Here is a 288,358-nt window from a genome sequence, read left to right on the forward strand (position 1 = left end):
TAACAAACCATACTATCCATTCCAAGAATTCTATCCGATGTTTCAGAAAATGATGGGCCACCAAGAAGCTTGTTAGCCAGTGAACTTGACCCCAATAGCCATCCCTCCCCTCTCTTCCTATCTAAACTCATAATGGCTTTATTACCCTGCCCTTCTTCCCTCTGCATTAAATATATTTGACCTAAGGACATCAAACTTCCTCAAACTGTAGAAAAAGGAATTAACTTCTTATTTTATATCAAAGAGTGTAAAGTGTGTATTTAAGGACCATTTTTTAAAAAAAATCTAATTATAGACTGTTATTGACCTACTGTCAGACCTCAGGTCTCAGAATCAGTATAAATTCTTCATTTTCCTCTATCATCTGGGAAGCTTTCATATTGAGACACCTTTTTTCTCATGTTCAATGGCTTATTCTTTCTGTAAGTAACCCCTTAAATATGATTAGAGTTTTACAGCTAACCAGGCATCTTCACTTGCACAATGTTTGGGCAGGATGCATACTCCCAGGGACATACATAGCAGGCACTAAATTAATATTTGAAGAATTAACGAATGCCATTCAGTAGCTACAGAAATGTAAGAAGATAAAAAGGGCATTTTAACATAACAATTCTCCTTTTACAGATGAAAACACAAGAGGTTCAAAGAAGCTGAGTGGCTTGTCCAAGATCACACAAACAGTACAGTGTGGGGCAAAAGTAGGTTTACAGTTGTTCGTATGGAAAATAATAGAAAAATTAATAAATAATAAGACAAGAATAAACTCTGTGTCTCATGAACTCACAACTGTAAACTACTTTTGCCGCACCCTGCATATGTCTGAACTGGAACATAAACCTGACATTATTCAGTCACTTATCAATGATGTTTTCTTGGCAACAGAGTAATAAAGTCAAATAATATTCAGTACATGCCCTCAATGAGCTTAATAGTCTAAAAGAGGAATCCAATAAAATAAAGTAATGATTATAACATGACAGTACTTAACACTACTACATGTTTCAGGTATAGAAATTATATATAGTCTCACTTAATCCCCCCTCCCATTGATGTTACGAGATAGGTTATTTTATAGCCACTTCACAATTGGAGAAACTGAAGCACAGAGGCAGAGGAGTGGTTAGAACCTGTGCACAAAGTCATACATAGAATGCTGGGGGATTTAATAGAATCAAATGAAATTGACACTATTTAACCACTTTTAACCTACAAAATAGCAATTTCATATGGTTCAACTGAACAGAAAATAGATAGAAATATAGTCGACACAGAGGATGGTAGAGTGAAGAGGGCATCCTTGGGAAGGCTTCACTGAGTTTGCAAAAATGAAGAGGAAAAGAAAGTTTGGGGCAGGGTGATCCGGGCAGAAGCCACAGCAGGAGCAAAGATACCGGGGCATGAAGGAGCATAACACAATCGTACTAACCAGGGCTTTGGGTGTTTGTGAAGAATGCTGGCACTTCGGGGTAGGAAGACATCTAGAGGCCAGAACCTGGGGGTCTTTGGGGTAAACTGAGTCTGAACCTCTCATCTGGGAACTACAGGACCTTCTGATCCCTTGCCCAACTTCCTCCTGGTGCAATGTATGTGTTGATCTACTCAACCCTGTGTCTTCTTTCCTTCTGTAGAGGACCAAGCGCAGCACTGGACACCTGGAAGGTGCTCAACAAATGCCTGTGGATCTGCCCATGGACTACCCAACACTGCATTGTGGTGATGATAACATCAGACTGTCAGAGAGGCTAGCACTGTGTGGTTACTTCAAACAGGCTGTCAGGTATTCTATGGCTTTCACTATCCAGGCGAGAGGAATGCTGTTTTTATTTTTTCTCTAATTATTAAGTCCCTTTCAAGTTTTATCAGTGAAAGACATCCCAAACCCAAAGGCTATGTGCTAAAATATCTCTATTCAAATTCAGGTTCCACTAATTTGTATTAAGCATTTATGTGCCAGATACTTTTACTTAAGTTCACTGAAACTTTAAAATAACCCTGAAAAAAAAAATAGATTTTTATTGCCTCCATTTTAAGATAAGGAAGCTAAGACAGGTACATGAATAGATGTGCTCATAAATCATGGAGCTGGGATTTGAACTTGGTTCTCTTTGTTCTTTGCCAAGGCTCTTTTCTCTACAAAGATGCTATTGGGAATCTATTGGTGCTAAAGGCAATGATGATGGTTTTGTAAAAGAAAAAAAAAAAAGGAATAACATCTAACATGGACTGCCTTGCTATGCCAGATACTGTCCTAAGCACTTAAAGAAATAACTTCATTTATTTTTTAGAGACCATCTAAAACAAAGCTTTTTATCACCCCCAATTTGAGGAACCTAAGGCTAACAAGGGTTAAGCAACCTGCTGGGATCAAACAGCTTATCTGTGGCAGGGTTGGGATTGTAAACCAGAGCAAGGGGCCACTGGAGCAGAGGTATCTGCCTGTTCTAGATTCCAGGCCTAATCATTGGCCCTGCCCATTTTGCTCCTCCTCCACCAGGAAGGGAAAACAAAGAAAACCTCCCCTCTCTCACTCAGAGCAAGGTTCTCAGCATCCTGTGTGCCCAAGACAACAAGCCCTAGCCAATTTCCCCATAAGGAAGGGAAAAGCAAAAGTCAAATGGAGCTTCCCGAGAACATTCTGTGGGCAAACACCAGGACCAGTGCTTGGGCCTCTGTCTTCACGCAAAGAGGGTGAATCACTCCTGGAATTGGAGCTGGGAGGCAGGCCAGTTTCCTAAATAGGTAAGGTTAATGGTGCCCTTGGAGAGCCATTGGGTCACTTTGGAAAATTAATCATCTTTTCTTCAGAATCTGAGCTCATAAATGAGCAGATTAGAAATCAAAGAAGAGAAATGAATGAGAGTTCCTGGCAAGGGATTTCAGAGCATCACAGCTTTCTCCTGAGGCTGACATCATCTTGCCTCACCACTGTCGCCCATCCTCTGCCAAGGTCTGATCTGTGTGAAGTCTATCAAATCCTAAAAGAATGGATCCTCCCAAAAGTTGGGGGCCATGTTAAGCTATTCATCAGGGAATACATAGTGCCTAACAGTGCCTGACACACGGTGGGCACTTACTAATTATTGATTGATTGAATGATTGAATGCAGATAACACAAGCAATGATTTGGTTGCGGCAGAATGCTTTTGTTTAGTATTAGCTAATTCAAAGCACGAGGCTTTGACCTCTCTAGGAGGTGACATTTCAGCTGAGGTTTGAATGACAAGAGGCATCAAGTTGTATCGCTATGAAGAAAGAGAATTTGGGGCAAAAGAAAGAACAGATTTTGGAGGTGGAAAGGAACATATATTTGAGAAACAGCCAGAGGCCTCTGTAGCTGGAGAAAAATGGAGAATGGATAGAGTGAGAGGAGATGAGGTTGGAGAGACAGAAAGAGCCAGCTCCTGTAGTGAGGGCATGGAATTGAAATTTTCTTCTAAGTGTTACGTGAAGCCATTGAAAGTTTTTTTTTAAGAAAAAAAAAGATGTGTTATTCACTTGGTGTCCTCGATGCTTGGCATATAACAGGTGTTCGGAACCTGGATGAAAGAGCTGAGATAATGCATATCAACTGCTCTTCAAACAAAGAAGTGTTTCGGAACTGACATTCATTCAGCATATGGAGGAGAATAAGACACTCCTCCTAATAGTATTCTCTTAGGTCACAAAGCTTTTACAGACTTCTGGGGAATGAGGGTGGACCTCAAGAGGCACTTGATTTTTCCAGCACCACTTTTCTGTTAAAATAATTTCAACCCACACTCTTGACCACCTGAGGCAGAATAGCAAAATCAGGAAGGGAAAAGGTAATAGATTTTCCCTGACCCCTGATATCTGAGACAGCCAGGGCTATGAGATGCAGGAGGTACATTCTGATGAGGTCATGACTCTTTCATTGACCCCCATGCCATCAATACCTTTCTATTACATTCAGTTGAAGGAGGTGATGGCCGGTCATCCTGACATGGTGGAGGGTGTAAAGAGAAAGAGTGAGCATGGTTGCTTATTGCCACCTGGGACACAAGATGTAAGAACTTAAGGGAGAGGAGTTGAGGAGAGAGAACCCGCAGTCGGAACAGTGTATCCTGAGTGGTGTTTAATATGCTGCTTCTGACAAGGGAAGGACCACGCACCATGTTAAATAATCCATAAATACATCCCACTGCAACATCAGTGGAACAGAGATCACTCTTCTGCCCACACTCAAAATCCAGCACCAAACTTGAGAAATAGGCCGGCAGTAGGCTAGGGTCAGCAGCTGTCCATCAAAAGGTCTGTGGGAGGGAGGTCTAACAAAACCCAGGTGGACAATTAAAGACACAGGAGAAAATCTACCCACCCTGTCTATCAGAAAATGCCAACCTGGTTAGAACCTCTTTTTATTTTTTTAGAAAATGTAAGAAAAATAAAAATCCAACAACCTGGGGTCTATACAACAACTTCCTGTTATAAAACACATGAAACATTGCACTCAAAACGCAGAGTTTACCGAGAAAAAAAAAGAATTTTAAAGCATCTGGTATACTCACAATAAAAGTCAAGGAAACATGAACTTAAAGTGAAATGGTTAAATCAATTAAGTTACATCCATATGGAAGAATATGATACGGCATTAAAAATGTTTTCAAAGGCTGAAGAATGGCATGGAGAAATGCTTACCACAGAATATATTTTAAAAGTGAAACTTAAGCCCTGGCTGAGTGGCTCAGTTGGTTGGAGCATCATCCCATACATCAAAAGGTTGCAGGTTTGATTCCAGTTCAGGGCATATTCCCATGTTCTCCCTGTGTGATCTATAATAATAATCTGATTTATGCTCATATTTACTGCTATGTTGCTGACGATTACCTGAAAGAGAAGTTGGGGTGCTTCACTGGGCTGTAAAAAGTTTAGCTAAATCAGAAAGCAAGTCTAATTAAGCAAGTTTATTCTATATATATAAAAGGCTAAGTTGACTCATGCATGCGCTATACATATAAAGCTCTCGCTGGCACCAATCGCATGTGTTTCCATCTGTGATTGTCAATTGTGAATTTGGTTGACATCTCTATTAAAGAAAAAGGGAGAATAGCAATATTAAAATGTTACTTCTAATTAATTTCCTTTCAATGTGCACGAATTCGGCCACTAGTCTATATACATATAAAAGGCTAAGCTACTGTCTGACCGTCTGACTGGCTGGTAGGTATGGTGTGCACTGACCACCAGGGGACAGACACTCAATGCAGGAGCTGCCAAGCTGTGGTGACTTGGCAGCAGCGGTTCTTAGTTCTCGAGCGACACACCCAGAACCAGAGAGGAGGGAGCCCGATTCCAGGGTGCGTCACCCGAGAACCACCCTCTTGCAATCCAGGGCCCCTCAGGGGATGTCGGAGAGCTGGTTTCAGCCTGATCCTCACAGGCCAGGCTGAGGGACCCCACCTGCCCGAGGGACCCTGCTCACCCTGCAGATGCCCTTCGAGCCATGGAGCCGCCCCAGGTGCGGCTGGCCAGGGAGGGACCAGGGGAGGTTGGCTCCAGGGTGTGCCTGGCCCATCTTGCCCAGTCCCACCCCACTGGCCACCTTCTAATTAATTTCCTTTCAATGTGCATAAATCTGTGCACCATTTATTTTTAAATAAATAAATTTAAAAATAAAATAAATAAAAATTCTACAAGTAGCTAGTCAGAAAACCAGGCAAACAGCTTTTAAAAATGGGTTCCCTAGACAGATTAAAACATCAAACTGATTTCAAACTTTTCTTCCATAACATCAAACTTTGAGGAGGAAAGATTATTATCCAATAATTTTCACCAAATATCCAAGTGTATGAGGCAATGGCAAATCATTCTAATAAGAAACAATAGGCATTTGATAAAGTCAACTTTTGTTACATTACTAACAAAAGCTTAGTGCAACTAGAATAAAATGAAAGTGCCTCAACACAAGGTTTTTATTAATTGTCTTAAGTCAACGGTCCACATCATATAGGAGCTATTACCATTGACAAGGAAGTACAGTATTATTTATTAATGTGCCAGATATTCAGGTCTATCCAGCAGTTCATGAGAAATAAAGGAGTAAGGAAATGTGCGCCATAAGATATGATTGCCTACTTAGAAAAAAATGAGCTGGAAAAATATAGAAATAGTAAGTATGTTCTGAAAGGAAGGAGTTGCAAAAATATAAAAAAAGAAAGAAAGAAAATACTCAGAAACAAATGGGCAACACACACACACACATACACACACACACACACACTTTTCTGAATAGGAAAATGTAATATTATTAAAATATCACTTATTCTAAAATCAATTAATGCATCTAATTAAATGAAAATCAGAATTCTAAAAGGCATTGTTTTAGAGCTTATGAAATTATTCTAAAATTCACTTGAAAATATAAATGGATGAGACTGACCAAGAGATTTAGGAGAAAATGGGGTAGGAGTAAAATGAGGGGCATCTTGTGCTGTAAATATTAAAACTCTAGTATGATACTGCATAAAATAACTGTAAAAGATAAATGGTTCTGGGACAGTTAATTATCTATTTGTTACAGAGTAAAAGAAACTTTGACCTGACAGTATGCTCCAAAATAAATCCTAACCATATTAAAATATTAAAATCATGAACATGTGTAGCTAAATATTTATTTTGCATCTGAAAATGAAGAAATTTGTAAGCAATGGGATAATGACAAAGTAAACACTCTAGAAATTCCACAATACATAACTTATTTAATCTACAAATAAAAGTGAAAACAAATTTTAAATATATCAGATAAATGTGGTATACTTTGCATATAAATCCATAAAATTATTAAAATTCAGTACAAAAATGGCCAAAGGACATGAACAAGCAATTCAGAGCAAAGGAAGCTCAAAAGAAAGACTAATGAAAAAGTGACCAGTTTTGTTATTACTCAGATAAACAAAAATGAAAAAATAAGCTGCCTCTTTTCCTAACAAATAAAGAGCAGAAAGTCTTAAAGTGACACTACTCCAATGCTAATGTAGATTCAATGTCATGGTCAACCGCATACACTGCTGATGGCAAATTGAAACAAAGGTAAATTGAAACAAACTTTGTGGTAAATGAGTTGGAAATACGGTAGTGTGTACTTAAAAGTTGCTAAGAGTAGATCCTGAAAATTCTCTCCTGCAAAAACAATTGTAACTGTGTAAATATGATGGATGTGTTAACTAAACCACTATGGTAACCATTTCACCATACGTACTTACACCAAACCACATTGCACACCTTAAACTTACACGATGTTACACGCCAATTATATCTCAGTAAGGCTGGGAAAGATATGAGGGTGTGGTGTCAGGGAGTTCTTTGTTGCCCCATGTCAGTGGTCAGCCAAAAGTTATCTAGGTATTCCTTCAGCACAAAGGATTTATTCAGGAAGAAGACTGCAATCCATCTGCACGGCCATGGCAACCACGTTCAAGTTCCCCAGCATAAGATAGAAGGGCAGTTATAATTTATATATGGACACTAACTTGTGAAATAAGTGTAAAGAAGTCCAATAAAGTTCTGACTTTTTTTAAAAAATAGAAAGAAATAGGAGCAGTTGTTTTTTTGGGGAAAGAGGCAGCTAAGGAGAGGGTCTGTTACAACCACAGAGCTCTGTTGTGACCACAGAGTTCTCCCTGTAGAGCTTTGGACACCGACATAGTGTGTGTGAGCTCCTCCCACAGGCCCTCCCAATTCCTGTCTTGGTTAAGGTCCCTGTTATAAATTTTGACACCCACTCAAGCCAAAACCTCTGAATTAGTAACCATTCAGGCTGACAGCTTGACCCCCACCTGTCCTAAGTCCCTGAGTGGCTAACTTTCAATTGGCTCTGAAGTCGGTGGGAACGAGAAGGATGCTACTTATTGCCCACCCACCCTACAGCCTCAGTTCAGTGTTATTTATAACTGTGCACCAGAAACAGGAAACGTAGTTAGGGCAAGCAAGGGAATTTATTTACTCAATGTTAGTTTCCCTATAGGATGGAATATCCTACAGACTCTAAAAGTGGTACATAAGAGGAAAATGGGCCGTACTTAAGATAAAATTGGACAAAGCACATCACAAAGATGGTGTATAAATAAATACATCGGCACATTGCAATACATGGAAGGGTAAGAGACCAGAAAAAAGTACTTCAAAATGACAGCATTTATCTCTGAGTGCTGGGGCCATGGGTGATTCTTATTTTATCCTTCCTGCCTTTTTGTATTATATAAAGTCTCTATAATATGTTTGTACTGCTTTGATAATCAGGGGGGGGAAAGCCCATGTTATTTTTGAAAAAGGTAGCATCTTGGAGGTCATCATGACTTTGCACTATTTGGCCTCTGCACATCAGGAAGAATAAACTCTGATTTTGGCCCAGGGCACTTTGAACATCTGAGTACCAACCCAGCAAAGGTTTATTCTGAGATAATTCAGGGCTCTCTGTCAGGGCATCTGATGACACTCAGACCTTTCGTCCCTGCACAAGGTCAGTGCTTCTGTCCACCTACTGACAGATATGAAGTACGATGACTGAGCAGGGACCCTGTGCCTGGCACTGTGCTCAGCATCACATGTGTAGCCTTAAGAGGTCTATCTCACCCAAAGGAATGATACATGGCAGGAAGGCAGACATGCAAACAAATATAGCAAGCACTGTGGGTAATAGATGCCCTACTCGAGGCAGACACACGGCGCTGTGGGGAAAACGGAGGAGCCAGCATCCAATCTGTACAATCTCCCTGGGATATTCAGGGAAGGAAAGAACATAAACAGTATGTGATGTGAGTCTTAAAGGATGAAGAGCAAGGTGATGGACGAGGTGTGCAGGATATTACAGGCACAGAAGGGAGGGAGAGAGGGCGGGAGGGCGGGAGGGAGGGCGGGAGGGAGGGAGGGAAAGAAGGAGAATGAGAGGAAATGTAGCTACTGGTATTCTGAAAATTGTAAAGTGCACAGAAGGATGGAAAACTGCACCAGTTAGGGTTTTTTGGTCATAGATCCCAGAAACGGACTCTAACTAACCAAGGGAAAAGGGGACCTTGCTAGAAGAATGTAAGGTGGCCCCAAGAATCACCAAGAAAGTATAAAAATGAAGCTCAGAAAGATCTAGAATGCTAGACTGGTCTCTTCTGGAAGCTGCCACAGGGTTAATCACGGTGAATCCATTGTTTCATTCAAGATTGAATTCCAGGGAAGGAGCATTTGAGGGTCTAGTATGAGTCAGGTGGCCCTCCCTTGATCCTGGAGTTTTTATGAAGAGTCAGATAATTCAAATAAAGCAACATACTGCCCAGGCATTCAATACATTTTCTTTTCTTTTCCTTCCTACAGTACCCACATTGTGGTAAGACCAACACCTAAGGTTTCCTTGAGATATACAAGAGGAAGCTGACCATCGGAAAACACACACCATTTATGTGCCATTTGGTGACCACATAAATGACCACAACCCACTGATCCCCTTCCCTGAGGTCTCCAAGACCCCGGGCAGTCCCTGCGCAGGAAGCGGCCGCGCATGGAATACTCAGACCAGCATCTCACTAGAAGCTGCCGGGAACACTACTCCAAGCCAAAGCTAAAAATATCCCATTAGTCACTTTGGAAGCACTAAGCAGAAACAAAAAAGAAATCAAAATTAATTTCTTTTTTTTTTTTTTTTTTTTTTTTTTTTTTTTTAATATATTTTATTGATTTTTTACAGAGAGGAAGAGAGAGGGATAGAGAGCCAGAAACATCGATGATAGAGGAACATCGATCAGCGGCCTCCTGCACAACCCCCACTGGGGATGTGCCCGCAACCAAGGTACATGCCCTTGACCGGAATCGAACCTGGGACCTTTCAGTCCGCAGGCCGACGCTCTATCCACTGAGCCAAACCGGTTTCGGCAAAATTAATTTCAATACTTACAGTGACAGCAGCAATTAAGGTGACAAGCTTATGGAAATCATTGCCATCACAGGAGATCTTTGCCTAAGGGGGAAAGATCTTTGCCTAAGGAAGGTCTGATGAAACCCACCGTTCACAGCATACGGGCTACCAGCACTCGGGGGATTCGAAATGGGCATTTCTGCACTTAATTATTGTAACGATTCTGTACCTACTATGTGCCAAGATCTTTGAGTAATCACCTCTAGATCTCACATCAACTCAACAAGAAGTATTATTGTTCTTATCTTACAGATGAAGAAACCAAGTCACAGAAAGTTTTGATAAATTACTCAAGTTCATGTTGATGGAAAGTAGCAGAACCAAGGTTAGAATCCAGGTCTTCCTCAGCTGAGACCCAAGGACCACCCACTGCCCTGTCATTTCAGATGATGTTTTATATCCTCAGTTAAATTCAGTCTGATTCCCCAGGCTTTCTGACCCGTGCCCTGTGTGCTAGGACTTAGAGGACGGCTGCTAGATGTCGTTTGAATGTTCCAGAAGTTGCCCACTTTTTCTCTCCCTGCTTTTTGGTTTGTGCCACTGCAAGGGACGGATAACGAGCTCCCATCTAGTTATCTGAAAAATATCCAAGCACAAGAGATGAGCATCCTGTTCTGATTCACAGAAAAAGATAGAAAACAATCATTAAAGTGCAGGCCTGGCATAAGGACATCCAAGCAGGACGGAGAGCTTTTTGTGATGCCGTCCCCCGGTCCCCTTTCCTAGAAGAGCTTTTTGTGATGCCATCCCCCGGTCCCCTTTCCTAGAACGGTGCCTTTTGGGTGTTTTGTACATCCTTACTGATCATCTCCATGGAAGCCTGGGGTAACAGAGAGAGCTAAGCCAGCCTGGAGAAAACTTGCTTTGATCAGGATAACAATGAGTGGCTGTCCTGGGCTAATTACATCACAGTCCAACTTGGGTCAAATTGGAAGGCTTTTAGGGCAAGGAAGCAGGAACACTTACCAAGAGTCTTCATGTGTATGGCTGAGGGCAAATAAATAATAAAAATGACAATAATGATAATAACACCACCCCCCCCCCCCTCCAGCTCACCCAGAAGACATGGTATTTTTTCCATCTATAGTATTTCTCCACTACACACATTGTGATTGCTGAACCAGGAGGCCTATTGCCGGAGCACCTTGAGAGAAACCTAGAGAAGGCAGAGTCAGAACTGGTTTTAGTAATTTGAGAACTGTTATTAGATTATCTGGTGAGATGATATGATAGCACGAGCTTGTCTAAGCAAAGCACACTACGGCCCAGATCTGCACCCACTGCATCCAGAAGATCTGAAAGACCCACAAATCTGTGTTTTTAACAAGAAGCCCAGGGCATTGCTCTATCAGGGGTCCCAGGGCCATGCTTTTGAGAAACACTATTATCAGTGCCTAATATCTGAGAGTGGGGAAGTTTACCAGATGTTTTATTCTGAGGCAGGGAATCACACATGATGACAGGGGAGCTGCAGGGAGCCTGCCAGCCCTGTACCAGGTCAGGCAGGCATATCCCTCGTGTCTAACACACCCCTAACCGGGCCGGAGCAGCTCAGCAAGTGTGCTTAGGGCCCTAGCTGGTTTGGCTCAATGGATAGAGCGTTGGCCTGTGGACTGAAGGGTCCCAGGTTCGATTCTAGCCAAGGGCACGTGCCTGGGTTGTGGGCTCGATCCCCAGTAGGGGGCATGCAAGAGGCAGCCGATCAATGGTTCTCTCTCATCATTGATGTTTCTATCTCTCTCTCCCCCTCCCTTCCTTTCTAAAATCAATAAAACATATATTAAAAAAAAAAAAAGAGTGTGCTTAGGTTTGGGTGTTGAAGGCTCAAACTGAAGTACGCTTTCTGACTCACATCACCTGGCTCAAGAAAAAGTTCTTTTCCAAAGCTGTTACATTTATTCTTTCCTGGCTGCAAATATAACACATACTTGTGGAAATTACCACCATGAAAAAAGAAACAACTGCTTTTAAGTCCCAGTCATCCAGGATAACCACCAATAAATTATGTGTCTTTCCATATCACATTTTTTAAAAATGTATTTTATTGATTTTTTACAGAGAGGAAGGGAGAGGGATAGAGAGCTAGAAACATCGATGAGAGAGAAACATCGACCAGCTGCCTCCTGCACACCCCCTACCGGGGATGTGCCCGCAACCAATGTACATGCCCTTGACCGGAATCGAATCTGGGACCTTTCAGTCTGCAGGCCGACGCTCTATCCACTGAGCTAAACCGGTTTCGGCTCCATATCACATTTTTTTAATTCTCTCTCAGAGTCTCTCTCTCTCTCTCTCTCTCTCTCTCTCTCTCTCTCTCTCTCTCTCTTTCTCTCTCTCTCTCTCTCCCCCATTGTTTCCTTTTCTTTAATATGAGGATAAAAATACCTTTCAGGTTTATATAATGGATGCTTAATAAATTACATTACACATATTATTCAACTTGATTATGTTTATTTTTTCCACTTGACATTCTATAATGAACATTTTCCATGTGCCATTAACTGCTCTTCAAAAACACGACTTTTAATGGCTGCATAATACACCATGATTTAATGAACTATAATTTATTTAACTATTCTCCTATTACTGAGCTTTGAAGTGTTTTCTACATTTTTCTAATTAAATCTTTCCCCATCTCTCTGGTATCCTTAGGATAGACTTCCAGAAGAGGAATGACAAGAACAAAGAGTATAAGCATTTTAAGGCTTTTTATGCATGTTGCCAAATTATTTTTCTGTTGGGGGGACGAGTGTATATTTCCAATACCATCACCAGCCTAAAAATTACCTAGAATTTAACACTTAGGCCAGTAATGAATGTGTGTCAGCATAATAAACAGTGGGAATAATGAGGAGGAAAGACAAAATCCATTATCGATTTTAAAAACCAGCAAGTCGTTTTGAGTGAATACGCTGCGTTAATTCTATATGGGAAGAGGCTCAGTTGCTGATCATTTTTAACCACTGCTTACTTTCTAAGAGACCTTCATCAGGGGAAAAACATAATTTTTCATTGGCAAGTTTCTAATATTAGTTCATATCTTGAAACCTCTTTCACTCTTCTGGTCCCCATTGCTCCATTCCAATCATCCTGAAGGGGATTGATAATTGTGGCAATTGCACAAAATGATTGCTACCTGCAGAGGCAATCACTTCCATCACCTGCAGAACTGATGAGCAATTCATTATCAAGAATTTAATCACCATCAACCTGGGAGGAAACAGGATTTCTCATATGATTTCCAGGATGTTGTATGTTCAACTCTCCTTGGCTCCAAATTGGCTTTCATGAATGGGCATTTGAACTCAGACTGTAGCAGGAGGGTAATTACACAACGGAAATGGTGATATAAATATTTGCATAACCTGTCTTGAATTTTTGATGTTGACTTTAAATGGGATGCTGCCTCCATGAGTGGGGTAGCATCTTCTTGGATGATTACAATAATCCTGGCAGCAAGCCCATAGTTGGTTTGTCAGAAAAGTAAAATGCTGGTCAAAACCAATGTGTAAGAACTATGATGAGGCAATATGGGTTTAGTAGTTAGGATTAGAACTTTGAACTTGGACTCCCTGGACTTAAAGACTGCCTCGTTCCTCAGCAATTACTGGGAGTACTACTTACTGAAAATCCACATATGTCGTGATACTTAATCCTTACCAATGACTTTTTAAGATATGTATCATTTTACCTATTTTATAAGATACTCTTGTGAGTTAAGGTTCAAGTCCTGGTTCTCCAATTATTATTTATATGATTAAGGGCAAGTGACCTCTCCAAGCTTTATTTTCCTCTCCTGTAAAATGGGGATAATAATAATAATAACATCTTTACTTTAATATGATGGCTGGCACATAGCAAGAGCTCAAATAATGAGGGAGGAGTGTGTACTTTCAATACACTTATTATTATTAACTTTTAAATCCTCACCTGAGAATCAAAAATGCTTATTGATTTTAGAGAGATAGAAAGAGGGAGAAGGAGAGGGAGAGGGGGAGAGAGAAGAGAGAGAGAGAGAGAGAGAGAGAGAGAGAGAGAGAGAGAGAGAGACATTGATCAATTGGCTTTCATATGCGCCCCTACCTGGGACTGAAACTGAAACCTAGGTATATGCCCTGATGGGGAATTGAACCTGCAACCTTTCAGTGTACTGAACAATGCTCCAACCAACTGAGCCACACCAGCCAGGACTATGCTGATCTTACTATTCTTTATTAATTAGTTATTTTACTAATAGTAAATAAGTTGAGACTCATTCAGATATGTTAATATTCCTAAGATAACAAAACTAGTGGCTGTGCTGAGATTTGAATCCATGTCTGTCTGATCCCAAAGACCATATCCATTTTATGACATCATTCTGGCAGACTACACTATTGTGGTAAAAATTCATTCATTCCCATAATCTTATCATTCAAACAAAATTGTAACTGCCAGACAGACTTACCAATCTGGTATGCAAACAAATATTACTAGGCATTCAAAGAAGCAGGAAAATATCAATCATAATGAGAAGAATAACAAATTAATCAAAACAGATGCAAAAATGACAAGGACATGGAATGTTATTACATACACACATATATCAAACACATACACACACACACACACACACACATATATACACATATGTTCAAGAATGTAGAATAAAGATTGAACATGTTAAGTAGAGACATAGGAGACATGTAAAATACCTAAACTGAACTCTCAGAGATGAAAAGTACACTAGAGGAGATCAACAGAAAATTATACATTGTAAAAGAAGATTTGTGAATTTGAAGACACAGCAATAGAAACTTTCCAAAGTGACATGCAAAAAAAATAAGAGAGAGACAATATAAATAAAATAAACAGAGCATCAGTGAGCTATGACTAACTTCCATTGGTCTAATATATGTGTAATTAGAGACCCCAAAGAGTGGGAAACAGAAAAAAAAACTTGATGAAATAATGACCAAAAAATTTACAAATGTCATAAAAATTATAAACTCCATGATGCAAAAAGCTCAACAACCCCAAGCACCAGAAACATGAATAAAACTGCACTAAATCACATTAAAATCAAATTGCTTAAAATTAGTAATGAAAAGAAAACCATAAAAGTAGCTAGAAAAAAATATACATTACATCAAAGGTACAAAGATAAAAATGACAGTAATCTTCCTGTAAGAAACAATGCAAACAAAAAGACAGTGGAGCAATATTTTTAAAATATTGGGGGGAAAACAACAACCAACCGTCAATCAGGAATTCTATACCCACTGATAATACCTTTCAGAATAAAAGTGAAATAAAGGACTTTTCAGACACAGAATCAAAACAATTCAGTAGAGGCAGATTAGCCACTGGAATTCATGTTAAAAGAATTTCTTCAAGCACAAGAATAATAATTTTAAATGGAAATCCAGGGCTACATGAAATAAAATGGTAACTATGTAGTATATAATGATTTTGTCTTATATTTTATATTTATTTAAGATATAATTGACTGCTTAAAGCAAAAATAATACTCATAAAGATGTGTTATGAGGAAATCATTATGCCCATTTTAGAGACAGAAAACTAAGATTATTACAAGTAAAGAACTTACCCAGGGTCACCAATAGGTCTGACACCAAAGGCCTGGCCCTCTCATAAAGTTCTATATGGTTCTAACTGTGAAATTGGTTAATATTTTTTCAATGATCCAACAATATATGCAGAAATGTAGAGCCCTAGGCTTAAAAAGGTATTCAGTCAACTAGAATTGATCTGAACTAACTAAGTACCTCCTTATAGGCAGAAATCTGAGGCCAATGGATAATTTCAAGTCTATCTTGGCACAATTTCCTCTCCCCCTTTATTTCTCTATGTAAAATACATTCCTGGTCATTCCTTTGATGTCTGACATTTTTCATCCCTTCCTTTCCTAGAGCAAAATTTCTCTAACTAATCTCTATGAGAAATTAATGCATCCATTAAATGTGTTCTGTGGTGAACAAAGTGGTATTTTATTAGTATGGTATTTCCCATACTAATTTTATGCTAGGGAACTTATTTGTGAAACTCTTAGTAATAGAGCATAAATACTCTGTTGGCAATCAAGACTTAGGTACTTTTAGTATTTTTGCTAAACTTTGGAAAATGCATGTTTGATTGAGGTCACTGGTGACAAGAATGCCTACATCTTCTGGTGACTTTTCCAGCGTTAGTAAGTAAATACTGTGTTAAAACATGAGGAGGGCCCAAAAGAAGAAATTGGTTTCATCACAAAAGACTTCTGTAAACAAAACATTTCTACATTGGGGGCAAAGGTTATAGTTGCCAACTTGCTCTTTTTGTCCTTTCTGCTAACATTTTTATTGCTTATTATGGGATACAAGTTGTTATGTTGATGAGAGAAGTGTTCAGTTAGATAGAGGTTGGGAAAGATGCTACAAAGAGAAGAGGCCAGGCCAATGTTTCCCAAATGCTAATGTGCATATCAATCATTGGGGATCTTGTAAAAATTCAGATTTATATCAAATAGATCTGAGGTCTAAGATTATGCATTTCTAACAAACCCCCAGGCAATGCCAATTCTGCTGCTCAATGAACCACATTTTGACCAGTGTGTATCGTACACAAATCTTTGTACTAGGCTTGAGGCTAATGGGTCTCATGGGATACTGCCAGCAGGACTTTGCTTTCTTTGTACAACTCAACTCAAAAGCAAGATCATAACAACTAACAACCTGTGCACCCAACTAGTAAAAGACATAAAAAGGTCCAAGTTCTTTATCTTGGATTTCCAGGCCATCCATAAATTACCTCTACCTTCCTTTATGTTTTTTAATACTATGTGGTTCCACCCAGAATGGGGTGAGGGTTAGAAGTGCCATTTACATTTCTTTTTATTTTTAATTTAAATAGTTTTTTTTTCAATTACAATTGACATACAATAAAGTTTATATTAGTTTTGAGTGCACAACAGAGTGCGGAATAAACTCTCCAGACATGAATTGCTTGTTTTTTTTGTCTTTATAAGAGTTGTTCTTTCTCCCTGCATGCTCTTTGTCTGCCACTGAGATGTTTGTCTCAGATTTCCTCATTCTACAAGGTCCAGTTAGGTTCAGGCTCTGTTTTCTCTAAGAAGTCTTCCAAGTACCCCAACCACAATTAACTGAGCTCTCCTCCATTGCATGCCATGGCTACTTATATTAACACTAGAGGCCCAGTGCACAAAATCCGTGCATGGGTAGGATCCCTAGAGGCCGGGTCCTCACTTCATTCTGTGCCGCCCTCTGGTGGTTAGCGCACGCACATCATAGAGAGCGATTGAACTCCCAGTTGGTCAAACTCCCGAGGGGACACTTTGCATATTAGGCTTTTATATAGAAAGATCATTATCGTACAGCATACTTTACATTGGAGCCATGGGTGTTACATTATCTTTGCCTATTATATGTTGAACTCTTGGAGATAATGACCCTTATCTACTCTGTTTTTAAACCCTTTTCCCTATAGTACTTAATACAGAGACATACCCTAGTGAATACTTGCTTAATTAGTTGATTATGGAGAAAATGTATTAGTATCTAAAGAAAAACTTACCATCTCCTTTTGAAAACAAAACTTAAGAAACAATTTGAGAAAAATATAAGACCAAAACTAATAAAAAATAACTGTCATATACTGAGAGATTATTAAATTCCAGGCACTGTGCTAAGCATGTTTCACACATTGTCATTTAATCCTCATAAAAACTCTGAGACTAGACGTTACTTCCATTTGTAGAAGAGCGAACTGAGACTTAGAATAGACAAATGACTTATCCAAGGTCACTGTTTCTGAAATGTAGATGTTCATTGTATTGCCTGGGGAGTTTTAATAAATATTGATTGATACCTAGGCCCCACCCACAAAGATTATTATTTCATTGTTCTGGGGTAGGGTTTGGATGTCAGGATTTTTAGGATCCCCTGATCATTTTAGCATTCAGCCAGGGCTGAGAAGACTAGTCCAGGACACACAACTAAGTGCACGGCTGCTGGATCTGTTCAACTTCACGGCCATGGCCTTGAGTCTCATTGTGTGTAAGCAAAGGTAAGAGAAGTGTTACCAAAAGAGATGGGTTAGAGTAGATTGGCAGAGTTGAAGATGGAGGAGGGGTCTGATTTTGACCACATTTAGATCTGGGTTTGGAATGCAGTTATTCCAGGGAAAATGCAAGTTCCCAGGGCTTTGAGAGCAGTTGTGGCACCTGGTCATAATAGTAAATTTAGTCTGCAGGTCCTAACTATTTGAACAAGGCTGCCTAGGTAACTCTTTTGTTGCAAGCATACAGCAAAATATAAGAAGTAACCATTGTTATGCCATAGATGAGGCACAATGCCACAAACCAACTGAATAACCTTCTCCCCCGCCCAACCCCCCCATCAGTTGCCTAGGTCCTATTTTATCTCCTAATTACATGGCAGGCTGATCAAAAGCCTTCCAAAATTCTGCATGGCCTCCTGACCCTTGAGAGTATAAACTCCTGTTATTTTAAGCCACCCAGTGTGTGGAGATTTGTTGAGGTGGTCTTGGAAAAGAACATAGTTGAGTCACAAATTTGCTCATCGTACTCAGATTTCAAAGAAAATGCACCATTTCTATTTCCTGAATTAACTTGATAATCCTCATAAACCCTCATCCCAAGGGATGGCAGGTAAAACCCAAATTTAGTTTAATCACATTAACTCCGGCAGAGGTAATATTTCAATGCCTTAAGGTCACTCAGCCTTTTTCTGCCCAGTGTTTCCAATGTCTTCCCTCTCTCCTCAGAGCCACTGTCCAGGTCCTTCCACTGAATCCTGGATTCTCTGGTATCCTTGCTGCCTGGTGTCTGGAACCTTGCTTGGCAAACAACCTGGAGGCCAGTGACTGGTGAACTTGACATCAGTGCTCTCTCACTCCAGACAGGGCCTGTGGTATGTCTCTCTCTGCTCCTCCACAAGCTGCACTTCCCTCTGAGGGTGATCACTCCCTTTCAGCTTCAGGCCAGGAGGCCCGCCCTGCAGCACCAGGCCATGGATCACTTTGCCTCAGGAAGAGCAGCCCCTAAGGCAAGCTCCCTGGGCATTATCAGTTCACATCCAGGTCCCTCAAGAATGTTTTTAAAATCTAGCTTTTTCCAGTCCCCACAAGAGCCAATTTACATTTCTTTTTATTTTTATTTACGATGTTATCTCAGACTAGCTCTTCCCCTAACCACAGCATGCCTCTGACTCGGCTCAGAAGTAGCCTCCCCTCTTACATCCTGAATAGGAAACAGGAAAAAAAAAACCCTCTTCTGTTTTCATCTTCCTCCTAAATCTACCTAGAAGCTTTCCTCTCCCTGCACGGGAGAGGCTGATAAAGATACATGTGTTTTGCCACCTTTGTCACTGAGCTGCTAACTTGTTCTTCCCACCCCGCCTGCGACAGCAGGACCGGCCCTCAGAGACCTCTTCCTCTCACAGTGACATTCCCTACTCTGCACCCTTCTCCTTCCCAAGGTGGCATCTTTCTTCCCTCATACTCCAGGACTTTATCAGAAGAACATGATTTTCCACAAGAAGGAGAAAAAACATCTCTAACATTCTCAAAATATTACCCTTATGCTACCAGAAACATAAGTGGAGGGGCCCCATTATTGCTGTGGTGCAAACATGCTATTAAGATGTTCTGAGGAAGAGGAAGCTCCTAAAACCACTTGTCATGAAGAGCCAATGAGAAGATTTAGAGCAGGTGGAGGAGCCTGGTGTCCTGATTTGAAGCTACATGGAGTTCATTAAATGCTAACAGGTGTTTTAAAAACCATGAATGGCATAACAGATTGGATATCATTCGATGTCCTCTCATCACCTCTTAATCTGGGAAGGGCATCTCTGCACTTGCACTGCCCTCTCGGCTGCAACTTAGCTCCACTGAAGAGTAAATCAAGATGTAAGTAAAACATTTGGTGAGTATTAAGAATAGAATAAATGGAACAGAAGTGGCAGAAAATAATAAAAAGGTTCTTAAAATAGTTAACACATTCAGGGCATAGTAAACTCTCAATTTTTTTTTAAAATATTGTGGTTGCAGCATTAATTGTGGCATTGCTGTGGGTAATTCCACTGTTGACTGTGGTAATCAACGAGATGTCAGAAGATGGATAAGCCTGTTCACAACTCAGCTGGCGACGGGGGTATGGCTTGACTGGTGTTGACCTCAAGCAGTATTTCCAAATATGAATGTCATTGCCAAAATTCACAGTACACCTTCCAAATCTGCACCAAGTACCAAGTGTTCACAAATTGTATGTCTGTGGCCACAGCCGTCTTTGTTTCTATTAGCTGTAGCACCCACTCATGGCAATGCTGCAACGTTAAAACCAGTAATATCGCATTTATATCAGTCACTTACATGCCATCAAGATGAGGGAGATCAGAAATGGCAGGGCCACATGAGCCTTGGAGATGGCCACATAAGCAAGCACCAGAGGCACCTGCAAACCAGGGTCATGCTAGTGGCAGGCATCACCACGGGATCAACTTAGATGCCACCCAGGTAACTTGGCAAGGTTAGTATGAGGCATTACCACTTCAAGGGGAATGAAAACTTCTGTCCACTTTCAACCTCAATAAACTATGGACCTTGTTCAGCGAGCAGATACAGGTCATGCTACCAGAAACATAAGTGGAGGGGCCCCATTATTGCTGTGGTGCAAACATGCTATTAAGATGTTCTGAGGAAGAGGAAGCTCCTAAAACCACTTGTCATGAAGAGCCAATGAGAAGATTTAGAGCAGGTGGAGGAGCCTGGTGTCCTGATTTGAAGCTACATGGAGTTCATTAAATGCTAACAGGTGTTTTAAAAAACATGAATGGCATAACAGATTGGATATCATTCGATGTCCTCTCATCACCTCTTAATCTGGGAAGGGCATCTCTGCACTTGCACTGCCCTCTCGGCTGCAACTTAGCTCCACTGAAGAGAAAAGGAGATTTTTTCTTTGCCACTGATTCCTCATCAGTCAAGAGCAGCCTCCAGGTTGGGTGTGACCACTCTGCACCAAGTGTTCCATATGGGATAGTTATGGGTCAGAAATCTCTGGCATCTTCTTGACTTTGCTCTACTTGCGTGCATAGCATGTGTGCTTCCTTCCTTCAACCTTCCTCCCCACTTGCCAAGTTGGCAAACTTCTCTATCTTTCTCAATATTTGCCTGATATCTTCTCTGCCATGACATATTCCCTGATTCTCCCAAGGAAAATTAGTCATTATTTCTCTCCAAAACCCCTAAACCTTGTACGCATTCCTATTAGCACATCTAATATCCTGTATCACATATACTTGTTTACATGATGGCGTCTGTCAACTTTCTAAAGGGAGCAAATTGCGTCCTCTTCAACTCCATCTATTTAGGTCAGTGGTTCTTCACACTGACTTCACATTGAAACCACCCGAGAAGCTTTAAAAACTATGGATAAGAGATTCCTAAGAGATTCCCCAGAAGTTCTGGTCTAATTAGCCTGTCTGACATTGAATTGCACATTTTTATTGGATTGCGTTTAAATGCCAAGGACAATTCTAATGCGCAGCCAAGATTGAGAACCACTGCCCTGGTGCTCGGCATAGGGATCAGTATATTCTACTGTCAGCCACTTAACCTTTTTGTGTTCCTTACTTTTAATGGTCTTAACCTTGGCAGATTCTCCCTACAACTGCTGTTAGTATGAGTCACCAAAATATTGCTTCTTCCTGAAAAACTGAACAAACCTTAGAAACAGAAGTCTTCATCTATCAGCGCTCTCCTCCTAGGGTGTCTCATACAAACACTCAAGAAATAACCCCTCTGAAGGAGGGAGGCTGGCTGCTGATTTTATTATTTTTGCATGAGGCCCACATATACCCTGGGAGATACTCTGTGACCCATAAACATAACTCTGAAACAGCAACAACAACAAATCTGACAGGAGCGCCCCTAATGTTTGACTCAACAGCCTCTCACCTCACCCAGCCTTGGTCTCTAAAGACTGTTCAAACTGCTCTCTAATAATTCCATTTAATATGAGGGCTCTGTTATCAGGAGAACTGCATAGGTATCTGTGTGAGATTGCCCCTTTCTTTTTCTCTGCTTTGACTTGGAGATTTTTCATTGTGATGCTCAGATGCAAAGCCAGAAGAGGCTTTTGCATCAGGTAGATGATGGTGTGAGCTGGGAGCCTCCTGAGAGACCTTTGGCCTGTTTCTGAGATTATGTAGAAGGAAAAGAACCTAGAACAGTTCTCACTCTAATGAGATGTTCAGAACTTCCCCCATCAGCTCCTCCCTCAGTGGTTTAATCATCTAAAGACAAATTAGGAATGCTCTCCTATTAATGATGTTCTTGACCCTGTTTGCTTCCTGGGCCACTAATGAGGAGCCCCGCCCCCTTCCTTGTTCCTAGCTTGACATGGAGGCCAGCCATCTGTCTACACTGTGCTGATTTAAACATATTCTAATATACAGGCAAGGATTGGACTTAATGAAAACAGACAGATTTTTATTCTTCCCCTTTATTATTTTGAAAACCGCATTAACCTGGGCTAGGCTGACCTTGTGAAAGCCTGCCTAGATGGGGTGAAGCCATCCTTTGCCTGAAATCATCTTCCCTGATGCTAATAACCCATCATTCAAAATGCATTCTTTGAGCCTTGACTGGGTAGCTAAGTTGATTAGAGCATCATCTCAATACTCCAAGGTTGTGGGTTTTATCTCCAGTCAGGGCACATACAAGAAGCAAGCAATGAATGCATAAATAAGTGGAACAACAAATCAATGTTTCTCTTTCCCTCTCTCTTTCCCTTCCCCTGTCTCTCTAAAATCAATAATTTAAAAAAAATGCATTCTTTGATATTTAGGGCAGCTAGTGTAGTGCCAGGCACTTTCCCTATCCCCATTGGTGATAACAACAACCTTCCAGGGCCAGGGGTAAAGTCCATGAATGGGGTGGGGGCGTGTATAATGCAATTCACCACCTGTCATATCAGAGGTGAGGAAAGAGAGGAGAGATAAGAAGGGAGAGAAAAGTAGTTCTGGTTGGGCAGCATCCAATGTCAGATCTGAGGTGGAGTGAGAAGACCAGATCCAGAACGAGCTCAAAGAGGTGGGCATCAAGCATTCTTATTGAGCACAAAAGGAATAGACTAGGCACTTTAAAGATGTAAGACTTAAAGAGACAGTACAGAGAATTGATAATTACTAGTATAGTTAGCATGTGGCAGGCGTTTTCTATGGATCTGGCACTGATCTGAGAGTTTTACATGCATTGTCCAATTTGAGGATAGTACTATTTATTTTCACCCTTATTTTACAGATGAAGCAACTGAGGCTTAAGAAAGTGAGAAATTTGCCTATGGTCACACAACCAAGAAATGGTGAAGTTTGGAATTGAAATCCAAATGGTACAGTTGACTAGTACTTTATTCTGCCTCATTAATAGGAATCTTAATATGCATTATTTTCCGGGGGGAGGGGGGTCTTAGAATCCAGGGGTCCGTTTGAAGAGTAGGTGCTGAGAGAGATGAGGTAGGTTGTACCAAACAAAGACCCCACACATTTGCCTCAGTCTAATCTGGTCTATTGAACTGGACTTTACCTCCATCTCTGACCATAATGCGATACCCATTTCAGGTATCATGATTTGGCCACACACAGTCTTGCCCACTGGCCATTAATTTCTGAGTACTGACAAGTGGAAGTCATACTACTCAGTCAACTGGAGGCCAACATAAGACACAATTTTAAGACCATGTTTGGTCTCTCAAATATAGCCTCATTGACCTAACTGCAATGCTACTCAAGCCAAGATCAATTAGTCTGGTGTTGAGTTTCTCAATGTTAGCATTATTGACATTTTGGGGTGGATAATTCTTCATTGTGGGGACTGTCTTATCATCATAGGGTGTTTAGTAACACCCCTGGCCTCTACCCATGAGATACCAGTAGCACTCATTGACCCAGTTGGAACCAAAGGAGTTCCTAGACATTGCTAAATGACTCCCAGCAGGCAGAATCAAACCATCAACCCCTGTTGAAAACGTAGTATAGTTCCCAAAGTTTAGTATGCATCAGGGGCTTGATAAAAGAGATTTCTGGGCCTCATCCCCCAAGTTTCTGACTTGGTAGTTCCAGAGTGGGTCTAAGAAATTGTATTTCTAATATGTTCTAGATGATGCTTAAACTATTGGCCCATGAACCACTTTTAGATCCACTGAATTAGTGTTTTCTGTTACATATCCAGAGCCACGTGCATCACTGGTACTGAAAAGGCACAGTAGAGGGGCCCTGGAAGCTCTTTTTCACCTGCTAGAAAAACAACACACTGACTTAGACACTGACTTTCAGTAGAAGAGGCAGGTAGTGAAAAGAAACTTAAAGTTAGATTCAGTAGACAGGAATTCAAGCCTGTAAAAAACCCAACACTGGATGAGTTATTTAAGTTCTCCAAGGCCCAATTTCCTAACCTATAAAATAAAGCTGAGAACAAATGATAACCTACTTACCCTGAATTGTTTGGTAACTCAGGGAAATAACACAGTGTTCCCCAAACTTTGATCATCCTCAAAACACATCATAATTTCTTACCACCACTTGAAATAAATACTTCTCTTTAAATCAACTGACTAAAAGGGTGGGGGGAGTTTTTAGGGCTTAATCATCTCCTTTATCATAATTATAACATCTGTGAAACCATGGTATTCGCTTGATAATTCTGTTTTCCCTAATATACATTAAGATAATGTATTACATATCTCTATGTACCATTTAAAATCCTCTCCTATGGTTCATGTTATCGTACTTTGGGGAGCACTGAGCTATTTGTAAGGGAACTTTATAGGTAGCAAAATGTTGTACAGATTCAAGGTGCTGCTATTAGCTTGTCTAGGTAGGGAAGGTGCTGTGACTGTCTAGGAAGTGAGAGAAATAATGAGACGAAGGTGGCCTTCCCGGGGAAGCTAATGCAGCAAGTGTTTCCATTCTGTCCTTGAAGTTTGGCTGTATGTCAGGAATGGCCACTTCACCTGTTATCCCATCACTTTAGGTCTCAAGTGCTCTTCCTAAAATGCTGTAATACCATTTCAAATGGGAGATGATGAATTAAAAGGGCAGAGAAAATTGGAGCCTGTAGGAGTGTACTTGACACTAACAAGATCCACCTGAGTTTCAGTTATTATTCTTATAATTGTCAAAAACAGGTCTTACCCCAGAAGGGACCAACTGATGGCTTCAACACAGCATCTCCTGGAGAGGCCAGCACTTCGGAGCCTTGCCACTATCCGCCTGTGGAAAATGATACCTTCCTTCCCTGCCTGTGATCATGTGACTTTTTGGTCTCAAGTGTCTTCTTGGAATAGGTTCAGGTACTCAGGCAACTGCTTTTCTTTTTTTCTTTTTTCTTTTAAATAAATCTTTATGGTTCAGATTATTATAGTTGTTCCTCTTTTTCCTTCCCATAGCTCCCCTCCACCCAGTTCCCACCCCACCCTCTGCCCATACCCTCCCCCACTGTCCTCATCCATAGGTGTACAATTTTTGTCCAGTCTCTTCCCACATCCCCACACCCTTTTCCCCCTGAGAATTGTCAGTCCACTCCCTTTCTATGCCCCTGATTCTATTATATTCACCAGTTTATTCTGTTCATCAGATTTTTTATTCACTTGATTTTTAGATTCACTTGTTAATAAATATGTATTTGTTGTTCATAATTTTTATCTTTACCTTTTTCTTCTTCTTCCTGTTCTTAAAGAATACCCTTCAGCATTTCATATAATACTGTTTTGTTGGTGATGAACTCCTTTAGCTTTTTCTTTTCTGTGAAGCTCTTTATCTGGCCTTCAATTCTGAATGATAGCTTTGCTGGGAAAAGTAATCTTGGTTGTAGGTTCTTGCTATTCATCACTTTGAATATTTCTTGCCACTCCCTTCTGGCCTGCATAGTTTCTGTTGAGAAATTAGCAGACAGTCGTGTGTGTACTCCCTTGTAGGTAACTAACTGTTTTTCTCTTGCTGCTTTTAATATTCTCTCTTTGTCTTTTGCTCTTGGCATTTTAATTATGATGTGTCTTGGTGTGGTCCTCTTTGGATTCCTTTTGTTTGGGGTTTGCTATGCTTCCTGGACTTGTAAGTCTATTTCTTTCACCAGGTAGGGGAAGTTTTCTGTCATTATTTCTTCAAATAGATTTTCAATATCTTGCTCTCTCTCTTCTTCTGGCACCCCAATAATTCGGATGTTGGTATGCTTGAAGTTGTCCCATAGGCTCCTTACACTATCTTCTTATTTTTGGATTCTTTTTTCTTTTGGCTTTTCCAGTTGGGTGTGTTTTTTTTTTTTTTTTTTTTTTGTGTTTTTTGCTTCTTTGTATTTCAAATCTTTGACTTGATTCTTGCGATCCTCTAGTATGCTGTTGGATCTCTGTATATTATCCTTTATTTCAGTCAGTGTATGCTTAATTTCTAGTTGGTTCTTTTTCATATCGAGGGTCTCACTAAATTTATTGGCAGTTTCTAGACAATTCTTGAAAAACCTTATAACCGTGGTTTTGAACTCTATATCCAGTAGTTTGCTTTCCTCCATTTCTTTCATTTGTGACATGTTTCTTTGTCTCCACACTTCGGCTGCTTCCCTGTGTTGATAGAGTGGCTTTCTGTGCTAGGTGTCCTATAGGGCCCAGTGGCTCAGCCTCCCCAGTTACCTGAGGTAGACACTCTTGGTGCACTCCTTTGTGGGCTGTGTGCACAGTCTTGTTGTAGTTAAGCCTTGATTGTTGTTGGTATCACTGGGAGGAATTGATCTCCAGGCCAATTGGTTGTGAGAATCAGCTGTGTCTACGATGGGAGAACTTCTGTGCTGGAGACACCCTTATGGGGCAAGACTTGCTTCAGTGGGGCTTTGGTGCTCACTGAGTCTGCCCCCTGAGTGTGTCCCTTATGGATCTGAGGAGTTGTAATCTGGATGGTTCCACTCTGACCACTGGGTACACTGACTCTTAGATCTCTAAGGAGGTGCTAATTTAGCTTCTGCCTTAGGCCACCCAGCAGTAGCTATGGAGAGATCTACAGATTCCTCTTCTTTGTTTGGGGTTTGGAGGTGCCCAGATGAGGCCCAGCTGTGAAGCAATGCAAGCTGCTGTGGGGCCTTGGTGCTTCTTTTGGATGTTCTGGGTCTCTCTGACCCAGCTGCAGTTTGTTAGGTAATTTTAGAGTGCAAAGGGCCAGGCCATTCATATGCAAAGGCCTCTATGCACAGCTTGGGTGGGATGGGGTCTTAGGGAATTAACAGGGCGGAGCAAACAACTATGGCTGATCCTCAGCCCTGCCTTAAGAGGCCCCTGGGTCTCAGTGTCCCTTGGTAATTGCTGCAAGCACCTCTGAGAGAAAGCCACCCTCAAGTTCCGCCTGATGCCAGACAGTCCAGTTTCTCCCTGTATGAGTCTGTGTCTCCAGAATCCTGCCCGGAACTGGAGTTCAGAGCAGTTGGGAGCTTGTGTCTCCCTCCCGATTGAAAAAGACAACAGCATCCTCAGTTGCCAGCCCTTTCTGTGAGCGCCTCCATACCTCTGCACTTTACTTCCATACCTCCTCTGAGTCTCAGTGTGCTTTTCTCTTTCCTTCTAGTTGTAGAATTTCCACTCAGCCAGCCTTTCTGTGGTTCTGGATGATGTCTGTTTTGTCTTTTAGTTGTAGTTTTGAAGTGGTTGTATAAGGCAGTAATTTCAGGTGTTTACCTATGCCGCCATCTTGGTTTCTCCCAGGCAACTGCTTTTCATGTTAAATCAGTGGCTGTCCCTTCCATGTGCATTAGACTCACCTTGGAAATTCTGTGGAAAAGCTTTGGTGCATGTTCCTACCCCAGACTATTTGGATCAAGAGTCCCTGGAGGTGGGGTCTAAGCAGAAATAGATGAGATAACTTCCACATTAAAAATCCATATGTGCACCCATAATTAAGAATATAGTTTTAAGTGAAGGAGAAACAACATGAGGAAATACCTTGAGCCTTCTTGTAACCAAAGGACCTCTAACCTTAGAGATAAGTACACACCAATTTCAATTCTAAGAAAAACTCCATGAACTTTAATCATGTCCCCTTGAGCTCATACACTGGCTTTTTCTCTTCTCCAAATGGCATCTCAACCTGTTTTCCACCTCAAGACTCAAAGAAGGGAATGAGTAAATACTGTTGAGTGGCCAATACTACAACCTGCTGCATTTATTTCCCTCCATCCACTAAGTTCCAAGGGGAGCCATCATTTTGGTCCAACATTATGCCCACCCAACACAAAGATTGGGCTAGGGTTGGACACAAAATCCAATTAGGCCAGAAAACACAACAATCCAAAATCTATGGGACACAGTGAAAGCAGTCTTGAGAGGGAAGTTCATAGCTCTACAGGCCTACCTCAAAAAACAAGAAACCATGGCAATGAATTATCTAACCCTACAACTCAAAGAGTTAGAAAGAGAGCAACAAGAAAAGCTCAGTGTAAGCAGAAGGAAGGCAATAATAAAGATCAGAGTGGAGATAAATAACATAGAGACCAAAAAAAAAAAAAAAAAACCACAAAAACAACAACACAAAAACAAACAAACAAAATACAAAAGATCAACAAAACCAAGAGCTGGTTCTTTGAAAGGATAAACAAGATTGATGGACCTCTAGCCAGGCTAACCAAGAAGCAAAGAGAGAGGACCCAAATAAACAAAGTCAGAAATGAAAGAGATTAAGTAACAACCGATCCCACAGAAATACAAACGATTAAGAAAAAATACTATGAACAACTCTATTCCAACAAAATGGACAACCTAGATGAAATGGACATATTCTTAGGAAAATACAAGCTCCCAAAACTCAATCAAGAAGAATCAAAAAACCTGAATAGGCCAATAACTACTGAAGAAATTGAAGCAGTGATCAAAAATCTTCCAGCAAACAAAAGCCTTGGTCCGGATGGCTTTACAGGGGAGTTCTACCAAGCACTCAAAGAAGAACTAAAACCTACCCTCCTCAGACTATTCCAAAAAATTCAAGTGGAAGGCACACTTCCAAGCTCTTTCTATGAAGCCAGCATTACTCTAACCCAAAACCAGATAAAGACACCACAAAAAACAAACAAACAAACAAAAAAACTATAGGCCAATATCCTTGATGAACATAGATGCTAAAATTCTCAACAAAATTCTAGCAAATCGGATTCAGCAATACATTAGAAAGATCATACACCATGACCAAGTGGCATTTATTCCAGGGATGCAAGGATGGTACAATATTCACAAATCAATAAATGTGATACATCACATAAACAAACTGAGAGACAAAAATCACATAGTCATATCAATCAATGCAGAAAAAGCATTTGACAAAATCCAATACCCTTTACGATAAAAACTCAGCAAAGTGGGAAAAGAGGGATCATACCTCAACATAATAAAAGCCTTATATGACAAACCTACAGCCAACATCATACTCAATGGCCAAAAACTAAACTCATTTCCCCTAAGAACAGAAACAAGACAAGGATGCCCACTTTCACCACTCCCGTTCCATATAGTACTGGAAGTGCTAGCCATAGTGATCAGACAAGAAGAAGATATAAAAGCATCCAAATTGGAAAAAAAGAAGTAAAACTGTCCTTAGTCACAGATGACATGATACCACACATAGAAAACCCCAAAGACTCCATCAAAAAACTACGAGACCTAATAAATGAATTTGGCAATGTAGCAGGATACAAAATTAATAACAAGAAATCTATGGCCTTTTTATACACCAATAATGAACCCACAGAAAGAGAAATGAAAAAAACAATCCCATTTACCATAGCACCAAAAAAATTAAGATACCTAGGAATAAACTTAACTAAGGATGTAAAAGACATGTACTCAGAAAACTTCAGGACATTAAAAAAAGAGATAGAGGAAGACATAAACAAATGAAAGACCATACCATGTTCATGGATTGGTAGAATCAACATCATCAAAATGTCCATACTACCCAAAGCAATCTACAGATTCAATGCAATCCCCATTAAAATACCAATGGCATATTTCAAAGATCTAGAACAAACTCTACAAAAATTTATCTGGAATAAAAAAAGACCCCGAATAGCCACAGCAATCCTGAGAAAGAAGAACAAAGTTGGAGGGATCACATTAGCAGATATCAAGCTATATTATCAAGCCACGTTTCTCAAAACTGCCTGGTACTGGCATAAGAACAGCCATATAGACCAATGGAACAGAACAGAGAACCCAGAAATTGACCAAAGCCATTATGCTCAATTAATATTTGACAAAGGAGGCAAGAGCATATAATGGAGTCAAAACAGCCTCTTTAATAAATGGTGCTGGGAAATTTGGACAGATACATGCAAAAAAAAAAAATGAAACTAGACCATCAACTTACACCATACACAAAAACAAACTCAAAATGGCTAAAGGACTTAAATGTAAGACGGGAAATCATAAAAATCCAACAAGACTCAATAGGCAGCAAAATAGCAGACATATATCATAGCAATATCTTTACAGACACAGTGCCTAGGGCAATGGAGACTAAGGAGAAAATAAACAAATAGAACTACATCAAAATAAAAAGCTTCTACACAACAAAAGAAAACATCAACAAAGCAACAAGAAAGCCCACTGCATGGGAGAACATATTTGCCAATGATATTTCCAATAAGGATTTAATCTCCAAATTTTACAGAGAACTCATACAACTTAACAAAAGGAAGATAAACGATCCAATCAAAAAATGGTCAAAGGATCTAAATAGACACTTATCAAAAGAGGACATACAGAAGGCCCAGAGACATATGAAAACATGCTCAAAGTCACTAATCATCTGAGAGATGCAAATCAAAACAACAATGAGCTACCATCTCACACCTGTCAGAATGGTTATCATTAACAAATCAACAAACTACAAGTGCAGGCAAGGATGTGGAGAAAAAGGAACCCTCGTGCACTGCTGGTGGGAATGCAGACTGGTGCAGCCACTGTGGAGAACAGTATGGAGTTTCCTGAAAAAGTTAAAAATGGAACTCCCATTTGACCCAGTAATCCCACTTCTAGGACTATATCCCAAGAAAACAGAAACACCAATCAGAAAGGATATATGCACCCGTATGTTCATAGCAACACAATTTACAATAGCTAAGATTTGGAAACAGCCTAAGTGCCCATCAGCAGATGAGTGGATTAAAAAACTGTGGTACATCTACACAATGGAATACTATGCCACTATTAAAAAGAAGGAACTTTTACCATTTACAACAGCATGGATGGAACTGGAGAGCATTATGCTAAGCGAAATAAGCCAGTTGGAGAAAAATAAATATCACATGATCTCACTCATATGTGGGATATAATGATCAACATAATTTGATGAACAAGAATAGCTCAATCTAGAGACAAATGGTAGGGGAGGGGGGCATTAGAGAGCAACCAAAGGACTTATATGCATGCATATTAGCATAACTAATGGACACAGACACTAGGGTGGTGGGGGGCTTGCCCAGGCTGGAAAAGGAGGGGGTCAATTGGGGAAAAAGGAGACATATGTAAAACTTGAGACAATAAAAAAAAAGAAAAATACAGTTAGGCCAACTAATCCCTTCCAGGAGAACATAGAACTTGAAGATGGTTGAGATGGAGGGAGAGAAAGGGAGAAAAAAAGAAAGATTCTGCATGAATAATCTAGTTACATGTAAACTAGAAGTACCAGCAATCATTCCTTTTTTTTTTTTCATTTTGTGGGAAGTAAACTAGGCTGTATGCAATAAACAAAAAGACTGTAGCAAACACACAGGGAAGCTCATATAATGGAGAGTTTACATGGCCATCAAGACCATGATAATTCCCATTTGCTCTTGAGACTCGGATCTGCTCTTGAGCTGTGTGAGACATCAGTATTATTAAAATTAATTCCTCATTTTGCTTAAGCTAGTCTGAGGGATTTCTGTTAGTTGTGATCAAAAGAAATCAACATGACTGTGCATAGGATATAGAGGAGGAGTACAAAGAAACATATGACTTGGGCAGATCCCCTGTGGTGATTTACAATCCAGAAAACAATAGAAAAATGAAAGCTTTGGAGTCAGGTACAAGTCAGCTCCAACCTTCACTTGCCAGCAGTGTTATTCAGGGTGGTTATTTAACCTCTGTGACCCACAGTTTCTTCATCTCTACCAAGGATACCAATATTTCACGTGCATGTTATGAATATTAAACTCTAGAATACTGCCTGGCACTTCGCTGGGGTCTCACTAACCAGAATTCCTTTCCACATCTTAGAACTAGAAGGGATCTTAGAGAACAAAGAGGAGAAACTGCTAAGGGCTTTCCATCCAAGATCTGAGTGTGACCTTGGTTCCATGTGATTATAATCTCCTCACCTCTCTCCTTGTTCATGGCTAAGGGGGAAGAGGAGGGGTGCCATCACACAACCCAAGGAAGCCATTCCCACACTCCTGACCCCATGCAGCCCACAGGGCATCAGAGTAGCCAATTAAGCTGTTTTCTCCTAGACATATTCAGGTGGAAAGAGGAGGTTGGAGTGGAAAAAAGAAAAAAATCACTGCAGTATGTGCTTTGAAATTCTTATTCTAAAATAAAAATTAGAAACAATTGGGTGATTGAATTAAAATCCATAAGGATTCTCATTAAAAGTTTGATTTTTTTCTCTCATATGAATCCCAAATAACAGAGGAATGTTTTGACTTTGGAGCCAGACAGAGCTGGGTTCAAATTTTGGCTTTGTCACTTATTAGATTAGTGGTTTGCAGCAAGCCACACCCTCTGTTTTAGCCTCAGTTTAGACAGTTAGGAACTAAAATGCCTAATTCATTGGGTTGATTAAAGGAATTAATAAGGTTCTTGTAAAGTGTCTTCAAAATGCCCAGTACATGGTATGTGCTCAATAAATATTGTCACCTCTCCTGTCCATACCCCATAAAGCTTTAGTGTGCACCTAAAATAATGTGTATTTTAGGGTCTGACACAATTGGGTTCAAGTTCCACTTTTGATCTGATGACTATGTGAAATTGCTTAACCTTTCAGACCCTCATGTTCTTTCTCTATTAAAAAGGTTCTTTTCACTATTAAAAGGACCCTAATTTTTCTCACACATATCTGTTTTCCTTTCTTTCTTCCTTACAGATCATGACTTTCTTCAGGTACCATGACTTTTCCATGCTTCCAGAGGACTGATATCACTCTCAGCTCCAAGGGTGACCTGATTGGTCTGGAAGAAATCCTAATCTCTGATTGGTTCAGAATGGGCATGTGACACAATTTTGGTTAATAAGACAAGAGCAGAAGATCAGCCTGCCTAGTGTGGCTCAATGGTTGAGTGTTGACCCATGAACCAGGAGGTCACAGTTGGATTCCTGGTCAGGGCACATGCCAAGGTTGCAGGCTCAATCCCCAGGAGGGGCCATGCAGGAGGCAGCCAGCCGACCAATGATTCTCTCTCATCATTGATGTTTCTATCTCTCTTTTCCTCTCCTTTCCTCTCTGAAATCAATTTTTAAATTTTAAGAAAAAAAGAGCAGAAGATTACTGGGGAATTCTGGGAAAAGTTCCCTTCTTTCAAGAACCTCTTTCATCCCTAGCTGTTGTCTGGTCTAGATGTGATGCCTATAACTACTTCAATCATCTTCTGACCAGCCTCTGGGTGAAGCCAACATGAGGAAAAACAGCAGAAAGATAAAAAGGGCCTGGATCCTTGGATCACTGTTGATCTTCTAAATCAACCTACACAGAGACCTGCTTTACCTCTGAGTTTCTAGTTACAAGCAATAACAAGTAATCTACCATTTAAGCCAGCAGGAAGTGCAATATCTTTTACCTACACTCAAAAGTATCCCAATTGATGAGAGTTAATTAAGATATCACATGTAAATCACTTGTCACAGTCAGAAATAGCACCCCAGTAAGGGCACAACTATATCCCAACAATTAGCTCTTATCATTGATGCCATCGGAATCATTATCATCATTACTAGTTAACAATAATAAAAGCAACAACAGCAAGTAGAAAAATAATAGCTAACACTTTCTATGTGCCAGACACAGTTTTAAGTGCTTAATACCTTTTAATTATTTCATCCTCATGACAACCCCATGGGTAGATGTCATAATTATCCCAGTTTTACAGATGGAGAAAATAAGGTTCAGGGAGACTAAATAATTTCCCTAAGGTCACACAGCTGGTGGGTGATGGTGGCAATATTTAACCCTAGACAGCCAAGCACCAGGTTCCATAATACAAAGGAAGACCACAAGGAAATCTGATTTGACCTCCTGATATGGCCTCTCTTCTTCTCTCTGGCTTCTAAGCAAAGTCAAGGATGATGAATAAGTTCCCTTGGGAGGGACCACCATGAGGTGGAGAGGGGGCTGATTTTGAAGTCAGAGATATATTTGTGACCTCAAGTAAGATGACAATATGACTCAATTGTCAACCTGTAGGGGTATGGGATATACTCACCTTGTAGGATTGCTGTGTGGACTAGGTAGAATACTTCATATTTTGTGCAGCTCAGAGCCTAAATGAGAGCTATTAAATATGAACTATCACAGTATTTGAGAATTTTCCTACCTTTTCCCCATTCACCTGCTTTGTCTCATTGAATGGTGACATGAAGAACACTTAAGGAGACTAGTTGAATGCCAAACAAGTCGTCAGTTACCACTGTCATTTAAATCCCTTTCTCTGCTCTGCCCACCAAGGAGTCTGATGATAATTCCTGTCCAGGGTTTCATTTCACAACCAAAGCCAATTTGACTCACCATCTCGCTGTCAGCACCAGGAGAATGAAAACCAGCTGTCACAACCAACTCTTCCCTGCTCTGTACAGGTCATTAACTCCAAGGACAACATCCAAGGATTCTCAGCCAATCCCCGCCCTGGACGAGGCTGCAGATGCCAAGAACCTTCTGAGTAACCTCAGGGGATGACCTTTGAAGGAAGAAGCTACATGGCCAGGGCAGAAGAGGTAACATATGGCAGAAATGAATAAAGAATGATGTTCAGATTCATGAATCATACCAACCAGAGCACAGGTTCTGGAATCAGGCAGATGTTGGCTCAAATTCAAGGTGCCCTGTGGCCCTAGGCAGGTTGCCTAATATTACTGAGCCTCAGTTTTCTTGCCAATATAATGGAGTAACACTATATATATAGGCTAACTGAAATATGCCTGTCCTCTGAAGAGTGATTTTTTTCCTCATATGCCAAAAGGTTGAAAGTGTTATTGCTTCACATGGCTGCTTCCCAGCATTTCTTTTCCTTCTTGCTTCCAAAAGTTCAGCTCCTTCAAAGTTCACCCCAAGCCATTATCCTCCACAACCCTTTCTTTTAGTAGTCTTCTGCTAACCTCAGTCACTCATTCATTGAAGAGTCACACACTTGGATCACCATCTTCCTCATCTTCCTGTCCACCATTATTCCTTCCATCCCCTCTTATCACATCAATATTAAGTAATCACCTATCCAATTATTCATCCATGGACTTCCAGGACCTTCACAAATCTGTTCTGCCTCAGCCACCCATTTACATGGTTACACCCTAGAACTTTGAGTGCATTGGATCTAAGATCTCAAAGTTAACCTTTTGCACTCGGATGTCGAGTGCAAATTACTCTTTGAATGTATCAATAATTTGAAATATAAAAAAATCCAAATAAATAAGTTTGTATGAAAAGAAACTCCAGTTTTTTATTCTACTGCCACGCTTTGTAAAATCTGGGGTATTTAAAAAATTAAACCCCGAGTAGAATAAAGGAATCGAGAAAAAAGCAAGTGAGTGCAAAGGGTTAAATTAAGAAACCCATTCTCTGAGTACACCTCCTTATCCTTCCAGCTCACCCCTTGTGGAACTCTTTAATCCAATATTTCTTCCTCACCATTTAGGTCTCTAATCTAAGGTCCCCATCACTATCTCATTATTGATCAACTCTTGTCCACTGTTACTTTTTTCACACAGTTTACATTTATGGTCAAACACTCAAGCATATCAGTTTGGGGAACCTTAACTCTTTACCTCCTATTTGCTCTACTTTTGTCTCCCTAGGCAATCTCAGGTTAAACCCAATACTTTGCCTCATCTGTGCCTGCAGCCCAGCAGCTCAACATGGTGGGAGAAACACACACCCAGCCGATGGAACTCACTTTATTTACCCTGATGGCCATAGTCCTACCAGAAAATCCTTACTGTGCTTCCCTGGAAAGTTTGCCATTTTATTTTTCCACGATGACTATTTAACATCTTCTCCAAAAACCCAATGCCTCTTCTCCCATCCGTGGAAAAGTGATAATCTTTCTCTTATTTCACTGACAATTTAGAAGCATATAAAGAACTTTTTCATCCCACCCTATCACCAAATTTACAAGCATCTGTAAGAATAATTCTGCCCCAACCAGTTTGACTCAGTGGATAGAGCGTTGGTCCAAGGGCTGAAGGGTCCTGGGTTCAATTATGGTCAAGGGCACATGCCTGGATTTCGGGCTCGATCTCCCCAGTAAGGGGTGTGCAGGAGGCAGCCGATCAATAGTTCTCTCTCATCATTGATGTTTCTATCTCTCTCCCCTTCTCCCTTCCTCTCTGAAATCAATAAAAATATATATTAAAAAAAAGACTAATTCTGACTTCCTTGTCATGCTGGGTGAACTATCTATGGGAAACCACCTCCTACACTATGACTCTTTCCTACTCAAAGACTTAACTGCTTCAACTTCCCTTTCTCCTGCACCAATTCTCCCCTCATTATGAACCCTTCCCATAAGCATGTAAAGAAGCTATGGTAACTCTCATTTTTAAGAACACTTCCCTTAGTAATATATATCCTTTCATCCATCACTCCATTTCTCTTTCCTTTTTACAGCCACTACCCCACATTCCAGACTTATTCTAACCATATCCGTATGACTCTTAATCTACGCCATTCCATTTAACAAGTTTGCCAATAACCTCCATGTTGTCAAAATTAACAGTCATTTCTCAGTCACCCCTTACAAGAATTTTCAGCTATTCCTGACACTTTGGGCTACTCTTCCTTCCTAAAATGTCGTCTTCACCTGATTTGGAGATGCCCTGCTCTTCTTCACTGGAAATTTCTCTTTATTCTCTTTTGCTGGATCTTCCTCGTATACCAACTTCTAACTGCTGAAATGCTCCAAGGCTCAGTCCTTAACCTCATCTTTCCTCTCCTCCTCTCTGTTCTTCTCTTCACCATCTAAAAACTCTTTTCCTAGATGGCCACATCCATTCTTACTATTTTAAATATCACATGTATGTTGATAAGTCCAGAATGAATATTGCTAGCCAATCTTTCCACAGTAGCCTATGTTTATTCAACTCTCCAGTTGTTGATTTAAAATCTTTATGTAAACATCAGTGGGCATCTTAAATTCCTTAGATCAAAAACAGAACCTTTAATTTCCCTGAGAAAACCTACTCAGTATCCAAAAAAAAAAAAAAGTAAGATTAGTTTAATCATTTACCACTACCTTCATCAGGAAAACAGGGAGCAACAAACTATGGCCCTTGGTAAAATCTGGCCCACCATCTGTTTTTGTAAATCAAGTTTTATTGGAAAATAGTCACCCTCATTTGTTTGCATATTGACTATGCCTGCTTTCATGCTACAATGGCAGAACTGAGTGGTTGTGACAGAAAACATTGCCCCACAAAATACAAAATTTTTACCATCTGGCTGATTACATAGAAAGGTTGCTGACCACTAACTTAAGCCACCATTGTTTCATGCCTATGTGACTACCATGGTTTCCCATTTTGTAGTCTTTCTTCAATTATGTTTCCTCTTCTTCACCCAGAAGTCAGAATGATGCTCTTAAAACATAAATCAGATCTTGTCTCTCTCCTAATTAAAAAGCTTTAATTTATCTATCATTTTTCTTTTTTATTGTTTAAAGTATTACAAATAGTAGTACATACGTCTCCTTCCCCCCCCTCCCAATTGACCTTCCCCCAGCCTCCCCTACCCCCCAGCACATGTCCTCATGCCCCTCCCAGTGTCTTGCGTCCATTGGTTATACTTATATGCATGCATACAAGTCCTTCGGTTGACCTCTTACCTCCCCCCCCCCACCCAGCAACCCTCCCCAGCCTTTCTGCTGTCATTTGACAGTCTGTTCGATGCTTCTCAGCCTCTGTATCTATTTTTGTTCATCAGTTTATAATGTTCTTTATTATCCATAAATGAGTGAGATCATGTGGCATTTTTCTTTCACTGACTGGCTTGTTTCACTTAGCATAATGCTCTCCAGTTCCATCCATGCTGTTGCAACTGGTAAGAAATCCTTCTTTTTTATAGCAGCATAGTATTCCATTGTGTAGATGTACCACAGTTTCTGCAAAAGCTTCTGCACAGCAAAAGAAACCATCAACAAAACAACAAGAAAGCCCACTGCATGGGAGAACATATTTGCCAATGTTATCTACGATAAGGGTTTAATCTCCAGCATTTACAGGGAACTCATACAACTTAACAAAAGGAAGATAAACAACCCAATCAAAAAATGGGTAAATGACCTAAATAGACACTTTTCGAAAGAGGACATTCAGAAAGCCAAGAGACAAATGAAAACATGCTCAGAGTCACTAATCATTTGAGAGATGCAAATCAAAACAACAATGAAATACCATCTCATACCTGTCAAAATGGCTATCATCAACAAATCAACAAACGACAAATGCTGGAGAGGATGCAGAGAAAAAGGAACCCTCTTTCACTGCTGGTGGGAATGCAGGCTGGTGCAGCCATTGTGGAAAACAGTATGGCATTTCCTCAAAAAATTAAAAATGGAACTGCCATTTGACCCAGTAATACCACTTCTAGGAATATATCCCAAGAAAACAGAAACACCAATCAGAAAGAATGTATGCACCCCTATGTTCATAGCAGCACAATTTACAATAGCTATGATTTGGAAACAGCCTAAGTGCCCATCAGCAGATGAGTGAATTTCTCTATCGTTTTTGCAATAAAAACTACACTGTGTCATAAGCCTATAAGGCCTTAAATGATATGGACATACTTTCCTCTCTAACTTTATTTCCTACAACTTTTCTTACTGTTCCTCAAATAGGACAAGCTCTTTCACCCTTCAGGGTCTTTGCACTTGTTTTGCCATCTGCCTAAAGCACCTTTTATCCACATAGTCCTGTGGCTGCTTCTTTTCATCACTAAGGTCTCTCTTCCAATATCATCTCCTCCCCTGTAAGATGCCACTTCCCATTTGACAGGGATTTTGTCTCTCTAATTCACTGTCATGTCCATAGCACCCAACACATTGTAGACTCTCAACATACAAGTGAGGAATAAATGAACAAATGAGTTCTAACATAGATAGAAGCAGATGGGATTGTGGTAGAACAAAGCACGGGCACTTAGCCCATTCTAGCATTGAGATGTGGTTAAAAAGCCAGAAAATAAGGCAACAGTGGTAGGGAAAGGAGGTTTTCCAGAAAGGGGGCAAACATGTGCAAAGATGGGAACCATGAGAGAAGGCAGCCCAATTAGGAGAGCACAAGTAATAGGCACATAGAGAATATATGATAGATATACCTACAGATCATGATTTGGGTATGGGAATAGGCATAGTAAAGATGATAAAAGACCTTGAATATCAAGCTAAGATATTTATATTTTTCTAAGGTCATTGCAAAGTTAGTGAAGGCTAACTAGGACAATGGCATGACCAGAAGTGCTGGTGTCCAGCACTCATGATGTCCTACTCCAAATTTCACATTCTGTCCCCTCTCTTAAGAATAGTTCAGCCCTGACCGGTTTGACTCAGTGGATAGAGCGTCGGCCTGCAGACTGAAGGGTCCCAGGTTCGATTCCGGTCAAGGACATGTTCCTTGGTTGCAGGCACATCCCCAGTAGGGGGGCAGTGTGCAGGAGGCAGCTGATGATGTTTCTCTCTCATCGATGTTTTTGACTCTCTATCCCTCTCCCTTCCTCTGTGTAAAAAATCAATAAAATATATTTAAAGAAAAATAATAGTTCATATAAGGTTTTTAGTATCAAGGGTATTAATTTGGTTTCTTTTTCTAAAGTCAAGCTTAAAATTTTCTATAACCTTTCATTAATAAGTCCCATTTCTGGAATTCCATAACAAGGTAATTATCTAAAAATGCTAGAAGAGCTATCTATGCACAAAAAATGTTTGTCACTGTATTATTTACAATAGGAAAATTAGAATAAACTAAATATTTTACAGAAACAAAAATTTTTAAAAATATATCTATTCATTGTAATGTTATAAAGTCATTAAAATAATGTATTTCTAGAAGGACAGAATAAACAATCAGTGTTTACCAGGAACTGGGAATGGAGAAGGGCTGATTTAAAAGGTTTATGAGGGAATTTTTAGTGGTATTGGGGCTGTTTTATATCTTGATTATAGTGGTTATATACATTTGCCAAAATTAAAAGAACTGTGCACTAAAATGGGTAAATTTTATTGTATGTAAAATATACCTCAAACATCCTGAGGGAAATTTTGAAATGATATTTTAATGATTTTGAATACCATTGAGAAATAATATATGTCATATGGAATAATATTAAGTAACATAGAAATTATGCAGAGAAAAAATACTAGAGGAAACTGTGTCAAAATACTAACAATATATTATCTTTTTGTGGTGGAAGAGCAAATGTTGTTTTCTACCTTTTATTCTTCTTTTCTGTGCTTCATTCTGATGATGAAACAAGTAAATTTTGTTTTAAAATGTGAGATTATGGAGATTTCTCACTTGGCATTTTGCTTGATATCTGTGATTTACTGGTGAGGAAATAGTGGGAAGTACCTAGGACAGCTCCTCAATATTTGCAAGGTGGCTTTACAGGGATTTGGAATGAGACTCAAACAGCTGCCTCTTCCCATCACCCAAATGCAATTCCTTGGATCAGGAGACATAGCTTTTCTCTCAAACAGCTCTGTGGTTGAATGTTCTAAGCTAGCTAACACACACCCCAGTCCCTGACTCCCTCCCCAAGATTTGTGAACGAATGTCAGACACTCGAAATACTTGGTGACCACAGGAGAAAAATGGTGTTATTATCTAGACACCTGAAGTAGACAATCTTTTCAAAACCATTTCATAAATCATATGTTAGAGCCTGTCAGAAAATATATATTGCAAACAACAATAACAATTGTGTACTTTTTTAAATGGATTTTAAACTTCCATCTAAGTCCATCAGAAACTTTCCCCCCAATGCAACATATGTTTTTGCTTCTTTGTCTAAATGGTTATGATAGAGTGAAATGGTAGTGAGGGGAAAACATCCTAATGAGGACAAATTGAATACTTTTCAATTGATTTTTAGAGAGAGAAACACATCAATTTGTTGCCTCTTGCACACGCCCCAACCAGGGTCTGGGCAACCAGGGTATGGGAGGAACCTGCAACTGAGGTACGTGCCCTTGACCAGAACCGAATCCCTGGACCCTTTGGTCCACAGGTTGACACTCTATCTACTGAGCCAAATTGGCTAGGGCTGAAGATGTAATTTATATACAGTAATAATCATCCATTTAAGTGAAGTTTGATAACTTTGGATACATGCACTGGGGTAACCATCATATTCAACTTATGGAATATGTCCATCATCCCAGAAAGTTCCTTCATTACTATTTCCAATCAATATATCTCCCACCTAATTCCCCTGGACCATGTCAGGCAGGTTCCACTCAGTGATGGCCACCACCAGCAGGGGGCTTTGCACCTGACAATTTAGCAATTCCAACAGCAATTTGAACCTAGGTCAGTCTAATTCCAATGCCTTTGCCATTTCACTGCATCATTCTGACTTCAACATTTTACCCAACTTTCTTTCTCTTTAAAGAAACCATATTGTTTCTTGGTTTCTTTAAAGAGAAACCAAGAAACAATATGGAAAAGCTATAATAAATTATAGATTTTGATAAATTACCCCACACTGTCGAGTTTTCAATTACTGAAACACACAGTTTACACACGTAATTACTGAAGAAATTACCAAAGAAGCACATCCATTCATTGAATTATAAGGCATCAATTCTCTCCCCCTGATTGCATCTTTAGTTCCAAGGATGTCAATCACAGCTTCACCTAAAACTTTAATAACACAATCTTTTTTTTATTATTATGGTATTATTAAAAAAACACCATTGGGTGTAAAATGTGTACAGGCATGATAAGAAAAGACATTGAGAATAAAAATGACTTCAATGAATTAATTGCAAAACCAAAACTTTGACAGTTGGAAGTTGGCTTTCTGAGGTCCTTTGACATCATCTTGGGGGTAAGGAAAGATGACCCATGGGAGGTAAGGTCAAGCAACCAATGTATCTTGTTGATGTTGGAGTATCATGTAACATTAGGGATGGATGGACCTTTAAGGGCCTTTAGTCTAATTTTCAACCCAATGCTTATCCTTTCCTCAACTTAATATCTAATTATACATACACAAACATACACATCTTCACACACATTAAACCCCCACTATTGGTGTCCTCTTATGTTCCTTCACTCTGTGTTGTTGTTGTTGTTTTAAAATAAACTGTATTGAAGATGTAATTATTTTTAATCCTCATCAAAGAATACTTTTCAATTGATTTTTAGAGAGAGAAACACATCAATTTGTTGCCTCTTGCACACGCCCCAACCAGGGTCTGGGCAACCAGGGTCTGGGAGGAACCTGCAACTGAGGTACGTGCCCTTGACCAGAACCGAATCCCTGGACCCTTTGGTCCACAGGTTGACGCTCTATCTACTGAGCCAAATTGGCTAGGGCTGAAGATGTAATTTATATACAGTAATAATCATCCATTTAAGTGAAGTTTGATAACTTTGGATACATGCACTGGGGTAACCATCATATTCAACTTATGGAATATGTCCATCATCCCAGAAAGTTCCTTCATTACTATTTTCAATCAATATATCTCCCACCTAATCCCCCAAACAATTACTTTCTGTCTTCTGTCACTAGAGTTTAGCTTTGCTTTTTCTAAATTTTCATATAAATGAAATTATACAGTATGTCCTCTTTTGTGTCTATTTTCTTTCTCTTAGCATAATGCTTTTGAGATTTATCCATGTTGTTGCATATAGCAATTATTTTATTTTTTTATTGCTGAGGAATATTTCATTATATGAATGTATTAGTTGATGGACATTTGGGTAGTTTTCAGAGATGTTGAGGGGCAGCATTTCTTTCATAAGATTAAGATCTAAATCATCCTCTGATTCAACCACCATCTAATTCAACTACCACTGATTGAAAGAAGAGACTGCTCAACAGAGGGGGGATGATTCTTGGGAATTCATATCCATGAGTGGATCAATCACTCAGAAAATACATGGTCAACTCATAGAATGAAGTACAAGAGGGCATCCAACACAACCAGAGAATTTTCAGGTTAGGGGATACAGTGGATTGAATGTTTCCCCCCAAATTCATGGCCACCCATAATCTCAGAATGTGGCCTTATTTGGAAATAGAGTCTCTGCAGATTAATTGAGGTAAGGATTGAGATGGGATCATACTGGATTAGGATGGACCCTTATAAGAGACTTAAAAAGGACTCAGACAGACACAGAGAAAAAGATCATATGAAGGCAGAGGCAGAGTTTGAAGTGATGTTGCCACAAGCCACGAAATGCCTAGGGACACCAGAACCTGGATAAGTCAAGAAAGAAATCTCTCCTAGAGACTTCAGAGGACCCTGGACCTGCCAACACCTTTATTTCAGACTTTTGGCCTCCAGGGCTATAAGATAATAGATATCTATTGTTTTAAGTCACCAAGATTGTGGTAATTTATTACAACAGCCCTAGTAAAGTATTATGGGATGATTGCCCAAGAATAGGAGATAAACTTCCACAATCATCCTGCCACTTAATAATCACAAGGTACCCACAAGATGGATAGCATTATCCCCATTGTGCAGGTGAGGAAACTAAGTCTCAGAGCTGGTAACTGACCACTCACAAAGTTCACAAAGTTCCTAGCTGGCAAAGCAGGATTTGGACTCAGGCAATCTTTCCCCTGCCTCTGAGGCCAAACTGAAATAAAGTATCATTGTGGAACTCACAAAAAACAAGTATGCCAGCACCTGCCTCACTCAGAATAATCTGTCCTTTCTGCTCTGCCCCCTTCCCCCTTCCAAGGACAGAAAATGCACAAGTGTATCAGCCTCTTCAGGCTGCAAGTAGTCTGAGTTAACTTAGTAAATCAAAATAAGCAACTGAGCTCAAAAGGGGGATTTGTTGGCTGACATAATAAAAATTCAAGGAGTAATCCAACTTCAGGCATGGTGAGTCTGGCCTCAGGTGACATCATCAGGACAGTCTCTGTCTCCTCATCCCATATGCTTCCCTGTGCTGGACCGTGTCAGGCAGGTTCCGCTCAGTGATGGCCACCACCAGCAGGGGGCTTTGTATCTGACAGTTTAGCAATTCCAACAGCAATTTGAACCTAGGTCAGTCTAATTCCAATGCCTTTGCCATTTCACTGCATCATTCTGACTTCAACATTTTAGCCATTCATTTATTTCACAAATATTCATTGAGCACCTATTCTGTACCAGGGGCTTTGCAGGGTGCTGGGGGCACAGCAGTGAACAAGATGGGTGAGATCTCTGCCCTCGGTGAGGGCATTATTCTTAGGGGTGGGTGGAGTGATGGATTTAGATAAAAGAAAATGATTATAAGTAATACATTATGGTGTACTGTTCAGTGGTGATAAGTGCTAGAAAAAAAATGAAACCATATTATGATCCTATATAATAAAAGGCTAATATGCAAATAGACCGACTGGCGGAACAACCGAACAACTGGTCGTTATGACGTGTGCTGACCACCAGGGGGCATGCGTGGAACATGGTGGGAGTGGGTAGCAGGCAGAGAGGATGGAACATGGCGGGCGTTGGCCACGGCGGGATGGTAGAGCAGGTGAGCAAGGATGCCAGACCAAGGCCGGGCACCGGTCGCTGTCATCAGGCAAACCTCTGGTGGTTACTGAAAATTCTTTGCTCCCATGCACCACAGTCCTGCCTGGCACTCGCACCTGCTGCTGGTGCCCGGTCCCGGTCCCGATTGCTTGGCACTGTCAGCAGGTGCAAGCGGTGGCTGCTGGCCCCGATTGCCCCTGAGGGCTTCTCCACCTTTCCCTGCTCTTTAGGGGCGATCAGGGCAGCAGCTGTCACTCGCACCCACTGCTGGTGCTGGCCCCAATTGGTCCGCGCCTTCAGAAGTGGTAGGACACAATCTCAAGAGTAGAAAATAATGGAACCAGAACCATGAGTCTAGGAAAGAGGAAGCTGTGAATGGGTGACAAGTTCTGGGTGAATCACTACACACCACGGTTACTGGTGATTTTCTTCATGAGACAGAGTGTGTGGGTATCAGACTGATCCTATGTACTTAATCAGTGACTAGCAATGAACATGGCTGATGGCTTTCGGAGGCCATTTCCAACCTCACAGTGCAACAGCATAATGATGGGCAGGAAGTTAGAGTAGCAATTTTGAGAAAAACAACATTGCCAGGAAATTTCAGAAAGTTAGTCTTGGGTTGGTTTCAGTAATAAAGGCTGTGATTCAAGGAAGGGTAATAATTGAGAAGAGGAGTGAGTGACAACACCCATAATACAGGAGCCAGCTGGGCACTGTGCCCTGTCCAGTACGGGTCAAGAAATAAAAGGAATTGACCCTTACTTTCAAGGCTATTACATGCCCAGAAGATAACGAATAAAGTCAGAATAACAGGGGTTGAGAATTGAAGCTTTCAGAGCAGGGTCAGATATGAGGTCTCACTTTCCTCCTTTAGGTAAAGGTTCTGCTGATACTAAATTATAGCATCTCCTAATATAAAATGGGCATTAAGAAAATCTAAAATTCATTGAGCACTTTCCTTTTTTTTTTTTTAAATATTCAGTCCTTTACTGGTGAAATGTTAAAGAGTCTGGCAAAACGCTCTGCCCTTTTGGGAAATATGATCATTTTATAAATTAATATGTATAGATTTACTATTCTAAAAATGTTTTCTTTTCTTTTCAAATTGCAGTTAACATACAATGTTATATTATTTTCAGGTATACACCCCAGTGATTACACATTATATAACTTGTGAACTGATTACCCCAATAAATCTAGTACCCATATGACATCTTCATTTTTACAATATTTTTCCTACCCTGTACTTTATATCCCATGACTACTCTGTAACTACCAACTTGTACTTCTTAATCCCTTCACCTTTTTCATACATCCCCCTCAACCCCTGTCCTATCTGGCAACTGTCAAAATGTTCTCTGTACCTATGAGTCTTTTTCTGGTCTGTTTATTTATTCCATTTTTTTTTAGATTCTCGATATACCTGAAACCATATAATATCTGTCTTCCTCTGTCTGACATATTTCACTCAGCACAATACCCTCCCGGTCCACCCATATTTTTACAGATAGCAAGATTTCATTTTTTTTAAATGGCTGAGTCATATTCCATTGTATGTATGCACCACTTCTTCTTTATCCACTCATCTATTGATGGACACTTAGGTTGCTTCCATATCTTGGTCACTGTAAATAATGCTGCAATAAACATATGGATGCATAGTTCTTTTAGATTTAGTGTTTTAGGTGTCTTCAGATAAATATTACTGGGTCCTTTTTTATACCCTTTGTTTTAAAGTCTGTTTGTCTGGTATAAATATCACTGCCCCAATTTTTTTTTTCCTTTTTTTCCCCCATGAAATATCTTTTCCTATTCCTTCACTTTCAGTTTGTGTCTTTTCATCTGAAGTGAGTCTCTTCTAGACAGCATAGACAGCACATCTAGAGGTCTTGTTTTGTTATCCATTCAGACACCGTATGCTTTTGATTGGAGCATTTAATCCATTTGCATTTAAAATAATTATTGATAGGTATGTATTTATTGCCACTTTATTAGTCATGTTTTTTACTTTTTTTCTTCTTCTTCTTAAAGAAGACCCCTTAACATTTCTTGTAATACTCGTTTGATGGACTTCAGCTTTTTGTGTCTGGAAAGCTCTTTACCTGTCATTTGATTCTAAGTTCTATTCTGGATACAAAAACCTTGGTCATAGGCCCTTGCTTTTCAGTCTTTGACTATTTCATGCCAATTCTTTCTAGCCTGCAAAGTTTCTGTTGAGAAATCAGCTGACAATCTTATGGGTACTCACTAGTAGGTAACTGACTGCTTTCCTCTTATTTTTAAGATTCTCTCTTTGTCTTTAACCTTTGGCATTTTAATTTTGATGTGTCTTGGTGTGGGCCTCTTTAGGTTCATCTTGTTTGGGACTCTCTGAACTTCCTAGACTTGTATGCCTGTTTCCTTCATCAGGTTATGGAAGTTTTTTGTCATTAATTTTAAAAATAAGTTTTCAATTCCTTTCTCTCTCTTTTCTCCTTCTGGCACCTCCATGAATGATATGAATGTTGGTACACTTGAGAGTCTCCTTACACTATCCTTTCTTTTTTTTTTAACTCATTCTATTTTTTGTTGTTCTAATTGGGTGTTTTCTGCTTCCTTACATTCCAAATTGCTGATTCGATCCTCTGTTTCATCTACTCTACTGTTGATTCCCTGTAATGCATTCCTCATTTCAGTTAATATATTCTTTATTTCTGAATAGTTCTCTTTTATGTTTTCTATCTCCATTTTGTTTCCTGTCTCTTTGTTGAGGTTCTCACTAAGGTTGTCTACTCTTTTTCTAAGTTCATTGAGCATCTCTATAACCAGTGTTTTAAACTCAGCATTTTGCAGATTTTCTCCATTAGGTTTAGTTCTTTTTCTGGAGTTTTGTTCTGTTATTTCATGTGGGACCTATTTCTTTGTCTCCTCATTTTGTCTGCATCCCTGTGTTTAATTCTATGTATTAGGTGGAGCTGCTATGTCTCTCAGTCTTGTTAGAGTGGCCTTATATTGTAGGTGTCCAATAGGGCCTAATGGCATTGCCTACTGCTGTAGGTTAGCATTGATTGTATAGGTTTATTATTGGCACATCAATGGTACATACTTACTCCATGGTTGATTGACCACCATACAGGATCTGCTGTGCTGTGGCCAATCCCATGGAGCAGGACTCCCTTCACTGGGGCTCTGGTGCCTACTGAGTCTGCCCTTTGAGTGTGTTGCTCATGAAGGTGGCTATAGCATGTTCTGAAGCTGTCCAACAGGTGCACTGGGTCTGGGGCCTTCTGGGAGATGCAGGACATGGTAAGTTGCCACCTGGGCCCTGCCTGGGGTCATTCTGCACAAGCTACAAAGAGATATGCAGATGGCTGCTATTTGTGCTGGGCTTAGAGGTACCTGAAAGAGGCCATGCTGGGACCAAGGCCAGCTGCCAGAGTGCCAGGCCTTGGGCCACTTAGCAAGAGGTATGGGGCTTGCCAATTCCAGATGCTGCCTGTTTGAGAGATTTTTAAAAAGTTCAAAGCATGAGCCAAAACAGGCCGTTTGTATGATAAAGCCACTGGAAATGGGTTGAATGGGCCTAAAAGCTGGGGTGCAGGAGACAGTGTCTCAGGGAATCAACAGGACAGGGTTAACAGTGTGAACCAGGTTGATGGGATCTCAGATATGGTGCCCACCTGCTGGCTCTGTGGAAGGCTCAGCAAAGGAACAATGGCCTCTGCCAGGACTTCTGTCTGAGATAGAGCTGCCTCTTCAGCCCTCTCCTGATGCCAGAAAATTCAGTTCCTCCAAGATTTTCCTGATGGGTCTTTCAAGATGCTGCCACAAGGTTGGAGCTCAGAGGGAGTGAGTCTGAGTATGTTGATACATGGGCCCTTTAAAAGGAATGCCTGGGACTCCCGGAGCCTTCATCTCACTCAGCCATAATCCTCACTGGTTTTTACAGCCAGAAGTTATTGGGACTTCTCTTCCCAGCACTGTAACCCTCAGCTAAGGAGCCTGGTGTGGGTGTTGGACCCCTCACTCCTCAGGGGGACCTCTACAGCCAAGATATCCTTCCCAATTTTTAACCATCACATATGGGTGTGGGACCAGACCATTTCAGGCTTCTGCCTTCCTACCAGTCTTGATCTGGCTTCTTATATGCTTAGTTATAGGACTTCTGTTCAATTAGATTCAGGCAATTCTCAATGATGGTTGTTCTTAGTTTAGATTCAATTTTGATGTTGTGGGAGGATGTGTGTAGTACATTTACTTATCTGCCATCTTGACTGAAAACTTCCATTTAGCACTTTCTTTATGCTATACCCAGCTAAACATTTCACAAAGAGTAATTCATTTAATCTTCCTGACTGCCTTGTATTAAGAACTAATATTGTGTTCAGCTTATAGACATGGAAGCTGAAGCTCAATAAGATTGGGTAGGTTGCTGAAGATGACACAACTAGCAAGTGGGGAAACTGGAATTGAATGTAAGCTTAGACCCCTAGTCCTTTACCACAGCACCTCCCAATGCAGCTATACTCTCAGAGTGACCCATGTTGATCCAGCCTACAAGCCATTTCCCACTGAACTCTGTAGAAAATGATCCCGGTGAACCACAGGCCACTCCCAGCTTCCTGGTCAAGTCCTCTAACCCTGGACATATTGTCTCATAGTTTATATTATATACAAGGCTAGTTTAGAAATTGTTCCCAAATAAATTTCTTTCTAAATCACTGATTTCATAGAACAATAAACCCTTCCAATAGGGTCTATTATGGTCTGTGAGGCACATGTATACATGTATACAGACACACACACACACACACACACACACACACACATACACCATGGGACTCCATACTAGTGTTTGTCAACATGATGAGACCAGAAGAAATATAATTAAAAGATCTTACTTGTACTTTCTTGTTTTAATAATAATTAATAAGAATATCTATCTCATAGGGTTGTTGTGATGGTTAAATTTGTTAATAATACAGTAAAACACATAATAAACATTTGATAATAATTGATTACTGAGTGCTTCCTATGCACCTGGCACTATTTTAAGCCCTCCACATATATTAAATAATTTAGTAATAATATTTATTATCATTATACTGTATCATCATAAATTAATAGGTAATGTGATTATCAGATATTAATAAAAACAGGATGTCAACTGTGATGGGAATGTAGGAATTGAAGCATAAGACACTCCCATCAAAGTTCTATGAATCTTTTGAAGAAGGAAAGACTGAGAGAAAGAGTTGCCTGTCCAAGTCTACATAGGATTTGAACATAGGTTTTTCTGAGTCTAAGCTCTGCGCCTGCTTGTATGCATGTGTGCATTGTGTTGTGTAACGTGCGGTAAATGCATGTGTATTTTTGTGGTGTGTGTGCATGGTGCGTGGTGTGTGTCTTCCATTTCCTCCTGAGCATATGAGCTCACACACTTACTCCTCGGCCTCTCAAGCTGGGAGGACAAAGTCCTGGGCTGTGGTTATCTGGGTGAGTGGGGCCTGCCTCTGCTGCCCCGACATAGTCCATTCAGCCCCCCTTTGGTCTTCCAAGCAGCCCGTTTTACAGATGGGACTGTTTTAAGTTGAGGGGACTGTGGAAGACAAATAGGACAGTCGAGTTCAGATACATCTGAACAGTTGTTAGAGCTGTCTCTGGCCTATAAGAGAGTGGAGTTAGGCATTTTCAGCTCTGTCTGGCTCTCCATTGACTTCCTCTGTGCTATGGCCTTAATCCTGGACAACAGCAACAAGATTCTTGTCCTTCCTGCCACCTCCATTCCATTCTCCTCCGCCTACAGTGTGATGGTTTTTAAAAACACAAATTGGATCATAAGATTTCCTGATGCCCCGAGAATGAAGACAAACCCTTTCCCACAGCTCAAGGTGCCCTACATCAGAGCTTCAAAATCTGTGGCCAGCCCAAAGTTTGTTTCTGCAAAAATTGTTTTATTAGAACATAGTCACACCCATTCATCTTATTATTATCTATGGCTTCTTTCTCTGCGGAGCTGAGCAGTTGCAACAGAGAGCGTATAGTCTACAAACCTTGAACTATTTATTACATGGCCTTTTCCTGGAAATGTTTGCCAACCCCTGCCCATCTGGCTCACCCTTGCTCACCACCATCCTGCTTTGCCATAGCCAAACTGGCTTCCATAGTTCTCTTCCTTGCCCAGGGCAAAAGTCCCTTCTGTCTTCACAGAGCTGACTCCTCCTCACAAAGTTCCTAACTCACATACCTCAGAAAGACCATTATACTGGTTACTTTTCCTCATAAATCTTATCACTTTGGGAAATTCTACACCTATTCCTCTACTTTAATCATTCATTCAACAAACACCTATTGAGTGCCTACTATTGGTATATGCCAGTGGACAAGACAGAAATGATTCTTGTCTTCCTATAGCTCACATTCTAGTTGGTGGGGGGGAAAAGAAACACCCTCACACAAAAATGGTGATCTGTCCGAAAATGATTACAGAGATGAGGAGTATTTCAGAGAGAGTACACTCTTAATATTGGAGCTGAGAGCTGCATGACAAGAAGGCGTGAACCACGTGAAGTCTAGAATATTCCAGGAAGAGGAAACAAGTGCAAAGCCCCTGGGGCAGGAGAGCTTGGAGAACCAGGAAGGAAGCAGTGTGTCTGGAGCAGAGTGAGCAGGGGTAAGGCACTCACCTCCCCCTTGTTCGGTTTCAAGCTCCATGGAGACCTTGACCGTCTTGCTCACTCACTGCTGTCTCTCCAGCCCCGAGAAACCCTCCCACCCTGGGCCTCAGTGTCCTCATCCATTTACCAAGAAAGTTAAACTAGACAATGTGTCAGCACCTCTCCAGCTCACACTTTCTATATATAATTTTAACTTTCTCAGATCATAAAGTTAAAATTCACTGGCTTCCCCTTTCAGCACCAGCAAAGTGTCCTCCTCATCATTTTTAAAACCATTGAAGTGGCAACTCTTAATCATGGATCATCAAACAAACAGCTAAGCTGGAGGTCCCTAGCACATTCTCTTGGATGTGCTGTTCATCGGAACGCAAACGAAGTGAGATTCATGGATGAGCCTGGCCCTTCCGACTCCAGGCCTTTCCGGGAATGTCAGATACACAATGAAACTTTTCAAAAATAGCTTCTTCCCTACATTTTTAATATACTCTCATTTTTAAAAATATCAGTCAGTAGTCACTGTGAAAGGGGAAAGAGGAACTAATTGACTAATGATATTTCCTCTGAGTTTACATGGTCTCTGTCTCTTTCCTGGGTTCACTAAATGGGGAGAACACAATTAGTTCAAGTAGAGATGGCAAATATGAAAATCAGCTGAAGATCTTTCCTTCTCTCTCTCTCTCTCTCTCTCTCTCTCTCTCTCTCTCCTTCTCTCTCTCTCTCATAAACACACAGAAACACACGTGCAGGTGTGTGTTCATACATACACCCCTACAAGCAACACAAATGCATCAGATGCACAGCCAATGATAATATTCCCTAAAACACACACAAGCACACTCACATTTATAGTCACAGCTTCAGAGGTTGCACAAATATTCAATGCGTGTGTGCCTACAGGTTTGTATATTCACACACGCTCCAATACACTTCTAATAAGTCATGTAAGCACATTCATCCACTTACTAGTATGTATGTACAAACACAAACAAAACTGATGCATGCTTGCACTAGTGAGCTCACACCTGCACACACATGTAGGTACACATATATAGACTTACCTATGAGTTCTGAGATATTCACAAATATATAAAAAGACATAGGCACATAGGGTCACACACACTGACATACATGCAACTGTGGGCACATGCATGGATGTGCACTCATGTACATAAATACTTAGAAACACTCAGATGACACACATGTGGTCATTCCCCCGACTCCTGGCAAGCAAACACACAATTGCTGTACAGAACACACACTCTCAGGGCTTTATAGTGTTTTCCTGAATGATCAGGTCAAAAGAAATGCAGCTAGTAAAGGACTGAGGATGCATTTTTGCTTCTGCTTTGTGTTGTTTTCTGCTATGAAATGGAAAATCAATTGTAGTGAAATGAGTGAAGCAGTCAGAAAATAAGATTCGGGCTCCCGGGGAACAAGGCGTCTGGTATTCATCTCTGCAAAGACGCGGAGGATGAGGCGGTTAGGCTCCGCGGGGAGCTGGGTCTGCACTGTTGAAATTCATAAAGTCCTCACCAGAGGGAGTCTCCCAGGATGTCTGTAAATTAATATTAACAGCAGTCTTACATTTCTGATTCCTTTTGACTTTGGGGGGAAATAAAAATGCTTTCATATCTGCGTTTTCCTTTTATTCTTAAGCCTCAACAGAAAGTGGGGAGGATATGTGTCATGATGCCACGTCAGAGTTAACAACCACCAGGACACAATTGCTTTGGTACGTATTCCATGGTGCCCGGCATTGTGGTAAGTGCCTTTGCTACCCTAATTCATGGAACACCTGCAACAAGTCTAGCGGTACTTTATTATCGTCATTTTGCAGTTGAGTAAAGTGAGGATAAGAGAGGTAATAACTTGCTCAAGGTCACAACTAATGAGGCTGGTAGTTGAACCCAGGTCACAGGTGGAAAACAGGCACAGGAGGTGGTAGAGCCTGGGGTGCTTTCGAATGATGAGATTTTTCAAAAAGCTTTATTTTTAACAGTCTTTTGTAATGAACATAACCAAATTTCGCTTCACAATGCCAATCTCACTCTCTTTTCTTAGTAGTTGGCCTCTGTCCTATGGGAAGAACTTTCCATGAGGAGCAGCAGTCACAAGAGCCACAGAAGGAGCAAAGAATGGACACATTTAGGCTTTTGACCATAGCAGAGTTTCTCAACCTTGGGCACTCTTGATATTTTGAGCCAAATATTCCTTTGGGATGGGGAGGGCTGTCCTGTGCATTGTGGAATGGTTAGCTACATCCCTGGCTCCACATACTAGATAAGAGTTGGTCCCCTCCATCTAGTTGTAATAACCGGAAATGTCTCCAGGCATTGTCAGATGGTCCCCGGGGGACACAATCATCGCTGGTTAGGAACCACTGGACCATTTCCCTCCTGAACACCTACTCCATGCTAGGCACTGAATGAGGCATTTTAATTCACTTGCTCTTCCCAACAACTCTATACGGTAGGTACTAACAATATTCCCATTCTACAGGTGGGAAAACTGAAGCACAAAGAGGGTAGATTGTAATTGACTAAGGTTACAGCTATTCCTTTATGGTCTTCTACTGCTACTTCCAATCAGCAACTCCCATTGCACATCACTCTGTGGCAGGGAGTGTGCTGTACATGATCTATTGCAAGTTCACCACAGCTCTTTGCAGTGAATACCACTAACATATCCATTTTACAGGTAAGAAAACAGAGGTCCACCTAGTAAAAGGTGTAGCTGGGATTCGAACTTGCTCTATGTGACTTGCAGTATCAACACTCACCAGGTCTAAGACGTGACTGCCATAGCAGAGAAAAAGATTACATTGAAACCTGGAGACCAGAACACAGGCTTTCCTTGTAATATTTCCTAACTTGTGAGCTGGTGTAGTGATTTTGAGTGTCTGAGCCACTGGTTTAAAAAAATTGTGGAACGAAATTCTAAAGCAAATTTATTGTGGCATCATGAAGCCTTTGCCACCATTTCCCTCTGAATCACCAAATTGTTGTACCATGTGTTAGTACCAATTAACTTCCTTACAATTGAGCATATTTCCCACTATTACAGAAGCTGTGTGGAATCTTCCAGCTGGGAGAACCCAGAGATCTAAGAGTCTGACCCAGATGATGATCCTCATCTCTTTGCGACACAAAATAAATGAGTCAGGGCTATGGAAGATTAAAGATAACATCCTACTAAAATGTTAAAATCTAACATCCTGTGAGATCTAAACCGGTGTAAGACCACACACAACTCAGAGTGTTCTGGAGAAATGCTCTTATTTTATCCAGAGGGAAAGTAAAAAGGTAACAAGCAACTGGCATCCATTCCCCTGTCCTGTTGGTAATGAAACTGGAGTTTGGGTCTGGGTGTCTATCATCCAGCTCCTACACACCAGTGCGCCCCCCAGCCCTCCCCCTTCCCCCACTTACCTCCATGATGGGCTCTGATTCGCTTAAAACAACCCATATTCTCTAGCAAGCCACTCTGGCTCAGTGTATCTGATGCATTTTGAACCAATGAAATACATGCTAGAGGAAAAATAATCTTCCCCACCTACCTGAGATAGCTATAGGGAAAGGCATTCTTGGGTCCTGTTGCCTCAGGACAAGGAAGCCCAGGCTCCTGCAAGCTCCTGGCAGCCACTTTGAATCATGAGGAAAGTCAGTCTTAGGATGAGGCAGACAAGAGGAATTCAGAGAGGAGAGATGGAAAATATTCACGTGAGCTACACCAAACACTGCTTGAAGCCAGATCTTCTTCTGGGATACTCATTTGCCCCAGTCAGTAAGTCCCTTTTACCGTTCAAGGCAACTTGAGTTGGATTTTCTATTAACTTCAAGAACAGGATTGAGCTAAGAATAGGATTTATCTTTCTGTATTGGAAGCATACAGGAGTGACTTGGGAAGAGAATGAGACCCGACCTTGAAAGTCATGACAATGCCAGAAACTTTACATGCATTACTGCATTTATCCTCCAACAATCCTGAATGACTAAATAGGCTCACTGCTGTTTTATAGATGAGGAAACTGAGGCTTGCCTGATGACTCATGGCTGGTAAGTTGTGAAATCAGGGTTTGAACCCCAGTTTGATCAATTCTATAAAAGCTCACTTTCATTATACCACCTTGTCTCACCCAGATTCCACACAGACTGACATTTTCACTGATAAGGAATTGAAACAACAATGAAATAGAGGAATTGGGATCCAAAGACTCCCTAACTTATAACATGGCTCCCTGCTGTGGAAACCGTGTTGTGGGAACTTCTTCAGGTCATAGTACAACTATTATAAACAAACTCTTTAAATGTGATTAGAGATTTGTGAATACAGCCATTTCAGGAGTTTTTGCACCTGAACTGATTGTGGTTCCAAATTCCAAGTGTATCTTCCCCCCACACCCCCGGACTTGCCACCTCTGAAGTACCAGCTTCTACACACACATTACATAGTCTGGAGCATGAAGTGGCATGTACTCTCCACTTACTTATAGCACAATTAATGTCACCCCCTTCACTGCAATCCATAGCTGGGCCAGTGCATAAATGAATGGCTACATGAGTATGCAAATGATCTATAGCTCATTGGTTCCATCAAGTACCCTATTTATAATCAATTCATGAAAAAATAAATAGCAATAGAGTATCTTTGACACTGGGGCTCTCAAATTGCTTTACTTAATGCTCAGGTTGAACCTAAGAAGAGACCTGGGAGTTTTCAAGGTTAAGCTGACATCAGCAGGGAAGGAGAGTCACTGTAGGTTCCTGGGTCCAAAAAATGCTCCCAAACCCAAGGTAACTGTTATCAGGATGCTTCCAATCCCAAGAAATTAGCCTTTTCATATTCAGTGTTAATTTTGATGTTCAGTGAAAGTTAATTGATTTTTAAAGCAAGTTTTAAAGGCCACTCAGGCCTGAGGTGGTGGGGGTCAATGGGAAAAAGGGGGGACATCTGTAATACTTTCAACAATAAAGATAAATTTTAAAAAATCTTACTTCAGCCCTGACTGGTTTGGCTCAGTGGATAGAGTGTTAGCCTGAGGACTGAAGGGTTCCCGGTTCGATTGCGGTCAAGGGTACATGCCCAGGTTGTGGGCTCGATCCCCAGTTGGGGGTGTGCAAGAGGCAGCCAAACAATGATTCTCTCTCATCATTGATGTTTCTATCTCTCTCTTCCTCTTCCTTCCTCTCTGAAATCAATAAAAATATTTTTAAAATCTTACTTCAATGTTAGTAAATAATTATTTTATCTCGGGACTTTGATGTTGCATGCACACTATGGATATGAAATTCTAACTTAATACACAATTGACAGGTTGCCCCTCTCCCCTACCCCAAAGAGTAGATTTTAATAAAAAAAAATTTATCTTGGGGAAAAAGAAGTCACTCAGAGGTTATACCAATCATATCACTAAGTCATTTATTCATTCATGCTGCATTTACTGAGTACTTATTACACTCTAAGTATGCCTCTAGGCACAAAGACAAACTGTTAGTCTTGCAGCCATGTGGTAATTTAGAGTACACATAGTATTTTACATTACATCATTCAAACTCCCATGAACCAGGGAGGCAAGGATTAAGAAAGTGGGTTCCGGAGTCAGATGGCATGAGTTTAAAGCATGAGTCCACCACTTACTCCATGTTATTAGATAAGTGACTTGGGTTTTCTGAGTCTCAATTTCCACTTATATGAAGCAGGGCTAATAACGATGTCATAGGGTGCTATGAGGATTAAGGGAGCAAACAGTCCGTGTTAGCACAGTGCTTGGTCATAATGAGCACTTAATAAGTGTTAGCTGTTATTATCTCCAAAATATTCTACCTGTACCAAACTTGTAGCATGGACTCTACACCTAGTCTGGGCTTAGGAACATTAGTCCTGCTCCCCATAGAGAGGCCTTTCTTGAATAAAGATGGTATAACCACCCGGAGAGCTCTCCTTACAAACTGCAAAAAGGAAGAAACATTCTTTCACCTAAATCCAGGAAGGTCTGATAGCTGCTTTCAATGCAGGGAAAACAAAGGACACACGTGGGCTGAATGAGAACAAACCATTTGTGAATGAACAAGAAAGAAGTCATATTGCTTTAAAAATGAGCGAGAGAGAGAATTTATGAACGTGTGCAATGGGCATCTCAGACAAACCAAGAGGTCTACAAACAAGATGAACTGCCCGGGGAGGGAGGGAGTTCCTGGCCCCAGAGAAGTCTAAGAAACCCACTGTGGCCATTTGTAGTGATGGAGTAGAAAGGGAATGTTGGCTAAGCTGAGCTCTGAAGCTGCCTGTTATGCTGATATTCCATTGTTCTCTTCCTAGAGCCTCTTTCCCCGGTGTTACTTCGGTGGAGGGAAGGGATAGGATATTTTATATTTAGGGGTAAAATAACTTTCCACCTTTCAACCCCACAGTGAAGTTCAGCCTGAGGGAGCAGGATTTTGGAATCAAACCTGTCTAGGCTTAATTCTTCACTCTGTCACCTGAATCTCACTCTGCATCTCAGCAGCCAGCGATGCGACCCATCTAGCTGTTTCCTCATTTGTGCAAGAGGAACCATGGTGGACTTTTGGAGATTGTGCAGAGGTTTAGATGCACTGAACACAGTGCCTAACTAGTCAAAGTCAGTCCCCCTCTAAATTGCTCCTTCAGGACATGCGTATTTGCTTTACTTATTAAGCACTACCAACCAGACTGCTAGCAAACACATTAAACATGAACTCATTTAATTTAATGACCTGTGACCCTGGTTGTTGTTTTTTTTTTTTATTTCCTTCCTGTTTTACAGATGATGAAACTGAGGTTCAGGGAGGTTGAGTGGCTTGTCTTATCCAAGGTCACACAACTAAGGTTGGTGGGTGAGCAGTCTGGCTTCACAGCCCATGCTCTTAACCGGTGGACCATTCTGTTTCTCATTTAATTGATTACTGTATGTCTTGGCTCTCAGCTCTATCCTCAATACCTAGAACAATGCCCAGCACAGAGTAGGTGTTCAAAAATACTGAATGAATGAGTGAGCAGAATACATGCTCAACAAATCTCAGTTTCCTCTTTCTTCCTTCCCCTGCGATCCCTGAAGAGTTAATGTAAGTCAAATTCAAATCTCTTGCCTTCTCCTTGAATCCTAGATTTTACACAAAATTAGTCCAAATTACATGGAATCATGGACCAGTCATCAAGACGAATTCAGTTAAGTTAGATCAAAAATACAATCTCCATATTGCAGTGCAATGGATTTGTCTAAAAAGGTATTTGGCTGGAAATTCAACCAAACACAGTGCTCCTCAGAGGCCACGAAGCAGAAGCACAGCCTGGTGACTAACAGGACTGTTGAGTGCTGGGATGAAATGTTGATTAGAAGATACCCGTGGCAAAGCTGCCTCATAGAAGATTAATTTGGGGGCACGGAGAGGGTGGTTACTAATGTGTCCGGAAGACGACTCCAGGCCCTGTTTCCCTGAAGAGAGCAGAATCTCAGGTTATTTATAGCCCCTTCTCTGGAGGAGCAAGCACAGGGCGGCCAGGGAGAGAAGCAGGCCAAGGTGCGCTAATGGAACTTTGAGGATAATTTACTGCTCAAGTTCAAGGACTTTTGCAACAAGAGAGCCTCTCAAACTCCCAGCAACCTCTGCTCAGTTAGGAGGCTAATGGTGACAGTGTAGGCCTGTCATTCAAGAGTCACCTTCAGTTCTCATCCCAGTTACTGCAACAGCCTCCTAAATGGTCTCTTCTCCTCTTCCTTGTCCTGCTTCAGTCTGTTCTCAAGGATGCAGCCAGAGGGCCCCGTTAAAACGAACTCAGATCCTATCCATTCTTTGCCAAAACCCTCCAGTGGTTTCCCACTTGGCTCAAAGTGAAGCAAAGTCTTGCAGTCGCTCACAAAGCCCTTCATGATGTTGCCTCTGCTGCTTTCTCAGCCTCATCTCTCCACTGGTCCTCGGCTCACTCATCTTCAGCCATACCCACCCCCAGGCTGCAACTCCAACATGCAACCTCGGCCTGCAACACACTTCTGACACCCTTTGGAAATATGGACTCCCTTTCCTGCTTCCCCACTTTGCTCTTCTCCATAGCTCTTCCCACACTCCCACATAGTATTATGTCTTGCTGTTTATGTTAAATTATGGCAAACTCCAAATTAGCAAATGTCTAAACCCCTTGCTCTTAGGGGACATACAGGAACAGCACTGTAACTCATGCCTGAATGAAGCTTATCTAACACACGTGTTTTCTCTGCAAGGTACATCACAGCCTTCTTGCACTCAGGAACACTAGACAGCCCTGCAGAACTACACGTGGGGGCTATTTTAAACAGTGAAATCACTAACACAAAGCACAAAAATGTGAGAAATGTGCCTCTAAATAAACTGCTAAAACATTACAGTGTGAGAGTTGAAACAAGAGGGCAGGGCATTGCTTTGTTTGACCTCAGCTGGGAATGAGTGCACAAGGCGACTCAAATTCTCATCATTCTGGGCATGACTGAGCCAGTCTTCCAGCCAATGGCCACAAAAGTGCCTCGGGTATCGATTTGGGGGTTACAGACAAATATTAGTAAGTAGGCAAATTTGCAAATACAAATCCATGAATATTGAGGATCAACTATAAATCTTCATTAGACATTTATGACCTGCCTCCCCCACCAGAATGTCACTTCCAAGAGAGCAGCTGCTTTTGTCTGTTTTGTCCACTGATGTGTCTCCAGCACCCAGAACACAGTAGACCCTTCACAAATGCTGGTTGGGTAAATAAGCCTGAAGTTCTGTTTATTTTGACCAGACACAATATCAAGTATATTCATATTATTTGTACACAGTGAGTGGCATGTGAATATTGGAACGGATCTTAGAGAACTGTCAACCAATAATCATCATCAATGAGAAACTGAGTTCCAGGGAGGGGTGGTGATCACCTTAAGGTCACAAAGCAAATTGGATGAAAAGCAAGCATGTACATGGTGGGCAAAAGTAGGATTATAGTTGTGAGTACATAAAACACAGAGTTTATTATTGTATTACTATTTATTAATTAACTAGGGGTCCAGTGCATGAATTTGTGCACCTTGAAAGGAACTGTGGGCCGAGGGTGTGGTCGGCCCATCCTCCACACCCCCGCCCGGCCCCTCCTGCCATGCCCTTCCCTCTCCCCCCTCTCTGTCCCCCATCCCCTGTCTGATGGTAGCTCCGCTCCCGCTGCCGCCATTCCCATGCACTGACAGTGACAGCCCCACTCACACCCGCTGATGGTGTGGAGTGATTGAGGCCAGTGCCAGCAGCAGGTGCAAGTGGCGGCTGCTGCCCCCAATTGGCCCTCGGGAGCAGGGGGAGGTGGAGAAGCCCTGAGGGGTAATTGGGGCCGGCAGCCACTGCTTGTACCCACTGACAGCGCCAAGCTATCGGGGCCATTGCGGGGCACCAGCAGCAGGTGTGAGCGGCGCCGGCAACGGGTGTGACCACCCGGCAGGACTGGTGCCCTGCCTTGGTCTGGCGTCCCCACTCACCTGCTCCACCATCCCACCGGGCCAATGCCCGCCATGTTCTGCACTCTGCCACCTGCTGCAGATGCCTGCCATGTTCCATGCGCACCCCCTGGTGGTCAGCACAAGTCATAGTGACTGGTTGTTTGGTTGTTCCATCATTCGGTCTATTTGCATATTAGGGTTTTATATAGAGAGATTATTGTACTTTTTTTTTTCTATTTTCGCCCACCACTGTGTTTTCTTTAATACATTTTTATTGATTTCAGAGAGGAAGGTAGAGCAATGGAGATAGAGATAGAAACATCAACAACAAGAATCATTGATCGGCTGCCTCCTGCATGCCCCCTACTGGGGATCGAGCCTGCAACCCAGGCATGTGCCCTGACCAGGAATCGAACTGTGACCTTCTGATTCATAGGTGGATGCTCAACCACTGAGCCATGCCAGCTGGACCACCCCTGTATTTCTTAAATCATCTTTCAACACTCCTTCCATTTCACTATACTGCCAGTACCTTGCACATGAGATTGTTGCTATTCTAAGGATGTCACAGAGCAGGTGTTCAATAAGTACTGACAAGGTGGATTACAAAAAGGTGGACAGTATTCCCAGAAGATCAAAATACAGCCTGCGCCTTCAGCTGAAGTCAATCACACCAACTGGAATGACAGACTTGATTTTAAGCAGTAGCTCTCGCTAGAAAATGTTCACAGGGAGAGAGGCTCTGAGTATCAATCAAGACTTTGTGTTGTAAGTAATGGAAAACTAGACTTAAATTGGCTTTAAAATGAGCAAGACAGATATTTATTGGCTTGTGCATCAGAAGAGTCCAGAGTTGGCTGGCTTTCTAATGTGGGTTGCTCCAGAGATTGAAAATATCATTGGGTTTGCAGCCTGGGTTCTTGGCAACTCCCTTAGCTGTTGCCTCAGGATGGCTTTCCTCACAGGAGCAAAATGTCTATAGGAGTCTGAGACTTAGCACCTACCCAACCCAGCATCCCGAAGGAAAGAGCTTCTGTGGTCCAGAGTTCCAACTAAAGGCCTGAGATTTACTCTGATTGGATCACTTTAGGTCCATGGCCACACCTGAACTAATCACCATAGCTGGGGAATGACCACTGCTGATTGGCTGGGTCACATGTTCTAAACATAGAGCCAAAGGTTGGTGTCAGTTTTGCTAGTACCTGAAAAATATACCAAAATTCAAGGCTGGTAGGAAGAGAAGGGGGTAAAGGATACAAGGAAAGCAACCATTTTCCACTACACTGTGACACACACATGAGGCCAAACACTCTCAAAGCACTTCCAACAGTAAGAGCGGAGATTTCAGAAACTGTTTTTTGATTGTTTGTTTGTTTGTTTGTTCCACAAATATTATTGTTCCAGGTCCCATGCTGGGCTCTGAGGGTACAAAGATGAAAAACTCCCAGTCTCCACCCCCAAAGAAGCTCATAGTCTAGAGATGAAACAAAGAAATATATCAATAATTACAATGCAGTGTGATGAGTTCAGTGTCAGAGGTAAATTCAGGATACTGTGGAATCAAGAAGGCAAGGCATCCCTGAAAGCTAAAGTGAAATAGATCAAAGGAGAAGATAATGACTGAGCCAGATGTCTAAAGACGGCTAGGAGTTGCCCACATGGATTTCACAGGAAGAATCAGGATGGAAAAACTATTCCAATAAAAGGAAATGGTGTATGCAAACACCCAGGGTTGAGAGAACATGCACTGTGCAAAGAATTAATGATAATTCACAACAGCTGGATCATACGCTATACGCAAAAAAAAGGGGAGAGGAATCTAGAGAAATGACAGGGCCATCTCAATCCCTGAACAAAGAAATGGTTTCCATGTTATTTATTTCTCTTAACACCTTTTTGAACAGCATATATATTCTAGGGACAGAACTTTACAATGTGAAATGAACCCTTTGTCAGCTATTAGTCCCAGAATATTAGAAAAGCTTGGCTCATCCGAACGAAAATCTTTGAGAGACTCAGCAGCATCCTTCCACCAGTCACTGCATTACTTACATAACTCGCACGAGCTTGAACAGGAGGACTTGGCCTCATATCCCTTTACAATATATCAGAGAGATTCCCGTGACTCCACTCGCACGCTGATGTCAGTCACCTGCTCCGCTGTCAGGTGTTCTAAGTGAGAAAGCGAACTGTGGCCAGGAGCCTCTCCTTGTTCCATTGACAGCGATCAGGAGGGAGGTTTGCGGCAAAATTGCATCTGAAGTATGCTGATCCTTCAGGACCCTTCAAATCCGACTCTAGCTATCCAGCAGTGGTCAGATGTGGGAAGCTGGGATTAGGAGGGGGTCTCTAGAAAGTGCTGGCTCCATGAGTCTGATTGTACCACAAAGGTCAAGGCAGTGACTTAAGTAGCTCTAAAGTCAGGCATGGGCTAAGGCAGTGGTCGGCAAACTGCGGCTCGTGAGCCACGTGAGGCTCGCGAGCCGCCGTTTGCCGCTCTGTTGACTAATGAGTTTGCTGACCACTGGGCTAAGGGAATCACCTGGTATACGCTCTGGAATATAGTAGCTGCTAAATAAATGTTAAATAGTACATAGGGCTGTGAGAGCAGAAAATAAATGCAGGTGTGCTTCTGCACTGGTTGCAATTCAATTTCTTAGCTTAAGAAAATAAAACAAGAAAGCAAAAGATAGATGTACAGTAAGCCCTCACTTAATGGCATCGATCGGTTCTGTGACTTTAAGCTAAATGATGTATAATGAAACCACTGTCACTACAAGCTAATTGATATGAGCAAGAGTTAAGTTCCTACAGCATCTCATCAATGTTATAATAAAACGACATTGAATGAAAAGAAAGGACATTATTCCAGCCCTGCTGTATTGGCTTTTGTACCAGGCAAGGTGAAGATGGGACTAGTTTCAAGCCAGAGTAGATCAAGGGACATCATTGAGGCTGTAAGAGCTCTGTCTCTCTCCATCTCTTGGCGTGCTTCTCTGTAGGCAGTGGCCTCATCCTCACCTTCCACAGACAGCCTTTCTGTATGTGGAGGGAAAGATGGCTGTCCCAGTCACTGAATACCGTTCTTCCGTCTTTGTGACATGGAAGACAAAGTCCTTTTCCTCCAGCATCAAATCAGGAATTGCAGTGGCAGTTCTCTGAGTAACCTGGATGGGGTAGGAATACCACCCTTGAGAAAGGCATTATGAACTGGAGAAAAGGAGTTCCATGACCTTGGCATGCACATCTATCCTAATGCTAGGATTGCTCAATTGAGCAAATAAAAATGAATATATAAGTATGGAGTAAAGAATTACTCACTGTTTATCTGAAATTCAAACTTAACAGGTGTCATATTTTATCCATCCTACAGTGGAGGCAGGATGAGGATTCTGTGACTGGAAACTCCCCAGAGTCACCTGCTGGAGAGGAGGAAGGATAAACCCGCAGACTGTGTGATGGACAAAAACAAAATTGCCTCTGCGGCTCAGTTCTCATTAACATATTCACAGAGATACATACACAAGACTTCAAATCTTGATAGAGAAGCCAAAGAAAAAAAAGACTATAAACCCATGTTTCTTAAAACATGCTTCACAGAATACTGGTTCATTGGGATGTTAATAGTTCTTACATATAAAAGGAGTTCTGTGGCCAAACAGTTTTAAGAAGGATTAAGTAAACCCAGTTAATCCGGGTTTCTCTGCTGCAGGACTCTCTTGCAGAAATGTCAATTTCCACTGTGAATTTCCCTGGAGGATGTGGTTTTCCTCAGATGCAGTAGGCCCTGGACACCTTTTGGAGCTCCTGGGGCATGCACTTTGTGGCAATCACAAAGTCTGGGGTGGGAGGCGTTCTGCTTGTCAACGGAATGGATACTATAAGCTTCAACATTTAGATCTGAGAGGGAATCCCCACAGAGCAAAATTAGAGGAAATATTGGTCCTACTTCACTATTTCCTAGGATGCAAAGGCTGCAAATGGCCCAAAATAACTGTGCCCATCCCTCCAAAGCATGGAGATTGCGCCCTGAGTCAGCCAGGAGAAGTTCTAACACCTCTCAATTTGTCTCCTGTCAACTCTTTGCTTTATAGTATTTCTCATAACTCCCAGCATACAATGCAACAGGAAGTGTAGAGACAGGAGTGCAGAGTTCTAATTTCTGCAGTGCTTAGATACCCTGTTATACCTGGTCCATCTTTATGATCACAAGTTCTCAGAAACTGGGACTTCAAGAGAATTTAAAGGAGAAATAGGAGAATGGGTCACATCTTGACCTTCAGGCACATGCCAGTTGCTATGCTCATCCCTTTTCATTCATTCTATTAGATGCTGCCCCACAACAACACTACATATTTCTTATATATAAAAGGAGTTCTGTGGCCAAATAAGTTTAGATTTTTGCATGACCACTCAACAGATGCACAAAGTGAGCTTAGGAACAATTGCTTGATTGAACTAATTTCACTCCATGGGAAGGATTTTGGAATAAGAGGTTTTTATCCCCCACACTGTTGCTATTTTATACTTCTCTCAGCCACGAGTGTTCCACATCCCCAAGAAACTCTGCTTCTTATGTTAATGCTTGTCAGCCTCTGCTCCTCCACCAAATTTCTTCTAATGAGCAGCAACCAGGAAGTACCTATTCCCTTTGTGTGGCCACATGATCATCCGTATTATGTTTGATTTCAAAACCCATTGAAAATTGGATATTAGTGGTCGCCCACCATGATAATGAACCATTCATGTCTCAATTTGAAAAGGTATTTAAGACACCTGTTTTCATTAGTAATTATAGATAATTGCATGGTAGAGGTGCTTTTTAAAAATTATTGCATAGTGAAGATCTTTGAGAAATGGATTAATTAATTTCCTGAAACCTTACCAAGAGCAAAGTATGATGCTAGCCCTTGCTTTGGGAGGTATCTGTATGTAATTGAGCTTGGCTGCTTGCAAGGAGGAAAAGTAAATTATATCCTAGAGTCAGTTTCCTGATATAACCCAGCCATGAACAACTATTTATTTTATGCTTTTAATGTTTTGTTCAGAGTGGACTCATTCATTCACTTTAGGAACACTTGTTGAATGACTGCGATGGGCCAGGTGTCTTGTTAAATGCTGGAGATATGATGATACACTTCATTCGTTCACTCATTCATTCAACAATTAGAAGATTACTATATGCAAAGCACTGGATATTCAAAAGTGAATTAGGGTATGAAGCCCTAATTTGACAATGTGAATCCATTCTCCTCAAGAAATGTTTCTGCCATTGAATCCACAATTCCATATCTAAGAAGTTTTCTTTAGAAATTATGTTTGAGTTAGGAGTAATCTAAATGTTTATCAGGAGGTGAAGAATGGTTTAATGAATGATGATAATCTGCAGTCATTAAGAAATATCCCCCATGTCAGAATGGCTATCATTAAAAATCAACAAATGACAAGTGCTGGAGAGGATTCGGAGAAAAAGGAACCCTCCTTCACTGTTGGTGGGAATGCAGACTGGTGCAGCCATTATGGAAAACAGTATGGCGTTCCCTAAAAAATTTAAAAATGGAACTCCCATTTGACCCAGTAATACCACTTCTAGGAACATATCCCAAGAAAACAGAAACACCAATCAGAAAGGATATATGCACCCCTATGTTCATAGCAGCACAATTTACAATAGCTAATATTTGGAAACAACTTAAATGCCCATCAGCAGATGAGTGGATTAGAAAACTATGGTACATCTACACAATGGAATACTATGCTGCTATAAAAAAGAAGGGATTCTTACCATTTGCAGCAGCATAGATGGAACTGGAGAGCATTATGCTAAGTGAAATAAGCCAGTCAGAGAAAGATAAATACCACATGATCTCACTCATTTATGGATAATAAAGAACATTATAACCTGATGAACAAAAAGATACAGAGGCAGAGAAGCATCAAACAGACTGTCAAATTGCAGTGGGAAGGCTGGGGAGGCGGGAGGGAGGTAAGATATCAACCAAAGAACTTGTATGCATGTATATAAGCATAACCAATGGATGCAAGACACTGCAGGGGGGGGAGTGGTGGTGATGGCATGTGCCGGGGGGTAGGGGAAGCCGGGGGAAGGTCAAGAAGACATATGTACTACTATTTGTAATACTTTAAACAATTAAAAAATATATATATATTCCCATAGAAGAAGATGTGATATGGGGAAATATATATTAAAGAGGGAAAATGTGGTTATGAAACAACTCCAAATTTACAAAATAAGAAAAAATAGAAGAACATAAGCCCAAAATTAGAACTACCATACTATCCAGCTACTGGGTATTTATCCAAACACATTGAAATCGGGATCCCTAGGAGATGGTAGCACTCCCATGTTTGTTGCAGCACTCTTCATAGCAGCCAAGATGTGCAAACAACCTAAATGTACATCAACAGATGAATGAAAAAAGAAAAGGTGGTATATATACACAATGGAATGCTATTTAGCCTTTAAAAGGAAGGAAATTCTGCAGCATGCAATAACATGGATAAACTTTGAGGACATTGCGCTAAGTGAAATAAGCCAGTCACAAATAGACAAATACTGCATGATTTCACTTATTTGAGTTATCTGAAATAGTCAAATTCATAAAATCAAAGGGTGGAATGATGGTTGCCAGGAGCTAGGGAAAGTGGGGATTCTCTAATCAATGGGCATAAAGTTTCAGTTGAGCAAGATGAAGAAGCTTTAGAGATCTGCTGTACAACACTGTGCCTACAGTTCACATTACTGTAGTATTGTACACTAAAAATGTGGTAAGAGGGTAGATCTCACGTTGTGTTCTTTCCACAATAAAATCCTATATAATAAAAGAATATGCAAATTGACCCTAACAGCAGAATGGCCGTCACTATGATACGCACTGACCCCCAGGGTGCAGTTGCTCAAAGCAGGAGCTGGCCCCTGGTGGTCACTGCACTCCCACACGGGAGCTCTGCTCAGCCACAAGCCCGGCTGACAGCTGCAAGCACAGCAGTGGTGGCGGGAACCTCTCCTGCTTCCTCCACAGCACTAAGATGTCTGACTGTGGTGTAGGCCTGCTCCCCCTGGGAGTGGGCCTAAGCCATTAGTTGGACATCCCCCAAGGGCTCCTGGGTTGCCAGAGGGATGTCTGACTGCCAGCTTAGGCCTGATCCCCTGGGGAGCAGGCCTAAGTTGGCAGGTGGACATCCCCCGAGGGGTCCCGGACTGTGAGAGGGTGCAGGCCAGGCTGAGGGACACCCATCCCCCCGCGAGTGCACGAATTTTCGTGCACCAGGCCTCTAATAAATAAATAAAAAGACAAGCCAAAGTGGAAGCAATGGTTAGAATCAAGAAGTACTACTGGGACAGTAGTTATGTTGCAGGTTATTGATAGAGTGTATTTTACCTGATGCACTTTTCTGTATTTCCAAATTTCCAATGATTAGCATATATTACTTTTATAATCATGGAATTAGGAGAGAGAGGCAAGGAGTTGGGGAAGTATAGATGTGAAGGTTCTGCAGATCAGCCTTGGGAGATAGAGCTGAGTCCAGAAGTAGTGCTACATCCCTAATGATAATAATAGCACAAGTAATTCACACAATCTCAGAGTTGAAGAGAATCTCAGAGGTCGATTCCCTTCATATCTCTGATTATCAACCTTGGTCTCAGGTCATCAGTTCTGAGGCTTTTGAAACATAGGAATGCTCGGGTCCATTCCTACAATGCACACCTCTAAGGAGATTCAGTCTGGGGTAGGGCTGGGCATTAGTAGTTTTCAGACTCCTCAGATAACTATAATGTGCAGTAGGCAGGGATGAGAACCACAGGTTCTCAAACTTGGCTGCACATAGGAATTACCAGAGAGGCTTTTCAAAAATACTGATCCTTGGGGCCATGCTGAGATTCTGATCTAACTGGTCTGAGCTGTGGTCTGGATCCTGATTTAAAAAATCTCTCCAAGCGATTCCAATAAGCAACCAAGTTTGGGAATCATTGCTCTACACCCTTGTACTTAAAGGGAGGCCCATGTTCCAGCAGCATTGGCAGCAGCTGGGAGCTTGCAGAAAATGCAGAAGCTCAGTCCCCACCACAGACTTACCGAAACTGAATCTGCATGTTAACAAAATACTCAGAGGCGGCATGTGTCTATTTAAGTTTGAGAAGCACTGCCTGGGCCATCCCAGACAGGAAACACCGAGTCTCCAGCATTCTTCCAAGTCAAATTTCCACATCTACCCCACCCATTCCCATCCCTCAAAAAGGGGAGAATCTAGTTTAGGACAGTTCAGGTAAACTGAGGCTCTGTCCTTCCCATCTATGTCCAGACTCTCAACCCCACATGCACCCAGCTGGAGGGCAAGCATCTGCTCCTCCGAGCTGAAAGATCCAGAGTTTTTATTATTCCAAAGGACCACACTGAGCAGAGACAGAACAACCCCTGAGAGGACATTTCACCACCAATCAGCTTCAAGAGGTTTCCCCAGAGTCCCCAAATTCCCCCTCAACAAAGTGAGCAGATTTTAATCAGCAGCTGCCATCTCATCTGCATTTGAGAGCCCATGAATATGCAAGCCGGGTAGATAGGGTCTCAAGGAGCAGGAATAATTGGCCCCTTACACTTGATATTCCAGGCCAGGCCCCTATGCCCCTCCAGTGCAATTTCCCTCTCCAGCAATCTTGTGAGGGATTTAGATGGAGCAGGTACCAGGAGCATTATTCATTGGAGCAAGATAAAAGGGAAGAAGGAGAGCATTTTAAAGAGTCCGGTGTGCGATGTGATTACTTGATGATACTATTAAATTTCTTCTGTGTTTGGCAACCTCTCTGGAGAGGGGTTTGCAAATGTCTCATGCCTCATTAGCCTTGAGCCAAAGCAGCCCTGTGCTTGCTTGGTGGGAGGTATGCAGCGGGTGCCTACCATTCTGTGGCCATCTCCATCTTTAGGAATGGAGGGAGGTGGGAGCTCTCTACAGGCAAGGTTAGCTGGGGCTGTTTATATACCCAAATCATCCGGAGCAGGCACCCCTTTTGTCAGCAGCATTTCTTTTCTCTTCTCCTCTAGGGAACCACTCTCTCACCAGTTTTCAACTTGCATGAATCCAAGGGGATTGAGTGGACCAAGCATGGGTGTGTGACATAAGCCCAGCCAATCAGAGCATCTCATTCTCCCAGCCACAGGGAAATGGTCAGAAATGCACACGTGACCCAATCAGAGTCAATAGACTTTACACTGTTGCAGAAAAAAACAAGTGTTTAAGCCTGGGAGGATTGAACACCAGGCTGCCAACAGCCATCTTACCACACAGAGGGAGGCCCTGCCTGGGACTAAAACCAACCCAGAGGTAAGTGGAGCCAAAAGGTAGAAAGAGACAATTCTGTTCCCCTGGGTCTGGTCATAGCTGAAGCCTTGAGCCTTATGGAGACATGAACCAATGAATTTCCTACTTTGTTTAAACCAGGGGAGCTAGGTTTCTGTCCCTTGCAAGCAAATGGGTCCTAACGGATAACGACCCGTTTTGTTCAAATGCTGCTATGACACCACCTGAGATTCTACTTGTCACATCCTGAAGTGAAGACAGAAAATACCATTCATTCTTTTTCATAGTATCATCGTGCCAACCACTATGGGCCATTCACTGTTCTAGGGGCTCTGGACACTCAGCCAACTAAATGGGCTGAATTCAGGAGGCTAGGGGGAGGTTCCATTTTACAGAAGAAGAAGCCAGCATGCTGAGATGTCCAACAACCTGCCCAAGGTCACCCAGAAAACATGATAGCAGGGGAATTCCAACCCACACCAGTTTGACTGCTGAGCCCCCTGTAAAAATCTCAGCCAGAGTCATGCCAAAAGATGTGTTTTGTTTGGACCATGAAGATTTTTTTTTTAATTTAGAAGTGTTAAAACCATCATTAAAATTCAGATTTTATAAGACATCCAGATTTCCAAGTAACTGAGAAGTTGACATTTCTGACAGCAATATACTAGATCTTCCTACAAGGAACAATCGGCCAGGTGAGAGGAGGCTGCCCCTTGAAACACAGCTGCATCATCCAGTTTGCCGCAGTCTCCAGCTGTACCACTTCCCACTTACATTTCCTTCTTGGCCCCTGTGGGCTTGAGTTTGGGAGCCCCACTGCGAACTTTACAAGGGGATCCTTCTATTTGCCTTTATCATTGCTATATGCCCTGTGTCTACTATCCAGCACAGAATCAACGCTGGACAGCTCTTGTACCACATGGGAAGTGAGATGGTGGTGCTAATGAAAGCAACCCAATCATCTTTTTTAAATTAAAAATTACATGTATTTAAGGTGTAGATGATGTTTTGATATACATATGTATAATGAAATGATTACTACAGTGAAGGCAGTTAACATATGTCCTCATATAGTTACCATGTTTTGTATGGTAAATCTACTCTCATAGTAATTTTCCAGTATTTAATACTGTGTTATATCATCTGTAGTCATCATGCATCATACATTAGAGCTCTAGACCCATTCACCTTGGCATTTGCATATGGTTAAACCTCATGGAAGCAGAGCAGTCAGATAGAATCAGCTTCAGGAAATATATTCCCCGCTGGTCTCTTTAATTTCTGGAGAGGGAACCTTAGCGTGCCCAAAGCTTTGCAAGTGCTATAGGCAATCCAGTGTTTAAGGTCAACAATATAGAAGAAAGCCAATAGAGAAATAAACCTGCCTCCTACTTTTCTGATGAGGAATGCAATGACAGATCAAAGGGGCTTTTTCTGGCATGCTATCCCTCCTGGGAACACACCCACACCTCTCTTCCTTCTCGGGCATGCATCTCCTGAATCCTGAGGCTCCCCACAGGACTTGCTACCAGGGGAGCAGTGTGCAGTGGCAGCTCGTCCCAGGTTTGCCCCCTGAGCCTGTCTCCAAGGCCTCCTTTTATTTTACTTTCCAGTGAGCTGACTGCAGCCTCGCCTTGGCTCACCTCTTTCCTATGTTTCTGTGGGGCCAAAGCAGAGCACAGCCTAGGCTCCCTCCTGTTGCTTCTTCCATTCTAAGACCTTCCTTTGTTTCACTGTCCCCAGCTTTATTTTTTTTAAAGAGGGCCTGATCTGTTTTCATGGTGGGGAGAAAGAAAAAGTTGTGTGAGAACATCCAACTAACTATTGAGCATTTGCTGTGTGCCAGGCACTGTGCTAGGTGTCCAGGGTACAAAGGGGAGTGAGACACAGTCCCTTTCCTCACACAGCTCGCATTCTAAAGGGGGTGGAGTAAGGAGACGTGAATGCACAGGATGCTATAAATGTACAACAGTTGTGATAGCATTTTGCATGGAATACAGTGGTCACTTCCAGGCAGTGTCAAGAGTATAAACAAAGGGTAAGATGACAAAGCACATTTAGGGGGACACTAGGTGTGGCAGGGAGCACAGGCTGTGAAAGGGGCTGGGGGACCAGGTTAGACAGAGTGGACCGGAGAGGTTAGCAGGGTCCTGATTACGATGAGTCCTTCATACTACATTGAATGAGGTTATCAAAGGGAGTAAATGCACAACTCTGGCACCACACAGACCTGGGTCAGATTCCTACTCCTCATCTAATTTTCTGGGTGACCTTGAACAAGTGACATCATTTCTCTTAGCCTTATTTTTCTCATCTGAGGAATAGGGAACTAGCAGTGCTTACCTCATAGAGTTGTGGCAATCCTATATAATAAAAGGCTAATATGCAAATTGCACCCACGGGCAGGAGTTCGACTGACTGGGAGTTAGACATGTGCTGACCACCAGGGGGTGGTGCAGAATATGGTGGGTGTCGGCGACATGGCGCTGGCACTGAGCTGGCAGTAGAGGCTCTGCTGGCCCCAATGGGCCCCAACAAGAGCAGGACTGTGGCGGGATGGTGGAGCAGGTGAGTAGGCAGCACCAGGCAAAGGCGGTGTGAAGGGAGGCCCTGGCTGGGAGCCTACCTGTGCACAAATTTTGTGCACTGGGCCTCTAGTGATTAAATAAAATCTACCTAGATGTTTACCACAGTGCCTGGAACTGAGTTCGTGTTGAATAAATGCTATTGAGGAGAGCTCCTGAAAGGTGAGGCAGGGAGTCAGAGTTCCCCTGAAATGCTTAATGTGCTGCAGGGATATGAGAGAAAGGGATCCTGGAGGAAATGGGACCCTTGAGCTCCCTTAGGAAACCACCTCTGCCTCTCCTGCCCCCACTGATGAGATGTGCCAGCACATGGGGAATAGATGCAGCTCTGAGAGCCCCAGACATGGAAATGAAGTTTCTGATTTACTTTTCAATTTGCACTTGTATAAATGTGTTGGGGCTGTGGGTCACCCTGAATTATTCAGGAGCTTTCTGAACAATGCCCGTGATGGAATGGGTGCTTTGAAATAGTGCTTTCAAGGGTGACATCATTTGGAAGTTATCAGCAACACGTCCTCAGAGATACCAGGCAAAGCACATTGTTGAGACAAGTGCTAATAATTTAAGCTTCTTGAAAATTAAAAGGGAAAAAGTGATAAAATTAAGAAAGAAACAGTTCACATTTGCAATTTGCATTTGCAATAAGAAGTGCCTTGTGTGACATCCGCATCTGCAAGAACTGGGAGGGTCGGGAGGGAGAGGAGCAGGTGGTCATTCAGGTTGGCATGGTGCCTGAAACTCCACAATAATGTCCAGTAATTGGAGGCTTGAAGACTTTATGGTCTTTTTGAATTCTTGTTTAAAATGTTAATATCCCTATAAAAAGGAAGAGACTTTCAGATAAGGAATGTTTTGTTGTTTAAGTCCAGCTATATTCTGCTTATGCCTTAAAGAAGTAAAAGCAAAACTCTGTGAACAAATCAGCCGGTAAAGATACATGAGGCAAATGCAAAGCAACAACTGAAAGGATGAGTGGGTGGTAGTATCATCCAATAGAATACAATTCAAGACCTGAAGCATAAATTTGCCAAAATTACAGATTATAAAATGATAAAAGGTATAGCCTATGAAGAAAATGGTATAGTAATAAAACTTTCTGCGCCAAACAACAGAGCATAAGGTAAAGAAATCAGGAGCAACTTGAATAAACATGAACAGAGAAGCAGATGAATAGATTCTGATGCACCATTATAATGAAATACTACAGAGCTATTAAAATGGATGGGTTACATCTATATGTACTGGACTAAATAAGGGGCCGTCAATCCTGACTGAACATCAGAATCATCTAGAGAGTTTTTAAAAAAAACTCTAAATCAAGCATGTCAAACTCAAAGGCTAACAGGGGTCAAATAAACGAGGTATGCGGCCCACGGGCTGAGAGTTTGCCATGCTTGGTCTAAAGTGATTAAATGAGCCCCGTCTTTGGAAGTGTTTAAAAACTCCCAAGGTGATTCTTATATGCAATTAGAGTTGAGACCCACCAGATTAGAGGAACGTCATTGATAGATTAAGTGAAAAGGTAAGGAAACAATAAATGGAGGAAGAAAGGAGAACATTTAAAAAGAGAAAAAAGATTATAAATGTATATAACATACATCTGACTGCTGTGAAAAATGAAAAAAAAATAGATACATAATAACAAAACTAAACACTGATTATCTAATTAGGGGAAGAGGAGTTTGGAATACAGGGAGGTTAATCATTGGAATACAAACTTTGTTTAACATTTGAAAACTGATCCATGAAATTCCCTGAAAGAGCAGCCTATGAGTGGCAATCCTATCAAAAACACAAAGTATGATCACTTCAATAATAGATGCAGAAGAATAAACATCCATTCATTATGAAAACTAGGATAGAATGGACCATTATCAACCTGATAAAAGACATCCATTAATAACCTTCAGTGAGCACCATGCTTAATGGTAAAAGATTCTAGGCTTAATGGTAAAAGATTGTATGCTTAATGGTAAAAGATACTTTCCCCATAAGATCAGGAACCAGGCAGGTATGTCTGCTCTCACTACTTCTATTCAACCTTATACCAGAGATTCTAGCGGTGCAATAAGGCAAGAGAAAGAAAGTAAAAGCATCCATATTGGAAAGGAAAATGTTAACTGTCTTTATGTACAGATATGATTATTTATAGGGAAAACTTTATAGAATCTACAAAAAAAAATCTACTAGAACTAATAGGCGAGTTTAACAGAGTTTCTGGATATTAGGTCAATATATTCTGAAAATTCGTTTTGTTTCTAGGTACTGGTAGTGAATAAATGAAAGTTAAAATTGATAATACAGTACTATTTACAACAGCACCATAAATATATTTAGGGATACATTCGACCAAAGTTGTGCAAGACATGTACATTATAAATTATAAAACATTCCTGAGTGAAATTAAAGAGCAGCTATGTTTATGATTGAAAGACAATATTGGTAAAACGTCATTTCTCACATTGATGTATAGAATCAACACGAATTCATTCAGCATGCCAGCCAGGTTTATTTATCTAAAATTGAACAGCCACTTCTGAATTTCATATGGAAATGCAAAGGACTAAATTGCTCAAATAACTTTGGGAAAGAAAAACAAAGTTGGAGAACTTGTACACAAGATTTCAATGCATATTATAACCAACTATAATCAAGAAAGTATGGTATTGGCCAAAGGATAGACACAAAAATCAATGGTATAGACTAGAGTCCATAAATAGATCCACACACATGGTGAACTGACTTTTTTCCAGATTTAGTGAAATATAATTGACATTGTGTACATTCAAGGCTTATAATGTGTTAATTTAATATACTTATATATTGCAAAAATGATTATCACCATAGCGGTAGTTAACACCTGAATCACATAGCATAATTGATATTTTTTGTGTGTGTGAGGTGAGAAAATTTGAGATCTACTCTCTCGGCAAGTATATAATGGAGTATTAATAATTATAATCACTATGCAGTACATTAGATCCACAGGACTTACTCATCTTATAGGTTGAAGTTTGTACTCTTTGACCAACATCTCCACTTTTCCCCATGCTCAATGATTTTGACAAAGAAAACAAAGCAACTCAACAAAAAATGAAAAGGAAGCCACAGACTGGCAGAAAATACATACATACTACAAAGAACTTCTGTCGAGAATACAAAAAGAATCTCTACCACTCAATGATAACAAGGCAAACGACCCAATATAAATATTTGAACAAACAATTCACCGAAGAAGATATAGAGAAGGTAAATAAGCATATGGAAATTTCTCAATACTATTAGTCATTGAGAAAATGTAAAATAAATCACACTGAGATACCACCACACTCATACCAGAAAGCCTGAAATTTGAAAGACAGACCATATCAAGTTTTTGTGATGATGTGGAGGAACCAAAAAAAAGTTATGGAACATAATCAAGCAGTTTCTTAATAATTTAAACATTTAACTAATGTGTGATCCAACCATTCTACTCCTAGGTATGAACCAAGGAGAAATTGCAGCATAGAAATACCTGAAAAGTCTATCATCGTGTGGATAGATAAACAAGTGAAAGATACTAGACAAAAAGAGTATGTGTTCTATGAATCCAGTTACATAAAATTCTAGAAAATTACAAACTAATCTATAGAATCACCAGATCCACAGTTATCTGGGGATGGGTGAAGGGGAAAGGTCAAGAGATGAGGAAGGCATCACAAAGGGGCCTGAGAAGACTTTGGGGGAGGGGATGGACATGTTCATGATCTTGATTGTGGTGATTATTTCACATATGCATAATAATGTCCCAACTCATCAAATTGTATACTTTGATATGTGGTTATAGTACGTCAACTATCCTATCTAATAAAAGAGTAATATGCAAATGGACCGTACCTCCACTACACCCACAAGCCACACCCACCAGCCAATCAGGAGTGAATATGCAAATAAACCCAACCAAGAAGGCTATGGCCACAGAGAGCAGGAGGGAGGCCTGGGTTTCCCAGGTGATGGAGGAAGCCAAGCTTTCCACCTGCCCTTGCTGGCCCAGGCCTCTGCAAAGTTTCATTTATAGAATCCCAACAGAAATGGCTGTGGCCATGGAGCAAGCAGAAGGCTTGGCTCCACTCCATGCTACAAAGTTTCAATTGCAGAAGATAAATAAATCCCAGATACCATAGCCTCCACTTGGGTCACCAGGGGGCATGGCCAGCCTGCAAACCACCATAGGCCCCTCGCCCAGGCCACCCCACGCCCCAAGGGAACCCTCACCCTGATCTGGGACACCTTTCAGGACAAACCAGCTGGCCCCCACCCATGCACCAGGCCTCTAGCCTATCTAATAAAAGAGTAATATGCAGATTGACCATCACTCCAACACACAATATGGCTGCCCCCATGTGGTAAAAGGTCCTGCCTCCATGTGGATACAAGATGGCCACCACAAGATAGGCAGCAGGGGAGGGCACTTGGGAGGGACCAGGCCTGCAAGGGAGGGCAGTTGTGGGCAATCAGGCCAGCAGGGGAGGGCAGTTGGGAGGGACCAGGCCTGCAAGGGAGGGCAGTTGGGGGTGACCAGACCAGCAGAGGAGGGAAGTTGGGGGCAAACAGGCTGGTAGGGGAGCAGTTAGGCATCAATCAGGCTGGCAGGGGAGTGGTTAGGGGGTGATCAGGCTGGCAGGCAGAAGCGGTTAGGGGCAATCAGGAAGGCAAGCAGGCAAGCAGTTAGGAGCCAGCAGTCCTGGATTGTGAGAGGGATGTCTGACTGCCCGTTTAAAACCGATCCCACTGTGATCGTTCCTAAATGGGCAGTCGGACATCCCTCGAGGGGTCTCAGATTGGAGAGGGTGCAGGCTGGGCTGAGGGACCATCCCCCCCCTCGTGCACGAATTTCATGCACTGGGCCTCTAGTCTATACTAATAAAAGGGTAATATGCTAATTAGACCTGATAGACTGGATGTCTTCTGGATGTCCTTCTGGACAAAGCCACAGTGGTGGGTCCAAGGCAGAGGTGGTTATGGGTGATCAGGCAGGCAGGCAGAGTGGTTCGGGGCGATCAGGCCAGCAGGCAGAGGCAGTTAGAGGTGATCAGGCAGGCAGGCAGGTGAGCAGTTAGGAGCCAGCGGTCCCTGACTGCCGGTTTGGATATCCCCCAAGGGATTGGAGAGGGTGCAGGCCAGCTGAGGGACCCCTCTCCCCCACCTGTGCATGAATTTCGTGCACTGGGCCTCTAGTACTTCAATAAAGCTATAAAAAAATGCAACCCCCAGTGCCATGTCCACATATGCTGATTAAGTAGCAATAGGTAAAGTCCAAGAATCAGCTTTTTTAACAAGCCTCCCAGGACAAGCTGATGTAGGTGGTCCCTGGATTGCACTTTGTAAATTGCTGTTGGAGAAAAATGCATCTCTTAGCTACACAGCCCAGCCTGGTTCCCCTATGCTAGGTGGTCAGTTTGCTCCAGCCAGCCAGGCAGGCAGGACTCACATAACTGAACCCTGTGCCCACATTCTTCTTTCCTCCCCTTCACTCTACACTGGCTCATTCACAAGTTCATTTTTCTCTCCTGCCCCGTCTTCACTCCTCTGGTTCTGGCTTGCCCTCTTCACAAGTCTTCCCCTGTGTTTTTAAACTTCTCGTTCCCCGAAATACCTCCCAAATTGCCAGAGCCCTCTTCACCATTAAGCTGGAAGAATCCTCCAACGAAGAGAAAAGGCATTATAAAGCTTCCAAAATAGGATGCACTTTTTGCTTAGAAAGGCTAGAAACTAAGCTCAGTCTAATGGGAAGGTGCAGATGGCTCTTAAAATACCCCCTCACCACCACCCACCCCGAAGTTTGTGTCTCTTTTTCTGACTGCCTCTATTTTTGAGATCTTTGCGATTTGAGGCTAGTGGGCAATACAAGTGCACGTTGTATTAGTATAGAAAAAGGTTTTTGTTTTTTTAAGAGTAAGAAATGGAAATAAAAGTACAAATGCCAATAGCCACGTGTAAGCTTAATGCATTTTGCCTTATCAGTAGGCATCTTTGTGTGGATTAAAAGGGTTTGTTGTTGTTCTTGTTAGTGAATCACTTCTGTCCATATTTTTGAGTTAATTCAAGCCAGGCAGTCATGAGACTGAGGTGGCTTTAATGCTTCAGTAGCCTACATAAGCAAATCCCAACCTAAGGTCATTCCTCAAGGTTAAGACATTGAAACCAATCACAGATAGCCATTAGCTTTCCCAAAGAAGGCAACTGCTTAAGCTATAGCCAATCAAAGAACTCCCTTACCCCCATTTCTGTAAAGGTCTTACCCTCTAGCTCCTGTTGGTGGAGCACTCCTAACCACTTCCGGTTTGGTGCTGCTGATTCAAATAGATTTTCGCTCAAATAAACTCTTAAAACTTGTAATATGCCTCACTATCTTTTAACAATGTAAAGACATTGCCCATTGCTGCGCCCCGCCCCCCCACTCTCACCCCCATACTCTACCTTTCTCTCTGAAGTGATATCAGCCCTTCCTCTGGCTTGGTGTGGGCGGTCAGCCTGGCAATGGCCACTTTGTTTGAAGGTCATGTTGCCAGCACCTGGCCCTCTGCTGTCAGGGAAGCTGGCAGGAGAATCTCAGAGGCAGGGGCAGCACTACTGGCCTCTGGGCCGCCTAATGTGCCTCTTCTCCACCTGAGACAATGGAAACCTCATTTGGAAAGGGCCCTGGCTTTGGAAGGCGCTGCTCACTCAGGCAAAAGAGAACTTTATTTACATAACAACAATAATCTTATAAATCTTATGATTGACTTCTTCTAATTTGCATAGTGCTTCTGGGTCCCTTACAGTGATTATATCAGTCAGGACTCTGTGTTGCAGGCACCCAGAACTCCCAGCTCAGAGAGTTGAGCAAAAGAGAGGTGGGGGAAAACACACACACACAAAAGGGCTTACATAACCTGAAAGGGCAAGCATACAGTACATTTCCACCAGATCTTGATGCAGGGATTTAATCAGCACTCCTTTATTTCTCTCCATCACTTGACCTCTACCATCCACTGGTCTTTCTTCATTCTCAGACTCTACGCTTTCCTCTCTCACCCTCTCCTGCTTCCCTTACTCCATTACAGCTTGAGCACTACCTGAATAAACCATTTGCACAGGAAATCCTATTGCAAACTCTGTTTTAGGCAACACAACCTAAGGCAGAGGAGAATGGGAAAAGCATGCTAAGCAGCAAAAATGACAACTGATCCCAGTGATGATGGAGATGATGAACTTGGCCCTGTATGTGGATCATGATAGATATGTACTGGTCGCCATGGTCGGTGTTTAACACATGCTTCGTCACAGCCTCAAAAAGTGGTCATTATTATCCCTGTTTTGCAGAGGAGAAAGCTGGGGTTGAGAGAGCAGAACTGAATTTCCCCAAGTTCATGTTGCTAGGAGCTAGCAAAGCTGCACTTGAACCTACTACCCCTTGCTGTGAGTTGCTGCTGCTCAGAGACCAGTACAGGTGCCTCCACTCTGCCTGGCAATATAGCACACCTCCTTCAACTGCTGTTTTATTTTTTTTTAATATATGCTATGTATCAAAGACTCTTCAACTAAGCCTTTATATTCACCATCTCCTTCAATTCTCATAACAGCTCTCAGAAGAGGGGCAGTAGCATATTATCCCATTTCACAAACTGGGACATGAGCTGCCAAAAGTCACACAGCAGGTGAGGTGGAAGAGCACAGATCTGGGCCCAAGCGTCTGACTTCGGAGCCCGCACTCCTAAACTCTGCTTTTATACTCCTGCTCCCGTTCTTCCAAAATGCCCTAAGAAACCCAACTCCACCTAGCTATGGAAAAACTAAAACAAAGAAGCCTTTTTTTTTTCTTCCCTTGAAGCCTGACTTCCCAGATATGTAAGAAAACGATAATAACTCTGAGTCATTAACCCATGACTCTTAATTTAAATCAATTCCCCAAATCGCCAGAGGTGGATATGAAATTGTCTGTCTGCTTCATATATTTAGGACCTGGAAAAAGAAATATGAGAACTGTGTTTAAAATCGGGATCCATTTCCTTTAGCTACACAAAGAGAAGAGAAGCTGGCTCGAGTTGCGTTTAGACAGTGCCACAGTTTTCCCAGTTCTTTCTTTGTTGTCTGGTTCTCTCTGAAAGTATCCGCAAGAGGAGGCGCTGTGTAGGTCTTGTTTACCACTGTCTCAATACCTGGCACTGCCACGGGATGTAGCTGGTTTTGAAAATATGTCTTTGAAGGAATTAATTTTGAAAATGAATGGAAATAGCAATCTCGTCGGGCTGTGTCACTGGTATAGAAAGCTCCCTTTGAACGGGAGAAGGAAACAATGAGGTTGGAGGTCTACTAACTCCTCATGATTCCACCAGTGATTAAAAGCCTGTAGTTCCATTATTTTGTTCTGTTCTCAGGGTTTCCAGAACTTAATTCTGCCTTGTAAATTGAGGTCAGAAAGATGGTAGAGAATCAAAATCCTCTGGGCTGTTTCTCTGTTCCCGAGACCACGGTCGCCATCAGCGCTGTCTTAATGAATCTCCACTCCATTAAATTGTTATTTGGTTCTGCAGCAGGTCATTTGTAGCCCCTCTTCCTAGGAACAGAAGGCAGCCTGCAGGGAAGAACAGGAAAACCCAGGCGTGGCAGAAGGAGACGAAGATGTACCTCTGGAACTGTGGGTCCTCATTTAATTAACTCTTTCAGAACAAAGAGTGCTCAGATGGCAGGCTCACACCACCAGGGAGGTTGTAGGTGGTGGAACTTCCTGTGTGGGGCTGTCCAGAGCTGGACACGGTAGGAAGCTCAGGGATTGCTTATATGTTTGGAGAACGGAATCTCTTGCTGTTGGGAGCCTGGAGAAAGTAAACTTCTTGAGTCGACTCAATTCAGGTGGGAACGAATTCTCCTGATTCTTTCCATCACCCAAACACTGTGCTAGTTTATGCTCCCATCCGTTTTCACACCTCCTCTAAACTGGTCTCTACCTCAAACCCCACCCCTCCTTGGATTCGAAAAAGAATAATTATTTAGTGAGCTTCAACTACATTCAGATACTCTAAGCTCATTACATGGATTAACGTGTTTAGTCCTCACAACAACACGATGGTGCTAGATAAGGTTATCATCTTCATTTTGCAGAAGAGGAAAAGAAATTTAGGGAAAGAAAATGGGGCACCCAATGTGGAGTGAGACCCCAGCCCAGGGCAGCCGATGCCAAAGACAGTGCTGTTCGCCTGGCTTTCCTGCCTCCAGCCAACACCCTTGTGGTCTCTCTAAAGCTCAGATCTGATCTGATCTCTCTGTTAAGTTTTCTGTGAATCTCTGTTGCTCAATTAACGAAGTCCAGCTCCATATCCTAGCAGGTTTCCAAATTGAGCTTAAATCTAGGTCCTCATTTTCCCCCTGACTTTCTGACACTGTCTCCAATGTACCCATCACCCTATTTCTCCCAAACTTCTTACTCCATTTCATACACACTATTCTCCTTCCTATCTCAGCACATTTGCATATGCTGTTCCTCTGGCGGGAATGTCTTTCCCTCCTGGGGAATACTGAGGCGTTATCCAAAGCTCCAAAGGCTTATGCTCTATACGGCCTTATTTGACTATCCAAAAAGAAGTTCATCTCTCCTTCTTTGGCTCCCACAGAACTTTTGCCAAACCCTTATTGGGGCACTGAAAGGTTTGTCCCATTCTTGCTTACCAATGTGTCTGCTCTTTTTTTTTTTTTTTTTTTTTTTTTTTTTTTTTTAAGCTTTAAACAAAGAATATTTATCCTAAAGTGCTACTAGACTTTTTTAATGGGGATACATAAAAGACAAAGTTTATGGTACAAAACCAGCAACAGTTGACGAATTGAGGGTCCACTAATAACAAAATAATTCTTGATGTTTGCAATTCCATTGTTTCACATTATCAGCAATGCCTGGATCAGAATGGTCATCAGTTTGAAAACAGGCGTTGACAAAAAAATTATTCATTTTTGTAGATTATTTTAAAATTTGAAAATGAACTGTATGTTAATAAACTCTGACTTTATAATCATTCAAAGCATATACACTGAGTGGTCAGATCACCATGATCTCTGAACACATAATAATCTGGCCACTCAGTGTACTTACGTATAAGGGAAAGCTTGCAAATCTTGATATGTCAAGGGACCAGGAGATAGTGGCCCCCAGGCTCTGGCTAGTAAGTCCTCTGCTTCTTTCTAACTACCCACAATGCAGTTCTTATACATGGAAAAACCTTATTAAAATCCCAACTCTGTGATCAGTCTACACTGAGTGGCCAGATCATTATGCGTTCAGAGATCATAATAATCTGGCCATCAGTGTGTGTGTGTGTGTGTGTGTGTGTGTGTGTGTGTGTGTATGCATCTTTATTTTGTTATATCTGTATGAAGTATATGATGTATTTTCTTCAAAATCACTTTTATGTAGTCCTTAGAATGCTTTAATATGGAGCAGCATTATATATTAATGTTAGCCTGATTTTAGTCTAAATTTATTTCTAAATTCAGTGAAATAAATTTTTACTTAATGAAAATTCCATTTCATTGAATTTTTAAGGAATTCGTTGCCATGAAATTAACATGTATGTAAAATTCTTTCTCAGGGGAAAGAAAATACATTATGCATTATAACATTTTATTTTATTTTTTTTTTTTTAATTTCTTTATTGATTAAGGTGTCACATATTTGTCCTCATCCCCCCATTCCCATCCCACCCCTCTCCCCACGCATGCCCCAACCCCCTGTTGAACTTAACCGTTGGATAGGCTTATATGCATGCATACAGGTCCTTTGGTTGAACTCTCCCCCTCCCCCCACCCTCCCCCTACCCTCCCCTATCCTCCCTCTGAGGCCCGATATTCCGATCGATGCCTCCTTGCTTCTGGTTCTGTTCTTGTTCCTCAGTCTATGTTGTTCATCATTTCCCCTAGATGAGCGAGATCATATGTCACTAGATATATACTAATAAGAACTGAATGTGAGACGAGCAATAATAGTTATGCTGACAGGCAAATGAATCAATCTGTAGCGAGCTTCCCCCTGGACCAACAGTTCTTTTGAGACCCAATTTCAATGTCCAGTAGTTCCTTATGTGTACATGTCAACACTGACCCCTCAGCTCTGGATGGTGGACAAATGGTGGTAATGGAGGTCCGACTCCCTCTGGTTTGGTCTCGGCCGAACCCAGGGGCACGGCGTCACCCGGACTAAGGGGCACGTGTCCTCACCCATACCCAAGGGGCGCGTGGTCTCACCCGGGCCTGGGACCCAGCCTCACCCGGATGGATCCAGGGGCGCACGGCCTCACCCGGACCCAGGATCTGGCTTCACCCGTACCCAGGGACGCTTGGCCTCTCCCAGACCCAGGGGCACGTGGCCTCACCCGGGCTTAGTTGCACAAGGCCTCACCTGGTTCCAGGGACACATGGTCTCTCCCGGACCCAGGGACGCTTGGCCTCTCCCAGACCCAGGGCCACTTGGGCTCACCCGGGCCTAGGTGCACGAGGCCTCATCCGGATCCAGGGACGCATGGTCTCACCCGGACCCAGGGACGCTTAGCCTCTCTCAGACCCAGGGGCACGTGGCCTCACCCGGGCCTAGGTGCACGAGGCCTCATCCGGATCCAGGGACACATGGTCGCACCCGGACCCAGGGACGCTTGGCCTCTCCCAGACCCAGGGCCACTTGGGCTCACCCGGGCCTAGGTGTACGAGGCCTCACCCGGATCCAGGGACACATGGTCTCACCCGGACCCAGGGACGCTTGGCCTCTCCCAGACCCAGGGCCACTTGGGCTCACCCGGGCCTAGGTGCACGAGGCCTCATCCGGATCCAGGGACGCATGGTCTCACCCGGACCCAGGGACGCTTGGCCTCTCCCAGACCCAGGGGCACGTGGCCTCACCCGGGCCTAGGTGCACGAGGCCTCACCCGGATCCAGGGACACATGGTCTCACCCGGACCCAGGGATGCTTGGCCTCTCCCAGACCCAGGGCCACTTGGGCTCACCCGGGCCTAGGTGCACGAGGCCTCACCCGGATCCAGGGACACATGGTCTCACCCGGACCCAGGGACGCTTGGCCTCTCCCAGACCCAGGGCCACTTGGGCTCACCCGGGCCTAGGTGCACGAGGCCTCACCCGGATCCTGGGACACATGGTCTCACCCGGACCCAGGGACGCTTGGCCTCTCCCAGACCCAGGGCCACTTGGGCTCACCCGGGCCTAGGTGCACGAGGCCTCACCCGGATCCAGGGACACATGGTCTCACCCGGATCCAGGGACGCTTGGCCTCTCCCAGACCCAGGGCCACTTGGGCTCACCCGGGCCTAGGTGCACGAGGCCTCACCCGGATCCAGGGACACATGGTCTCACCCGGACCCAGGGACGCTTGGCCTCTTCCAGACCCAGGGCCACTTGGGCTCACCCGGGCCTAGGTGCACGAGGCCTCACCCGGATCCGGGGACACATGGTCTCACCTGGACCCAGGGACGCTTGGCCTCTCCCAGACCCAGGGGCACGTGGCCTCACCCGGGCCTAGGTGCACGAGGCCTCATCCGGCTCCAGGGACACATGGTCGCACCCGGACCCAGGGAAGCTTGGCCTCTCCCAGACCCAGGGCCACTTGGGCTCACCCGGGTCTAGGTGCACGCGGCCTCACCCGGATCCAGGGACACATGGTCTCACCCGGACCCAGGGACGCTTGGCCTCTCAGACCCCGGGGCACGTGACCTCACCCATGCCTAGGTGCACGAGGTCTCACCCGGATCCAGGGACACACGGTCTCACCCGGACCCAGGGACGCCTGGCCTCCCCCAGACCCAGGGGCACGTGGCCTCACCCGGGCCTAGGCGCCCGAGGCCTCACCCGGATCCAGGGACACACGGTCTCACCCGGACCCAGGGACGCCTGGCCTCCCCCAGACCCAGGGGCACACGGCCCCACCCGGGCCTAGGTGCACGAGGCCCCACCCGGATCCAGGGACACATGGTCTCGCCCGGACCTAGGGGTGCGTGGCCTCTCTCAGACCCAGGGGCACGTGGCCTCACCTGGACCTAGGTGCACGAAGCCACCCGGACCCAGGGGCGCGTTACCTCTCTCAGACCCCTGGTCGCGTGGTCTCACCCGGATCCAGGGGCTCACGGCCTCACCCGTACTCGGGACCCAGCCTTACCCGGATCCAGGGGCCCACGGCCTCACCCGGACCCAGGGTTCAGATTCGCCCGGACCCAGGGGCACATGGCCTCACCCGAACCCGGAATCCAGCTTCACCTGGACCCAGGGGCGCGTGGCCTCACCCAAACCCAGGGGCGTGAGGCCTCACCTAGACCCAGAGGCGTGTGACCACATCTGAGCCCAGAGGCTCGCAGGCTCGCCTGGACTCGGGTCTCAGCGGGGTTTCGTCTTCTTGATCCCAATTCCTGTTGGTCAATTCCCTCTCAGCAATTCCTTCGGTCATTTTCTCAGAGCTCCAGGGCGGCTGCCGCAGAACTCGTTGGGCGGCGGGCTCGGCAAGGCTCTGGTGTGCCCGGTGCCCGGCGGTGGGCTGGTCCGGTGTCGCTGCGTCGGCCCTTGGGTCTGCAACGGTGGCCAGTCGCTGAGCGTGCGCACCTGGCCACTTCGGGGCATTGAGATTCTTGAAGGACTCGGAGGTCAGCAAGCACGGAGTCTCCCTCCCCATGTCTCCCAGGGGCTCGTCTGTCCGTGCTCGGCAGCGAGTGGAGCCGTCCCCTCAGCCGGAGACCGCCGGGGGAACTGTGCCGAGCACGTTCCAGGCCACCATTGTGTCGCCTGAGCCATAGTTCTTAAAGTGTGGACTTTGGGTCACCGGCATCAGCATCATCCTGCGTACCCCTCTCTTTTATTCTAGTTGTAGAGCATCTGCTCAGCCAGCCCCCCGGTCTTTCTGGCTGGTGTCTGCTCTGCTCTCCCGTCGTAGTCTCAATATTGTTGTGGTAGGCAACGATCAGGCTGCCGCCCTATGTCTCTATCTTGGTCCTCCTTTGTAAAGTTAAGTCTTGATTGTTGTTGGTGTCACTGGGAGGAATTGTCCTCCAGGCCAATTGGCCGTGAGGACCCTCTTTGTCTATATAGGAAGAGTTGCTGTGCAGGAGACATGTTTGTGGGCCGGGTCTTGATGCAGCAATGCCTTGGCGCTCACTGAGTCTGCCTCTAGAATGCCTCCCTTATGCAAGTGATTGAAATCTGGTGTCATCTCCCACCAACCACTAGAAGCCCTCGTTTCTGGGTCTCCAATGTAGTGTGGGTCAGCCACTACCTGAGGCACTCAGCAGGAAAAAGCTTCTGCTCAGCTTGGCTGGGGCGGAGCTACAGGGTGGAGCCTACAACCTTGGCTTCCTGTCAGCCCCGCCCTATGAGGCTCCTGCGTCTGTGTCCCTCTGTATTCCTTGCAAACACCTCTGAGAGAAACGCGCCCTGGAGTTTCGCCCACTGCCAAACAGTCCAGTCCCTCCCCTAATGAATCTGGACTCCCAGATTCTCGCCTGGAACTGGGTTTCAGTGTAGTTGGAACTGGGTCTCAGCGCAGTCTGGCGTCCCTGTCTCCTTCCCAGCAGGGCCACCCAGTGGCGCAGGCAAAAGTCCGTCCTCTGCGCACCTTCCAGTGCGCGCGTCTGGAGCCGCCGCTTCTCTGTGCCTCCGCCACCACAGCCCAAATTCATTCCCCCAGCGTGCGCCTGGCTTCCCAGGGTTTCGCCCGGAACTGGGGTTCAGTGCAGTCGGAACTGGGGTTCAGCACGGTCCTGAGCTTATGTCTCCTTCCCGCTAGGGCAGTTCAGTGGCGCAGGCAACAGTCCGTCCTTTGCGCCCCTTCCCGTGCGCGCCTCTGGAGCTCTGCCTTGCACCGCTCCTCTGTGCCTGCGCCCCACAGCCCAGATTCATTCCCCCAGCCTGCGCCTGGCTTCCCAGGGTTTCGCCCGGAACTGGCGCTCAGTGCAGTCGGAGCCGGCGCTTAGCACACTCCGGAGCCTTTATCTCCTTCCTGCCAGTGAACGCAGGCCAGGCCGTCAGCCGCCCCTTCCTCTCCGGCTCCATCCTCCCCACAGGCGCGCGTGCTCGTGTCTCCGCCAGTTTCTCCATACCTCAGGCTTTTACGGCTCCCCCGATTGTCCCCGTGGCCTTCTCCTTCCCCCCAGCTGTGGGCATTTCAATTCGCCAGCTCTCCTGTGGTTCTGGACGATGTCCGTTCTGACCTCTAGTTGTGCCTTTGAAATTGTTGTGCCCGGCTGCAGGTTAGGTGTTTCACCTATGCCGCCATCTTGGTTTCTCTCGTGTCTGCTCTTATGACTTGTGTGAAGACAGAAAGGGTGGTTTATTTGTCTTGATACTCAGAGTGCCTATTCCAGTATTTTTCAACTGGCAGCAATTTTACCTCACCTCACCTCCGGGGGATATTTGGCAATTTCAGGAGACATTTTTGTTGTCAAAATTGGGAGGGGGGGGTACTATTGGCATCTAATTGGTAGAGGCCAAGGATGCTGCTAAATACGAGTATGTAAAAATGCACACAATCCCACACAACAGAGATGATCTAGTGCAAAATGTTAGCACTGCTGAGGGGGGGAAACTCTGGCTTGTCCCAAAGCCTGGGTACAGCAAGCAGATCGACTGGTGTGTCTATTTGAGAGAATATAGCTAGGAACCTCGGTCATGGTGAGTGTTTGTGTTAGAGATCCTCCAGGTTTACCCTTGAACCAGTTGGAACATCCAAACAAAATCAAGGATCTTGAAGTCCTATGAATCTGCTGTGGGGAAAAATCTGAGACATATGTTCTTCAGTCTTCTGCTGATCTGGGCTTTCGAAAATCAACATTTACTTGGTCTAGACAGGATACCTGGGGTATGGCAGAAAATACAAAAGAGCTTCATTCAGAAGGCAGGTGAAGTTTTTTGTTGTTCTTTCCAGGAACTAAGAAGGGGAGACTTATCAGAGCTAAGGAAGTGGCTGAGTAGTGTGATCTCGTGGCTGTGTTACAAGAACATATCAGAGAGTACCTTAGGTGGGAAGTGTGAATCCTGCACATGTCCAGAGAAACAAAGGTTGTGTTGTGTTGAGATGTTCTGAGCAGAATATTGAGAAAACCAGGGCCCCAGTAAAAGAAGATTGTGGCTAATAATGAATGATCAGGACCCAACAGTAGGGATTAAGGACTATTTCTTGAATTAACAAATGGACTAGTGGTCATTATGCAAGAATTCTTCCTGGGTGGCTATATATACTTTATTATCCAAACTGGGACACTCTTAAAAATAAAGGAGATATCGTGCATAAATAGTTAAGCTAGTACAGGCATAGACTGAAACTTTCCTAGGGAAATTGGAACTTACTGTAATCATATATAAGTTTTCAGTTTTATTTATTCTTAGGCCACAGGTAGCACATACATGACATGCATAGTGTTAGTTCTTCCTCTGCCTATAGCATACATGACAGGACTCTTCCCCTCTGAATTAGCATGTGATCTTAAAATCATTTTCAGCAGAGCATCCCCATCCATCTTACAAATTGATGGGCACTGGCATAAGAGATCAGACCTGCTATGGGCAAGCATGCCACCTTTATGTTCCCCTGGGTTCCTCCCTATTTTTATTCTCCTACCATCTCTCTCCTCCCTGGAGTTCTTATTCTCAGGAATCTAAAATTCCACATTTTCAGATTCCCATGAAGAGACAAAGTCCCAGACACAGTGGTTCTTAAGACATAACTTGCAGAGTTATCGGAATATTTTGTTGTGCATTTCTGTTACTGCTATATGATGTTTTATCAATTTGGTATCTAGGGTCAATTAGGCATAAATATTACTATGTTTTACATGAATGGTTGATAAAATGTAACTCTCAAATGGATTTTTGCTGGTTAAAAGTTGTAGGGCTTGATTCATGTGGCCATTTTTTTTTATGGAGAGATTCCAGTTTTTATTTTGGCAGATATATCAGAGAATTTCAGTATGGTTGACTAGCAGTTACTAAACTGAGTGGAATGAACCAAGAATAATGATTGATGGTCTAAAAGCAAGTAAGAGATACTTCTCCCTCTATGAATACTATGGTGGGGCAAGGTCCAGGGGTGTGATAGGGAACTTAACAAGGATCATATACCACTTCCATCATTTCAGCCATAATGGAGATCAGTTATAAGGAACTAGAAAGAAGACTGACTCAAGGTATCGATTTGGTTTGGTAAAACACAAATACAGGTTGCTAAAATTTATCTTTAATTTCATAATCTTTTCTGTAAATTCCTACCTGGGGAGCCCTTTGTGATGTATGTCCACTAAAACCTAACCTAAGGCCTCAAACTTGGGCCTTAATGGATCCTTCTCAGTGTTACAGGGTTTGTACTGCTCAACAATAAACACAGTGTTTGATATTACCCAAGGCTGTTTATTGTAAATTAAATATTTATTGCAAACTGAAATACCATTACAGATGTAAAACATTTAACTCTTTCTCAGATTGATAGCCTGTGAGTCAGATTTAGGCTGTAGATGTATTTTAATTGGCTCACATAATATTTTAGAAATTATATTTTAAAGTCTCCAACTTCTAAAAGTCAGAAATTTTTACATTTATTAAAAGCACATTTTAAAACCTTTTAATAATCCACTCTGAAAAAGTTGACTATCTAGGAACACTGTACATCCATCCCTGTAAAGAGAGAGGTTATTTTCAGTTGTACCTAATCATCCTCATTTATTATGTTTCCTTGCTGTTCCCTGGAGGTATTTTAGTTTGCAACTCCTAGTTTAGGTTAATAAGTCAATCATAAAGGAATCAACCATGAAATTGAAGATGTAGTCACCCAAGAGTGTATTTTAATTTATTTTTAACATTAGCCAATGCTTCAGGCTCCTGAACATTATCTAACTGTTTCAACATAAATACACACAGAGCTTCAGAATGAGTTCTTTCATTCAACCAAACAAATGTTTACTGAGTACCTACTATGTACCAGGAACAACGCCAGGTCTTTTGATACCAACATCAACTTGATCCTTGTTTTCAAAAAGCTCGGATATAAGCAAGACAAATACACAAACTAATTGTTCAATTGGGGAATATGTTATGGAAACTCTGGTGTGAAGCATGCTCTCCAGATTTTTTAAATGTACCTTGTACATAGTCAGTTGAGGAGGCAGAGGTAGAATGAGTACATATATCAATATATATAAAAGGCTAAGTGACTGACCGCAAATGCATCTGACCATCCAACTGGCCAGTACATATGATGCACACTGGCAGTCCCATCTAATAAAAGAGAAACATGCAAATTGACCGTACTTCCACTATGTCCACCAGCCAATCAGAATAAGTATGCAAATTAATCCAACAAAGATGGCAGTGGCCACAGAGCTGGAGTGAGCAGGAGGCTTGGGTTGCCCCCGGCGATGGAGGAAGCCAAGCTTCCCACCCGCCCTGGCCAGCCCTGGCCTCCGCTCAAGGCTACGAAGTTTCAATTATAGAAGATAAATAAATCCCAGACACCTGCTTCCAGCCGTCCCTGGCCTCCGCTCAAGGAGGTGCTGAAAAAAAGAAAGAAAAAAAGGAGGGGCTGGAAGCTTGGGTCGCCAGGGAGCGTGGCCAGCCTGCAAACAGCCCTCAGCCCCTCACCCAGGCTGGCCAGGCACCCCAGCGGGACCCCCCACCCTGAAGGGGCTGTGGCCAGCATGCAAACAGCCATCAGCCCCTCACCCAGGCTGGCCAGGAACCCCAGTGGGAACACCCTTCAGGGCAAACCAGCTGGCCCCCACCCATGCACCAGGCCTCTATGTATACTAATAAAAGGGTAATATGCTAATTAGACTGGGAGACCTTCCAGGAAACCTTCTGGACATTCTTCTGGACAAAGCCATGGTGGCAGGGCTGAGGCAGAGGTAGTTAGAGGCCAAGAGGGGAGGGCAGTTGTGGGTGATCAGGCCAGGATGGGATGGCAGTTGTGGGTGATCAGGCTGGTGGGGGCGGGGCCGTCGGGGGTAAGCAGACCAGCAGGGGGGCCAGTTGGAGGCGAGTAGGCTGTCACGTCATTGGGGGTCAGTTGGAGGTGATCAGGACAGTGGGGGGGCAGTTTGGAGTGATCAGGCCAGCAGGGGGGCAGTTGGGGGCAAGCAGGCCAGCATGGGGGGCAATTAGGGGTGAGCAGGCTGACAGGGGAGGCAGTTGGGGGCAAGCACACGGGCATGGGGGGCAGTTGGGGGCGATCAGGCTGACGGGGGGGCATTTGGGGTGAGCAGACAGGTGGCAGGGGGCAGTTGGGGGCGAGCAGGCCAGCAGGCAGAGTGGTTAGGGGCAATCAGGCAGGCAGGCAGGTAGGTGAGTGGTTAGGAGCCAGCAGTCCCAGATTGCGAGAGGGATGTCCAACTGTTTAGGCCCGATCCCTGTAAACCAGCAGTAGGACTTCCTTCAAGGGATCCCAGATTGGAGAGGTTGCAGGCCAGGCTGAGGAATACCACCCCCTGCCCCTGTGCATGAATTTCATGCACCAGGCCACTAGTATAAAAATAAAGGTTGACTTGTACATGCGCAATAGATATAAAGCTCTCGCTGTCGCCAATCTCACATGTGTGTTTCCATCTGTCATTGTCGATCATGAATTTGGTTATTTTTGTTGTTGACATTCTGAAGCTGATAGAGAGTGGCATCGTCGACAAAATATGTCTATAGACCAACTATTGGCCACAAAAAATAGTGATATTAAAATATTTGTTCTAATTAAATTCCTTTCAATGTGCATGAATCCGTGCACTGGGCCATTAGTAAGTTTATAACTGCTTTGGTCTTTTAGATTTGATGGGGTCTTTAGAGATCCTGTCCAACTTATGGTAACAGAAAGTCAGAAGAAAGCTATAAGTGACTCACTGAAGGTCAATTGGTTGACATCATGGGCAGGACTAAAACTGAAGAGCTGGGCAATTTTACTTTTTTAAGGAGAGATACAGATTCCCACCCACTTGCTTGAAAAGTTGGTCACTCCATTGCTGATAGACCTAGAAAGTATTTTCACTAAAATTTTGCGTCAGGCCACTGCTATGTAGTATTTCCTGATTTCAATTCCTCTGAGATCATTATGGTGGCAAGAAAATTTAGAACAAAAAGAGATGAAAGATATTTCTGTCTTGTGGGTATCAGTCTAGAATACCTGGCCTAAATAATGATTATTTGTGTGGTTTTGGGTCAACTTGGATGTCAGTCTTTAGTGCAATGGCACAAGATCATTACATTGAAATTGATGGCTTGGAGGAGGCTCGTGTGGTCATGCTGATCCAATTTGTGTTTGACAGAATGCTGAATGGGGCAGCTAATGCCCAGAATGAAAGAATCAAATTGAGAAGGATCTCACTAGACTGGAAGATTGGGTGCAAGCCAAAAGATGAGCATTAATAGAGATAAATATTACTTTTTAAAAATCAGTTGCTCAGGTAAAGAATGGAGAGCATCAGACTTGGCTGTGGTTCCCATGAGAAAGATCTGGGATGTCTTATAGGCTCATGCCAGCCAAGTGATGCAACACCATAAAAAGATGTTGATGGATAAAACTCATTGGTTAAAAAATAACAAAACCCCAACTCAAATTGATTAAAGCAAGGTGGAGAACGTATGGGATCCTATACCAAAAGTCCAGGAATGACCTTGGAATGTTAGTCATTTTTTTAATGTGTAATGAATCGCTTCCCTCTCCGTGTTTTTCAACAATACAGGTTTATTTTTCTTCCTCATAGATCCATGGGGCAGTTACATTGCGACTGATGCAGGTTGGGCTTGGCTGGGCCAGCGTAGACCTAGGACTTCTGCTTGGTTTTGACTGTTCCATGGGTCAACAGTCTGGAGCCCAGCCAAGGAGCAGTGGCAACAAGGACAGGATCATCTCATTGCTGATCACAGAGCTTAAAAAGGGTGAGTGGAAACACAAATGCTTTAAGGTTTCTGCTTGGAATTGGCAACCACCACTCTTGCCTACATTCTGTTGGCCATAACCAGTCATGTGTGGAGTTGGGAAGTATAATCCACCTTGTTTTTTAGGAGGTATTGTGGTTACATGATAAAGGACATGAATGTGTAATTCTAATGTCGAGAGAGAATGATTCAATCTCCCACTTTGGCTTTAGTATGTCTGGATCCAGAAATTCAAATACTGCCAAAAGAAATCATTTCTTTCATCTCTCTGCTTTCCACTATGTTGATTTTGAGTACTGAAACCATCTACACTCGCCGCTGCTGTCTACATTTACAAGATTTTACTATTTTGCTATTTTCATCAACAAAATTTTACTTTTCCAGAAAATTCTTGCCCAGAAAGAAAAGTGTTGAAAATAACTTTATTGTTTATTCAAAAAACATCTTTATAAAAGACCCTTCAATTCTTCCATAGACAGCATTAAATAATAGTTTATAGTCAAGACTCTTCGGATTCTTCATCTCAAATTTCTCATCTTGCTGTGTCTATAATCCTACACTATTATATCACAATCCTCACTAATTCTAACAAAGTCCCCACAATAGAGACCCTCCTTAACTCGACTTCAAAACTGTTAAGAAAAAGTATCTAAAATTTAGAAATAAGTCAAAAAATAGCATAGCATATCCTGTAACTATCATGTCATGGCATTGTTTAACAGTTCTGCTCACTCAAGATTTAGTGAATTCTCTTACAGAATGTATCTGTACTGGCTTTGCTCTTTATTCTTCGAGGAGAGGTCAAGGATATTATGAAGTTGCATGTCATCTTATAGATTTCCATGCAGTAGAAAAGATAGCTCTAAAAGCTACGGTTCCATCATCCTTTGGAACATTCTTCATTTTGGTATCTCACCTAGCAATCTTATTCTAATGTCTTCTTCTCATATGCTTATAAATACCCAGTTCTTCAAAATGTTCTTGAAATAAGTTTTACTTTTACTGATTCCTTCATTAAAGAGTGAAATAAAATTTGACATACTTAATTTACATTTGCATGAATGTCATGTTTTTAACTTCTGCAAATGATTCTTCCATAGAGCTTTCTAGACTACTAGGAGAGAGACATTAAACCAATTATGACCAGGAAGGATATTAAGGAAAGGGAACTACCATGTGCTGGGGGGCCATGAAGTGGAGGATTTACTCTAGTGGATTTAATCTAAGTAAGGGATTTGGAATGGCTCCCCTGAAAATGTGACATTTCTTAAAGCACAAGTGGGAATTAGTCAAGTGAAAAAAAAGAAAGAAAATGTGGGTTTGGATGGGCCTGCTACAATGATCCAAGGTCATGGGTGAAAAGAGGAGGTTGGTAGAATCATGGAGAGAAGACATAAAGAGCATATTTTCCACTGGAGGGTCTGGTACAGAGTTTCTGGCTTTCCAGGGATGCCAGAATCCCCAAAATGAGAATGGAAGAGGGGCTCATGCCCCCACATCTCTGATTGGGCTTGCACATGGCTTTAGTTTCTATGTTAGTGGTCAAGTGACTCCCACAAAAGGAACAGCTCAGAGGCTCAGCCCTGGAACTCAGAGCTCAGCTTCAAGGGGCAGGAATATAGGTTCCTTCTCCCACCAACTGTGGGGCCTGGGAGGGGAGGAGAGAAGCACTTTCCAAAATCCCAACGGGAAAGAGCATTCTTGTGCTACACAGAAACCTAATTAAATCTGCACCCGGAAAGGGAACCACTGCCACGTGGGCTCACTCTGGTCCCATCTCTGCTTTGCAGATGAGGGGGTTTAGATAGTGAGCCCAAACTGCTTCTCATTTGATTGAAATTTTCAGAAGACAGGAGGGAAATAAAATGCTGGGGCTTGCTTGTGTTGCCAGGATATTAAGCCACTCATCATAAACCAAGGCAACTAGAAGGCACTGGGAGGTGATGACTTTTCATGCAGGTTCGCTGAGCCCCAGCTTCTCAGGCACAGGAAGATTTATGCCAGGCAGTTATGACCCGAGGGTGATGGGCAAAACTCTGTTCAGCGTGCTACTGATCCAGGCAGTGACAGCCACAGAGAGAAGCCTCTCTTCGGACTTTTGACACTGGTCAGACCAGTGCAGACTTCGGAGTCACACAGCCCTGGATCTATATCCTGGCTCTGTCACTTACTAGCCCTGTGACCTGACTAGACTCAGCTTCTTCATCTGTATTGGGGATAAAAACAGTCCTTACCTCATGGAGTTACTCCCGGCAGGACGTGAGTTAATGTGTGCAAAATGCTTGGTTCAAGGTCTGGCATGAAGTAAGCATTATCTATCATTATTATACCTATCATCATCATAATGATGATGACCCTCATCATCAAGGTCTGCCTATCATTTCTCACTATTATAAAAATTTGATTTCAAATTCACCCGTTCTCTGTTGCCAGGTTCATCTTCAACCAGTTTTGAAGAGCACATCTTAGGGAAAAACACAATTTTGATGCCTGCCATTTAACTCTGAGGACTGGGTGGGTTTAAAGTGAAAAGCTGGCTAACCAACTCGTCTTAGTTTGCCTGCTTTTAGCACAGAAAGTCCCATGTCCTCGGACACTCTGTCACCCCGGGCCAACCAGGACCGTGGGTCACCTTAATTACAGGACTGAGTCAGGTTGGCAATGAGTCATAAGAACCAGGACAGAACCCAGGCCTCCTGTGCCCAGCCTGGAGGGGTCCACCCACACCATGGCCAGGGGTGGGTGGAGAGAAGTACATGCTAAAATACTTAGTTCCCAATTTACAAGCCTTAGGATCTAGCTTTTAAAATGGGTACTGCAAATGAATGAGGCAGGCCAGGGGACTCGCAGGGAACCACACATACTTTCTGAGTGGGCCGCACCCGTTAGCAACATGCACTTGCTGCCTGTGGGAATGTGAGCCCAGTGCTGCTAAGCACACTGATTATTCAAGAGATGGCAGATATCTGAATTTTTTAAAATGTGACGGCAGATATCCGAATTTTTTAAAATGTGAGAGCTCCCCATTTTCAAACGTGGGCAACTAACTCCACTGAAACCAACAAACAAAAAAAAAAACCGGTATGAGCCAAACCAAATACATTAGTGTGCCAAATGAGGTCTACCAGGCTTTGGTTTACCCTCCTAACCTAGGCCAGGCTTTTCCTCACTTCCAGGCCTTTCACACGCCGGTCCCTCTGCCCCGCCCTCTATTTCCCACCTTGACCTCTGCAGACAGCGGGCTCTCACTCACATTAGGCATCGGACACTATAGATGAATGACAGCACCACATGACTGGGTTTCTTGACACCTGTTGAGAGTCCCAGGGCTCTGACTTTGGGCTTCTGTTGTCTCTCTATCTTCATTTCTTTGTTCACTCATCCTTAACCATCATCTCTAAGCTAATGATTCCCGAATGTTATTACCAGCCCAGAACGCTCTCCTGAACGTCAGACCCACATACATGAATACTCAACATGCTCTTGATGTCTAGCAGGCATTTGAAATTTAACCTGTCCAAAACTGGACCTTTGATCAAATATCCAAATGTGTCCTTTTTCAATCTCAGTATATGCCCATACCATTTTCCCATTTCTCAGATGGAAATTGGAGCCGTCCTTGGCTCCTTTCTTTCTGTCATACCCAATATCAGTCCTTCATTAGATCCCGTTGGCTGCTCCTTCCTGATACATCCAACATTTAACCTCTTCTCAGTCCTCTTCTGCTACCACCTTGATCCAAGCAGCCATCACTTATCATCTGGATTGGAACCCAGTTTCCACACCGTTCTCATCTTCTATCCCTCACAATGTCCAACTATCTGCTCTCCTCCACATTTCACCTCTGACCTCCATTCCTATGGGCTACCCTGCTGTTCTTATCATGGTCCCTTTACATATGCACTTTTCTCAGATGAAATGCCTTTCTTCTGGATACCCATTCTTTGCCCCCTTCTGATCATTACTCAAATATTACCTTCACAGTAAGACAAGGCTTTAAAAATTCAAAAGTTGCCATTGCCATCCTATCCACCACTATGCTCCTCCCATTGCCCCCAAACCCTACCTATGACACTATTTGCTTTTTTTCTCCTTATCATCACCTAACATTTATTATATGTTACTTTTCTTGATTTTATTTTGGTTATTTCATGTTTCTCACTAGCTCCTAGAGTACAAAGATTTGTAATTATTTTTTCACTTCTCTAGTTCCAGAACCTAAGACAATGCTTGAGATATAGTAAGTGCTCAATAAATGTGTTGAATAAACAAATCCAAGAACTAAGAGGATTGGCTGTCCTTGAAGCATGATTAAGAAACTTGAATGAATAGAAACAAATACATTTCTGCCCAGTAAACAGTCAAAAGAAAAACAATAAACTGAGAGAAAAAGGCTTTTGCATCACTAATGACAGAAAAAGAATCCGTTTTTTTGTTGTTGTTGAATAAGTGCTGTTTCAAAGAAATTAAAATGGCCAGTATCCCATTAGAAAAATCAACAAAGGACACAAACAAGCAGTTCACAGGAAGGGGATGGGGGGGGGGGGGGGGGGGGAGAATAGACTGCCTTATTAATATATGAAAAGATGCCTGACCTTTCTTATCATTAAAAAAATGCAAATTAAAACAACAATAAGAGACTGATTTCCACCTAAGCAGTTGGAAAATACACTAGAAAGATATTTATGATACACAATGTTAGTGGGAGTTTCAGCAAATGGTGAGTGTGCTAATCAGGGCAGCTTCTGAGAAGGCAATTAGGGCACTGGTATACAAACTGCAACAAAATCCTTCAATCTAACAGGTGTTTATCCTACACAGAAATTATCTTTGCAGAAACACATTCAGACACATGCACAAGGAAGTTCACAAAAGATAAAGATCAAAAACAAACCTAAATATTCATCAATAGTAGAGTTGATACGTTTTTGAAGCTGGTCAAGACTGTCCCATTTTATAGATGACAGTATACTTCTATTTGGGGGTGGGAGGGTGGGAGACTAAGGTAGATCTAAATTACTTATATGGAAATAGTAAGTGAAAAATGCAAGATGCAGAAAAACGTGCTTAGTTTTATCCCTTTTGTGTTAAAAAAAAAAAAAAAAGGATATGCTTCCATACATATGCTTGTACATGCATAGAGAATTTATAACCAATACACAAGAAGCCATTAAAATTGGTTTTCCCCGGGAAGGATAATGGGTGAGGCAGGAGGGAAACTTTGATTTCATTTATGTGTTTTCAAAATATGGAAATGTTTTCTTTGTATTTTTTAAATAAAAATTTGTTTTAAAAAAATATTTCCCAAAAATAAACAGTGAGTTTTTAAGTTAAACACACTTAGGACCAGGAGGAGAGGGGGCCTGTTAGATCACGCGCTCCCCACTCTTCCACCCCAAATGGGAATTTTTGCTGCTTCTTATTATCTAATCTTTATGTATGAAGCAGAGTGAGAGAGCTCCTCTTACAGCATTCAACCCAGGCAACGGTGTCTTCCAACCTGTGGCTATAAATGCCTACCTGCCCATGTTCTAGTCAGTGTTGATTCCAATCTCTCTCTCCCACGGCAATACCCATCCCAGTGGTCCCTACACCTGTCCTGATGGCCTTTCCCTTGCCTTTCATGTTTCTCACTAGCTCCTAGAGTACAAAGATTTATGATTATTTTTTCACTTCTCTAGTTCCAGAACCTAAGACAATGCCTGAGACATAGTAAATGCTCAATAAATGTGTTAGATAAACAAATCCAAGAACTAAGAGGACTGGCTGTCCTTGAAGAATGATTAAAAAAAACTTGAATAAATGGAAACAAAATACATTTCTGCCCAGTAAACAGGCAAAAGAAAAATAATAAACTTCATGAGGTTGAGGACCTGCCTGTCTTACTCCTTGCTATTATCTCCACCATCTAACACTATTCTTTTTAAAAAAACAAAGAAACAAAAAAAAAAACCCTTTTTTTAAAACTCACTCTCCAAGTATTCTTTTTCATGGCTTTGTTTTCCTTCAAACAACTGCACATATGGCTACTTAAGTTTAATGAAATGAAATTTAAAATTCAGTTCTTCATTTGTACTCCTCACATTTCAAGGGTTCAATAGCCATATGTGGCTAGTGGCAACTGAATTGGACAGCATACATAGGCAATGTTTCCATCATCACAGAAAGATCTATTGGACAAGCTGGAATAGACCCTTTCAGTACATTGTAGCTTTTCAGAGATTTGAATCCCCATTTGAGATATTGCCAACACTGATCCCAAGATGTACTTGAATGTATTGCTTCTCCCAATGTTCACAGTCACCCAGCAATATCCATTTGAACCAAAGGCAGGTATTGATGCCATCTCGTGAGGACCTCCAAGTCTTGTTTCCATACACATGTTGCTTTGGATGGTTTTGGATGGTCATGCAGTGTAATCTCTATGTGATTCCTGGAATCCTAAAAGCCCAGCCTCTGCCTCTACAGCCACCCTCTTCTCCATGGATCCTCCCCATGGGTGGGATGTTGCATCCACATGTGGGTAGAGGGGCTGGGGATGGGAAGGAAGAGGAGAGGAGTCGTGTTCTGGTGCTGTTGCCATGAAGCCTCTAGATATCCTTACTGATTCCCCAGGGGCTGAGTGAGCAGGGGCTGAGTGAGCAGTGGCTAGCGGCTTATTTGAAGCTGGCCATCCCCATTTTAATTATTTCATCCAGTGGAGTGCAATGACTTCACTGGCTTCAATTCAGGATCTTTCTAGGCAGCCAAGACTCAATCAGAGGGTGCTAAGTGCTCCCCACTTACAAGGTAGACTGAAATTCCAATTAAACTCAAATTACATTTGGGTGGGAATCTCTAATTGTCAGGTTTGAAGACTCAAAAGCAAAACCATTTGGAAGTGGAAGAATCGGGAGGAAAAAATAAAAAGAGAAGAGAAATGGAGAAAGCAAGAGTACCCATTCAGTCAGAAGAAATGGCTCACAAAAGTAGTCCTTGGGGTTTAAGAATAGGATGTATTACTTCAACAAGCAGCTATTAAGAAGCAAAAGATGTTCTGTGTTAACTGCTCTGGAGAGTTTAGAGGGAGAGTTCCTGTGTTTTGATCAGACAGATCTGACTTAAAATCTTGGCCCTTTTGTTTTCCATGACACTGATGAAGTCATGCAGCCTCGCTATGCTTCCAAGGTCAGTGGTGCCTAGCTCAAAGCACCACTGTGAAGAGTCAATAGAGAAGATAATGGATGTGGAGCACTTAGCATGTGTCTCAAGATACTAGGGTCTTAATTGAACAGTGCTTGGACTAGCTGGAATAGACCCTTTCAGTACATTGTAGGTTTTCAAAGATTTGAGACCCCATTTGTGACATTGGGTGGGCTTCCCCAGGAAGTGCAAAGAGAGAGGAGAGAAGGGACAGGGCCCAAGGTCAAGCCCTGAGAAATGCCAGCATACCTAGGAGAGGAAGGTGGGAGATGAGAAAGCAGAGGCTACTGGAGTAGCCAGAGAGATTTCAGAAAAAAACAGGGAAGAGTAGAATTCCTGAAGCCAAGGAAAGAGAATGTTTCAAGGTAGTCCCAAGAAGTAATGAAAAACAAGACTGAAAAATGTCCATTTATAATCATGTGCCACCATTAAAAATGAGCTGTTGCTTAAATAGTGGATGTCATAGATGTTTGTGATATGTTGTTTCAAGGGAAGAATCAAATTATAAACATTTGTGTATCTATCTACACTAATAAAAGAGAAAAATGCTAATTGACCATACCTCCACTGTGCCCACAGCCAATCAGGAGTGATATGCAAATTAAGCCAACAAAGATGGAGGGTAAATTTGCATATGCAGGAGGGGCGGGCAGCGCCTGATGCCACCCGCGGGGTCCAGGCCACCATAGGTATCCGGGCAGGCCGGGCGGGCTGCGCCTGATGCCGTCCACGGGGTCCAGGCAGCCATCGGGGACCTGGGTAGGTGGGGGTGGCCAGGGTCTCTGGGATCACTGTCTGCCCCCAGGCCACCTGTGGACACCAGTGGAGCAGGCCGGGGTTGAACATTTTAATGAAAATGGGATGCCTTTGCCCCGGCCCACTGCGCCCCTGCCCTGGCGAGGAGAGGGCAGTGGGCAGTTAGCAGGCGCCAGGGCTTGGAAGGGACTGGGAGCAACCTGCAGGCATGCTACCAGTAAGAGGTGCTGAACCATGAGGATGCAGAGGACTGGCTGATGGAGGCACGCAAAGGTGCAGATGAGGCAGCTCTCGCTGGCGCTGAGCTTGAAAAGTGCATCAACAGCCTGATGGACTAAATCGCCTTACTGAAGAAGGTGCATAAAGAGGAGATCGCCGAGCTGCAGGCGCAGATCCAATACGCTCAGATCTCCATGGAGATGGACATGTTCTCCAAGTCCGACCTCTCTGCAGTGCTCAAGGACATCGCGCCCAGTAGGAGAAGCTTGCTGCCAAGGACATGCAGAATGCAGAAGAATGGTACAAGAGCTGCTTCACCATGCTGACCGAGAGCACTGTCAAGAACACCTACGGGGTGCGCATCGCCAAGGAGGAGGTATCTGAAAGCCGTCCCTTGCTCAAGGCCAAGACCCTAGAGATCAAAGCATGCCGGGGCATGAACTAAGCTCTGGGAAAGCAGCTGCGAGAGCTGGAGGATAAGCAGAACTCCGATGTTAGTGCTATGCAGGACACAATCAACAAATTAGAAAATGAGTTGAGAACTACAAAGAGTGAAATGGCATGATATTTAAAAGAATACCAGGACCTCCTCAATGTGGCTTTGGACATTGACATTGCAGCTTACAGGAAACTCTTGGAAGGTGAGGAGACCCAGCTCAGCTTCAGCAGCGTGGGAAGCATAGCCAGTGGCTACTCCCAGGGTTCCCAGATCTTTGGTCGATCTGCCTAAGGTGGTTTACAGACTAGCTCCTACTTGATGTCCGCTGAGAGACACCCCCCAGCCCCCATGCACGAATTTCGTGCACCAGGCCACTAGTCCTACCTAATAATAGACAAATATGCAAATTGACCACACCTTCGCTATGCCCAAGCCACGCCCACCAGCCAAGCTACGCTCACCAACCAATCAAGATGAGTATGCAAATTACCCCAACCAAGATGGCATCTAATTTGCATATCAAGACAGCATAGAAAGAAGCCAAGAGCTACAGAAGGGAGCAAAGCTGCAGAGAAGCAAGCAAGCTGGGGGGAGGAGAAGGGAGGAGTGGAGGCGGGGCTTAGGGAGAAGGGAGGAGAGCAGGCGGGGTGGGGTAGAGTGCAGCAGGAAACCCTATTGCAGGATTTTTCCTGCAACGGGAACGCTAGTATATATATAAAAGCCTAAATGACCAAACAGCCGAACGACTGAATGACCGGTCAACCAGTTGATATGAAGTGCACTGACCACCAGGGGGCAAACGCTCAATGCAGGAGCTGCCTCCTGGTGGTCAATGTGCTCCCACAGACAACCTCCCACAACCAGCCAACCTCCTGCAGTTCCTCTTTGCTCCCCCCCCCAGCCAGCCAGCCAGACCCTCCATTGGCCCCAATTGGGGGGCCAGCCAGCCAACCTCCCACAGTCCCTCCCCCAGTTGGCCAACCTCCCGCGGTCCCTTCCCCCAGCTGCCCTGCCCCCACATTGGCCCCGATCGCCAGCCAGATCGAGGGACCCGACTTGTGCACGAATTCATGCACCGGGCCTCTAGTTTATAGATAAAAGCTGCTGATTGAGCTAGTATTTGTTTAGCTCCTGTATGCAACAAATATTCACTGAGTGTCTGCTATAGTCCAAGCACTCTTCAAAATGCTAGAGATATGAGGGTGAATGAGGCAGGCACCTCACGGTGCTTATATCTCATTCTGCATGTATGTATGAGATTATGTGTATATGTACACATATTTACATATATGCATACATATATTTGTTTACCTTTGGTTGGAAATGAGATATATGTGATCGATAATAAAATTAGACCAAATCATATTTCTGCATATGCATATTGCTTACATAAAAATATGGCAGTCTATGTACCAAATATTAACTATGATTCATTCAAGTGGTGGAACAATGTCTGAGTAGTTCAAAGTTCAAGTTTTAGGGCCAGGCAACATGAGTGCAACTTATTTTTGCTACCTAGTAGCTGCCAGCTGAGCAAGCAACTTGACCCCACTCAACCTGTTTACTCTTCTCTAAAATGGAGGTAATGATAGTCCTACCTCACAGTATTGTGGTGTAATGCAAGTATACACCTAATTCAGTGCTCAATAAATCTCAGCTATGATTATTTAGTTTGCATGGATTTGTAATTTTTTCTATTTTATAGGTGTATCCCTTTGGTAATCAGAAAACATAATAGAAGTTGTTTAAAATAATAACTTAATAACGAGCAATGAGAGGCAAGCTGCCTGGAGATTAAGTGCTCTAAGAGAAGAAAAGGAATGTCAGGCAATCTGATTGTGTCAAATATTGGCACTTGCAAATTTTACTCGTTTTAAATTGAATTTTTGGAGTGACATTGGTTAATAAAATTATATAGGCTTCAGGAATACAGTTCTATAATACATCATGTGTATATTGTGTGTTCACCACATAAATCAGGTCTCATTCCATCACCATTTATTCGCTCTTTTCTCCTAGTTCCCCCTCCTCCCCCCCTTTTTTGCTGGTGATCACCATTGTGTGTATATGAGGGTTTTTCGTTTGTTTCTTTGTTTGGGATTTTTTTCTTAATCATTTACCTTTTTTCACCCAGCCCCTGTACCCCCTCCCAAAAATTTTACTCTTGAAGCGAAATCACAGAAGAATCATGTTACCAAGGATGGAAGGTGAGGTAGAACAGTGGTCAGCAAACTCATTAGTCAACAGAGCCAAATATCAACAGTACAACGATTGAAATTTCTTTTGAGAGCCAAATTTTTAAACTTAAACTTCTTCTAATGCCACTTCTTCAAAATAGACTCGCCCAGGTCATGGTATTTTGTGGAAAAGCCACACTCAAGGGGACAAACAGCCACATGTGGCTCGCGAGCCGCAGTTTGCCGACCACGGAGATAGACCAAATAAAGTAAAAATCCCAATTAAAGTAAAAATGGTGTAGTGACAGGGGTCCATGGGAGAAATGAGCATCCAAAAACTGATGACAGCCTAGAGAAGATTCCCCAAAATCAAGAGTGAAGATTAGAATTCAAGAGTGAAGATTAGAATTCAAGCCTCTGGTTCCCATGTGCAAGCACCCTTTCTATTGCACCTCACTGCTAGGGTATTACTACTGTCAAAGATACTCTCTGGTTGGTAGGCTCCCCATCTCTTATTCTAAGACATGTGTTTGCCCAATTTCTGAAAGCCTATGTCTCATCTTTCTACATTTAAAAGTCATTAAATGGCAGGTTCAAGTCAATAAAAGGATCTAGTAACTATGTACTTGAAACTATGTCTTTTCAGTTTTTCCAATAAATGAAACACAGTAATAACAAAACATCTTAGCAGGTGAGTCAGGTGGCTCCAGGTGTGCTAAAAGAGGTCACTAAATTATAATTTCTATCATATAGCTTTTGGAGGGTGGTCATGTCAATTTCCCTCCTAATGAGGGAAACTTTTCTAAGACACCTCTGATTGGACAGTAAGTGAACTGCTGATTGAGCTACTATTTATTTAGCAACTATTATTTCCAGGCACTTAGTTATCATCTATTTCCCAGAAACATCTGGAGTGAGCTTAAAACCTGAATCAGGTCGCACCCTCTTGTGAGGACTTCCCATCACATTTGGAACACAGTCCAAGTCTTCTCCCTAGCTGATAAAGCAGGGCACCATGAGGCTTCCCTAACTGCATCTGCTTCCACTCTCCCCGCATCTACTACCCTCCCTCCCCTGGATGTCTTTTAGGTCTTCAAACATGTCTAGTCCATGTCCTCCTGAGGGCTCTATACTCTCTACCCCCTCTGCCTGAAATTCTTCTCCCCTAGGTCGACGCCTGAGCAGCCCTCCGTTGTTATTCAGTTTTAGCAAATGCCCTCTCCTCCAAAAGGCCTTCATTGACACTTGATCTTGATCTGCAGCAAGACCTTGTTCCCTTGTCACCGCCGGCCCCACCTCTCCTGTTCTATTTCTTCATAGCCCTAATCACTGCCAGGAATTGTCTGGTGTTTCAAGTCAGGTTCCCCAGAAGCAGAGCCTGGGGATGGATTCTTGAGCAAATGACTAACTTACTAAGGGAATGCTCGTGGAAGAAGTTCGTAAGAGAGTGCAGAGGTAGGACAGGACGTGAAAAACGCTGAGCAAAGAAGGTGCTCTGGAGCATGAACTGCACCATTGGGTTTGTCCTACCTTGAGGCAAGCATGCTGGTCATACACCGCTCGTCCATCTGTCAGTGACTGAGGGCTGGCCCTGAAGTGGGGGACATAAACTTTGAGACAACCTCAACTGCCCAATGGCGAACCTTTGCACAAGTTGCAGGTGTATGCTGTTAGGCAGGCAACAGCTGGGGAATGGATGCCCCAATGGTGAGGCTCTGAGCAGCATGCCAACAGTATCTGCAATGTCTGGCTCATTTGTTGTTTTGATTGATTCATGTCAGTCTATCCTGCTAGACTTCAAGCTCCATGAGGTCAAGGAGATCACCTGCTTTATTCACTGTGGATGACTCCTTAAGACATAATAGGCACTCAGGAAATATTGGCTGAATGTTCAAATAATTAGTTAATATGTTAAGACACGTTGCTTACTTGTCTAGCTAATCACCGTGGGAGACTGGACCTTCAAGTCTGAGTTCTTTCCAGGCTCCGATCCAAGCTTGCCCATCTGAGAGCCAATTAACCACATAGCCTGGATAGAAATACTAAATCATGTGGGCAAACTTCACTGTAGCCTTTGCTTTGAGCCTTACTCCCACTACTTCCTACCATACACACACAGTCTTTCTTTGGTTTTCCCAACTATATAATCCCCAAATCCCAGACTGTGAGATCAAAGAATCAGCCTACAGTCCCTGCACTTTCTTTGATGCTTCATTTTGTTTCCAAGCATGTTAAGAGTATTTTAAAAATAAACACTAGTGGCATTAGCGTAGCTGACAAGAGCTGTATGTGCAGATGCTAACAGTAGGGGTTAGCATGCACCAAAGTTATACAGTGTGTTAATATGGATTACTAAAAATTAAGAATAGATCTACCACATGACCCATCACTTCCTCTTCTGGGTATCTACCTGAAACATTTGAAAATACCTATTCATAAAGATATATGCACCCCTATGTTCACTGCAGCATTATTCAATATACAAGACAGGAAAACAACCTAAGTGTCCTTCAGCTGATGACTAGATAAAGAAGATGCAGTGCATATATACATGGAATATTACTCAGCCATAAAAGTGATGGAATGTTGCCACTTGTGACAACATGGATGGAACTTGAGAGTATCATGCTAAGTAAAATAAGCCAGATAAAAAAGGACAAGAACCATATGATTTCACTTGTAGGTGGGATATAAAACAGAAAGCAACAAATGAACCAACAGAACAAATAAACTCACAGACACAGAAAACAGTAAGCTGGTTACCAGAGGGAAAGGAAGATTGGGGGGAAGGTGAAGAGAGTACAGGGGGTCAAATATATGGTGATAGAAGGAGATTAGATTTTGGGTGATGAGCACACAATGCCATATATGGATGATATATTATAAAGTTGAACACCTGAAACTTATATAATGTTTCCCCAATCAATTTAATTAAAAAAGAAACTAAATGGAGTGAATTGTCTCACTAACAGGAATACTAGAGAAGGCTTTATCCCCTTCCATTGCTAGGGACTATCAGGTGTGTTAAGGCAGAATCCCAGGCCTCCCCCTAAGACATACTGAATGGGGATCTGTATTTTACCCAGATCCCCAGGTAATTCACTTACACATCAAAGTTAGAGAATTATTGCCTTAAGACATTGCACCCAGCCTTTCCTACTGCCCCTCCTTTGGTGAAGCTAGTTATTTTAGAACATTTCTGCTATTTTAGCCCAAGTCATGCAAGACCATAATAGGATCCTAGATCCCGCCTCTGGTCTGTAAGAGCAATATTGAAAAAGCTTAGGATCTTCAAAGTGGGTGGTTGTCTTGGATCCAGATTTTTAGAAAGGGTGAGCATGAACAATATCTGATTCTAGAAAGATGGGCACCAACAGAAATCACAACCTCTACCTGCTCTTTGTTTTTGAGCTTCTGAGAGAGAAATCTCTCCAGAGCATGTGGATTGATTCTGTCTTTGTCTTTTTCAGGTAACCCAGAAACCCTCCAGAGGTCACATGGGACAGTGTCTCTCCTCAATAGCTTCCAGGGCCCTCCCAGTTCACTCAGGCTAAAAGTCTACACCCACCAAATAGCCTACCAGGTCTTCCATAAGCTTTGCCTTCTTGCTCCTGTCCCTACCCTCTATGGCCCCTCAGACCTCCTCTACTAGTCTTACCCTTCCTTATTCACTCTGTTACAGCCACACTGGTCCCCTCGTTGTTTCTCAGACATGCAGGGCCTGCTCCTGCCTCAGGGATTTTGCACTGGCTGTTCCCTCTGATGGGAATTCACATATCCACATGGCTCCTTCCCTCACTTGCTTCCAGACTTTCTTCAAAATTATCTTTTTAGTGAGACCTTCCCTGACCAACTTGTTTTAAATTGCAGCCCATATTCCTGGCTCCCCCAATCTTCCTTACAACAATTCATTATCCTATAGCACTATCTTCTAACATACCAAGTAATTTAACCCATTCAATTTGTTTGTCTACCACCTGGCCACCAGAATGTAAGGTCAGTTGGACAAGGACTTTCGTCTCTGCTCACCACAATACTGCAACCCCTAGCACTGTGCCTGGCACAGAGTAGATGCTCAATAAGTATCTGTTGAACGAATGAGTGAGTTCATTCCACAAACCGTATGTCCTGGGCCCCATGCTAGTCACTAACAATCCGAAAATGAATGAGACTTGTCTCTGCCCCTGGGGAAGCCCACAGCATGCTGTGGGAAAGGGACCAAGGCATAGATAAGTGAAGCCAGGAAGTGAGAGGTCAACACGGGAGAGATGTGTGTGCAAGGTCATGCACATGCCAGGCCCCCCGGGGGAAGAGCAGCCTCAGCCCAGGAGCCTGGGAAGCTTCAGAGGGCAGCTGGTGTTGAGTTGGGCTTGAAGATGATGGAAATGACAGAGGGAGGCCAGAGGGGGCGCGATGAGCCCTCCCTACACAGAGGAATCAGCAAGTACAGAGCATATCAAATTCCAGTAGTGTTCAGTAGAACTGCTAGCAGTGGGGCAAAGGATGGGAGGTGTGTGTGTGTGTGAGTTTGTGTGTGTGTGTGTGTGTGTGTGTGTGTGTGTGTGTGTGTGTGTCCAGGGAATAAGTAAGGCTGGAATGAAGAAACACAGATGCCCTAGAGGAAGGTGCAGGACTGGGATTAGCATTCAGCTCTGTCCTCCTCTCCTTGGCTGGGTGCCATATGCCTTGTTGATCAGCTCTGTCTTCGCCGTAGCACTATCTCACCCTCAGGCCCTTCCATATTTTGCAGAGCAATTTACTTTGGACTTATCTTCATATTGGTAAACACAAAAATATCTCTGTTGAAATCACATGTCAAATGTTCTGAGACAGCCTCAAAGCGGCACAGAAGAACAGATAGAAGCCTTAAAATTTCAGACTCCCCTCTTCTCTCTCCACTAGTCTATCTGAATGAAAGGGATTGCTTTACCCTTCCGATGACACAGATAGCCGCCCCATCTCTATCCCTTGGGGGGCTTATTGGTAACAGTCCATTTGGGTTCATAGGGTTTCTAATGTGTGTGGTTTTTTTAAAATCTCATATACCTACTTATCTCTCTGAATCCTCATAGAACTCATGTGAGGTCGGTATTATTATCCTATTTTCAGAAGAGGAAACTGAAGCTCAGGGTCATAGCACATAAATGGCAAAGCTGGAGCGCAAGCCCGGGTCTATCTGAGTTCAAGGATAAAACACTTCTTACCTTACATCCGTGAGAAACAGAACAGGACAATGTATCACTCATAACCAAGATTAAAGGCTATTTTAAGGAGATGGAAGATACAAAAATACTGCAGAGAATGGATGCTTCCCTCTCTCTTTCCACTGTGCCCATATTAAATATTAATTCCCTTTGTCTTTGCAAACACAGAAGTTGACTAAGATGTACATCATAAAAATTGCAAGGTAAAGTTCCACTCTGTTTTGGCTTTTGTGTTGGAAACACATTCGGATGCCTTCCCTCCCTCCTTTGCCCTTGGTCAGTGTTGTCTAGAAGACCATGGGTGTCCACCAGTAGCAAGAGATCAAGGACACATCCCCATCAGGAGCCTGACAGTCCCAGCTCCAGGCATCAACAAACGCCATCCTTTTAATATTTTAGGAGGCAAGAGGACCTCCGAAGGAGTCCTATAGGACCAACAGTTATCCAAATCGTGGGAGGGGGCCAGGAGGGACAGCTGGGGCAGCAGGGGTCAAAGCATCCCCCAGGACAAAGGAAGGCCATTGACTGCAAGCACTGGAGGGAACTGGCTTTTTTTCAGCCCTGATCCCCTTCATCTCCAATGGGTTTTTAAAAATAATAACTTTTTCCATTTTATATTCTTCTTGAAAAGATGCGTTCACGGCAGGACATTTCAAATAAGTGAGCATGCAAAAAGAAGATAAAAATTAGCATAATATGAGAATTGCATGAGCATAATAAACACCCACATGACAGTAGCGTTTGCCCCTAAGGGGCAGGGGTGGAATGTAATGGGAAAGGAATAGATCTTCAATTGTATTGCTAAAGTTTTATTATTTCTTTGGCTAAATATTGGATATATGGATTTTGTTATACTTTTTTAAATGCTTTTATAATATGTCTTAAATAATTCAGAATGATTTTTAAAGGCATCTACTATATTTGTCATTGAAAATGTAGTATCTAGCAGAGCCTCGGAGACAACTAGTAAATTTTTCTTGAATAAATGAATGAATTACTTAGCTGTGTTACCTCTGAACTTCAGAGACTAAAAATTAAGGCTGGTAATATCTACCCTCAAAATTAAGAGGAGATTCAAAAATGTACCTGGAATCTCACCTCCCAGAACCACCATTTTGATAAATCTACCAGAATTGTCGTTTTTCCAAAACATGGATATTTTTAAACAGCATTTTAAAACATTTGGTCACCCAATGTGTACTACCTTGTAATCAAATATAATCACAGCATCTTTGTTCGTCCCTTAAATTCCTTTCTTCGTTATTGTAGTGGCTGCACAGTATTCCATTGTATGAGTGGATCTCCTTTGAGCTTTATAACAGTCAGCATCTTTAGCTATTGAGGGCTGTCTAAAGGTAGGATTGCCAGAATCTCCACCTCAGGTGAGCCCAGGAGTTAGAAAGCTCTGTTCCAGCCAATAGGGGGATTAATTACATTCCTCCAAAGTAACCCCAGTTTAAACTCGTTTCCCTAAAAAAAATGTGTTAGGGAACATTCTGAGAGGTTTGGGGACCTACCCTATTTCTAGTTTCCTAAGGAAGCATAGCCTCAGACATTCCCTTCTTGGCTTCTAGTTACCTGCAGAATAAAATTCAAAATATCCTATATAATGAAAGCATAGTATTCAAATTGTTCCCTCGACCAGGAGGTCATCCGGGAGTTCGACCAGGGGGCAGAGCTGGCCTGGGGAAGGGAGGGAAGCCCTGGCTGGCGGCAGTGGTGGCAGGCGGCTGGGAGAAGGAAGGGAGTACCCGGCTGGCAGCCAGCAGCTGCTAGGGACCCTACCAGTGCACAAATTTCATGCACTGGGCCTCTAATATTCCATATACCTCTCACGGTCTGGTGCCCCACCACCAACCATCCTTATCCCCTCGGCTCTCCACCATCCAGCTGATAGATCCTCCCTTCCCCCAACTGATGGAGGGAGTATGAAGTAAACTCCACCTGCAGCCGGACATTCCTGAACACCTTATATGGACTGTACATTGAACCACCAATCAGCACCTGCCATATACCCTAAGCCCCCAATTCCTAAATCCCTAGGCCCCTAACCATGTACCTTACATGAAACCACCAATCAGCGTGTGCTGAGTGCCCTAAGCCCCGTCCCCTCTTTTCCTCCCCTTAAAAGGCACTCTCATCCCGGCAAGCTCTCTCTCTCTCTCTCTCTCTCTCTCTCTCTCTCTCTCTCTCTCTCTTCCCTTTTCCCCTCTGGAAGGCAGCCCGCAGGGTAATCGCCAATAAAGCCTGGTATCCCCTGGTCTCCGGCCCTCTGTTTCATCTTTCACCAGCCACGTGGTGTTGCTCCAACTCTGGATCACACCTAGCCTCTTCCAGGCCCAGGCTCATCACACATACCTCCCCCCAGACGTGGAGCTGCTTCCCAGCTCCTCCTCACTCTTTATGTCAAAATTCAATGCCATAGCACCCCATGCTTTCCCTTCGCAGCCTTTGCTCTGCTGCAATAATTAAATATTTATTTGCATGCCTATTTGTTGAATGCTTGTCCTCCTTACTGAGAACTCTAAGTGAGCTCCAAAAGAACAGGGAGGGATGCATCTGTTTTGTTCATTGTTGAATGTACAGCCTCTAGCACAACCTCTGCTGCACACAGATGTCTAGTAAATCTTTCTTGAATGAGTGAATGAATGAGTGAAAAAGTGAATGACTTCACTGTGTGATACTTCCAGACTGACTTTAGTTTACGTGCATCTACAAAATAGGGCTGGCACTGTCTACCCCCCAAATTGCTATGAGAGTAAGTGCACTGGCTTCTGTCAAATGCCTCCCTGGGTATAGTTGACAGGTGAGAAATGGTTCTCACTGCCATGGTTATTTTGCTCTTCAAACATTCCTGGCCTTAGTATATAAAGAGAGGTACCCAGAGCCCTACTTTACTTAAAAGCTTTTTATTGCCCTAGCCAGTTTGGCTCAGTGGATAGAGCATCAGCCCATGGACTGAAGGGTCCCAGGTTCTGTGCAGGCTTGATCCAACCGGGGTGTGTGCCAGAGGCAACTAACCAATGTGTATCTCTCACATCAATGTTTCTCTCTGTGTCTCTCCCTCCCTTCCACTCTCTCTAAAAATCAATAGAAAAATATCCCCAGGTGAGGATTAACAAAACAAACAAACAACAACAACAAAAAAGCTTTTTCTTTGGCCTTTTGAAGGCAGGTACAAATGAGAACACTGGCATATTTGTTTTAATACAATCCCTTTGAATCTCAAAATGCATATGATAGAAAACAGGGTGACACATGTAATTTTATCTTTTCTCCTAGCTAACTACTATTTACAAGTGTTGATTGCTCTGGTTTAGCTCAGAAAACCTTTTCAAGGCTCAGACAGTTAATTACAGCTGCCTCTGGGGGGTGGAACTTGAGCCACACTCTGAGATCAATAGCTTTGACTTGACTGGGAGGGAATAAGTGTCATGCGGGAGTGACAGGCTGAATGCTAGCAACCCAGGAGCCAATATATCTGCAAGTCAGTGGTCCCACCCTCACACCCCGTTTGCAATAGTTTATTCAAACAACAGCAAATGCAAAAGCAATCTTTACTCCCAAAGACAATCTGGCCTCCAATCTAGAGTGGAGGGGATATGACATAATCCATCCATTCATTCCACAAATATTTACTGACCACTCCCTACATGCCAAGCTATGTACTAGGTGTTAAGCAAGGACATAGAAGCTAACAAGATAGGTAAGAGCTCTGCTCTCAAGGAGCTTACAGTGGGGAGGGGGGGGGGGCAGGGATGGAGAGGGGTTTGAGGAGGTAACAAGACAAGCAAAAGGAGAAGGAAACAAAGAAAAAGATCAGATAGTGATGAGTGCTTTTTCAGATAAATGATAGTGGAGTGGAATGATGGAGAGTGAGGCACTGAATGAAGAAATTTTATCTGAGATCTGAATGACAAGAAGAAGCCAGCTACACAAAAATCAGGAAGAGCATTCCAGGAAGAGAGAGCAGCTAGTACAAAGGCCCTGGGGCGGAACTTTAGATTTTAGAAATTTAATAAGTGAAAAGAGGAGAATATAGACACAGGAGTGTAGAGATCAGCCTTGAAAACCCTGATAAAGAGCTTCCATTTTATTCTAAGGGTCAGAGGAAGCCACTGGACAGTTTTAAGCAAGGGAGTAACCTGATGTGATTTGTGTGTGTGTTTTTAATCACTCTGGTTACTATAAGAAGAATATATTATAGGAACAGGTGTGGAAGTAGGGAGACTATTTAGGAGTGTGTTGCAATAATCTAAATGAGAAGTAACAGCAGCTTGGACAAAGACATTACAGACAATTCCTGTCCATGGGAACTTACAGTTGGTTAAGGTAAACTTTTAAATGCACAGAGGAGGTACATTAATCCTACAAGAGGGTTAGCAATCAAATAAAATTGTCAGTTAATTTGGACAGGGAAGTTCAAATATCCCGCCTTTCTCATTGGAAAAGGTATATACATATAACCTTTCTTTTCTCCCTTCTCTAGATCATCTTGTTAAAATTCACCTGATTAATAACTTACCTGCTGATATTGGATTCTGGTGTAGCCTTCAAAGGATAAGGTCAATGGTGGGAAAGAGGAAAGACATGCATTTTTCCTTTCAGGCATATAAAATCCAAGAGGTTTGGAATGGGGATGTGAAGGCCATTGTTTATTTGCATGAATACAGCCACCAATCAAGTCTGTATTGGAAACCTCTCCTTCTACCCACCTGAGGATAGGCAGGACCTCTTGGGACATGGAGTGGAGGCCACAAATGAAATTACCCAGAAGCTCCTCATGATGTTCACTTGGGCAGTCAAGGAAATGTTTTGGGAAGAGATTTGGAATTGGGAGAGTTTTTGTGAAAGTCACTTACAGTCCTGCTTATAATACTACCTAACATTTTGCCAAGTAATTGGTCTCTTTTTTAACCGATATTACTCCAAGACCATGTAGCCTTAGCAACTGAGTGGGATGCAGGGAGGGGATCTTGAAAGCCTAATACTGGTTAAAGAGTCTAAGAGAGATAGAGAGATTAAAGATCAGCAATCAACATTTCGATGCGAGGAACTGAGACTCACTCCTAAAATATCAGAGAAGGAAGATTATATATATCTTCCTTCTCTGATATATATATGGAGAAAGAGTGAGTGAAGTCATGCTCTCTCTCTCTCTCTCTCTCTCTCTATATATATATATATATATATATATATGGAGAAAGAGTGAGTGAAGTCATGCTCTAAAATGAATGCAGTGTCTCTCAAATGCCTGCATTTCAACAGCCCTGTTAATTCTTTATCAGATGTCTGAATTGAGACATTGTTCTATTTGCCAATAACTAAAACAAAAAAATATGAGACTTGAGAATCAGAGAAAGAGAAACAGAGAGACAGAGTCTAAACAAATGATGCTATTCTTGTATCTACTCATATGAAAAAACCATTAAAATATATCAAAAACCAGGGATCTCATGTCCCAGTTCATAGAAAGAAGCAACTCGGGAATTTGCCCCACAGAAATTTATTATAAATCAACATTAAGCTATGACTTAGAATCAGTTAGATGTAAGCCCTTCAAACAGTCCCACTTTCTTCCCAACCTTAGAGCAAAGTTCCTGTGTGGGAGGAAGCCTGAAATGCACACACACACACACACACACACACACACGCACACACACACACACACCTGTCATCTCCAAGATAGGTACTCAGATAAGGTTCTCAAATTTAATAAAAGGTTTCAAGTTGAAGAACCTTTCATTTTAAATGCAACATCCTGACAAGAAAAGAAAACTGCAGCTTGAAAGCCGGTAAACTGTGATTTCTCACCAAATGTGTGTGTGTGCCTGGGATCATCTTTTCAAGGAATAAAAGTCAAACATAGCTGCCTCATCTCCGCACCTTCTCCTCTGCCACTCCTGCCTCTCCACATCCAACCTTATCCCCCACCCCTCACCCCACAAGGACAGGTCAAAGAGAAATTCAAGTTACTCCCCCCCCCCAACCCCCACCCCCTTTGGGAATGCCTTTCTTATCTGCAAATCTACAGAAAAAAATTACTCTGTATTTCCCTGGGAGGATATTTAAGTTAAAAGCCTGACTTCGAGTCTCAGGCATGGAAGAACAGCAAAACCACTGACCTTGGAGGGGTGACCACCTTCCATGTCATACACCTCGTTGGAGCATGATCTGGAGGTGGAAGAGAGAGGTGGCACAGAGACGAGTCTGATGCTGATTCAAACACCAATTCTGTACTTGATGCATTTGGACAAGGGCTGTTCATAAAGGTGCATGACTTAAGACTAATTTGCAACTCACACAAACTTATAAAACTATGCACTGAGAAGTATACATGCTGTCTTTACTGAAAAGGATTTTGTTATTAATTTATTTGTCTATTTGTTTCCCCTTCCACCCACTTAGAATGTCAGCTCCAAAGGGTAGGGGCCTTATCTGTTTTCTTCTCTGCTATAGCCATAGTGCCTGGCACATAGTAGGTAATTAATAAATTTTTGTTCGATAGATAAATGCAGAGAAAAAACTAGAAGGAACTAAATAAAGAATTAACAGTGATTACTCTGACGATAGAGACTATGGGATGGTTACAATTTAATCTTAATACTTTCTATCTTTTTCAATTTTTCAAAACAATACTATTTTTCTAATTAGAATAAAACAGAATAATTATGGCTTGGGTAAAAACCAAGTTATCACCAACATTGGCATTAGTTAGGAAGCAGTGAGCAAGTTCAAACTTGTTAAAAATGCACACACTTGAACTAATGCTATATTAATAGCAATGAGGTTCTTCTACATTCCTGTTTTTAACATAGTCATTCATTCAACCAACCCTTATTGTGGGCCACCAAGGACTGCATCAATCCTTGACCTAGGCAGTGGATAAATTGTTAAAGGACTCTCATACAGATATAAAGGGAAAACGTGTTTGAGAATTTATTTAAGTCTTAAAAGAATTAATTGGTAGGTTTAGTTCAAAGGAGAATGAAAAGATTAGGCACACATATAGGTCATAAATATTGAAATGGATATGCAAATGAGGCAAAACTGGCCTCTTCCAGAGTTTGGAAACCTCCACTCTACTGACCTGAACCTTGATTGTACAGAAGTTTTGCATGTCTCCAGGCAGGAATTATTCTGCATTGCTATCCAAGTTACAGAGTTGCCAAAGAACTGGACAAAAATGCAACTGGCATCTGATAACCTGGAAGAATATACTCTCCAAGTATAGGGAAACTTTTTTCTTCCAAGGGCCATTTGGATATCTATAACATCATATGCTGGCCATACAAAAATTATCAGCTTAAAAATTAGCCTGCTATATTTGGCCAAACATTTAATTAATTCACTCCTAATGCCTTGCAGGGCAGACCAAATGATTTCTCGGGCCCTATAGGGCCTTCAGGCCAGACATTCCCCACCCCTGCTCTAGACAATGACTAATTTTCCATTGAAGCACGATTTTTCCTTACACTACAAAGATGATTGAGATAGTCTCTAACTTCTCGAGTGGTATCTGGGAAGACTGACATAAACAAAGGGCTGGCTTTGTTCTGGGCAGGAGGAGAATACATCTTTATGTTGCTCCTCTTCCGTTTACAAGGTCTCTGAAAGAAACTGCTGTACACAATTTAAATATTGTCCAAAGAACTGGGAGGAAAGCTATAATTTGTTTCCAAAGTGCATTTTAAATGTTTTTTGCAGTAACAATTTTATTAGAACTACACCAGAAAACCAGTACATACTCATTATAAAAATAAAATGCAAACCATAAAAAGTATGGAGCCATAGCCAGTTTGGATCAGTGAATAGAGCGTAGACTAAAGGGTCCCAGGTTTGATTCTAGTCAAGGGCATATACTTCAGTTGCAGGCTCGATCCCCCGCCCTGGTCAGGGTGCGTGCGGGAGGCAAGCAATCAATGTGTCTCTCTCAGATCTATGTTTCTCGCTGTCTCCCCCACCTACCTTCCACTGTCTCAAAAAATCAATGGGAAAATATCCTCGGGTGAGGATTAACAAAAGGAGGAAGGAAGGAAGGAAGGAAGGAAGGAAGGAAGGAAGGAAGGAAGGAAGGAAGGAAGGAAGAAAGGAGGGAGGGAGGGAGGGAGGGAGGGAGGGAGGGAGGGAGGGAGGGAGGAGGGAGGGAGGGAGGGAGGGAAGATATGGGAAAAAGAAAACAAGAGTCCTTGACTGCCTCCCTTCTAGCAATTCCATTTCTCATCTATTGAAATTACTAATGAATAATGTCTACAAATCCATAGATACTTTGTGATAAAGGGAGAGACCAGGGATAGAGGGCCCTTTATTCGGTGGGGACACTTTAATGAAATTTTTGGACATATAAAATAAGATTCATTTGGGGTAAGGGAGGGATGGGAGCTAGGATGCTCTGCATTTCAAAGTCACAAGAATGTTAAGGGTTCAAGGCTGATAAAGAAGAGGGGAGGGAAACCCAGAGATATGGGGAAGAAAGGTGCAGAAAGTGAAATCCACAGCCAGGTTGAAGTTCCCAGGGCCAGGAAAGGATGAATGCTTTGGATCATGACATCTAATACTTCATCTCAAGCTATTGTCTCTTCTGTCCCATGATGTGACCTCTCGCTGTGAGCAAAAAACCTTCCATGAAATAAATATCTGCTAGGCAGGGCAGCCTGTGTCAGTGGTACTTTGAAGACCTTTGAGGACCGTGTCAGTATGGGTCAGGGGAATAAAGAGAAGAGAGCAGTTGTAGGTGAGAAGCAGGAGTTGAGAAACTCAAGAGTCAGAGACTCAGAGCAGGAGATAATCAGGAGAATATAAGTTCCCCACTCCAGGTTCTGCCTGGATACAGGGCACAGATACTATATATCCTACCTTCTCTTGATTGGAGCTCTATACAGTTGAGATGACTATTAAAGGAAGGTATAATCTCAAGAAACTAAAGCAACCAATGAGAGCATGGAGGGCTTCCTAGAGGAAGTGACATTTGCACTGGGTCTGGAAGGAAAGGGGCTAAGTAGGAAGGGAAAAAGAGAACCACATGAGTAAAAGTGAGCGGCATGAAAAGGCAACGAGTGTTTGAGGGAACCAAGAGCTGGTTGGTATGATTAGAGCTCAGCCCAAGTAGAATTGGCAGGATATGATTTTGAACAGTATCCAGACCTCTTGGGATAATGTTACTATTAATCTTAAAAATATATATACCCAGTACAGAGAAGGAGAGCAATGTGGTGGAAAACTGGTGATTGAACAAGGATTTGAAGACATGTAATCTAATATCCACTCTATCATTAACTTAAGCAATCATCTTTCCTTCACCTGTGTAGTAGAGTGAAACCTTACCAGGCTGTGTTTATCCCCTCAGAATACTGTAAGAATACAAAGTATTGGAATCAGGAAGGTTTCTCCTTCTCTGAGAAAGGAAGAGTCCTTCAAGAAAACTGCTCAGAACAAGTAAATGGACTGAGTTTAACTCCAAGTGTTGGAAATAAATCAAGGCAAACAGAACAAAATCACTTTCTTAAAAAACTGCCAATGGTATTGTCTGGAGGGTAAATAAACAAGACTCACTCTTTATATATATATATATATATATATATATATATATATATACATACTAGAGGTCCGATGCACAAAGATTCATGCAAGAATGGGCCTTCCTTACCCTGGCTGCCAGCACCACCTTCACTCCAGCCGGAGCCACCTTTTTGCTCCAGCCCAGAGCCGCCTTTCCGCCTTCACACACTGCCCAGAGGCCTGGAGCAGCTGGGGCAGGGCAGAACGCCTGCGTCCTGCCCCGCCCCCAGCCACTCAGTGCCTGCATATGCAAATTAACCTGACAGCTTTGTTGGGTTAATTTGCATACTCACTCCTGATTGGCTGGTGGGTGTCACGAAGGTACGGTCAATTTGCATCTTACTCTTTTATTAGTGTAGATCTATTTCAGAGAGGAAGGGAGGGAGAGATAGAAACGTCAATGATGAGAGAGAATCATTGATTGGCTGCCTCATGCATGCCCCACACTGAGGATTGAGCCTGCAACCCGGGCATGTGCCCTGACCGAAATCCAACCATGACATCCTGGTTCATAGGTCAACGCTCAACATTGAGCCACACCGGCTGGGCAAACAAGACACAATCTAAACAAATTCTTTCCAGTGCTTTTTTTTACTTGCCCCTGTTGGTATAATGATACAGAACATATAACTCCAAAGCTCAAGTCTTTCCACTTCATTAATTATTTCAGTTATTGATATTGTTCTATCTGTTCTTCTCTAATCCTCTTCTCAGTCTCTGGTATTATGTAAAAGAGAGAGAATAAATGTATAATCCTTGTATTTGTCACCTGGTGTGTTGCAGGATAGGATAATCCTCTTCTACACCAGGCATCCTAAAGATAATGGACTGAGTTTAACTTCCAAATGTTTTTACTTCCACTAGGTCATGTGAGGGTGATAAATACTAAGTGTGGGCACTAGAGGTGTGAGTCTTACAGAAAGTAAAGTGGACAGACATATGGTCACTCTGATGAACAGGCACTCCTTTAATCTCTCTCTCCCTAGAGTGAGATGCTCAGGGACCTAGAGCCAGGATTGGCCCCACACTTCTCTAAGTCCCCAAAGCCACATCAGTTCAGCCCCAGGGTTCATTCATCTGCTTTGAAAGAACCCAAGGCTTCAGATGAGGTCCTTCAGATGATCTTTAGGTACTGAAGTCCTACTTCCTCTATGGGGACATCAAAGTCCTCAACTAGTGGGTTTTGGCAGTATGTCAAGTGGTTCTCTGGACATAGAGGTGGGAGTTAGACTTATTAACTAACAAGTCTCTAGGATTACCTGGCCCAGAAGAAAATACTTTTGTAGGTAATATTTATTCTATATGAACCAATTTCTGCATTTCTGACTGGTCCAGAGACAAAATGCATATTTCGCTTATATCCAAGCATCATCATCATTAAATGCTAATTAAGTAACTATAATGAACTACATGTTAAGAGAGATGCCCAATAGCAAAAACACAAGTTTTCTCCTAAATAAGCATAAAGAATGTAAAACACATACATAAGAAGATAAATAGTAGTATGCAACAAGCACCTTAGAAGGCTGTGTTCATTAGTGTGACAAGTTCAGGACATGGACTGCACCATTTTGTTCACCAATATATCCCCAGAAACTAGCATAGAATGTGCACATAGTAGGGAGCTCAAAAATGTTTGTTGAGGTGGTGAACTCACAATGCAGTATACAGATGATGTATTATAGAATTGCATACCTGAAACCTATATAATTTTGTTAACCAATGTCACCCCAATAAATTCAATACAAAATGTTTATTGAACAGGAGAATAAATACAGAGGTCTAGAGTTATGATTCATAAGGCTTTAAGGAGGCAGTGGCATACAGTTTGTAAGAGAATGTACAGATGAGTAATTAAAAGCTTAGATTCTGGAGCCAGGATGCCTGGCTTTGAATCCTGGCCACACCACTTACAACCTACATGACTTTGGGCAAATTATTTAACCTCACTGTATCTCAGGTGTGTTTTTTAATCTATAAAATGGAACAATTAAGATAGCTATATTACACAGTGGTGAAAAATATTAGATATATGCAATATAAATAGCAAATGACTAGAATATAACAAATACTATGTATGCATAAGTCGTGGTGGTGATGATGACCATGATAAAAAGATGGAAGCTAATGCAGAATGAGCCAAAGCACAAAAGTGTTTAGGGGATAGAAACACCAGTTTGGTGGTGGGCATGTGTTAGGGGAGCAGTAAGAAGTAACAACATAAAAGAGGAGGAGGTCCAGACTAGAGATCTCCCCAAGTAGCATTTGGATGTTAAGGGGCAGGCACCTGAAAGTTTTATGAGGGAGTGCTTGTGAAGGGGTGTTTTAGAAGATGCAGAAGTAAACTGCATGGCTTTTAATAATGCAAATATGAGAATATCAACAGGAAAATGACCTAGTAAACGTTGATGTATTTATTCTTTGGAATACTATGCAGCAATTACAAAGAATGAAGTCAACCTACACATAAGAATTTGAAAAAATCCCCAAGTCATATTATTGAGTGAAAGAAAAAGCATGTTGCTAAAGAGTAATAAATTATAACACTATTTATATACAAATATCTCTACATATTTTCTATTCTACATATTTTCTATCAATACATATGTTTACAAATACAAATAATGATGTCTAAAAGTTCATATACCAAACTAATGCACATGAGGAATCCGGAGAGAGGAAAACAACTTGGATAAGAAAGTTGTCAAAGGCATTTCACCTGCACCCTCCTTGTTTTGATTTTTAATAAAGGAGAATGATTCAAGCATTATTTGTATAAATAAAAAGTAATAATTGTTTAAAGAAATTCGTTTGTATAGGGGAGAGACTAGAAGCTGCAAGCTGAATTAGAAGGCATTGTGGTTGTCTGGGTTTGACGCAATAGGTAGGAATGTCCAGATGGGAATAACAAGAATTATACTATATGAGTCAACAGAACATAGTAGAGAGCCAGAGAGAGAGAGAGAGAGAGAGAGAGAGAGAGAAAGAGAGAGAGAGAGAGAGAGAGAGAGAGAGAACACTCAGTTCAGTTTAGTGACAGGCATAGTAACACCAAAGCTCTGAGAACAGCTATCATCTAAAAAGTCTACAGCTTGAATATGGATTGCTTTCTTTAGCATAATAATGACTGGATTCAATCAATTAATTAATTAGTTAGCCCACAGTTGTTTTAACAGCTTTACAGAACAAGTGCAAAGAAACCCCCAAACAGTTGATTTGATATTGAGTAGCTACAGCTTTGGTCTTGTTTAATAAGAAATAGCCCATTGAGACTAGAGAGTATTATCCTTTTATCAGTGCATTGAATCTGCTGCACAAAATTATTCACTATTAATCCAGGGAAGGTATTTTTATACCATAACGAGGGGGTATTCAAAGCCCTAGATAACTTGGATTTAAGCATTTCTGACTGGTCCAGAGCCAAAATGCATATTTCACTTATATCCTAGCAAAATAGTCAAGGCCCACATATAGTCCCTTTTTCCTCTGACAATAAATCCATTAAAATACAGTTATTGAATCAGGCTTAATATTGATCCTATTGGAAATTGTTCATTGGCAATACCAAATAAAGTTCCTTTCTGCTTCACCTAATATAAGAGGCAAGAGAATTAACCCACTGAAGTACAAATTCTTCATCTTGGGCAAATAAGGATAGTAGTCAATGGATGAGCTTCAAGGGGCCTGAGAACATTCTAAAATGTTATGCAGAATTCTCTTAATTTTATCTTGTTAACCTGCTGAGGAGCAAGAGTTCATGATTTAATTAAGTTCTAAAAAAATGCTTAAAAACTGCTACTATATATATATATATTTACAAAATATGTCATCCTAGCTAATTGAATCATTCTAAGTGGACAAGGATTGCTGATCCAGACCATATTAAATTGAAGTTATTCATAGTAAGTCAATCTTTTAAGGAAATTATGACATGTGAGGCTAAAACATGTTTTAAAAAATCATAGTCGGTGATGAGTCCAACATTTCTCAGAAGCAATATTTAAGAAGAAAAGCTTACAGAAACACTAAGAAGAAAAGTTTCTAGGAGTGAAAGTCTTCCTCTGGTTGAGAACATCCTGGGACACTTTTGGAAGCAGAAAGCACTTGAACTGTCCATTGTAGAATAGATAGGAATTTGTAGACTAAAGATGGCTAAGCAAGTTCTAAGTTAAAATAAGTGTTGACCAAAGTCATAGACATAAGAAATAGCTGAAATTTTCAGGGAAAAAGTAAGAGATAAGACAAGAAATGGAGCCTTGGACCTGACCAAGAAAGCTGGGCCCTGTTCAATTAATGTTTCTGATCAAGGGGATGATATGAAGAAGTAAATCTAAGTGGAGGTAAGAGAAGGATCAGCAGATAATAGAATACCTGTAGAATAGTCTATAGAATAGCCAGAGTGGAGAGATTAACCACAAAGACCAGGTGGGAAAAAATGAAAAACCACCTAGGGTTTTGAGGTTGTCTGTAGTTGCCTAGGTAACTGCTGGGGGTAAAAAGTTTTGTCTAAAATTATTGCTTTCTTCAAATGCTTAGTTAGCACGCACCTACAAAAACACAAACCCTTAGAACCTGCTACACTAAGTCCTGGGGTGATGCATCTACAATAACCCTTCCCCTTATAAATTGGCCTTTGTAAGGAAAAAAAAAAAACAGCCTGGTTCTCAGTCCATAATAATGCTGTCTCGGCAAATGCCAAAGAACAGGAATTAATTACTTCCTGAACTCTCAGTTATAATCTGGATTCCCTGCCTCCCTCACCAACATTGGAAGCCACACCAACAAACGTTCTCATTGGAGGTGTCAATCCTACCTTTCCTGGCTTGGAGAAGTGTGACCCTGTCCTTGGCCACTCATTCCCCTCTGGCTACCAACTAAATGATTAATTCTATCTCACATTCAGGCTGACCAATGAATAAGTGACCAGAGGTCATTTTGAATAGACAATGTTCACTTTCTCTAGATACCATGACACTGTAGCTTTGGAAGTGACTCTCGGGTCTCTCCATCACACAACCAACAGTACCAGGCTTTGGAGATCATTATTATTCATAGAATTGAAGCATAGTAACCTCCATCTTATATAAAAACTGCTGTTTGAAATTATAACCCTGCTATTTTGGCTTCTGTAAACACTTGCTTGCTTAAATAATAGGGAAAATAAGACTACTCCCATTCCAGAGAGGCCGTAAACTATGCCCCAGACAGAGTTCTCAAGTGCTGGCACCAGGCCAGGCCTTGAGATATGGTCTCATGGCCCCTTTCCAGCTCACAGGGCTTCTTTCTCAGAAGGTCTGGAAGTCTCATTCCAAATTTGGAAACAAAGGACTAGGAAAGATATAAATAGAAAAAGCTTCCTCTATGTTTTTGCTCAGAATTTGAAAGACATTTTTCTCTGAGCCCACCGGTGTAATAATAATAAAGTGTAACTCCATTTCTCTAAGTGTTGCTTGGTTTTTCTCTGGTCTTCTATAACAGAATCACTAGAACAACTTCAATAGGAGGGAGAGGATCCACTAGATGGGAATCTGATAGTGAGCAGAGACTTACAAACTGCCGAGACATGTCTGGTCCTCTGTTATTCCAAGTGTTCTTTTGGTGGGAAATAATAAACCTCTTTTTGTTTAAGTCACTCATGTTGGAACTGTTACTTTTTGCTTTTGGCAAACCCAAGAGGGAAATGGCTACCCACAAGGACTGGAAGAGAAGAAATGAGCCAAATGTTAAGATCTCAGCCACATTGCATTAATTAACAACTGACCAGTAGTTCAGTATCTTTGAGAAGAAACCTCATTTTGAACTCAGTTTGGTGAGCAATGATCTTGTGAAGTCCTGAGACAACCTGGAACTTCCCCATAATAATATTTCCTCCTGGAAAGAACGTTACTTTTGAACAAGGTGCTCCAGAGTCCAGGTGTCATTTCTAAAATTATCCTGCTCCTCTGTAGAGAGGAAGAATTTTTTATTGTCTGGAGGTTCTTTGTTTAAATTTCATTTTGTTTGATAATTATGCCAGGTAAAAAAGTCCTTCATTATTTAAAAATCATGTCAGAAAAATGAGTAGGTATGTAGGTAAGTAGACAGATCAATTACAGATAATAAAGAGCTTTTCACCAATGAAAGACATCGGATGAATGATAGATAGATAGATAGATAGATAGATAGATAGATAGATAGATAGATAGATAGATAGATAGAAGTTTTTCACCAATGTCACAAATAAGATAAAATAAAACTTGTGGTAGGCTGAACACTGCCCCCTCCAAAGATTCCTGTGCCCTGATCCCCAGAACCTGTGAACATGTTAAAGGTAGCACCTGGTAAAAAGGACTTTCCAGATGTAATTAAGGTAAGGGTATTGAGATGGGGAGATCATCCTGGATTACCTGGCTGAGCCCGATGTAACCACAGTGGTCTTTATAAGGGGGATGCTGGAGGTCAGAGCCAGAAAAGGAGATGTGATGATGGAATTGATGATTGGAGTGCTGCTCTTTGAAGATGGAGGGAGAGGCCGCAGCCAAGAAATGCAGGGGGTCTCTGGAAGCTGGAAAAGACAAGGAAACAATTCTCCTCTGAAACCTCCAAAAGGAATACAGCTCTGCCAACAGCATGATTTTAGGGCTTCTGGCCTCTGGAACTGTAAGATAATATATTCGTGCTATTCTGAGCCATTAGTTCATGGTAATTTGTTGCAGCAGCAACAGAAAATGAATACAACACTATAACTGGAGTCACTAAGGGCTCTGAATTTCTGCCCAAAGGAAAAAATAAAGAGGTGCGAATGCCACCACCACCCCCCACCACCCCCGCCCACGTTCCTGCTGCAGGCTGCAGTCCCCCAGAGGCATCTGAAGAATCTGAGCTGCAGACAATGAAGACACCATTCTGCTGTCCAGAGCAACCCCTGGCATTTAACAACTATGACATCAATGTCTGGTGAAATCCTTCAACTGGTTTCAGTCTCCTCATATTTCATACTTTGATTCTATTATGATCAGAAGAACAAAAACATGGCCTGGCCCAGGGGTAAGTGGCCCAATATGACAGGCCCAAGGCAAAGAGGGGGGCAACTTGCACACGATGAGTCAAGCCTAAGTTCGCATGGAAGGAAGATCTGACAGAGGAAGGCACTGTGAGGGGAGTGGAATGCTGTCTAAGCCTGGGTCTCCTGAGAGCACTCAGAGTGGAAAAGGCCTGTGTGCAGGTCACTTATTTGGGAATTGATTGTAAGGAGTTGGAGTGAGGGTCCAAGGAAGAGGATGATGGAAAGGGGAAGGCATGCAAAGATGCACTAGCAGGTGGCCCCCATCTGACAGAGCTTAGTCTACAGATGCTAATGAAACACATCGGGAAGCATTCACCGACTGAGCCCATTGTGCATGGTAGTCCCATGGGCATTACACACACACACACACACACACACACACGCACGCACACACACACACACACACACACACATCATGCCTGGGTGCCAGTTGAATGCCAATCAGTTCCTGGAGGCCACTCGAGTTCCTACCATGGTGTCAGAGAAGCCCTAAAGCAGGAAGCCAGAGATACGTCTTAGTCTTAAAGGGTAAGAGCTGTTCAGTTAAAGACTGTTGGCATCTGCTCTCAAGTAGTTGCCATAGCAGCATTTGCAGTAAGGGGTGGACAGGGTTTGCCTACAAGAGGGTCCATTACACTGATAAAGTCCAAACGATATAATAGAAGAGAAAGTCCATTTAGAAACAACAAAAAAGACAAACCAGCCCATATTGTGTGGTCACTACCAAGTATTACCAATGGTGACCAGAGCTCCTCCTGATCAGCAGTTTCCAATGCCTGACACAAGGCTGGATGCCACATAGTACATATTCAGTAAAAGTTTGTAAAATTAAATTGAACTATTTTCCAAGGGCTTTCATAATAAATTACCTCAAACTTAGTGGCTGGAAATAACACACATTTGTTGTCTCACAGTTCTGGAGGCCAGAGTAAGAAATCAACTTTAGTGAGCCACAGTGAAGGTGCTGTCAGGGCCACATGCCCTCTGGAGGCTGTAGGTGAGAGTCCTTCTTTACCTCTTCCAGCTTCTGGTGATGCCTGGCATTCCTAGGCTGGTGGCAGCATCATTCCAATCTCTGCCTCTGTCTTCATATGGCCTTCTCCCTGTGTGTCTGTGTGCCTCCTCTCTGTGCCCTCTCCTCTTCTTACAAGGACACAACTCATTGGATTTAGGCCCATCCTAATCCTGGGATGATTCCATCTCAAGATCCTTAACCAATTGCATCCTTAAAGACCCTCTTTCCAAAAGGTTTCATTCTGAGGTTCCAGGTATAAGTGAATTTGGGGGAGATGATACTCAACCCACTAAATGCCCTTGATCCTTAAAGTGACAGGAATCTGGGGTCAGTTCTGGGCCTCAAAAGGACAGTTGGGATCAGGGAAACTCAATGAATGATCTAGGAAGAGGCATCTAAACTAGGTGAGAGCCAGAAGAGGAAAAATGTGCAAGAGAAGAGCATCAAGAAGCGCTACAGAGAGAGGAAATAAAAAATGACCCTGAGCTTCCAAGCCCGAGTGAAGAAGGGAACATTGGTTCCTCAGGGGAAACCTCTGCACTGTCTAGGGTGCACCTTCTAGGCTTCTAGGCTTCACAGGAGCTACTTCACAACTTTGCGAGCTGTAGACAACTGAAGGCAATGAAAATAATTCTGGTTTACATGTAAATGAACTATGTCCAGTCAAGGGAACACTCCTCAACTGCTCTCCCCCTCATCCTTGTAAAAAAGTCAACTGTGTATCCATTTGCACATGCATTTCAACTTTCCTTTCCTCTCTGGAAATGTGTGCTTCTTTGAACTGTTTACTGCCTGGATTCTTCATTATTGAATCAGTTAAATAAAATCCTTAACAACTGTATTTGACTTTGCTAAGGCTGCCGTAACAAATTACCACAAACTGGGTGGCATAAGATAACATAAATTTATTCTTTCACTTCTTGTGGAAAGATAGAAGTCTGAAATCAAGGTGCCCCCAAGTCGTGCTCCCTCTAAAGGCTCTAGGGAAGGATCCTTCCTTGCTTCTTCCTGGACTTCTTGTGGTTGCTGGCAATCCTTGGTTTGTAGACACATCATTCTGATTCTGTGTGTCTATCTCCAAATTTCCCTCTTCTTATAGGGCACCAGTCATTGGATTTGGGGCCCACTCTAAATAAATATGACCTCATCTTAATTTGGTTACATCTGCAAAGATCCTATTCCAAAATAAGATCAAATTCGAAGAATCTGAGTTGACATGAATTTTGGGGGGACATTATTCAATCCAGTACACATATGTCAGTATGGGAGTAAAGATTTTACCTTTTCTGAGAAATTATCCTATAGCAGGGGTGATGCCATTAAAAGTCAGGTCAGCAGAAGGTGATGGGTTGGGATGTGACAGGTCAAAGAGAAGGCATTTGGAGTGGAATATATTGAATTGGCCTAAATGTGGGGTTGGAGGAAGAGAAGGAAAGACTAGATGAAGAAAAGTAGTAACTTCACTTGCAAAAGCTCTGTTCTACCTAACACGTTCATTTTACAGATGGGAAAACTGAGGCCCAGAGAGGGATGACTCTCCCAAGGACACAGAGCAGTAAACTGACAGAAGCAAAATGAAACCCAGACTTTTTGACTTCCACTCCAGGTTCCACATGCTGGTGGGAAAGATTTTTAACAGTTTCAGCTTTTGAATAGAGACCTTCAGACTGTTCTTTTTCCCTGGACAGCTTTCACATATCATATCATATCATATCATTAACATTCCCATATATGCACACACATAGATAAACATGCAAGACAAAGCTCCACATAGTGGCACAAAACCTAATGTGAAATATCTTATTAGAAAAGCGGAATCTGAATCAAAATTCAACCACAGGTAATTAGCTTACATGCATCCCTGATTACACCATTGTGTAATCTTTTGGCCACAAGGAAATGCCTAAACTATAGACAGCTCTGTAGCTATTAGTACAATGACATAGATTATAAGACAATGAGTTCAGTACTTGATAATGGCCTAGGTACAGATCTCTGAATTCTTAGATTTCACAAAAGGAGAAGAAATTGTGAAAATGAAAAGCATTATAGTCTTATTTTTTAAATTATGGCACTGACACTATGGAAATATTATCATCAAGCATCATTTTCTTGTCTAATCCTACAGTGATAATCCAGCTCCCAAAAGTTGTAATCATCAAGTCATAAAATGTAGCTTATTTTCTACTTTCTTTTACTTTATATTTCTGTATATATTAGGGACATAGTGATATTTCTTTACAGCAAGAGACTTGAGAAAATGTAATCATCTGTTTCATAAACTTTCTCAAAACTTCAGTGCTTCAGACAAGTACCGCTCCAATTCTGAAGGAAATTCAAATTTTACCAGGATGTTTTTGTTCAATCTTGCTATGCACTTTGGAGATGCATATTCAAATACTGTCTATGAAATGTTTTATATTTTTGTCATTTCCATGACATCATCTCATTTGAATCTCACAACCACTCCCTAAGGTATTTATCACCATCCCTATTTCAGAGACGAGGAAATAGAAGGTCAGAGCAATTTAATTGATTGGTCTAATCAATGCCTCACTGTGGAAATAGGTGAGCTGGACCTCAACACAGAGAAATGTTTAATTCCAATGAGATATTCCATGGAATCTTGGATGCAAACCAGATCAAAGGAATGCTTCTTTGGTTGAGGCAAGGGTGCATCCAAAATAGTTCTCAAAGAAACTCAAGTAGTGGTCTGCACAAACCTACCCAGAGCAGTTTGGAACACTCTAATCTTACCCAAATGTCTTTTTCCAAATGAACAAGTCATCCTCTGCTCCAAATCCTTCAGTGGTGTCCTACTGCTCATAGGATAGAGTTCTTCTCCAAACCTATATGGCTCCATACCCTGACAGAGAAGCTCCCAGGTCTGACTATAGTGCTTACTGGCAGTGTGACTATGGACAAGTTACTTTACCTCTCTGTGCCTTAGTTTCCTCATTTATATACAAATAATTACTAACAAAACCTACCTTACACTATTGTTTTAAATGAGTTTAAAAATTAGATTTATTAAATGTGATAATGACTACACAGCCCTTGCACAATGCCTAGTGTATAATAACACTTAACCAATTAACATCAGTATTATAAGAATTTGTTATTTTTATTGGACCCTTGTATCTCTAGAAACAATCTGTAAATCAAAGCAAACTGATGAGAGGTAGTCGATGATGAAAAGACACCATAATGGAGACCTTTCTCGGGTTTCTACATTGATATTTTCGTTCTTATTTTGTTCTTATTTTGCACAAATACCAATCGTGGGATAAGGTCAGATCAAGCTGCTTTTTTCCAAGCCTGCTGGACCCCAGGTGAATAAGAACATTTGACAAGTTTATCAGTGTTGCTCTCTGAAATGAAAAGTGCCCTGTCCCTTGGTCCATGAGAAGCAGAGATAGATCCAAAGAGCAGGGGTAGAAGGTCCCTCTGTGGTGTTGTATTTGCTTCTCCTGGGCAGGAAAAAAAATGGTAACAATTTGTGGTAGCCACTGTTAGCTGCTTCCCCGACAGCTAGAACTGCCCTCATCTTTGTCCCTAACAGAAGTCTGAAAAATCACAGGCCATGTGTTGCAGGGGAGGCTCTGCACCAGCCCAGGGCTAAATATTATCAGTTCATGGCACTCTACTTGCCTGTGATTGACCGAGAAGTGAGCCTGTGGTGCAGCTCAGGCCAATAAGATGTAAGGACAATTGTTTCCAAGTCCATCGCGACTTCTGACATCGGCTGCACACTCAGGACCCCAAGATCACCCCCACGAGTGACACCAACTGCAAGTTTGGGGATCTCCAAGATCACCCTCAGGTTCAATAAATCACTAGAAGGACTGACAGAACCCATCAAAGTCTTTATATTAACTAGTGTGGTTTATTACAGTGAAAGGACACACACTGCAATCAGCAACAGGAAGAGATTCATAGATTCAAGAGATACCCAGCATGGAGCTTCCAGGAGTCTCCTCCCAGTGGAGTCATGTGAAGAGTGCTTAATTCACCAAGCAAATATGTAGGATGATGATAAAAATCACAAGTGGCAGAAAGGAGAGATGGGAATCCTTTAGTTCTCTTAAAAATTTTTTTTGCATTGAATTTATTGGGGTGACATTGGTTAATAAAATTACATTAGTTTCAGGTGCACGACTCTACAATACATCATCTGTATATTGTATTGTGTGTTCACCACCCAAAGTCAAGTCTCCTTCTCCCACCACGTATCTCTCATTGACCCTCTTCTACCTCCCCCCTACCCCCTTTCCTTCTGGTAACCACCATGCTGTTGTCTGTGTCTATGAGGGTTTTTTTCTCTTCTTGCTAGGAAGCCTTTAGTTCTAGCTAATGTCTTGAGACAAGCTTTTCTTTACATGAGATGATATATCTCATAAATGTTTGAGCTATTTTAAGTTATATTTTCGTGTTACTTGAAGCTGAAAGCTTCCTAACTCACATACCTGGTCATTAGAGTATTGCACGTAGTCTGGCTGAGAGCTTGTCAACAGGAAGCACACTAAGTGGGAGTTTCTGAGGCAATCTGTACCAGAATGAAAAGCACAACTGAGTAACAGAAATAGAGTCACTAGCTAATTTCCTGGAGTGTATATATTTCTGCAATTTACAATACGGGTAGAGTGGGGAAGTCTCCAGGTAGGAGACTGGAGATAAGGGTTTGAGGTTTGCATCTATCAATACTTCACTGTGTGACCTGGAGCCGGTCACTCAAGTATGCTGAGCCTCCATTTCCTCATCTGAAATAGAAATCAAATAAAAATTCATCTTATTCACAGTGTTTTGGGGGAATCAGATGGCAAATATTGCTTGTAAGGGACAGAAACCCAATTAAAATGGTTTGAACAAGAGAGAGAAAAAAAGATTCATTCTGAGAGGAAGATAGTGCTACATATTCAGGTGGAAATACTGAGCTAAGAGTTTACTTAGGCGTCTAAACTGGCACATATGAGGGGTGCTTAGCACAGACTTGGGGGGGGGTGATATTTCCCAAGATGAATCTTAGAGAATGGGAATTAATCAGGTGATGAGAAGTAGGAAGAGTGTTCTGGGCTTAAGGAACAACAGAGAGGTGAGAAACTACATAAAGCAAACACATAACATTTGTGCACATGTGTGCACACATGGGTGTGTTTACGGTACAGTGTGGGCTGCCACATAAGCAGCTCAATATTACCAATGAGTAAAAATCAGGTGGGAGGTGAGGCTGGGCAGATGAGCAGGGACCGCCTCATGCAAGGATGTTTCCAAGCAAAGCGGAGATACATAAGTTGACTTTGTGGCTTCCCTTTACAATGTGTAAGAAAGGAGAAAAATTCCTCCTGAAGCAGATTTTAAGCCAATCCAGCACATAAATGAACAAAAGCTGCTTTCATTCTTTTTTCCCAATACTTGTGGCTCCCACAATTTTTCTTTACTTCCATTCAATTTTTCTTTTATTGTGTCCCCCGTGCAGAAGGTGAGTGCCAATATACTTCATTGGATTTCTCTTTCCAGCTACAAAATGCATGCTTGTGACAAGTCAAAAACAGAGCTTTACAAAGAAAGGGCAAGTTTCTCCCTTCTTGCTCAGTCCCTGCTACCTTTCCATCAGAGGGACAAGGCTGAGTTTGATGTGAGTTTCCATACTTGTCTCTATGTTCACACAACCATATGTCAACATATATAGTCACATAAATAAATTTTTTCCACTTTTATAAAAATTGGATTATGCTATTCTCATTATAGTATAATAATTGCTCAGGCTGATATATGGATATGCAATTAAGTCTTAAGAAAGCTGTATAATATTTCATAGAATGAGCAAATCTGCCTGTTAATTTAACCATCTCTAGCAGTGGACAACATTGAATTTTCTTCTGCCTTTTTTAGCCATTCTCAATAATACTACAATACACATGCTAGCACATTTATCTTTATATCCCAGCACATTTATTTCTATAAGATAATTCCTCAAAGTTAGATTTGTGGAAGAAGGGGTATTCATATATCTAATTTGAGCAGATAATGCCGGATTAATTTCCTAAAAGAGAGTCAAACAGAAGACACCATTTTTCATCCACCAGATTGGCCAGAGTGAGGGGGAAAGGGTTAATGTGTCTGAGGGTCTTGGAAGAAGGTGAACTACCTGAGTGGTGGAGCTTCCTTGGGTCTTCCCTGTGGGCTGGACACTTAAGAACTGGACTAGAGAAACTAATTTAAAGCAAGCCACCTGGCTTCTCAAGAAGGCTACTTCCTGTGAGTAAGAAATTACAGAGAAAGTGGTCTTGAAACTATATTAGCTCAAGGTCATTCCCTGTTCCCTGCCCTTCTCCCAATCCTTGAATAAGCCATAAACTCTCCCAACCTCCAGATCTTTGCTGAAGCATTCTCCTCTTTTTAGGTTGCCATTCTTCTCTCAGCCCCTATGCCCCTGCCAAACCCTTGCTCTTAATTCAAAATGAAGCTGTACCTCCACTTTTTCCAAGAAGCCTCCAAATAACTCTATTGCAATTCACCTCCTCCTCTACCATTTGCTTGAACAGCAATCAGAACAACTACTACTGTCACCATGTATGATGTGCCAGGCATCATGCTATGCACTTTATATGCATCCCCGTACTTACCCCTCAGTAATCTTATTAGGTAAGTCATATTAGTGTGTACACTTTGAAGGTGAGGAAACTGAGGATCAGAAAGTTTAAGTCACTAGCCGAAAGACACACAGCCAGTAAGTGTTGGAGCTGGGCTTTACCCTCAGGTCTGTCTGACTCCAAAGCCCAGACTCCAGTCATCATCCAACGCCACATAATAAAAGGAGAATTTCACTGAGCAAGCTTGTACTTTAATGGCAAACTGGTTGGGTCATTGCTTTGTAAACACTGCCTGTGATAGATGAATTTGCTTTCTACATCTTCGAAGCAGTCTTATCCCCCAATGAATCTTATGAATGGAGCAAAGTTGTCAAGTCCTACAGTATGTGGCAAGCAGTGGGATGTTACCAGAATCCAAGCTTTCTGCTGCTAATTTTTTCACTAGGTTGCAAGCTTTAATTTAACTGTCAGACCCTGGGTCTTTTGCCAGCGCTAATGGAGGACTGTGGCGGTGATGGTAATTATTTCTAGACACCGGTACCTCCTTCATTTACCTTCTGGTCGCAAATACTCAGCGGCTTCAAGCTAATTTCCTTTCTTATTTTCTTCATTAGTTTGCAAACTCCCACTGCCAACAAAAACAACCCATCTGATAAAAACGTCAACATGGAGTATTCAAAATATGAAAACTGTCAAATAAAGATTGTGTTCCTACAAGGCAATCTAAATGTGTCACACATGTCGAAACCACTTTCCAAAGACAGATTATATAGGTCAAAATGTTACTGGGATATTTTTGTAACCCACAAAAACAGATCCCTTCATGACAGGGATACCCCATCTAGAATCTAGATACTATTCAGATATCCTGAAAATCAACTTCTAATCCACTCTGAACAAACTGGATTAAAATGCTGGCATCAAAGTCCTTGCTTCAAATGGAGACCACAGGTTTTATGCTCACAATGAATTAGAAGATCCTAGAGTTTGGGTTTATATTTCATTCTTCCCACCAAGAAACAATGCAGACAGAAGATGGGCCCTTCCAACTAACGCTTATTGTCTGGGTGCTATTCTCTTCAAATTCTCAGAGGTTGAACACCCTGAAACAAATTGCTAGGTAGCAACAAAAGCTGTGGATGGGAATAAAAGCACTAAAGATAATGAAAAAGCAGAGAAGAAAGGTGATAAAACTTGGGTGGGACTGAGTGGCAAAAAAAAAAGACAAAGACTGAACCACAAATGGGTAATTTTAATGGGATATCAAGGGGGGGAGGGATCTTTCCAAATTGAACACTTTGCTAAATAAACACTGACATGTTTACAATGCCGATTTAGAGAAAAACAAGCCATGTAGAGGGACCCTCATCTTCCACTTTACCCAACTCAGAGAGCTCAGGTCAAGAGGACAATGGATGTGTGTCTAATGGAGTCTCACCCCCTAGTGAGTGATAAAGGGAGAGAAGAGTTGGTGTAAGATGAAAAAGTAAAAGTAGCAGAGTCATGTCTGGGAAAATACTCACACACACACACACACACACACACACACACACACACACACACACACCATGCCTATTATTTTGCGTGCACGAGAGAGACATTGAAAAAAAGAGAGACAAAGGAATATAGAAAAGCAGACAAAGACAGAGGGAGAGATAAAGACAAAGACAGACAGAGATATACATAAAAATAGAAACAGACAGAGGCTGAGATAAAGACAGAGAGACAGACAACAGAGAGAAATAAAGACACAGAGGATAGACTGCCAGACACCAGATACTAAAGCAGAGACAGAGGGAAACAATAAGTTTATGAAAGACAATTGCATATCTGCATAGCCAGGAAATCGTTATTATTTTGAATATTCTTAAAGTTTGATTATAAGTGAGAAATAAATCAAGAGGTCATGAGAGATCATTAAGCTTTCAAAGCTTAATGAAGTGAAAACGCCTTTGCTTTCCGCAGTTTTCAGAGTGCTATAGTCTAAATTTTGTGCAACAACCCACACCACACACACACCGAATTCATATGCTGAAATCCTAACCCCCAAGGCGATGGCACAGAAGGTGGGGGGTTTGGTAGGGTGATTAGGTCATGAGGTTAGAGCCCTCATGAGTGGGATTAGTGCCCTTATAAAAGAGACCCCACAGAGATCCATTCCCCTTCTGCCATGTGAGGACAAAACAAAAAGATGCTATCTAAGAAGCAGGGAGAGGACCCTCACTAGAATGGGACCATGCTGATGCCTCGATCTCAGACTTCAGCCTCCAGAGCTGTGAGAAATAAGTGTCTGTTGTTTATAAGTTACTCAGTATGTGTTATTCAGGCTACTTAGCTTAAACGGAGTAAGATACAGAATATAGTTTGAAGACCAAATTGTATTCGGTCACTTAGATTTATTGAAAAATGTATATGTAATACCAGCTAAAGCTAGTGGTGCTTATTATAAGACAGGTATTGCTTTTTTTTTTAATCTTCCCCTGATGACACGGAGAGAGAGAGAGAGAGAGGAGAGAGAGAGAGAGAGAGAGAGAGAGAGAGAGAGAGAGAGAGAGAGAGAGAGAGAGAGAGGTGAGAGAAGATGTGAAAGAGAAACATTGGCCCACTGCCTTCCATATATGCCCCAACTGGAGATGGAGCCTGCAACCCAGTTATGTGCCCTGACCGGGAATCAAACCTGCAATCTTTTGATGCACAGGATGATGCTCAACTAACTGAGCCACTCTGGCCAGGCATAAATCAGGCATTTCTTTAAGTACTTATATGAATTAACCCACTTAATCCTCATCCACCTGGCTGAGAAAGACCCTACTATTATCATCCTCACTTTGCACATGAGGAAACTGAGTCACAGAAGGATTCAATAACTTGCCCAAAATTACACAGCTGGAAGCCATAGGGCCAGAATATAACCAAAGGCAGACCTGGCCTCAGAGTCTGTGCTCTTAATTACTGTACCCCACTGATCCCTGCTATGCTGTATTGTGAATTTATGCATTTCTATATATTCCCCATAATAAGAGTACCATGGAAATGTCTAAAGAAATAAAATATATCATCATCAGAAAATATCTTTAGGCAAATTGCCCAGTTGGTGCTGGGTTAAACGACTTTCTTTATGGTAAAGTTTCTTGCCAGACTATGCTAATGTACATTGTACTTCTCTAATAGCGGAATTTGCAGCACTTTCTAAACATGCTTCTGGGACTTCTTTTTCACAGATTCACCTACTAATATAGAATTGGTGGAAGATACTGACCTAGGTATCTTCCCCCAAATCCAGGACTCTGTGGTGCTTTACTTAGTAACTATGAATAAAGATAAAGGATGATAAAAATCATTTTAAAGTCAGGGAAAAAATCAGCAATATTCTTTTACTCAATCAACAACTACTTATTGAATACCTGCTTTGTACCTAGTGACCAACACATGAAGCTCACTTTTGGGTGCGAGAAGAGCGGTACAGAAACAGTCAATAAACAAACATCAAATAGACAATACAACCAAGGAGATATAAGTACTATGAAAAATATAAATCAGAGTAAGGGGCAAAGAGAGACAAGAGTTGCTGGGAATGTTAAGGAAGGTGACATTTGAGGGGGTGACATTTGGGCAGAGTTACAAATGAAGTTAAGGAGTAAACCATGTAACTTATTGGGCGAAATGTCTAAGGTAGAGAGAAGAGCAGGTGCAAAGGCCCTGAGGATCCCCAGGGAAGCCAATAGGACTGTGACAAGGAGGAAAGTGACAAGAGAGGTTCAGAGAGGAGCCAGGAGCCAGGTGGTCATGTAGAACCCTATACAACATAGGAAGAACTTGTCTTCTTACTATATGGTCAGGTAAGGGCCATGGAAGGAAGGAAGGAAGACCTTACTCTACTGTGCAATGAGTCTTGAGAGCCAGTTTCTCCAAGGAGAACGGTAGTGTTGACCTTAAAATGATGTCTCAGAAGGAGAGTAACAAAGGAATATAATTACTAAAGATACAATAAAAAGTTGTAAAAGAATATAGCATGGTGCCCTGGAAAGGTGGGCAGGGTGGGGTAGGAGCAGCATTGAGAGCCTATGGACCTGCATTCATAGCCCATGTCATCCATTAAATGAAATGTGAGGTGTGTGTGTGTGTGTGTGTGTGTGTGTGTGTGTGTGTCCAAATAAAATTTTTGTGTGTTTGTTTGTTTTTTATGGGATTTTTTGTTTTTTTAAATTAAATTCATTGGAGTGACCTTGTTTAGCAAGATTATATAGGGTTCTAGTGTGCAATTCTATGATCCATCATCTATATATTGCATTGTGTGCCCACCATCCAAAGTCAAATCTTCTTCCATCACCATATATTTGATCCCCTTTACCTTTAACTATGCACCACACCCTTCCCTCTAATAACCATCATACTGTTGTCTGTGACTATGAGTTTTTTTGTTTGTTTGTTTTTCTTGTTTGTTCATTTGTTGCTTTCAGTTCTGACTCCAAATATAGTTTTTGATATTGGCTTTAAAAATTATTTCTTTTATTTAATTATGAAATACCAAAAAAAGCATGTATTTCCCCCCCATCCTCACTTTCCATTCACCTCTCCACCTTAGCACCCTTCCCTTCTCCCTCCATGGAAATTTATCTTGCCAATATTACCAATGACTTCCATGTTGTCAAATCAATGCCCATATTCTGATTGTTTTTATTCAGACTCTGCTTGAAGCACTGGCGTCTGCTGGCTTCTAGAACATTGTTCTCCTCCTCTCTCCTTCATCACCATGCCTTTACACCTATTGTTGCTCTTCCCCCTTTACTTCCCCCCTCCAAATATCAGTTTCTCAGGATTCAATCCTAGGTCCACTTCCTATTCTTTCCCTTCCCTTCATTTTCATCCTCAATTCCCAGTTAAACCAAAAGATTTCAGTATTGGACTCAACCAAGCACTTGAACCATTATGTCTGCCTGTTTTCTGGCGGGAATATGAGGGAAAACTGGGTCTCTGTGTCACCAGAGGGAGAAATCAGTGTGTGGTCTCAGGCAGATATACAAAGGATATTAAACCAAAGGATATTTCCGTGGCTTATCACAATGCAACCATGAAGTTTTGAATATTTATTGACGGACTGCTTGCAAGGATGCTGTGAGAAGGGCAATTGCATTGAAAAATAAGAAGTATTCCTGGCTTCAGGCTTCAAAGCTTCCAGAATTATTAATGGTTTCTCAGCTAGCCTCAGTGCCACTGGCAAGAAAACACCAACAATTTTTTAATTCAAAAAATTATTAATTAGGAGTAACCTTTAAGTAGAGGCAATCTCCCTGACCTTGCCTTTATTTTATATTCTAACTTCAAGGCACAGGAAATGTAATAAACCCACAGTTTCAATATAATTCAAAACCAATAATTTTCCTTTAATTATTGCAGGTTAAAGCTTCCTTCATTTATATGCATTATTTGAGAATTTTTTCTGGAATACATGAATATCAAAGAAGGCCTTTGAGCTTCTTCAAAACTCATTCCTTTTTACTCTGTTAAAAACAATTACCTGTACAGGAAATTTTCCAGCACTGTTTTGTTAATCAAGTATAGGAGAATATAGACTGTATTCATTAAATCTTAAAGATAGATGGATAGATATAAGCACGGATGGGTGGGTGGGTGGATGGATGGATGGATGGATGGATGGATAGGTTGATGGGTGGATGGATAGGTGGATGGATAGATAGATGGATGGATAGGTGGATGGGAGGATAGATGGATGGGTGGATGGATGGTGGACAGAGACAGGTAGACAAAAACAAACAACTGTGTTAGTCCACAAAAAAAAAACAATAAAAAATATAACTTCACTTAACCTCCATAGCAACTCTATATAGAATATATTGTTTTATCACCATTTTATGCAAGCAAACTGAAGCTGAAAGATGTTTATTAATTTGCTCCAGGTGACTCAGCTGAAAAATGGAGGTGCCATTTATGATAATCATGATGGTCATGATGATGACAACAACACAATAATAACCATCTTTTAAAAAAAAAAACTCTCCTATGTGCTAGGCACCATACTTGGTATTTTATATGTTTATGTCATATAGGCACCACGATAAGTCTTTTATTATCTCTACTTAAAGTAAAGAAACTGAGATGCAGAGCAATTAAGTAGCATGGCCTATGTCACAAAGTTATTAGAACCCAGGTTCACCTGATATCAGTGCCCAAAATCTTTCTTTTGCCCTTACTGAAATTTTATTTAAAATTTTATTTAATATTATTTGTGTCAAAAGCCATCAACTTTGTCTGTGGATTGCTTGTAGAAGTCATAAGTACCGAACCTCAAAAATACTCAGCTCAGAAATATCTCCTTGGGTATTTGATTTTGAGATATAAGTAAATAACAGCCTCTTTTAAAATGTAAATAACACCTGAAAATGTTAAACCTATTAGAAAGTCACACCTTAAGATGATCCCATGAACAGCACACTGAATGGGTTTTGTAACTGTGATAGAATAGATTATTTTCTCCTTTTCCTTTAGTCTGGAACATTGCAAAGGGAGGAAGAAAGAAAATTGCTGGGTACTTTTTAAAATAAGCTCCTTATTTTAGCATAGGTTTGGATTTACAGAAGAACGGTGAAGGTAGTACAGAATCCCTACATACCCCACATCCAGGCCCCCTATTATTAACATTTTACATTAATATGGTGACTTTGTCACAGTTACTGAACCAATAATCATACACATTATTATCGACTCTGGAGCCCATTGTTTATTCCTATTTCTTTGGTTTTTACCTAGTGTCCTTCTTCTGTTCCCAGATCCCATTCCGGGTACCACATTACATTTAGTTGTTATGTTCTCCTTAAGCTCCTCTGGGCTGTGACAGTTTCTCAGGCTTACCTTATTTTGGATGAACTTGACAGTTTGAGGAGTACTGGTCAAGTATTTTGTAGAATGCCTCTCATTAGGGTGTGTCTGATGTTTTTCTCATGATTACACTGGGGTTAAGGGTTTGTAGGAGGAAGAACACAAGGGTCAAGTGCCACAATATCAAGGGTACAGGCTTTCAAGATGACATTGCTGTTGATGAGAACCTTGGTCAGCTGGCTGAGTCATTTTCCAGATTTCTCCACTATAAAGTCATTCTTATTCTCCCTTTCCACACTCTACTCTTTGGAAGGAAGTCACCAAGTGGAGCCTACATTTAGAGTGAAGACTGAGGCTCCCCTTCCTCAAAGAGGAAATATCCACATAAATTATTTAAAATTTGTCTGCATTAGAGATTTGCCTGTTTATCTATCTATGTATCTATCTATGTATCTATCTATCTACTTATTTATATCAGCATGGACAGGTGGATATTTATTTTATACTTTGGGTTATAATCCAATATGATTTTATTATTGTACTAGATGCCTGGTGCACAGATTCGTGCACTGGTGGGGTCCCTTGGCCTGGCCTGTAGGGATCAGGCCAAAATCTCTCTGACATCCCCCGAGGGTTCCCAGATTGTGAGAGGGCAAAGGCCAGGCCAAGGGACCCCAACAGTGCATGATCAGGGCTGGGGAGGGACCATGGGAGGGCTCCAGGGCATGTCCGGCCCATCTCACCCAGTCCTGATCGGCTGGATGGAGTTGTCCTAATCTAGACAAAAACCAAGGTGGGAGAAAGAAACACACACATGTATGAAATACAAATACAAAAAAACATAGGTATTATTTTATTCATAAACCCAAGGAGATTGAGAATCATCAAATAAATAGCCCCTTTGATGAGTGAAATACAATGCTAGGCACCCATATTAGGACATTGTCATAATAGCAACATTCGCCATGAAAAATAACATTAAATTAAGAGTAAATTGTATGGCTTTTGTCCCCCATTTCTGACCAGGAGCTTCAAAAGCCTCCAACATGTCTTGAGTGATAGCAGTGTCATTGTATGCTAATAAGGTGACCTAGGCAGGGCCCCTAGATACCTGGAGTTGGGGGGAAGTGATTGGTTACCAGAAAAAACAAACAAACACATAATTAGAGGGTTGGAATTTTCAGCTGCCCAACCAGAGCAGGTAAGGGGCCTGGAGACTGAGCCATTCACATGGGCAATAATATAATCAATCATGCCTACCTATATATATAAAACTTTAATATGCAAATAGACCAAACAACCAAACAACCAGTTGCTATGACATGTGCTGAACACCAGGGGGCATGTGTGGAATATGCCAGGTGTCACAGCAGGTGGCAGAGTGCGGAACATGGCAGGCATTAGCTGCACTGGGATAGTAGAGCAGCTGAGCAGGGGTGCCAGACCAAGGCAGGGTGCCAGTCACTGTCATCAGGGCAAACCTCAGTGGTTACTGAAAATTCTTTGCCCCTGTGTGCCACAGTCCCTCTGGGCACTTGCACCTGCAGCTGGTGCCGGCCCTGCTCACACATGCTGCTGATGCTAGAGCTGCTGCTTGCACCTGCTGCTGGCACTTGGCGCTGGCCCCAATCACCCCTGAGGGCTTCTTTACCTCCCCCTGCTCCTGAGGGGTGATTGGGGCAGCAGCCACCACTTGCACCTGCTGCTGGCACCAGCCCTGTTTGCACCTACTGCTGGTACAGGCCCCAATCGCTCCGCACAGTTAGCAGTGTGAGCAGGGCCAGCGCTGTCAGTGTGTGGGAGTAGCAGCGGCAGGAGCGGGGCTGCTGGCAGACAGGGGACTGGGGGTTGCAGTGGGAGGGCCTGGGTGGGGGCACGAAGGATGGGCCGAGACCTGCCCCTGTGCCCACCGTAGCCTCGCGGCCCACAGTTGCTTTCAAGGTGCACGAATTCATGCACTGGGCCCCTAGTGTAAAAATAATACAGATAGCAGCTACTAATTACTAAGCACAAATTTTATGCCCTGAATTCTGAGTACTTTTCTGCATTAATTCATTTCACTCTCACTATATCCCTATAATTAGGTTCTACTGTTACCTTTTATGAGATTTAAAGAAGCACAGAAATTTTAAGTAACTTCCCCAAGTTCAAGTAGCTGAAATGAGTTTTATTCCTATCTCTGATCCCCCAGTCTACCAGTTCCTCTCTCCAAATCCAGCACTGCAGCCAATTTCTTTGAGATTTCTAGAAATTTTCTACGCATATACAAGCATTATTTTTTTACAAGCATTATTTTGAGTGAGAGAATTAAATATATAAAAACGAGTGGCCCAGTGCATGGATTCGCACACATTGAAAGGAAATTAATTAGAAGAAATATTTTAATATCACTATTTGCCCTTTCTCTATAATACAAGTGTCAGAGATGAATGAAAATTAGCAAACTGTACATGAAAATAATATATAAGTTGATTAATAAATAAACCATAACAACATGATATAACAACAACAGAGCCTTTTAGATAGATAGATAGATAGATAGATAGATAGATAGATAGATAGATAGAGGTCCTAGAGTGCAAGAGGGCATTCTGCAAAGTTGCTGTTGTACAGGGTGTGGAACGCAAATGAAAGTGTGCAGTAAACCAGATTCGGGCCAACAGTGCTCCAGCAACAACATAACCCATGGCCAAAGGTGGAATCGCATGGCCCCATGAGGAATTGGGCTCCCTCCTCTCTAGTTCTGTGGTGTGTCACCCAAGAACCACCGTTACCAAGTCACCACAGCTTGGCAGCTCCTGCATTGAGTGTCTGTCCCTTGGTGGTCAGTGAGTGTCATATGTACTGGCTGGTCGGATGGTCAGACAGTCACTTAGCCTTTTATATATAGGGACTAGTGGCCTGATGCATGAAATTCGTCCACAGGGGGTGTGTCCCTCAGCCCAGCCTGTACCCTCTCCAATCGGGGACCCCTTGGGGATGTCCAACTGCCGGTTTAGGCCCGAGATCAGGCCTAAACCGGCAGTCAGACATCCCTCTCACAATCTGGGACCGCTAGCTCCTAACTGCTCGCCTGCCTGCCTGCCTGATTGCCCCTAACTCCTCTGCCTACCTGCCTGATCGCCCCTAACCACTCTGCCTGCTGGCCTTCTCGCCCCCAACTGCCCCCACTTGCTGGCCTGCTCACCCCCAAATGCCCCCCCCGCCGGCCTGCTCTATCCAACTGTCCCCCCCTGCTGACCTGCTCCCCCCCTACTGTACCCCTGCCAGCCTGCTCACCCCCAACTGGCCCTCCCTGCCAGCCTGCTCGTCCCCAACTGTCCCCCCTGCTGGCCTGCTCACCCCCAACTGGCCCTCCCTGCCAGCCTGCTCGCCCCCAAGTGCCCCCACCCCCGCCAGCCTGATCACCCCCAACTGCCCTCACCTCCTGGCCTGATCTCCCCTAACCACCTCTGCCTCAGCCCCACCACCATAGCTTTGTCCGGAAGGATGTCCGGAAGGTCTCCTGGTCTAATTAGCATATTACCCTTTTATTAGTATAGATTATAGGGCAGGCGTCCTCAAACTATGGCCCGAAGGCCACATGCGGGTGTTTTTGCCGTTTTGTTTTTTTACTTCAAAATAAGATATGTGCAGTGTGCATAGGAATTTGTTCATAGTTTTTTTTTTAAACTATAGTCGGCCCTCCAACGGTCTGAGGGACAGTGAACTGGCCCTGTTTAAAAAGTTTGAGGACCCCTGTTATAGAGGATAACATAACCAATGCCTAAAAACTCACAATTTAAAATTAACAAAAGTGAATGTCTGATTATTTTTGAGTCTGATTATATTTAAATCAAAAATACTCAAAGCTATTAAAATCTCCTTTTAACCCCTCCCCAATTCCATGTATTTTATCCTTCTAATGCATGATTTTATTCTACCTATTGCTAAAGTAGTGTGTATATATCCATTGTTTTGTGTGTTTTTATCTACTTATAGTGGTATCTCTCTGCAACCTTCACCTTTTCCTTGACATTGTTTTTTGAAGATCTATTCATATTTATACATCTGTCATCACTGCTATAAAGTATTCTATTGTATAAAAATCACATTTTACTTATCCATGCCCCTACTTTGATGTGACAAAGCATTTTAAACATTCCTTTGAGGTAAATTTCACATGCTATAAAAATTTACAATTTAAAGTGTACCATTTTAAAGAGGACTAATTTCAAAACAAATTGAGATCCTCTGACCTGAAATACAATGAGCATACAAGGACAGGTGGGGACACCAATGTCCCTGACTTTTCTATCCTTCAAAGTTATCTCTCCAACCTCCCCAGCCACCTTGAGTCATCCACTGCTTCACTTCCCATGCTTTGCTCAAGTCAATAGCTGTGTGCCTACCCGAGTAAAGTTGGAATGAATCAACACATCTAGATTGGCTTATGTAGGCAAAGACTAGCATAGCTCTCTGTCTTAGTCGGATCAGGCTACCATAACAAAATACCATCTATTGGATGGCTTAAACAATAGAAACTTCGTTCTCATAATTCTGGAGCCTAGAAGTCTAAGGTCAGGGTGCCAGCAAGATGGGGTTCTGGTGAAGGCCCTTCCTTTGCCTGTTTTGCAGGTGGCTGTCCTCTTGCTGTGTCCTCACATGTGAAAAGGGTGAGGGACTCTGGTCTCTCTACCTCTTCTTATAAGGACACTAACCCTTATAAGGGGACCCTGGCCACACTTAACCTTAATCACTTCTTTAGAGGCCCCACCTGCAAATACCATCACCTTGGAGATTAGGGCTTTACCATATGAATCTGGCCAGGACACAGACATTAAGTACTCTACAAATGTGATTTATCACAGCTGAGCCTGGCAGGTGTGCAAACCCACTGCCATCGATGTGAAATACTGGAAAGAGTGAGACAGCCACACAGTATGCAAACTCTGCACCTGGACACAGAGAAGCCAAACCATGGCCCCAGGCTCAGGCTCAGGAACTAACTCAAACAGTTGCATCTCGGATAGAAATCTCTGCTTCTTTATGGGTTTGTGGAAACTGCCTGTCATAAACAAGAGCTCAAACTAGAAATGCATATCACGCCTGATGCAGCCTGAGCTGAGCCAACCAGGAAAGAACGTGACGAAATACCAATCCTCCAAGGCAGTCTGCACAACTGCCTTGAGCCAAACCATGAACGCCATCTGAGAGCCTAAAAAGGGTGCCACCCAGAGGCTATTCCACCAACAGGAAAGGATCGCCCAACAACAACTTTGACCCAATCAATTTTGGAATTGAATCAGGACTGCCTTGCCACTCAGCTACAGTAGGTGACCCTATGGTGTAGACAGAGGAACAGAAGCTTCAGGACCAGCATAGGCCTGGATTCAAATCCCACTTGCATCACTTACACATTACCTATAAAATCCATGTTGGCAATGAATTTGACCCGTATGAGTCTACTTTCCAAATCTGTAAAATGGAGATGATAACATACTTCTCCTAGGGCCCATTGGAAAGAATATGTGTTGAGTGCTTACTATGTGTTGGGTGCTGTGCTAAACTTCTATAACTTTCCCAACAATGAGTGAAGTAAGTACAATTTTTACCCCATGTTACAGACAAGGAAACTGAGTCATGGAGAAGTTAAGTAGGTTGCCTGGCCAAGTTCACACAGTTAGTGAGAGGTGAACGAGATAGAGTATGTGACAATGAGCTGTTTCCAGTCATCTAGGAGGCTTGCAATAAATGCTTCCTCCACACCCTATGTTATTTTCACTAACACCAATAACTATTCTAACACTGATAAACTTTGGGTTTAGGCCATTGAGGCCCCTTTAAAATGCAAATATTTTAACTAGGACAAACAGCACATCAAACCATATCAGGCATAAAATCCAATTAGCTTAGCATCTTGTTTTCCAAACTTCCTTGAAGACAAAAATCACTAGTGACACTTGATGTTTCTCCCCACTTCCCAGGATCCTGCCCCGGAGATTCTGAAGCAGTGGATTGGGATAGGGGCTGGGAATTTTTAATTTCAGCAACCAGTTTCAGACAATTCTGAAACTCAGGGAAGCTAAGACACTGGCATGTCACCAGAGCCAACAGGGAGAAGGAACCCGTGGGAAGTATATGGCCATTCAAATAGCGTCATAGACTCTTACAGCAAGAAAGGATGGTGTACCTTATTTTATCCATCCCTTCATTTCCCTGAGGAGGACATTGAGTCCTGGCACAGGGAAGGGATTCACACAGCCAAGAGTATGGCAGATTTGGAGTTTGAGCCAACATTTTTCTGATTCCCAAGGCACTTTCCTCTCTTCTAACATCTTCAGGACCAGCAAGTATTGGTTAGGGTGAGAGGCACAGAGTTAAAAGCAATTGAGAACACGAGGAGATATCTAACCAGGATAAGTTTGGATGCAACACTTATGTCAATGGCCCTGAGCAACCCAGGAGGAAACAAGAGAGGTGGAAAAAGGGAAAAATAAAAGATTGCTCCTGGTATGTTTTGTAAGACCTGTGGTGTTTTGTTGTTGTTTTCCTTTTTATTCATATTTATAGTCTCTATCTCTTTCTCTCTCCTCTACTTTAATCTTCCAGCTTTTTCTTTCTTTCTCTTTTTTGTTCTCTCTGTACCTTTTTTAGGTAAAGTCCCAGTGTCAACCTAAATAAAGAGGCAAACTGAGGCCAGTTGATAATTGTCAAAAAGATGAGTTGACTTGGGAATAGCAGAGGAATTGCAACTCTGGAAACAAAAACTGTAGTAAGCTATAGGTGAGTCCATTGAGGGTTTGGGGTGGGCTGTATTTATGGGCAGGTATGTAAAGAGGGAAGAGGTCAATGAGGGTCGATTTAAATCAAAACAAAGGCAGACCACCTTTGAAAATTCCCCATGCAGACAAAACCAGTCCAGTCATATCCAAAAAAAGCTCAATTTAGATGATTTTGCGAGATCAACCCAAGCAGGGATATTTCTGGTTCAAGTCTCTGGAAACCATTAGCAAAATTTGAGATGAGACAACCCCTGATGAATTCCCTATCATTTGAGAAAATGCCGATATAATCAGTTTTCTGCAAATCGGGCATTGACGGGATGTCAGTCTCTCCTTGTTTTGTTTTCCTGAGGGCACAAAACCGAGATTTTTCCATTTTCTGTCCTCTGGTTTCATTTTATATTGAAATCCTTTCACACCAGCCAACTACAAACACAGCTTTTATTTTGTCTGCAGGAAACTCAGAATTCTTATTCAATTCCTGAAAAGAATCCGATTTTCCTTTCTCTCAGTGACACCTCTCCTTGTTCGGAATACAAGCTTCTCCTTTCCAGTGGGGGCACCCCTCTTTCTTCACTTGGACCAGATTCACTTTTTCATCTTCTGCTAAAAACATGTGAGAGCAGCCAGGCCCTGGTTGAAGCAAATCTGAACCACTTAGCATATATCCTGTGTGTAAAGCCTGTCAAACCTGGCTCGTCGACTATCAAACATTCCTCTGGAGGGTTCCTTGGTCTGGGGTATATCTTGGAGTCAACAAGGGAAGTAGGCTGGGGGAAGGTGCAAGTTAAACGGAAATGCCATAGCTTTGCTTCGACCTGTTCAGGGCATATTGGGAAAGTCATTTCTAGGCTTTGAAAAGAGGAACAGAAAAACCAATGGATTCTACCAGCTTGGGTGAGGAGCAATCAATCAGCCAGGTTCCCAGAGGGTGCACTGGATAGCAGTCAGTGACACAGGTAGAGCCAAGATGTCCTCAGGAAGTCACAACCTCTGCTGACCCTCAGGGCTAATATCTAACCAACTGACACCCAGAGAGGAGCCCTCTAATAACCTGGACTGGAGGTTTCCCAAGCCTGACCAGGTTGTGATCTCAATCCCCACCTAGATGCTCAAATATGAGGACATAAATAATGGAACCAAACAGAAATGTATCTTTTTAAAAAAATATATGTACTCCCCATTATGCTACGTGAAATAAGCCAGTCAGAGAAAGATAAATATCACATGATCTCACTCATTTATGGAACATAATGAAAAACATAAACTGATGAACAAAAACAGATCCAGAGATAGAGAAACATCGATCAGACTGTCAAACCTTAGAGGGAAGTTAGGGGAGAGTGGGGGTAAGGGGGAGAGATCAACCAAAGGACTTGTATGCATGCATTTAAGCCTAACCAATGGACACAGACAATGGGGGAGGGGGCGCGGTGAGGGCATGAGTGGGGGGATGGGGAGGTAATGGGAGGATAAGGATACATATGTAATACCTTAATCAATAAAGAAATTTTTAAAAATATATGCTCCCCAGAACAGTCTTCTACAAATATTATTTAAATCCTGATTAGCATAATCAGATAAAAGGCAGAGGACCTTCCCTTTCCATTGGAAGAAGGTGGAAGACTATACACTGAGCTCTGGTGCAAAAAATTCTTAGGTTCAAATCCTGCCTCTACACTGAGCTCTGGTGCAAAAAAATTCTTAGGTTCAAATCCTGCCTCTGTCATTTGCCAGCCATGTGGTCTGAGTCAAATGTCTCCATCTGGAAGATGGGAATGATGCTAATAAGACCTGTTTCAAAGGGATTAAATGAGGTGATCAAAGTAAAGCACTTAGAACAGTAGCTAGAACTTAGGGTGCTTTATCAGACCAGGACTCAGAAAGTTTAGGTAACTGTCCCAAATTGTTGCTAAGTAAAAAACAGAGTTCTAACCTAGGTCAATCTGACCCCATTACTTAAGTAATAACAGTTTTACCTATTAGTATAGATATGTCTGATTTGATAGATATGTCTGATTTGATTGGATTACTAAAATCTGTCCCATTACTTTGTGATCAGGAGAACAGTCCAAATACCTGAACCATGAACTGTGACTATAATAAAAATTCTTAGCAGCCATTTGTCGATTCCAAAGCGCTGGCAATAAAATGCAGCCAAATGAAATTACCAAGAGCATAACCCAAACATCTCTAATGTCCTTACCATATGACTTTAATTTTTAAGTGTGATATTCAGCCCAGGATAGACCCTTACTTATGATAAACCAAAAAATGACACATGGCATTCATTTAACCTTGACTTACTGAAGTAATGGAGTCAGACTGACCCAGGTGAGAATTCTGTTTCTGTTTCTTACTTAGCAACAATTTGTAGCAATTACCTAAATTTTTTGAGCCCTTGTCTCCTCTACAATGAGAACAGTGATAATAATAATATCTTCCCTAGTCTTTGTGGGGATTAACTAAGAGGAGTATAGGCACTCAAAAAAAAAAAGTTATTTCTTTGCCTTTTCCTGCAACCTCCCAGATTTTCTTGCTCTTGACTATTTCACATTCTGCTGGTTGGTGAGATGCATAGGGGCAGAGACCATGTCTGTTTTTTGATCACTGTATGGCACATAATAGGTATTCAGTAAACATCTATGAAATAAGTGGATAATTGGAGAAGCATCCGCTTCCTAAAGAACGTGAGGAGCCCTGCGTTTCCATCTGTCCTGTCTTGCCACCTCCTCCTGACTCCATTTCCTTCTCTTCCTGAGGTTCCAGCCGTCGGAACAATATCCTGACAGTAGATATTTTTGGATGAAGATGCTGGGCATTGAGTTTTTCTCGCTCTCTCCATCTGCCTTTATTCCTGTGCTACTAAGAACTTTGAGAATTTTTTCCCCATAGGATGAATGACAGCGCTTGGCCGAGAACATCTTCCAAAGTGACCCTGGTGGCACTAAGTTATTTTAAGCCTGTGATATCTCATCTATGTTGCAGTCAAAAAAGGAGTTCTACAGGCCCTCTTAGAACCATATAAAAGGCTGGCTATTCAAGGAGCGCTAGATAATGAAACTTCTCTTCCTTCCCAAAGTATGTCAGATAAGCTAAAATAGAAAAGGTGACAGTGTCCAGGTGGAATGGGGAAACTTAATTCACACTTGGCATTGAAAGCCCATGTCACTGGCCCCAAAGACTGAGGTAAAATTGGAAAAAAAGCAATTTATCTTTCTCAACTACGCTATTCTACCTTGCTTTATAGCTTCGACCTTTATTGATTTCCCCCAAATGCCTAGGGCTCCCCAACATTGAAATCTCCTTTAGTTGCCCTTTATCTCATTCCCACAGTGCCCCAGATTTCATTTTGCTAAGATGATTTTTAACTCCACCTTTATATACTAGTTAATTAATAATTGACTTTAATGCCTTGAATAACAAACCGCTTTCCTTGATATTTCCCAATCGTCATTCCACTGAGTTTGTGTTTATTATTCTTCATTATTCTATCCCCAGAAACTAGAATAGTACCAGGCATCCAGTAGGTTCTCAATCTGTATTTATTAAGAGAAAATAGAATGTTCTGTGAAAATAGAGACTAAAATTAATTTTGACTTAAATTAGGTTTGACTACAACAGAAATTCAAAATATCAATGGTTGAAACTAAATCATATTTATTTATCTGTCATATAAATATCTATAGATTGGCAATTCAAGGCTGATATGGTGGTTCTGCTTTATAAGAAAACAGAGCCGAGAAACAAAGAAATTGTGGAGAGGCCAGTACTTTTATAAGTTGTAAGTGCAATATAATTACCTATTAGAGTATGCAAAGCACAGGCCCTTTAGTCAGGACAAAATGTTGGCCCCCAAAATTACTATATATATGAATTTGGGCAAGTAAGCAAACTTTTCTGTGTCTGTTTTCTCAGCTGTATGAAGAAGCAGAAGGAGGAGGAGGAGGAGGAGGAGGAGGAGGAGGAGGAGGAGGAGGAGGAGAGAGAAGGAAGGAGAGAAAGGAGGAAGAGGAAAGGAAGTTGTTGTTAGAGTAGGATTTGGAGAAGACAGAACAGGAGGGATGGGGGGTTGGGAAAGGAGAAGAGGAAATGGAAAAAGAGGAGGAGCAGAATAACAACAAGAACTCAGGGGTGAACACAGAAGCATCATGGGTGAAAGAAGAGGCTCACATCACCCAATTCTCCAGGGAAAATTATAATCTCTCCAGCTGGCCAACTCTCTGACTTGTCTCTTCCCTCAACCATATCCTTTCTCTCTCACCACTGCCTCTTTCCTACCATGGTTTCAGAATTCCTAAGAAGGAGGGAATCAGTATCCCTAGGGTTGGGAAAACAAAACAAATAACACAAGGATTTGGGGAGGCATTCTAAATTTTTTTCATCGCTTCTACAAAACATCCTCATATGGTTGTATAGAGTTCACATGCCAAGCCCAAGACTTGGCACATAGTAGGTGACCAATATCTTTCCGTTTTCTTCTCTTCCATTACTCAATATTAGTGCTATTTGTTAGGCTTGTTTTAAAAAAAAAAAGTTAGAATTACATCTTCAGATTTAAATGCAGGATAATCCAAAATCTACTCATTTTATTCTCAACAGTATGACTTCTTAATGTTCTATAATACCTTTAAATGAATATGGGCTGTTTCCAATTCCCTGTGCATTTAGCAATGAAGAGTTACTTTAATATCATGTTTTAATTATAGATCTCGGGAGTGGGCAGTTCACCTGGAGTTCATGGATCCAGATGCCTGAAATAATAGAAACATTTTTTTTCTTGTCTTGGGGTTTCCTAATCTATAATAAGAGGGAAAATATTCAGCCAAACTCAGAATTTCTGAACTACATAAATTTAGTCATCTCCAGTGGGAAAGGGGAAAGGATGGGCAAGGATGTAAATCAGAAACACTGAGAGAGATCTTTCATTTTATTATTTTTATTGAAGACAACCCTTTAGGAGTCCTTCCTTCTCCGATTATAATCTGGGGTTGTCAAGACCTGCTGCACAGGTCTTCAGCATCCTGGAACTTTCCTTTGCTGTCTGCTATATTGGAGCCTGTTTTCTGAATTCCATATTCCATATATTTTTAATGGAAGTATAATGCCATATAGAAAACTACATATATTTAATCTGTACAACCTGATGTTTTAGGGAATAGGTACATCACTGTGAAACCATTACCACCATCAAGGCTACAAACATATCTACTACTTTTCAGAGTTTCCTCTTGCACCATTATTGTTGTTGTTATTTGTGGTAAGAACACTTAACATAAGATCTACCTTCTTAGCAAATTTTAAACATACAATACAGTATTGTTACCTATAGGCACCATGCTGTATAGTGGATCTCCAAAACTTGTTTATTTGTATAACTGAAAAGTTTGAGCCCCTTAACCTCCCCCTCTCTCTAACCCTTGACAACCACCCTTCTGCTCTCTGTAGAATCTATTTCTGAATGTCTGCTCTTTTAATTTCTACACTTATTCAGCTCAGACTTTTTAAGTGAACCTGTGGTTCTGATGCCTTCCATACTTATTTCTCATTCCCTTTACTTCCTCATGCTGCAGGGCCTGGAAGGAGTTGCAGGAAGAGACAAGGAACCCTACTGCTAACTAAACAACATTGGAGAGATTTTTGGTTCTCGCTCTTCTCCCCCTTAATGGGGGTAAGGGATGGGTTAGATAACTTCTAAGATTTCTCCCAGCACAAGTATGTTGCTTCTACCACTTAAATAAATTAGTTGCCATTACAGTAGTAAATTAAGTATCAAATAAGTCATGCCTATCTTATTACATGTATCATGACTCTCTTTGATGCCATTGAAAAGGTTCCTTCTCAAATAGGAAAAGAAATCCAGAGCAGTATGTACTTTTTTATTTAAGAAATATTAGAAGTCATACCCATCAAATAAATTGTGATATCTCAAAATGCCCAAGGAAAAAAAGATAAACTTCTTTCTCTCTATTACTGTAGCACCCCGTAAGTTATGTTATAAGACTTACTGAGTTTTGTCTTAAGCACTAACTATACACCAGTCTGCCTATCAGACTTCCTGGCATATAGTTACTGCTAAATTAATGTAATAACTCTTTGATGAACTCTAATAATATTTATCCCACTGTGTTGTAATTGTTTTGTAGGTCTATCACTTAATTAGCTGGAAGAGAGAGAGAGAGAGAGAGAGAGAGAGAGAGAGAGAGAGAGGTAGATAGATACAGCAGATATGAGAAACACTGATGAAATGCCTTCTGCATGCTCCCTAGTGGGGAACAAACCCACAACCCCCGGCATGTGCCCTGACCGGAAATTGAACTGGTGACCTTTAGGTGCATGGGAGGACACTCAGCCAACTGAGCCACACTGGCCAGGGCGTCGAGGTGGCTTTTTGATTACTTATCCTAGAATACGTGTTTTCATCAGAGATCTGAGAAGGATATGAAAAAATGTATTTTGTTTTTGGTTGACACTGGTATTGATGCCAAAAATTTCTTTTAACTTTACCAAAATGTGTTTTTCTCCCTCTCACTTATAAAAATAGGGTGCACCATCCAAAAAGGAAAAATAAAAAATTTCCTAAAGGACAGTCTGGTTTCTCCATTTTATAAATTGATTCCATAAAAAAAATCAGTATGTTCTCCTTGTAAAAAGAAAGTCAGCCATTACAAATGTCATGAAAGTCTTTATTTCACCTTCCTTTTTTGACAGATATTTTCACTAGGGATAGCATTCGAGGTTGACAGGTTTTTTGTTTTGAAGTAATTCCACTGTCTTCTTGTATTGTGTCTAAGATACCAGCTGTCATTCTTAACATTGCTCCTCTGTACAGGATGGGTGTTTTTTCTCTGGCTGTTTTAAGATTTTCTTTTCATCATTGATTTTAGGCAATTTGATATGATATGTCTTGGATAAACTTTCTTCATCTTTCTTGTGCCTGCAGTTTGCTGAGTTCCTTAGATCTATCAGTTTATACTTTCCATCAATTTAAACTTTTTCAGCCATTATTTCCTCAAAATGTTTTTCTCTGCCCACCCATTCTTGTAAACTGCAATTACAAATATATTGAGCCCCTTACAGTTTTCCCATAACTTACTCATGCTATTTTCCAGTGTTTTTCCTTATGTGCATTTCATTTTAGGTAGTTTCTATTACTATACCTTCAAGTTCACTAATATTTTATTTTGCAACATCTAATCTGCTATAACACTATTTGAGTGTATTTTTTAAAAAAATATCTGACATTATATTATTCATTTCTACAAGTTCAATTTGTGTGTGTGTTTTTTTTAATATGTCTTCCAAAGCTCTGGCTGGTAGTTCAGATGGTTAGAGCATCATGCTGATACATCAAGGTTTTGGGTTTTCTCCCAGTCAGAGAACATACAAAAATCAACCAATGAATTCATAAATAAGAGGAAAAACAAGTCAATGTTTCTCTCTCACTATCTATCTATCTATCTATCTATCTATCTATCTATCTATCTATCTATCTCCCTCCTTAGAAAATAATCAGTAAATAAATTTTTAAAAATATATCTTCCAATATCTCTAATAAACAAGAGGGAGGATGATGGTACTGTGTTATCTACAACAGGGGTAAACCAATAGCCATCTTCAAAATGCCCAATGAGGAAGAAGGATACACAGCACCTTCAAGAGGAAGTTGCTTAAATATCTTTCAGACTTCTGCTAGGACATCCTGTTGAAACCATCACACCTTGGGCAAAGAGCAGTGGTCCTCCCAGGTCATTGCATTCCTCAAACTTCTTCAATGATAAGAATAGCTTGGAGCATTTGCTAAAAACACAAATTCCTATGCTCCATCTAGTCCTACTGAATCCAAATTTCTGGTGTGTGTGGGGCAGGGGGGGGGAGGGTGGCGTAGGGGAGAAGGGGATTGAGCAATCTCTATTCTTAATAAGTATCCCATTCTCATGGAAGTTTGAGAAACTATATGGATTTACAAGGCCAGACATCTCTAAAACTATTTCTTTCATAAAACTAGGTCTGCAACTAAGATTTCCTAACAAAAAAAAAGAGGGGTAAATACTAGGCTATAACCACATATTCTAGAATATAGGCTTCCCATGTCTATGTAAGCTAAAAAGAACATTTCTCGTTTCAATAATCATTTTAATATTAAAATCTGTCTAATTAAAGAACAAATGCCACTTACTTTTGCTGATACAGCAAACCACAAACATTTATCTTTTTTTATTCTAATAATTTATGGATGGTCCCAAACATCTCTGATTTGAACATGATCCAAAGATGCAAGAATTCCTGTGAATTATGAAAAAAACGTTACTTTGGGGAAAACATGCCTTTTCCCAAGATATCCAGCTGCTGGTCTAGAAGTAGACAACGTGAAGAAGACTTAGGAAATATAATGTTTAGTCAGAACTTAGAAGTTTTATGGGGGGAAAACTTGACATGGTATAATATGCAAATCTGGTTCATTTATAAATTAGTATTTTAGATAATATTTCCTGGAATAAAACAACATGACTCTATTGTAATTATATTTTAAATGTTATGGAATGAGGAACTCCTAGATATAGCAATTTTTTAACATATCATTTCCTATTGATTTTAAATAACTGCTTCATTTAACCCTATTTTTCTCAGGTATCAATAGGACATTTTCTCCAACTACGCCAGAGTTTCTGCACATCAAGACTAAAATCACCTCACAAACATAGTTACTCTCTTTCTACATCTGTTTCAGGCATCTCAAAACTCTTTCTTCTGCCGTGGGCTTTAACTTTCTTATCAAGAACACCTACAGAATGCCAGTGAAGTTTGGAATTCTTTCTAAACAACTAAATCTCTCCTGGACTTTTGGCTCATTAAACATTTACACAAAGCAATCTACCTGTCTGAGATACAGTTTCTTCATCCATAAATGGGGGGAAAGGAAGAGAAGAGAGGAACTGGATACATGACAGTTTCTAAGGTCCAGCATCTAAGGCACTTATTTTATATTTCAATTTAAAAGCAGAATGAGATACATTTGGATTCAAATACTAGCTCGGCCATTCACTATCATTGAATCCTTAGAAAACTTTCTTAATCTCAAAGCCTCTATTTCCTTTAAATGAAATAATTCTATTATATGAGGGATGAGATTCTGGTAAGTATTAAATGAGATAATTCATGAAAAACAATTAACATAATGCCTAGCTCACTAGCCTTCAGTAATTGTTAGCTCTTATATACTGCATAATGATGATGAATTGTAAAAGTAATAAAGGTAGTAATAAGTTTTTGAGAGTTTAGCTAAGTTACTCCATAGTATTGCTGCCTTGACATCCATTTTGTTTGTCCAAGAAATCTGAAGGCATCTAAAACTGACTCTAGCCACCTCATGCAAGCACATGCCCTAGATAACAAGCTGCAGAGTCACAAGCAAATGTAAGTCCTGATGAGACTTTCCAACAATCCTTGTGATCAATTGCATCCCCTGTAGATCAGACCCCCATGAAGCTTTCCCAAACCCTGATCTTTTGGTTTGACTTGACCATCAGCCTTAGCCTAAGAAGCCCAAAGCACTCCACCCATGGACCCTAATAAAGGCATGTGCCCCAGGTTCTCTCTCTCTCTCTCTCTCTCTCTCTCTCTCTCTCTCTCTCTCCTTTCCACTCCCCTCTTCTCTTCTCTCTCTCTCCTTCTCCTTCTCCTTCTCCTTCTCCTTCTCCTTCTCCTTCTCCTTCTCCTTCTCCTTCTCCTTCTCCTTCTCCTTCTCCTTCTCCTTCTCCTCCTCCTCCTTCTCCTCTTCCTCCTCCTCCTTCTCCTCCTCCTCCTTCTCCTCCTCCTCCTTCTCCTCTCTCTCTCTCTCTCTCTCTCTCTCTCTCTCTCTCTCTCTCTCTCTCTCTCTCTCTCCCTCTTTCTCTGTACTCTGCCTTGATCTGCCCATGTGGCCCCCAGAGCTGTGCTGGGTATTCCTCTCAAACAAATGCCAATTACTTTTGCATACTTTTCTCTTGTGGTCTGTTGCTGAACTGCAGCTTACCATAGGCACCCTGTGCTCCCCTTAACAAGTGTTAACTTGACAGACTCATAACATAAGCTCTAAAACATCATTGCTACAGTCTATGTAGGCCCCTCTAGGAAGCTGGAGGACTTCAAAATGCATTCTCAGTGACACTCATACTGCATGGCCTTTTCCCAGCTATCGCTCAGGAAAGAGCCACACTTCTCCCAATGCACCTCATCTTTAGACATCTTTCCATTGGAAACCAAGAGGCTTTAAGGAGACCCTGAGATCAAAACTGTGGTTCAAGCAGTCTTTTAAATTTGTTGATGTAGCTCCAGCATTTTTTAAGACCCTTAATTTCTCACCAGCCCTGTCTGTGTTAATACAATTTATGGACATTTTAAAGACAAAACTATCATCTTCAGCATGGAGATTAATAGGCACCCAATCATTTAGTCTGGTGCTTATGCAAATAGTTGTGTCTTCCTCTGGACAGGGTGGTCAGGAGGGCGGCAGTGAGTGAGCGTTTGCTTTCATAATAATTCAAGTGACTCCGTAGGTCATCTTAGGCCTCAAACCTGATTTACAAATTAAAAAATCAAAATCATAAATCTCCTCAAATCTAGTGCACTCATTCCTCTTTACCGTCTTCCCTGGCTCATGATACAAAGGTGTGTTTACAACATGATGATGAACCATCAGTATCCAGAACCCAGGATGGTTCCTTAGGAAAACTTCCAGAAGAAGTTGGTCTCCATGCAGCCTTGTCACCAGCCGACAAGTCCACTTTGGCAGACACTGGCTTCCAGCATCATCCTACTGTAGTTTGCAATAAAGATATGAACATGCCGAGTTCACTGAGCAACACCCCCAGCCCACTATCTCTACCTGCATTTTTTACGAGAAAAAAAGTGTGGATTTGCAGCAATTTTCAGCAATCTCAATTAATGATATCTACTGCCTGGTTCACATTGTTATTTCACTAAAGAATTAGAGGCATGGAGAGAGAACAGATTTGGAGCTAGACTACCTGCTTACACAAACCTCCAGGAGATGGGTAAACAAACTGTGGTGACCTTCGCAAAGTGATTAACCTTTTAAAATTAAAATGCCCCTTCTAGGTGCCACATCTCATCCTGAGCAACTACTGTCCTTTCTATCTCCACATTATGTCTCAACTCCATCTCCTACTTTCCATCTCCACGGCACCACATAGCCATCATCTCCTCACTGGACTGTCTTAGTGTCCAATCTGGTCTCCCTACTTCCTCTCTTGATCCAATTTCCACACAGGGTTGATCTTATAATTCCATATCCAATTTCAACATGTGAGGGTGTTCCCCACACCAACAAGCGATTCTCTGATACAAGCTGAGTGTCCACCATTTTAACTCAATTCTGGCACTATCTACCTGAAAATAGCATCAGACTTCACAGGCTAAGGGTTCAGTTCTACAAAATTGCTCCCCTCCTCTGATGCCAATAGCAAGTCCAGGTTGTCACCTGGGCTTATAACCTATTAGCAATAGACTGGAGAAGCCCATGACTTCCCCCTCCCCACCCCACCTCCCTGGATTTAATTTGCTAGAGGAACTCACAGAACTCAGAAAAACATGCCACTTACTAGATCAGTTTATTATAAGAGGATAGAACTCAGGAACAGTCAGATGCATAGGGCAAGTTAAGTGGGAATGAGCATGGGGCTCCCATGCCCTCTCCAGGTGCACTACTCTCCCCAAATCTCCACATGTTCATCAACCTGGAACCTCTCCAAATTGTGTCCTACTGGTTTTTTTATGGAGGCTTGCTCCATAGGCATGATTTATGAAACCATTGGCCATTGGTGATTAAACTCAATCTTCAAAACCCTCATCTGTCCCCACAGGTCTGTGTATGTCTGTGTGTGGGGTTAGGGGAAGGGGAGTTGGGGGGGGGAGGTAGAGGGGTGTGACTGAAAGTTCCCACCCTCTAATCACATGGCTTGTTGTCCTGGCAACCAGCCAGCATCCTTAGGTGCTCTCCTAAGGCCACCTCAGGAGCATAACAAAAGACACTTTATCTCTCCCAACACTTAAGAAATTCCAAGGGTTTTAGGAGCTCTGCGCCAAAAATGGGATGAAGACCAAATATATATTTCTTATTATAAATCATAATATCACAAATCTTAATACAAATCAGACATATTTCCTCCCTGGTTAAAATTACTCTTTAGCTTCCCATCCCATGACTTCTGAGTCCCTGCTTCATCTAGCCTCTCCCTACCTCTCAGACTCACTTCCTCCTTCTTCTGCTCCCAGTGCACTAGACCCCTTCCTGTTCTTCAAAAGCAGAACAGGTCTTTCTGACCGCCACGTTTTTGAACTTGGAGTGCTCTCCCTCCAGATCTCTATGTAATTATCCCTTTTCATCCTTCATATTGCTCTGTATAAATGTTATCCTATCTAAATGTCACTCAGATGTAGTATTTTTCATATGTTTATTTCTTTCACTAAACTTACCACAAATTAAAAATATCTACTTATAAAAAAAATATCTACTTATTATTTTCTGGCTCTCCCACTAAAATGTAAGAGTTATCAAGGCAGGAATCAGGCATGTTTTACTCACAGTTAAATTTCCCTTACATAACTTTAGTAGGCAGAATTCTAAGATAGCCCCTTAAATGCTTGCCTCTGGGATGTTTCATCCCCACCCCTTGAGTGTAAGCAGGACTTTTATTATGGGACATCGCTCCCAGGATAAAGTTACATTGTATGGGGAAGATGGAAACATTTTGCTGATGTAATTAAGGTCCTTAATCAGTAGGCTCTGAGTTGATCAAAAGGGGCAATGGGCCAACTCTGGGGTCAGCTCCACAGGGCTGGCTCAGACTGAAGGAGCCAGGCTCCTGGGGTTATCTGTGGGTATCTCTGGGCCTCTGTTTCCCCAAGTTAGAATGAAATGAGATGATGGTACAGAATGCCCAGCGCAGAAGACACTCAGTAAATCGACACCCTGGGTGGACTGCCCTCATCAGTTGCATCCTCAATGAAGTCTGGGAGATACGCAGCAACAGCAGATGCTTACAAGTTGTCTTAAAGAAGTTAGCTCCCATGACCTGAGGGGCAGAGGCCACATGTCAAGGACGTGGCCTCTGAGAGCTGAGCCTGATTCCTAGCTAACAGCTAGCAAACAAAGGGGACCACAGTCATACAACCACAAAGAAATGAATTCTGCCACCAACCAGGGAGCTTGGAAGAGCAAACCCAGAATCAGATGAGATTGTAGACCCCTCTGACACCTAGATTTCAGTCTACTGAAACCTTGAGCAGAGGGCACAGCTAAGCCCTGCCTGGATCCCTGACCCCCAGGATGTGTGAAATAACAAGTGTGATTGCTCAAGCCACTAAGTTTGTGATCATTTGTTACACAGCAATAGAAAGCTGATACAAATAGCAAAGTGCCTGGCTCATAGCAGGCCTATGGTAAATACTGCTGAATGAATGAATATCTAATTTTGTTTTTAAGTGCTTTCCTGGAGTTAGAGGATATATTTAGGTATGGAGAAGGAAAAAAGAAAAAACATGAAGAAAGTGAGCATTTAATGGGAAGGGTGAAAAAGGAAAGGAAGAAACCAAATACAGACAAATACTTCATGATTATTCCAAGGGTGAGCCCTGCCCTTACATCTCAGCATATAAAATCCATGACTTAATTGCCCAAAAGTCTGGGATTATTTGGAGAAGGAAATATTGGGGATGTAGACATGGAAAAATGATTTTTACTCATGGTAAATTTAAAAGGGTTGTATTTAGAAGAACTAGACAGAACAAATTCAACAAGAATTTCAATCAAGGATGGAAAAAAAGCAAATTGCATTCCTGGTATTTCCAGGAACTCAGACAAAGCAGAGACCTTCACTCCTGCAAGCCTTAGCACGCTCATTAATGCACAACACAGAAGAGCCTCAGAGATATTTTTGTTGTTAGTTAGTTTGCTTTCTTTTCTTTTGTTTTTTCCTCTTACCTAGAAGAGTGGAAACCTATTATCCACAACTTAGTTACAGCAGTGAGCAGTGTCTCCTAAGACTTACCACGCTGCTCATGGAGTTCTCATAGGATGAGTAGAAAGAAAACTACAAGATTTTCTCTCTGGCGCTCCATCTCCTGGACTGGAAGACCAGGGACAAGTCCCTTCACTTCTAGATCCCAGCAGTTGCGAAAGGGGAATAATAATTCAAGCTATCCATCATCACTCGGGAATTAGGGTGAGGCTCACATAAATGCAAAGATTAGTTACAAATGTGCAACCGATTAAAAGCTGGTCGCACAGAGGAATCAGTAAGCTGTTTACTGGCAGAGATCTTATCTTCCTTCTTTGTCTCCTGCTCAGCAATGAGCAAAGGGCACGGGACCCAAGACATAATCTTCCAAGGCTATTTATTGTTGAAGGACTTACTCGGTCAGCACTCCCTGGGACCTAGCACACCAGGAAAACCACAACAGCTATGGTTTTCCCAACAGGTTACTGGGATCTAGAGGCTGTTTTCCAGAACTGGATTGATGTATATTGCTGCTTCCAACTTTTACTTATTTGCACAATGACTATTATTCAACACCTTCTATGACAGGCTGTAGACATTAGGTATAGGGCGGCAAATGACACAATCCCTCATCTTCATGGAAGTCACAGTGTCCTCTAAAGACAAACTTTGCCTACCATACCCCTCCCCAACTTCAACCCACCTCCACATTCCTCCAAATCTTTGCATCAGATCACTTTGCTGAGACACCTCCTTCATAAGGAATTCCCTCAGTCTTCCTGTTGAAAGTTGACCTTAGAATATCTAGGCACTCACCCTGGCCAGTGGTTGCTAAGTGGTTAGAGTGTCGGCCTGCACACTCAAGGGTAGCAGGTTCTATTCCCAGTCAAGGGCACATAACTGGGTTGCAATCAATCGATATGTCTCTCTCACATTGATGTTTCTCTCTCTCTCTCTCTCCTCTCCCTCCCTCCTTTCCACTCTCTCTGGAAATCAATGGAAAAAAATATCCTGGGGTGAGGATTAACAACAACAAAAGAGAATACCTAAGTACACAATCTGAGTCAGGAAGTCATTGTGAGCTGCTTTGTGGTATATATTCTTCCCTTCTCTATTTCAAGCACCTCTAATGTGAAGATGGCATGCTGATCTTCTTAGTGTTACACACAACACTTTGCATGACATCTCACCCAACCACAATGATTTCCCATCATTATGAGTGGTTCTCAACCTCAGTGCTTCACACATATGCAGTTTATAGATACCTTTACTTTTAAAAGTAAGTTAAAGCATATTTAAGATTACCCCTATAATCATAGTACCCTGACTCACATCATTGTAAGTGCTCTCTTGAATGGGAGAAGAAGAGACGGAGCTCTCACTTGAGAACAGGTAACTATGTGTGACCTGAGAATATCCAGGAGAGTTTTCCATAGACATCATCTTTATCCATGACTGGGAGAGAGAGAAAAAAAGAAAGAGACAGAGTAAAAATCTCCTCCCTCCAAACTGTCCATAACTAGCCATTATTAACAAGTTTGTTCATGGCCATCCAGATTTTTTTCTATGCCCATATGTTCATTGTTGTATTCCAACGTGGAGTCACACTTTAAAGCTCTACCTAGTCTATATAAGGCAGATAGTATTCCACTGCATGGATGCACTGCCATTTATTTAGCCAACCCCCTTTTTGTTGGACACTCAGGTTGTTCCCATTTCTCATTAATAAAAACAATGCTGCAATGAACTTTCTTATGCACAAAGGTTTGTGCGCTACAGTGACTGTTTTGGGAGCACAAGTTCCTTAAAATATTTTCTGGCAATATCAAAATTTGAAATGTACCTCCCTTTGGCACCTGTAATGTGACTTTTCAGCTACTCTTTAACAAATTGCCATCTCCTCAGCGCTGTGCAGTGCTCTCTCCTTACCATCCCTTCTGCAATACCTTTAGGCACAGAGCTTTGGAGACAAAGAAGAAAAAACAAACTGTTTAGGTGATGCTATCAAGAGGCATGGTTGCCTGGCTGGTGTTGCTCAATGGTTGGCCGTCAACCTATGAACCAAGAAGTCATGGTTCAATTCCCTGTCAGGGCACATGCCCAGATTGTGGGCTTGATCCCTAGTAGGGGGTGGGCAGGAGGTAGCCAATTGATGATTCTCTCTCATCATTGATGTTTCTATCTCTCTCTCCCTCTTCTTTCCTCTCTATGAAATCAATAAAAACATACTTTAAAAAAAAAAAAAGAGGCATGGTGACTTACATTGTGTCATAACCAAGAATTCTGATCTAGGGAACCTGCTTGCATGAGAGTCAGAAATTGACCTCTAAATGATATAAAACTGGGCAATCTCTCATTGCCCTTCCTCCACTATCCATCATCTTGATCTCACACCAGATCAGTGATACTTTGGAACCTGCTCCATGGTATTCTTCAAGCCTTTTCTGTTATATTCTCCTTATAGACACCCAGTGAGAAGTAAGAATACCCTTTCGCCCTAACCGGTTTGGCTCAGTGGATAGAGTGTCAACCTGCAGACTGAAGGATCCCAGGTTCGATTCCGGTCAAGGACATGTACCTTGGTTGCAGGCATATCCCCAGTAGGGGGTGTGCAGGAGACAGCTGATCGATGTTTCTCTCTCATCGATGTTTCTATCTATCTCTCTCTGTTCCTCTCTGTAAAAAATAAAATAAAATAAAATAAATAAATAATATATATATATATATATATATATATATATATATATATATATATTTACCCTTTCATTTCCTTTCATATATAGTCCTCCAAGTTAGGTGATGTGCTCAAAGAACTTTCCCAATTTATCCAACCTGTGGCAAATGCAGAAACTTAGCACATCAAAACAGACCTGTGTTTATTAAACTACATACTCTCTAAAAGTGAACCTATACAATACAATGGAGGTCTTCTGTGAAGCTGGGATGTTCGTGGAACACCACCTGGTTGAGCCTATGAGAAGGAATAATAAACCACAAAAAATGTGATCAGCTTTCAGTATGAAATAGCAGATAGAGCAGGCTCCTATAGCATCCGAGGCTGCTGACCTACAGACAAATCAAGACAAAGATTTGCACAGTTGAAATCCTGCTGCAGTGTAAATCCACCACTTGGGTCAAACTCAGTGGGACTGAATGCCCACATGATGTTGTATCAGTTCAAGGAAGACTCTTTAGTTCAGGCTTGAGTGACCTAAATCTGTGGTCGGCAAACTGCGGCTCGCGAGCCACATGTGGCTCTTTGGCCCCTTGAGTGTGGCTCTTCCCCAAAATACCACGGCCTGGGCGAGACTATTTTGAAGAAGTGGTGTTAGAAGAAGTTTAAGTTTAAAAAATTTAGCTCTCAAAAGAAATTTCAATCGTTGTACTGTTGATATTTGGCTCTGTTGACTAATGAGTTTGCCAACCACTGACCTAAATCAAGATAGCGGGGTAGCCCTCGCTGTTTTTGCTCAGTGGTTAGAGCATAGGCCTGCAGACTAAAGGGTCACAGGTTCAATTCTAGTCAAGGGCATGTACATTGGTTGCAGACTCGATCCCCGGCCCCAGTCGGGGAATGTGAAGGAGGCAACCAATTGATATGTCTCTCTCACATTGATGTTTCTCTGTGTGTGTCTTCCCCTCTCCCTTCTACACTCTCTGAAATTCAATTGGAAAAGTATCTTCAGGTGAGGATTAACAAAACAAAACAAAAAAACAGGGGTAGACAAAATCCCATCCTCAGCACCTAACTGCTCACTGGAGTGACTCTGGGTGGCAACTCGTATGGGAAAATAATATGACTCATCCAACTACTGGGAGGGAAAAACTCTGAACGTCTATAACATAAAATTGAGCCATAATCACCTTTCCCACCACCCCCACCAAGATGGTAGTCTATTCTATTGTGATATGAAATGGATAAAAAATTAACCTTTATTCACTGCAGCTAAGGGAGGATGTTTAACAGTGTTACACAGGAAGTGACACAGTGGGGGATCCTGTTCAGCTTGGACACATTGAAAATTACCTTTCCTGCCTGCAAGAAATAGAAATGAAAAACCCTCCTCCTTCCACCAAAGCTCAAACAGAATACAGAAGCAGCAGTAGGTGATACACAGACGATTCCATAGAAATAGAGGAGTTATTTCTGGATAATTGGCAGCGGACATGTTGCAGAGCACATGGGAGGAAGGATCTCCATAGCAACACAGTTGATGATAGCTCCATATTTAAACTAAATGTTGAGCCCTTACACTTTCAGAGACTGAGGATTGCCTGTAATTCCTTGGTAATACGTTCTTTCATTCAGAGAAGCAAACATTCCAGCAGAGGTCCACATAAGGCAAGAAGAACATAGATATGCAGGAAATAATTCACAGATCTTAGAGGTTTTACAGAAGAAAGAAAAAACCCGGTCAAATGAGAACAGTCATGACTAAAGCTTTCGACAATTCCTAATGAGGATCAATTGGATATTAATTACAAGTCCTATTGTTCATCACTTTTAATTTGCTATATATAATTATACTGTGTCTAGCGTATGATAAAATGGTATGTGATATTCCATAAGATCATTTACTTATTCTCAAGGAATACTGTTGTGCCTTTTTATAGAGTCTTGTGTTATAGATGGATAAAACCCTGTCTTATTCAATATTCTGGCATCTAAGTTAGGCTCAGGTTCATACATCCTTTGCAGAGTTTGTAGTTGAACAAAGCTTAGTCCATCTGTGAGAGTGGACAACACTCTCCTTCCTCCACCAAAGCACATCAGGGATAGATTTTTTTCTTGGTGTGTATTTTGATCTGCTATTTTTTATTTGAAAATGCTTTAATAAAATTGGGGCATAATGGTGATTTTTATAGCCCATGCAGTCCACTTTGATATTTATTTCCTTTTAAAGACGAGGAAGATTGTAAGTTGGCTATTGGTACCGCCAGGAACCCATCCTACTACCACATGAGACATCCAGTGGCACTACCTCCCTCCTTATCCCACTGGCAATGCAACTTTCACTAATCAATTCTTGGTTAAGGATCCAGTAAAACAAAGTCTACCTTTAAGTGCATAGTTTTATTTTTTTATTATTCCCAAAGGTACTAATAGTTTAACAGGAGAACAAAGCCATTAGCCAAAGAAATGCAGACATAAGTAAGCTAAAAATCTTCTCAGTCAACATAAATGGATAAATGGATGTGCAGGCATCTGGACAGTTAAATGGCAATATTTTTAAAAATCTGACCCTGTTTTTATGCTTAATTTTCTACCACCTGATAAAGCAATGCAATCTATCCCTAACACAAGAAAGAAAACCCTTAAAGAATTTATTATTTTTTTGTATTATTGGACCCATAATTTCCTCTTCCGGTAATTCATCCTAAGTCATCCAAAATATGAAAAAGTTCTTAGTAATGTTAATCACAGTGTCATTTTAATAGCTAAAAAGTAAAAATAATCTAAATGTATAGCAATAAGAGCGTGATTAAGTAAATTATGATACATTCACTTATGATGAGATAATAGCTTAAAATATTAATCTTTGTGATTTTCTTTTCTGTACTCCATTATACATGACCCTTCTCCTAGTTAATCAGAGGCATTCAAAGGAAACTTGGATTGTTATAGTAAGAGTGGAAAGAAATAGTCCATATCAAGTCTTTTTGTCTTCCAAAATAAGCCTTGATAATCACAAGGAATGGCCTTTGGAGAAAGCTGGCTGATGAAGTTTATGCAACGATAACTGGATGGGAGGTTAAAAAAGGGTTGGCAATAATAACTCCCATCTCTGTTCTTGGTTGGTAAAAAAGATAGTGGATGATATTGGAGGGCAGATGTTGCCTAAGACTAAGGGAAGGGGAATGGACCTAGGGGGACCACATGAAGGGAAGTCAGCATCAGTAGACAAATATCCACATTAGAGGAAGCTCATCTTGGGGTAGATGCTGAGAACCCCAAGTCTTCACTGCTGTCAATGAGGGTCTCCAGCAATGGCTACCTGCAGGTCTCCACTAGTTCTAGCCAAAGGATAACCACCTATGCCCTGCGCCTTTGAACACCTCCAAACCACCCCCATGTGAACTGATGCTTTTTTAGGACTCTCATGAGCCCCTCAACTTTAGGGTCCTCTATGCACAGAGAAAAATGAGATGATACCAGGGAAAGCTTTAGCACTAATACTTGAGAGGGCCTGGAGGGTGGTAAAACATACCAATCCCTTTACACATGTAATAATAATATCATTTACTACCTGCCTAGCACAACTTGGAAATATCAAATTCTACCTTCAAAACAGCTTTTTCTATGAGCAGATACTTTTATTAGCCAATTTTAAAGATAGGAAAACTGAGGCAAGAGATGTTCAGTAGCTTGCCCATGACCATAGTACTAATAAATGGTGAATTCAGGATTCAAATCCAGGCAGTATGGCCCTGGGCCTGTGGCCCAAATTCCATGTTTGTCCCATGGGCTGCCATTGAAAATAATGTTTCTACCAAGATTCTAACAAAGAGGAAGCGTATGTTATTACCTTAAGTGAACTGATCAGAATTCAACACTGTACCTACAATGCAATGCACATAAAAAAAAAAATCAAAGAATTAATAATAGTTTACTATGGATGGTAGGAGAATTATGAGTGAGTTTTCTTCTTTTTCTATATTGCAATTTTTTTCTATAAAGACCATCTATTAAACCTGTATCCGGGTGAAGCTGGGTCGCGGGCCCGGGTGAGGCCGTGCACCCCTAGGTCTGGGAGAGGCCACGCGCCCCTGGGTCCGGGTGAAGCTAGATCCCGGGTCTGGGTGAGGCCGTGTGCCCCTGGATCCGGGTGAGGCTGGGTCCCGGGCCCGGGTGAGGTCACGCGCCCCCTGGGTCTGGGTGAGGCCACGTGCCCCTGAGTCCGGGTGAAGCCGTGCCCCTGGGTCCGGCCGAAACCAAACCAGAGGGAGTCGGACCTCCGTTACCACCATTTGTCCACCATCCAGAGCTGAGGGGTCAGTGCTGACATGTACACATAAGGAACTGGTGGACATTGAAATTGGGTCTCTAAAGAACTGTTGGTCCAGAAAGAAACTCACTACAGACTGATTCATTTGCCTGTCAGCATAACTATTATTGCTCGTCTCACATTCAGTTCTTATAAGTATATCTCTAGTGACACATGATCTCCCTCATCTAGGGGAAATGATGAACAACATAGACTGATGAACAAGAACAGAACCAGAAACAAGGAGGCATCGATCGGACTATCGGGCCTCAGAGGGAGGATAGGGGAGGGTGGGGGGAGGGGGAGAGATCAACCAAAGGACTTGTGTGCATGCATACGAGCCTATGCAATGGCCAAGTTCAACAGGGGGTTGGGGCATCCGTGGGGAGGGGTGTGGGATGGGAATGGGGGGATGAGGACAAATATGTGACACCTTAATCAATAAAGAAATTAAAAAAAAAAGACCATCTATTAAAAAAAAAAAAAGACTATCTATTACATTTCCATTCTAGGGGAGAAACTCACGTTTAGTGCTTCTTAAGCTTCTAAAACATGCATGCACAGGTGCACACACACATACGCATGTTTTTGAGTTATAAACTCCAGGTTTTTAAAGAAATTGTATATTGCCTGGATGGCATAGCTCAGTGGTTGAGCATTGACTTATGAACCAGGAGGTCATGTTTGATTCCCAGTCAGGGTACATGTCCGGGTAGCAGACTCAATCCCCAGTATGGGGCATGCAGGAGGCAGCTGATCAATGATTCTCTCTCATCACTGATGTTTCTATATTTCTCTCTCTCCCTGCCTCTCTAAAATCAATAAAAATACATATATTTTTAAATAAATTGTATATTTTGACAAGTGAGAAGAGCCACAGAATATATTTCTAACTAGAGTCGTTCAAAAGTACTTTAACACCCTACAGAACAAACAGAAAATAGCAATTATGCTAAATTTATCCTCTCCATTACTTTGATAGGAAGGACAGGGTCAGGATAACAGAGATGAGGTCAGCATAAGTTGTCACATCTGAGCATCCCTGACATCCTTCTCATTGTTATAGCTTGGAATGGTCTTGATATACCAACATTCCCACATAGCACCAATGGAAGTGAGCACCAGATTTTTCATTTTCACTCTTTATATGTCTTTTGATGAGTGCATGTGCTCAGTTTTCACATAGTTCAATTTATCAATCATGTTCTTCATGGATTGTGCTCATTTCTTGTTTAAAAAATCCTTTCATATCTTAAGTTCATGAAAACATCCTATATTCTCTTCTAAAAAGCTATATTCTCTTCTAAAAAGCTTTGTACTTTTTCCTTGCACATTTAGGTGTTTAATACATTTGGAATTTATTTTTGCATATAGTGTGAGGTAGGGGTCTAATACCATGTTTTTTCCAAATAGATAACAAATGTCTCAGCACCATTAATGAAAATATCCATCTTTTCTCCACTGATATGCCATACCACCTCTATCATAACAAGCTGTCCATGCTGTTCCACTCATCTTTGTCTATAGCCATGCCAATACCACACCGATTCAATTACTGTAGATTTATAACAAGTTTTGATATACGATAGCAGCACTTAAAACTTGAAAAGAAGTGCCATGTTGAGAACTGGCTAGAGGATTCACTTTGGAACATCCAGTACCCCAAAAATAAACCCAAAAACTAAACTGGTAGATTTTTGTTCCTCATTGGCTGCTCATTTCCATCACTCCCTTTTACCATCTTGTTTCTCAGTTTTTGGTTTCCCTTGTATTTATCTGTACCTTTACCACCATCATACCCCCTGCCACATGAAATGTGCAACTATTATGGATTCATGGAGTAATCATGTACCGGGTACACTGGGTAAAAATAGAAGAGAATATAAAAGAGCAGAAGATAAACAGCATTTGTGGGTAGAATAGCAGAATTAAGTTACTATTAGGGCTTCAATCTGACACTGTCCAAGACAAGAGGGAATTCCTGACAGCATTAACATCTCGATGTTCAGAATTTGGGTAGGTTTGAATAGCCTAATTTAGGTATGTGGAAAAATTAATTTTTCCCCAATAATTATAGAGTCTGCCAAACCACCCTCAAGGCTGGCATGCTCTGAATTTGGCACTGGAGAAGATAAAACATCACCTTGGATCATCTTCTTGTTGCTATCCACCAGCAAGAGTATGTGGCCTTCTCCTAACAGTTTATTAGTTTAAGAAATGAACAACAAAAGAAGTTACATTTTTAAACATGCACACTCACTTCTAAGTTGCATTAAAATAAGGCTTGCAGGAAGAGTGAAAAAAAAAAACATCTTGTAGACTCTGCTGTTGGTGTTATTCTTGGGTATATTTGACTTCCATGTGGTAACACCAAGGTCACTCATAATTCCGTCTTTTACGAATATTCAAAACATTTTCTTTTATCAGAGCTTGCTCAGACATGCCTAAGAGGCACTGCATAACAATAACAGCAGATAAGTTCATGGAGACTCAGGGCAGTGACCTCAGAATAAGGAGGTCATACATGAGCTCACTGTGCATTGCTTAACTCTTTTGCTTTGAAGTAAATGAGCATTTCTTTAGGCTTGTTTTGGAGAATTTTATGGAAAGCTAGTTTGATCTTTAAAACAATTATTTCAATTTTCTTTTTTTTAAACCAAATACCCTAAGTAAGTCTTTACACACCCAAATGTAGTCATCAGAACTTGTCTTATTCTTGATGAAACGTTCACATATGAGGAAATTTGTTATGGATGATTCAATCATTCATACCAAATATGACTATGAAGCAGATTTATTAACTGCTTTAGAATGAACTGGCCTGGGCCTCTCTCCATCAAACTTGCACATGGAGGGAATGTCACAGCCCAGATCATCCATCACACTTACTTCTTAACCAGCTGGCCATCTGGTCTATAGAAAAAAGGATATGAAGGTTTGAGAAAACATCTAGGCAAAGTAGTCATTTGGCTGCTCATTTCCATCACTCCCTTTTACCAACTTAGCAAGTCTCATGTTTTGGTCAAAGTTTGAATTTTGAGGAAATATGAAACCTTGTTATAAGATAAAAATAGTATAGTGCCTGGTTGGTGTGGCTCAGTGAGTGAGCATTGATCTATGAACCAGGAGGTCACACGGTTAGATTCTGGGTCAGAGCATATACCGAGGTTGCAGGCTCAATTCCTAGTGTGGGGTGTGCAGGAGGCAGCCAATCAATGATTCTCTCTCATCATTGATATTTCTATCTCTCTCTCCCTCTCCTTTCCTCTCAGAAATCAATAAAAATATTAAGATAAAACTAATAATAATAATAATAATAATAATAATAATAATAATAGTTGCTATATATGTATATTCTTTCTTTGGTTATTTATCTATTCCCATGGATTTGTGATGTTTACTTCCATATCTATACTTGTAACCATGACTTCTCCCTTGAGCTCCAGCCATGATCTGTAGTTCCCTATATTACTCTATTTAGATGTCAAACAAGCATCTCTACTTTAACATAGTCAAAATCAATTATCTTTCCCCTGAAAATGTGTGGCCCCCTTAGTATTCTTCACCTAAATTACCCATCAACAAAATCTTCAAAATAAAGTCTAGGAGTCACTCTCAATTTCTTTTTCCTCATTCCCCTCATCAATAAGCTATGTGGTCTCTTCCTCTAAAATATATTTGGAATCTTCCCATTTCTCTTCATTTACTTTGCTTCCGCCCAAGCCCATTGACATCATCCTTTTGCTTGGATCATTAGCAATAAGCACTTAACTTGCCTTTGTCCTATTCTTATGACTCTATAATATTCTTTACAGAGAAGCCAGAAAAATCTATTTCAAACATAAGTCATATTACTTACATGTTCTTCCTTTCACCTTAAAACATTCCAATGGTTTTCAATCATAATTATAATAAAATCCAAAACCATATCCTGGCCTACAAAATCTTCCATCAAGTAGCCTCAACCATCCTCTCTATACTTATACCTGTCCTGCCCATTCAATATGCTCCAACACAATTGCTTTCTTTATGTTTCTCAGATACTCTAAGCTCACCCCCATCACAATGCTTTTTGGCCTTGCTGTTCTCTCTGCCTGGAATGCTTTTCCTCTAGATTACACAATTAACTTCCTGTCTTTCAGGTTTCATCTCAAATGGTATCTCCTGAGAAAGCCTCTCTCTAACTTCTTGTGCTTATCAATATCCAACCAGGAAAGCAGAAACCTTTCTAAGCATACAAAACAGAGTGAATTTAATACAGATGATTAGTTATACATGTGATGGATAAGTTTTGAAGCCAACCAAAATTTTGCAACAGCAGGATAATTAAGTCCACCCAAGCCTGGAAAGCCAAAGGATGAAAGTGGTATTACTGGATCCCATGAGCCTGAGTCACCAAATAGAAGCTGAAAGAAGCTTTAGAGTTGTCCAGCAGAAGTTAGAGCCACAGAAGAAACACTTGTAGGGACCAGGTCAGAAAAAAAAAAAAAAAAAGAGGGAGAGAAGCACCCTGGCTTCTCTCTTCCTCCATCCCCTTCATCTCCCACCAGGGCCTCCACTGACTGAATTGACCTGGAAGCCAGCTGACTCTGGAGTTTCACAAATACATCCTACAGCTCCCAGAACACAACAGGGGGAATGAAAAAGATGGATCTGAGGGCAAGCAGCCCAAGACCAGTGAACCACCCCATTTCACTCACCATCTCTCCTCTCCCTCTCAATTTTGATCTCCTTATCTTGTTTCTCAATTTTCATAGCACTCATTATATTTAAACTTATCTTGATTATTTGTTTATTCATCTTCCCAAATTAGAATGTAAGCATCATAGTCCTTGTCTGTGCATATATCTTCAATGCTTCAAACAGTGCCTGACTCATGCAGCACATTGATGAAATATTTATTGAAAATATACTGAATGAGAGATTACTATGCCCCATGCATTGTTCTAAGAGCTTTACGAGAACTGTCTCACCAAATCCTTACAACAATGTCACCATTGTTTTATATATGAGGAATCTGGGGCTGAGTGGAGTGTTGTGAAGCATTATTTCTTAGATGGATTTCAGCACCCAGCAGGTTGTCAATAATATACTGCAAAGAAGAAATGACCATCTACATAGATTATCTATCAACCTGACATTGTGCCAACTTAAAAATTCAGTTTTGTTAGTAATGAATATCTAAAAATTGAACACCTTCTCTGAGAAGTGTTGGATAAGTACTGGGCATTTGCTCATTGTTTCTGTCTCTTCCAAAGAGAGAGTGAAAGGCACCAAACCTGACAAACCATTGTCAATAAGGATCCAAACACCTGAACTCAATCTACTGATCCTCAAACAACAAAGGGCTTATTTCAAGAATTACAATAGTCCCTTTATTTTAAGTTGGACTATAGACATAAAATATTATGTCTGATTGTTGCCCTTTAAATGTAAATGTAAGTTTTAATTGTCTCTTGATGAAATATACTTATCTGAGGAAAAAAAGCAGACATCTAAGCCCTATCCATATAATTTTATAAAGAATCAAACAGGAATAACAGAGCTTCATTAAATTAAGGGCCAAGTGTTTTACACATGCCATCTGGCCATGGAGCATCTGTCCTTTGGAAAGGATGAAAAAAGGATCCTAGGGAGGCTCCACACCAGCACTCCTAGCCGAACCCAGCTCCACACTGGTGCTTGCAGGCTGTGAATCATGGCTACCCAGTCTGTCTCTGGGGAGAAGCCAAGGTTCTGTCTTTAGCTTTTGAAGCAACTCTTCATCTTATAAGAATGTCAGCTGTTCACTTTGCGACACAACCAGGCAGGAACAGTTTCAGACCTTCAGCTCCATTACACCATGACTTAGATAATTAAATCTCCAAAAACAAAGATATAAAAAAAGGTATCATCACTGTTGCCTTTGAGCCCAAATCTAGATCAGGCTAGTTTATTTTAAAGCCACAGAATTTTATTAGGCTTTACATTAAATAAATATAAAAAGTCTGGACCCAAGTTTGGAGAGCTTTGGATGTAGTCATAATGAATTCCTTGGAAACCTATGAAATAGGCCCTGAAATGGGCTTGGGACTTCTGCCATGTTTAGATGAAATGACAAGAGTTTCAGCCAAGGTCCTCCAGCCATAATGAATTGATTGAATATCCATCGATTAGACCTCGCAAGGTCATACAGGGGGACAAAATGGTTCCCTCTCTATCTGTGATCTTTCCAGGTCCTATGATTAGTCTTCTCATAGGACATAAGATCCCACATGTTCGTTTTATTCATTTACCTTCTACTTTATTCCAATATTTCAGGTGGCTTGTAGACATAGTCACAGCTCAGCCATATAGGTAATATTAAGTGAAAAAAATCAAGGTGACTACCCTGTTTCCATAAGAGTAATGCTCTACAGCCATTAACAATGATGATGTACTCTGTGTTTTGACACAGAATGCTCTGTAAGTTTCATTGTTAAGGGAACAAGGTGCAGAACAATAGGAGCACTATGATAACTTGGCTTACAAAAAGGGAGGTAAGTACATATACACTATTTTTTGAAAGGATATACAATAAATTCTTAACAGTGGTTGCCTCTGAGAAAGAAAACTGGAGACATTTATACTTCTTTTTAGTTTTTTTATTATATCTATTTAAGAAATAATACTAATTTAAGAAATATTTTTAAATTAAATCTCTTCCAAATCTAGACAAAGTATAAAAAGCACTTGTAGTAGACACTTGTGTGCCCCACTCAAATCTCCTTTCACAGGCCAGTGTACTCATAGCTGCTTAGGAGTGCTGGCTAATGGCTCACAGTGGACCCTACTGGTTACCTTGTTTCAAGGTGGAATGACTCACGCAGGGCATGCTCCCCAGCTCCCCTTGGGGTCATGCCGAAGTTAGTCTCCACCCACCCTTGATGAGCTCTTTACCCTACACTTTCACTACCTGAAAGCACTCTTACAATATAGCACATGCACAAGATCCCTGCCTTAGGCTCTCTTTCTAGAGAATCTGGCCAAAGACAGTATTATAGAAATAAAAGCTGGGTTGTACAAAACATTAAGACTAAAATCATAGGAGTATGTACTGTCTTCACATGATAGACAACAATTACTTTATTTTCTTTGAAAGTGAATATGCTCCCAACCTTAAAAACTTTTCATGATTCTCCATATAAAGACAGATTCTTGAACAAGTTTGACACTGCACAGTCTGGCTTCTGTGTACTCCTCCAACCTCTTCTTCCACACATTCTTCCTTACTCTTTCCACTCCGTCCACATTGGCCTAATTTTGGTCTCTCCTACTCACCATGCTGCCTTCTGGTAGAGGACATTTGTTCATGCTTTTTCCTGGAATACTCTTCCCTCCATTCTCTGCCTGATTAACTTATATTCCTGCTTCAGATATCCCCGCAAACATTACTTTGACCAGAACAAATCCTCCTACTCCGAGTTCTCATAGCCCCACAGATTTGCTCTCGATAACATGTCTCAAAATTGTAATTGAAAGACTTACCTGTATAATTCTTTAATTAACATCTACCTGAATATTATAAGCCCTGTTAAGAATAGATCTTATCTGGTTTTGCTTGCTCCTATATTTCTAGTGCCTGGGACAGAGTTTTCCACACAGCAAACACTCAATAAATGTTTGCTGAATTAAATAGATCTTGACTAATGAACATAGCCAGCTGAAATTCAATGCTACATTTCACTGTGACCTGCCTAAAAGCCAAAAGGGAAAAACTACCAGTTACTTAATTCTCCAAATCTATAGACAAAATACAACAAATCAATTATTCACGAGACAGCTCATCTCTGATGCTAAAACAGATAATGTTGTACATATGTTCTCATTGAAAGATTTTAATGGAAACATCTTCAAAACCATGCCCACAGTAAATGAAGAGATGACTTTAAGCGAGTTGTCTCCTTCATTTATTCAGAACATATTTATCAAGCGCCTACTATATTCTAGGCACTGCACTATATTCTCTGGAACAAAAACAATGGTAAATAGGAAAAACATAAAACTCTTGCTCTCATAAAGCTCAGTTTCTAAAGAGAGATTCCGACAAGTCAACAAAGCATAGGAAAAAATGCAAATGCAGTGAAGCAAAAATGCATGGAGCCATGAAAGACTATGGTAGGTTATTTAACCTAGACTGAGGATTGATTGACTGGAGATCTGAAGCCTTAGTAGGCTTCCTCTGAGGCAAGCAGAGGATGGAAGGGTGTCCCAAGAAGAAGGTACAACATATGAAACTTCCCTATGCGAGAGGAAGGGAAGGAGTCTAGTGAAGAAGCAGAAGATGTAGACAAGGTTCAAATAATGAAACACTTCGTCTTAAGGCCAAAGGGAAGCTACTGAAGGGTTTTAGCAACTGGATGACATAATTAGACTTTCATTTTTAAAAGATCACTTGGTATCTAGGGGAGAACAGATTAAATGTACCCACAGAGAATAAGAGAGGACTAATGGGGGTGGGGTAGTGTTGAGGTAAGGTGTTGTAATAATCTAGAGAATAAATAGTGGCATTCTGGCCTATGGTGGTGATAGGAATATGGAAAGAAGGAAGCATATTTGATATAGTTGGGTATCATAGGGGTAAAGCAATTCTCCCCAAAAGTAAAAGAATATTTGCCAGGTACACAGCTCTCTGATAAACTGGTTTGAAAGTCTAAATTTTAGAGAATCTGAAAACGTAATGGTAATACTTCACAAATGTGTATCATAATTGAGCTTTTTGAGGAGGCTTTGGAGTTTAAATTTGAACTATCTACCGAGACCCAAGATACTGACATCCACAGAGCCAATGGTGATGTGCATAGGTTTTCACTGAGCTGGAAGCACAGTTAACAATTAATATACCCTTGTAGAAGTATGTATATATTGCATATATTTATATATTCATGGAAGCATATGCCTCCACTAATCATAAGGAACTATATATTGTTATTCTAAAAATTTGAGGATAGACCTCCCCAATTAATTTTTATTACCTTTGGGAAGTGCTCAAGGTAAAAGAATATCCTGAGGTATTGTTACAGAGAAACATCTATGTCAGGTAGAAACACTGGCATTCACCATGAAAGTGACCTTTACAACTAAGTCTAACCCTTTCACAATATTATCCAAACAGGGTTTATTCCTGTTCAGTGCACCTTACTGTACACACCAATTCTGGCGTGCCCTTGAATTGGCTCCAACTCCTGGCAACTCTGTGAATGAGTGATGTCCACGGTGTTCTGTCCTCAGTAGCCCTGCATGAGTCTACAGCTCCACATTGAATCCATCTCATATCTGGTCTTCCTCCTCCTGCTACCTTTTATTTTTTCCAGCGTTTCCCTGCCCTCTCATGATGTTCCTGCAGTGGGACAGCTTCAGTTTTGTCATATTTACCTCCAGCAACGATTCAGGCTTAATTTGCTCTAAGACCCACTTGTTCATCTTTCTGGTGGTCCAGGGTATCTGTAGAGCTCTCCTCCAACACCATATTTCAAATGAATCATTTTTCCTATCCATCTTCTTCACTGACCAACTTTCATATCTATACATAGTAATTGGGAATACCAGGATGTGGATGGTCTTAGCCTTGGTCTCTATTGAAACATCTTTGTCCTTGATGATCTTTCTTAATTCTTCCATGGCTGCCCTTCTGGGTCTCAACCTTTATTTGATTTCTTGGCTGCAGTCTCCATTTGAATTATTGACTGCACCAAGGTCAGCAAAATCTTTAACAAATTCAATGTTTTCATTACCTATGTTAAAATTGTATATTTTTCTGTGGTCATGATTTATATCTTCTTGATATTCAAAGGCAAGTTTTATAGGTAACTTTTTATTTTAACAAGAAACATTGTATGTACAATATTAGCCTGATCCATTGGTAATACCAAGGGTTTAAAAGGACGAATTTGTGGATTCAATTCCTGTGTGGGCCAATTAGCTCTAAATCAGAATGATAGAATTTTCAGCTTGAAAGAATTTCAGTAATTTTGTATAATCAGAAAATTTTACAGGTGAGAAAACTGAGACCCAAGGGATGAATTCTTCAAGGTCACCAAGTAGTCCAGTGATAGAGTTGTTTTTAAAACCAGGCTACCGTATTCTTCCCAAAATACATTATACAACTATGCTCTCATGAATACAAATTGGTCCTCTTATTCTGAATAGCGAGCAAACAGATGTGTTTTATGTTTATGGTTTATTTGAAATTGCAGAAACTCAGACTAGATTAAGAAAAAGAGGGTTTTACTTGGTGGGTAATATAGTTAAAGGAAGGGAGGAGAAATCAATTTCAGGGAAATTCCATAATGAAGATAGCATAGCGATTTCTCATCAGTAGAGGTCGCATAATTGACTCCCTAGAAATTACCACTGGCCTTTCCATGTCTGCATATCAGACAAAAAGTAAAACTTCCAGGAGAGGTGCTGCTTCCAGATATAATGGTCTAGTTTATATCTAAACCAATAGTTGCAACAATAACTAAAATAGCTGGAAATTTTTTTAAAAATATGTTTGAAGTAATTGAAGGTGACCAGGTGGCTAGGTTGTGATGAAAGCCCAATATACTGTGCAAAGGCAAAATGTGGTGACTAAAAGATTAAAAGATGGCCTGGCTAGTGTGGCTCAGTGGTTGAGCATTGACCCATGAACCAGGAGGTCACTGTTCAATTCCTGGTCAGGGCACATGCCTGGGTTGTGGGCTCAATCCCCAGTATGGGACGTGAAGGAGGGAGCTGATCAATGATTCTTTCTCATCATTGATGTTTTTATCTCTCTCCCTCTCCCTTCCTCTTTGAAATTACACACACACACACACACACACACACACACATACACACACACATATATATATATATATATATATATACAAATTTATATATACACATTTATATACACACATTTATATATTTATATATAAATTTTAATATGCTAATTAGACCAGACAGCCAAACGACCTTTTGGACATCCTTCTGGATGACCTTCCTGATGAAGCCGCAGCATTGAGGGCTGAGGCAGAGGCGGTTAGGGGTGATCAGGCAGGCAGGTGAGTGGTTAGGGGTGATCAGGCAGGCAGAGGTGATTAGGGGCAATCAGGCAGATAGGCAGAGGGGTTAGGGGTAATCAGGCAGGCAGCGAGTGGTTAGGGGCGATCAGGCAGGCAGGCAAAGGTGGTTAGGGGCAATCAGGCAGATAGGCAGAGTGGTTAGGGGTGATCAGGCAGGCAGGCAAAGGGGTTGGGGCAATCAGGCAGGCAGGCAGAGTGGTTAGGAGCCAGTGGTCCTGGATTGCGAGGAGGATGTCCAACTGCCAGTTTAGGCCTGATCCCATAGGGATCCCTGTGGGATTGGGCCAAAACTGTCAGTCAGACATCCCCTGAGGGGTTCCAGATTGCCAGAGAATGCAGTCCGGGCTGAGGGACCGCCCCCCACCACCCTCCCACATGCACGAATTTCATGCACCAGGCCTATTACATATATATATATATATATATATACATATACACATACACACACACACACACACACACACACACACACACACACACACACACTGAGTGGCCAGATTATTATGACTACCCCATCAGTACTTCGTTGCCACATTTTGCCTTCAATACTGTGGCAATTCTTGGCATTGACTCCACGAGATGTTGAAAGGTGATTCGAGGAATCTGACACCATGCCTGATGAATAGCACTGTCCAGTTCTGTGAGATTTGATGGTTGTGGAACCAGCTGCCTGATGGCTCTTTTAACTTCGTCCCACAAATGCTCAATTGGATTGAGATCTGGTGATTGTGGGGGCCACCTAAGCAAGGTAAAGTCTCCCTCATGTTCTTGAAACCACTGCTGCACAATATGAGCACCATGGCATGGCTCATTGACTTGTTGGAAGAAGCCATCTCCATTGGGATACGCCATCAACATGATACGATGAACTTGATCAGCAATGATATTTAGGTATGTTGTGCTATTCAGACGTTGTTCCACATGAATTAAAGGGCCCAAATCATGCCAGGAAAACATGCCCCAAACCATCACACTGCCCCCACCAGCTTGAAGGGTTGTACTCATGCATGTGGGGTGCATGCTTTCATGCTGTTTCCGCGAAATTCTCACTCTGTCATCTGCATGATGCAACTGGAAACGTGATTCATCAGACTACATGACTGTTTTCCAATGCTCTACTGTCCAATCCTTGTGTTCCTGTGTGAATTGGAGACGTTTTATCTTGGTAACTGCAGACAGCAAAGGTGTTCGAACAGGCCTTCGGCTTCCATATCCCATACGATGCAGTGTACGACTAATTTGCCTACAAACGTCAGGTGGTCATAATAATCTGGCCACTCAATATATATATGTTAAAATATGAACAGCTCTGGGCAAAAGTAAAATTCATGGCTACTAAAGTAGCCATAACTTGTGGAACCAAAGTCATAGAGAAGATGGAAATAAGCTTTACATTTGTCTTCAGCATTTCCTCTCAAGGCATTTATAAATTTGTAACCAGGGGCTAAGAAGCTGAGAAGCCAAGTAGAAAGCATAAACTAAAATCTGGGAGAGCTAAGCCGTTTATAGTTGACTCAGAATGGTGGGGAGATGAAAATTAGAGTTCAAGATTAGCCAAAAATAAGAGGCTCTGGCAAACATCCCAAGGTTTTGATTGGGGGGGCCTTGAAGTGTTCCACCTTAGAATTAAGGGCAAACTGACTATAGACCATCCCTTAAAAGGCAGACCCAGCTTCCTATTAGATCAGTCTTATACTAGATAAAGGTAATCTGCTCTACTTTAACTGCTTTCCAAAATCAAAAGGATGCCCTTTGTAGAGAATCACCCAGAGTTTCTGCAATGTTTCATACATTTATTTGACATTTAATAAAATTTTACTAGGTACATCAAGAGGGAAAACATGGGATCTTAGGTATTTATTGGATATTGGATTTTAAAACAACTTTAATACATTCAAGAAAATAGATGTTAAGATGGAGAATTTAGTCAGCAATCTATACTCAGAGAATCAATGGAAGTTCTAGAGCTAAAATATACAAAAATTAAAATTCAATAGATAGTTTCTCATTAGATTAGACACAAAATAACAGAAAATCACTCTATCTGGAGATATATAAGCAAAACATATTAAGAATCAAACAGATCTGTAAAATGATTGAAAGTACATAACAAAGCATAAGGATATATGAGACTTCTTGCAAAGCTCTAACATTAATAGGATGCCCAATAGGGAAGGAGAAAAAGACTAGTGGGACATAGGAGAAGCATTTTTGAAGAGAATTTTCCAAAAATGGCTTGAACCCCAAGTATAGATAATAATTTTATATATATATATATTCAAAAAACCTAGGTACATCATATTAAACTCCTAAAATCCAATGGCAATGAGAATATTTTAAAAGCAGCCAGAGAAAAAAATAAATATTACCTTTCAAAAGAGCAATAATAAGAATTATGAATAACTTCTCAGCAATAATAATGGAAGCCAGAAAACACTGGAATGATGTTTTTACAGTGTTAAAAATAAATTTCCATTGATAAAATTCTGTTTGGACTTTCTTTGACCAAATGCCCAGCCCTGGGGAGGATTGGGTAATAGGGAATAAAAGTTCCTTAAAGAAAACAGGGGCTGTAACCTGTAGGTGGCATCAGGGAGAAATAAGCAAGACAAACAGACACAAGCATTATCCCTGCACTGATTTCATTGTCCTGATAACTTTCTGTGGAAGAAAGAGAAATAGTTTGCCAAACATCATATAGTGTGAGCTGTCAAGATTGGACTCAAATTCAGTATAACTTCCAATCCCAGACCTTAACCTATATTCCCCAGAAAGGAAGCTGGCAGTCAGATCATCTGAGTCAAACCTGGTAGACCTGGGATGGTTGACAGACGTTGCAGACTGATCTCTGGCCTATCTAAATGGGGGAGGGGCCTTTTTAGCACCCCAGAGAAAAGAGCAAACTTTCTAAAAATAAACATTTGATGAAAGAGCTGGCAGTGTTTTGCTTATATGGAAAGTGCATAGCTCATCTATTTTTCAGCTAATGTGCAACATTATGCCTCCATTCAATGGCCTAACTCAAGGCAAGGGACTCATGACTGTCCTGTTGATAAACAAAACAAAGACAACACACACATCAGCAGAATAATCTAACTAAATTAAATTCACTCCCATGAGAGAATAATGATAATAAATAGTGGAGCTATAATGAGCCCATTTGTCGAATTTGGTTGCTATTACGTCATGACACATGAATAGATGGAGCTGATTAAACTGCTTAAACTCATAGTATTTTGGTGAATTATACCCATGGTAAGATTAAATAAATACCCAGCTAAGGGCTGCTCCTGGCACTTTGCCAGTGTTCACACTTCTTTAATGATTAACAAGTCACAGAGGGGCTGTTTCCCCAACCTTCCAAATCAGATTTAATGAACATACATTAAAAGAGGATGGCACTTCAGAAAAATTATACGAGCACTTCAGAATATACTCCCATCCTACTCGTCTGGCAGAAGTGATTCATTTCATTTCCGAGTGGTGTTTCCTTATTTTGAGCATCCATTTCGCCATCCAAAACACCCTGTCAGATCAGTCTTAGACACTGCCTATTAAAATGTTAAGCTTCACCTGATAAAATATAATTATAGCACCCCTGACATTTTTACATAGCACACACATGCGTCAAGCCAACTTTGCCAGTTAAGATTTTCTCTTTAGATGTGTGAATGCATGATAAAGCTGTAAGAAGATATTATTATGTCAAACTCTAATATAGTTGAAGAAAATGATCCAAAATAAGTAACAAATCCAAACCAGACATTATAAAATGGATATAAATGAACAAAAATAGTGACAAAGACCATTTATCAAACACTTAGAGCTCATCAAATAATTCAATGGAATTAAGACCAAGGTGACATTCAACAGCTAGGTAGATGCTTAAAGGTTTATCAATCAATAATTTTTCAGTTTATTGGGACAGTTGGTTACCACCTAGGGAGCTTTTTAAAATTACCTATACCCAGACCACATGCCAAACCATTTGAGTCAGAGTTTCCAGATGTGGATCCCAGGTGTCAATATTTTTGAAAAGCAGTTACTGGCAGTGATGGGCAACCTTTTGAGCTTGGTGTGTCAAACTTCGCCAAAAAACTGAGCATAACTCGGGTAGTGTGTCACTTTGAGGAAAAAACTAACTCCAAGACTCTAGTCACAAATGTTTCATCCTCAGGAGCAGCAAATGTTTCATCCTCGGCATGCGGCCGCATGTCATCAGAAATGGCTACGCGTGTCAGTGCTGACACGCGTGTCATAGGTTCGCCATCACTGCGTGTAATGTATGGCCACGGTCAACAATTACTGCATAGTTAGTCCCTAAAAGTGGTTAGATGGTTAGTTAGGTCAACCTGCTTATAGATTACTTTTAAGTCTACATTTGAACCTAGCCATAGCACAAGTAACAAAGTCCTGTAAAGAAAGGGGTGGTATAAAGAGATGTCCACAAGTTTTTTGATAACTTCTCCACTAAAGGGATGGGGCCTTATTCCCCTCCCTCCTCTTGGGTGTGGGCTATACTTTGTGGATCATTTCTAAGGAACAGAGTATGCCAAAAGTCACAGTTTGTAGCTTCCAAGATTAGGCCATAAAAGACATTGCAGCTTCCTCCTTGCTCTCTCTTGGATTGTTCACTCTAGGGGAAGACAGTTGCTATGTAAGAACACTCAAACCTCCCTATGAAGAGAACCATGTGGCAAGGAACTGAGCCACCCCCCTAAACCTCCACCAAAAGCCATGTGAGGAGCCTGAAAGTGGATCCAATGCCGGTGAAGCCTCCAGATGGCCACTTCATCAGTCAACATCTTGACCTCAATGTCATGAAGGAACCTGAGTCAGAACCATCCAGTTAAGATGTTCCTCAATTCCTGACCCATAGAAACTGTGAGATAATAAATGCTCAGTGTTTTAAGCGAAGTTCAGGCATAATATGTTACACGGAAGTAGATAATTCATACAGGGAGCTAGTCTTCAAACACAGATGCCAAATAATAAAATTACCCATCAGTCTGGAACTAGGGCATATAGCACTATATCTAATGTGTGGTAGACATTCAGTAAATGTTTGTGGAATAAATAAATGATTGATTGATTGCTCATCTTCCATTTTTGAACAATGGAAGAGTTTTTCCTTCTCTAGTGGTCCATGGAGTACTGGAGATTCTTATCCATCTTGCAATAATCACCAAGATTTCAGTCTGCACAGAGCCTAAAGTTAGAAAGAATTAACAGTCCAAATCAACAGAAATGTGTCCCTGGTATTAGAAACACCATATATCCTACTTCAGCTCACTAGGAAAATGTCTTATTATTTTTGCCCCCTTGGGGAATCTTTAATGCTGTCAATATTGTTTCTTTAGCCTTTCATCTTGTAAATCAACGTCACTTTCCTTGCCTCTGGAAATTCTTACTCTAACATTAAACAATCCAATTTCTTTAAATAACTCATTAATTATCCACATTTTTGTAGCTAATGTTACATTCCTCATTTCACCCATTGTAATCAGTTTCTCTCTCCCCACCAAGTGTTGAGAAGATATTATTATTCTCATCCATTGCTCAAGAGGCTTGTGCCTTCTTATTTATCCATTCTTTGGATGAAGTTGTTTGCTTCTCCCCCATGTTGGAAGCAGGTGATCTCTCAAAAACTGTGGTTCCTGAATCCTATAAAAATCATATGACGAACTCGCTAAAAATGTAGTACCTGGGCCTCACTTCCAGAAATCCCAACGTTTCGGCATGAGGGAGGGGACCCAAATCCATATATTTTTAAAGACTCTGAGTTGTTAAAGAAGCTATTGTATTTAAATGTGTTTGTGCTTTTGTTATTTTAAAAGGGATACACTTGTCAAAATTTTCATTTTCTATTTTTGGCTAATGTTACCATAGCTTGCATGGGTAGGGTTTTTCTTTCCTTCTGCCTTGCCTGGGGCCTGGGCATTCCAAAGCTAATTTCACAAAAGAGGAACAGGTCACATTTGGTAATGTAATTCAAGGTAAGGGGGGGGGGGGGGAGATAGAATTTCTTTTAACATAACAATGCCAAGCAAGTAAGCCAGGAGGCGGACCATGGTGGCACTTTAATTGTCCAGTGCTGTCCCACAAGGTTCAAAGCTACCATCTGCCTTCAACCTGGACTCCCTACCCTGCACTTGTCCTCAGTGGAACCCGTTGTGGCTGAGTGACCCATCCTATTTTTTTTTTTTCATTCTATTCAGTTTATTTTTTTTTATTAAGGTATTATATGTGTACCTATCTTACCATTGCCCCCACCCACCCCACTCTCATACATGCCCTCACCCCCCCGCCCCCAGAGTTTTGTGTCCATTGGTTATGCTTATATGCTTGCATACAAGTCGTTCGGTTGATCTCTTATCTCCCCCACCTCTCCCTAACCTCCCTGCTGTAATTTGACAGTCTGTTTGATGCTTTACTGTCTCTGTATCTATCTTTTTGTTCATCAGTTTATAATGTTCTTTATTATCCACAAATGAGTGAGATCATGTGGTATTTTTCTTTCATTGACTGGCTTATTTCACTTAACATTATGCTCTCCAGTTCCATCCAGGTTGCTGCAAATGGTAAGAATTCCTTCTTTATTATGGCAGCATAGTATCCCATTGTGTAGATGTACCACAGTTTTCTGACCCATCCTATTTTTAAATACTAAACAGAAGAGGCAGGATGATGAGGGGAGCAGAGGGAGAGGTGTTTAGATTCTGAGGAAGAAAAGTTTAAAGTGAGGAGTTAAGTTCTACAATCGCCGTGAAGAGAAAGCAAAGAGCACCTGGACTGATATTAGAGGACTCGTCCCTATTGAAATGCTGAGGACAAACTGAGTAGAAAGAAGGAGCCACCTCCCACCCACACCAGTTGTCAGTGGCCTCTGTATGGTTTGAAATGGGATTTGACCTTGAAAAGGTATGGGTTCGTTGTTATTGTTTTACATTCTTCTGGACTATATGTGTGCAACTGGTAAATACTCAGATTGTCTAATAATGAACATGCCATCACTCCCTTCCACTCTTAAGGGTGTGGTTATGGGGTTTTATGAACACCCAATAGGACTAGCCAATGAATTATCTGCCATTATTAAAAGCAAGTAACAATTGCCATGAACACAAACATGAAGAAGGATTGAGGATATTCATAATTTACTATTTTCAATCTGATAGCTGTTTCCAGGGGCAACCATTTGCTTCTAAACTGGCCAAGAGACCAGCTTTGCATCTCAGAGCGCCACCAGCCCACACACAGGTGTTCCCAACCTGATCACACCTGGCGAAGTTCCACAAGTATAAAAATGAATTAAGCCAACAGCATGTTCTTCTAAAGTCACATTCATCCTGGGCACGTGAGAGAGAGGTTGTTTTCAAGGAAGATTCACGCTCTGTGCATTTAGACAGGGCAGCGTGCCTTTCCCTTGTCACATCGGCGGGTAGGATGTCCACGTGGGTCTCATTTTCCACTGGCTGCTGGCAGGAAATTGACTCCTCTAATGTGCCTGGCACACGGACATGCAGACTCCCCTCCAGGTGGTAGATCAAGTTGACTTTTAAGAAATATGCTTGCTGTCTCTGACTGCGCTGGTGTTGTCGGCAGGCTCACAGGATGCCAAGGCTGCTGGGGAGCTACAGTCTGGATGACTGGCCAGCAGAGTCCTGCAGGGAGGACAGCCTGCCCAAGCCAAGAATAATACACTTCCTCCCACAATGGGCCGCTCTATCGGCCTCTCATCTTCTCTGCCCACACCCAGAATCACCCTTGCTACTGCCTCCTGTGGGAGTCCACTGGGCCCTTGGCCCTTGTGTGGGTTTGAGGAATTAGCAAATGGGAAGAGAATTTACTATCCTCCAAAAGTCAAGAACAACTGCTATCTTCAAATCCAGATGTTTCCAAATGTTTTTTTTTTACACATCAGGGATCTGAGGGAATTTTATACACTGATGAGAATGCTCTATATCTTCATTGGGGTGATGTTATATAGGTATATGAATTTGTCAAAATTCATTGAATTTATACTGAAAATGTGTGTAGTTGATGGTATGTAAAACTGACGTTTTAAATCACAAAACTTAAGCCCAATAAATAAAATCGAGTTTTAAAAACTGAATCATTTGGGTTCCAATTCTGGGTAAGATGGAAGAAGCATAGCTCATCTTGTTGCTCCCATGGAACACAACTGAAAACCCTTCAAAGAATGCATGGGAAGCCTAGAAAGACTCTGGAAAGAAAACTGCAGTGGGCAGATTCGAAAATAAAGAAAAATGAGAACCCAAAGCGAGACCAATCCAGCGGTGAATTTCTGAGATTTTGTTTTCCCACCAGTTCCCCAGCTTGTCAAAACCCAGACTTAACCGCTGAGTGCAGACAGTGCAAGCTCCAAAAGAGCCTTCATCCTAATCTCATGAGAAAGGGTGCCCTTAAGGGTCCGGGGAGGGTGGTCATTTCCCATACTTAGGCTTTTCCCACCCTCCGTGCCTCAGCTCACAAGCAATCCCACCACAGCAGTAGCAATGATGATGGCAAGAGCAACTGGGCAAGAGAGGGGAAGAGTGTCTCCATTGTTTTGTGCTTTTGTTTTTCACTAGGGCTTTCCTACCTCCTGGCCCTCCAGTCACACACGGTCATGGGAAGTGCATAGAGGAGGGGACAAAGAAAGCCCTGGACTGGATTTCTAATCAGAAGAGCCGGAAGGGAGAAGGTAGCCATGGGAGTCAGAAAGCAGCCGGGAAATCACGGAGAATTCTTAACCCTTTGCACTCGGATGTCGAGTATGACTTGACACGGTTAGCATCGGTAGCCCATCCCTTCCCTCCCTCCATCCCTCCTCCTTTATTTGGGCTTTTCTTACATTAAATAAATAATTTTGTATGAAAAGAAACTCCAGTTTTTTATTCTACTGCCGCGCTTTGTAAAATCTGGGGTATTTAAAAAATTAAATCCTGAGTAGAATAAAGGAATCGAGAAAAAAGCAAGCGAGTGCAAAGGGTTAAGATCCTGTGCCTCTCTTGATCTTGCAAAGCAAGCCAGGTGCTAAGGGCCTCTCTTCTGTTTCCCCAGGTCCTGCCCCCAAACGGTCAAGTTTGTGTGCTTTTTCCCAAGCCCACAATTGGGTAGGCTCTCTGCATGTGTTCCCTAGCTATCTGCCAAGGCTCACACCTTCATCCCTGGCAGCATATGCAGGGACTGGCCACAAGGTAGGAGGGAGAGGGGGCATGGGGAACATTGTAGGTGCCTATGGGCCAGTTGGGAGTTCACAGCAGAGGCATCCCCAGCAACCTGTGCTGGGTGTCCTCATGGCACCCAAGAAGAAGTTAGTAGGCTCTGCCTCCTTTTGATGGGTTTGAGCCCTGGTTGCTGCTCTCCCTGCCATTCTTGCCCATCAATCCATTATGCAGCTCCCCTCAGCATTCTGGATGCAAGATGGAAGACAGAGATAGAAGTGGGCCTCTGGGCACCACCCCACATGTCTGGGGAAGCCAGGCCCTCGCTCACAGCTCTCACTTTGCTCCACTGGAGAAATCATGGACTGAAGGATCTCTGTTGGCACTGAGCTGTGTGGCCACGAAACAAGGGTGACATGGAAGAAGTACAACTGCTTAACCTCTTCAATGTGTCTGTTCTTGGAGTTGTTTGTTTTTTCTCTAGTGATGTGCTGGAACTTCTTCATAGACTCCCAAATGCCCACAAAGGCATTCTTATCAGTAGGTTATTGTCAAAATCCATATCCTGTGATGGGAATGACGGTAGAAAACTCCAATTCCACCATCTTGCAGATTATCCTTTCTTTCATTTCACTTTCTTGAAATTTTTTTGTTTGTGTTTAACATTTTCCATAATTAAAAGCTTTTTCTTAAAAGAATGAGAAGGGATTCCTTGAATTAAAATGGGGCTGAGAGGCACAGGGGTACTCACATGTTCCCCTCTCTCCAGTAGTCCCATCTGAGCTAACTCCAACTGTCCTCTAGCCCTCTGTGGTACAACTTCATTTAAATAGTCAAGGAAAAGGTCGTCAAAACCTATCGTGCTCAAAACATGAGAGCCTGATTCTGACAGCAAGACTGGTTTTGTTTGGCCAAATTTCCTTGTCGACCATCAACCAATATTTTCAAACACCCACACAGAGACTTTGCAACAGGTCCTTCCTTGAGTACAAGGAGCATTTGTCAAAACACATACATCCCATCTGAAACTAACACAAAATAGTATTGAATGAAAACTGTAATAAAAAAATAAAAAATACTAAATAATTTAAAAACATGTACATTTCCTACATCCAACATAGGAGTTAGAGTTTGTTGTCATAGTGTTTTGGGAGCAGGGGATGGTTTTCCTCTTTTTGTGCCTTTCATGGGGGAGGGGAGGACCTATTGTTCCTCTGCTCTGTTATCCTTCATGATGAACTAAAACAACAATTTGACCCTACTATATGGTCACAGGTCAAGTAATGGCCAAGGTGAAGGTGTAGGAGCTACTACTGGGAAACAGGGGTATTTTTCTGAGCCAAGACATCCATTTGAATAACAATGGAAGCAGTTCAGGTTACGTAAGCCTGTTGGTCCTAGGAGAACCCACCCAAGAAACCAGTCCTGTTTGCCATCCCGCTTCACATTAATTAAGTCTCCTTGCATTGAAATATCTCAAAATTCCACATCAGAGGCAACCACTGAGAAGCTCTGGAGTCTGCTGACTTTCCTCAGTCCCATTTTAAGCTTCTCTTTTATTAGCATCAGACACAGTGGCCTGTGGTGGTTGCTCACACTGACACCCCCAGGGGAGCTCAGGAAGTTTGTCCTTAATATTGCCCAATAATTCTACTGTAGCGCTTACTGTGGCTTTCTTCTTCAATTAGCAATGTAAATGTGATTGCCTGGGCTTGATCATGACCTTTTCATGGTCACATGGGGAGGCCACCAGCCTACTGGGGGCAAAGCTGTCTGTCTGCTGGAGACTACAATGTCACCATGTCACGAAGTGATTGATAGGAACTTCCAAAGAGGACTGTCATTGAAAGCCTCTTATTAAAAGGGTGAAGTATATATACCCCCAGTGTTCTGTGTCTGTGAATTCTATTTACTACCCACAAAAAGAGCTTAACACAGCACTGAACTGGAAATTGTCTTTGCCTTCATTTCCCCAACCTTCCTTCTGGAGTCAGAATGGCAAAGAAAGGCTTCATTCACTCACCTCACAGAAGGAGCTACTTGGAAGTACATTAAGTTCTAAGTTCGTGATTTAAGAAATGCATCAGCCTACACCTTTTAGAGAAAATGTTGCAAATGATAGAGGTGAAGCAGAAGCAGGGTTGTTTATTATTCTTTTGTTTGCTTGCCTGTTTTCTGTTGATTTGGCTTGGTTCTGGGTCATTAAGGCCAGGACACTACATCAGCCTCCCTTTGTATATTAGTGCTATGTTATGCTATGCTGGTATGTTGTGTTATGTTATGTTATGTTATGTTATGTTATGTTATGTTATGTTATGTTATGTTATGTTATGTTTTATTAATGCACCACTGATCTAACAAGTGAATTTGCCCTCTGGATCTCTCCCTTGCCTACCTTGCCACTCTCATGACTTACCTCTCCTTTCACTTGCTTTAGTCCAGCCACACCAGCTTTCTGCTTCATCCCATCTCTAGATCTTTGCACATACTGTTCCACCCACCTGGAACACTGTTCCCTCCTTCCATCTGGCTAACTCTCAGCCACTCTTCTTGTCTCTGCATAAATACCACTTCCCCCTATTACATGTTCTCACAACTCTCAGCATTTTCCCTTCCTAGAATGTAGCTCAGAGGAAATTACGTAGTCGTGCATTTCCCCCCCAGGCATCTTTCCCATTAACTAGTAAGTCACTTACAGGTAGAAACCACATCTGTCTTGTTTCCTGCTGGAGACTCAGTGCCTAGCACGTGGTAGGTATTTAATAAATACTTGCTGGATGAATTTGATGGAAATGGGGGAGGAGAAAAAGGCATAGGAAGACAGATGTGGAAGTAAAGGCATTTTAGCACATAGATATAATATATAATGAGAAGGGTTCCAAACAAAACATGCAATGTTTTCATTAAAATAATAGATTTATTATAGATTTCAGAGTCTTCACTCCCTCTCCTTGCTACTAAAAATATATGAATTTTCTCACATGTGATCTCCTTAGTTTCCTACATCCATTGGAATGGATGACCAAGCATAGTTCTCCCCCATCACCTTGTTGATAAGGTGACTGAGATTCAACAACCTACTATGACTTGTTTAAGGTCATTTAGCTGAAAAAGGGCAGCAGCCACACTTGAACCCAGACTGTGTGAGGCATCTGTGGCCACAGCACAAACTGACGCCCCTCTCCTGGCCCAGCCTCCATCCCCTCCTGGGAGGAAAATGTTCTGTAACCATTCTTCACCACTTCTCCACTTGCTCCTTTGGGAAAGAGATTTTTGCCACTGAAGGAACAGTTAAAATTAGGAGGCGCTGCTTGATTTGCAGGTGCTGTAAATAAAGATGAGACTGTTCTGGTCCCAAAGGCCATTTAACTTTAATTGCAGCCAGAACAGATCAGCGAGTGAGAGGTGACTCAGGCTGATGCTTTGGGAGGGGGGATGACAAAGTATAATGAAGTTTATTTTTTCCTTCTTCTCTGCACACAAGGCTGTTAAAAGCTGGTGTGCCTAATGACATAAAATAATAGTGTTTTGAAGTGCAAAGGAGCTTTCATACCAAGGCACTCAAAGTGGTCGTCAAAGAACAAGATTACAAGATTTGCCCCAACAGTGCAGGTGTAAACTGAATCACCTGCAGCCACTATGTGGCCAAGAATACCAGAGATGGAAGCAAACATATTCATGCAACACATTTTTATTGAGTAGCTGCACTGTGCCCGATACTGGCTAAGCACTAGGGATAGAACCTGGAGCAAAGTAAAATCTCTGCCTCCGTGCCATCCACCGTCTTCGTACAGGACTACTGCCTGCAGCTGTGCACTAAAAACTCTAAGGGTGCCTTTCCCATCACAGCCATGGGCAAAGGTCCCCAGATGTGCAGAGCCCAACTCGCTCAACCATACACAGTGGCCCTGAGTCACCGCACTGCTCCTATCTTGGGCCAAGCCACCATCTTTCCCAGTGGCAGTGGTTGCTGTACCTTCCTAACTGGTCTCCCTGATTCTGCCCTGCCCTGCCCTGCCCCGCCCCATAGTCATTCTCAACATAACAGATGGATTCTGTTGAAAAACGTTAAGTCAGATCCCGCCACACTTCTGCTCAGACCCTCCAACCTCTCCCCATCTCACTGGAAGAAAAGCCAACTGCTCAGCGCCTCTCTGACTTCATCTCCTGCTCCTCTCTACTGCTTTCTCTCAGCCACCCCATTTCCTTGCTATGCCCTGCCTATGCCAAGTGTTCTCCTGCATCAGGAGGCTTTTCCTGGTTTCCTCTGCCTGACACTCTGCTGGAGCATTGCCTGGCTTAATCCCCTTGATCCTCATGGCCACCCCAGAAGGTGTGGATTGTTATCACCCCCATCTTTAGACGAGTAAACTCAGAGTCACCACAGATCAGTCTTTGTCCCTACATACACAGCAATTTAGTGTCAGCGCTGTGTCCAATCTGACTTCAAAGGCTATAACCCTTTGCTCTTCCACATCTGGTCCATGTGCCAGCAGCTGCTGCATCACCTGGGAACCTATGAGAAATGCAGACTCTCAGCCCACCCCAATACACTGGGTCAGAATCTGCATTTTAATGGGATCCTCAAGGAACCCAGAAGCATCACAGTTTAGGAAGCACTGACCTCAACTGGGCTTAACATTTGAATTACCAGGAGAGCTTTAAAATGTCTGGAAGCCCAGGTTGCACCCCAGATCCATTAAAACAGATGCTCTGGGGTAGAAGCTAGACATTAGTCATTTTTAAAGCTCCCCAGGAGATTCTAACACACACACACACACACACACACACACACACACACACACATTGCTCTTAACCAATTTGTCAAAAATATTTTTTTTATCAAAAGAATCACATCAGCTCCACGCCTACGATATCAGAATCACCAGGGAATCAAGAACCTGCATATGTAACAAAAGCCCTGGGTTATTTTTAAGATTTCACAAGTTTGAGAAGCACTGGCCTAAACACTAGGATAAATTATAGCTCAAAATCTATGGGTGGTCTTTAGGAAGCTGAATTTTTAAAATACATTTTATTGTAAAATATAATATGCATACAAAAAATTGCAAATACTTATAAAGTGAATATCCTTATAATAACCACCCAGGTGAAGAAGTGGAATATGGACAATATTCCAAAGCCACCTCTGGTCCCTCTTCTACCACAACATCTCTTCCTTTGCTCAGAACTAGACACTATTTGAACTTTCATGGTGATCATTTATTTTCTTGTCTCTTCCTTTGTATGAATACCTAAAAAATACATTCAATTTTGCCTGTTTTTTTATGTTATATAAATGGCATCATTCTATTTGTTCTCTCTTGTGTATTGTTTCTTTACTCAACATTATGCAAGCAAGAATCACTCACACTGTGATTCAATCATTTTCATTTCTGTACACCATTCTAATATATATACCACATTGTAAAAGAATGCCATTATGTTGATTAGATATTTAATCTTTTTATTTTTATTTATTTTTTAAAGAATAGGTTTTTTTTATTTTTAGAGAGGGAAAGAGAGAGAAAAACATCGATGTAAGAACATAGCATCAATCTACTGCCTCCTGCAAGCCGCCTTCAGGGGATCAGACTTGCTATTGAACCTGTACCTTGACTGGGAATCAAATTGGCAACCTTCCAGTACCCAAGACAATGCCCAACTGAGCCACACCAGCCAGGGCAAGAATATGTAATCTTGCTCATAGTTTGGCCTATTACAAACAATGCTGTCCTGAACCTTCCTGGTGCACAAATGCATGCACCTGTCCAGGGTAAATACTTAGGACTAATTGCTGGGTTATTGGAAATGTATGTTATGAACTTTGCTGGGGCATGCCAAATACTCCCACCAAAAAGCACTTGAAAGTTCCCATAGCCCCAAGTGCCTTTCCATTGATGTAGTTCCCTCCTGTCCATCTCTTCACAACAATGTACAAATGACAGAAAAGGCAATTTGGTGGAAGCTTTCTTTGTCTTGAAGTCAAAAGCCCTTTCTTCCTCAGCCTGCAAGAAAAAGATTAATGCTGAGCAGTGGAAATTGTGGGAGTTGTCTATTGATGAACTTGCTCCGGGTTAAGCCTGGATAGCAATCATTTCCTCCAGGCTTCCTCCTACGACTCCATGAGTGGGAAACATTTATCACGAGCTCAGGCATGTGGAATGACAAGACACTTGTGCCATAATGATTTTCCTTCCTTTTATCACAAAGAAGATGATCAATCAAGGTAGAAGTACTCAAGTGGGACCTGTTGCACTGTGTTTGCCAAAAAAGAGCAGATCAGACAAGCTGCTAACAGATCTGGCCAGTGACTAGGGCCTCCTTTGCTCATGGCCTGTTCTCAAACACTGAATAGTAAAACCATCTCTTCCTCCCTGTTTCCCTGTTTCCCTGTTTCACTGTTTCATTCATTCATTCATTCACTCATTCAACCTGAACTACGGAGAGCCTACCAACCACTAAAAGATTCAACACTGAACAAGCAGATATGGTCCTGCTTTCAAAGACCTTTCACTCTAAGAAAATTAATAAAGCCACAGGGTATCACTTGACTGGTATTTATTGAGCACCTATATTGTGCTGGGTACACCAGATTTAGAGGTCGGCAGGGCACAGTCCCCATCTTCAAGAGCTTACTAACTAGTTTAGCTGACTTCTATGCACAATACAATAGGAGCTGTGGTAGATGTAAGTACAAAGTGCCTATCAGAGCTCAAACAGAAGCCAAAGTCTATCCATTAAGATATAAGTAATAAAAACGCAAGGGAGAAAAAAATTACTGCCATCATCATCATAGTTAATATCACCAAATAATACCTATTCTTGTCAATAGAACTGTTTAACATACTCTTCTTGATAGAACAAACTTTACTCCCTGCAGAAACCCTATGAGAGAAATGATCTTATCGGTCCCATTTAAAAGATGAGGACACAAAGGCTCCACGTGGTTAAAATAGCCTGACCAGAGCCACACACGTTGTTGATGGTGGAACTGGAATTGGGCATAGGGCCATCAAAGAGACCTAAAGCTTTACACTTGCAAAGCATTGGTCATCACAGTGGAAAAGACAAAAATAACCCAAAGTCCAAAGATGGCAAACTGGTCAATAATCCTACTTCTATGCAATTATACTTCAGTAAAATGGTCTGTGGATATTAAAATGAATGATGTAGGTCTGCATGTTGACCGAGAAAAACCTTTATATTACTTTTAAAAGTAAGTAATGCAATTATATTGTGTTGTAGCAATATTATTTTTTAAATCACTTCACACATATGTGCCTAGAAAAAGAATATGGAAAGCATTTCAAGGGCAAGGATGTTTTTCTGTTTTGCACACACTTTTTAAAGATTTGAATAATTTCTTAGGTAGTAAATTAGTGAAATGATGAATGGATGTGCAGATAAATGGATGGATGAACATGCCAAAATGCAAGCAAGCATAATCTTGGTGGTAGATTTGGGATGAATTCTTTTCTCTTTGTTTATCTGTGTGTGTGTGTGTGTGTGTGTGTGTGTGTGTGTGTGTGTGTGTGTTTCACCAATTAACATAGATTGGGTGTGTGATTAGGGAAGAGAAGGATATCCAGTCATCTTCAGGATTACATCTTGAAAAGAATACAAGTCAGGAGGCTGAAATCTAGTACTGATCCTAATCGCTGAATTAAGCTTATAACTTGTTTCATTAACTTAGATGTCAGTATCAGATCTCAATATGTAAGTGCTCAAAACTCATAGATACAGAGAACAAATTGATGGTTGCCAGATGGGAGGGAGGATGACGGATGGGTGCAAAAAGGAACAGATTAAGAAGTACAAATTGCCATTTACAAAACATGGGGATGTAATGTACAGCACGGGGAATATAGTTAATAATAATAGCTATGTATGGTGTCAGAGGGGTGCAAGACTTATCAGGGGCATTACTTCATAAGTTATATAAATGTCTAATCACTATGTTGTACACCTGAAACTAATATAATATTGTATGTCAACTGTAATTGAAAGATAAAAGAAATGCATATGTAAGTGTTCAATTCACACTTTACAAGTGCCTTACTTAGTTCTATCACTTGTAAAATAGGGTTTAAAACATCTGTCAGATCTTTCCTATAGATGAAACAGAGTTTTCTAAACTTACATCATATAAAAACTACCTTCATAAAACAACAGCAACAAAAATACAAATAATGTATCTTCATTATTTTTGCCACAGCTGGGTTCCTCCTACAAAATTGTTTTCTTGCAGTCAAATAAACTTTTAGATTTAAATAATTTATTAAATTCTCTGCTATAAACACTGCTAGTATCACTTGCCATCAATCCTACTAACAATGAAAATTGTAAAATAACGAAGACAAAACAACTTTGACTTCTTTCTATATATTGTTGACTGCTAAAGACGAAGAGCCTGTGTCCTGTTCTCTTTACTGAAAAGGAAGCTTAGCAAGTGCTGGAGTGGCATTAAATCAGACTAACATCACACTGAGACTCTCCATTTAATATAAAGAAAGTTGGAATAGAAATGAATTTTCACTGTGTGATTCAGTATGTTATAATGTTGTATCTTAAAATAAATGTCAAGTACTGCCATATTACACATCTTGGAAAACACTGGTTTAAAGTAACTGGGTAAGATAAGGATATGTAGATAATTAATAATAGCAGCTACCATATACTACAGTATTTAATACAGCAGTTCAATATGCATAGTCTCCAATCTTCACAAACACTGCAAAAAGTGATTATTATTCCCATTTTATAGATGGGAAAACTGAGGTAGAAGTTAACTAATTGTCTCAAGATTACAAAGCTACTGAGTGGCAGAGCCTGAATCTCCATCAGGGTCTCTCTGGCTTCAGAGAACATTAGAAAATCTGCGGAAGAGCAGCTGAGATTCTCACATACTGTTGGTGGTGATAGAAAACAGAACAACCATCCTGGAAAAGTCAGACTGTTTGCTAAAGCTACCTGTACGAATAGCCTGTGTCACCCTACTCAAGAGAAATGTGTATATATGTCTGCACAAAGGCTTGTACACATGTGCATAGTAGCTAAATTCATAGTAGACAACAATTGCAAACAATTTAATGTCCATCAAAGGTAGATAAATAAACCAAAGGACTACCATTCAGTAACAAAAAGGAATCAACTACTGACACAGGCAACAAAACACATGAATTTCAAAACCATTATGCTGAGTAAAAAATAAGTCTTACACAAAAGAATATGTACTGTAGCATTCCATTTATATAAAGTTCAAGAATAGTGTAAACTAATTGGTGGTGATTGAAGCCAAAAATAGGGGAGGGAAATTGACAGGGAAGGGGCACAAAGGATGTTTTGGAGTGAGGGGAATACACCAAATCTTGGTCTGAAGCTATAGTTTATATCTACATGATGCTGTACAGGTAAAAACTAACCAGTTTTACATTTAAGATTTGTGCATTTTATTCTATGTAAAGTATACCTCAATAAAGAACTGGGTGGAAAGTCTGTGGCTCCATACAAAAAACATCTGTCAGATCTTCTGTTTCATCTGTAGATGAAACAGGAACATGCTTCCAATTAGAACTCAAAGCAAGTGGATAAGCTTCCTTAGAATTCCACTGCCTACTAGAGGCAGGTGCCCAACTGTCCCTGGGATTTCATTTCTGTAAAGCCTAGTCTTGGGCCTCTTTATTACACCTCTCCTGCCAGTACATCCTAATACACTTGAGGTGAGGGACTCTGCCTCTCTCCACTTTCTGTTCTCAGTTGTGTCTTCCACTGGGCCTTACACTGAGTAGTTCTCAATAAATAGTTGCTGGATTGAATTCTCATGATGGCAAATACTGGCATGATAGTTGAATGAATAGTTAAAATCAAATTTTAAAATAACAAATGCACTTGTATTTTCAACGTCCACCTACCACCCCTGTACCCCGCAATGTTCAGCCATTGTGGATTACAGGGAAATGGGAGGAGTCTTTAAGAGAAGGACAAGTCAAGTGTGAATACCTCCTAAAGAAGGAATTTCTACAAATTCTGTTGGTAATTATTTTGCCATGGACAACAGAGATAGAAGAGCAAAAGTCAAGTCTTGTTATTAATTACAAGCCCTATGGCAATTAAAGAAAAGGAAAAGTAGCAATGTCCTACTGGCCATGGTCAGGATGCCTTTAGCTCCAGATGCTAATAAAATTTATCCCTAAACAAGAAAGAAAAAAAAAAGGGAGACAATGAAAATTTGGACATTGAGCTTGCAATTAGTGGTCTTAAGAGTGATTAAGCTTGTTATAAAATAAACCCCATCTCTTTTGTAATGACCTTGGGGGACATGAGCAAGTGTGAAAAACAGATTCTGATGAAAAGAGCCTGGGTGGGATGCCTTTGACTGAACCATAGTCTTAGGTGCTCTTATTTGTTCAGATAACCCACTGAGATCCAAAATGGCTCTTGAGGCCTTGGTTTTCCCTTTTTAGGAAGACACCTGAAGATGGGATACTGGTAGAAGTTAACGCCATGATCCAAAGTAGTCCTCATCCATCTCAAGGAAGAATACTCAGACAATTGCAGTACCCTGACCTGGGACCATGGGTGAGGGCTGAGGTGGAAATGGAAAGTAGGTGCCACTGCATCCTTCTTTGACTATGTCTTCTTTCACCCTTGTATCCAACACATATGTCTATTTTCCTTTTAAAAGAGCCTGGTGTCAAAGTCAAATTAATAATGGCTACCATTTATTGAGTATGCACCATGTGCCAAGTACTGTACTAAGCAATTTACATTACCCTATGTAGTCTTTGTGAGATAGATATTATCCCCATTTTATAGGTAGGAAAACTAGGGCTCGGATAAGTTTATTTACGAAGATTACATGGCCAATAAGTGATAAAGCTGAGATATGAACCCAGTTGGCCTGACACCAAAGCCCAAGTAAGTTAGAAATGTTTGAAATAAACTATTTCTCCCCATCCTAAATCCCTTGTGTTACAATAGGAGCCAACAGGGAGTTCTATTATATAGAAATAGATGGGAAGCCTACTAGAGAACAAACAATGACTTTTATCACCACTAAAAATAAAAGATAACCTTAATTCCTGGGAGAATTAGTATTATAAGTATTACGGTCAAAGAACACAACTAAAGGGAACTATCTCATGGATTTATCATTCCAATTTCAACAGTTAAGCTTCTCACAACCCACTGGATGCCCAAAGGAAGACCATGCTTACACATCTCTGTAGTTTATCATTCAATTTTCAGAGCATTTATGGAAGGTCACTATAACATCTTCCCCTGGAATCACATAAAGAATTGTAATCGTTCAGATTTCCCGATTTGTATTCCAAGCACTGCCCTATATGAGGTCAGAAAAAAAAAATCACAAGGTGAACGTATATCATTCCCCCTTACCTGGAAATAAATGAAAATCTCTGTGCTAGAATAGTTCTCTCTCCTCCTCCTGGGGAATCTGACAGTATCTGCAGCACTCATTTCATTACACATCTTGCAAGTGTTTCACAAAGATAATCACTGGGAGCACCTGAGGTTACAACAATGCTGTTTTTCTCTTTTTCCAAGCACTTCTTGCACCAGAGCTAAGGTGATTCTGCTCTTGTCCTGGCCTCTTGGGCTGCAACCTAATCTCTCCATCTTGCAATTGACTAAGAACTATCCCATGTGAAAGCTCCTGTCTAAAGGTGACATAAAAACACATGTCGAATGTATTCACTGCATACAAGATCAGAATTTGTACTTGTGCTAGTAGAAGGTTCAGTGAAAGAGATGACAAACACAGGGCAAAGAAGCCATCTGCTATGGACTAAGTGCTCGTGTCCCTTCCCGCCCCCCCCCCCCCCCGCCCAAATTCATTTGATGAAGCCTAATCCTCAATGCGATGGTATTAGGAGGGGAGGCCTTTGGGAGATGATGAGGTTTAGATAAGGCCATGAGGGTAGAGCCCCCATGATGGGATCTGTGGCCTTATAAGAAGATGAAGATCCCAGAGCTTTGCCACCTTGTGAGGTCACAGTGAGAACGTTTTCTATGACTAAGGAAATGGGCTCTCACCAGACACAGGTTCTGCTGGCACCTTGATCCTGGACTTCCAGCCTCTAAATTACCACTGCTACATAATTCACACCCTTGTTGACTTGCCTGGCTTCCATCTCCTGTCTCATTTCCTCCAAACCATCTTCTCTCCTTTTATCCTCAGACACATCCTAGGGCATGCTCATTACCTCCTCTGATTGCTACAGTCAGATTTGGGGTTTAGAAATTAATAGAGGTCCCAAGAGATTCTTACATAAGGTGACATATGCAAATTTTAAAATAATATCTCTCAGCAGAATCTTAGCCAAACAATGAAATGGTACCTTTGTTCCTGCTTTGCTCTAATTTTATGACAGTATTTCACTCCAGAAATCCTGCCTCCCTTGTGTGAGGGAGAGTTTCCCAGAATGCTTAGCCATAATGCCTCTTATTTTATATGTTCTAACAGCATCTTGGCCCCATCATTGCTTCTAAGACTGGAAACCCAGTGAATGTCTATTAATTTGCATTTATTAGGAAGCAGATCTTTAGTGGGCCTTGGGAAGTGGTAAAACACTCTCATGAGGACAGAACATTTTGAAGACTCTTCCCATGTCCCTCCAACACAACGAGAGAAAGCACACTCCGTTTCTTCCCAAGCCAACTTTACTGCCTAGCTCAGACGCTTTCTATCCTCATATCTAAAGCAGATTTCAGAGTTTTATGTCTTAAGAAAGATTAATAATATATCAGGAACATAAAGGCAACAGGAGCATAAACTTAATGGTAAACATATAATCAATGTTTCATAATGTTTTCTGAATAGGAGGATATGTAAGGTTTGCTCTCTATAATTTCTTTCCCAGGCCTCATAAATAAACAATGACTCTCTTTCCCCATGTTCAAATGATTTATTGGCAGATCTTTAAGTGCTTCCATTCATTACTAATGCATTGCATAATGCGCTGTAATAATTGAATACAGCTTGAGTATAATCGTTTACCATATTAATAAAGCATCAATACTATTTAAAGCAGCAACCCTTTCATTTTACACAAACAATCTCTGGGTAAGAACAGGAAGAAATAAGCATGATATGTCCAAAATACAGAGACCTCAGAAATCCCCGTTAGTCACAGGGGAGCCAGCAGAAAATGATGATGTCCCTAGAGGCAAATTTTCAAAGCCTGGGGACAACCACGCCCCATATCCTCCTGTGGCAGCAGGAATCATCTTTATTTTCACATTGCAAGATCTGGAATCATCTACACAGCCATGGGTGCAAAACCTTCCTGGGGAAGGACAGCAGAGACCATAATTCCAAGTCCCACACACTCACCGATTGTGCAGTCTTAGGGGAAAAGAGGAGCTCTTCTCCGAGAATAGAATTAACCCTTGCCGTTTAATATTTCATGCCATCCTGGCAGCTCCCTAACAAGAACAAATGGCTACAGCTGAAATGAGGCTTGTTTATCCTGAGTAGGATTTAATGATGAGGACGGCCGAGCAGTGTGTGTCGTGAAACATATTACACCTGCGGTTGTTAGTGCAGGATCATTGTATTTGCCATGCACTGGGAAAAATTAATGCCCATACTTTCTGGGTTTTGACACACAGGAAAAACAGCTATTGTCCCAGCTGAAAATTGAACATAATTAAAAAGGAAAAAAAAATAACTTTTTTTTTTTTTTTTTTTTTTTTGCTAGAGGGCAGGGTCTGGTAGGAGGGGAAAAAATGAATTATTTTAGAGATAATGTGCTTTTCTATTTAAGATAGGATGGCTAGTTGCCTGGGTTTTCATTTCTGAGTCTTGCTTCCTTTGCTCTTCTCCACCAAAAGAACATCTGTTTTATGAGTTAGGTTTGCCAGCTCTTCCTCCTCATTTTTCAGATGATGAACTCACTCTGCATTGTGATTTATGAACCTCAGAGTTCCCACGGCGAGCCTGGCTGGCTGGAGAACTCAGCACTTCTGTTTCAGTTGGCCAAACTTCTTCAAGGCATGCAAGCCTCTGGATAAAGCACATTGAAGTGATCTCCAATTGGATGGAAAATAAGGCAGAAAGGGTAATGCTCCCTGAAAGATGTGAATTGTGCCATAAATGTCTAGCTGACCATCAAAGATTGTTTTTTCCCTTGCACAGTGTAGATTTACTGCTGGGAAGTATCCACCCATCCAAAGATTATATATCCCAGCATCCCTTGCATCTGGGTGGGGTTGTGTGACTTTTTCTCACCAATTGAATGTGAGTAAAAGTGATGTGCATTTTCACCAATACAAAGTAGGTAAGAAGTAGGTGTGCCTTATCCACCCTCTTTTGTCCCATCAGCCAACAGAAGAGAGAGGACTTTGAGGCCAAAGAAGAGGGCAGAGCTACAAGATAGAAAGAGCCTGGGTCTTTGAGTGGCTTCACAGAATGCTGTCCACTTACAAAGGTCTTTTCATGAGCAAGGAATAAATTTCTAGTGGGTAAAGTCATGAGGTGTCAGGAAATTTTGGTTATAGCAGTTAATCAAAGCACACAAATCAAAGCACTTCAGTAGAAAGGAGGTGAAAACTGGAAAGCATGATAATGATCCTGCTTAGGCCATAGTAATTCAGGACAAACCTGCATGTGTGTTTTTGTTTTTGTTTTTTTCACTTTTCAAATCACCATCTTCTTTACCCTTCTGTTCTCAGGATGCTGTTTCATCATTTCTAACATATTCTTTTTATAGCTAATCATGTCCCTGTCACCTCATCTTCTGCTATCTTCATTAGTGCCTTCAAAATCCGAGCTGAACTACATGATCCTTCACCTACATTGCTATCCTAATTATCCTCTAGCTCTCAGTTCAATATCACTTCTTTCAGGAACCCTTTCCTGACCAACCAGAAAAAGTCAGATACCATCATTGTTAACTTTCATAGCCTGGGTTTTCCTAGCTAGCACTTACCACAAAAACAATTTTATTTTTATTTGTATGATTATTTGATTAATTCTCATCTCCCCAGCTAGACTTGAAATGAAGGCAGAACTGTGTCTAGGTTTGGCTCACCATTTTATTACCAATGCCTGACATATATTTAGTACTCAATAAATACTAACAAGTGGATAAATCATACTAAAAATGGTGAAATGCTTACTATATCCCAAGTACTTTACATTTTCTCATTTACTCTCTCCCCAAACGCTGAAAGATAAGTATTAATATCCTCATTTTATATACAAAGAAACTGAGATGCTGAAAACTTGAACGCAATACCCAAGGACACACAGTTTACAATTAGTGGAATTGAAATTTGAACCAAAGTCTGTCTGAGTCAAGATCTCTCCTGTGTATGACTATGTGCAGAAATATTTTTAAATCTAGTCTTGATATTGTTTGATTTCTCAACAATTCATATTTATCATTTTTAGGATCAATAAAACTCTTTATTTTGTTTTTTCTTGGGGTATAATTTTCATACAATGAAATGCAAAGGTCATTATCAGTTTTAACAAATGCATACACCCATGTAACCCGTAACTCCAGCAAGATACAGAATTTTCACTATCACCCCATGAAGCTCCCTGGTGCACCCTCACTTTCAATCCCATCCCCGCACTTAGAAGCAATTTTTCAATGTGGCTCTTTGTCCCTGTTTTAAAACTTCATATAAATAGTATCATTCAGTATTTTTCTATTGTGTGTGGATCAGTCTTTGTGTTGCTGAGTTCCATTAGATAAATATACCTTTTATGGTATCTATTCACCTGTTAATGGACATCTGGGTTGTTTCCCGTTCGGGTGTATTATTAAGAAAGCTTCTATGAACATTTCTGTACATGCCTTTTTGTTGACATATGTTTTCATTTCTCTTAGGTAAAACCTAAAGCTGAAACTGCCGGATTATCGGTTAGGTATATATTGTCAGTTCTCGGGTTACGTTGGACTCGACTTACGTCTTTTCGTGCTTACGTTGCCATCTCCCATTTACAATATTTATAAAATTAAAAAAAAGTTCTGTCATTTGGATGTATGTACATATGTGCTTTGTGTTTTTTATTATTTATTTACCACAAGTAAAGGTCAGGAATTGTTATCTTTCTTTTAATTTTTTTTTACTGTTTCACTTCATTACTGCTGTGTATGTGCTCCATGTGAGTGACGTAGGTGCTTATGTAGGTGGGTTCCGACTTATGATGAAAATCGAGTTACGCGCCATAGGAGTGGATTTCCGATGTAACCCAAGGACTGCCTGTAGTTAACTTTTTAAGAAATTGCAAAGCCAACCATTTGTTAAAGTGGATGTACCTTGTTACATCCATATCAGCAATGTAATAGAATTCCAGTTGACTCACATTCTCACCAATATTTGGGGTTGTTGATCATTCTAGAGGGTATAGTGGTATCTCATCATGGTTTTGATTTGCATTTACATAACGATTAACCAGAATATTTTCTAATGCTTGTTGGCCATTTGTATATCTTTCCTTTGTGTAGTATCTATTAAGTGTTGTGCTCAATTTTGTTGGGTTTATTTTACTAAACAGAGAAGAGGAAGGAAGGGAGGGATGGAGGGAGGGAAGGGAAATTAATTATTTCATCAAGCAACTCCACAAGAATCTCTAGTGGCTTCCAAACAAACTGAGATATGGGCCAGATTCAAACTTCCAAGTGCAATATTATATCCTGGTCCCATGAAGGAGCTCCTTTTATTATGCTGGACGGAAATAGAAGCCTCTCTATCTGAACTTAAGTCTACCTGAATGCCAGAAACTGGCGTGATACACAAGGGCATGCCAGGTGCATAAAGAAAACACCGCTACCTTTGAGGCAAGAACATCCCACTTGATAAAGAAGCACAGACATCCAGGAGGGATGTGTTATTATCCCACCATGGCACAGGTGACTCCAAAATAGGCAGAGACTTCAGAATCTACAGACAAAAGTTCCTGATGGCCCAGTGGGTACATCCTAGAACAAGGAATTCCAACATGATGTCTAGTAAAATGTCGCCGTCTCCATGTGAAAATGCTACATCTAATACCACCTTAATCTTCCTAACCACCATGCTCAGCCTTTGCTGAAATATCACCACCATCCAGTTAGAAAAGGAACCCTAACTGTCAGAGGGTTTTAATTCCACCAATAAACTCAAAAGTGCAACCTTTCCTAAGAAGGCAAATTGTGAGTGTTTAGCCATTTGAAGGCTCAATTATCACGTTTGCCCTCGCAATTAGGAAATGACTCCCACTAATTAGGTAATTGTGTACCTAAGTGCCCAATTTGTGTGGGCAAATTGAAGGTATGATATATGCAAATCAACTTGCATGCACAATTTTTGTCCCATTAAAGCTAACTGTCACTGCATGCCAATCACAGAGACAGTCAATCATATCTGCCTCTTTTTGAGTGAATCCTTTTAGCTAAAGTGATTCTTGATGTTTGAGTCTCACTAATGATATAAAATATTAGTGAGACTAATAAAAATACATTTTTTTTTTTAAAAATTCTTTCTTTTTTAAAAAAAATGTATTTTTATTGATTTCAGACAGAGGAAGTGAGAGGGAGAGAGAGATAGAAACATCAATGATGAGAGAGAATCATTGATCAGCTGTCTCTTGCACACCCCACACTGGGGATCGAGCCTGCAACCCAGGCATGTGCCTTGACCAGAATAGAACCATAACCTGGCTCAACTACGGAGCCATGCAGGCTGGGCAATATTGTATTGTTTATATGGAACCTAGTATTAAATAAGAATCATGACTCCTTCCTAGCAAAAATGAGAGACTAGTGAGCTATGGATTCTTACAAATGATTAATGCTGCCTTCCTCCGAGGGAATTGGTCAGCTCTTATTGCTGAAGAAGAAGGTATCAGTCCCCAAGAAAGGGGTACTTGATATCTAAAATATTTGAAGGTTCTGTTCATGGTTCTCAATAGCTACTCTATGCCAGACACTGTGCTAAACATTCAACACACACTATCTCATTTAATCCTAGGACAGCCTTATGAAGTAGGTACTGTTAATAGTCTCATTTTACAGTGACAAAACTGAGGCACAGAGACATTAAGAGACTTCTTCAAGGTCACAGAGCTGCCAAGGGGAAGAGCATCTCCTTCTCTCCCATCTCCCATCTCCAACCCATCCTCAAGTTCTATGGGTTCCATCTGCTTAATTTCTTTCAAATCAAGTTATTCTCTCCATTTCCATTGCCACTAGACGGGCTCTGGCCACCCTCATAACAACGGTTTTCAAGTTGACGTCCCCGCTCCCATACTTCAGCCAGGAAGATCTTTCTATAATGCAAATCTGGCCATGTCACTCCTCTGGCTAAAATGCTATTGCCTTCATGATGAAGTTCAAACTCCTTTACACAGAAAACAAATCTTGTCATGAAATTTCCCAGAGAACCTCAGAGAAGTCACTGGAACTCTCTTCCATCAGGCTCTCATCTCCTGCACACCAATGGAGCTGCTCTTGTTAACATCTTCAGTGATGCCACATGCCAGTGCCAGATCAGCTCTCGGTTCTCGTGACTCAAAGCGTCAGGATCATTTTACACAGTGGATGCTCTCCCTGTTGGTTTCTTCTCCACTTTGATTCCTAGAAACCACACCTGTTTCCCCCTTCCTCACTGGATGCTCCTTCTCACTATCTCAGGATCCAGTCCTTGAATCTCTTCTTTTCTCTATTTATACTTATTCCCACAACAAGCCCTTTGGGCAACAAGGCTTTAAATCCTATGTCCACAATCAGGTCTTTAAAATGTGATCCTCCAGCCCTAACTTCAATCCTGAATTTCAGGATCAAATTTCCAATTACCTAGCTCTATTTGGGTGTTTAATAGGCACCTCAAATTTAACATGGCCAAAAACTATTGATCTCACCACTTACTCCCAAACCTGTTCCTCCTACATTTGCCCCCCTTCACTACATGGCAACCCTGTCGTTCCAGCTGTTCAAGAGTCATTTTTCTTCTCTTGCCCTCAAGTCTCACATAAAATACATCAGCTATTCCTGTCTGTTCTACCTTCAAAATGTATCCCCAATGTAACTGCTCCTCACTACTTTCACTACAAGCACTGTGATCCAATCCACCATCATTTCTCACCAGCACTACTGACATAACCTCTGTCTCCCTGCTGTCACCCTTACTCCCGAATGTGTATTCTCAACACGACACAGTGATATTTTTAAACATAAATCTGATCATGTGACTCCCCTGCTCAACCCTTTTCTCTACTTGGCCAGATGGTTTTCTTGCACACTTAGGAAAAGAATTCTAAGTCATCTCCAACTCCCATTCTTTCCTTCTAGGTTCTCCACGTGCATGTAAATTTATAATTATACTTTAGTCAACTGCCTACCCATGCATATTTTATATCCTGCTTAGTTCACCTAATGTAATTCCATCCTACAATGCATCAGATTTCCCTCTTGGTCAATAATACCCATTAAATAATAATAACCACACTTATCCATTACTGAATGCTTAGTGAACCATTTCTCTCACTTGGTCGGCTACATTCTAGAACTTAAAAAAAATTCAGTCATGTCTGGAATTGCTCCTTTGGGCTCAGCATGATGCTCAGGTTTATTTTCCTGTGGCCATATGAGATGTCCACAGCAAGTACTGGGTTCACAGTGACAAAAAGAAGCCCCAGTCACAGCTCTATTGATTTTTTCTTACTTGACATTAATGTCTCCCAGATTCCTGAGGACTTACAGGCTCCCACCATGTGACCTTCAGCAGAGACCAAAGCCCAGTGCCCAGGTGGTGATCAGCAGATGATGTTTTACTGAAGCCCCATGTTTCTCTGCATCCTGCTTTCAAGCTAACTCATACAGACTGGAATGAGGCTTCCCCATTGATTCAAATTCACTAGAAAGGACCAGGCAAGACAGTTCCACAACAAGGGCATTGTTCCCTTCAGTTGTGGTCATTAGGATGTGTGCCATGCTCCTCTTTACAGACAAAAACTCCTCTTTACCAACAGAACCCATATTTTATCCAGGGTGGCTGACAAATATCTTTCCCAGACTCCCTTGCAGTTAGAAATGAGCAGGTGACCCAGGTCTAGCCAATGAGATGTAGGTAGATGTCTACTGGGTAGGCCTTCTGCAAAAGCTATTATTATCCAAGCAAAAATGAAATAAACTCCACAATTCTTTTTTTTTATTATTTCTTTATTGACTCCACATTTCTTGTCCTTCCATTTCTCCCTAATAGAAGGAGAGCACAATACCTGGACATAGAAAAGCCATCTTGTGCCCATTTTTACAAAGATATCTGCAAAGAATGCTTGGTGAAGAACAAAGACAGAAGAAGCCCAGGTCCCTCAGTTTTTCTGGATGCCCTCACCAGGGTTGGATTTCCTAAATATTGCCAAACTTCTCATCACATGAAGGAAATATACTTTTTCCTTATTTAAACCACTATTTTTTTTTTTTAGGTATTCTGTTTCATGAAGCTGAGTACAAGTCATCTGATGTTTTCTTTCTTCTTGATCTTTCATGTTGAAAACATTACAGAGGTCTCCCTTTTTCCCCCCATGATCCCCTTCACTTTGCATCACCCCACCAGGCCTTTACCACACTATTGTCTGTGTCCATGGGTTATGCATATATGCACATAAGTTCTTTGGTTAATCTCTCCATCTGATATTTTCTGTTACTGTCCCTCTTAATCATCTACATCTCTGAAATATCTCATTAGGCAAAGAAAAGGAAAGGTATTATCATCTTCCTCAATGACCATGCTATTCTTTCCTGCCCCCACAAATCAATCAAGTTTGCCTGTGTACCAACTTCCTTGGGTCATTCACTCAATAGATATTTACTGATGCCTACTATGTCTAGGCATTGTTAAAGTTTAAGTCTTCTGGAGAATGAAAAAAATTCTCCAGTGTGCCCTTACCTTAATTCTTAGGTGAATTTAGATGCTAATGTGGTCTTCAATAATCTGCACTAGAACCTTTCCTATGTCACACAGTCTTCCTCTTCCTCCTCCCTCCATCATAAATACCTATTAGCTGATCTCCTTCAAACTCAGGAAGTTCTATTCAAGATTTTCATGCAATCTTTGGTAATCTTCCAATGTTGGAGGACAGTATGAGACCAGTTGTGATTCTCTTAAAGTTTAAAGCATCTGGTTGCAAAGAGGTCAGATTTGATGATTTCTAAAGTTTCTTAAGGATCTAAAATTCTGAGTTCTACCTAATTCTCTCTCTTCTATAATTGCCCTTCACCTTCTACCCACAGACACACTTCTGATTAGGGAGAAATTTGGGGCAATATAGAAATGCCACATTGCCCTTGAATCTATATGAGAGACCAATATTAGTTTGGTTACCTTATTTTCCTTCAGGCACCAAGCCCTTTTTTATGTAAGTAATGAAAAAAAAATGTAATCAATTTCCAAAAGAATAGATGAGAAGAACTGCCATATTTGAGGGTGAGAAAGGATAAGTTTTAGGAATCCTAAAAATTGAAACAAAATGCAACATTGGTGCTTTTGTCTTTATAATTCCCTCTCAAAACAAAGACTCCATCTTTATCCCTCTCCAGAAAAAATAAATAAAAATACCGTATATCCAAGCATACAGAAATTATTCTATGAATTACATCTCTGAAAGCCTAGAGATGTCTATGTGTGAAACATTAGCCAAGAAATATTTTCAATAAATCCCCTGTGTTTGGGCATAGATGCTGACAGGAAATGGGGACAGCTAAACCTTTGGTTTGCAGGTTTCTCTTTTCTCCCTTCTTTCAGAAGGAACAATGAAATCTCAACAAGTAACTTAACTCTGGTACTTACTACAACAGGATTTCCCAACCTCAGCACTATTGACATTTTGGGCTGGACAAGTGTGTGTTGTAGGGCTGTCCTGTGCCGTGCAGGATGGTTAGCAGAGTTCCTGGCTTCGACCTATTAGATGCCAATAGCCTCCCCAACACAACAACTCCACTGTATTGAGATAGGCAGGCTACTCCCTGCACTCTGCTGGCAGGAAGCCAAGACTTGCTTAACTGCCCCTAGTACCTTTGCTACTACTGAGTCCAAACAGCCAATCAGAAACTAGACTAAAGGACACTGCTATTTACAAGATTTACTTTAGGGGGCTTAGGGTCTTTCCCTTTGCTCACGCATGCAAGCTAACAAGGAAGATTGTCCTTCTAGTGACCTTCCTTCCTTTAAATACTAACAAGCACACCCCTGGGCGGAGATTTAACATGCTAATGAGACATGACACAAGAAAAAGCATGTAGTTCCACTACGCAAGTGCCAAAAAGCCCCGCCTCTACATACTTGGATGTCACTATTTCTGCCTAAGTCTCTTTAAAATTCTCCCCAGCCTATGTTTAAGTAGCAGCTTGTTTTTCTCTCCCTTTATGTTGCTGGCTTCCTTGTACACAAGCTAAATAAACCTTCTTTCTCTGTATCGGTTTCTGGTGATCTCTTTTGATTTCTATCCTGGGGGGATCACAAGAAACCAGGGCACCGGTAACAGTAACTACCGCCAGGGGACAAAATTGCTCCATATGAGACCATTGTCCTACAACAAGCAGACCTCGGCTGTGCTGATTTTACTTGAGAGTGAACTTAGAGTATTGGGCCCCATGCACCCCGGAATCACATCTTACCAATGCTCACCTGGGCAACTGGGCAACTTGTAGAGTGAAATTAGCTCAACCCCCACCATGCATAGAAATCTAATGTACATGCAACTGTATCACAAGAGACAAAAAAAATGCAAAAGTAATGTATTTATTACTTTAATTAAAAACAACTCATTAGGGCAAAAACCATCCAAGTTCTTTCTCTGATGCTACACTCTTCTGACTTCCTCCTAGTTCATGGGGTTTCTCCGCCAGCTTCTTAGCCAGCTCTTCCTCTTCTTCTTTCCCACCTATCAAATTCCTCAGGTCACAGGCTCAGGATCTCCTCTTTTCTCTACATATACACATGGCTTCAAATACCACCTTTATCCTGATGATTCTGAAGTTCTGTATCTGGCTTAGACTTCCACTCTGAATTCCAAACTTGTATATCCAGTTATCTACTGCTATCTTCTTTGGCTATCTTCCAACATCTTACCCTTAAAAAAATTTTTTTTTAATCTCTTGCTTTTTTCTCCCCCCAAATTGTTTCATATCTATTCTTTCCCCATTTAAGAAAATGGCACCAACATCCCTGAAGTTATCTGATCAGAATCCTAGGAGTCATCCTTAAGTGTCCTCTCCCTCTTTCCCCTCCCCCAGTCTTATCTATTAGCACCGTATTTGGCAAACTGCGGCTCACGAGCCACATGCGGCTCTTTGGCCCCTTGAGTGTGGCTCTTCCACAAAATACCACAGCCTGGGTGAGTCTATTTTGAAGAAGTGGCGTTAGAAGAAGTCTAAGTTTAAAAAAATTTGGCTCTCAAAAGAAATTTCAATCGTCGTACTGTTGATATTTGGTTCTGTTGACTAAAGAGTTTGCCACCAAAACCGGTTTGGCTCAATGGAGAGCGCGTCGGTCTGTGGACTGAAAGGTCCCAGGTTCGATTCCGGTCAAGGGCATGTACATTGGTTGCGGGCACATCCCCAGTGGGGGGTGTGCAGGAGGCAGCTGGTCGATGTTTCTCTCTAATCGATGTTTCTAGCTCTCTATCCCTCTCCCTTCCTCTCTGTAAAAAATCAATAAAATATATTAAAAAAAAAAAAAAAGAGTTTGCCGACCACTGTATTAGCACATCCTAAATCCAACTGTTTCTCTCTACCTCTCTCTTCTGCTACTACTGCCCCAGACTTGGGGCCACTCCACTGCTTACCTCCAGGAGGAAGTATTGTTTATCCTATCTAATAAAGAGGTAATATGCTAATTGACCATCACACCCTCACAAAGATGGTGGTGCCCACAGCCAATAAGGAGGTAATATGCTAATTGACTGCCACGCCCTCAAGGATGGCGGTGCCCACAGCCACAAGATGGTGGTGCCCAGTCCCCTCCACCCCTCTGGGGTGGCAGACGTGCAGCACAGCCAGGCCTGCCCCCAGGTGGGTCCGGTTGCTTCATGCACCTGCCTCCAGGGTCCCCCAGTCCCTTCAGGCTCCCTAGCCTCCCAGCCCAAGATGCAGGCAAGCCTCAGATGGCAGCTGCCCAGGCGCCCAGGGCTGGCCCGAGGCATAGGCAAGCCTTGGATGGCAGCTGCCCAGCTGACGCCCGAGGCGCAGGCAAGCCTCAGATGGCAGCTGCCCAGCTGCCCAGGGCTGCCCGAGGCTCAGATAACCATGGCCGGCAAAGGCTTGCACTGTCAGCAGTGGCAGCAGCAGAGGTGTAATGGGGGTGTTGCCTTCCCCTGATTGCCAGGTTGCCTCCCGCCCCTGAGGGCTCCCAGACTGTGAGAGGGGGCAGGTTGGGCTGAGGAACCCCCACCTCCAGTGCATGAATTTTCATACACCGGGCCTCTAGTATTATATAAGTGAACAGTATGCCCTGGAGTTGTACAATGATCAACTTATAGGACCATAAACATTAGTTCTGATTCCCTAGTCCAAGTTACCAATGTCTCGCACAAGAATGAACACAACAGCTTCCTAACAGGACCCCTGCTTCTACTCTGTCCCTAACAATCCATTTTCCAACCAACAACCAAGAGTGAGCTTTTTAAAAATGTATGTCAATTCATATCACTCTCCAACTTAAAACCCTCAGTAATTTCTCATTACTCTTCCCCCAAAAAAATCCAAACTCCTCTCTGTGAGTCCAGGGCTTGCCTAATTCAGATCTTCAAAATCTCTCCAGTTTTATTTCTTGACCCCTTTACTCCATTCTAATAATTTTTTTTCTGTTCTCCAAATATAACAAATCCTTTTCAGCCCCACAGCCTTTTCACATTCTCCTCCCAATCCTTATCCCCATTCACATGACTGAATCCTTCTCATTATTCAGTCTCAGTTCAAGTTGACCTGACCGACCATTATACTAGTAAAGTAGTGCTTTTCACAGCATATTGTTTCCCTGAGAATACTCTTCACATTTTAATCTTTTTTTTTTGTTTATGACTGCATTCCCAGAACTAAGTACGGGGTCCTATTAGGCACTCAATAAAGGCTTCTTAAATTACATGAATTCATGAATCTCATCACTAGAAGATAATCATTGTTAATACTTTTGGTATATGCCACTTTTAATCATATTTCTTCTTTAACTCTAGGACTAAGAATCTAGTAAATAGAAATATACTAGTATGGATACTTAATAAGTATATATGGAAAAATAAAGTATATGTGATTCAGGTATCAGCTAAAATGTGACCGACCTCCCTCGGGTCTCCTTTGATTGGCATGGCTGAGGTTTGATTGGCATGGCTGAGGTCTTCAGCCACACCAGTCAAGGGAGACCCTACCTCAGTCACTACTAGATAATCTTGTTTTACTAGTAGTTTCTTTATGGCATCACCACCAGCTGAATCATCTTTTATTTGTGTGTTTGCTTTCCTGACTCCCTGACTAGAATGTAAGCTCTACGAAGGCAGGGACCAAATTCATCTTGGGTAATGCTGCATGCTCACTGCCTTAACAGCCCTTGCCTAATAGTGGGAACTCAATAAATGTTTGTTGAACGATGAATGAATGTCTGACATTTATCTGCCCAGAAAGTACTCTGAGTCAGACGCAAACTGTCAGATGGACTTAAGCAGGAAACCCTGTAATTGCACTTAGCATTTCAAGGCCATCATCAGCTTCACAGAGGCACTGACACGCTAAAGATGGCTCTGTCCAGAGATGTGCTATGCACTTGGCTCCAGCCCTTGCAGAATACCAAGTGACAATTGTATCAACAGAGGATGAAGGTTTGGCCTCTCTGGTCTGAAAATGGGGCTCCCTGTCTCATCTGTCGAGGACAGCAACTCCTGGTTCCTCCACTTGCTGATCAGACTGACAGCAGGCTTCAGCCAGAGTCAGTGGGTTGATGCTGTGGTGCCAGGACCACATGATGTAAAAATGAAGAGGGAAGTAGCAGAGCTAGAAAAGGAGTCCAGGACTATCTGGAGCCAGGGGGAGGGCAGAGAGTCCAGGAAATACTAACACATAATACATTCAGGTGAATCCTTTTTCTTATTCGAATCCATGGCAATATGGCAAATTTCACCAGGGTCAAAAAAAAGGATACTTCATTGTCTCAGCTGATGATGCTGCAAATCAGACATCACAAACTGGTGGCTCCTGGGCCAAGTCCAGCTCATAGAGATGTTCTGTTTGGCCTTCATGGCATTTTTTTATCCTCACCCAATGATATGTTTATTTTTATCGATTTTAGACAGAGAAGGGGAGAAAGAGAGAAAGAAACATCAATATGAAAGAGAAAACATCAACCAGTTGCCTCCCATACACACCCTAACCATAAATCGAACCTCCAACCTCAATTGGTGTACAGGATGATGCCCCAACCAACTGAACCACCTGGCCAGGGTTCATGGCATTTTTTTAAAAGTTGAATTACTGGCCAAAATTTCTAAATTGGAAAAATTTTTATTAAAAAAAAAAAAAACACAACAAACTTCTGGCTTCTCCTGAAAGATTAGAAGGTCCAACAACACTAACCCCATATATAGCTGGATGTGATGGGCCCTGAGGGGTTTGGACAGGGTATATGTCTCCAGGTGCCTCACTTCCTACCTGGTGCCTTCATTTGTTCATAACAGTTCCCAACCCCTGAAGGCATTTTAATTCGTTATCCCAACTTCTCAAAGAAGATGATGTATTCCCCTGCCCTCAGATTTCCAAAGAAGAGTGTCTGTCAAAATGGCCACCCCCTTGGGAAGACCCCGAAAGTGGTAGTTTCAACCTCTAACTGCAACCTGCCCTCACTCCTCCCTACAGGGCGAAAGTAACTAATCTGATTGGTCAGATTCCTGAGGGTTTGCCCTCCCATGAATGGACTCGGTGTGCCTCACAAGCAAGGACAGGGGCTCCACCCATTCTCCTGGTTCAATGGCCCCCATAGAGCTCTGAGGTAAGAAAGGCTGGCTTCTTCTCTGCCTCCCAGCAGTCAGCACTCCCAGATGAGGCCCCAGGGTCCTCTCTGCCCCCCTCCTGTGAAGGAGTGAGATTATTCCAAAGCTGCTTTGCTACCCAATGCTATCAGTGGATGGTTCAAGACCTAGATATTGAAAGTAACAAAAGACATCAAATCCGAACTGTGTTCTCCAGTCTGGTTTTACCAGGGAACCCCATTCTTTGGACTTGACAGGTCTTTGGTCTTAGTAATAAATACGATATTTCATTTCTCCACCTAGCTCCTTGTGAATGTCCCCTTCTGATTAGAGCCTGGACAGTAGCAGGCAGCATTATTCAGAATCCCTATTCCTCCAATATGTTTTCAAATAAAGTTCTAAGATTTGGGGGGCTTCTTAAAACACAGATAAATATGTACATCTTCCTGAAACATTTACTTTACTCAAAGATTTTGGAAGCATGTTTTCAGATCTTTGAGCTCTTAAAAACTTTTTTCCATAGGCATGCCAAAGCAAAATTATCTGAATATCATTTTCCAGGTTGACCAATGTTATGGAGTTTTTCACATTTGAAATTATGATGCATATAACTTTTATGTGCAGGGAAGCAATTATATAATTAGGTGCTTTCAGTTATTATGGTATAATCTAAAGATGCATTAAAGTGAGTAGAGTCTACAGTGGGAGCAAAGATTATTATAATGTCACTGGCCGGTGATGATCCAAAGCAGGGGTCCTCAAACTTTTTAAACAGGGGGCCAGTTCACTGTCCCTCAGACCGTTGGAGGGCCGGATTATAGCTTAAAAAAAACTATGAACAAATTCCTATGCACACTGCACATATCTTATTTTGAAGTAAAAAAACAAAACGGCAAAAACACCTGCATGTGGCCCGTGGGCCATAGTTTGAGGACGCCTGATCCAAAGGATTTCTGAGCTTGAGCAAGGATTTCTCTGAGTGATTCTGAGGATCTCTGCACAGCTACATTTTAGTGTGGTTTTTACTATATGCACCAGTTTTCCCACCATTTAATTACATAGAAAATCCACAGCTCTTTCACAATTCACATTTCCGCCACAAATTTGCTTAATGTTTTATTTCCTCAGCTGACATCCATTTCCCACAGTAGTGAGCAACTGATAACACAAATATACTGAAACTTATTTTTTGTCTGTTTGATTGATTTTAGTGTCACTCCTAATGTACCTTTTTGCAAATAATAACTTACAATTTACATTGTCAACTTGGAATATGCCTTAGAGTTTAAAAAACAGAAGCTTGAAGTCTAAGCATGAAATCAGTAAAAACAAGTACAACGATGAGAGAAATTTCAAATAACCTGGGCCCTGGCCAGGTGGCTCAGTTGGTTGGAGCATTGTCCCTTGCACCAAAAAAATAAAAGGTTGCTGGTTTGGATCCCAGTCAGGGCACATACCTAGGTTCCAGGTTCAATCCCTGGTCAGGGTGAGTACTGGAAGCAACCAATAGATGTTTCTCTTTCACATCAATGTTTCTCTCCCTTCCTCTCTCTCTCTTAAATCAATAAAAATATATCCTAGGGTCAGGGTAAAATAGCCTTGAATCAACTCTTTCCACAAAAGAGTGATAGCAAAATATCCCTCCCCATCAAAACTTGAACTGGTAATCCTATATAATAAAGATGTAATATGCAAATGGTCGTTACACTGTGAAGCGTGAAGTGTAATGACCGACCATGTAACGACCGGATCATGGATCAGCAGGAGGGTGGAGCATCGAGCTGTAAGCGGGCATCGGAAAGCTACAGGAGGGGGCAGGGCAGCAAGCTATGAGGTGGGAGGGGGAAAAGGGGCAGGCGAAGCTAAAGGAGGATGGGGCAGCGGGCAGAGAGCTACTGGAGGGAGGCAACGAGCTACTGGTGCACAGATTTGTGTGCAGGGCTACTAGTAGATTATAATTATAAACGTAGATAATATGGATTATAGCCAAATAAACCTACTGAAAATGATGGTTTTAGATCAACACACACAAGGCCCAGATTTTTGTCTCTAATTACCATTCCCTGATAAAAAGAACCCAGGATTGTTGCAGAAATAGCTGCCTTGAGGTCTGGAGCATAAAATGTACAAGATGAACCTGGAATGTTTTATGTGAGAGAGAAAGGAAGCTATTAAAACTTAATGGGCCGAAACCGGTTTGGCACAATGGATAGAGCGTCGGTCTGCGGACTGAAAGGTCCCAGGTTCGATTCCAGTCAAGGGCATGTACATTGGCTGCGGGCACATCCCTGGTAGGGGGTGTGCAGGAGGCAGCTGGTCGATGATTCTCTCTCATCGATGTTTCTATCTCTCTATCCCTCTCCCTTCCTCTCTGTAAAAAATCAATAAAATATATTTAAAAAAAAAAAACTTAATGGGATCTAGTCCAGAGGATACAGAGGCTAGCCCAGCCTGAAGGGGCTCCTTCTAAAACAAGATGGTTTATTCAAACAAAAGGCTATTATTTGTTCAAAATCCCTCACTAGCTGGCTTCCTGGTAGAGTCTACTAATAGGAGATACCAAGGAGGAGGGATAAGAGAGTTTCTGTTTTCCTTCTCCTAGCAGCACTCCAGCTCCAATCTCCAGCTTCCTCCAACATTCCCAGCCCTGCAGCCCTTCCTCTCTCTCCGAGCTTCTAGGCCCAAGAACCCCTCCTCTTCCTTTTCATCCCTTCAAGGAAGAAACCAGATCTCTCACAGGTGAATGCAAAAATGTCCACTAATGGTAAGGCCATTTACTGTTACTTTCTCTAATGATAATGATATTGTCTTATAGGCTGTTAATTACAGTATATTAACTGTTAATTTGCACCATTCTTTATTATAAAATAACTAAGAAATTTTTGCACAAATATATATATATATATACTGTCAAACATGATAACCCATGGGGAAAAAGGGTTTGCATTTGGGCATATGTGGCTTTACTTTAATAATCACAGAGCTTGAAGACATCAGCGATGACTGTATTACTCACCAATAACACTTTGTCCTTGGTTTTCTCATTGTTCAGTGGGGATATTTTTAAAAGATGACATCAAGCCCTGGCTGGGTGGCTCAGTTGGTTTTAGCATCAGGTAACACCAAAAAGTTGCAGGTTTGATCCTGGGTCAGAGCACATATGGGAAGCAACCAATCAATGTTTCTCTCTCTCTCTCCCTTCCTCTCTCTCTAAAATCAATAAAAACATATCCTCTTGTGAGGATTAAACATATAATATGATAAAATAAAAAAGTAAAAAGTGACATTATTTTAGGTGGCTTCAATAAAAAGCTTTTTAATAAAACTAGGAGACACCTTGAAAGCCTATTCAATTACACAGCTACCTACTGAGGGAAGGTGTTGATTAGAATTTTTCAAACACAGGACTAAATTGCTATGTTTCTTCTCAGACATTCAAAAGACATGAAGCCAAGGTAAGATCTGGAAAAGGTGAATTAATTCCTTGCTCAATGTCAAGAGAGATATGGAGCTGTTCTGTTTAGCTGTTTCTTTCCAAGCCTGAACCATTTCAGCAACAGCCATAAGGTCAAATTAGGGACAGCCTCAACCCCTGTGAGAAGCCACTGCAATAGGATGACAGCAGGATTTGGAGGAGGAGGATTTGTCATGGAGAGTATGAGTTACCTATGACTCGTAGCTCATTTGTATGTGATACAAATTACAGGCTTAGTAGTTTTAAAAATCATCAGCCACTTTCTTCACCTCAAAAGTCCTATGATGAATATTTCCTGGGACAGTTCTGTGGCTCAGACCTTTCCTGTGTGACCCAAGCAATGGGACTTCTCCAGTAGAGGCTGACACTTGTCAAGACTGCCACCGGAGCCAGGCTACACTGCTCTGTGTCTCTGGCAGCTTCTGTGGATTTCTCTCCTCTGTGGCTAACCTGCCTCACCAGTCCGTGAAGTAACCATCCCTTTTCTGTACACATCCTGGACTGCTACATCAAGGCAGAGAAGAGAGAGAGCATCTGGGTACTAAACATTTCTCCATTCTCAGCTAATTAAATAAGGCAGTGGTCTTTGAGATTCATCAGACTGATCAAAAAATCTTGTGTCTTCACATTGTATTTTAAACAAAATCCAGTTCTCTGACCCTGGCCTCGGGGGCGTTGGCGATCTGGTCCCAATCAAGTCTCACCTCACTCTGTATGTTCTAGCCACACCGGCCTCCTCTTTTTCCTTGGAGAGATGAGATTTTGCTGACATGGATTCTTGACACATTCTCTTCCCTGTTTAGAAATGTCTTACCCCGTTCTTTGTAGGTTGGCTCCTTCTCATCCATCAAGTTTCTTTTTAAAAATCCATGTTTGTCCAGCCGGCATGGCTCAGTAGTTGAACACTGACCTATGAACCAGGAGGTCACGGTTCAATTCCATTCCAGGTCGGGGCACATGACTGGGTTGTGGGCTTGATTCTCTGTGGGGGGCATGCAGGAGGCAGCTGATGAATGATTCTCTCTCATCATTGATGTTTCTATCTCTCTCTCCCTCTCCCCTCCTCTCTTAAATCAATAAAATCTATATTTTAAAAATCCATGTTTTCAAGAAATATCCTCTGACCACCCTATCAGAAGTGTCCCATGCTGTGTATTTTTCTAGACACTACTCACAATTTGTAATTATACATTTAGGAAACTATCTGATTAATGTCCATCTTTCCTGCTAGATGGTCAGCTCCATGAGAGTAGGAACCACAACTACCTAACCTAAGCGTTGAAAACATTTTCTGTATAAAACCAAATAATAAATACTCTGGGCTTTGTGGGCCATATAATTCCTGTCACAACTACTCAAAACTCTACTGTCACTGTGTAAAAAGAGTCACAATGATTCATAAATTAATGAGTGTGGCTGTGTTCTAATAAAACTTATTTACAAGATCATGTGAAGGGCCTGTCTTGGCCCGCTCGCTAGTCATAGTTTTCAGATGCCTGGTCTAGCCCATTGTTATATCCTCAGTGTCATGCACAACACCTATCATATGGTAAGTGAAACAAATAGACATTTAATGAATGAATGAGTGAATGAATTAATGACCCTAAAGTCAGTTTAGGCTAATGTTTGGGAAAAGTTTGGTCTTCTGAGTTGGATTTTTCTCCATACTGAACTCAAAGTCTTTCTTCTAGTCAATTTCATTTCTTTCTTTTCAACATTTCTCAAGCTGACTTTCATTTACTGTTTGACAAGTCGCTCTCCCTCCTTGAGCTTCACTAAATCTAATCTCAGAACTACTCTTTTCCTGTTCAGTAGTGTCTAGATTCATCTTTCATTGACTTGGAACGAACGTGAACATTTTACTCTCATCACTTCCACTCCACTGTGCTCAGCAGTCAGCTACATGACAAGTTTCCAGTAAAAAGAAAGGACATAGGAAGGATTGTGAATTCTGTATATAAAAACTGGTACATCATTTTTGAATGGCAATTTGCCAGTATCTATTAAAATTATAAATATGCCTCCCATTCAACCCAACCATTTTGGGGAATTTCCCCATAACTCCCTATACTTTTACCTGTATCATGATTCTAGAATCTGACATAATGTCAGTATAGACAGTAGTTCTACTCTGGCCTAGGCCAACTATCCAAACTGACTACCAGTGATATTCCCATTGTCTTACCCTTAGTTAACTTTATTCTCTGTCGCCTCTAAGCCAGACTTATAGAATACATACAGAAGTCTTGTAGGGATGGTTGTGGTCCTTTGTAGTAGGCAGCTTCTGCCATTACTCCCAATAGTATCCACCTCCTAGACCCTACCTCCTGGTATTCATGCCATTGTGTAATTCCCTTCCTTTGGGTGTAGACTGAACCTAGTGACTTGTTCTAACAAACAGAATATGGCAAAAATGATGGGTTGTTACTTCCAAGATTCAGTTACAAAAGACTGTGATTTCTGTCTTGCTAGCTCTCTCTCTGACTCTCGCTCTTCCCATGCACTCTAATAAAGCCAGTGCCATGTTGTGAGCTGCCCTCTGGAAAGGCCCATCTGGCAAGGAACTGAGGGTGTCTTCTGGCCAACAGCCAGCAAAGAATATAAGCCTTCAGCCCAGCAGCATACAAGGAACTCAATCCTGCCAATAAAACACATGAGTGATCTTGGAAATGGATCCTCCCCCAGTCCAGCCCTGAGATAACCACAGCTCTGACCAACACCTTGACTGCAGCCTTGTCAGAGACCCAGAGCAAAAGGATCTGCTGAGTCACACCCAGATTTCTGACCTATAAAAACTGTGATATAATACATGTTTTGCTTATTTTTAAATTTTTCCCCAAATTGCTTATTTGTATTCTGCTTTTCCACCAATGCAATAAACCTGCAATCGTTTATTCTTTCATTTGTTCAAACAGATGTTTACTGGACTTGTAAAGTACAAAGCACAGTAACCACTGTATCTCATTCAATCTGTGTGCATTTGCTCTGATGTTCCTTTTTCTCTGGCCAGAGCCCTCCTCATATATTTGCACATTTGGCTAAATGTTTGCTCTTTTAAGTCACTATGTTTGGGACAATTTGTTATGCAGCATTAGATAATTAATACATCCTCTCTTCTGAAATGCCAGCCAGGCATACTTGCTAGGGTCTTCATGCTGCCCAGCTGCATTACATACAAGGAAGTAGCACTGGCTTTCTTTCCCACTGACATCCAGGGAATTCTCTGGTCTTGGGGTGAGGGGAGCCCAACGCTCTCCTAGCCTGGATAAGACACTTTCTTTACAAATGTGAATCACTTTCTCACTGCCTTGAACCTTTTCCACAACACCTCTAAATTCTCTGAGGAGTAGACTTTTTGAAAACAAAATCCAGGAAGACTTGCTGGTGACTTCTGTTCTGTGCCCTGCCACATCCATTCCATGAGGCAGTGGAGTACAGGGCTGCTCATCTACCTTAATTGGATAGGGGCAATTTAATATGCTTAATGCCACCCAAATTTGGTGACATTTTCTGTCTTTGATTTCTACTGTTTTATTGCTACATTGCTTTTCAAGTAAGTAAGTACTCCACCCACAGTCATTTCAGCACATGAGGTCAGCATTTCATAAGAGTTTTGTTTTTTTTACAATTTACTTATTATTACTGGGGGGGGTGGGGAGTAGAATTGAAGATACTTATAAGTTTTCCAATAAAGAAAACCATTTGTTTGTTTAGCCTAAAATTTCTAAATTCATTTAAACATGGAATCTTCTCTTTCCCTCAGAAACAAGACCATGTCTGAATTCCCAACACTTCATGCTGTTTCATCATGCATGACTTTTCCTAGGATATTTTCTTAGCTGTAAACTCTGGATTACCAGTCACAATCCGGGAAACCCCAGGTTATAAAATAACAGCTTCTCCATGACCTCAGCCACACCCGAGAGAGTGCAGCATGGCCCTCCTCCAGGCCATCTCTAGGCCTTGAACATGAGAACATGGCTGCATTGTTCACACTTTATTAAGGCATACTAGAGGCCCAATGCACGAAATTCATGCAAGGGGCTCGGCCCTCACAGCCCTGGCTTCATCCAGAACATCGCCGGAAGGACGTCCAGAAGGTCATTTGGCTATCCTGTCTAATTAACATATTACACTTTTATTATTATAGATGTTAGCATGCCTGCCCCACTTCACAGCCTAGAGGAGCTACACTGTGTCTTGTTCCGTATCCCCGCATCTAGCCACAGTCTTGCTAAATGCTGAAAACTTTACTCAGCTCATGTCAGTTGGTCCCCACAGCCACCCAGTCATGAGCTCCATCCTATATGACAAAGCTGAGGCCAGTAAGTGGTGGAGCTAAGATTCTAATCCAATCTGCCCATAGCCAAGAATTGCATACATATCTACCAAGCTCTATTCAGTAAGGGCTTGGGACAAAGTAGAAAAAAAAAAAAACTATCCTTAAAACCAAACAAGACACTATGCTATACACCTGGAACTAATGCAAAATAACATGGATTGTAAACTGTAATTGAAAAATACATAAAATGAAGGGGCAGCCTTCACAGGAAAAACCCCATAGACTTCAATGTTAGACTAGAGAGCCCTCCCTCTCAGGGTTGTACATTTGGAAGCACAGTGTTGACTTCTGAGAGTTTACAGCTCATTTTAGAGTTTCCCACCTCACAGCTAATACCAAACAGAAAAGGAATCAGTGTCATGAGTTTTGAATGCATCCTCGTGTGCACCCCAGAGTGCCAGTGGTCACGGACCACAAAGCAAATCCCTCTGATGCTTTGTGACTCGGGGCTGGGGATTTGTCCATCAACCCCAGACCCTCATTGACCATTTTCGCCTCCCTTGTCAAAGCCATTGACAGCCATGGCGACTGAGACATACTTTCTCCTGGGATCTGCCTCCTTCATGCTTTGCATTCCCCACTCATGCCTTCCGTTCAGCCAATCCATCTTGCTCTAAAGTGGGTTTTATTTTTTGCATTTGTCTTGTCTGAAGTTCTCATTACTTGAATCTCTCTGGCTTGCACTTAAGAGTTTATCATATTTCCCATTTGGCCGCCTCCACCGCTGTCATCCATCTTACTCCAGCAAACACACTACAGTATCGGCCGCCCTCCCACTCCTGGTCTCTCTCATCAAGCTTACCCTTCACGGATGTCCTGATCCTAATATGCGTCATTTACTTTGTGTCTTTTTAGCAAGGCACAGTTTTTCTTCTTGGTTTGTTTGAGATTTTTGTCCTCCCTCAACAATTTACTTTGTTCTTTTCCTTTCTCCCCAATTTTCCCAAAGATCTCATTCCCAGGGTTTATGAAGACAGGTTTGCTAAATGTCTTTTTGACTCCCTGTGCCTCTGTGGATTTCCCTGAATTGCAAAGTACCTGATTAGTAAGGTTAACCTTGCCCATTAAACTGCAGAAGAAGCTATCTGAGAGAAAAGATAAACCGGGTCTCCAGTTCATCTCCTAAACCCCTACACAGTTGGGGCAGCTTCCCAAAAATCATCCTCTTCGCCCACTGTGTGGGCTCTCTGACCCCATACTCAGTGGGAAATGTGCTTCCAAGACAGAAAGGAAAAGCACTCAAGATCTCCTTTGCCAAAAGCCCTCAGAATGTCACCAATCCTTCTACCAGATGAGGTTGCTTCAGAGCACGCTGGGGAGGCCTATGTGATTAAAACATGAAGGACACAGACCTGTGGCCTGAAGGAAGTAAAGAAGTCGAAGGAAAGTAGGAGGAGCACTTTCCCTCCAACCCCTTAGGACAGAGCTCTGCACCTGGGCGGCCAGAACAGGCTGGGGTGGAAAGAAGAATTCTCTTCTCTCCCTGAGGTGGCCCCAATCTCTTACCTTACGCCTCTTCACAAGAGAGCAGCTTCACATAATAAAAGGGGAATCTACGTTAAGGTCTCAGCATGCTGTTTGGAATGTTGACTTCACCAGTTACTGCTCAACTCAAGGATTCTCACATAAAAAAAAAAGGAATAATGATTAATTCTAGGAGGAAATACAAAGCAAAGTGCCTGTCATGTCTAGGTATAGTAACATGAATAATCAGTTTGCTTCACCAGGAATGTGGTGCAAAAAAAAAAAGAAAGCATAATAAAACAATTGTGATAATACTAACATCTACTGAGTGTGTACTGTCAGTCTTCTAAGCACTTCACATGGACCAACTCATTATCTTCACAACAACCCTACAAAGATAGATATTTCCATTTTCTTGATGGAGAAACTGAGGCACAGAGCTATTGTAATAACTTGCCTGAGGTTGCATAACTGGTATGTGGCTGTGTCAGGATGCAAGAAAGCTGAGTCAAGAGCCATCACTTTTAGTCACTCTGCCATTGTGCCTTCATCTACTCTCCAGCAAGAGGTGATCCTGACTTGGCAAGGCCCCAGGTAAACGCTGGCAAGCTGCTAATTTTATATTTTCACATCACTTAGTTCAAATGTTCTGCCATTGTCAAAGCATTTCTCCCTATCATAGGCATGTTGGCAACAAATATAAGCATATAATTAAATTCTTATTAACTCATTATGGGATTTTAAAAAACCATATTGCTTAAATTAGCCACATTAACCATTACTCCTTCTTAGTCTCTGAGTTCCATTTTCTAGCTGAAATAATAAATCACATGATCAGGACAATGAATAATACTACTTATTGGCTGGAATTTCTCCCAGTCTAAGGGATCGGTATCAGTCAGTCTTGCCCAGTCTTAAGCTGTTGCAATTAAGTCACGCTGGGCATATTTTAAGCTTTTAAATAGATTCCAATGGGTGTTGCTTGTTCTCAGTAAATAGTTTATTAGTATCCAAAATTGTAAGTCCTACAGAAAAAGTTTTCTGAAACACAGTACCTACCCCCATATTGATCATAACTCTTTGGTTGCAAGTGACAGAAAGTCAACTACAACTAACTTAAGCCAAAAACAGAGCGGGGAAATGCTGATTATACCAAATGTTGGTGAAAATGTGGAACCACTAGAATCTTCATAAATGGTACACCATGACAGAAAGCAGGAAAGTGGTTTAGCAGCTTTTTAGAAAGTTAAGCATACACTTACCATGCAACCAAGTCTTTCCACTTTTAGGTATTTACCCAAGAGAAATGAAACCAAGACCATGTGATCATTCAAAGACTTGCACCCAAATAGTCATAGCATGATCACACAAGATAGTAAAAGAGGGGGGGAGAGAGAGTCCAGGTAAATGGTTAAACTATAAAATATTTAGCATGCAATATAGAATATTTAGAAGCAACATGAAAGAATCTCAAAATAATTATGCCAAGTGAAAGAAGCCAGACCACCCTGCCCCCCAAATATAGTATGGACTGTATGATTCCACTTACATAAATTTCTAGAAAATAAAAACTAATCTATAGTGATAGAGAGCAAATAAGTGGTTGCCTGGGGTTGGGGGTAAAGGGAAGGATCACAAAAAGGCTTGAAGAAACTTTGTGATGTGATGGGTATGTTTATTATCTTGATTGTGGTGATGTTTTGATGGACATCAAATTGTACACCTTAAATATGTGCAGGTTATTATATGTCAATTATATCCTATTAAAGCTGAGAGGGAAACAAGGGAGAGATATTGGGTCACAGAACCAATATCAAAGAACAGATAAAATCAGCAATAAGTAGAACCAGGGATTCTAAAACCAACGTCATGTGTTGTGTTTCTCAACTCTCCCTTCATGTCTGGTTGTCCCTGCAAGGTGGCCTCATTCCAACCTACTGCTCACAGTGAGAGACTTGGTGGCTCTGGGATAACTTCAAAGTCTTCTCTCCCAGCTCCAGTTTGAAAAAGCCCAATCAAGGACTGTAAATGGCCCACTGTGTCATGTGCTTGTCCCTCTGACCAATTCCTGGGCCCAGTTTGGGACAACACTGATCCCTGGGTTCAGTGGTTGGGTCTAGTTCCAGAAGAAATCAAGGTTCAAACACAGCCATGAAAGGAAATCATTGTGAGCCAAGAAGATATTCTAATTTTTGTCTATGCCACCCTTGTTAAAAGGCCTAAAGTAGATGTATTTACATTCCTACCATTTTTATTGTTTTATTTACACAAACTTACATGAATGAAGCAGAAAAGCCTTCACCTGCAACCACTGACTGATCTAGCTGGGAGGATCTTTTAAAGTTACCTCTGCAGAACAATCTAGAGAGGCTCTGCAGAGTGGAAAATCCAGTCAGTTCCATTTCTCAGCTTCTGGAGCTGCCTTCCTTGCATTCTTTGGCTCTGCTGGCCCCTCTTCCATCTTCAAATCCAGCAACTTAGCATCTTGAAATCTCTCTCCGCTGAGGCTGTCACATTGCCTTTTCAGTAGTAAAATCTCCCTCGGTCTGCTGCCTCCTTCTTCTAAGGACACTTGTGATTTCATACAGGGCACACCTAGGTAATCCAGGATAATCTCCCCATTTCATGATTCTTAACTTAATTACATCTGCAAAGCCTTTTGCCATGGAAGGTAGCATGCACAGGTTCCAGGGATTAGGACCTGGATATCGTAGGGGCCCATCATTCATCCTCTCGCAGAGGGCTTTATAACCCTTCCTCTGAACCTTGGAGAGGCAGGAGTGGCTGTGAAACAGCTGTAGAGTGGAGGACAGAAAGCCTGGTATTTTATCATCCCCAATTCAAAAGGTCTCCTGGCTCACTTCCAATAGAGCAGTCAGATATGTGCTTTGAGATCTCCACAGAATGCTAGGGATGGAGTGAGAAAGTTCTAGAGCTGAAAGAGTCCTTAGAGATCATCTACCCCCACCCTTCCACCTTAGAAATGAGGAAACTAAGGCTCAGAGGGAAACTCAAGTTAATTAAGGTTAAATGTATGGTCTAGGGAGGATTTGAGGAAAGGAACCAATTTCAGACTCTTCCCATGATACTACACTGTGTCTCCACTGGAATATCGGGGAGGTATTTAAGATACCTCCCCCCACCAGACTGTGAGCTCCATGAGGGCACAAATGAGGCCTATGTTACATGTTTATATTATGCTGTTGAAGTTACAGCAAGCTATTTCTATAAAGGTTCAGAGGAAAGAGTTCAGTTTTGTGGACCACATGATCTCTGTTGCAACTACTCAACTCTGCAGCTATGGCACAAAAGCAGTCACTGGCAATCCTATATAATAAAGAGCTAATATGATAATTAGACTGGACAGCAGAATGACCTTCCAGAACAACCAGTGGGCTGGGAGTAGGGCCGAAGGCCCGCAAAGCAGCCGGAGCTGCGAGGCCCTACTCTTGCACGAATTTTGTGCATCGGGCCTCTAGTATATAAATAAATGGGTATGGCTGTGAGCCAATTACACATTATTAACAAGAAAAAATAATGGGTCAGATTTGGTCTGCAGACCATAGTTTTCTGAGCCCCAACCAATATTAACAAGGGATCCCTATATGCTAAGTACTTGACTTGTATTACCTCATTTAATCCTTACAACCACCTCCTGCATGACAGGTATTATTACTCCCATTTTATGGATGAGGAAACTGAGACTCAGGAAAGCAGTAACTTTCCAAAGGGCACATCTAAGTGTCAGAGCCAGGATGAGAGTCTAGAATCTAGATAGTACCCCACCTCAGACCATTTAAATCAGATTCTCTGGGGGGGGGGTGTCCGCACATCCATATATATATATACTTTAATTACCCCTAAAATTTTCAAATGTAGCTAAGGTTGAAGACTGCTGCTCTAAGCTGTAATGTTTAATTGTGTGTTTAGCACAGAAGTGAGGATTAGGATGAGGGTGATAATGATAAGGCAAGAAGAAAAGGAAGAAGGCACCATTGACATGCAAGAATATCCCGCTTTTAAAAAAGTCAATGTACAAAAGCCTCAACATTGATAAGATGGAGAAGAGGGGTAATTTGCATTACAAAAAGGAATGTCTACTGTGTGTCAGGACTCACTGTAGGGCTCCTTTCACATACTAGTGCTTATCTAGACACCATAAACTGCTTGAGAGAGTCTGGGCAGAGGTTTAAACATTAAAATGTTTGGTGCCACTGCTAGATGATGATTAGCAGAAATGAAAATCAAGAACATCTCAAATTACAGTGTGGAAATGAGGAAGCGTGTCTTCATCACTCAGATTTGGGACGTGTCTCTTCTCAACATGGCTAGCTGCACCTGTGCACTCATAACTCTTAAAGAAATTAGCATGGCGTAAAAGGAGATTGAAATTCACGCTTGACATCTACCTTTAGGCCTTAAGTCCCCACCCTCTACCTAAGAAGATTTCCTTCAAATGCACCAAGAATGGAAGTAATTGCTTCCCGGTCCAGCCTGGTTCTTGGTGGGGAATGAAGAGAGGGTGGGAAATAGGAAAACGTTGGTATTTCAGATCACTGAACCTAAATAGATTGGATGTCTCCTGTCAAGGATGAATTAATGCCTTAGGCCACTAAAATTCTTGTCACTTTCTCAAGCTTTTTATGACTTCTGATTTCACATTTAAGCAGGAGGAGGGGAGGAAGAGGCTCATATAAGGCCAAGAACAGCCAGAGTCAAAGCAATACTCGTGTCCTTCCTAGCGTTGCAAGATCTAGCAAATCAAACTGCAGGACGCCCAGTTCCATTTGAATTTCAGGTAAACAATGAATAAATTTCTTAGTATAAGTGTGTCCCAAATATTGCATTAGACATTCTTATATTAAAAAATAATTCTCCTGGCTGGTGTGGCTCAGTGGGTGAGCATTGACTTGTGAACCAGGAGGTCATGGTTTGATTCCTGGTCAGGGCACATGCCTTGGTTGTGGGCTCAATCACCAGTGTGGGGCATACAGGAGGCAGCCAATCAATGATTCTCTCTCATCATTGATGTTTCTATCTTTTTCTCACTCTCCCTTCCTCTCTGAAATCAATAAAAATATATATTTAAAAATTAATAATAAAAATTCACTGTCTATCTAAAATTCATACTTATCTAGACATCTTGTATCTTATCTGGCATATTAATCTTTCTCTAACACCTAATTAATTTCTTGGTCCCAGAATAAAGACACATTTTGAATGCATGTTTATTTGAGTTCAGCAGCTACTATAGAGAAAGTCAACTGTGCTTCCATTAGCACTGTGTCATAACAAGAGAAAATGTTGTATTTCCCAAACTCCCAAATGTTAAGGACAATAATAACCAACATTAGAGGTGTTTCCTTTGTGGAAGTGCATAAAAGACAGAAGCAAAGTGTGGACCTCAATAGTCCTGTTCCCTGGCCCATGTGTGAATGCAGCAAAAAAAATCTCTTTATAAGGTAGTCATCGGCATTTCTAGAACCTTCTAGTCCTTGTTGCTCGCAACGTGCTCTCTTTTCTATACATCTTATTCTTGCATGCCCCTGTGCCACCAAATGCAGATAGCCCGTGGAGCCAAATCTCTGTCGACACAACCTCTGTAGAGCAAACGGGTGCAGGTAGACGGGGGCCTCTCAGGTTGGCACTTTCCCTCCTCCACAGAAAACGCTAGCCTGGCCTGGTGCTGCAGCTGGGTCCGTCTCCATGACTCTGAAAGGGGAAAGTCCTCCTGCAACTTGGCACAGCTCCCATAAGTCTCCAATGCGCTCCAGCCTCCCAGCTGCAATGTGGGGATAATAGCACACAATGGACTAAAGGATCCGGACAAACATGTGGAATGCTGAGAAGAGCGCCTGGCCCATAATAGGTGCTCGATAAGTGTAGGCCCTCAAGCATGTGGGCAGGTTAGGGGAACTTAACTAAAGCTGCACTTCCTCCCCACAAAGCTGCCACCCTGGATGCCCGATGCCAAATGACTTTAGCAGAAGAAGTAGGCTCTCCCTTTATTTTCTGCCCAAGATAGAAAGAGATGAGTTTATCCATAAATCATCCTTGTTGATGCTTTGATGATTCACTTTAGAGACAAACAGAGGCCAGTGGGCCCTGACTAAAAATGTCAACTTTGCATTAAAGAAAATCTGAAGGGAAAAATGTCACAGCACAGCATTTTTCTCGGTAATACATGAGTTACTCACTGTCTTATCTTGCTAAAAACAAAGAGCTACCTTCTGACAGTGATCGTTCCTTTTATCGAGAATTAAAAACACTTTTTGTGATGGATCTTTATCCTTTGGAGCAGCCCAGCATCCAAACCACCCTCCCTCCCCCGTTTCATTAATTAATTCATTCAACTTACAATTATTAAGCGCCTACCTTGTGCCAGGCACTATTCTAAAAACTGTGAATTTAGCTCTCATGGAACACAGATTCTGGTGCCCCCTAATTGTTTTCCAAACCATAGATTTTATTTTTTTTTTTTTTGCTTCATTTCACTAGTGTGCATTCTGTTGTTTTGTTTGTGACCAGAAACTCAGAGCACTACACTTCTGCAATGATATGCGTTGGCATTTTAGGGCTAAATCTATACTCACACCTCCAAATCTATGATAAAACAGTCCAGAGAAAGATTATCAACCCAAGTACATTTTTTTTGTTTGTTTTCTCTAGGACACTTCTCCAGGAAAGTGATACAGATAATGAAACAAGTGCCATCAATTATTATTTGTTCTTGGCAAGGAGCAGAGAGAAGAAAGAAAAGAAAAAAAAAAAAAAGAGTATGCCCCAGGCTGCAATAGTTTGGGCACAAATCAGCAGAAACCAGGCAGATAACCAGGAAAACTGCCTGGATATTTTAAGCTCTTCATCCCTCACTAATGGATTATCTTATATAGACTGATGATGTAATGGTTTCATGGGGTTCTTCTCCTCTGAAGAGCCAAGACTGTGCATTTTCCCCTCTGCCAAATACACAAAGAAAGCAGGACACCAAAATGGGATAGATGCAGTGGGGAAGAGAGTCAATTTCCTTCCCATCATGGGACCTCTCAGCAGGTAAATATTGATTACATTTTTCTGGTGCCTCCAGCCATTATTTCCAATACCACTGCCTGCTGCCAGATATGAATCCTCCCTCCCCCGCCCTGTCTCCATGGGAATATCAGATAGAGTGAAGAGGAAATTTTCCCTAAAGAACCCTGGCAGAAAGGCACCTTCTAATTACGAGCATTTAATTCACTTCCCGGTACTGGTGTCCTTGGGAAATGACAGTCAGCGTCCAGCCTGAAGATAATCCTTCACCTGATGCCACCTGCAGTTTAGGAAAACAGAGCTCCAGCCCTAACCCAGAAGGCAGGGAAAAAAGCCAGAATCTGGTTGACTGTTGGAAAGCATGCCAGACTCCTGGTGCTGTTGGTTCTCATGAATTATTAACGTCGCCTCAGGGATCCGTTGGGTAGCAGAGGTGTCAGTGGTAAGAAGATGGCAGAGGTGTTACCCTGAAATTGGCAGGGGCTGGTGATTAATCCTTCAGCCCCGTGCATGGTGTCACCACTGTGGCTGGCAGGCTAGAGGGTAGCCACTGTCAAATTCTGCCTTAAGCAGAAATGCACTGCAGGGAAGATTTACACACGCTGCCCACAGAGGTCGTCCCCTGACACCAGCTTTGTGGTCATGAGTGGGAGAGAGGAACAAATGTGGAGAGCCTTGGCCCCGTGCTCATTGCTAAAACCTCCAGCTGCAGAACCTAAGTGCCTGCCGAGCTCCAAGCGCTCGCGGTAAAACTGCACGGAATTAGGAAGCCGATGGAAGGAGTGTTCCTGCCTTAGGTTGGGTTCCCCCAGAAGCAGATCCTGGGACAAGGACTTAAGTTATTTATTTGGGAAGTGGCCTTGGGAAAACCCATTAGGGGAGTGGGAAAGCCAGACGGGAATGGGAAAACAGTCATTGCAGACTGTGGTATCCCCAAGATTATTTGTATTGCTCTGGGTCTGGGCAACTGGACCACGGTCCCAGTAGGAATCCCAGGAGGGCGCTGTGGAGCTCACACACATCTGGGAACTATTCCCAACCTGGGACTGCAAGGCTGCAGTATTTACCCACTAGCTCCCCACCTGCCATTGGGTGAATTCTGCCATTGGGATCATAACTCCTTGGCACATCCAAGCTGAAGCAAGGGGATGTGGGTAAAGCACTGAGAGCATCTACAATGGCTGCCATCAGTGTATTTGGGGATCCTTTGTCAAAGTTCTCTGTGCATACCCACTAGTCACAGTCAGTATGGCCAAAAGCACCCTCAATTGTACTGAAGGGAGAGAGAGAGCCTATGTGAGCTCCTTAAACATTCTAGCTCAATCTTTCCAAGTATCATATGAAAAAGTTTTACCTTCCCCACATACTTCACAGAGTTATCATGAGTGTAATTGTGTCACTGCACCTCCAGCCTAATACTACTTAGTGACTTCCAATATCTCTGAAGATTAAAATAAAAACCCCTTATGTGATCCATAAGGCTTTGTAAGATTTCGTTTTCTTTCCATCCACAAGTCCCTCCCCCCACTGATCACTTCTTAAGCCTCCTGTCATGTTCCCCCAGTGATGGCTACTTTTATATGTCAACTTGACTGGGCCACAGGATGCCCAGGTGTTTGGTCAAACATCATTCTGATGTATCTGTGAAGGGACGTTTGGATGAGATTAATATCTGAATGAGTAGAATGAGTAAAGCAGATTGCTCTCCCTAATGTAAGTGGGCTTGATCAATCAGTTGAAAGGCTAAACAGAATAAAAAGGCTGACCCTCCCATGAGTAAGAGCAAACTCTTCCTGCCTGGCTGCCTTGAGCTAGGGCAGTGGTCGGCAAACTGCGGCTCATAGGCCATATGCGGCTCTTTGGCCCCTTGAGTGTGGCTCTTCCACAAAATACCACGTACCCTAATTAAGTTAATAACAATGTACCTACCTATATAGTTTAAGTTTAAAAAATTTGGCTCTCAAAAGAAATTTCAATCATTGTACTGTTGATATTTGGCTCTGTTGACTAATGAGTTTGCCGACCACTGAGCTAGGGCATAAGGTTCCTTTTCCTACACTTGGACTTGAACTGAACCATTGGCTCTCCTGTATCTCCAGCTTGCTTGGGACTTGCCATCCTCCATTATCTCATGAGCCAATTCCTTCCAATAAATCTCTCATTAGATAGATAGATAGATAGATAGATAGATAGATAGATAGATAATAGGTAGGTAGGTCAATAGATGATAGACAGAGAGATAGATACTAGAGAGATAATACAGAGATATAGGTATATTACTATCCTATATAATAAAAGGCTAATATGCAAATAAACCGAAAGGCGGAATGACCAGTCACTATGACATGCACTGACCACCAGGGGGCAGATGCTCAATGCAGGAGATGCCCTCTGGTGGTCAGTGCGCTCTCACAGAAGCCGGGATCACAGCTGGTGAGCACAGCAGCGGTGGCGGGAGCCTCTCCCACCTCCATGGCAGTTGGACATCCCCCAAGGGCTCTGGCACTGTGAGAGAGCGCAGGCCAGACTGAGGGAGCCCCCCCTCCAGAGCACAAATTTTGTGCACAAAGCCTCTAGTATATAGATAAATGATGATATAGGTATATGATAGATAGATGATGATAGATGATAGATAGATAGATAGATAGATAGATAATAGATAGATAGATAGATAGATAGATAGATAGATAGATAGATAGATAGATAAAATATAGATAGGTATAGAGATCAATAGATAGATGCTATTGGTTCTATTTCTCTGGAGAATGCTGAATAATACACACACACCCTCAGTCATTGTGCTCAATCTGCCTCTTTAAAGGTCCCTTACTCCCTTCTACCAAGTGTTCTTTGAAAAAAAATGGGTTCCTCTGCCAGGAATGTATTCTATCACCACACCATTATTATCATCCCTTATCCTTGCGTAGCTAGCTCATACACATCCTAGAGTTCTCAGTGCACAAGGAAGCCTTGCTGGATGGTGTAATACTGGGGTTCAAATTACCATATTTTCTGTATACAGTCTCCTCAGAAGATAAGTAGCAAATGTATCAGAAGGTTAAGAAATGGGCGCACTCATTGACCTAACAATCTGCACCTAAGAATTTGTTCTAAGCATATGCTTCATATTGATGCAAAAAGATCAAGGGCATTTATTTAAGACTGGTTATACAGAAAAGGCAAAGGGAGGAAGGAAAGAAGAAAGAATAGGAAGTAGAGGTATAAAATGGACCAAGGATAAAAAAAAAAAAGGAAGAAATTAAATATTCAACATTAGGCCATTGGTTACATACATCATACACATCCATCCACCCACTGGAATACTATTCAGGTATGAAAAGAGTGGAATGTAGGTACACTTATTGACATGTAAATGGGTTCCATGATACAGCACTAATTTGAAAAATGGGTCACAGAATAGAATGTTCAGTACTATTATATTCTGAAGGTATGGTCGGTGGGATCTCAAATGTATTATATGTGCGAGAGAGAGGAAAATGTATCTGCCTTTAGAACCACAAAATGTTTTAAAATATCTAAAACTAGTTTCTTCCTCCCCCTTCTCTTTCTCCTTTGCTTCTGTGCTATCCAAGTTTTCCACATCAAACTTAATAAAAGGGCTCAGTTCCAGGGCAAAAGTAATAACTTCGACATACCTAGTCATCCAAGTACATTGCCCTTTTAATACTCTGCTTTTTCCCTCGATGGAGGTAAAGGAAATAGCATAACTGGGATTGATCACACAGAGCACAGCTACCTGAGTTGAGGAAACCTGGAGACTGGTTCTCCCTCCTCCACTTTTACTTCTATGTTTGTCTGGAAGACATCCCCCTTTTCCCCTCCCCACACACAACTCCAGGTGATTCCAAGTCCCAGTTAAATCAAATCAGAAAGGAAACACAGAAAACCCAACTCCAAACTAAGAGGTTCTCCATCCTTCTGACAACCCTTCAAGGTCACAGTTAATTTGAGGTGCCTCAGTCCCATTCTGTCTGCTCCCCTGTTGGAGCTTTCCTGAGGAGTTAGTGTTTAAAGACAGCCCAGAACAGTAGGAACCAAAAGGAGATAAGCATATGTTTGTGCAAGCTGAAAAATTGTCCTATATGGAACAGAGTCAAAATAAATCAATAAAAGCAGTTTCAGACAGGCACTGAGAGAAAAACTGTTAATTACTGGTATTACCATTGATACTATTCATTTGAGACTTTTGTTCAGCAAAGGCAATTGCATGGTCCTGTTATATAAGCAAAATCAAGAGAATTTACAAAGCGGGCTGGCGGGGGGAAGTGTTCTCAGCTCAAATTCAGACAAAAGGAGTGAAGGAAAATGAGACAAGTCATATTTTCTGGGATTTACTAAGACAAATCAGCTCCGAGAAGGATACGAACCTGCCCAGTTTCCTCTCAATATCACCCATCCTCCCATGGTTGTAGTCTCTGCATATAAATTTCAAGTTTGAAAGAGCCCAGATAGGGACGCTTTAAGAGACTTCTTCACAATCAAAAGGTTTTCTCTTTATTAAAAAGGATTTTCTTAGTTAAGTCCTTTGAAAATATATACAATCAAACCACAGAGCTTAATGGTTAAGAGTGAGGAGTCTGTAGTCCCAAAGAGTTGGGTTCAAGATCCATTTCTGCTCCATCCTAGCTCAGCGACGCTGGCAGGTTACTGAGGATTTCTGAGCATCTTTCTTCATATGTAAAATGAATATAATACAAATGTCTACCTCATAGCAATGTGTAAGGCAAAATCAGTGTGAGCTTCTCTATCTACCAGTGTCTAACCAGGAAAGAGAAACCACCTGAGTACTTTAAACAGCAGGATTTTAATGCAGGGAATTAGCTGTACAGGTGTCAGTGGACCAAGATGTCAAATGAGACAATGAGGTGATCCTACTTTAATGCAATACTTTTAAAATCTAGATTGGTGCAGAAAAACATCAATGACGATAACATCAACATTGTAAATACAGGATCCAAACCCACACTTTCATAACTCAGCTTCACTTGAATTATCCTCGTCCCAGCTCTGCCAGAGATGAATGAACAGCAGGAATCTACTACAACCCCTAGGCCAAGGAATGTTACTGGAGTCCAGGATAAAAGCTGGGCCTGTCCCATGGGATCTGGGGCCACAGAGGAGATAGAGCCGCTGGTGAGATCCCCTAGGAAACAAGAAGAAAAACTACCATGGCGTATCCCTTCTGCCCACTTTCCAATCTCCCATTGGTATCTTCTACTGGTCAAACTTAACTGTCAGTCTGCTGGTGTGGGAGCCTGGGAACCAGGATCTGCATGGAGAGGACAAGGGATAGATCTGAGTCCAAATAGGTCCAGATGGCCCAGGTACTTCATTCAGTTCCTCTTCCACCTAAGGGCTCAGAAATGTGAGGACAGTGTCTCTCTGAGACTGATTTCTAGAGGAAGTTTCTCATCATTTTGAGACTGCCACCAAGATGATGACAGATGGTGGTGCCCAGCAAGACTGAAGGAAAGCAAGGTTTTGTTCCCTTCTATGTCATCTTCCATGTCATTCTCCACATAATGGAGGAAGGGTCTTGCATGCACATCTCCAGGCATAATGGGTAGTGACAAGAATAAGAACATATGGCCACTCCCACCTCTCAGGATTCCTAAAGCTACCAAATCAGAACTACCCAAAACTGATCTCCTTTTATAAATGCAGGAAGCTGGAGAGACACACATATGAGAGAGTGTGCAAACAGATGTGGACTCCTCTGATGTATGTTCTCGGGACCCTCAGTCTCAGAGGGAGGTAATGAGGGGCAAGAAGTGGGAAAGAAAGTGCATATCCAGCTAGAGCAGAATTTCCCATGTGACAGTTGCCATAGCATCAGGGAACCGGGGTGGCATAAAAGGTGGGGTGGGGAGATAAAGTACAATTGAAAATGAATGGCATGTGGAGAGCACTGGTCAGGAATATGGGGCTGGAGGTGAAATGGTTTGAATCCTAGCTCTGCTCTCAGATAGACTGTGTGAACCTCCCTTGGGCAAATTGCTGAACCACCCTCAGCCTCAGTGTATCAGTACAATAAGGATAATCACAGAACCTCACTCAAGGGGCTGCTGAATGGATTGAATGAAATAATGTAGTGGAGAAACTTAGAGATCCCAGATCAAAGCAAACACTCAATAGCTGGCAGCTGATCCTATTATTATTATTATTACTAGAGGCCTGGTGCACAAAATTCGTGCACTGGGGGGGGGTCCCTTAGCCCGGCCTGTGCCCAGACCAGGACCCCTTGCTCCTTACCGCCAGCCTGCTCGCTGCTCCTTGTTCAGCTCACTGCTCCTTAGCACTGCCGCCGAGGTGGGAGAGGCTCCCGCCACCACTGCTATGCTCACCAGCCATGAGCCAGGCCTCTGACTGAGTGGCGCTCCCCCTGTGGGAGTGCACTGACTACCAGGAGGCAGCTCCAGCATTGAGCATCTGCCCCCTGATGGTCAGTGTACATCATAGTGACTGGTCATTCTGGTCATTCCACTGTAACAGTTGCTTAGGCTTTTATTATATAGATTTTATTAGAGTTGAAGATGAGGTAGAAGTTTTCCCTGCAGTGGGTATTACAATAGTTTAATGACCTCTAGGATATGCAGGATAGTACATTCAGTATACTCAGTGGTTTTTGAATTTGTGGTATAGTGCGTTTATAGGTAGGGAAGGAGTTCACTTTCCCCTCTGGTAGTATCACACAGACAGAGATGTACTAGTAAATATAGACGTGGATGTAGGTGTAGGTAGATAAACATATAGCTATACTTTAATTACAGTGATACTTTCAAGAATCATGCTAAACAAGCACTAAACAAAACTAGATGTTACGTGTACTACTCATGCACAATTATGACCAGCTCTTACTTCAAATTAAGTATTCATTGAGCAAACACTATGTGCCAGGCACAGTGGTAGGCACTGCAGGGTAGAGAAGTAAATAAGAAGTAAATAAGACAGGGTTGATCCCCTCAGAAGTCCAGCATCCTATGGGAAAACAGACCTTTACAAAAATAAAAAGAATTCTCCCTAAGGCGGGGACTGACTCTGTTCAACGCTGAAGACTTCCTGGAGAAAGCAGCACTTGAGTTGCATCTTGTTCAGAGAGCTCATGAGGAGAGAACAATGGGCGGGGGAGGGAGGTAAAGGTGGTCTAAGAGGATGGAGCTGTCTGGTCTTGGAAATATTTTCCTATCATTTCTTTTAAGAGCATTATTAGGTTTTTTTTCTTTCACCAGGAGGTGGGTGCCTCCAAAGCTGTCACAAAGTAATGTTTTCAAGATCCATCCATGGTGTAGTACTTCACCATGTATGAGCACTTCATTGCTCTTTATGATTGAATAATATTCCATTGTATAGATAGACCACATTTCATTTATCCAGTTATCAGTTGATGGCCATTTGAGTATTTTGCTCTTTTGACTATTGTAAATAATGCTGCTGTGGACATTCATGTATAAGTATTTTTGTAGTACTTTTTTGCTGCTTATTTTTTCTTTTTATTAAATTTATTAGTGTGATATTAGTTAATAAGATTATGTAGGTTTCAAGTGTACATTTCTATAATACATGAACTCTATATTGAATTGTGTGTCCACCAGCCAAAGTCAAATCCTCTTCCATTACCATATATTTGACCCGTTTACTCTTCCCTACCCCAAATCCCTTGTTTGAACACCTGCTTTTGATTCTTTTTGGTATATATGAGTGGAATTGATGGGTCATGTTATCATTCTATGTTTTGCTATATATATATTGTTTCAGAGAGGAAGGGAGAGGCAGAGAGAGCTAGAAACATCAATGATGAGAGAGAATCATTGATCAGCTGCCTCCTGTACACCCCATATTGGGGATGGAGCCCAAGACCCAGGCATATGCCCTGATTGAGAATTGAACCCTGACCTCCTGGTTCATACATTGATGCTCAACCACTGAGCCATGCCACCTGGGCTGTTTAGTTTTTTGAGGGTTTATCTAATACATTCTTAACACCAGAAGAACAAAGTTTCTGCCTCCAGAAAAGTATCGGGATGGAGTCTCATTGTCCCATTTGGGTCACATGTCCATCTCTGAACCAATTTTTGCGGGAAGGAAAATAGAATACCATGATTGATGAAGGTGTGTCTACCTCTGCAGTAAGATGAGCTCTCTTCCCAAGCTACATGGACTGAGAAGGAAGGTGAGATGATTTTTTCAAAGGAAAATCAAAGTGGTGTTAGAAGAGGAGGGAAAAGATACTGGAAGACAAAAACAAGAGCGGTCCACCTCATCGAGGAGACAATAAAATAACAGCTTTTGGTGATAATTTTGGAATGGACATTTATTGAGCACTTAATGTATGTCAGGCACTATTCTAAGTGCTTTTCAGAGAACCAGTATCCTCCTTACACAGATGACAAAAATGAGACTCAAGAGAGGTTAAGTAACTTGCCCAACCATTAGAAAATGGTTGAGCTGGGACGTGAACCCAAATTTCTCCAAAGCCAAAGCTCTGATCCTTTCTTATATACCATGCTGGTGCTTTACTGAATAGAAGGAATCAGGCATGAAGTAATCTGTATGACTGCTTGGTGAATGTCTTAATAACCACCATGCTATGTACCAAGGTTGGCATCTTCATGTACACAGATACATTCACACACGTTTCCCCATGGCATGAACTGAATGGACACAGCCCTCTATCTCCCATCACACAGCACACAAAGCCGAGGTAATGAATTCTTCTTTTTCTCATTAAAATTAAGGACTATGTCCCTTGCCAGCCAGTGAATCTCTAAAAAATAGTCAGAACCCCAGAATTCCACTTGGGAACCCTCTTCACTGTACAATGGAGTTTGTGGTCTCTTTCAAAGAATGGAATTTAAATGTCATTGCCAAGGCTTCTCAGGTCCATCAGAAGTGGGCCTTCAGTTGGTAAGCCATATTCCTCTTCTTGAACATCAAAACATTTTTCCCTAAAGCCTTTAATTTAATTCAAACTCAAAGGATTGTTTCACAGAAATGGCTGGGATCTGCTGATCTTTCCATACTCTGGGTGAAATCTCAGTCCTGTTGTTAACATGGTACCTTGTCTCCCTCCTCTGTCTGAGCTGGGAACAAGAAGAAACCTGTATAATAACAGTCTCATAATAGGACTGTATTTTTTCTGCACATTACATCTCAGGGTATCATTGTCATTTGTCTCCTGCAAATGGCAATCCAGCCTCTCTGGGTTCCCTGGTTGCTTGGGAATAAATGTTACTGAACAGCTTGTCTCCAATGATGCTTTATAATTGTAGCAGAAATGCAATGTTAGTAGAGCTGTCTGGCTAAAGAGGTGCATGAGCCCTGTGTATCTACATCAGCACCCCAATGCCTTAAAAGCATATCTGATGTTTCTTCATCCTGATGATATTTTGCATAAATATATAAAATAAGAATCAAATTTGATCACCCCCAAATATGAGACTATCATAATCTCCAGGAAAGAAAAATCAGCCTGCTTATTCTCCACTAGACATTTTATAGCTCCCTATCTCTGGAATTTTTTATATGTTCTTTATTTTTTTCTAGAATATCCCTCTCCTTACCTCCATTTATCCAAACACATCCTTCTATTGTGTTCTGAAACTATTCCAGCTTATGATTTCACTCTCCAGTGGCATTTGACTGCACCTTCCATTTGGCCATGAATCATGAGCTTCCTTTGACATTGCCTGTATTTTTCAACTGAATTGTTGTAACTATTCACATTTATAGCCAGGGTCCTGACCTTAGTTTTAACCTTATCCTGAATTAGAGGAAAATGGCTTGTTAGAGGACAAACTAACTTATTCAGACAGCTGAGAATTCTCCCTTCCTCCCCTGACACACCCTCTAATCCCCCTACCCCCAACCTGCAGGATGTTCTATACAGCTACAGAAGCTCCAAATAATTGCTCACATCACATACAGACATAAAAAGCTCTTGAGGGTATTGAAAATAATTCCATGAATTCAGAGAAGCTAAGCCAAGCAGGAAAGGAATGAAGGTCAATTTATAAAGACAGTGAATTGTTGACATTAATCTTGTGTGAGGGTAACAGCTTTACCTGACTTAGACCAGAAAAATACTACTCTCTGGATAGCTGTCCATGGTTCTGAAAATTCTACTGCCCTGGGTAACTTACCACCTATTATTGCCTTGACCCTTAACTCCCTAACTGCAGCTACCATTGATTCTATTCACATGGCCTGACACCTTACTTAGCCTGGCTTCAACTAACCTGTCTTCTGGACAATCTGTGACCCAGATCAGTTGTCTTGGGAAGCAGTAGTGGTTAAAAGAATGGACTCTGGAGTCAGGCTGCTTGGGTCTAAAACTCAGATTCAACAAATGAAGGAAGCTACTTAGTGTCTCCTGTCAACTTAGGATATAATATTAAGTACTTCAAGGGTTGACATAATTTAACAAGGAAGTCTATGTAAAGAGTTTAGCAGAGTCCCTGACATATAGTAAGTTCTCAGTGAATTTAACCTTTCATTATGATGGTTGTGTCTTAGATCCTTAACTATATGTGAGATATTGAAAGAAAGAAACTGAATATTTTCCTTAATGATACCCTCTAGTGGCTATAGAGTAACAGGATGTGCAGAAGCTTTGAAGTAATTCAGACTGAGTCCAAATCCTAGATCCACAACATACTAGTTACAAATATTAAGTAACCCTTCTGAGCCTCCTTTTCCTAAATTATAAAGTGGAGTAAATAATAACTATTTTTCAGAACTTTAAATATCCTAGATATATCTTGCTGATCTAAAATAGAGATGCAATAAACAATAATCATTGTGCTATGGCTACAAATTTGAGAGGACTACAAGAAGATTTTATTATTTCTGCTCATTTATCACCAACAGTCTGTAAGAATCACGAGTATATGTTGAGGACAAGCTTTATCTAGGAAGGCCCATTTCTCTTGGAGGGCTCTATGACAGATAGAAGATCAATTATTTAATATGTTTAAGGCCTTTGTCATCAACTTGCTTTTTAAAAAAACAAAGAAGTGAATCTCACATGGAGAATGTTGGATGTTACCTCTGCATCATTAACCTGGCTGTGTAACATGGGTAAGATATGTCACAATGGGACTAGAGAAAGACCATAAATGATTCTGTCTAGGAAAAAAGCACCTCTCTAATTGCAGGCCAGGGGCTATCATTACATTCAATGCCTAGGATATTGAGTCTAAGTACTACTCCTGCTCATTAACATAGTTTTGGAAAAAATCTGAAAACTGTCAAAAATATATTTGTAGGTTACAACTCCTGAATCATTCCCATAAAACTCTCCCCTCCCCCAGATACCTTCTTCAGGAGGCTAAAGGAATAATTGTCCATTGCGCTTCAAAGTTCCAGCTGTTTGTTAATTAGGTCCTGATGGAAAATGGTAAGAAAAACTAAGACAAAAGGTCATCTCCTCTTGGTAGACTGTATGCCAAATGCAGAAGCTTCTGATTATTTCCCCAACTACAGCACATCCATTCATTTATCCAGCTAGTTCTAAAGAATGAGCTTCAGATATGTTTCTAAAAAGGTGAAGTCTCAAACAGAGTTTCTGCTGGTCACTCTGCTCCCCTGAAAATTTCCCTTTCCCCTAGTCTGTGGGAAGCATGGCTCCTTTGTCTGCCCACTGTCCACTCAGCCACCACAGTCCTTGCCCCATCCGTGAGTAGAACTTACAAACCTAAGGCTTCAAATACTTAAGATACCAGGTGGTTAAGGGAGACCTATCAGAAGGTTGTCCTCAAAAATATTTTCTACCACTCTAAGAGTTGTTAAAAAGCTCCACAACATGTTCTCAGAAGGCAATATTAGCCGTGAAGTCTGCCAATATGTCACCAAATACCAAAACTTATTTCTAAATTCCACAGTGGTCTGCAGAAACTAAAGAAAATGGAAGAGAGCATAGTAATGGGGTTAAGAGCATGGACCTGGGTTTATATCCCATTATCACCACATCCTGGATTTGTTGAGTGACTTCTCTATAAATCAGCTGCCTCACTTGTGAATTGGGAATAATAATATCGCCTACCTTACAGAGTTGTAATGGGCAGGGGTTAAGTTATATAATTTATATAAGGTGCTCAGCCCAGGACCAGTAGATGGTAAATATTCAATTCATTGTTTATATAAACAGTTTTGAGTGCATGATATGCATGATCTCATTGAATATCACAACCCTATGAAGTAGGTATTGCATCTCTTTTCCGGTCTGTCGCCAAGAAAACTGAGACTTAGAGAGAAAATGGAATTTGCTTCAGATCCCACAGCTAGGAATTGGCAAACCCATGATTCAAACCTAGGTCAGTCTTAGTAAATTTAATCAACTCTTTATGCAAAAGACCCAAGCCCTTTATAATCCCTGACCCCAATTACACAACCCTAGCTGAGGGATAGATATAGCCATGCCAATGAGCCAAGGGGAGAAGTGCTGTGACCTCCATGTTGTGAAACAGAAACAATTTATAACATTTTATAAAATCATCCCCCATCCAACTAAGTCACCTTAGGACACAGGTGCAAAATTCAACCCATTCAACGAAAATGCTTCCAGGTTCCTAAAACGGCACATGTAAAATTGTGTATTTTCACAGACTCAAGATCCTAGGGGACAGGGTTTGGTGGACCGTCACTTCCTGTCCCCTTCATTGCACAGCTCTGAAGAAGGACTTTTCAGTGTCAGGCCTTGTGGCAAGGGTTTCTAGGTCTTATCACTTCATCCAACAAATAACACTAAAACACAAGGATTATTAGCCCCATTTAACTGGTGAGTAAACTGAGGATCAGAGAAGTTAAATGGCTTTCCCAAGGTCACGCCAAAGAAAAACTGTCATTAAAACCCAGTCTGTCTAAACTGAGAACCGTCACAGTGACACCTTCACACAGTCTATGATGGGACTAGTGCCCCTGGAGACATCCCAAAAGCTCCTTCCAGTATGCCCCCCTGGACCTTCCCGAAGTCAGCATTCCTTGGGAAAAATTAACGAATTAATGGCATTGGTGCCATCACTGAGACCCGGGTGGGCATGAAGTCTCAGAAATAGGAACCCTTTGCTAGAAGCACAGTCTTTGCTTTATATCTCCTGACACTAATGAACAATTCTGGATAAAGTAGAAGCTTCATTTTTTATCCTTATTAAGCAATATATTCTTCTCTGTAATTCCTATGCCCTCGCCCTTTCTGTGCCTTGCTTGAGTGTTCATTCTTTTCCCCTGTGATCTTTATGCCCTTAGAAGTGACAACACACTGAATGGGAGGTTTCATTATTGAAAGGATGTGCTACGTAAAAAGTTACACCTGAAGATTTGCCAATACAAAGAACAGACAGATACCCCTAGTAGGACACTGCCTTTTGCTAGAGACATGGGATTATGGCAAAATTTCAGTTAAACAAATTACACCATGCCAGGGAAAGACATAGCAGCACTTTTTGAATAAACCTGCTTTCCAGTGGCTTATTCAATTAGTTCTCACTTTTTTTTCTGTGGGTTAAAACCTAGCTTGCAAACTTGTGCATCCTTTAAGAGCACCAATCAATCCTTCCTAGCATTCACCAACTAAAATTATTTCCATTTTTAATTAAAGTCACCTCACTCTCACATAATGCTGAGGTGACCTCTCCTATACTGGGAATTTGCAAGAATAACTTTAGATTAAATGATCCATCATGTAGAGTGTTACTTCTGCCTAGGATGCAGAAAGTTGGAAGGAGCTTCTCTCCCACCCTAACAAAACAAAACAAACAAACAAAAAGGAAGGTAAACTTCAAAATCATAACTTTTCTTAGACACCTCCAAAAAGCCAAGTAGCCTGAACTCCAAGGAAAGACAGGCCCTCCAACATCATTGGTGACAGAGCACGAGATGAAGAGACACCAGGCACCATGTAAGTGGGTAAGGAGAATTCAGCTAGAATTTTTCACAAAAGCGGCTGAATGCCAAGTGTGGGCTAGCTTGCGATTATAGAACCCCTGAGAATCATAGACCCAGGGGAAGTGCACCCACACTCACAGGCTCTTCTCTATACACCTCTAGCGGGTGTTTGGGAGAAAGTTCAGAAGCAGATGGGATTCTGGAAAGAGCTTCCTTGGTGGGACAGTCCTATGCTACTGTGGTGTATGCAAAAACCTCCTTCCAGATCCTTCTCCCCAACAGAACTAAAACCTCAAAACCATAGAAGCAAGGCAGCAATCCAGGGCCCACGTGGAGACCCACTGTAGCAGAAGAAAGGGCAAAAAGAAAATACCCTCCACCCTAGGGGGAGGGGCATGAAACAATTATAACAATAAAGGGGTGGGGGGATTGAGCAAAAAAGGAAAAGGAGAGAGAGAAAAAAATTCATGGACACGGACAACAGTGTGGTAATTGCTTGCAGGGGGAGGAAGGTAGGGAGGGCTATGGAGGAGGATATAGGGGGGAAAAATGGAGATGGACAGAGACTTGACTTGGGGTGGCGAACGCACAATACGGTGTATTTATGATGTGTTGTGGGATTGTGCACCTGAAACCTGTATAATTTTGTTAACCAGTGTCACCCCAATAAATTCAATAAAAAGAGAAACATTTTTAAATAAAAAATAATAATAATAAAGGGATCAGTTTACGAAATGGACACAACAATCCTAAGTGCATATATATGTAACAAGAGAGTTTCAAAATATATGGAAAAAATGGATAAAAGTAAAAGGAATACACAAATAAGGTAGATTCTAAAGCACTCCTCTCTCAGTGCTACTTTATAGGGCAAGTAGGAAGAAAATTAAGTAGGGATATCGAAGATTTCAACAGCATAACCAACCACCCTGACATAATTGACTTTTGTAAAACATTCTCCCCAGCAACAAAATACACTTTTTTTCCCCAAATATACAGAACGTTCCCCAAGATAGGCTGTATTCTTCTACATGTAGGTCTACACAGACTCTTCCAGAAAATAGGAAAGAAGGAAAGACTTTTCTATCCATTTTTAGGCAAGCATTATACTAATCCAAATCCACATTCCCAGGCATGTCCCTTTTCAGGCTCCAATAACCCAAAAGCCATCCTTCAAAAGAGCGCTGACAGGTATGAGCAGCTGTAAGTGAAAGCAAACCAAAGCTAGGGGTCACAGAAAAATGGGACCCAAGTGGATCTGGGCAGACCACCAACTGCATCTTTCACCCCCACTTATTGAGCATCTACATTGGACCAGGTGTCCTGCTAGGCTCTTTACAACCCTGAAAGATTGTATTATTACTCCCATATTCTTACTTAACCCTGACAATAACTCTATAAGGCAGCCCTTACTAATTCCATTTTAAATACTAAAACACTAAGGCTCAGAGAGGTTAAGTAACTTACTCAAGATCACACAGCTACTAAGTGGCAAGGAATGGATTCGATCCGGGGTCTATCTGGCCTCTGCCAAGTTTGTTGCTGTTTTTCTCCCTTTATGTGTCTCCCTTCCTCTTCTCTAGCACATTCCCCCCTTTAGGTACCGAGGTCCTTCCCTGTTGTCAATGTCAGTGACCATAATTCCATAAGCAGTTGCCTCTCTTTTGGCCATTGTCACTGTCCACACTCTGTTCAAACTCACCTTCCTGGGTCCCAGGCCTGGTTCTGCCAATGCCCTGCTCTTTGCTGGTTGTCGAGTTGGAAAAGGCTTGATTGATAGAATTCCAGCCAGGAATTATAGATTGGGGATGGGAGGATAGAACTTCATCTTGACCCAAATGAATGAATTTCTGTTAGTCTCAAGAATCCTAACTGGAACCTCAGTGGGAATCGGAATAAACAAGAATCCTGATTTGACCATAGACAACAAAAGGGACTGGAAAAGGGTGCTCCCTGGAAAGAGCTTTAGGGATCACCTAAGAGTTTTCCCAGTAACTGTGGCATTCGCTTACCCCATTCTCTCTCAGACCTGCACAGACACAGCCAGAAGGAAGGTCTCCCAAGTTCTCCTTTAGAGTCCCCCTCACCTCTTCTCTGGATGACAAACCCTAAGCCATGAACAGAGCAGATCAAATTAGCAAGAGGTTTTCATTGAACCTTCCGTGTAATCAGCAGAAAATCTTTTATGATCCCCCCTGGGGTATCTATGGGTTCAAAACCATTTCAAAACCTCTGAAGCTTCCCAGGAGAAACCTGAAACTGGCCACTTACCTGGAGAGCAAGGAGAGAGTTATTTGGGTTCAGTCGCGGGTACCATCCAGATGGGCTCAACACCACCTTACTCTCTAAGGCTGGTTCCTGAAACAGCTCCCAGCGCGGGAGGAGTGGGCAGAGCGTACATTCCACGAACAGGGGCGGAATGGCGCCTCCCGTTGCCTGGGTCCAGCTCGCTGGTTAACCAGCGGTCATGTCCTCTCCGTGACCTACTCCAACACTTGCCCAGGAGTCCACCTCTGAGCTTCTCCAGGAGTCCTCAGACTTCATTCTGCAGCGGCTTGCGCCCTCCTGTTTGCAAAACATCACGCTAAGCTCTCCCACCTTGTCTGCCAGCCAGCGAGCCGGCAGAGTCGTGGACACAGCACGTCCTTCTCAAACCTCAGCTCTTCCTCCACCTTCCTAACTGGAGCTTCAGCCGCTAGCAGGGCATCGGTGGAAGCTGGATGCCCGCCGTGAGGCCTGCCCACTGCAGCCGGGCGCGTCCCTTCTCGACGCATGCGCCCCGTGCAGCTCCTCACGGGAGCCGAGCGGCCAGTCCAGCCCGCGGCTCAGGCAGCCCCTCCCACGTGCAGCCATCCCCTCACCTCTGACCTATAGGCTGCCCTGCCCACAGAGGCCATGGCCCACTCAGGGCTTCCCAGGCCAATGCCTCTTTCCCAAAGCCCCTGTCTTCGGTGGCCTGGCCGCCTCGCCAAGTGTTCGTACATGAACTTGGGAGCTTCCTGGGTTAAATTTGGGCTCCTACTCAGAGACCAAGACAAACGAAAAAGGAGGCCACTCCAGAATGGTAGGTGGCGGTGTGATAAGCAAGGGAACTTACTTCGGAGGCTGGTTGTGACAAGACGAGGAGATCTCCCGCCAGAACCTAAACAGTTTATACCAAGGCCTTAACGGGGTCCAGTCACATATACCATCCAAATGGTCTCAACAGCACCTACTTTCTTAAGGCTGCGTCCTTGAAAAGGGCTCCAGCTCTGAGAACAGTGGACGGAGCAGGCATTTCAAGCACAGGAGAGTGAGGAGGAGGCTCTGATTGCCAGGGTCTAGCTTGTAAGTTGACTAGAGTTCACGACCTCTAGATGACCTCCCGCAACAGTATCACGAGGAACTAAGAAACTAATGAATGTAATTAGTTAAGATTGAGGTCATTAGGGTCAGTCCTAATCCAATGTGACTAGTGTTGGATTATATAAATACTATATATATATATATATATTGTCAAGCCTGCCGTGCTGTTTTGGGGACAGGAGTGGTAGGGTGCAAGAGAGACTCTAAGGGTCTGCCTGGAGAGTGTCTACAAAATAGCAGAGAGCAAAAGAGCATCTGGTGATATTGGAAAAGTTTTAGTAAAACAGTCTGAGGACATGTCAGCAAATAGCAAAAATAACTAGCAACCAATGAGCATTGTCTGTGTGCCATGTGCTTTTTTATTATTTGTAGTATAGATCATCTTCTACTTATATATCATTTTCATTCTCACATATCCTTATAAAATGGGTCTCTCGTAATGCCCACTTTACTTTCCCAAGGTCACACAGCATATAGAAATTGTAGTCAGGAGCTGGGCCTGGTTTTTTTCAGGCTCTAAAGCCACACTTTAATTTTTTTATTATAAAGTTATGGTCCAGAATGAATAGCACAATGTTTAAGTACCCAGCCTTTTCAGGTATGTCAAACCCACCGGCCGCGAGTTTGACATGCATGCTCTAAATCAAAGTGTCTTGAAACCCTAACTATGCTACTTATTGGCTGTGCAACTGTATTACCTTCCTAGGGCTGCTGTAATAAAGTACCACAAACTGGGAGGCTTAAACGGAAAGGTATTGTCTCACAGTTCTGAAGTCCCAAAATTGGTTGGTTACTTCTGAGGGCTGTAAGAGAGAAATCTGTTCCACATATCTTACCTAGTTTCTAGTGAATTTTCTGGCAATCTAATCTCTGCTTTCATCTTCATATGGAGTTTTCCCTGCATGCATCTCTGGGTCCAAATTTCCTCTTTATAAGGACACCAGTCACATTGGACTAGGACCCACCCTGATGTCCTCCTCTTAACTAATTATATCTGCAACAACCCTATTTCCAAATAAAGTCACATGCTGAGGTACTAGATTTGGAACTTCAACAGATGAATTTTGAGGGGTACCCCATTCAATGCACAAGAGCAGTCATTGACAATTAACTTTTCTCTGTGTTTACTCATCTGTCAAAGTGACTGCTGCAGGGTTAGGGCAATTAAGACAGTTAACCTATACAAAGTGTCTAGAACAAGAACCAAATACAACTTGCCACCTACGTTTATACAGCCAGCCAGCTAAGAATGGTTTCTATATTTTTAAAGAGTTGAAAAAAATCAAAGGAAGAATAATATTTCATGACACATGAAAAATGAAATTTGAATTGCAATGTCCATCAATAAAGTTTTATCGGAACTCGACCATGCCTATTCATTTACATACTGTCCAGGGTTATTTTTACACACAGGAAGAGAGTTGAGTAGTTGCAGTTCCTACAGAGACCATATGGGCACAAACCCTAAAATATCTACTGTCTGGCCCTTTACAGAAAACATTGCCAACTACCAATCTAGAAGGTTACCTAGGATGTAGTAAGAACTGTATTAATATTCTTTGTTTTCTTTCACCGTGGCAGGGGTCATCTACCTCTGGGATCCTTTTTGTAGCAAGGAGCATTTTCAGTGCACGTGATGCAGGATGTCCCCATCCACAGCCAGCCCTGTGTACCTGGTGGGGGGGCCCCAATGTTCTCCTGAATTGGCTGGTTTCCTCTGTCGTGCTCATCAGCTACTCTCTGGTCGAATCAAGTCCAGGCCAGTAAGCTTGCTTTGCTTTCTCCTGCTTGTCTCAGCAATTTTGCTTCCCCCCCCCTCCCCCCACTGCACAAGTTCCCAACAACTCCAGCTGGGTCCAAAGGTGAGCACTTCCAAACGTGAAATTATTTACATCTGACAAACTCAAGGGCTTTTTCTCGCTGTCAATCTTGGCAGCCCGTGGCATCTCCAGCACGACACTCCCCGTTCCTGTCGGAAGCTTCTGCCTCCTTCCCACAAACTGTAGGACACTTGCAGTTTTAAAAAAGAAGTGTGTGCACTTTCTCCCCCTCACCCCCCGCCACATTTTCCACTGGCAATAAAAAGAAGTGAAACCTCATTTTAGTCTGACGCTCATTGGGTATACCCGGGCAAGAAGGGAGTGGAGGAGGCTAGAAGTGGACCAGACAGCAGCGTGTGGGGGCATCTCTTGAGAAGGAGCAGGAATATATTCTGTGATGAGTCAGCAAAATTGGCAAGCGCAGAGAAAAAAATTGCAGTTCAGATGGGGAGAAGAAATACGTTTTCTTGCACTGATCCAAAGAGTGGAGAGTTTAATTGCCAAAGAGATCCCAATTGTTTTGGCTCAACATGTTAGGGTTTTGTATTGGATGGCATTTTGTGTCCTCTCAATTTCTTTTTCTTTTAAAAATTGTAGGATTTAGGAATAAAGCCAAATCACAGGCAGATTGAAGCCTTTAACTCTTAATTAAAGGTTCTTATTCAGTCTTTCACATCCAGCCTCAGAACTTTTTATCCAGACATTTCAGTTGCCTCTGAGGACAAATGAGAAATTCTAAAAATAAGTCAGTTGCATGCACAGTCCCTCTGAGGTCAGAGCATTGTCCCCCAGGAGGACACAGCTGTTGTTGTTGCTGTCGTTATGCCAGTCAGGCCGGAGTCACACTGGGATGGAGACACCTCCCTGCTGGAACCCTGTGAAGAGAAAACACTCCCCAAAGAGGACCCCAGTATCGTTCCCGAGTGACCCCATGTCCTAGAAAATTCTCTCTCTCTGCAAGTCCCTCTTTCCCCTAGTCCTTGAGCAGCCCACTGGTTTTCTCATCGCTCTCAATGGCAACTCCGGTTTCAATTGCCGAGGCCAAAAGCCTTGGTGTTATCCCGGACACCTCTGCTTCTCTCATAACTCACATCCAATCTGTCGCCAAATCCTGTCAGTTCCATTCAGAACCAGGTACATAATTTGTGGGGCCCAGTGCAAAATTAAAATGGGGATCCCTGTCCAAGGGTTCTTAAGAATTTCAAAATGGTGACAGCAAAGCATGAAACCAAGCCTGAGGTCCTTCAGAGCAAGAGACCTAGTGTGACGCCACAGCTCACACCCATGGTTCCACCTGCAAAAACATCTAAAATCTGACCACTTGTCACCATCTCCCCTGCTAACCATCTGGCCTACATCCTCCTTTTTCTCCTGCAGTCGGTTTGCAGCAGCCAGAGTAAGTGGATCAAGTCCCTCCTCTGCTCAAAATCCTCCACTGGCTCTTCATGTTGCCCAGAGTAAAAGCCAAAGTCCTTACAGTGGCCAGTGGCCCACAAGTTTGCTCACACCCCCTGGGACCTGGTAGCTCATGTGCGACTCTCCCTTGCTCCTTGTGCTCCAGCCTCACAGCATCACCACTGTCCTTCCTGTGGCATTTACCTTGCCCTTCCCGCTGCCTGGACTCTCACCACCGTGCACACGACACATGCTCTCCCTCACATCTTTCACGTCTGATTCACTCAGCAAATAATTAATGAGCACGGACGATGTGCTGGACCCTGTCCTGAGCACAGATGGCTGGACTCAGCCCTTCTCTGATCATTACTGATGTGGAGCAATTTTTCATAAGCTTATGGGCTATTTTATAGCTATTTTTCTAAATATTTGGGGTTTTATTTTTTTTCAACAGATCAATTTAATTTCTTAAAACAGCTTCCTTGAGAAATATTCTACATATAAAATTGTATGTATTTAAAATGTACAACTTGATATTTTGGCATATATGTGTATACGTTGTGAACATATGCAAACACATTGCATATATATACATCATGATCAAGCTAATTAATATATCCATTACCTCTATATAGTTACCCTTGTGTGTGTTGACAAGATTTAAGATCTATCATCTTTGCAAATTTCAAGTATACAGTACAATATTGTTAACTATCATCACCATGCTATGACATTAGATCTCTAGAACTTATTCATTCTACATAACTGAAACTTTGTACCCTTTGACCAACATCTCCCCATTTTCCTGACTTCCCCACACCCCCACCCAGCCACACACACACACCTGGTACCTGCCATTCTACACTCTACTTCTGAGTTTGATTATTTTAGATTCCACATATAAGTGAGATCATGCTATATTTCCCTATGAAAGTTACCTGTTTGTTTTATATAACAAACACATTGTACTTTGTGCTGGGCATGATTCTAACAATTTATGAGTCACTTGATTATCCCAATTTCACAAATGAGGAAACTGATTAACCTTTTGCACTCGGATGTCGAGTGCAAATTACTCTTTGAATGTATCAATAATTTGAAATATAAAAAAATCCAAATAAATAAGTTTGTATGAAAAGAAACTCCAGTTTTTTATTCTACTGCTGAGCTTTGTAAAATCTGGGGTATTTAAAAAATTAAATCCCGAGTAGAATAAAGGAATCGAGAAAAAAGCAAGCGAGTGCAAAGGGTTAAGTGACTTAAGGTCACAGACCCATTTTTCTGTTTTGTAGTAAATCTTTAGCATATTGATTTATAGGAACTTTTTCTACATAATGGCTATTACCCAATTGTATGTTTTATATTCTACTCTCTGCATAATAGGAGAAAGACTTGCCATGTTGACTCCAACTGTCCTTGTGTCATGCTTTCTGCTCACTGAGCTACACATTCTAACTTAACTAGCAAGATCATTTTATTTAACTTTGTCTTTTAATTATATGTCATTGTGTACCAAATTATTCCTCTCCCACGCCCAAAAAAATTAACAGCTTAAATCCCAAACATACCATCTCACATATATTCTAGGGGTGGGGTCAAGGATTAGGAGCAACTTATCTGGGTAACCCTGGCTCAAGATCACTCATGAAATTTTAAAAAGTAAAAGATCTAAGAAGGCGAGGTAGTAGTTAAGTTGTGAAGAAGCGGGGAGTAGTTATTGGGAAGGAGCACAAGAAAGCTTCTGCGCACCAGGAATGCTCTATTTCATTAACCTAAGTAATGGTTTCACATGTGTTTGCTTTGTGATATTTCATCAAGCTGTACATGTATGGTTCTTTTCACTTCCATGAATGTGGGTTATACATTAAACATGTATTAAAACCTTACTTTTTGCATAAACAGAATGCAGAGGAGGCATCCAAAGCATTTTTGGAAACAAATTCAGCCTCTTACATCCCAGCTGGCCCCATGCCATCGCCAGCCCCACGGTCACTCAACAGGTTACACTCCCCTTCCTGGGCTGCAGGCACTAGGCCTGGCTAGAAGTTCAAGACCTTTTAAAACAGATCTCAGAGCACACCCAGCCTCGAGCATCAGTACTGGGGTGGCTTTTGTCAAACGGCTGTCTGCATCACAGGAGCCCAGAAAAACACTGCCATCTGGCAAGGCACTTAAGTGGGGGAGCCTGAGGCACTGAGAACGAAAATGAGATTCAAAGTGATACTTAAGATCACATCCATTTTTGGTTTGGGGTTTTTTGGGGGGTGGGAGTTTTTGGGGTTTTTTAGAAGTCACAGCAAGGTTTGCTTCCTGTTTCCTTTAGGGATGCATCTACCTGCCTCTCTCCAGGAATGGAGAGCACTTCTAAAGACCCCAGGACATTGCTCTTGCAAGTGGAAAATGAAGAAGATACTTGAAACTGAGAGGGAAGAACCATGATCTGTATTAATTTCCTATTGCTGCTGTAACCACACACCATAAACATAGTGGCTTCAACCACACATTTATTGTCTTGCAATTCGGGAGGTCAGAAGTCCAACATGTGTCTCCCTGAGCTAAAATCCAGGTGTTGGCAAGGCTGTGTGCCTCTGCAGGGGCTCGAGGGGAAAAATCCATTTTCTTGCCTTTTCCAGCTTTTCCAGGCTGCCTGCATCCCTTGGCTCACAATCCCTTTCCATCTTCAAAGCCAGTAACGGCCTGTCTAGTATTTCTCAGATGTTGTCTCTCTGACTCTGAATTTCTGCCTCCCTCCTCCACATTTAAGGGTTCTTATGATTACACTAGAGGCCCAGTGCATGAATTCCCACACAGATAGGGTCCCTAGGCCTGGCCCCAATCAGGACTGATCGGGGCCATCTCACCCAGTCCTGATCGGGGCCAGGCCTATCAGGGCCTGCCGGCCAGGGGGAGGGACGGGGGAAGGACCACGGAAGGTTAGCTGGCTGTGGGAAGTTGGCCGTGGGAGTGCACTGACCACCAGGGGACAGCTCCTGCATTGAGCGTCTGCCCCCTGAGGGTCAGTGCGCATCATAGCGACTGGTCCACTGGTCGTTCTGGTCATTTGGTCATAATGGTCACTTAGGCTTTACATAGATAGATAGATAGATAGATAGATAGATAGATAGATAGATAGATAGATAGATAGATGATAGATAGATAGATAGATAGGGCTCATTTGCAAGACAATCTCCCTGTTTTAAGGTCAATTGATTTATCACCTTAATTCCATCTTCTACTCGAAATAGTAGGCAGTTAGGCATGAACAGAGTAGGAAGGATAGGCCAGGTACAAAAGGTCACCCAGGGTGGAAAGGCCTGGCGGCCTAACAACGAGCAATTGCAGGGTGGGACTTCATCCACCGCACGACCTTTCTTCTTCCCTAGCATGTCACTAGGCATGTCTCTAGTCACTTGGTAGACTCCCTTAGAGGAGGAAATGGGGGGCCAGAGAATAACCTCATATGACTCCCATACAAGCCCTTGCATGACCACTCCCTTAAGCATTAAGCCCTCAGGACAATGAAGTTCTGACCCGAATAAAATAATCTTAGGAATAAAGCCTCACATCTGTTCACCACAGAGACAGAGTTTTGGTCAAAGTGGAAGTGGCATCTAGCTTTCAGTTGTGTTTCAGCTCCAGGATCAGAAAAGCAGCAAAACCAGATGAAGCAACACCGTGGCTGGCATCAGGACCAGCTGCAATGACTAATGACCCCCTTGCCTAGCACCGGCCATTCAGTAGAGACCATGACCCTGAAAGGACATCCCTGAAAAACTGATGAATATTCTATTGAAACCAGATAAAAATCCTTAAGGAAAAGAACCCAGCTCTCTCTCTCCCTCCCTCTCTCTTTCTCTCTCTCTCTCTCTCTCTCTCTCTCTCTCTCTCTCTCTCTCTCTCTCACACACACACACACACACACACACACACACACACACCTGCACCTCCCCCAAGGCATGTACCTTTGTTTTCTTCTTTCTAAACTCCAAGGGCCCCTCCTTTGCCTCTCTAACTTGTTTCCTGAGTCCACTTAGCCCACTTCTCCACCCATGTGACTTTCTAAATAAACTTTTGCTTGTATTTGAGTTCTTGGCTCTGAATTCTGTCTTAGCTGAACTCAAGGACCGAGGTCTAACATCTGGTGCAGTTTGTGGTTAACACTACTCTAATTCCCTCTTGCCATGAATGCAACATAATCACAGGCTCTGGTGATTAGGACATGGACATCCTTGGAGGGGGGTGTTATTCTGGCATCAACCCCCACTACTGATTCATTTCTTTTTGTCCATCTCCCCATTGGCTCTGTGAGGGCAGGAACCTTTTTACCCTCACTGCTGTTTCTCCAGCATCTGGAGCAATGTTAGTCTCAAAATAAATACCAATAAGTATTTGTTCGGTGCTGCTGAACATCTTTTGCATATTCACTGTGAGGCTTAAGAGCAATTAATCTGAAAATATCCTTTCATGCTCTGGCCCATGTGGCTTATTTGGCTGGGAGTCATCCCATACACCAGAAGGTAGGGGGTTTGATTCCTGGTCAGAGCACATACCCAGGTTGCAGGTTTGATCCTCAATCCAGGTGTGAGCAGGAGGCAACCAATCGATGTTTCTCTCACTTCAATGTTTCTCTCTCTCTCTCTCAATTCCTCTCTCTAAAATCAATTTTAAAATATCCTTTTCACAGAACATAAATGTGGCTTTATTTTAATACACATGTCCTTAGGACCCATAGAAGTCAGAGGAAGAAAAGTGAACAGGATGGAGAAGGGAATTTTCCTATGGAAACTTTAGAATCCCCCAGAAACCAACACCCAAGTTCATTTAGCGCTTGTGGTGGCATGGGCTGGGACTGACAAAGTGCCCAGCAAAATAAGGGGGATTTAAATGACTCAGAAGCAGTATGGAGTACAGACACTAAATAATTATAGAAGTTTGGAATTTTAAACTGGTCCTATAGGGTCCGACCCCAGTTTCCCTTTAGACCCCTATGATGCTAATCATTTTAGATAAGACACAAACAAGACATTAAAACACATATTCACAAAATAGGAAATTTATTTCCTTTTCAATTCTCTGCAACCCTTATTATGTAAAACAAAGTCTCATTTTGGTTTTGCTCTGACTTTAACACCTCACACCTGCTAATATTTTTAATAGAGAGAGCAGGCCTCAGGCTAGAGACTTGGACAGACTCCACCTAGATGAGGCATTTGTGGCCAAACAGAGCAGGTGGCTCTAGATGGCTGGTTTGGGGGGACACTGGTGCCAGGAGGCTAAAGCAGACAGCAGTTAGCATCAAAAAGAGACATTGGAAGGCCAATGGACTTTGATATTCAGCAAGGCTGAATATCAGCACAAGTTTTGCCCCCGCTGTGATTGCAATGGCTTGAGGCAATTTCCTGACCTGATAATCCTTACATTGTTTACCAGACTTTACCTTTGATCTGCCTGTATACATTGTTAAATAAAAGGAGATGGACCAGTCTCGGTGTGCCTTTTCAAGAAAGAGGTTTCCACCTGGCCCCCCATGCCTTTCAAATTCATATTTCTTGTGTAGCATTTTCAATTGTGCGTCAGCCCCTCCTTCAGATCCTGAACCTCGACGTGCAGGTCAGGGCACACTGGGGCCAACTCCCTGTTTTCACAGTTGAGGAAAGAGAGCTGGTCTTCTGACCCCATCTTCTGAGCCCTCTTCCAGTGTCTGCCTCTTGTGTGTGAAGGTTCCCAAGAAATAATAGGGGAGAAAACAGACCATCCATCACTAAAAGGATGAAAGAAGAGAAAGGAAAGTGGATGTTTTCCTCTCTGGCCTGGCTGCTGGGCACCAGGCCTTGGAGAAAAGACAGAATGTTATGAGGGAGCAGAAGGAAAAATGAAGCAGTCAAACTCCCCGCTGTCAGGGAAGCCTGCTCTGTTCTGGCTGCAGCCACTGGCAGGAAGAATGTGCTGGGTGCACAGGGGGAGGAGGAGCAGTGCCAGGAGCAGCTGGGGGGAGCCAAGAGCTGGGACTCAGGACTCCCTGCCACCCGCGAGGGTCCACTGGAGGAAAGTGCCCTTAAAATGACCTTGTGAGCCAGTCAGGCCTCTTAAAAGTTCTGCCCTGCACTCCCCACACTCCCAGACGTAAAGGAAGCCAGCCCCTGCCCCTCCTCCCGCCAGGCCAGCCTCCTGGCAGACATGCAGATGGCTTGTCTTAACGGGAGCCAAAATTACCTTTCCAGGAAAGTGCTTCCACCTTCGGAAAAGGACACTGAGAAAATACTGCACACAGCAGAAGATTTCAAACTTTTTAAAAGCAGATAAGTCTTTTTGTCAATAAACAAGCATGCTCATCATTTCATGGTCTAACAATCAGTTTCTAAAAGGTATTTGGCTGGAACAGAATGAGTACACAAAATGTATTTTTTTTTTTCTAAATAAATTTGATACAGTAGGCAGACAGACAGAAGCAGAGTGGGAAGGATCAGCCAGGTACAGAAGGTCACCCAGGGCGAAACAAACAATTGTAGGGTGGAAACTTGCCCCAGGCTGACCTTTCCTCCCAGGGCATTTAGCTAGTCCTGCAGCAGACCCCCTTAGAGGAGAAACAAGGGGGCCAAATAATAGCCTCATATGACTCCCATACAAGTCCTTGCATGATCACTCCTTTAACCTTTAAGCATTAAGCCCTCAGGACAATGAGTTTCTGACCTGCATCAAATAATCAAGAACAAAGCCGCTGTTGATCACAGAGACAGAGTTCTGGTCAAACTAGAGGTAACATTTAGCCTCAGTTGTGTTTCAGCTCCAGGCCCAGAAAAGCAGCAAAATCAGACAAAGCAATGCCATGGCCGGCATCAGGACCAGCTGCAATGATTAATGACCCTCTACCCTATCACCGACCAATCAGTAGAGACCAGGACCCTGAAAGGACACACCTGGAAAGCTGATCAATATTCTATTGAGATCCTCCCCTGAGATCTCCCCTATAATCCCCTCCTTTAGAGAACAGATAAAAACCCCTTAAGATGTTCAAGGTCTGTGAAATATGATGTTGGTATTTTAATGGGTATTGCATTAAATCTATAGATTGCTTTGGGTAGTATGGACATTTTAATGATGTTGATTCTATGAACTTGTATGCATATATACATAATCCATGGACACAGACAATAGGGTGTTAAAGGCCTGGGGTGGGGGGGGGGGGCAGGCATAATACTTTCAACAATAAACATTTAAAAAAAAAAAAAAAACCCTTAAGATGAATGACCCAAAGCTCTAGCGCATGCCTTTACTCCCCCCTATCTTCCCCACATGTGTTTTCTTCGCCTTTCTTTTCTCCTATGCTTCAAAGACCCCGATTTTGCCTCTGTAACTATTTTCCTGCGTCCACACAGCCCAGATAGCACACTTCTGAGACTCTCTAAATAAACTTGCACTTATATTTGAGTATTGACTCTGAATTCTTTCTTAGACAAACTCAAGAACCAAGGTCTAACATCTGGTGTCATTTGTCATTAACAAAATAAATGTCTATATAAACAAATAAAAGTAGAGCTGCTCTGCTCTGACTGGGTGGCTCAGTTGGTTGGAGTGTCATCCCATGCACATACCTTGGTTGTGGATTCGATCCCCAGTCAGGATGCGTATGGGAGGCAACTTATCAATATTCCTCTCGCACATTGATGTTTCTCTCTCTCTCTCTCTCTCTCTCTCTCTCTCTCTCTCTCTCTCAACAATAAAAAAAAAATAACATATCCTACAGTGAGGATTTAAAAAAAAAAAAAGAAGTCTCCTCTATTTGATGAAAGGAGCATTTGTCCAGTCTTGTAATCTACTACAGAGGCACTTGCAGGAAGTGATAAGAAGGAAAATAGTTTATTTTGGAAGCCCCAGTTGTCTGGTGAGTGAATGACTCACCTATTATCCATCAACTTATATCCACAAGGTCCAGCAGATTATGGAACTGGGTTCCCAAGTGTGCCTTTCCCCTCCAACACACTCAATAATGAAATACAGCACAGAACTCTGTCTCATCTACTTCCTGCCACCCTCCCCCAAAGAATAAAAAATAGCCCATTCTCTCATCGAAGGCCAAGCTCCTAAATCCCCAGTCTTCTCTGATCTTCCCCCACTCATAACCCCCCTTATCAAACCCCTTATTCTGGCTTCTCTGGTGGTACACCTTGTCCCCACCCTCTACATGTCAGCCTAACACACACAGACCATGGCCACAACAGCTCCTACGTTTCAAGGCCAGAATTCAAACCTAAGCAGTCTGGCTCCCAATGTGTGCTCTAGACACTACCTTTATTCTTGCATGGCAGACAGGTTTCATTGCAATGTCAACTCCACTAACTCGATAGAAATCTGAAAGGTTATATTAGGAAAAGCAGTGAGATGGAAACATCAGTTTTCAAAGGTAGTTTAATTCTCCTCTTGTTTCTGACTTGCTACCCACCCCACTCCCCAGTTCTCCTCCACAAAGGCAACCAAGGGTATGAGATTCCTATAAAGCTTGCCAGAAATATTCTATTTGTTAAAGTAAACAAAACAAATAGAAACATGTTTTTAGATGGGTATAGCTGCAAGTGTAGGTATAGATATAGATACAGATACAAATGCAAATACATGACCAGTGGAGAACGTGTGCTGTGATTGATTAGCAATGTCTGCCAAGGCACAGGGGTGATTTGGTTCCAGCACACAGTTTGCATTTCTGTCCTATTGTCACCACACTGCTTCCCGGCACTGTCTGATTCTAAAGAGAGTCCCCTCCAGGTTTTATAAAACACATGCCTTTACAGAATCTCTATCCAGGAATTCATATTGCATATCTGCACATTGAAGGTGCTTTCCCCCCTCCCCCTCCTCTTCCTGCCCCCTTGACTTCTATACCTGTCACTCACACTTGTGCTTCTGTGGCTCTCTTAGTCTGCTCTCAAGGTAGACTAACAATCCACAGAATGATTTGTGGGAATGGGCATGTTGCCAAACACACTTCGCTGGTTTTCTGATGTTTGCTGACTATAAAGAACAAACATTTAGATGCTGTGGGGAGAGGATTTTGAAACAAGCAAAGAATTTCTCTGACCTCTTCAATTTAATAGTTAAAACTCATGTGACTTTTGTATATGACTTTGTGTTACATTTGTATTCATTTTAATACAAGCCTATTTTTTTTTTTTCATCAGGAACACATGATGCTCCGGGAAATTGGGTCTCATTTGTCCTGTGGTTTGTCTTTCTGCCTGGAAGCTGGCCTTATCCCTCCTACTCTAGACAACTTCAACCTGCAAATCACGGTGAAGTGAAAAGATCATACCATGAATGAGCCATACAGACCCGGGGTTAAATCCTAGCTTGCCTGCTCACTAGCTGGATGACCTCGGGCAAAGAGCTTTACCCTCAGAGCCTCAGTTTCCTCATATGCACAGTGGGGGTGTTGTAAAAATTAAAGAAAATACCTTTGAAAGTTCCTGAAACCTAAAAAGGACTTAATAAAGATGGCTTCCTTTCCCCTGCCGCAAGCATGTCAAACTCAAAGGCTAACTCCGGCCAAATAAACAAGGCATGTGGCCTGTGGGCCTCGATTTGACATGCTTGCCCTACTGTCACACCCTCCAGGTTATTTCAAGCAAGTTTTGGTGTAGGTCAAAAGAAAATGCCTCACTGGTGAATTAACATGACAAAGGAATCGGAAGTCTCTCATTGTCCCTCCATCGGACCCCCTTCCTACCATTTCCAAATAACTGAACTTGATTGAACCAGTTGGGCTCTCTCTTTGTATCTGGCAGCTTAGAAAACAAAAGATTAAAACCTTAAAGCTGCGGTTTAGATAAAATCAGATGTGGCCTGGTAAATTAACTTTAGCCTCCAACCTTACTGTTGTGTTTGTGTGTGGCTGGCTTTTTTTTTTTTTTACAGTTTCTAATTTTAAAAATATTTTAAGGAATACATGCAGTTTTCAAATGAAGAGCAATTCTCTCTTGTTTCTGACTTCCTACCCACCCCACTCCCCAGTTCTCCTCCACAAAGGCAACCAAGTGTATGAGATTCCTATAAAGCTTGCCAGAAATATTCTCTTTGTTAAAGTAAACAAAACAAATAGAAACTTGGTTTTAGATGGGTGTATCTGCAGGTGTAGGTGTAGATATAGATACAGACACAAATATAGGTATTATAGATGAAAAAGGGGCCACATACCAAACCTGACAAGTCCAGGGGAGACCTGTGTGGTAGCCTTACCACATAGGATGGCCTGAAATTAAGACTTCCTAACTAAAAGCGAGTCATGGCAGGTAGTCATGACCTAGGCCAGTATCTTCCCCGACAAAGGTCAATCTTTACCTTAGCTGAGCCTGTCTATTGTCTTTTTGATCTATGGTAACATACCTTTGGAATGTCAGAGTAATCCCCTTTTTTTCCAGACACTAGGGCCCAATTTTTCACCTGAGCATGAGACCACGGAACCCCTCATGGTTATCTTGTTCCCCAAATACCATCTCTATGTGCTGTAAATGTCGATTGTTAACTCTCCCCTACTCACCAATGTAAAAGAAGTATTTGTCTCATTTTACTTTTTATTCAATGTCAGAGGCTTTCCTGCTTTGCTTCCTCCCTCCTCCCTAGTCTACCACCAATGGCTTTCATGTGACCCTTCTTCTGCCTCCTCCTTTGAGTATAATTATAAAATAAACTGCAAAACTGCCATCCTCTGAGCATTTTCTCAACCCATTGAGATTTTGCTCCCCAACAGTTGTTGTCAGTTTGGCTCAAATACAGTCATAAAAATGTCCTGTAGGTCTGGACATCTCTTATGTCAACAATATAAATATAGACTCATTTTTATACTATTGGGAGCATTCTACACACAGAGTTCTTCATAATATATTCTAATGATTGTTTTATTTCAATATGCATAGATCTGTTCCATCCTTTTATAGCAGCATTATTATAAATATTATTATTCCATTCTTTGGATGAATTATAATTTTTTACCACTTTTGTCCTGATGAGCAAACAGGTTGTATTTAATATTTTTCCATTATAAACAGTATTGTAGCAATATACCTGCATAAGAATCTTTGGGCTAAGATTGTTTTACAGTTTATATTGGAGTATAGGATGATTTGTTAGTGCCCCAAGAGTTAATATATTCACAAGAATGTAGTAAAAACACCCCCATACTAGATAGTTCTTATGCATTTCACTTTTTGGCAGGGGTCCTGGTTGAAACAGCTCAGCATGTTGGTACATTCCAGAAGTTTGGTGGGTGCAGATGCTGCCTAAAGAAGCACCTCTATCAGTGATGGATAAAAATAAAGAAACCTCTCCCATTCTTCTCCATTTTGCCCCAAGAGGAGCCAAATTTTATTGCCACCGCCCCAACATGCCTATTGCTATTTATGACAAGCAAGAAAATTAATTAATTTTTGAGGTCCTATACCTGTTAGAGAATCTTATAAAAACTAAGGATGTTCATTGCTCCCATTGAAAAAAAAATGAACCTACAACGGATATGGGATATCAGGTTCACACACATTACCCCTCAGATATGCAGATATAATGCAGCTTATTTTATTACTGATCTGCTCTTCCTCATGAACACCCACCTACTAAGTAGCAGAGGTTTGGGGGAGACAAAAGAATACATTTGAATCCAGTCCCAGTCGAATGAAGCAATTTAAATCATTCCTTCAGGTAATGCACAGCCTTTCAGGTTACTGATGCTCCACTAAGGCACTGTTTTAAGTACTTTCAAGGGGGCAGATGCAAGAGGTGGACATGTGGTCATTGTCAACAAAAAGAGTCAATCTTAGTCCATAAAACATAGATGCTCCACCTACCAATAGCCTTATGGGGTGGAATAACTCAGAGCCTGAATGGACAGCACCAGGCACATGATGGGCACCTTATCCTCCCTCTCTTTCTTCCAGGAGCTCACTCCTTCCTCTGTGAAAGGAAGGCTCCCAGACTGAGCATCCAGCTGCTCTAAGAGGACATGATCCAGTATGCTTAGTACCTGGCTATCATAGCCCTGTGAGGAAAACAGAGGAGGCGTCCAGGCAGATGTTGAATCCCCCAGTCATGGTCAAGAATACCGAGCCCAGATGGATGCATATCAAATGTCTCATGCACATGATTCGGTCACCTCCCTGCCCAGCAAGCTAAATATTCATAAACTAAAAGTTTTGAAATATAAAGGTTTGCTGCTGGTTTTTCATTCCCAAATTTGGGAGGGGGTGATCATCACTGCCCTGGCAGCTTTAGAGGCTGCCTGAGCACTAGATGCTTCTCAGCATCCTTTCCAACTGCTTTTAGATGACCATGCACTTGCTGGCTTCTAAAGATGCAACACAGGGCTCATTATGTGTGTGCAGGGCCAGAGGAATGGTGGAAAGAGACAGGGTGAGAAGGGCAAATGGCCATGTAAAGCAATAGAGGCCCTGAAGTCACAACTAGGGCAGGTCAAAGGCCCTATGAGATGCACACAGGGATGTCCTGAATGTGTGTGTACTGGGGGTGTGGGACTGGGATATCATTGCTCTCCATCTCAGAAATCAAAGTTCCTGAGGGCTCTTTCTCACACCAAGTTATTAACTCTTATGACTCGACTATTCATCACAGCCCCTCTTGGCCCATTTTGGGCTAACACATTCTCAAAATGTTCTGACCTCTGCAAACAGCATCCAGGCAATTTTGAGTATCCAGAACTAGAGATGAAATGCCACGTTTTAGTTCAGAGTCACCCCATACACAACATAGCATGCAATATTGAAATTCTACTGAGCTGCAATCCAAAAAGTATGTCAGGGTTTTTCAGAACCTGGGTCATGGATAGAAATCTGATTTGGGATATTAAGGGGTGGAGGGATTAAGCTGATTTGAGGAAGATCTTTTAATCACCCCAGGAGGAAGTGGGTTTCATCAGACATTTCCCATAAAAATGCAACATATTTATGTTATAATATTTTGTAATTTCTGTTGTTTACCCTGTGTGTTTGATTGCATACACAGGAAAATGACTAAAAGGAAATAAAGACACCAAATTATTAACTGTAGTTTTGTGTGTTTTTTTGGTCATGATTTTTATTTCCCTGTTAATGTACTTTTTAATTTTTTCCAAAATTTCTTCAATAAGCAAGTATTTACTATTATGAACTTATTATAAAGATTGGTTTTGTGTTTTAAATTTCTACTATTTGACCTTTCTACTTTAGATTTAGTTTTTCAGGCAATATTTATGTGCTGTATCCTCAGCCTACAACCTCTTTTTGTAAAAAAAAAAAAAAAGTTTTATTGAAACCAATCCACGCCCTTTGTTTACTTATTGTCTATGTCTGTTTTTGCACTGCAGGAGCAGAGTTAAATAGTTGATAAGCCATTCAACCATATGGCCCACAAAGTCTAAAATATTTTTTATCTGGCTCTTTCCCGAAAAAAAGTTTGCTGACTCATATGCTATATAAGAGGCTCTAAGTTAGGAAATAGAAATCAACAGTTAACAACAACAACAAAAAATACATCCCAGGGTCATGGAATTTGTTGCCTTTTGCCTGCAACTTCAGAGGTTCCCCTATTCCTAAAAACATCGCTCCGTGGTTTCCGGAAAGGTAAGATGGCTTATGATATTCACAGCTTTATTCTCTGTAGTTAGAGCAGATTCTTAATGATGCAGAGATGGAGAGACCCCCAATTTTGTTTGCCCAGTTAACAACGGAGGTGATATTAACCTGTGCTCCCCCCATCCCAACACAGTGCCTGGCATATGGTTAAGCACTCAGGAAACTTTAGCTATTATTACGAGCATCATCCAGGAACCCTCACAAGTATTGTCCATCCCTATCTAGAAGTCAAACTTGACCTCAGGTTTAAGAGGCCAGTGTCTCTTACATCCAGCCGGCAGAATTTTCAGTTTTGGAAGATTTAACAAGCCTCTCTTTATCTGAAATAACTTATTTGAGGGTCACAAAGCTGGAAGTTTCAGATTCACGATATACGGAAGGCACACGATTTTTTCTCAAGCTCCAGCACCACTTGACCTGGGAACCCAAGATAAATAATAAAGAAATGAGTTTCCAAACCCAGTTTCATAAACACGCTCCTGACAACACACAACAACCACCTTTTGCCTTCTGCCAGACTTCATCTTTTTTCGATCATCACAATAGGCTTAGCAAAAGCTCAGGAGATTCTTAGACTATCTGCTGTACACCCCACAACAGCAACATGCTTATGTATTCCATTGAAGAAGCACGCATTGGGTTGGCCTCAGCATTAACCTGCTAGGCATGCAGAAGCACATCTGAAACAGGTGGGGACACAAGCAGGGCTCAGCGCCTCCTCCCCAAAGGGGCTCTGCAGGTAAATTCTTAAATTAGGAGCTTGGAGTCTGTGCAGCATTTGATAGAATCCTTCCACGTCCGTCTCCTTTATTCATTTAAAGAAATGATAGGAATTTTCCTTTTTCCCTTTGATTTAAAATAATGAGGTGTTTTTTTGTGTGTTTTTTTCTTTTAGGCACATCTCTAAGAGAAACTTCTGCTAAATTTGATCATGCCTGCTTTTGGGAAACAGTCATCAGTCAGGCTATTGGCAATTCAAATCGTCTCATCCACACAAACACACCCTTTGTCCATGGCAGTATCATCTCAGAATGAATGATTCAGAAATAGGAAGATTCTCTGTGTTTCAAAGGTAAACAAAACAACAACAACAATAATCATAATAATAGTTATTATTATTAAGCTAATTTGGTCCAGAAAGAGAGAATAGAAATAATCCAGGTAAATGTTCAAATTGGAAGGGGTAACAAAAGAAGAAACAAAGCAAGATCATTTAGTGAACTACTCTGAGGACCACTTTTTTTCACCAGTTATGAAGCTAGTGTATCTATTATACACAAATTTTTTTAATATAAACTATTCTCTATTATTCAGGGTCCAACTACTCTAGATTTTTTGCTTTACCTTTTTTATTGGGGGTGAAGCATGGTAGCTGGATTCTAAAAATGAGCATCCCAAGAGAACAAGACAAACAAGCACAATGGAATTTTTATGATGCAACCTCAGAACTCTAATGGCACCAGTTCTGCCATATGCTGTTGTCAAGACAGTCACAAAGGTCTGCCCCTTGCAAGGGGAAAGGACATAGACCTCATTGCATTATGAAAGGTGTGAAGGTCATATTGAAAGAAGAGCATGTGGGATGGGAGATATAGCTGTGGCCATCTTTGGAAAGTTCAATCTTTCCCACCATCTCTCTCTTTCGGCATAGGCAATCAAATTGAATTTCAGCATTGAAAGTTTGGACACTGTTGCCAGTCCTCCACTTAATCATTTTTTTTTGTCATCTATACTGGGCATAGAAAGAAGTCCTGGACATGCAAAGATAAATGAGAAAACTCTCTTACACTGGGGAGTTCACAGATGGGTAGAGAAGATGGATAAAGAAAATTCAGTGTGATGAGTGATTTAGCCAAGGTATATATAGGCAGTATTGACAGAGAAAGAAACGATTGATTTTGCACTGAATGAAAGCTAAGTGTTAAGATTGCCTTAACACTTTTCTTCAGTGGATATCGGTTCTGTCATGTTGCTAGGTTCCCATTTTCAGAGTTAATATGTATTTCCCTAGGTGACTACGTGGACAGCCAGCACCCAAGTTGTACCATGTGGGAGCCACACTAACCACAACCAAAAGAACAGGACTTGTTGGTTAAGAAAGGCAGTAGCAACTGGCACTGATGTCTTGGACTAATAGGTCCTCCTGGGAGCCTTGAAATTTTCATAGGGAGGAGAACTCCAGAAAACAAATAGCAATAATGATAATAATAATGCCTTTTTAAAAGTAGACTTTTTCAGAACACTTTTATTATTTTTATTACTTTTTATTGAATTTATTGAGGTGACTTTGGTTAATAAAATTATATAGGTTTCAGATGTACAGTTCTATAATACATCACCTGTATATTGTACTGTGTGTTCACCACCCCAAGTCAAGTCTCCTTCCATCACCATTTATTCCCTCTTTACCCTCATCTACCTATCCCCTCCCCCTTTTCTTCTGGTAATCACCATACTGTTGTCTGGGTCTATGAGTTGTTGGTTATTTTGTTTTTGTTGTTGAATCCCTTTAGCTTTTTCACCCAGCCCCCCAAACCCTCCCCTCTGACAGTTGTCAGTCTGTTCTCTATGAGTCTGTTTCTATTTTGTTTGTTACTTTATTTTGTTCATTAAACAGCACAAAGAATTCTCATATATCCTAAACCCAGTGCCCCATTACTAACAGATTAGTTTGGTAATTTATTATAATTAATCAACCAATATTGATACATTATTATTAACTCAAGTTATGGTTTACTCAGATTTTCTTAATTTTTACCTAGTGTCCTTTGTCTACTCCGGGATTCCATCCAGCTACCACATCACATTTAGTTGTTGTCTCCTTAGACTCCTTTTGGCTATGACAGTTTTTAGATTTTTAATATCTTTGAAAACCTTGATGGCTTTGAGGGGTACTGGTCATGCATGCTGTAAGATTTCCCTCTGTTGGATTTGTCTGATGTTTTCCTCATGATTAGACTGGGGTTTGGGATTTGGGAAGGAAGACCACAGAGAAATATTGTCATTTTTCATCACATCATATCAATGGCATGTAGTATCAACACGATTTATCACTATGAATTTCAAACTTGACTTGGATGAGGTAGTGTTTGTCAAATTTCTCCACTGCACCCTTGCTCCCCACCTTTACACTGCCCCCTTTGGTAGGAAGTTACAATGTGAGGCTCAAACTTAGGGAGTGGGAAGCTGTGCTCCTTCTCCTTGAGGAAGGCGAATCTACATAAACTGATTAGAATTCTCCTATACAGGAGATTTGTCTCTTTCCCCCCATTGATTTACTTGTTCAATCATTTCCGTATGTCAGTATGGACTCATAGATATTTACTTTGTATTTTGGGTTATAATCCAACACAAATTTGTTGCTCAAAGCATTCAGCTTTACCATTGGGAGATTTGGGGGTGGGTCCCTCTGTCCCTTTGACATACTCCCATTGTTGAGGTATCATAATAACTTTTTTACCTATCTGTGCAAGAACTAGAAAATAAAGGGCATGTTATTAGGTATATTACTAACTGGATCGTTCAAGCATGCCTGTGGTGTACGTGCTCCCATTGACAGATAAGGAAACTCAGATGCAGAAGGATTCAGTAAACTATCCAAGGTCACAAAGCTTGTAAGTGATAGAACTGGGATGTGAATCCATGCTGGCTCACTCCAAATCCCAGACTTGTAACAAGCTGAGCGCCAAAGGAATGCAAACTTATGTTACCCCGCAACTTGTTGAAACACAAACGTTGGTTATATACATTGGCCTGTGAAAGAGGCACAGAGGCAACTGAAAGAGCTTCCAATGACCACAAGCAGTGGCAGCCACTCTTCTGTATCTTTTGGCTTCTATTTCTCACCCCGCTACCCACTATGCAGTCGAGAAGACAACCACCCACATGGAAGTGTTACAGACTTAATGTGCTGCTCCCTCGCAGGAATTTGTGGAGAGATGTGATGGACAAGTAGGGATGGGTGCAAAGGCTGACATTTCCAAAATTCTAAGGGGTGATATTTTGGGGATTGAGTGGGTCTTCTTGGAGTCCCTTAAATTAGATCACAGAAGCCCACTCCACCCACTCAGGAGCGAGCCCTCAGCACAACACACTCCCTTCCAAACCTTCCATGTTCCCCTTCAACCCTGCAAGATGTCAAAACATCTTCAAGGGAGTCTGCTGAGAATTGCTAATGATTTTTACATTGAGTTGGACAAAGCTCAGAGCAGAAGAAAAAAAAAAAAAAAGACTCACATCCCCTTTTGAAAACACCACAGTAACTAGAGATCTGGATTCAAAGACAGAGTCCAGTGTCCCTGTGTTGTGTGCCTGGGACCCAGAAAGCGCTGGCAAGCTGGTTTCTGCCCTATCAAAACCATCCTGGTATTATAATATACAACATTCATTTCTTTGCTACTAGGTTCCACAACAGTCATCTTACCTCCCCCAAATCATACCCTGTTCCTTCAAAGCTATCAGCTTGCTTTCTGTCGGTTGGAAGACGGTAGCATGTTGCACAATACTAGTAAAAGTCAATTTTAGCAATTTCTCTGCCGCCTCCGAAAAAGAGGGGGAAATCTCAGTATGAGGGCTGCCTTTCTTTATTAGTTTCTGCTTTATAAAATGACAATGCCATCCTTTAGATGTCTTAAGGAACTAGAGCAGAGCCAACATAGTCAGTGGCACTCAGCTGGAGTTCAAGACCTTGTTCATAATGCCTAAAAAACTTCAAAAAGTTTTGAGGACAATAGCTAGTGTAATACGCTCACGGACATCTAAAGAGCCTAAGAAAACTAGGCCATGGATATAATGAGAGGCAAAAACACTGATGAATGGAAGGGGGTGCACCAGAGTGTCCCTGCGAACCTTTGTTTCCTGCTCTAAGGATAAAATTGGATGGGAGCAGTGGTTTTCAGAAGACAGCGATCCTGCCTCTCCACTGTGGCGGGACCTGACTTTGTTTCCTAAATTTAAAGACACTGAGCTTCTATAATTTGTCTTCATGGAAGCTATGTCATTTTCTGGACTTCCGGCTTTGTGGCTAGCTCACTGTGTAGACACAGTTACCCTCTTTAAGAATATTCAGTTTACTTGTCCACCAAGCAGGGACCCTGTGCATGATTATGGGGATATTTTTACCTCAAAGGCTTCTTCATGAGGCACTTGGACCAGATATGAGTTAAGATGCCCAGGGCCCTCTGAGACAAAGCTGGGATTGTTCCTGTCCTCCAGAAGCTTAACACGTTAAGCGCCAAGCCTGTTTTGTCTTCCTTTCCGTTTCAGTCACCGGTGACTGACATGGTGCTTAATGTGTTAATTATATAGCAGAGAATGTAACATTTATATGAACATATGATGAAAAATTGTCTGGAGCAAACACACATACAATCCCAGAGCTACTGGCAACTCACTAAGTTCTGATCTCTTCTTGATAATATACTTTCCAGAAAATAGCAGTTAATTCACTTTAAAGGCAAAGGTGGTTATTCTCATGCAAGGACACTTTCCTCTGGATTATGTCACTGCCATTGGTCAAGGTTAAAGAATATCTTGACCTTTTGCTGTGCACTTCTCAGCAATCTCTCTTTGGACCTTCGTCCATTAATTAGCATGACCCTAACAGAGTGACCCAAGGAAGGAGAAGGGACTCAAATCAAAATGAGTTATCTTCTACTGGAAGCAGCTATGTTCAAAGATGTCATTGGTTCATTTATTCATTTGTTCCTTCAACAAATATTTACTGAACTATACTAGCTGGCCAAGTGCTTTATCGGGCACTGAGAATACAACAGTGAGAAGATATTACAGCCTGGGGGAGGAGATGAAAAAATTTTAAAGGCAATTATGACAGTAGTACAAGCTCTGGGATAGGAGTAAGCATAAGGCACTGTGGAAGCACAGATGATAGGCACCTTCTCTCCTTTGAGGCAGTAAGAGAAGACTTCCTGGAGGGGGTGTCATGGAAGCTTAGACCATCAGGACAAGTAGGAGCTGACTAGGTGAAATGAGAGGGGTTGAGAGAGAGGGCTAAGGAAAGGGAACAGCAGGTGCTAGGGGGAGATGGTGGAAGAGAGCATAATGTATTCCTGGTGAGGGTTACAGGGGAGGAGAGCAGCGTTGAAACATGAGGCTGCAAAGATCAGTTTGGGTTTATTACAGGAGTCGATGGAAAACCACAAATAGCTTTTAAGAAGAAAAGTGGAAGAGTCAGATTTGCACTTTAGGAAGAGCTCTGTGGCTATGGTAGATTAGGTAAAGAAATAAAATCTGGAGGTGCCCTAGGGCTCTCAATAGCCAGTGAAGATGGCCGCCACTTGGAAAAAGCGTTCTCCCACATATTACCATCTCTAATACCCAGCACAACAAAATGAAAGTATGGCAGCTACTCCCATTTTACACATGAAGGAATGGAAGCTCTAAAATGGGGTTTCTCAACCTCAGCTTTGAAAATTTGGACTAGATAATTCTTTGTTGTCTAGCAGCACCCCTGGTCTTTACTCATGAGATGCCTGAAGAACCCTCCCACCAAATATGACATTTAAAAATGTCTCCAGACATTGCCAAATGACCCCTATGAGGGCACAATCACTTCCGGTTGGGAATTACTATTCTAAAAGATCAAGCCCCAGGTTCACATGAGCTAGGATGCTAACCAGGCTCCTGTCTTCCTGGTCTACCCTCTTTCCATTCCCTCAAGCACAAGCACACTCCCTTCGCCGCTGGCCTCATCACGCAGGGCCTCGGCACATCACATGCGTCAATCTGCCTCTAAGTGACTGAAGTTTTTCCTGAGAATCTTAAGAACAGATGTCGCCTTCCCCCTGTCATTTTGGTTTCCTTTTACATTAAAGCAAGGACTATTTTTTGTCCTGTGGGCTAAAAATGGTTAGCTTAGCACACTGGAAGTGAAAGAGATTTCTCTCATCACATGTGCATTTCTATACATTGCCTTTCGAACCAGCAGAGTATTGGCACCAAAACTGGTGATGACTTGCATGACATCAGAGTCCATTTCTGCCCAGTTCCAAGGTGTTTGCCCTTGGCCGGGGCACCACAATCCATTTGGTGATTTGAAATTTTCTTTTAGAAGTACGCATTTAAAAACAAACACACACACACAGAGAGAGAAAAAACACCTAAATCATTCTTCTCATGGATCTGAATAAAAACTTTGCCTAGTGATTAAATTTGAAGATGTAAAAAAAAATTGAATTTCACAGGGTGGTACATGCAGCAAGAACATGATCAAGCCAATTTCCTCTGCTACCTCTTTATGTGAAAGTGTGGCAGCTGGGGAAATTGTCTTCCCCATACGCAAATTACCCTGCCAGACAAAGGGATTTTTTTTTTTTTAGAAGAGTCCTGAGCATGTAATTTTATTACCTTAGCACCAATTTTAATATAATTCATGTAATTTCTTCTGCAGGAGAAAAGTTATTTTCCTAAGTGCCTGGTAAAATGAGAGCTGATGGATTTTTTACTTCCACCAACTCTCTCTGCAGAATTTTCTACTAAAAGAAGACACATAGAGAGGTGCTCAGCTCAAATAGCCTCACCTGGGAGTAGAGAGGGTTTGAAGGGCTTTCAAGCTTGTTCACTTCTAATGACTCTGTATCTCAGAAGAGACCAAATGTATCTCAAAAATTGCCATCTTATCAAGATCAAACCAAGGTCAGACTTGGTCAGGGTTCTCAAATTCTGCACTATGGCCATTTAGGGTTGAATCATTCTTTGTTGTAGAGGCTGTCTTTGTGTTGTGAGACATTTAGCAGTATCCCTTATCTCTACCCATTTTATACCAGTTACATACCATTTCGGTTGCAGTAACTGAAAATGCCCCCATTCATTGTCACCTGTGAGAATCAGTGAATTTTGCCTCTTTGTTCCAGGACCTCTCTGGCTTATTCCTGAGACCCATCTAAGTAGTGGAGAGGAAAAAGCTGCATTCAGCACTCTAAGTTAATTCTTAGGCAATCAAAAGTTTTGTTGGATGACCCAAGAGAATCAAAAAGGTAGATCTAGCAGGTGTCCAACACAATTACATCCTTTAATTTCCTTCCAGTACCTAAGGAGGCATCTGCACAGCAGGATGCTATAGTTGGACATTACTTTTCTTTCTGTTATTTATTTAACCGTGTTCATATAGTCTACCATGTGCCTGGCACAGATCTAAGTGCTTCAAAAAGCAACTTGTTTATCTGATCCTTACTATAATTCTGCAAGGTAGGTACTATTATCACCCCATTTCACATAATAGGAAAATGAAGCACAGAGACATTAAGTATGAGTTATTGCATAGCAAACAAGAATTCAGAGTAAGGCATTTGACATAGTCTGAGCTCTTAATCAGTAGACTATGATGAGTACAGTATGTAGTGGGGAAAGTACCTTGACTTTGGACTCAGATTCATCTGGCTCCACTCCTGGCTCTGTCACTAACTAGCTGGTGAACTTGGTCAAGTTTCCTGATGTCTCCAAACTTAATTACCTCCCATCTCCAAAACGATCACATTGGGGGTTAGGATTTCAACACATAAATTTGGAGGGGACACAATTCAGTCCATAGCAAAGTCTTTATCCAAACAGTTGCTGACTAAATAGTTTTAAAATCTAAGTCAGAGTAGGCCACTCCGCTGATCATAGCTCTCTAGTGGGGACTGTCACACTTAGAATAGAATTCAGATGCCAAACTGTGGTCTGCTAACCCCTGCCTAACTCTTTGACCTTACTTACTGCCCACCACTGTCTCCATTCCTATGCTCTAACCATGCTGGCATTTCTTCTGTCCCCATCGCACAGCAACTTTGTTCCTGCTTCGGGTACTTTGTACTTACTGGTCCCTCTGTCAGAAACACCTTTCCCAAACCTGTTCTAATGGCTGGCTCCTTCTTGCCATACAGGTCTCAGCTCTGATGTCACCTCTTCAGAACGGCTTTTCAGGCCCTCCGAAAGTCACCCTTTGCATTGTATCTGCTTTGTTTTCTTAATAAAACTTTGCAGTATGCCTGCTCCTCCAAATAGAGTAGAAGTTCTCTGAGACCACAGACCATGCCTGTCACATCCCAGCACCTGCCACCTAGCCCAGCACATCACAGGAGCTCATTAAAGAACCAGTGAATGAGGAAAGAATGGTAAGAGGCCCTGTAGTTCAGGCACATGCATCTCCCTCTCCACCATCTCTCTTTAAGCCTCCCTCCATGGTGGGTAGCTCATGAGAAATATATAGAGAATTATATCCTACAATCACCAAATGTGCCACTGGAGAACGAAGTGGAATTAGACTTGAAAATTACATCCCAGGCAAACCCATGCTGTGAGGCCCTATTTAAAACCAAAGAGAGCTGACTGTCACCTCCTATCACCAGATCATAAAAGAAAACAGAAAACCACACCCCCCACCTTTCCTTGTGGCTCATACTGGGAGTGAGAAAGGGGTGTGTATTCTCCCTGGCTCCCTAAATTTCTTCAGTCTTTTAGTCCCATTTGTTACTTTCCTAAATAACAAGAAGAAATACACAAAAGAAGAGAAATCCTAACCATGTCTGTCCAAAGGGGTAAGACACATGCGGTGATGAACAAACAGTCCTGATGATCTGGTGCCTCCAGTGGTTCCTCTGCTAACTCCCATACCTGGCAGAGAAAGAAATGAGTTTTCCTCACCTTCATCCAGCTGCAGGGCTCATCCTAGCAGCCCAAGCCAGCTGTGTGAATAAGAGCGCAGAGCCACGCACTGGCCAGGGTGGCTCAGTTGGTTGGGCATCGTCCAGTGCACCAGGAGGTTGCCAGTTCGATTTCTGTCAAGGGCACATGCCCAGGTTGTGGGCTTGATTCCCCCGTAGGGGACATGCAGGAGGCAGCCGATCAATGTTTCTCTCTCACATCAATGTTTCCCTCTCTGTTTCTCTCTCTCCCTAAAAATCAATAAACTATGCTTTAAAACAAAACAAAAAAAGAGCACAGAGTTGCCCTCTCTTCACATTATGAATGTCAGAAGTCCCGAATGCCAGCTCCTTGGTGCACAGGTGTGTCTTGTTTGACCTGCAGTATTAGTTTTATTTGAATTAGTTGCCAACATTTAAAATTAAGATTTTATAGAAAAATCTATATTCCCAACCTCTCTAAAAAAGTCAGTCGGACATGGGCCTCACATGCCCACAATTTGAAATTCTTCTGGGACTGAGCAAAGGCCGCCTACTGTAGCATTCTGGAACTTTCCATTTCAGTACAGCCTCCACTCCGCCCACTTCACTCATTGATCTGATCTGTCTGGCCCTCACTGGCATTGAGTGTGAGCCTTCAGACAGGAGAAGCTCTCGGTGAACATTTGTTGGAACAAATTCATGGAAAAATGCTTGGAAGCCCACATTGAGAGCTTTTCCTCTTTAACGGCTGTTTCAAATTTACTTAAACTGTGAATATTCCTGCAAAGTGGTATTTTAAAACTTCGTTCATTTTAACCCCAGTATTGGGAAAAGGAGAGGCCAGGAGGGCACTGAGCACCTAAAGAGAAAGTTGAATAAATTAGAGGGAAACAATGTTCCTGCCGACACGTTTCCTTTCCTCACAATTTTGTCCAGAGCCCACACTTTCGGCCTTCACCACTGCTGACTCTTAGGAATCTGGAGTTACCAGGACTTTATTCGGTAAAGAAAGACATAGACGAATCACCAGCACAGAAGTAACTCCGTTCTCCCACAAATACCGTTACCTAGTCCAAGTGGAAAATACAATCCTGGAATCCAACAGACCTGGGTTCAATTTCTGACCTCACACATTATCTTTGCAACCAGTGATTTCAACCCGTATGCTGCAAACATTTTTAAAACATACAATTCCTGACTGTTTAGTCAGGGGTACTAACCTCTTTTCCCTTGGATTGCCAATTTAAAAAAATGACAACTGCCAACACAATAATAGCTGTTCGGTGTGAATAAATCAAAATTATACCTATTTTTTTGTCAGATCAGCAAATATCTATAATAATAAAAGGGAAATATGCTAATTAGACCAGACGTCTTCTGGACGTCATTCCAGATGTCCCAGGTGCCTGCCAGTGGCCAGAGGAGGGAAGCCCAGGTCCCAGGTGCCGGAGGGAAGCCAGTGCCGGCAGCTAGGGGAAGAAAGGCCTACTCTTGCATGAATTTTCATGCATCGGGCCTCTAGTAATATATATTTTTGGTGTGCCACGGAATTTTAGTAATTAGTTTATGTGTGCCATGAGATGAAAAAGTTTGAAAATCGCTATTTGTGACCTTTAGTTAATCTCTGGGTCTTAGTTTCCTCATCTGTGAAATGGGTATAATAATTTACTTTGCCTGAAATGTTTGTTGGGCAGAATAAATTAGCTGATCAATGGAGCAGGCTTAGCATGATATCTGGCACACAATGGGACTCATAAATGTTTATATTATCATCTTTCAAATATGACCTTGACTTCCCGGAAAGCCTCTGTCTCTGTCAAGGGCAGACAGATATGGATTCCTTGAATAGATGTCAAAGCAACAGCTGATGCCAGCACATGTAAGAGATGAGCTGAAAGGAAAGTAGGCACGAGAGGGGAAGAGCTCCAGAGGGGAGGTCACAGAGGGATCCACAGGCACACTGAGATCTGCAGGACCCGATTCCTCCCTGACACACCATCCCCTGCCATGACTGGCTGCTGAGATAAGCCACCTGCTAGGAATCAGGAGAGAAATGCTACATCACAGTTCCAGAATTTGAGCATAAAATACTACAGACTCAAAGGAAAAACATATGGTACCTCAGGAGGAGGAGGGGTAATGGTTTTGAATGTCTCTGAGAAGCAGGACTAATCAGCGAGAAAGGCAGCCGTCACCACAAAGTCATTTACGAAAGAGCAATCTCCCCTAAATGAAAAAACACTAACCAGTTCTCCGGGTGCCAGGAGCCCTAAAAACAACCCACACAGAGCTAGAGCGTCTCTGAGCATCCATTGGTAAGAGCTGTCTAGTGCATCACTGTAACCTGGAGGTGTGTTTGAGAGAAAAACCACTGTCAGGTAATGTGGCTTCCTGTGCTGATTTCCCTTCTCTCTCCGTACCCCTCTGGGTGGGCTTAACCCTCCTTGGGGGAAGCAATAGTCAGGTACCGAGTCACCACAAGAGATAACAGCCTATATTAACGAAGTGTTTGTATAGTCTGTATTTTGATGCTTTGAAATATGGGCCTTGCTGACCTGGAAGGACGGCCCCTCCCAAAGTTTGCCAGTTCCTAGAGAGAGCAAACAACTGTGAGGGTCCTTTTTATATGCAAACCCATCCATCCAGGGCCCATACCTCAACCACCTCCTTCATGGGGTTCTCACAGTCCAAACCACTCACATCTCCCCACCCTAATCAGCCCAGAGCCAGGTGCCAGACAACCAGGGACAGCCCCTCCACCCCAGAGCCTGCTGGGAGTATTCAAACTAGCCAACCCTAAAACTGCTTAACCTTTTGTTGGTATCCCAATAAAGGCTCTGGCTATGTCTTCAATGCCAATTGTCTCCTGAGCTGTTGGCCTTGCCATACATAAATAATAATAAAACCTACATTTTTAAAAACACAGCCTCAGCCATCTCCCAAAAACCACCAGTCCCTGAGATCTTAGTCTCCTGGTCTCAGAGTTTCTTTCCATGCAAGACTAGCCACCAGATAAAACCAGCTGAGTTCATAGCAGCACAACTCACCATAGCTAAGATTTGGAAACAGCCTAAGTGCCCATCAGCAGATGAGTGGATTAAAAAACTGTGGTACATCTACACAATGGAATACTACACTGCAGTAAAAAAGAAGGAATTCTTACCATTTGCAACAGCATGGATGGAACTGGAGAGCAATATGCTAAGTGAAATAAGCCAGTCAGAGAAAGATAAATATCACATGATCTCACTCATTTGTGGAACATAATGAACAACATAAACTGATGAACAAAAACAGATCCAGAGACAGAGAAGCATAGATCAGACCAGGCGTCCTCAAACTACGGCCCGCGGGCCACAGGCGGGTGTTTTTGCTGTTTTGTTTTTTTACTTCAAAATAAGATATGTGCAGTGTGCATAGAAATTTGTTCATAGTTTTTTTTTAAACTATAGTCCGGCCCTCCAACGGTCTGAGGGACAGTGAACTGGCCCCCTGTTTAAAAAGTTTGAGGACCCCTGGATCAGACCATCAAACCTCAAAGGGAAGGTAGGGGAGGGCGGGGGTAAGGGGAAGAGATCAACCAAAGGACTTGTATGCATGCATATAAGCCTAACCAATGGACACAGACACAAAGGGGGGGGGAGGGCATGAATGGGGGGGAGGGTAAGGACACATATGTAATACCTTAATCAATAAAGAAAAAAATAGCTGAGATAGGTAGATTCACAGAACATATTCATTTACATGGCAATGACCTTAGGGAGTTCCCTTTTACTTATAGCACATCTCTCTTCTAGAGATCTTCTTTGTCTTATCAACTTATTCCAATCCCTCTAGTGAAGAGTTCACAGCAGAGGTGATACTTGACTGGAGATGTGAAATGAAGTGAGGGAGTCAGCCACTTGTACATGCAAGGAAAAGCATTCAGGCAAAGGGAACAGTAAGTGCAAATGCCTGGAGACCGCACCATGCACATACTTGACTCTTTATCAAAGGAGCAACCTAGCATAACGATTTTGAGGTTTGTTAGGCTAAATGAAAAAAGCAGACACACATGGTCACATATTGAATTATTGCATTTATATGAAACTAGTAACCCGGTGCATGAAATTCATGCACATTAAAAGGGAATTAATTAGAGAAAACATTTTTTAATATTGCTATTTGCCCTTTCTCTATAATAGAAGTGTCAGAGATGAAAGAAAATTAGTAAAATGTATATGAAACTCTTCATCCTGTCAGAGTCTGGGGTGCAACATGGGAACCAGAGTCAAGTCCCCACCCACCCACGTGCACCTCGAAATCCAGACCCGGCTGGCCCCACCCCCATTGGGCTAGATCCAGACCCGGCCGGCCCCACCCCCATCAAACCCCAACAGGTGGGGGATGCAGCCTCAGGTCCCCTGGCCCAGTGCTGAGGCAGGGGTGAGGCCTGAGGTCCCCCGTCAAGCCCCACATGGCGGGGGGTGCGATCTCAGGTCCCCCAGCCTGGTGCCAGGGCAGGGGGTGCAGCCTGAGGTCCCCCGGCCTGGCACTGGGGTGGGGGGTGCAGCCTGAGGTCCACTGTCAAGCCCTGCCAGGCAGGGGGTGCGGCCTGAGGTCCCCCATCAAGCCCCATCAGGCAGGGACGCCGCCTCAGGTCCCACAGCCTGATGCCAGGGCATGGGGCATGGCCTCAAGTCCCCTGGCCCAGTGCCAGGGCAGGGGGTGTGGCCTGAGGTCCCCTGTCAAGCCCTGCCATGCAGGGGGTGAGGCTTGAGTTCCCTGTCAAGCTCCGCCGGGTCGGGGACGCGGCCTGAGGTCCCCCATCAAGCCCTGCTGGGCAGGGAGCACAGCCTCAGGTCCCTGCTGATTGCTCGTTAAGGCTCATTATGGGAACTCGGCCTCCGCTGTGGGCACAGCCATCTTGTGTTAAGGAATCTCTGCCTCCGTTGTGGGTGCAGCCATCTTGTTATGGCATGATGGTCAATTTGCATATTCCCTCTTTATTAGATAAGGTATCCAGAGTAGACAAATACATACAGACAAAAAGCAGTGGTTGTCGGGGCCTGGGGCAAGAGAGGGATGAGGGTGCCTGCTTAATTGGTGCAGGCTTTCCCTTTGGGATGATGAAAATGTCTTAGAACTAGGTAGAGGTGATGCTTGCACAACACTGAGAATGTACTAAACACCACTAAATTACAAATTTGAATGGTTTACCTCAATTTAAAAAGTATGCTGGTGCTATTGTTTTTGTTTCCTCCTTCCATTACTTCTCTTAGATCCATGTTCATATGTGAGTACCTCTCATTAAATACCAACTCACCCAAAAGACCGAACCAGAAGATTGAGTTGCCAGACTTTTCACAAAGAATAATCAGTGTTCAAAGAGGATGGCAGGTCCCACTGGGGAGGCAGAAAGAATGTCTTAGACACAGCGGCAGCCCAGCAGGCGTGGCTCAGTGGCTGAGCATCAACCTATGAACCAGGAGGTCATGGTTCGATTCCCAATCAGGGTTGGGGACTTGATCCCCAGTGGGGAGCATGCAAGAGGCAGCCGATCAATGATTCTCTCTCATCATTCATTGATGTTTCTATCCCCCTCTCCCTCTTCCTTTCCCTCTCTGAAATCAATAAAAATATATTTTTAAAAAACACACAGCAGCAACCCTAATTAAAACTACAAAAATACACCATTTCATCCATCCCCTGCCTCTCTTTCTCCTTCTGGCCCCCAAGGGAAAAGCTCATTACTAATAGACTCAGATCATCTCATGCCCACTTCTCTGCGTCTTCCGATACTTACCTGACTCCACTGATCTGGACCTTTGACCGGAACCATCACTTTCCTGATTCCCATTCTTTTCCACCTAGGTCCCTCCTGCTTGGGTCAGAAGAATTTTTTACAGAACACTTTATCATGTTAGGGGCCTGCTCTGAAAATTAGATGACTCCTCTCTGCTAATATAATAAAATTCACATTCAAATAGAGGATGCCATTGCAGGGTGACGCCAGACCCATCCTTCTGGCGCCAGACCCATTCTAAACGGAATAGCACCGTCACCAAGCAATCCTCCTGCCAGAAATGCCTGTGCATTCTTCCCTTTTCTGACTAGGAAATCTGTCTCATCCTTCCCATACATATCACTAGTTTGGGAACACCTTTGCAGACTCTCGTGCTCAGAGTCCCTTTTCTATTTTTAATAGCATTAGTCGGGTTGGTGTTCATGGTCAGAACATCTCGGGCAGGCTAGCAATGCCCTGAAGATGGAGATTTTGCCTTCTGAGCTCATGGGCCAGGTCCTAACCCAGTGACTGCCCCAGGTACATCAAGACATAAGCTGGTTTGAAAATTCTCAAGGACACCGAAAGGATTTTTAGTGATGTATCCTGTGCCTCCTCACTTCCATAAAGATGAGAACTGCGGCAGAGACCTTGGGTACTAATTACGTATTAGGACATTTCTATGCTCAGACACGGGCATCCATGCACTTCCTAACACTCCCACAGAATGACAGCATCAGCCCATGTTCTCCTTTCTTAACTCATTAATATTTGACTTCTCTGGCTCTCAGATGTCTTGAATATTTTAATTATAGAATCTTATTACATGCTTAGGGATTTTTAAAAGAAATAGACACAATTTTCATAAAAGTTTTATTAATCTGACTCAATATGTGAATATATTTCAACCCAATAAGTCTTAATAGTAATTAAAATTTATGGCACACTTACTTGAAGCCAAGAGTTATCTCATTTAACCCTGACTACAGTCTTAATGAGGTGCAGAGACGTTAAGTATTTTCCCAAGATCACACAGAGTCTGACTCAGCCAACATCCTTTGCCAATTTCCAAAGTTGACAGTATTATTTTTTTTATTGTTGTGATTAAGAGCTACTACTTATGGAACCCTTACTACATTCAAGATGGCATGCTTCTTGTCAGAAATGGCTGGAAAGCAATACTGTCCTCCTTCCCCAAAGCAGCCCTCAACCGATAACTGATTCTACTTCTGAGGTAGAATAACTCAAAGGCCAAAGGTCACACTGTTTCCCAGAGTTGCCCAAAGGGGTTAAGCTCCCTTGATCCACCTGCATATTGTGCTCTTTACTGGTGGCCTCCCCTTCTCACTCTCCATTGGTGTGTTATGGGGTCACCTTCCAAATAAATACTTGCATTCAAACTCTGTATCAAGGCCTGCCGCTGGGGGAACTCATATCTAGATAATGCTTTCCATCAGAGCCAACCAACTTTTTCTGTAAGGGGCCAGGTGGTAAATATTTCAGCTTTGCAAGCAGGCTGTCTTTCTCACAGCTACTCAACTCTGCTGTTGTCACACAATTTTGCAGAGGCAATATGTAAAGGAATTAAAGTGTGGCCTGTTTCTACAAAACTTTATCTGTGACACTGAATATATGTATGTCATGTAACTTTTAGATGTCATGAAATATTTCTTTTCTTTTTATATTTTCCCCACTTAAAAATGTCAAGTCCAGCCCTAGCTTGTTTGGCTCAGTGGATAGAGCATCGGCCTGTGGACTGAAGGGTCCAAGGTTTGATTCCAGTCAAGGGCACATGCCCGGGTTGCAGGCTCGATCCCCAACAGGGTGGCGCAGGAGGCAGCCAGGCAATGACTCTCTCATCATTGATGTTTCTATCTTTCTGTCCCTCTCCCTTCCTTTCTGAAATCGTTAAAAATATTTTTTTTTCTTAAATGTTAAGTCTATACATAGCTCATAGACGGTGGTTTGCAGACCCCTGCTTTAGAATATTCTCTTGTAATCCTACCATTAGCCATATGAGACAAGAACCATCATTGTTCCCATTTTTCAGATGAGGAAAACTAAACCAGTGGTTCCCAACCTTTTTTTGGCCATGTCACACCTAAGCATCTCTAAAATCCTGATGCCCTCCCCCCTCCGTGACATATAATTCTTATTATTCAAAAAGCGAACTCCTATTCACATGGAGGAAGCCTAAAAGGCCATTAACTTGGTCTAAACAAGCTTCCAAAGAACATGGCATCCATGAAAGAGAAAAATAAAAGAACAAAAGGACAGCTGAAGTACTGAGAAAGAAATCACTAAGAAATTGTTTAAAAATAATAATAATATGAAGTGATATGAAAAAATAGCAAATATAGTTTCAAAACATGAAATAGAGAACAGAAATGCATAAATATGTCACTATATATATTTATATACTGTATATGAGGCCTCTAGAACCATAAGAAATGCAAAAAAATCACTGTTAATAACTCAGTCTCGAATTGCCCCACTTAAAAATCAAATTGCCCCCTGTGGGGCATGTGCCCCACATTAGGAACCACTGCTGTAAACCAAGGATTGGCAAATGTTTTCTGTAAAGGGCAAGCTAGTAAATATTTTAGGTTTTTCAGGATGCAGATGGTCTCCGTCATAAATTTATATTTTATTATTATTATTATTTTGCAACCTTTTAAAAATGTAAAACCATTCTTAAATCAAGGACTGTTCAAAAATCCTTCTTAAACCATTATCCTAAGGTGTGGAAGTTTGAAAAACTGACCCCAATTCTCTATCCCCTCCCCCATGTCTGCCCATACCCTTTATCATGTGACTCTGCAGTACCTGCCTACTCTTTGGCTTGACCAAGTGACTATCTTTGGCCAATGGGATGTAGGAAAGTGTGAGACACACAGAGAGAGGCTTGAAAAGCATTTGCAAATTTCTCACTCTAGAATCTTGTCTGCCATCACCACACGAACACGTCCATGTTGGTTGGCTGGAAGGTAAGAGTCAGATGCAGCAGAACTCAGTTGCCCAATCTCCACAGCAGAAGCTAGCCTAAACAATCCCAGTCACCCCCAAACTCACTCTTCCACAATGTTAAAACCATTGAACCAATACCAGCAATTGCCTACATTATAGGAATTCTCATTACAGGAGGAAAATATAGTCTCAAGGGGTATCCTGAAACTCATGAAAATGCCATCCAAATGGATCTAGTGGAGTATCTATACCAATAAGAGGGTAATATGCTAATTAGACCATGAGACCTTCCGAACATCCTTCCGGATAAAGCCATGGTGGCGGGGCCAAGGCAGAGGTGGTTAGGGGCGATCAGGCCAGGAGGGGAGGGCAGTTGGGGATGAGCAGATCAGCAGTGGGGGCAGTTGGGGACAATCAGGCCAGCATGCAGAGTGGTTCAGGGTGATCAGGCAGGCAGGCAAGTAAGCAGTTAGGAGCCAGCGGTCCCAGATTGTGAGAGGGATGTCCGACTGCCGGTTTAGGGATGGGGCCTAAACCAGCAGTCAGACATCCCCCAAGGGGTCCCAAATTGGAAAGGGTGCAGGCCGGGCTGAGGGACACACACACACCCATGCATGAATTTCATGCACCGGGCCACTAGTGAGTCTGTAAGATGCTTCTCCATGAAATGGTAGAACAAATAAGTTTGATATACTCCTGAATTTTGTGTGTTCTGGGGAGAGACTGTTTTTCCTTGCTCTAGGGTCCAAGTACAGATTCCAGGAGACAGGGCTCATCAGTTCAAGGGGATGGCATATTGTGATCATTCCAGTTTGATGCAGACAATCACTGTCTGTGGCCCTGGGACTTTGTTACACAGCTGCTCCTGCTATCAGCGTATAGAAAAGGAGGAGGGGAAATTCCTAGCAAAGGATGCTGGGTATCCCACAGTGGAGTGGTCTCCTCCAGTAAGGAAATCACTGTGGTGATGATTATAGAACATTAAAGGCTCTGAAAAGTCCTGTAGTAAAAGATACCAATATCATGTCACTTAACTCACTATTTCTCAAATGCAATGGATCATAACCCTCTCTTCCAATTTTTAAAAATGCTATCATGCTTAAAAACTGGCTTAACATCCCATAATAACAAACCATGGGTTTTGTGTTTCTCAAAATTCACTTCAGGGAAACTCACTTAGAATAAAACCAGCCTTTTCACTGTCCCAGCGGAGGGCCATTTTCATGAGGGGCTGGAATTGATGCTAATTTATTTAAGCATTTATTTATAAACTAGAGGCCCTTTGCACGAAGAATTGTGCAATAGACCTTCCTTCACCTGGCTACTGGCACCAGTTTTCCTTCCGCCTTCTTTCAGGGTGGGGGCTTGGACCCCAGCAGCAGTGGCAGCGTGGGGCGGGAGCTGCCAGGCCCCATGCCGCCATCCGCGATTGGGGTGCAGCCACCGCCCAGGTCCCTCAGTGATAGGAGGGACCCGGGCACCACCGCTGCTTCGACCGAGATCGCTGACGGGAGGGACCCGGGCGCCTATGCCTCTTTGACCACGATCGCTGAGGGGCGGGACCAGGCGCTGCCGCCGCTCCCACCACAACTCTCACCGGCCCCATCTGTCCCCCCTCAGCAGCCGCCGATCCCCTGATGTCAAGAGCAAGGAATGAAGAAAAATGCCTGCCTGTACTTTATTAAGACAAAGCTTCCTTCCTTGCTCTTGACATCATCTATGCCTCTCAATGGCTGGATAGGCCACCCCGAGTCCCGCCCCCCAGCCTCCCGCCGGCCCAATCATGGGCGTAGTGGAGTGATGGTTATTTGCATATTACCCTTTTATTAGGTAGGATATTCAAAGATGGTCTGAGCTAGAAGAGACCTTAGAACTGAACCAGTTCCAAGTGCTTATTGTACACATGAGGAAATAGACCATCCAGGGAGTAGTTCACTCCAGGGGCCACTGGTTCGGGCTATTGGTGGAGCATGGGCTCTCTGACTATAGAGCAATCTATCCACCAGGCCTTTGGGAGGACAATCCTAAGGTATCAGCTTTCACACTTGGAGGTGGCCCACCACGGAGCACCCCCGTGCAGCAAATGGCAGGGAAAGCCCCAGAATGTGGCTCAGCGTCACCTAAGTTTTCACATTTCCTCTCTACAAGTCAGAAGAGGTTAAGAATACATTTGGGGCAGGCTGCCTGGCAACAAATAGCTGTCACTTAATAGCTGTGTAACCTTGGGAAAGCCAGTTAACCTCTCTGTGCTTTGGTCTTATCTGACCCATGGGTACGGTGGGTCTCCACGTGAGAAGCTAGTTGTTAAAGATTAAATTGGATTAATACTCTTCAGATGCTGTGCCTGGCATAGAGAGAAAGTGCTCACTCATGGGTGCCTTTACTGTGTGATTCCATTTATATAAAATGTCCAGAATAGACACATCTTTAGAGATAGAATATAGATGAGTGGTGCCAGGGGTTGGGGTTAAGTGTGAAAGAAGGATGGAAATAGGAGCCTCCTCTGGACTCCGATGTTAAATGACAAGATCCAGGTACCCAAGCACGTGAAGGAGGAGAGAAGACTTTAAGGTCAAATCTGGAAAATCACAGTGTCTGCTGCCGCCCCATGAGAGGAGCTCCAGGAGGCGTCCCCTGCCCAAGTACTGGCTGCAAGGGTCTGCTCCACACCAGCTTTTCGCAGAGAAACCTTCAAGGTGACCCCATGCAGGAACTTCAGGCTTTGGGGCGGCAGAGGGAGCGTTCCACGGAGGCATGGAACAGGAGAGGGAGCCATTCACTTTCCCAAGTGACTGAAAAGGATTACAGCCCAACCTAAAATTAGGAAATTAAAACTAAATAAGGGAATTCAAGCAGAACCATTTCCATCTGAAGCAGCAAGCATATGGGCCACGCTGTCAAGTGGAGACCATCAAACTGAAAAGTGTAAATGAATCTGGGACATTAGACAGATACGTTGGAAAGGGAGAAAAGTGCCTTTTGAAAGTCCGCACGGGGGCGGGGGAGGGGTGTGTGTGATTCTGTCACAGGCAGGAACGCTGCCCTCCACTTCCATCCAGCCCTTGGAGATACCCACCTGCTTGAGAACGTTGGGTGTTGCCCCTGGAAAACTTTCTACAACAATATTTATTAAAAGTGCCCCAGGATATTCCTCCATAGAAAGCCCTTCTTGAAAGTGTCTGTAGCAGCCAGTCGTGGGTTTTAATGAGTTGCAATGCGTACCTCCATTGGCTGGGATTTTAAAGAGAGCCTCTCTCTGCCTGCTCCCTCTGGCTTCCACTAGCTCCTGCTTGGTTCTGCATATTCATAAAATGCTCAGCAGGACACAGCACCGTTCCACCGCGCTTTCAGCTTTGACGACTTCAGTAAGCCTGTTCTCCTCCACTCCGCAGTTAATTCACTGAGCCCATAAGACACTCCTACTGCGCATTTTGAGCTGTGAGTTGGCAGAGCAACGTGCGGATTTCAAAGCTGGTAACAACCTTTGTGGAGGGACCGACCCGGAGGAAAGGGGTTCCACCAGATGAGTTCTGCCCACTTCTGATTAGCATGAGGTTTATCAGCCTCCCTCCTCCCCCACACCATTTTGCAACAGTTTATATTTTACTTTCCTTCTTCTTCTTCTTCTCCTTTGGGAATTTCTATTAAGCAAGAAAGCAGTTGTAAAATCCAAAGAAGAAGAGAGGAATGAAGAAAAATGCCTGCCTGTACTTTATTAAGCAAAGCTTCCTTCCTTGCTCTTGACATCATCTACTCCCCTCCATCCGTGTTGCCACTATCTTAGTTCAAGGCCACCTTGATTTCTTACCTGG

The sequence above is a fragment of the Eptesicus fuscus genome, chromosome 4 (genome assembly GCF_027574615.1).
Source record: "Eptesicus fuscus isolate TK198812 chromosome 4, DD_ASM_mEF_20220401, whole genome shotgun sequence".
NCBI classification, from domain to species: domain Eukaryota; kingdom Metazoa; phylum Chordata; class Mammalia; order Chiroptera; family Vespertilionidae; genus Eptesicus; species Eptesicus fuscus.